Genomic DNA, 279,354 nt, shown 5'->3' on the forward strand with positions numbered 1-279,354 from the left:
TTGCTTTTTAAAAGAGAAAAAAAGAGGAAAAATTAGGTGTCAGACTTAAAATAATTGATTATGCACAATTTGCTGATTTGAGTGCATATGACCAACAACTACTGTTTAAAAACCATCTTGCTCTTCAGACTCTGTAGTCAAACCATTTGATATCATAAATATAAAAATACTACTGGAACTTCTCCCTGTCACACACAGGTCTTATTTAAAATTAATATTGTTTGTTTTTAAGAAAAAACTGGAAAGAATTTAACATGTCAAGAACATGTTTGCGGTATTAAAAATTTATTTCTTAAGAAAAGTAGAAATTTTTATTAATTTAACATATTTTCCATTCAAGAGAATGTATAATTCAATGTGTGCGAGATTATTTCTTCTTGGCACCTCAACTGCATTTTTTTCTAAATAAGAAGTGAAGAATTTGGAGAAACACAGAGAAAATTATATCCACAAATGATGTCCATTATACCCAAAGTGTGAAGCATATGGAGTGTTTCTCAGAAATGTTTTGCCCAAAAAAAAAATTCAGCATATTTTAGAGTAAGGTGTGTTTCCATCCCTTTTATCTTTCATCCATTGGAGAACCATGCTTGGCTGTCTGTCAATGAGGCTGTTTCCACAAGCTGACTGATGCTTATTGGCAGCATAATGAACAAAGCCACACCACACTCCCTACAGTGGTAAGAAACCTCTATTGTAAAACGTAATTTATTGCCAGTTATATTAGAATATTACATTTTGATGCAACAACAACAGACAATTTTTAAATTTTAACCTGGAGCTTCCTTGGAGCAAACCAGAAGTCCCTGACCCTGTCTGAACACCGCTGAGTTGCAGGACAAGTACCAAGAGAAGTCAGCTCTCCCTGTACTGGTGAGGCCATACCTCAAGTCCTGTGCCCAGTTCTGCGCCCCTCAATTCAGGGAGGGCACTGAGGGGCTGGAGTGTGTCCAGAGAAGGGCAATGGAGCTGGGGAAGAGTGTGGAGCATTCCCTCTATTTGCTTCCTAGACTTTAAAAGAAAGATGAGACACCACATTCTCTGATGTTAAAGAACCATCACTGAAAAATCTGAAGATTCATGCTTTCCATTACATGGAAAAAATGTTCTGCGACCACCTGCATCTGTACCATGGCTGTCAAATTTTCAAGCAGTCTTTGTAATAAATAGAAAAGCAAGGGCAGTGGTGATGCACTTTCCCTTGTGTTAGCTATGTAATGTGATATGCTTAGAAAAATATTAGGCCATGGGAAATCACTTAAGAATGATGTTCCCTGTGCATTTGTTTCCACCCTCACAAAGTGGGGGGACAACTAGTACCAGCTCTGAGGCTTTTTCACAAAAGGTATAATACTGAAATCAATTGCATTAAACTCAGTTGGACTTGTCCATAAATCTCTAACAAAATAAAATGGTTGGGAGGCACAGAAACAAGCCAAGGTTATTTTTTTAAAAAGGTGGCCACGAAGAAATGCACAATCACATTTTACGCCTAAATTGCAAGATTTTAACCTTCTAGGCATTTATTAAGGTAAGTTTAATGCACTAGGATTTTTTTATGTCCCTTTAGATAGTTAGAAGGACATATTATTCTGTACCCATGAGAGAAGAAGTCCTCAAGCAAATTGTTTCCAATACTTTTGAGACTGCCCCAGATGACACAGGAATGGATTACTCAGGAAAATTTCTGTGTGTAACAGAGAGATAATTCTTGACTATTTAATTACAGTGTATTTTTAACAGTTTACACCCTATGTGAAATCTAACAAAAGAGTATTTTCTGGAAGAAATTATTACAATTTCCCCAAAATTACCGTAAGTAAGCATTTTTGGCTGACAATTCCATATCGCTCCCAAAAGCTACTATAAAGTATCATGTACAATATTAACATCAATGCCCACCTTACAACCTTTGACAAAGTATATAATTGCTAAGATGTACAATTTAAATACCTTCTATTATGACATTTAAGTAAGAATAGCAATTTAATATTCCGTCCACTTCAAAAGGTATGCATGAGGTCATAGACAATATATTACCACTGGATTGCACAATTCAAAATAACTACTTTTGCAACTTTTAAGTACATGAATAGTTTTGCATTAATTTTCAGTACTTTAAGAACTTTGTATTGTTATGATGGATTTTCACTTGCACCCAATACTGAAACTAAAAACACCACCAAAACTCCAACCCATCACAAACACAAAAATTATATTTTTAATCCACAGAGCTTTTTGTCATGACTAATGACATCTTGAGGATGTTTCATGTAGGTCTAATTCACCAAAACCTCTTAAGAGAACTACAACAACAAAATCCCAACCTAAACCAACCTCATAGCTAGAACTATTTCAGTCACTGTATTCCCAGAGTGAACTTCAATTGGCTGCTTTTCACAAATGTGACTCAAACCCATACACAAACAAATTGCACAGGACAAAGTGAGACGGCAATGAGCCTGAAAATATAAACTATCCATTACATAAAACTGATTTAGTCCTTTTCAACAGGGCCAATAGGCATAAACGAAAAATGCAGGGTTATGCTGAACACAGCAATCTAAGCTATTTTGAAAAAGCAGTTTGTATTTTTCAGCTAAAAATATCTCCCAATACTCACCAAGTGTTGCAACACCTTTCCTCATATTTGTATTTTCGCTTATTTGACATCCAGAATGTATCAATTTGCTTCAATAATTTCAGCCACACATCATAAAAACAATGTCTATACATTCCACAATGTGAATGAAAACCTAGAAGAGCACAGACATATAATACAATTACCTGAAGCGAGCATTATTTAGTCTAAATTTTCCCACTTAAAATACGGGCTATGAAGAAGGCCCCACAAAATGTCCCGTATGCCATTTCATTATTATTTTTAATTTTTAAGGAGAATATATGGAAGGGTCTACCAAGCCTCTCGGGGGAGGAAAGGTAACGATGAAGCAGATGATGACGACACTACAAGCTTTCAAACTAGAGACATATCACCTACGCGCGGTTAATGCTTTGTAAACACAGTAATTTCTAATGACGAGTAAATACGTAAGTTAAAGTTCAGAATTATAATCGCCTCTTCACACTCAGCCTTGAAAAGAAGCGCTCCCATATTTCTTGGAAAAAAGCTATACACAGTATGCTTATCTTTTAAAGCTACCAGTGGCCTATCCTTTAAAGGTGGCCTATGGCGACGCCTGACACAACAAACGGAGCGATAAAATCGCGTGTGAATTACCGGGCGCCGCTCCCGCCCGGCGCCGCCCCGCGCCCGCCCGCCCGCCCGCGCTGCCCCGGAAGCGCTCCCGCCGCCGCCGCCGCCGCCTGCGGGAACATGGCCGAGTCGCCGGAGGAGGTGGCGGTGCTGGTGCAGCGGGTCGTGAAGGACATCCGCAACGCCTTCCAGCGGAACCCACACATGTGAGTGCGGCCGCGGCCCGGCGGCGCGGAGGGAGCGCTGCCCGCCCTCAGGCCCGAGCGCGCTCCGCGGCCGCCGGCGGGCGGGGCGCGGGTCCCGCGGGGCCGCGCCGGGGCCGGGGCCGGGGCCGAGCCCAAGGTCACGCCGTGAGCTGCCGCGGGGACCAGCCGGGTCTCCTCCGAGCGGGGGGGCCGGCTCCGGGCGGCTGCGGTGGCACCCCGCTGGGGCAGGGCGCTGTGTCTCTGTCCTCGGTGCTCTCCTGCCTCCGCGGCTTCTGGACTCGCTCCGGGAACCTGAGCCCAGGCTGGAGATCCGTGCGGCTGCGGCCGCAGCCCCGCGGCCACAACCGCCCCGCCGGTAACACGTACCGAGTCGTGGAAACCAGCGGGGGCTCCGCAGTCTGTAAGCGAAGGATATGTTTTCAAAGAAAAGTTGCTGAGTGACCTCTCTCTGAACTCGATGTTTGGCAGCGTTAAACTCGTCGCACAGGCGGGATGGGGCTGAGCCTTCCCGGCGGGTGGGCCAGCCCTGCCGAGCCCCGCAGGAGCCACCGGGTTCTGTGTTTGCCTGGAGCAGAGCTCTGGCATTGGTAGGAACAAACTTTAGGATAGAAACCTCCCGAATTGCGCTTTTGGACAAACAGGTCGGTGTGGTGAATGCCACCTTCAAATCCCTATCTGTTGGTGGAAGTGGTAGTGCTTTTCGTTGTGTGTTGTTTTGCAGAAGACAGAATGGCTATGAAAATGCAAACAACAGTAATTGCTATCTTGTGACAATAACATTTAACCAGCAATCTGCGGGGCAGATGGCCTGTTTTATTTTTCAGAGTTTTTGAACAGCCTTGAGACCCTGTTTTAAGTGCCTCCCATAATTCTGTTTCCCAGATTATATTTCTCCAGCCTTTAAGACACAAACTAGGGAACTATATGCAACTCCTTGTTGGTTATGGCAAATAAGGTAGCACATAATTAATAACTTCCTAATTTAGGTGAGGTGTATTTGTGTCTGCTGGAAACTCTGCAGTCTCTGAGGTGGCGGCCTATTAATCTGTTCCAGAAAGTGATAAGCTAAACAGTTGCATAGGAAAATTTTATGGCGCTTAATTTATCCCTTTGCTTGACAAGACAAGATTAGAGTAAATACCCTCATGTTTCTCTAAATGTAGTAAGCAATTTGGGTGGGCGGCCAGGTTTTAAAATGCAGCATATGGATGCTGCTTAAAAAAAGGCTGCGTTTTTCCTTGATGCTTCATTTTTAGGATGTGAAGCATAATGTGCTGTAAATGGCCAGTATTTATGAATGAATGTTCTGGTTTTTTCATAGCTCTTACTCCTCTGCCAGAATTCCATATTGGCAGCAAACTTTGAGATGGTGTTTCTGAAGAATTAGCTGCTATTGCAGTTTTCTTTCTTAGATGCAATTTCAGCGATGAAAGTAGGCTACAAGGGCTGTGCATGCTGAGACTGATGCACTGTGATGTGCTTCAAGTGAAAAAGTACAAGCTGCTTCTAGTTTATCCCTTAAAGCAGGAAAATTGACAATTCTGTCTGCTAGATTTCTGAAGTGGTTGAAACTGCTTGGAATGGGACTCTGCAGGCCGGTGTAGGCTGTGGGTCCTTTGCTGAGCTGCCTCTGTGCCTTGGGAGCACCCAGCTGTAGCCATGCTGGCTGGGTCTTTTTGTGTATCTGCATCGTGTCTTCTACTGGTCAGCTGCAGTTCTTGAATTCCTGAATTGGTTGGTGTCCTGAATTCAACATCTTACAGATCCAGGTTTGAATTATTTTATGTGGGAACTGCCTATCTTCACTGAAAATAAGGAATCTCTTACATGCATAGTGTTTCTATTCACTTTCCATACTTCTATCCCCTTCTCACCTCTTTTCCAGCATTTATTGACCCTTGTCAATGGCTGCTTGTACACCTTAGTGTCTGTCAGAATGGATGTTTTGTTTTGGTTTAAAATAGAATCAGCACTAAAGAGCGTGTAAAAATAAAATTTTAGACTAAATGTAACGTAGGATTGTTGTTTCTCTTTTTTTTACTTTAACTGAAATTTGCTGCAAGACTATTTTTTTAAGATGATCTTCTAGCTAAATATACAACTCAAAATTCTTTTTGCCTTTTCTCTCTAATAGCTCCATTTATTTCCTGTTGGATAACTGTGTCAGCATACTAGTTTCCAATTTTGTAAGGCTTCTTTTAAATTTTTAAATTAAGGGAAGTATTTTTACCCAGTCTACCAAGGAAATCAGAGAAGGTCCCTCTACATGGAGAACCTGAAGACTCATAATGGTAGTGTCACACTAAGTGCTTCCTCTCCTTGCTATACTGTGGTATTATGGTTTTGTGACAGAGGGAAGTTTTTTCCTATCACAGCTTTGAAAAGTTTATGGCAGGTTGCCTGTTGGTTTATTGAATGGATGAGTCAACAGATTGGGACTCTTGAAACAGGTCCAGCAATGTCTTGTCAATACTGTTCTGTTCTGGCTAAGGTTTGCCCTGTGGACCAGGTCCAGGGTCTCCCAGATGTCATTTTGCACATCTTCTCTGGTCTCAGCTCAGGATGAAGAAGCTCTGTAATGGCAGAAGATTTCATGATAACTCACCTAAAACCTAAAATTTTGTGGAAAGTAAATGTAAAAGTGCTAAATAACTTCTAAATTTCAGGAGACAGTATCAGAAAACTGGGAAATCTTGGGAGAGAAATTGAACCTTTCTTTAGACTAATGATACAAAGACCAATTAGAAGCAGCCCTCACTTGGTATCTTCTTCAGTATTGTGAGCATTTTGCACCAGTCACTGGACCTAAGTACAGGCATTGACCATTCTGCAGTGAGTTCAGGCAGTCTTGTCATATGAGCAGGCACTGTTTCCATCATATGTTTTGCATGGTCAGTCACTTCATTTCACAGGCACTAATTCAGCAGTGTCTGCAGGCAAGTCCTGCTGCAGAGGCTTGCTTTGGGTGCATGATGGAGAAGACACTTCAGGCATTCTTGACTAGTGTCTCCTGGTAGACTTGCTCTGTTGCTTTGTCCTTCTGCAGATTTGAGGAACCTTCAGAAGGACAAATAGATGGTGGCCTCAATAAATTGTTTTGTGAGATAGGCACCAACCTCAGATAAATCTACATCCCTGGTATTTGGCATTGTGAATTCTGTTGGTTCTCAGGAACTGAATGCAACATGATTTCAGAACCACATGAATCATCAGAAATGATTTTATAAAATAATAAAATACCAAAGTGTTGGAGGAAAGATTGTTACCAGATGACAAATCCTGGTTTGCATCTTCGCAAAAATTGAGTAGTTACCAGATAAAGCATTTTTTGTGTTGCACTTTATCTTAGTACATTTCAGTGTGCAGTGGGTTTAGTCCTATGGTGATTTTGACTATCAGAGTGCATTCTGAAGTGTTTCAAGCTGACTTGCCAGCTTTGTGCAAACCATACCTGTCTGTCATTTTGGTCTGTTCAAAGGAGCATTGTGAAACTTAGCTCACCCAAGTCAGATTTTTGCATTTGGTAATAAATAAAGGTGTGGGTGTTTGTTTTGTGGGTTTTTTCCTCTCCTTGCTGTTTACCTTTGGTATACTGTTTGTAAGTTGCAGCTGGTAGGTTCTTATGGTAATTCACAGAGTTAATTGGCCTACCAGTGCCTGACTGCATCTTCGTTGCTTCTGGAGACTTTCCTGTTCCTGTATTCAAGGCCAGGCAAAGTTTGGCCCAGGACGGGTTTAGTGTTCATAAAAGAAAGACCCAGCAGTACATAAAAATTTCAGGCTATTAAGATACTGTATTGAAAGAAGCAGACAGGAGTGTCATTTTGGGTTTAATCTTGCTTCTTGAAGAGCTTAGCTTGTGTTAAATGGAGCAGCACAGATAAGGATCTTGGTTTGATACCCATTTCTTGCTTTTAGTGGGGAAAGAGAATGCTTTTTTCTTCTCTCTGTTCTTGGCTGACCAGGGAAGCTAAAGGGACCTGAATGTGTTTTTGGAAACAGAGCCACATGATTTGCAAATGTTTTACCTTGAGTTCACCTTGCCTGTGTTTTTTGTGGCTTGTGATACATGTTTTGATGTATGGAAGATCAAATCTGTTTTCTGAATAAGCAAATATGTTCTTAAACAAGCACACTGTGCCACTTTTGATTGCCTCAGTAATAGTCCGGTGAGGACACAGAACTAAATCAACATGCTCAGAGTACCCACTAATAAATTTTATTTAAGATAATTTCATTGAGGTTGAGGAGCTGACAATTGAAGTTTATCTGTAAATCTTGTATTACAAAGAGTTTTAAGATGGAGAGTTTGTTTTCTGAGATCACAAGAAATCTTTTTTATCCTTCTTGAGTTCTGAGGATTTCCCTCTTTAGCAACAGCTTTTTCCATTCAGTGGGAGTTGGTGGAGAAATGATGCATAATGGAAAGTACAAAATAATGTTGCTTTCTGTCCAAGTGTGAATCCTGGATGAGCTGTGTTTATTTTTAAGGAGCTGCTATTCAGTTTGCTTGAAAAACCTGATGAAAAAATTAAATATGGTATGGCCCATTGAAACTAAACAGCTGAGTCTCTTCTGCTTTGTTTGCTGGTACAAATGTTCATGTTTGTCACTGTTGTTTTAAAGGCTTAAGTTTCTTGTACGGAGTTATCATCTAATCAGACTGGCCTCTGTGTCTCAATTCTTCCGTCTGTTGATGATGTTGCCTTGCATAGGATAATGAAAAATGGGACATGTGGAAGTGAGCATATTCTTCTGCGTGATCTTTAGTTTCAGAGCATCTGGTCATGCTGCTACAGGGCACAGCTGGGTAGCTTTTGGTTAGTCAGGTGCCTGTACTAGATGGCATGTTCTGTTTATCTTGCTGAAGCAGTTGTTAGAGCTCTGTCTCATATTTATTACAAAACCAGGGTTGCTTGTATTGATTCAGCTGAGTTAAACTGTTTGGGTGATGGTCTAAAAACAGAAAAAAGGGGGCCTTCATCATCTAGGATCTTTGTGAAAATCAAATAAAACTTTTCAGATACCAGATTTCAGTAAAGATGAGGTAAAAAGATGATGGAGTATTTGGTTGGTAAGCATTGCCAGTGTGCTCTATTGAGAAAAATAATTGTCACCTACTGGAAATATGCTTAATTATCTTTCTTTCTGTTTTTTAAGAGATGAAATTGGATTAATACCCTGCCCTGAAGCCAGATATAACCGGAGCCCGATTGTCCTGGTAGAAAACAAGCTTGGTGTGGAGAGCTGGTGTGTGAAGTTTCTTTTGCCATATGTCCACAATAAACTTCTCCTCTACAGACAGAGAAAACAGTGGCTGAACAAGGATGGTGAGTTCTGAGTTGGAGAAGAGTATATTACATGATTTTTAGTGCGCATTTTTTATTTATCATAAAATCATGGAGTTAGGAAAAGAGCTTTAAGATCAGAGTCCAGCCATAAACCTGACACTGCCAAGTCCAACACTAAATCATGTTCCTAAGTGCTGTGTTTGTATGTCTTCCAAAATATGTCTGGGGATGGTGACTCTAGCACTTCCTAAACAGCCTGTTTCAATTTTGACAGCACTTTCAGTGAGGAAATTTTTCCTCATATCCTACCTAAACATCTGCTGCAGCCTGAGACCATTTTCTCTCATCGTGTAGTTTGTTAGGTGTGAAAAGAGACTGGCACTCACCTGGCTACAATCTCCTTTTATGTAGTTTTGGAGAGCAGTAAGGTTCCCCCAAGCCTCGTTTTCTCCAGACTAAAGACTTCCAGCACTTCTTTGTAAGACTTGTGCTCCAGTTGCCCTTCTCTGGGCTTACTCCAGCACTTTGATGTCTTAGTGAGTACATGGAGATGGTCACTGATGTGATCCTGCTGGCCACACTGTTGTGATCCAAGCCAGGATGCCCTTGGCCTTCTTGCCCACCTGGGGACATTTCTGGCTCATTTTCAGCTTGTTGTGGCTAACACCCCTGGGTCCTTTACCACCAAGCATCTTTCCCCCAGCCTGTGGTGTTGCTTGGCATTGTGACCCAGGGGCAGGACCCATCAGAACCTCATACAGGTAGTCTAGACTCATCAATCCAGCTTGTCCATATCCCCCTGCAGAGCCTTCCTACCCTCCAGCAGATCACTCCCACCCACAGTGGTATAATCTCCAAACTGACTGAGGGTGCCCTTGTCTGGTTCATTTTCCCTTCCTAATGTCAGTTGAACCTGTTATGGAAGAAATGGTGCTTACTAAGGAGAGCAGGCTTGGATTGTGTATCTTAACTTAAACAAGTTTAGGGTCATTTGAAAATAAAATTTCTTTCGCTCTTGCCCTAACTGGAAAGGTTAGAGACAGACAAGTCATTTCAGTGAGTTATTTGAGGAAGTGATGTTGATGCAAAAGGAATTTTCTCCTGTTTTCCTGAGTCAAAAGAAAAATGTGGTGGTATATCTGTATACTGTAAGAAGTGAGTGCAATGTGTTTCAGATGTAGAGGTACCAGAATTCATTAGTCCCCACAGCTTGATAATTGTAAAGTTTTATTTCCATTCTCATGTCTTTGTTTTGGTTTGGTTTTTGGTTTAACTTGCATGAAAAACTCTTTTGTATATGTTCTTTAAAAAAATTCGAAATATGAATTATGAACAGGTGTGACATAGGAGTTATTTCTTATAAGGTGTCCTGTTCAGAGTAAGAATGAAAAAGAATAACCAGTTTATGAAACAAGTTGTTTGTTTATTGTTGCAGTATCTTCTAAATAACCATTGGAAGAAAGAAAAATTATTATTATGCTGGGCTTCTCAGTATCTTATTTCTGTTGGTGTTTTCTCTTGTAGAGACTTCTTTCTAGTATCTTTTACCTGCTATGGTATTGTTCACATCCCTCAGAAAGAGAGATATCTGTTCTGTTGAAGGGCACCCTGTGACCACTCAGAGTTCAGATCTTTAATGACTCACATGCAGCTGGGTTTCAGTTTTGGACTGTTACCGTATTTTAATTTTTTCTGTTTACGTGTAACTAACCTGTCCATAAAGCACTGACTGTGTCCATTTTGATTCAAAATGTGTGGGATTGTCTTCCCCTCCTGAGGCATACCAAACAGCCACCATTTATTCAGTTGGGTTGATTGCTACAGCAGAGCCAGTCTCCCTGACTGTTTTATGAAATAGTGAGTTAAAGAATTATGTTTTAAATAGTTCACACATGATGAACCAGATGATAGCACACATCTGGTGCAGACTCTAGCACCTAGTTGTAACTAACATGGTGTTATTACTAGGTAAGTTTTGAGAGTTTTGAGTGTAGATCTGTGTAGATCAGGAGATGATATCTGGTCAGTAGCATTTCTCCTTTGATACCTACCATCCACTTCTTTAGTATTTTACTGCTGTAGCCTGTTTGACTGTGAGTGGATGATGCCAGCTGTGCCCTGATGCTCATTGAAGTGTAGTGTACAGCACAGTCAGGTGGTGTTTGTCAGGTCTGTAAACGTGCACTTGAACTTCTGCCTTTGGAGGTGATCTGGAGAAAGAAGATTGAGGTCTTTAGTGGATCTTGGAGTGGGAGCATTCTTAAGGTGGAGAGCCTGCTTTTGTCTACTTAATGGTGGGGTCTAGATTAGCTGAACATGCTTTGATTTGTTAAACACACTTTGATTCCTTATTGCAAACATATGCATGTATAATTGCAAGCATTTTGGAAAGCTGGTAGCATGAAATGGCAGACAGGGCAGATCATGACAAGGAGTGTCCTGTCATGCCCATTCTCCTGGCAACACAAGAGTATTCCACTGCTAGCTGTACACCTTGGATGGCACTGGAGTAACAGTGCACCGGCTTGATCCTTTGAATTAATGACCCTTCAAAAGAGTAGCTTAAAGAACTTGAAGAATTTTTGCCCAGTGTTGCTGGGTATGACCATTGATTGTGTTTTATTTTTGTCTAACAGATTTTTTGTGTGTGTCTGTGTCGTTGTGTTTCCCACACTGCTCCTACAGAGTTGATGTCATGTCGCTATATAATTATCTATGAAAAGTATTTTGTGGACTTTATAAATTTCACACTGCCTTTTATTTTTACATCATTTATTTTCTTGAATTTTTTTTTCTCATTACAGACCTCTTTAAAAGACTCTCTTCCTAGGGGATGTGTATTGCTAACTTAAGTATCTTCCATTTTTTCTTGGTCTTAGTGGTTTATGGTTGGACCTATTAAGACTAGGATCTTTCTGAGAACAGCCACCAACCTGCTGCTGCTGACTTTCTCAGTTTTGATAGAAACTGGTGGTTGTGACATCATTCCAAATTTGAAATTTGTAGTGCAGACAACTACAAAATTCAGTATACAGAGCTTTAATACAGGGAATATGATTAATGTTGACTGACACATAGCTAAATACAAACTTTAGCATTTAAAGGGTTGAACCTACTAGCGCAGGCAATCTTAGCAACACCAGTGGTTCTCATTGCAGTGCTTTTGGAGGTCTGAGGTAGGAGTTTGTGATGTGTATTGTTATTAAGCTGCAGATCTTAAGCAGGGAGACTTCATTTTTGGTCTCAAGTGTTACTGTAAAGTCTAACCGTTGACATTTCCACACAGAGAAAAATTTCTTGTTTCAAGCCAAACTACAAACATTGATATCTGTGTCAATTTTTGTGTGTCTGAAGACAGCTGGTAGCCCTTACCTGTGTGTTAGCACCCTGCTCCTTTAACACCAGTGCAGGTGCTTTGTTGTGATGCCTTCACACCTGCCAGTGCCACAGGGATGGTGTCTGTGGTCCTCTGCTTCTCTCACAGGTGAAACCTTGCAGAATCCTTCCTTGCAAAATGCAGCTCAGAAAACTTTCAGTGAATACTGCAGTAGCGTGGATTTTAGACTAGAGCCTGCAACTTGTTTGGCTTTCTTTTGAAAATGAAACTCCCTTCTGCTTTTTCTCTTCATTTACAAAAGTCAGTTTCAGATGTATGAGAAGAACTGGTCTACAGCATTTTCATGTCTGCTGAGGTTTTCTGTAACCACTGTTAGACACAATCAGGTCCTTCATGTTAGAACACTGTTTGTAAGGGAGTTTAGTGTATTTTACTGTAATTGAGTTTCACATTTGATTAAAGGCTTGAGCAGAAACTGAACTGCAGTGGTGGAGAGAATGAAGGTGGAAATCTTTCTCAGGTGGGCTTAGAGACTCTGCCAAGAGATGTTATGGTTTTCTCTTAAGTATTTTCAAGGATTTGGCTCCAGATTGCTTTTGTGATGTGCAAAAGTGCATACTTGGAATGTGGCAGGGTATTTGTGTTCTTTTGCATCTAGTGAAGAGATTGTTTTGTCTATTACTGCTTCAGAACTCAATTGTATGTTCTGTTGAAGCTTGTTATAATCAGTGATTGCAGACGTAGTCTCTACTCACCTCTTCTGTTTTGTTTGAGTCACTGTAAGCCCTTTAAAATAGAACAGAGGAGAACTGCAGCCTGATTTAAGCATCTGCTTTCATACATGGTATCTGATATTTTTTTTCTGACACCATCCTGGAAGAAGAAGGTGCTTTATAGTCATTCATTGATAGGTTATAGTTACAGTTTCTTTTGGATACTTGGAATCCAGAATCATGACTGCTACTCCTGCTATTATTGGAGTTCAGGAATCTAAATCTTACAGTATGGTTTTATCCTTTCTCCAATATTTGTTAAGTTTATGCGTGCATAGTATTTATGTTACATCAAGGTGGTTTTCTGAAATTGTTACAAACTGCTCCCAGAATATCTAAAAAAGGACACAGCCATATTTAAAGGTAAGCTAAAACCATATTGTTTTATTTGTCCTTTTGTTGTTTAGGAGACTTTAATGTGCAAAAGGACATGTTCAGTGTGAGCACCTATAATGCAACAGTTTGCCTGAAACATATTTAGTAGAAAGCAATTTTAAATTGTAAATAAAATATGTTGGGTTTTGTTACTAACACGGGGGAATAATTGGCAATTACTATCATTGTGTGCCTAGTCTGTCATAAGACTTCCTATTAAAAAGTGGCTCAGAGGTTCCTCAGTTGTGCTATTTTTCTATTAAAAAGTGGCTTAGAGATTACAGAATTCTGTCGTTTCACATTTCTGGCACAGAATCCACAGTTCATGTATCTTCATCTGTGTCTTACATGAAAGAACATTGACATGAAAGAACTGGGCATGACTTGGAGATTTTACTTTTATCTGCATCTTTCTTTTGATAATGTTCAGGATGCAATGAACCTCTGTAATGGGAAAATGGACAAAATGCAAACAAATTCTGTTTAATTCTGGACTTGACTGGGTGCTGTTACAGACCCTTGAGATTACCAGAGTGGTCATGTTAACTGGAAATCATGACTAAGGAAGCTGTATTGTCTAAGTAGACTTTGAAAATTTTTTTCTGAGAAGTATTTGAAAGACTGAAATAGGCTATAATAAATTTTGCTTGATGTGCATATAACATGTACAGTGGTAGTACCTAATAATTGCTAAAATCATTATTGTAGGTAAAATGGAAAATGTACATGGGAAAAAAATCACAATTTTAACTGTACCTCCTTATAAAAATGGTGTTTTCGTAAATGTTCCAAACTAATTTTTTAATGTAAAATTGAAACAGTAGCCACAAAACACTTAGCAGATGTTTAATTTTATCTATGTTTGATTTTGTTTATGTGTTTTTATTAATCCTGGTTACTTGAATTTGGATAGTCAGCTGCATAAAATTAAATGTGTGTTGAAATACTTTGCTGGTTCAGGAATTGGTAAACCAAGGAATAGTGTTTGTTCATTCAGGCAGCAAATAAGGAAGAAGCTTTGCATGTATGAGAAATATTTATTCCTTGGCAGCAAAGAGGGGTTTAACTGAAACTTGTGAAAATTGAAAGTTAAATTCCTTCCTTGAGACACTTTTGAAAACATTACAGCTTAGTGCAAAGTCAACAGTACACTAAAGAATTCCACACCCCACCACCCATCACCCCTTGCATTATATGGTGGCTTAGCATGTTCCTCATAAGGAAGAACATAATGGAAAATACAGAATTTTTTTTGTTGGACATAACTGATCAATCAGACACACAGTAACATAGGAAGGTATTTCACTTTTAAACCTAAGTATTGACTCCTGTTTCAAAGATACATGAGGCTGTGTCCCTTTGCATTTTGAATTAATTTATGTCCCGTTACGGTTGAATTTCTTAACAGTTCATTTTGCGGTCATTAAGTGCGATAACCAAAGATCTGTTTCCATGAGATACCATCCTTTTTCCTTCAAGTAATGAAGGAAAACCTCTTATGCTGGGAATCACCTAAGTGCTATCTAATTAGTATGTCAAATGCAGGGTGATTAGGAGAGAATGTAGCCAAATTTAATTGACAATAAAAGATTGGGTAGTTGCATTCATTTTTTATGATGTAGTTAAAAATAAGTGGAATACATAAATCCATAGTGTGCAGTGCTTAAATGCAGGGATGGCAGCAAATATTTTGGGTTTTACGTTGGGTTTTTTATTTAATTAGTATTAAAATTTCAGTCTGAAGCGTGTCACAATTTATTTGAAGTGTTTTCTGTACAGTTCAATAGGGAGTGCTTTTGCAGTCCTCGTTCATAGATGGGTGTTTCATATTTCAGCTATAGGTTTTTTATAGTGTGTGTAATTTTTGTTACAGTATGGTATATGGCAGCCATCTGCAGCTCAGACTTGTTCTAAAACAGTAGGGTATATTTTTACTTCTCTATAGTATTTAAGAGTCTTTGAATTTTTTCTTTGAAGAAGTCTCTGCTTATCATATATAGTGTGTGAGGTTAAAATCACTGAATACTTGAGGATTTTATATAATGATTTTTCCTTGCTGAAGGCATACACATTATTGGTTCATTATTTTATATAATGAAAAGGGAGGATATGGCAGATCTTGTTCCCCCATCAATTAAGCTATAATTTATTCTGGAATAAGAGCAACATTTTACAGAGGTAAAGCAGGCAAAGCAGAGAGACTTTGAGGAATGAGAGGGAGTAAGGGACTGCAGTGAGATCAGTGCTGTGTGAAAATCATTACTGATCTTAATGTCTCTTTTTCTATTGTTTTAGAGCTGATAGATATCACATGTACCCTGCTACTGCTGAACCCCGACTTCACCACTGCTTGGAACGTGAGGTATGTTGCACTTAAAAAATGCAATCAAAAGACCTGGGCCTTACATGAGTCAGCTGAAAGCTTTGTTTCAAGTGGTTATTAGTGATGCAGCAAGAACTTGTCTAAGCAGCTAAGAAGTGCTGAAGGAATGTTAAAAATCTCTTCTTTCCTATATATAGCAGGTAGTTTGAGACTGCCCTTGTTTGGCTTTTGTTGGGTGGGTTTGTTTGTTTGTTGGGGGGGGGGGGGTTGGTTTTTTTCGGTTTTTTTTGTTGTTGTTGTTGTTTTTGGTTGGATTTTGTTTTTTTTTTAATTGCAGGCTGAAGATTACAGTGCTGCATATGAAGGCATGTTTGCACCACATTTTTAGGGTGTATAAGTCCCATTGAACTACCATTCCTCTTTCCTCCTGCAGTTAACGAGGGTAGTGCTCAACTGCTGTATGCTGTGTGTATTCATTGTTCTCATTTTTACCTCTCTTTGAGCTCTTTTGAGATTCCAGCACAGTTTGCTGCCACTACCAGTACAGGCTACCAAAGCTCTATAGATACACTGCAAGAGAGGAGGAAAAGTTCTCTACCCTTTATTTTGATCACATTTCCCCCCTCCCCTCTCCTTTTTGTACCTATTGGATTTAGTATAGATTGATCATTAAGAGCTTCAGAACCTGTCTGGGACTCTTAATGGAAGAGGAGCAGTCTTGCTCTTCAAGAGGTGCAGAAACAACAATTCCTTACAACTTTGTAATCCTATGACTGTTCTGTAAATTTCAGAGTTGGAGGAATATTCTTTCTGCTGCCTAGGTAAGACTGGAGACAGTCTTAAAGTAGTTTCAGAAGGGGTGGAGGGCTGACAAAACTATGATAATCCCTTTATGTTCATTAATGGAAAACAGGGCTTCTGTAGTTACAGTGCACTATTGCAGGTGGTGCATTAACAAAATGACCTAGAAAGATGATGTCTGTGTCTAGTTGTCAGCCCTAGTTATGACGAATTCAGCTTTTCTTTTTTCTTTTTTCACTGCTGATTTAGTTCTGAAGGATTCTCCTGTGTTTATATCTTTCTCAGGTCTAAAAAAACGGGGATGAATGTGATAGCAAAGGGTTTACTGTCATGAAAATGTATAGCTTGAGTAGCTTTGAAGTGATAAAATGGAATTAGGAGCTTGTATAAGTACTGGAGCTGTTACAGTAATCTAATCTTACAGTGCTTATAATTGATTTTTGGTTTATGTTCTGTGGAATTTTTTTTTTCTATTGTACATGCATTCATCCTTGTCAGTCTGGCTTTTTTTTTTTTGTGCCTGACAGCAGAAAGAGGTAGCTTTTATGTGCGTGAGAAGAGTAGTTCAAAGTTGTAAGTGGAATTAAAAATGCTAAGGAATGTGGATGAGGATTGTTTTCTCTTTTATGATATTTATGATTTACCAAAACAAATTACAAATTTTACAAATTACTACAGAAGTTGGCCTTTCTCCCCAAATTGTTTGCTAATGATCTACCAATCAAGTCTGTCTTTGAAGCTCTGTTTAGTGTCCAGAGAGATGTTGTTACACAAGCCAGTCAGTATCTGTGGAGGTTACCAGCCAACCCACGCTATCAAAGGAGCTGCTTTGCTGAATCTGACCCTACATTGTTCTAGGCTTCCACTGGGAGGTTGCTCTTTTGAAGTTTGGAGCACTAGTTATGTTGACATAGATTTCAGCTTCTCTGTGGAATTACAGGTCAAGCAAGCCAGATGTGTGGCATAATCAGTTACAGAGCAGAGGATTGACTGTGTTCTGTACAGATGCTGGTGATAATTCCTTATGCTGAGGTAGTTTGAGCTGAGAACTAATTGTATAAGACTTGAGCTCTGCTTGCAGAACATGATGGATCTGTTGTGGGATGATCGGTTTCTTGTTGCTCAGACGATGTTTGTCATGCCAGGTTCATCTTGCATTCTCCATACACAAATTCACTGCTTTATTTTGAGGGGGAAAAAAAAGCCTCATAGACTATTTTTTAGGCTATTAAGTAGCCTAAAAAATAAAGTGTGTTCTAGTTGTTTACTGAATAGTAGTCCTCCACACAGTGTGTTCCTTGTAATTTATTGACTCTTTCATTGCAGGCTGGGATAATCCCTTTCTCATATGTTGAATTATGCTGAAAGCTTCAGAGATAGCGGTTGACTCAGTAGCACTGAACTTGAAGAGAGAGAAAATGAAATCTCTTCTTAGAAAAGGACACAGGACTTGGCAGAGCCAAGTCAGAACACTAAAATGATGCTGTGGAAGACAAATGAGCATTTCAGCTCAGCTGACAATCATAGGAAGTTATATCTGATTAATGAAGCACAGGAGAACACAGAACTTCAAACATGTTATCTAGGCAAGCTAGGAGTAGATGGTCTGCCTTGACTATGTAGCTTTCTGAAGATTTGTAATGTGCCTACTACATACGTTGGTTGTTTATTTATTTTTGTAAATTAGAAGTGACTGGAAAGTTACAGAAGGGCAGTGACTATAACCTAAACCCTGAGACCTGAGCAAGAAGTAATTATATGGTGGAGGAAGATGTGCTAAAGAGTAGGTGTGTCACTTCCTAAAAACTGAGAAAGAAACCCCTGCTATATTGAATGGGATAAGAGAGATCTCTAGTTGTTAATCCTAAATTCAGTTATGTTGTGTTGTGTTGTGTTTAAAAACACAGTCCTGTGTTTTTAAAAATAGAAAAATCTTGCAAGTTAAAATGACCAAAATTTCATGTAAGTGATTGTAAAGGAATTTTCATAAATGCCTTTGTTCTTCTGTTATACTTTCTGGGCATGTACAATAGATGAAAAGACATTAGTTAACAAGATGCTCTGAAAAGTCACATTTTGCTTTCAGATGAATGACTTCAAAGGTGTTATCATAAGGTAAGTCAAAATGACTCCAGATTATCTTTTATGGGAGCTAAAATTCTTGAGGCTGAAGCATTATCTATGATCCACATGTCAAGGAAGTGAGCTAGGAAGTTGGCTGTTAGGTGAAAGAGCTTAGAAGAGATTTATGTGGGAGTTTTTGGTACTTCAGCCCTGCTAGTGCTTGTGGTCCTTTGTGAATGGGAGAATCTCTTATTTGAAAATCATTACAGCTAAAACCAGCATTTCTACTACAGCAGATGGTCGATCTTGTCTGTTCTGTTCCTCATTTTAGCAAAAGAGGAAGTTTACTGTAAGAGTGTGTAAGTGCGAGGCTGTTTACTTCCAGTGAATGTTTGACTTTAGAAAGAGCAATTTCTTCACTCAAAGTTTATGTTTTGGGAGATAGGTGGCCTGGTAATCTAAATCTTTGATAAATATATAGATGTATTTGTTTTAAGTATCAGACTGATCTAGGCTGTATTTTCATTCTGTGTGTGTGGTAAGTAATTTTTACCAAAACATTACCTTTTGCACTGCAGTAAGGAGGCAGTTGTTCCACCTGCTCCAGTGCTGACTCTAAATCTTTCTTTTGTATGCTTTCCAAATTTGAGTGCACTGGCACAAATTGGTCTGGTCAGTCTGCCACTTCTGGTTGGTATATCTGAACTGCTTGTTAAAAAACAGCCAAAAGCATCCAATCTGAAGCATGCTGGAACTTGCTTGAGATAAAAACAGATACCCCAGTAGCTATCAAAAGCAACACTTCCATAAGGATTTATATATTTCCCCACTTTGCTTCAATTTGAAATAATACTTGCTCACTGTTAATGTTGCAGCTATTAGCTTCTGACTGTGGTTATAAGTTTCAATTACAGCAACACAAAGTCAAAGTACCAGATGGGAGTCAGTTTCCTACTGAAAATTACCAAGACAGACAGAAAATACGTACTCACAGAAAGGAAACACGTAAATTTGTTTGTGAGACTCTGGCCTTATCTTTGGGGCGACATTATATTTTCTGCATCAGACTGCAGAGGAGTTTTGCCTTCTTATTTGATAGTAGATCTTTCCAGAATTTATTACCTCTCATCCCACTGAAATCTTTTGGTCAGAGGGTTGATCATCTACTCCTCACTTACTAGTGCCATGCCTATTACTATGATGAATCAGAATTTATTATGAGAAACCAAAACCCAAACCCATGCCAAAATTGCTTCTGCTTTTTGCACTCTCAGTTTCCAGTTGCGACTTATGCAGGTTCTGGGAAATGCGTGCTTTCTTCCTGCATATAGTAACTTTGGAACTACTGTATCTATACTTCAAAGCTGCTACTTACTAGATTGAAGAATAGGATATGAAGACTAATGTCCTTGGAGTAACCAGAGATGTGGTGATGTCTACAAACATGCTCAGGATAGGGGCAGTAAGATTTATAAAGCTAGAAAGAGGAGGGTGAGGGGCAGGGAGGTCTGTGCAAAGAAGGTGAGAAGGCCAAGTGCAGATTTTAACTTCACTCTGTCTGTGGGAGGTACTCTAGGAAGGGTTGTGTTGGAAGAACATTAATTTTTGTCAGGGCAAATTTTTATTTTTTAACCAAAAATTGTTTTGCATTTAAGCAAACTGAGCAATTTGCAACTTTTCGTTAAGTTTGTAAAACATTCTACATACAGAGAATATTTTCCTTTTCTTTATAAATTTAGGGAACCTTGACACTTTATCTTGAACAGTATTTAAAAACTACAGGTATGTGTGGAGGAGTGCTATGTATAAGAGTATTTTCAGATGTGCACAGTGATCTAAGGGCTTCATTTCAAGAAGGGTAGTTTATTCGTGTATGTAACCTTACTGGTAGTTGATGCAGTAATTTCTGGATAGGTTTGTGAACAAATGGGTTATGTACTGAGATTAAGTTCTTCATATGTACTACATATATACACTTCATAAGTTCTACATATATACATATGTATAGTACATATATATGTATAGTGGAATGGATTAATGCACTAATGGCCTTTTAAACTCCTGTCATTTGACAGTGAAGTTCTGTTATGATACAAAGGAAATGCCATGCAGTTTGTTACTGGGATTTGTGTTCTGTTTTCAGGTTACTGCTTTTATTCACGCAGATTTGTTTTATCTTTTGTAGGAAAGAATTAATACTGTCTGGCACTTTAAATCCACTTAAAGATTTGCATCTTGGAAAACTGGCGTTAACAAAATTCCCGAAGAGTCCAGAAACATGGATTCATAGGTTGGTTTCCTTTGCCTTCTATTGACTCCTCAAAGATTTTTCCTAGGTTTTTTTTATTTCCTGTTCTTGGGTTAAGGAGAGTCATAGGTGCAGGAGGACATCTAGAAATACACGAGGTTCTTTGAACCTGTCATTGCACGATACAGTACTTAGGCTTTTGAAGCTACCTGTCTATATTCTACACTTAGAACTGAAACCGTATCCACCTTCTTTGCAGCATACTTTTTAAATAAACTTTAGAGGGGGGATAAATTTTCTTAGAGGTTTATCATGTCTTGCAGCACCTAAAATTCTCAACCAGAAAATTTTGATTCCATCAGTTTTAAATATTTGAGCGCTGTAGGTTTCTCCTTTCCCTCCAGCTTGCTACTGTATTGCTTGTCTACAGGCATTTCAGAAGCTGAAGATTCTGTTAAAGCCAACCTTTATAAATGAAGCTGGGTTCTTTTCCATTTCAATACTGGTCTTTTGTGGTTTGGTGGATTTATTTTTATAATTTCTAACTTAAACTAAATTATTCAGTCACCACTACTGGATATTACAATAACAGATCATATGTTTAGAAAATTGAACTCCAGTTACTCAAATCCACAAGGTTAACCATTTCATCATGACTGTCCATAAAACACCTGTAGCAGAGCCAAGCGAAGTGTAGAGCCATTGTTCAACTTTAAAACAAAACAGAACAAAAATAACAACCAAAAAACCTCAAAAAAAGCACCCAAAAAAGACCCAAAAATTTTGTACATGTGTGATCTTTTTTCATTATAGAAATAAAAATATAGGTCAGCTTTTTATAGACAGTGCTGAAGAGATTTAAATATAACACATTAGGAAACAGTTTGCAATGTTTGTGTTTAACAGGTCCAGCATTAGGGCAGCTTGTATGGCTGGTACTGCATTAGGCGCTTCATGCTCTATAAAGAACATAATAAAACTTTCTGACTACATGAGAATTTTCGGAAGTGGAAGTTTTTGGTAAACTCTTGTTTGTCAGTGAATGCATGAGTTTAAAATTCTTGAAGGAAACCTACCAAGCAATGCATGGAATATTTCAAGGTGTTTTTTGCAGCATTGGTTTTTAATTTTGATGTTCAACTTATTTTCATCATCCTCCTGACTTGTACTGCTTATTGTCTTTGGAGCAAAAGTATGTAGTTAAAATGGGAAAAATTCTTGCAGTTTGTCATGGTTTGCTGTTTCTACCTAGTAGCTAACACTGGAAAAACAAGACTTTTTTTGTGTGTTAATGCTTCTGAACCTGGTACCATCTATATCATTATGATGATAAATATGTTTTTATCAAATAAGTCAGAATGTTAGGTTCTTTATATTTATTTTTGCATTTTAGGAATAATAAAAATTCTGCCTATAATTTCCATGCAAACTTAAATTAGGAGTATTTTGATGGTGTCATAATTTGTTTTTCTTTCTTTTGCTTACCTCCATCAGAAAAGCATATTTGAGGGTGATTGCACAAATGTTTGACTTGTATGTGGATATGCTGACTGTGATTGATACATATTAGAAAATAAGATTCACAAAAATACTTCTCTGCATCAGCATAATTAATTATGGGTTTCCTATGTTTACTCTATGATTAATTTTGGGGTTCCTATTCCCCCATGGTATTAAATCTCAGACAGAAAATGCAAAAACCTATAATGGGATTACAAATAAAATTTAATAAAACATAAACAAATTGGTTTTTTCTTATAAGTGGCAGATACACTCACTGAAGATGTCAAAATACCTGTCATTCATTTTGTCAGATGACCTCCTGCTGTATATTTTGGGGGTTCAGATACATCTGGTGCATATACAGTTGGTATATATATTGGTTGTGCAGTTGTCACTTACGAATCCTTCATTTGTTCATAGTAATTCCAGGAATTGTGAGAGCAATAGGAACATGCAATATTGAAAGTGACTCCAAATTAATTGGAGGAAAATTTTCAGAAAAACAAGATAATTCCATGATATTCATCAAGTTCCAGAAATATATTTTAAATCTTCTGAGGTTGTGATTGCACTGTCTAGATAAAGTAGCTCTAATTTAATTTTGTGGGTTTTTGGATGCTGTAGCTACAGAGCCCGCAAAGTCTGTATTTTTCACTCTCTTCTGCACATATAATTTATCAGATTTCCTTGTTTCATAAAATATGTTTTTTAAGAAACTGAAATAATTTAAGAGTCAAAATAATTTGTCCTTATGGTTTTACTCAGAAGATGACGTTAATAAAATAATGCGTATCTTTTGTTTAGGAGTGTCTATGCCCATTTGCATTTTTTTGCCTAGACTATTTTTGAATTTTCCATTTCTTGCATAGCTGTGGACTGAAGTAAAAAAAATACTAAAAGGTGATGTTTGGATCAAAGACATTTTTAAAAATTAAAAGTTAAATCTTCAAATTACTACATTTCATAAAATACTATTATACAACAGAGCATGATTTGCTTAGCTGTACACCTTTATTTGAAACAAATGGTGTATAGGAAGAAAGTATTCATACACTGCTTGTAATTTTCTGCTTAGAAACATAGTTTAAAATTGTATTCTTATCTTTAATATTGTCTTCCAATCTTTGTCCTTTTTTGATAACTGACTGAAAAAGATACAATGTACATAAAGCCCACAAGTAAATAAGCATATTATGAATGTCTTCAAATGAGAGAGAAAGCAGATGAGTAATTTTTTTTAATACATGGTTAACTTAGCTACTTTATATATGTATATCTAGATACATAATTTTAAATATGGCTTGCAAAATAGAATTCTCTCTTTCAAGAAAGTGAATTTATTACTTTCATTTTATTGATTGCTTTTAACCTGGAGATAAAAGAAATGTTGGCACCTTTGAAAGTAGGAATTCAATGGTTTTGGAATCGATGTGAGTGCGTACGAAACAGGATAACCTCTGTGTTGCACACCAGAGGATGTCCATTTCTGCAGAGCATTCTACATTGGACCATTACAATTCCATTGATCTGGGCTGTTCTGTGGAAATATACACATCTTTGTGTTGGGGCTGCAGATGGAGTATTGAGGTTGCCTCTAAAAATACTACTAAAACTTTGTCCAAAGTAGAATTAAAAAACCAAAACATCCAGGAATCTGTGCTTATCTCAGACACATGAAATCAAATATATGTAATTCATAAGTAAAAAATTTGTTTTACTTATACCTATAGCCTTTGAAACTATATGTCTTTTGGACTTTGCTGCTGCTGGTGATATACAGAAACCAACTTGAATTGTGGTGTGCAGCACTGTCAGATGTAAAAGATACTAAACAGAGTTAATTTTTTATTAAATCATTCTGTCTCACTTTGGCTACTTCATTTTGGTGCTATGCAAGACTTTGAAAGAGAATCCCATTAAAAATTTCATGCACACATAGTTTGCACCCTTTCGTAAATTTGCTGTTTCCTTGTTTTGTTATACTGTAAGTAGCCATGATCACTTAGAGTGAGCAAACTGATAGCAGTGTTGGGGTGTGATCGTTGTGTCATAGCTTTTATCGTGGCAGGCATTCAGATGGTTGTTAATTACTCATTACCTAGCTACAGTGTAGTTCAGAGAATGGAAATACTGGAAAGATTTGATTTATGCAAATGAAGAACCATTTTTTTCTCTTAAAATTGCTCTCTCACCATTAACACTTTACATCATTTAACCAGGCGATGGGTGCTGCAACAACTAATTCAGGAAAACTCCTTGCCCAGCCTCGCAACTAAAGGAAACTTGGGAGCAGCACCTGTGGAGAGAATTCACCGACTAGTGCAGGAGGAAATGGATGTCTGCTCTGAGGCTGCTGGGAGATATCCAAGCAACTACAATGCTTGGTCCCATCGCATCTGGGTTCTACAGCATTTGGCAAAGCTCACTGTCAAGGTATAATACAATAGTGAATAAATTCCTACGTTTTCTTGTCCTCTTTGCACCTTTTGCTAAGTCCTGTTCCAGCTTTGCTTTGGCTTTTCTCACCCCATCTGTACCATTCTTGAGAGGCTGTTTACTTGCTTGATGTCTCACGTTCCACCTTCAGCAATTTCTGTGTTTGAATACCTGAAAAGTACAATAAATTTCAACAAGATGCAGGACTGGAACCTTGCCAAAAAATTGGCAGATAAAATAGTCAGTGTTTCTACAGCCATTTAATTTTTGCAAGGTTGCCTGAAACTAAGGAGTACCTGGATTATTTAGGGCTTATTTCTGCTGTAATACAAACTTTGTCTGTAGTTTGAAGTGTACAAGGAAACAGAGGCCCAAAGACATAAATTTTATGTTGTATTATCATTTAAATATGCCTTCTTGAAACAGGTTTATCATTAACAAAGCTGTTGACCTGCTTTGGAGGATTTCAAGAGGTAGGCTGTGTAATAGGATTTTGGTTATCCCTTTTCCTTTGGTTTGATAATCCTAATGCTACTGCAGACTGAATCTCAGCTCAAGGTCTTGGAAAAAGATTTAAAATGCTAAAGTTTTGGCCCAGTAGGAAGATTTTCTCACAGGATATAGACGTTTCTTCTTTCTTACACTAGACAGTCAAAAACATTTTTGTCTTTCAATATAGAAAATCCAGTTTATTCAGTTTTGTTTGCAGAATTTGAATGGCATTAGCAAGTTTATGTAGAAGAAATTCCTTCTTTCCTAACAAGTTAAGAGTATACCATAAAATTATCAAGATTACTTTCAAGAGTCTTTAGAAGTGAACGGAAAAAGAAAAGTTTTGATCTCTTTGGATAGTTTAAGCTCCAGAGGAGAAGCAGTGTGAGGACAGAGGTTAAGGCCTGTGAATAAAAACAAACCACTGGCTCTAACAAGAAAGCAAAGCAAAGTAAAAGCTTTGTCTGGGAGCCAAACTTGCCATTTCTCTCCAGAAATGAATTTTGAAGCTTTAAAAGCACTCAGAATTAAGAGACAATTCCCAGGAGACAGCAGTTTTAAAAACACAGCTACAATTGGCAATTTAAGTATTTACTAAAGTTGTTCTGAAAGCCTTTCTAGGGGTTCTTTAGTAGTAAAATCAAGCAACCTTATTATGGACAAGTACTTTTGTATTTCACAGCTCTAGGACTTTAAACATAATGTTATGGTTGACATACTCTCATGGAAAATGAAGGTATAAATTAGATATTTTTCCTTTCAAGCAACTCACCTACCTTCTGACCCCCACAGTCCACTGGGTAAAGAAGTAAAATACTTAAAGCTAATAGCAGTGTAGTTTTTGCCACCTCTAAATAGTATTTATTACTAACTATTCTGAGATTCTTAAAGCACTGCTTATTTCTTAACAGAAGTGGTTTGGGGATTTTTCCCACTCAGCTTGTGGGCAGGTTTCTGAAAAACCTGCCTTTTTGGAGTTTGGAGGAAGTATTAAATATTGTGTTCTGCAGGGTTTCCAAGATGTTTTTCAGCACACAGTAGAAAAGGCTCAGTGACAGTTCATTTTTCTGTGTATTCTTAAATCATTACCACAGTGGCTGAAATCCCCAAAGAAGAGGTTACCTTAATACAGAGGCCGTAGTGGTAAGTTTGTCCCTTATACTGGTTGATAACTGTCCCTGGTTTTTTTGTTTCAGGTTCTCCTCGATGAACTTTCATCCACTAAATATTGGGTATCCATGCATGTCTCGGACCATAGTGGATTTCATTACCGCCAGTTCTTACTCAATTCCTTGATACGCAGAACAGTGACTGACAATAACATACTGGTACAAAATCAAATGGTAAATGAGCAAAACACTAGCCTTCAGAAGGAGGAAGAGAGTGCAGGAACAGAAGCTGCCTGTGCAGAGGAGCAAAGCTTGGATCTCTCCCGCCGTTTGGATGAAGAGATGGAACTCTGCAGTGAACTGATCGATAATTACCCAGGGCATGAAACCTTGTGGTGTCATAGGTAAGAGTACTTGGTCAAAAGAGATTTTTTCTGATTTGTGGATGATGCTTCACATGATACTTCCGAACAAATTTTTCTGGTTTTAGGAAGCACCACTCAATAAAAGATTTTTAATCTGCTGTGTATTAAGCCTTTAGAAGATGTTCAAGAGCATAATCAGAACAATTGTGTGGGAAATTTGAATAGGCTTAAATGTCTTGTGGTGTAAGCTCCACTTGTCCATATAATTTGTGCAGGAGACACAAGATGATCTTAATGAGCCTCCTCACACTTCCAATGTTTAAACAACAAAAAATGAACACTATGTAGACAGAAGATTGGCTGCAGAAAATGTTTTGTTTACTAGCTGGATTCAGTTTCCTGTCTAGGTAACAGTAGATTTGCAAAAGTGATGTGGAGTCCTTTCTAGTACAGCATGCTCAGAGGCAGCAGATTTTGTGTCTGTGAGGGAAATCTGGTGGGATGTCAAGTGAATTGAAACAGTTCAGCAGCAACAGCTGTTTATTCTCAGTCCATGACTTTGTTTTTTGTTTTTTTTTTCTTTTCCTTTGAAGAAGGTGTGTATTCTACCTTCAACAGCACTTAAGCAACAAACTTCCTCTCGTGAGTGCAGTGTTATCATCTGTGGACAGCAGTGATGAAAGTCTGAGTAATTCCCATCACAGTCCTGCAACGGGTCACATGGCACAAGCTATGGATGTTGATGGTTTGAATGAATCCAGCAGCAAACAAGGCTATACCCAAGAAACAAAACGCCTGAAACGTGCTCCTGTGCAGGACTCTCTTGGTCCAGAAATGGAATACCGGTTTGTTGATAAAGTGTTATCAACTTGTAGGGATGTGGATCAAGCCAGGTTTGCTACTGCTTATAGAAAATGGTTAGTTACTTTTCTAGGTCAGTGAAGGAAGTGTTTCAGGGTTCTTCTCTTAGTGCAATATTCTCTTTTCAGACACAAATGCATGTCTTGGTTGCAAGTGCTAGCTAGCTCTGTGTTTCTTTCTCTTATGATGGTCAGTCCTAAAGCTAAATTTCAGAGTAGAAGTCTGTCACTTTATTAAAGGACTGGCATATGTTTTTATTAAGCAAATGCAGTTTGTTATTTAATCTCTTAAAGAAATCACTCTTACCAGCTTCATACCATGACATTTTCTTTTTTTTAACTTCTACATTAAGGTGGACTCTGAATCATTTGACTTAAAAAAAAAAAAAATTAGGTAAAAAAGAAAAAGTTTGAAATGCTTGTGAAACAGAGTGTCTGAAAAAAGAATGTGAGAAACTGTCAATGTCGGCTAAATCTGTTCCCTGTTTGTTCCTGTATAGCATCATGCTTATTGGATGCTTATTGGATCCAGAGTATCTTTTGCTGAGTGCGATTATTTTTGTATAGCAGTCTTTGGTAGGACACCAGAATACAGTATTTCTTTCTGAAGTCTCCAGTTACAGTTTTAGACCTATCGTGCCTTTTACTGTTTTAACTGGGTTTCTGCTTGCTTACTGATTGCCATGTTAGCTTGATAGGAAGGTATAAGGTTGAAATCTTGATAAGCAGATATAGGAAAATGTGGCAGAAAATTGTTCAAACAGATGTTCACCCACAGTCAGAGCTGTATTTGGCTGTATTTGGAAATAGTTTTCTTAAAACAGACTACTTTACCTTAATTTCTTACTTGGTGTTTATTTATTTATTTAATTTCAACAGTCCAGGAATAATCACACTTGATACACATTTCTTATGTCCTATTTACATCACAGATTCTCACCCTGCTAAATCACACATTGGTAACTTGTACTTAACCAAGACCCTACAGGTCCAATATTGGATGGAGTACAAAGTACCTCTTCCAACTCCATTTCTGAGGCTGTACAGTTGAAAATAAAAGTGACAGCAAGGAAGGAGCTAACTGTTCCCTTTTGTTCTTTTGAAGAGCTTCATTCTTTGGTTGTTTTTTCACTTGTTCCTTTTTTACTCTTAAGGAAGAGCTCTACTCCAACCATACATCTCTGTTTACATAACTGTAAATTTCAAGGGAATTTGAAATCAAATATGAATGGTGTATTTTGTCCTTTCCTTAGAACTTGTCTGTAAAAGGGATTTTTTTACACTAGTAGAGTTGTGCTGGTCCACAGACCCAGGGGAAACATTCTACAACTGTGGAAGTCTATACAATGGCAACATTGCCTCTGTGAAAAGCAGACGATTCTCTGGGGGGATTAGATTTTCAAGTTAGTGTCCTTGCTGTAATTGCTTTATTTATCTCCTGCCGCAAATGCCTCTTGACCATAAGTTTCAAGATGCTGTTTCCGTTGGGCAGAGAGAGAAACTATGAGGGAGGAAAAAATACATGTAGCCTTCTCAAACGGTGTCACTTTGAATCAAAAAAGCACTCAAAATGTGAAGTTCCTGCACTTCTAAGTAGTTTGATGAATGAAGTTTACTCTCGCATTTCAAGATGAAAACAGACCACCTTCAGTCTTTGGTAGTATGTTCATGATTCATTTCAGGCACCAGGTAGCTAACAATGACATTTCTAAATGTACACTCCTCTGTTTACAGTACATAGATAAGACTGATCTAAGCTTGAGCATCTCCATGTCAAAGCTTTGTGTCAGAGGGCAGCCACCCCTGCCTCTCCATAGGTGTGGATATTATAATGACATGGTCATTAGCTTTGAGGTGCTGTGCGATGCTGTGGTGGTTTGGTTGATAGTTATAATAGCAGAAGACTATAATTGTTGTCTGAAGGAAGTGTGGAATTGGTTTGAGGAGGTTGAAGTACAAATGGGAGTCTTAAGAACTTAAGAACTTAACTTGAGCAAGAACTTTTACACATCCTATGGGACCTGATGTTTATTGAATGTGGATGCTTCATTAAAGTATGTATAGTAGCCTGGGTCAGCTTGATTAACAGTATCCCATTAATGACTATATGAACCTGGCAAGTGTGAAGTCCAGGAGGCAAGGTATCTTGGTCCTAGACTACTTAGTAATGTATTTGTGTGTTCTGTTTACCTTGACAAAAATGACCTGTTCATGAGAAAAACATTAGTGATAGGAGCAATCTCAGAAATAGGAGCACGATAAGAAACATTTCTTGAACCGTTCTTGAAACATTTCTTCCGTGGAATGGAAGAGATTCTCTCTTCTTGCACTAGAATGACTGAGGCTTTCAGAAGAAAATACTAATATTAAAATCTGATGTGAAACTCATTATATAGTTCTTCCAGACTATAATCTGGAGTCTTAGTTAACATTCTTAGAGGTGTACGGTGGAAGTTCTCTGCTTTTGAACTTAGTATCATTAACATTTAAGCAGGTGCCCTCAAATACATGTATGTTGTTCCTATTCATGTCAGCACAAATAATGCATTCTTGTAGGACAACAGAATTTGGTCCTATGTAACTGAATAGAGTTGCATTGAATTTCAGTACTTGGAAAAGGTTCTGAGAACTCTGATCAGAGAAAGTGATGATATTCTTGCTACTTTTGCAAAACACTGATTGCTGTAGTATAACTCATAAGTGTGGGTTTTTAAAGTCTGCACCTGATGGAAATATTCCCCTTCATTTTTAAATCTAGTTAGAATAGTTAGAAATGTTTGCAGACCTGAAAACTAAATAGCGAAATTGAAACAAGTCATATCTTTCTGTTTGAAGGAAATGCAAACAGTAAGTTGTTAAATTCAAGATTTAATTTATTAATAGTAACAATATAAATTATATGAAAAAGGAAAATAGTATCTAAATTGCTTCCAACTGTCCATGTTCTGAAGCCTCATGCATGAAATGATTGAAGAAATACTTATACTGCATTAGGCTCAAAACTGATGTGAAGTTCTGGAACTATGATCATTGCAGCATACCTATCTAACCACTTGGTGTTACTGCAGAATCCCACTTGGGCACTGTTCAAAAACAAATAAAGTGGCTTTAGGTCATTGGTAGTTAACATACCAAGCATGGCTACTTTACATAAGGTATTTCAGCTGTTTCATGCTTCAGAGATCAGAGACTAAAAATTTAGTCAGTGAACATTCCTGCAGAGAAAATGTCCAGCAGAAGCTGCAGAATACAAGGCTCTAACTCTCTGAAGTTCCTTCAAATGTAAAATCAAACTTTGTACAACTGTAAACATCTTCATGTATAGTTCAGCATCTTCCTGATTTTGTGTCCTGCTGTAGTATGTGTCATTTGAATTGATTATTTTTGTTCACTGGATTAGTCTTTGTAGAAATTTGTTAGTACTAGAAACAAAGGGTTTCGAGGAACAAATGTAATTTGAAACTACAGAATTTGGAATAGAAGGAATCATGTTTTTAAGTGGTAAATTCTCAGCTGCTAAATACAGTAACTGTTATTTCACTGGCATTTTGTTTGTCTTGTGTGTTACAGTCACTGGAGAAACATGCAGCATTAAAAATAGCTACAGTAACAAACTTGTATGAAGTTATTGGAATGCATTGTTACAGCTGCTCTGATTAATATTCTTAATGTACTCATGTCTACATATTTGTATTTTATTGACTGCTTACATATTCTTTATACAACAAAATTCATGTGTCATTTAAATAGGGGATAAAGTAACTTGTCAGTTTATACTATTTGATTAATTATCTTGTATGTAATTTGTTTTAAGACAAATAAGCAAAGTGATAATACAGTGAGAAAGCTTAGATTTTTGTCTTCTAATCAAAACTTCTGGCATTTCCAGTTTTGTTCTAGTGCTGCTTAATTAGAATGTGTAGCTAGACTTTATGGATGGGAGTGATTTATTTTTTTTTCCTAAGTAGATAGTTAATGACTTTTTAAAACAGTACTGTATAATACTTATTAACAAAAACAAAGGGTTTTGGGAAGGTTTGTCTGCATAACCAGACTCAAAAAGCATTCTTTTTCAAAAACATATAATACACTGAGCAAAATGTGAGTACCAGAGAATAATTTAAGTTGTGAGCCTTTAGAGATTTGATGATTAAATTTTTGGACAAGTTGTTGTTTGCTTAGTTTTGTTTTGCCTTCTGTAAGGGGAGAGTGGTTTTTTTTGTTGTTGTGTTTTTTGGTTTTTTTTTTTTTAAATCTAGGTGAACCATTGCACTTAAAATGTGGGAAGAAAAACCCACAACTGCTGAATTGTATATTATAGAGCAATTTTGGAAAAAGCAGTGAACTGACACTGAAATGTAGATGTCACTTTTAAATGCATCTTTGCACTCAGTGGGTGATGAGAGATATGTATAATTAGATCTTACTGTTTTCTCAGTGTCAGATACAAAGAAAAGGGTGTAACTCACCAATTGTCAAATGTATTTAACATTCAAGTTAGTTTCAAAGGAAGTTCAGTGTCCCTGTCTGTAATTTTCCCTGTGCACTCAGAGGTATGTTTCTTCTCAGCCTCTTCTCTGTTCTTTCAACCAGCAAAGAAGAATGTAGCAAAGCGTTGGTGAGGTGGCCTAATTTTGTGTTTGAGTAACTCTGACTACCTCCCAAAAAGTACTTTGACTGATGTCCTTAAGTGGAGTTCATCAGACTCAGTTATTTCAGAACCTCATGCTAGGCCTGTATCCTCTTTCAGATGTGAAAAGCAAGAGCTTTATCAATATTTACCAAGTTTTCCAGGGAGAATTTGAAGGAGAAAGGTAAAAAAAAAAGATCTTGTAGTTAAAGTTGGAAAAACTAGAATTAGCATAAATTTTCATTAGTCTCTTCTCTGAAGAAGCAACTCTATTGCTGAAAAATTGAGAGAATTCCATATATTACACTTTTGAACTGCAGACCTGACACTTCCTAACGGCTTTTGCTTAGTGTGTAATGTTACTTCTCAGGGCATAGTCTATTGTAGTGAATTAGGGTGCATTTTTACAGTTTATAATTATTGATTAAAAAGAAAAAAAAAAGCTGAACATGTAATAACTGGCTTTTTTTTTTTTTTTTGTCTACCATAGTATTTTATAATCTACCCGACACTGCAATATGTTGATTCTGTACCCAGTAATGTACAGTAGACACTCACCATTTTATCTGCTTCATACTGTTACTCTGCATCTTGAATTGCTGTTGCAATCTTACAGGAAGGTCTTGACAGTTGTTGGATTTATTCTCTGAGTTTCCTAGTAGTATTCGGTAGAGTAGTTAGTATCTCAGAGTATATTGTAATAGTCATCTGTGTTGATGCACCATAGGTCTTAGATTGAATATTTTAAAACCTTTTGTTAGGATTCTGATCGCTAAAAATTTTTTGATAGCTGTCAAATTCTTACATGCAACAGAGTTATTCTGGAAAACAGAGCTTTTAACTGAAAAGTCTGGTTTGTTGAACATCTTTATCTGCACCATCTGGAACCTGCTGTACATCCTATTGTATAGACAGAGGTGGGGAGAACCCACAGTGAGGTGCATATTTTCTTCATGAGCAGGTTTCTGGATGGAATATAATTACAGTTAAACAAAGAGCTTTTCTTGGATGAGGTACACCTGTCTCTTCATTGTGAATAAAGTGATGAAATTGGTACATCATTAATATGTTAAGATTTCCTGAATGGCTGCATGTAATGAGTAGATAAAAAGAATGTTGTTTTTTTAACCTGTTGTTAAAAAAATTACATAAATGATACGAGGTACCAGAATTTGTTTTTAGAAAGCAAGATATACCTACTGTGTTCATTCCCTTCTGTACCAGTTTTTCTTTTTTGAAATGGCTACATTTAAAACTGGGTAGTCATCCTGAAAAGTGTGCTTGGGACCACACTTCATATAATCTCATTACTTTCATACAATCAAAATAATAGATGTCTTAAATGTTTTTAAGTAGCATTAAGATCCAAGGTAGTGACAGCACTACAGTGCTCAAGTGAGCCAATAAACTCTAATTTTGTAACACTGTCATGTTCATCAAAGTACTATTCTATGTAGGGAAATGTTTATTTTATCAAGATATGTGCAAAAATATTTAATTCTCATAGCTTTCTTATTAGGGGATATACAACTAGTTTTCAACATAATATTTTGCAGTATTTTTTCTATGAAAAATCTCAGATGCACAGTTGTGACCATTGTAAATTTTATGTAGATTTCCAAGATAAATTAGATAAATCATAAATTTTGTAGCAGAAAGACTGAAATTAGGACAGTAAAACACTGGAAAGTGTTCTACAGGATAGTGAATGTAAAGCGTTAAGTTTGTTTTTCACTGGTCTTACTTTGTCATATTCCTGTCAGATGGGGATTTTTTTTTTTTAATTTTTTTTTTTTTTTTGGTGATCAGTAGAGAATTTATCTGTGAATAAATTATCTATATTTATTCTCCCATAATAAGTGTGCATGTATGTGTGACTGGATGGCTGGTGGAACTGTGTTTATGTTTCTGCAGTGAACACTGCAGAAATCACCCACATTTGGCTATCTGCTGACAGACTCCTCCATGGATAACCTGTCCTGAGTCTGAGTCCAGCAGGGTGAGTGCCTGCTGAAAGCAGTGGGATCTATTGCTTCCCCTCTCTGTCTTAATCTGCCTGATTATCATGATACTTGGGAAAATGCCTGCACACACCAACCAAATTAATAGTGGTGTGTTTATTCCAAGTGCTTGTAGAGAGTATTTGAGACTGTGAAAGAGTTTGTAAGGTCTTTCAAGCTGAGAAAATTTGGGGGTGCTCAGACAATACCTAGGGGATACTTTTCATGAGTCCTCCAGAAAGGAAATGGACAGGCAGGTTTTGGATGAGTACTTCAGCATCACAGGAGACTGAGAAAAGTGTAACTAGTGACTTAAATTGGTATTTAAATGCAAACAACAAATAGTCTTTTTGGTACCTTGTTTTCAGTATTTTTCTCACACTCTTTTTGTAAAAATAAATCACGTAAAATATTTTCAGAATCATTCTTCACTTTGAGTGTCTTCTGATTTTGAATTACTGGATTTGAGAGCTTTCCTTAAAGGAAGCAGTTTTAGTGGAAAATTCTAGCACCTTTCCTGTTTCCTCTTAAACAATGTGATTTATTCCAAGTGTTCTAAAATGAGCACCTGAAATCAAAGGGCGTTACTGAAAGTATTGCTCATCATCCTAAATGCAAAGCTTAAAAAAGCTTCTCTCATATACTTCTTCTATTATTTTTTTTTTGTTTTCTTATTTTCTCTTACAGCTGCCAGGTAGAAAGAATATGTAAGGAAGCCTATAGTCGATATGAGCAATCTTGGCTTACTTAATTTGGGTCTTCACTTCTTCAGAAAGGAGCAAGTCATAAACCCTTATTTAGAATGGTCATTCTATAGAAGTAATTTGCAGGATCCTGGTTATTTGTTTGTGATCTGAATGCTTTATTTTGACATTTATTGAAATGAGTTTCAAAATTCCCACCAACTTCATTAGCTTCAGATCTCAGGCCATGCTGTGGAGAGAGTGTCAGCCCCTACCGTATAGCCATGACATATTTCATGTAATGAATTGCAAGGGATTTGTTTGTCTTTCACAAATGGTTGTATTTATGGCTTCAATAAAAAAATAACCAGTTAGTATATATAGTTGTTAGCACTGTGGAAAAAGAGCCAATGAAGTTATAGAATGGTATAGGTTTAAAAGGGCAGCTAGAGAAAAACTAAGGGTACTACAGGGTATCAGTAGCTGAGAAAGCTTCCTTTTCCCCTCTGTTTTTATTCCCCCTCTATTCTCTCCTCTCCTTCTCTCTTTCTCCTTCCCCCACCTCCTGTCCCAGCTCAAAACTCCCCATTCTCTCCCCTGCCTCCATGATTTTTCACATTTTCTAGTGGTAAAAACTTTCATACAATATACCTGTGTGCAATCCAGGATAACACTTTAGTTTTGGAAGTATTGCTAATATCAGTAGCAAATAGATACAGTACTCAAGTTTTGTGCAAGATATTTAGGGATGACTGGTGAGGTTTTAAGTGCTGTGTGATAACTGATGCAATATTGAATGGGAATGTCTTAATAAACAGTGGATGGCTTGAGTGTTGCTCTTCTCCAGGCATGCTACAATATTTATGGTCAACAACTGCGCATTTTTCATCCTTGCATCTCACAAATGCTTATCACTAGCTAACAGCTAATCTATTTTGTAAAATGCATCTACATAATATTCTTCAATTATCTGTTGTTATCTAGTACTGGATAACTGTTGCCACACCTTTAGTCCTTCTTCAGTGAAGCCTGGCCAGATTTTCATGGTTATAAATCTGGTTTTGCTGTGAAGGGAATTAGAAATTCCACCATATAAAGAAGTATTTTCCTGATGTCTAGCTAGAAACATAGAAGGGCATCTTAGCACTGTTTTCCAGTTGTGCGCACTTGAGTTTTACCTTGTTTATCTCAAATATTTTGTATTGCATGTTAATTAAATTTTTGCATATCCTAGTAGTACAAAATTACTTACAAAATAAAAAAGAGCACCCTTACAGTTTTAACTATTCTATGCAGATATCTTCCAAAATTTACAGGTACAGTTTTAGTGGTGGTGGTTGGTAAAAATTTTTTTTTCACTTATTTATTAGCAGACTTGTTTTTTTTATGTATTAGTAACAAATTGGACTAAGCATCACTTGTAAGTTATTGTATTTCTGTAGAAAATGGAAAATAGTGTAATGTTGTTTTTGTTAAATGTTGGCAGTTTATAAATAAACTTTTCATCTCCTAAAAAACCTTGTTTTCTGACAACACTGAACTCCTTTTCATTCATTGTTCAAGACACCCCTCATAATTACTGCTAATCCCTTTGGTGATACTCTTCCTTTGACAGGAGCTTCATTTTTGTCTTGTGAATTAGGTGATGATAGCAGACTTACTTTTGGTTCTTTTAAACACTGACACTTAGGCCTTTTTCAAAAGCTTTCCTAGGTTTTTGTTCAAGCTTAGTTTCTAAAAGGACAGAGATGAACAGAAGTTAGTTCTTCATTAGATACTTCTTTCTGGCAATAGACAGCTGGCTATACGGTGTAGAGTTGCAGAATTTGGACATCCGATTGCTGCTTATGTTTCTCTAACTTTTTAAAATTTCAGCATGAAGTTCTGTGGTGTGCTTGGCTTTTTTAAAATCTGGAATCAACCAGAATAGCTTTTCCCAGTCCTTCCAGGTTCCATACCATTTCTATGCTGTTACAATTGAAGGGAAAGCAGGTAATTGACCTCTTGTGTTAGGAAAATTTACCTTTCTTGATTCATACTAAAGATAGATGTAATACAGAAGTACCACTATACATGGTACTTTGATTTCCTGTTGACTGCCTTTAGAATATAAAGTCTGCTGTATAAATTTTATGCGATTACCTGAAGAAGAACCCTCTGTAATCTGATGCCTGATGTGAACTGGATGAAGAGATACTTGAGGTATGTTCATTATTTTTGTAAACTTTTTAATTGTGCACATACAAATACATTAACAGCTGGATCAATAGTGTCGATCTGCAGTTAGGCTTTTCAAATAGTCTTCTACTTCATGTACAGCTCTAGGATTTCATTTATGAAAAGTTGTTAATTTCTTGGCAAAACTGACTTAGATGTTTAGATCTCTTTGATAGACTTGAGTTAATGTTGAAGTAAATTTTCTTCCAGTCCTTGTATATCAGAGCAATCAGTAGCTCTATAAAGAGCTCTCATTCCAGACTGTAATCCAAATAATTTTGAGGTTCATTTAAATAATGTATTAAATGAATAAATATTAATATAAAAGAACATTGAACTATCAGAGCGTGTGATTGGGATTTCATTTTTATTTCTTTAAGCAGTGGCGCCTGGTATATTTCAGTGTAATGGCATATGAAAAAACTCTTTGAAGTCAGAAAGTTTTGTATTTCATTTATATTATATGGTGTGACTGGAGCTGTAGGTCCAATATTTCTCAAATTTACTTAAGGGTTTCTAGGATTGTCTTGTCATTTTGTTACCCTGTTCAGATATACAGGGAAAGAAGTTAAAAATATATCTGCATGGTCATTCTCTTCTGCTTGCACTTTGTAATAATTATTTGTTCTCTGTGAGAAACAATGCTCACTTTTAAAATTTCAAAGCTTTATTAAACCTTAACTAAATACAACAAAAGACTGAATAAGAAAAAATTGCAGCTCTGGGAGCATGGAACTAAACCGCCACATGCTCATCTCCAACATGGATGCTCTGCCTTTTATACCCTTGGCCCCTGCCAAAGTCTGTCAGTCAGCTCCTTCTCTGCCATGATCGGAGGGGATCACTTTCTTACCCCTTGGCTGGAGGTCAGGTATTGCCGTGCCGCACCTCCTGGTAACAAGCCTGCCCTCCTCCCAAATGCTCCAACCAGTGACAGTGATACAAGGGGGAAGGGAAAGAGGAGTATGGGGAGAACATTCCAAAATAACATAACTATACATCTATAAAACTTCTCTTAACATACACATAATATTCATCTCTTAATTGTGAGAGCTAACCATTGCATTACCCATGCATAACAAACCCCCCCTTTTCAGCAGAATTCAACAGAATGACTACTTGGCTCAAACAATTTTTATCTTCTCTTGAGTCAAAATTTAATCTTAGTCATAATTAGTACCTGTTGATGTGGATGAGAACAGTGGGAACAAAAACCTCAGGTTTGCCTTAATGATTGGTGGAATTGGTGGCATGAATTGGTTGGATGAATGAAAAGGGAGTCACAGAGGTCTGGTATGGCTTTTAATCCAATCTACCATGCCCATGGGGTTGCTACCCATAGCAGGTGTATCTTGCTGGTGAGTACAGAGGCCAACTTGGTCTTACCCTCTAGTCCCTGTATTGGATTCTGGAGGGAAAAGACAATCTTGGAATGATAGAGGTCTGGTCTTCCTTGTCCCCACCTTACCATGCTCACAGGGTTGCTACCCGCAGCAGGGCTATATAGTCTGTTACATGTGTCGTTCTGGTGGTGAACACAGGGCCCAGCCCAGTCTTGCCCTTTAGTTTCTGTCTTACTCCACTTGTCCTAAGTGAACCACCCCAGCATCTCTCACTGTCCCCCATGTGCTTCCCCTCAACACACACTTGCAATCCCCATCCATTTAAAACAGGACAATTAGATCAATAAGTGATACATAATCCCCTTGTATTTGCTATGCCCTTTGATATTGGAAAAGTCCTTGATCAGATACCTCTAAGGGAGCAGAGACTCTCCCTTTACATACCCTTCCACAAACAGGTTTGCCTATTTTCAGGAAAGCTGAAAACCTTGCTTCAGTGTAGGATTTCTTTATTCCATGACAGCTTTATTCTTTACTTTCTGACGCCATTTCACTTTGAATGGAAAAGTAAAAGCTTTCAAAACATCCTTAAATGAATAGCTTTATTGGTTCCTACAGTCCCCACGAAACACCGGCTATTCAGTTGGGTAGTGCTTGAATTGAACTAATACAGAAGTTAAAATTCGCTTTCCAGCTGCTCATGAGATTTGAGCAGTAGTTGCAGTTTTCCCTGTAAGATAGTGCAACCACAGAAACAAAGGGAAAACTGCAACTACTGCTTGAACTGAGCAATTGGAGGTGAGGGTGGCAGAGCTGAGAAGCAGTTTGTAAGTGACTGTAATGAGGCTGGAAAGGGAACAACATGAAATAGAGATAAATTCCCTTCTGTCTAGAAGGACTTTGGGTTGTCTTGGTCAGCAGTTGGTCTTCAGATGATAAAGAACATAAATTAAGTGGGTCCACTGGTTTAGAAATAGGGATGCAGACTTAAATGCTTCTTGATACACAGCAGGTCAAAGCTGGCTTCACTGAGTCATAATTAGGAACATGAAAATGAACTGGGAAAGTGTCTGTTGTTTGCTATCCCTGCTAGCAGAACTAACCACTGCAAATTTACCAGTGTATGGGTTAAACTGTCAGATCACACTGGAAAAGAAAGTAGCACTGGAACAACCTGTTGATGACTCTGGACACTGAGGGGAGAGAAGGGAAGATACGTATCTCCATTCCTCTCTGATTAGGGGTTTCCATAAGGGAAGCAGAAATGTAAAGTATATCTTTCTTTAAACTTGGAGGGCAAAGGAGGGCATGAGAAACCTACTGAACGTACACAGTAATATGGGCTCACCACCCCAAAGGAGAGTAACCGCAGAACATGAGAGACCTGATGTATCACTGCATGGAAAGGGCAGATGGACCTGCTTGTCTGGAAACCTCAAGGCTGATATCTTTTGTGAAAGATAAAAGTATGGCTTCTGTGAGTCTGGCTATGTCAGTGAAGTTGAGCCTTCTTACACCTGTCTGTATGGTAACTAGTTTTCAAGATACTAGCATACTTATTTTTATCTCCATTTTTTATTTTCTGAATCAGTGAATGTATTTGGGATTCTTATTTTGTGGTGCTAAAGGTTTGATAGGAAGAATAAGAAATTTGTTCCCACTCAGGCCATGAAGACAGCTGTGTTCGAATATGATACATTAATTAACATACTGTTAAATATGATAAGCAGCTTGGCATGGCACAAACCAGGAGTGATTTGTTATATTTTGATGTTTTATTTTGAGGAGCAGGACTTTCAGCTGTGCTTTTGTGTTTAGCATCTGACTGCTGTGACTTTTGTTCTGGAGGGTTTAAGTCATGTCATGTGTTGTGGAAGAGCTCGTTAGTTCTAGTAAAACAGATGATTTCCCTTTCTGCATTGCTCAGTGCACCACAGATCCTACTAGGCACCCAAAAACCAAGAAACAGTTGGTTTAGCAACATGCAAATTGGTTGATGCATTGTCATATGTGAATCCTATTGAGGAGGCATCAGGGATGTCTGGGATCTCTGGTCTGGCTCTTGGCCTCCATAGGGTATTGGTCATGGACTCAAGGGAGAGAAATTCAGTCAGTGTGGAAATTTTTTATTGCACTTTGAGTGATCTCTGTACTCATATGTTTTTCAACAATACAAGTATATATATGCATGTATATATGTGTGTATTTTGTGATTGCAGTTTCTAAATTCCACAAAACCACTAACTGGAAAGTATTTGCTTAATGAGTAGCAGACCGAATATTTACTAACTCTGCAATGTTTTAACTGCAGCGAAGAATCCATGGCATTTATGTGATATACCATGTATGAGCCACAGTATTCAGTCTTACTGTTGATAACTATGTGTGAACATATTTCATGCAGAAAAATATTTCACAGGTTAACTGTTTATACTCATGCCTCCCACAATTCATTTATAAAGCTGCTAATAATTTCTGCACATATTGTTTTCACTTCAGCCATTGCTCAGGAAGATTTCTAACATTACAGTTTCTGACCTTTTAATGCCATTAGTTACATAGTAACAATTAAAATGCAAATGGTTTGCAATTAGTAGTGTCTTGAGGTACGTTAAGTATCTATGAAACATGATCTTCAGTACAGATCCATATAAGGAAATAAAAATATAAATAAATCTAGGCTCCATTTTAATAAAAGTTAACACCAAAAAAAAGCCAAAAAACAGTTCGTTCACTCTGTTAATATACTTCAATTTATTCTAATAGTGATATGTAATAAAACCATGGCAACAACAAAAAAATAAATCCTGAGATAAATCATAAAATATCAGACTACCTTCATCTGAAATTAAGCTGGAGAAAGATTAAGAGATTGCATGTAATCATAGGATTTTGCTACATCTTAACCATACAAGTGGCAGACTATTTAAAGGAACTGTGCTGTCAACAATTTAAATTTGCCGATACTCCCACCACTCTCCTAAGACTGACAAATATGTAGACCTAGGATTTGCTCTTTCTTCTGTTTTCCTTCTTTGAAGACAGAATGGTTATATGTACTTTGAGCAAGGCTGAAATTTCCTCAGCAAGATAATCAAAGTTACATTTCTCTGGCAAAAGCTGCCTTTTGACTTACTTTGGTTCATGCTCTGATGCTGGAACATTTCTCACCTAACCATCCACTGACACCTTTCAATCATGTGTGCTGCCCACTCTTTTCACCTCTCCAAATGACAGTCATTCTTCAATCTGACCCAGCAATCTTTCTTTGTAAGAGCAAAAGATGTTAGTGCATGAAATACATCTTCCTTAAAATTCACTCTCATTTGTTGCTGCCATCTATCATATAGTGACTAATGTTAGTTCCCCACTAAGTAAAGCTTTGTGAAATGGAGTGTATAAAAGGGTCTTTCTGTAATGAACATAACAGGTATATCTGAACTTGGTCTAAACAAGCCAGCCTCCTGTGCTAATTGGATAAGGAAGAGGCTCCATTTTCACTCTTCAGTCACACTTAACATATAGAAGTCCATTTATTGCTGTGCTGCACCATCACATTAAAAACCAGACTGCAGATCTATTAATGGCTCTTATTATTTGAATGCAAGTAAATACAAGTGTACACATGGGACTGTACAGACCATTGTTTTCATTTAGTCTGTTCCTGTTGTTTTCTCAGAGAACATGAAGGTTATTTTAATTTTCCACAAGGCTTTATTATCCAGTTTTACTTGTCATTCAAACCACACAGATACCTCTGACTGCTATGACAGCACCTCTTGTGTTGACCCTGTTAAACCTTGTTTATTTCACTTGCTTTGTATTTGAGTAAAAACACTTGAATTTTTTTATTCTTACATTTGCTCCCTTGGTCTTAATACAAGCTGCTAGCTGAATGATTTTCTCATTGACTTGGAGTAAGCTAAGGTGGATTGGGTTTTTAGATCTGTTTTTTTGTATTCACTGAACTTTGACCAAGACACCGACTACCTCAGACTTGTTTTGCATTCCTACTGCATTCACATCAGCAAGGTATCACAGTATTATGAGACTGACACATGAAAAGGGATCACATACAATTACTGTCCATTTGAAAAAAAAAAAAAAAAAATTAAAAAAGTTCAGTTTTACTGGAATTTCTCTTTCAAATGATTTTGAAGGGAGCACTTCCATACTGCCAGGCAGTGTGGTGAGGCTTAAGGTAAAAGTTGCAAAGTGTTCAGACAGCAGGTCTGATTTAATGGATATATTTTTTGCATAATATGGTTAACATTGTGATATTTAGGTGCTTCAAAGGGCAAATGGTAAAACATTGCACCTGATACCGGTCACAAACATCACCTCGAAATAGCAAGACTTGCAGAAGTTTCTGAAAGTCCCCATATGCAAGCGATGCTGGATTCCCTTTGTTAGCAGAAAGGAGCTTATGCTTCTGAGGATCCTTGGCTGCATGTCTCCTTTGCTCTCTCTTGGATGTCTTGGGGTTAACAGTGGAAGTGCCTCAACTGAGGCTGAACAGTTGCTAAAATCCAAGAAGGACAGTAGTGCCAAATCATTAATTTGAAATGTGAAATTACAGGCAGAGGGCCCTGTGTCCTGATTCCAGCCAGGACAGGGTTAGTTTTTGCAGTAGCCAGGAGGTGCATGACCAGGACCTATGGGTTATTCTATACTACCTCAGGCCATGCACAGGGGCAGCAGTGGGAAGCAAGTGGTAAAGGGTAATGTGTTTGTGTGGAGAGCCCATGTGAATCCTTTGCCTCTCTTGTTGCTGTTACTGTTCGTTTATTATCTCATTGCTGCTTCCAGTAAATCGTTCTTATCTCAGCCCGTGATCCTTGCCTTTTGTACGTCTAGTTCTCCTCTCTAACCTGTTGCAGGGATGAGGGGAAGAGAAGGGGCAGGGGAGTGAATGGGCGGTGCATGGTTTGTAATGTTTCAGTGCCAACACTAAATTGGGGAATGCCATTCCTAAACCATGACACTATGGGTCAAAAAACTAGACCTGACCCTACTTCTGGCTTGGTTTTACCAAGCAGTTGGGCTGATCACATAACTGATTTCTATGGCACTACATTCAAAAGTACCTGACTCCATGAATCAGCCTACGAGTGAGGACACCATTTGGCTTGTTGCTGAAGTGATCAACACTTCTTATCAGAAAAAAAGTCTAATGACTTCATTATAGAATTAACTAATTTTTTGGGAACAGTGACTAATGTTTCAAACAGTGCTAGAAGACTTAAAGTGGTATTGAGTCCAAATTAATTAGATGCTATATTATTCATGTGCCATATAATATAATCAACAATAACACAGAAGTAGTATTTACAGAATAAAGTGTTTGATTTCTTCCAATACTATCTTAAAGACTACGTCTATCTAAGTGATAAAGAAGAACATCCTTCTTGTGCACATGGAGATTGCAGAAGTGCTTGGAGGTATATTAAGGTATCATTCTCTAACATAGAAAATTACTTTATGAAGGAAACTGCCTGTGAAACCTAAGTGTTTCTTATGCTGCTAAGGAGTTACAGACAGACTGGATGAAGGCACAATGAAATTTTGTATGGGAAGTCAGAACAGTTGACAAAATTGGATTTTTATGCTTGAAAACCATACTTTGATTTCATGCTATTGGCTTAGCTATTTCAGACCAAGAAGCTAGTAAAGAAGATAAGATGGTTGAGTTTGGAAGATACTATTCATAAAACTGCCTTCCTTTAGTTAATTGGTCCAATACCACAATTTGGAAACATTTTGATTTCTGAAACCCACCTATTTCAGTACCAGCAAGCACCTCTGAAACAGCCTACTCTCTTCTAGTAACAGACCGCTGGAGTCAGTGATTAATGCTTTTTGGGAAATGAAAGCTGTAATCCTAAGCTTTCAGACATTATGAATGTAGAAATTGAATGCTTCCAATGTAGAAAACATTCATTTCTGTCGCTTCTGAGTCTTGAGCTATCTGATCTTAAAAATGTCAAGCTTGTACTGGTCTTTTTAGACTGTGAGAGCTGTTTTGCTTTTGGCCAAAGCCTGAAAATAACAAGTAATACACACCTAAGATCATTGCAATGTCCAGTTCCTGAAAACACATAGAAACTGACTAGATCAGTAGAGTAATGTAGGAAAAATGTATCTGAACTGCCACGGCCAAAGCTTTTATCTAGGCTAATGGGCATATAAATAGCAACACCCCCTCCCTCTCCTCCCTCCCCCATCCCCCCAACAATGAAAAAATTGGTTCAGTGTAAATTGCATTTTTTACCTAGCAAGACTGTGTGAATATGCTAGAAGCTGGCTGATATGTATTTGTCACTGATTACCACAGCTACTTAAAAAACTGTCACCCTCAGAAGGTTTTAATTTAATATCCAGCAGACAGTATTGATTCATCTGCAGCGCTACTTGATTTTATAAATGTTACAGATTAGTCTTGGTGCTTTTCCTATTGGTTTTTAAGTCGGCTTTAATTTTCTATATTGAAATTTGACTAAATAATGATGATGGTGAGAACAAGTAAGAGCCTGAAGGTCAATGCTAATGCAGCATTAGCAATACTAATACTGTTGCATATTAGCAGTGTCTGTCTCTTCAAGTTCGCAGACAACTTGTGTGTTAGAAGACCTGTCATTGTGAGCTGTGAAACACATGCGGTAAGTGGAGCCCTGGGAGAAAAATTCGTTTAGGACATGAAACTTTTCTAGGATGTAATTTAGCAGTCATTGAGACTGCCATTGTTAATCCTTTTAAACGACAGAAATGTAACAGAAAAACGCGGGTCGGGGAGGACCCCTAGAGGTCACCTGGGCAAACCTCCCTCTTAGAGAAGGACAAATTCAGATTACATTCAGGACCAACTGCTTCATTATTTTGAGAGGAAGAACAAGGGGAAGGAACTTGATTTCAAGCGAAGTGTTTTATCTAATGTAACTCTCCAAGAATCGATAGTTTTGGAAATCTGTCATGCATATTCTATACACCTTAAGTCGTGGTAACCCGGGGCTATTCCAGGGCCATGTAAGCAGGACATAGCAAAGAAGGGAACAGACATGGTCCCCATGGCTCATTTATTTTTGTTACAAATGTTAGGTTCCTAAAGAAAATGATAGAAAAACAGTAATGAATAGAAACAATTAACATAGGAGGGAAAGAAAAGATTGTTGCAATGTATTAAAAGCAGAGGAAGGGACTTCGGTAGCAGTTGTCTAAAGAATAAATTAGTTGTGTTTCCTTAACTTCTCAATTCTTTTCAACATTTTTTTTTTTCATAATCTCATTTTCAAAGTCTTCCTTTGGAGAATACTGTGGCATTTTGGCATTGGGCATTTAAAAATGCAGCTGTGCAATACAGAGTGACTGAACTATATCATAACAGGAGAACAGGTGTTGTTACCAAGAACCAAAAAGTCTACCCACCAGAAGGGGAAAACCAAATTTTAAATCCAAACTAATACCAAGTTATCATAGTAATTAGTTAGAAGCCTTAATACATAGATTATTTATGATAGTTTGCAGTGGGGTTTGCCTAAACATTTCACAGATGTTTTACTTATTCCCTGAAGAGATAAATTAATATATAATACTGTCAAAATGTACCAATTTAGGTATCCAATACTGCATTTTTTCATGAGTTTTTAGGCTTTTTAAAGTCCCCTGGCCTCTTTTAAAATGAAAAACGGATTAGGCATCAATCTGGCTCTGACGAAGAAAAGGTGTATTTATTCTGATAGTTCATTTTCTTTAAATACCATAAAATGCAAGACACTGTCTTAAGGAATTTAGGATTTTGTTTGTATGTGTGGAATCACTGAGGCAGTTAAGTGCAGGGAGCAGGAGCTTGGAGATGTGACAAAGTTTACAGCCGGGCTATAGACGCAAGCTAAGGGCCAACGGTGTGTGTGTATGTGAACACGGGAGCAAGTATTTTGGGAAAGAGGCACTGCCAAGCCCTTTCTAGCGTGGCAGTAATCCTCCCTGCAGGCTGCGATCGCAATTTGGTTAAGTGTGCTGCACCTCGGTCTTCGCAGCTTCCCCCAGGTGTGGAGGACGCCCAGGGCCCGCTGGCAGCTGCCATGCGGCCGCGGCGCCTCGGCACACCCACCCTCACACCTCCTCGGCGGTGGGAGCCTCCTCCCTCCTGGGCCACCGAGGCTGCGGGCTTCGTGCCCAGGAAAGGTGAGACGGACAGCTCGGTGTCCTGCAGGGCCTCCCTCGCTCCGAGCTGCCCAGGCACTGGCCGCCGGTCCGGAGAGCTCCGGGTGTGTGAGGGGCCAGGCCCGCGCCGCCCGCAGCCGGGAGCCCCCGGCCGCTGAGGAGCCGCGCCCACGCCCGTCGGGCCCCGCTCCCGCCCGGAGGCAGCGGGAGGGAGGGAGCGGGCGCGCTGACGCGTGAGGGCGGTGCGGCGGGAGGGGCCGGCGCTGGCGGTGCTGGCGGCGGCAGGAGGAGGAGGAGGAGGTGGAAGATGGTGGCCGCGGGAGGAGCGGCCGGCTGCTGGGCTTTCCGCCCTGCGTTGTACCGCCGCCCCCGCCGGAGCCGCCCTGCCTGCTGAGGAGGCGGCGCGGACCCGCACCAGGTGCGGAGTGGTCGCGGCCGGGAGCGGGAGGGGGGTCCGGCCGCGCCCCCGCCGCGGCGCGGGTGTCGGGGAGGCAGCGGGCCCGCGGGTGGGTTCCCGGCGCGGGATGCCGGCCCTGTCCCGCCCGGCGGCTCCTGCCCGCAGTGGGGTGCGGGCGCTGCGGCGGCCTCTGTCCGGCTGCGTGGGCGTGCGCGCATCTCCGAGCCAGCGGGGCAGCTCTGCACCTGCCCCGGGCTGCGGGGAGCGGCGCCAACGCGGCCATGACCGCCTCCATCCCAGCCTCCGGCGGGGCATTGCGTGCTCGCCCTCCGTTTGTTTATTCCATTATTTTATTTGGTGGGGGAGGGATGGGTGTAGAATAGTGCTGTGTGGAGCCGTGCATACCCCAGTGCGCTGGTTTGATGTTTTTTTTATTTTTTAGGTATTTTTTTTCCATGCGCACCTTTTCTATGGTGGAAAGGAAAAATGGGGGGGGGGAGGGTGGACGTGTGGGGATTTCGCATCCGGCGATCGAGTGGTCGCTGTCGCAGCAGGACGGTCTCAGCAGCCCGTTCCATTGGGAGATTCTGCCGGGATCTGCGGCCGCGTCCCGGTTTGCTGCAGGGAGCCCAACGGGGCCTGGATCTCCCCGTCCTCCCCGTGGAGCGTGCTCTCCACCCCTGGGCTGGGGGGAAGATGACATCTGCTACCAGCACGTTCTGGTTTCGTGAAAAGAAAGGCGTCCTGATTTTCTATTTTTTAATTTTTTTAAAATTTTATTTTATTTATTTATTTACTTTTCTCAGAGAAGCAATTTGGTAACAGTGATTGCCTGAATCACAGTCGTGGTCAGTGCAGCACTAAATCTGCTCTCTGTAAGGATCAGAGTCAGTGGGAGTAGTCTATCAAGACTTGTTTTACTGCCATCATAAATCTCCTCTTTAAGAGAGATGGGGCTGTGGGTCTAGGATGGAACACTCCATCTTTTTATTTCTCCTGTTGTAGATTTTTTTGGGCTGTGGAACTGCAGTTTAGTGTAGAGAGTGCATTGCAGATCTGGCTGTTTTCATAGCTGCTGAGGAACTAGAAGGCAGCGATGTTTGCCTGACTCTGCACACATTAAGAGTGAGGTAACGTGGGTGTAGGGCAGATCAGCCGTGTAGCGTTTTTCTTGTCTTTGACTTGTGTCACGTTACACCAGCTGACAAGAGTACACCCAGGTGGCTGCAGTTTTGTGTCTGCTCTGCAGCTGTGGCCCATGGGGTCCCAAACAACTTGCTTGCAAAATATTCCAGTCATAGTACTCCAGGTTCTGCTGCATTGCTGTTAAATCTGGACCAGCTGCACCTGCCTTTGCAGCCCATGTTGGGAGCAAGCACATGATGTCTATTCTTCCCAGAAAGTGATGGTGACATAGAATGTGTTTATTCTCTATGTGCAGCCAAACCAAAAGTGAGGTGCGTATTTACCTTTTGTCTCTAATGCTGTGGGGGGAAGGGGCAGGATAGACTGCCCAGAAGTGCTGTTCAGGAGGGAAGGACAACAGTTACTACTGAATTCTGTGCATTTGTGTGTGTTTGTACAGAAAAATTAAGTGTCCAGTGAATAATAATGGATGATCACAAAAAACTCTGCAGAAGCAGAACATTTGGTATTGTAATGCACCTTAGATGAATGTTGTGGATGTTTAATGAGAGAAATGTAAACCCTAGTGAAAGACAGTCTGCCTTCCTTGGAAAATATCCAAGGAAAGTTTTCCTTGGAAAATTTTTCCAAATTTTTTTTGGAAAAAATCAAAAGATTGATATATCAATGAGCTTTTAGGTCAAACTGATTTCGACGAAGTAATGGTGGTTCAAGGTTGGCTGGGTAGTGTAATTAATTTATTTGAATTTTGGACATTTCTAGTTATAGCTTAAAATAATACTTCTGTTTTACATTAGTGCATTATCTTCACTTTAAGTAGTAAACTTTCTGGCTTCTATGCTGTCTTTTAACAGATGCAAGGCCAATCTATTGGAAGGCTGTCAAAAGTATTTACAGATTAGCTCTTCAGTTAAAAAAATATAGGAATGCTGGGAAGGCTATTTGGTACATCTAGGTAGATAGAAAAGATCATTTTGGTGTGTTAAGAGGGCGATATACCAAAGCTTTTTAGTATAACCCTGTTTGGTTACTTAATATAAAGTCCTTTTCACAATTTTCCTGAGTTGTTAATGTAATTCTCAAGTCTCTTGTTTATGACAAGTTTGTAATTTTGTATCTGTTGGCAAGGGAGTGCATTCTGGTGGGCTTTGTGTGTGTTTGTTTTTTGGTGTTTTTTTGTTTGCTTGTTTTATTTTATTTATTTTTAACTTCCATAGAATTGCCCTAATGTATTTAAAAACATGGAAGCTAATGCATTAAAAGAGATTTTACGATACTGGATGAGGTGGCATCATGGATGCCAAAGGTGAAAATCTTGCAATCCACCATGCCCTTATTATTTGGGGCAGGGAAATTTGGTGTGGATTTTTGAAGGTATAAAACATTTTATGAATCTGAAAATTTTGGTTGCTCTGTGGTAATGTAAGTACTACATAACACTTTAAATAAAGGGAGTACTAGTAATTTTGAGGCTGAAGTTTGTGTCATCTATCTAAATAGCAAGACAAATGAGAAACCTGAACTCTTTTTGTATGAGATTTGAATGAATTTTAATTCATCCAGGAGCTGGCTTCTGACTTTTTTGATACCAATTTAAGCTACAGTCATATGCAGTGTTTATGTTCTAAACTTAAAAAGCCTTCAACATGAGGACTTTGCATGTGCATCTTTGAAATGCAGACAACACTTCTTTTTATAAGCAGTGCTTATTAGCACTAGAGGCAGCAGAAAAATCATGAGGATAAAAAGAAATGGAATCTTCTGTTCAGCTGCTTGTTTTTTATTTTTAACAGGCCTGTGTGGCTAGTCATTTGCAGTGGTTTTCTTGCTTGGCTTTAGATTGTGTTAGTGTGTGGTAATGTGTATGGCATGCAAAATCATGAAAAATGTAAGTCTAGAAAATTTACATTGCCTGGGAAAATAAACACCATGTTGCTACATGTATGTGAGTTCAAGGTTAGTAACCAAAACTAATGAACATGCTAAAAAACAAAAAAAGGAATACAATATGAAGTTCAGAGGCTTCACATAGACAAAATACAGGAAAAATCAAGCTGAGAGCTAAACCTTTTCACTTGTATCTCATGCTCTAGATACTTCAAATTTAGCGTTTTTTCCCTTGGCACATGAATTGTCTGTTATTGATCATAGCTGTTCTGGATTTACATAATATTATGAATTAGAAGAATCACACCTTTTCTCTTAAGATCTTAAAAAAAAAAATTAAAAAATATTAGAGGTGCTTCAGATAGTTTAATACATGTTGTCCATAGGCAGTGCAGCTTGATTAATTAAATCTTTACTTTGAACAAGATCCTATTACCTTAGACTTAAGTGAAGCTTTGATGAATGCATTCTTAAATGTATTTTTCTGCTTTCCTAGAAGGTGAAGATTCTTGCTTAATGAGACTTCTAGCTAGCAACCCTCTGCTCGTTTATCTCTAATAGATTGCCAGTAATACATATTGCATAGGGGTTACAGGTTTCTGAGAAAACAGTTTCTGAGATTGATTAGTTTTGATTCATAGTAATGATTGATATGCTAAATCAGCTACTAAGAACAATGTGATACTGTTTTTCTGTTTCCCCTGCATGCATCAATGTTCTTCCAAAAATCTGTATGTTTGTTGCTTTACTGAAGGGGCCTAGGGAAGCATCTTTATTTGCTGCTTTCACATATGTAGGCACGTGATGATCGTGACTGTCCTAATTCTGAAGAAATAAATACTGAAACAGTACAATGGGTACTTGACAGCTGTGGATGGCAGAGGACTTAGCTGAAGATACTCCAGAACCATAAGGACATGTGTATCCACACTAAACCCTTTCTGCTAGAAACTATCCATATTGACATGGCAGGAGGAATGAAAGTGCAATTCTTTTTCTAGGGAGTTCTGTTTCTGCAGAGATGCTGGTAGGCAGGTGGCATCTCACCTGGTCCATCATGTCTCCTGTGGTGATTTTTGTGTAATTAAAAATACATAGGGAGAAGTTTCCATCACCCATCAGGCTGTGTAAGTAACTGTGTGGATAAGCAGTGAACATCATCAAGGAAACTGAAATAAATATATTAGAAGTATTTAAAACTATATCTAGTCTGCATGAGGTAAACCACATGGAAGCCTCTATTTTTCCTATTGCTTAGCAAAAGGAGGAAATGTTCTTCAAAGTTTAGCCAGTTAATACCAAAAATTCAGAATGTTTAAGTTTTTTGGTTTTTTTTTTAGCCATACACCTTCCCCTTGTGTTGTCCAGCCTGTTCTTGGGCTGTTTGGTCCATCAGATCTTGTTTATAAGCCAGCAGTTAAGAGTTACTTGCATCTTTCTTTCTGATTAGCACTTCCATGAATGCTGCTTTCCTTAGGAAGATGGCCACCTTGTCACCTGTCTGAGAAAAATGTGAGCATAGGGAGCAAGAGACTTCATTAAAAGTCTGTGAGTTAGTCACAACAGAGCAACACATCTCTGGAATTTAGGCTGAGTGTTTTTAGTGGTAGTTTCTTTATTCAACTAAATAAACTCTTCTAAACCTTTTCTGCATATCAGGAACATGCCTACTGAATTTAATTTTCAAACTTTGAACTCCAAAAGATGAACACAGGTCAGAAAACCACCAGAATAGCAGAGCCACGGAGGCTACAAAACTTGCCCATTTTGGCAAAGATCATTTGAGTGGCTTCTCTACACTGAATCACTTTTGCCTTATTTTTTCCAATTTGGGGATGCGTGTCAGGGTGATAAATGCCTTTCTGCATTCTATATTATTTCTGTGGTTTACGTGTTGGTTCAGTATCTAGTATTTATACGTTTGGTGCCCTATATTGATTTTGCTAAATATTTTCATTTCTCTGCAAGAATTTTCACTTCAGTACATAAGAAAGTAGCTTTCTAATCATTCCTCCTGTGGTGGTCATTCGGATTTGTTTGTTTTTTGTTTGTTTTTTTTTAATAAGCATGTTTTCTCAAAACTTGGGTGAACAAGAACTTATGGTCTGGGTAAAAGGAAGGGTTTTTTTTTAAAACAGAAGGAGGAGGAAAAAAGAAAGAACATAATAGAAGATTTTAAACATACATGACTGTGACTTAGTTTTCCTAATATATGCTTAAATTTTATTTGTGGATTTTAAAAATTTTATTTATTTTTTCTGGTATGTAAGTTGCAGTTCATACCAATAATCTTAGTGTTACCATGTATTTATGTAGTGTCTATTCTGATGGCACTTTAATCATGTTTGAAATCTTGGTCCTTTTGGAAGTCTCAAATGTAACCCTTTAGAGTAAATAAAATTAAATTGGGAAAAACATTTTTAAAAGAAGAACTGAGACTAAAAAAGCTCTCACCAAAGTCAGGTGAAGAAGCACAGGGTAAAAGCTCTTGCTCTCGGTTTTTCCCAGGCTAACATCAGCAGAATGCTTAAACTAACACTCCTCAAATCCAAAGAACAGGCAGAACCAGTGGGGTTTTTTTATATATTGCTGTCCCAGGTAAATGGTAGGAGGGTGGGTGCTACCTCCACTGTTGGAAGAGAAGATTGGTATGTTTTTGTATGGTGTCTATGGGGAGCTGAGGTTTTTTCCTTCTCTCTTCTTAGCAGCTTTCTCACACCAGCTTTTTTCTGATCACAGAGTAATTTGAATTGGACAGGATCCCTGGATGCCATGTGATCTAAGCTCTGCTCAAATCAAGTGAGTGAGACAAGGGCTGCACATACCATGTTTGTAGCTCTTGGCTTAACCAAGGCAGAAAGCTCTGAAGATGGAGTGCTGTGCCTCCCATAGGTGTGAAATACCAGCTTGTGCAGCAGGTTTTGCTAGAGTCCTGGTGGGATGGGATATGACTGCTGGACAGGGGCTTTTCCAGCCTGCCCTCCTCATCCTGTGCTGAACAAGGCACCCTTCAGAAAGCTGCTTGCTTTGCTGCTGGCATTTGGGGCAGTGGGAGTGTTGGGGTGAAGGGCACTTAACCATATGAGGGTAATGTTGATCTCCTTCTGATGGATGCTGGTTTTTAAGTCCTTCTTACCACTGCCATTCCCTTAAGAAAGCACTGAAAGACAGGTATATTTGCTGTGTTAGCCAATTCAGTGACATGAAATTAATATTTTTTAAATTGGATTTTTAAGATGGTCAAGATAGAGGAAAATATTGCCCAGAAATTAAGAAAACTATTTTCTTGTTATGAAATGATTTTGCAGCGGTTTCAAAATTAGAGCACTGTCTTTAAGAAATGGAAGATTTATTAAACAGCATTCCTAGTATCTATGTGCAATGCAATCCCATTTAACTTAATGAGAAAATCTTTCCCAGTAATTCTGTGGTGAGGTGACAGAAATTTGTATTAAATAAGTCAGTGCAAAACCAGCCTTTAGCTTTGTAATTCCATTGCATTTTTAGTGGACATTTTACATAACATTTCCCCAAACTTGGTGCGTATTTCTGATATTCACAGCTATTATACCTTTGATCACAGAGGGATAAATAAGGATGAACTCGGGCTTCTGCTCTTGCGTAACAGTCATCATTCCTTGCTGATAAATGATGAATGTTATCCACTTATGAGGTTGCCACAGCACCATTCAGATTTTGGCATCTTGATTTTATTTTGTAACAATGAGAATGTCCCAAAGTCCTCAAAATCTTCCTCTTGTAGGACCATGCTGCAAGGTGCATGGGAAGGAGATGTTTGAGCTTGATGCCTTCTTGGCAAGGAGATGGGCATTAGCCAGAGGACACAGTTCTGTACTTCATAAAATTGACTCTGCATTAGCTTCAAAGCTTTCCAGGCTTTAGACTTTTAACTGCAACCTCACGATGATTAGTCTGACTGTTTAGCTCTAGTTTAAAGTCACGTCCAAGTAGCAGTTCTAATGTGTTCTGTTTTCAGTGTGGTAGGTATCCTTTGGCCCACACTGATTCTGGAATCAGCAGTTTTAGTTGCAGTTAAAGTCAAGTGTGGACTTGACATCCTCACATATATTTCTATTTCTTTGCCTCAGTAAACTGTAAAGACTGAATGTCTTTTTTTCAGCTTAGGTCAACCTGCTTTTGAATGCAAATTTAAAAGCTACATAAGACATTTATATTTTAAGGGTAACACAGGCTTAATGCTTTGATCAACATTACATCAAATATATTTTGTATTAAAATCAAACTACATTATTGAAAAAAAAACAACTAGTATTTCTTGTTAGCTACAGACTTGGTAATTTCTGGGTTTGAAGTCAAGATAACCCAGCCTCTTGAACAAAATTTTTGTCTCAAAGGACGCTAAATAAGTAAGCTGGAAGGAGAAGAGAAGAATATATTCGTTAGGACATGTGTAAGCTGCCTGTGTAGTTCTTTTTTTAGATATGAAGTAGTCTCAGTAATGTATTGGATGACACTTTGGGTTATATTGATTATCCAGGTGACATGGAGCATCAGCTAATGTCTTCCATTGCTCTGGGTATGACAGTGCCTGTCTCACTCACTCATTAACTATCACTGACCAAGGACAACCAACCATTTCCTGAAGGAGATCTGGTTTTCTGTCAGACCCTCCTCAGGATTAATAGCCTCCTGATACCAAATAGAAGCAGTTGCATGGTTGCATGAAAAGTACATACTAAAAGAACAATTGCAGCTTGTATACAGGATGTATAACATTCATATGGTCAATTTTCAAAAAAGTAAAAAGGTCCCTACTTCAAAACTGATTGACCTTTGGTGATTCTCTAGGAATTAGAAGTGGACTGAACAACCCTTTTATGCATGGAGCAAAGACAATTTTTATATGTCACATTGCTGGTGTTCAAATTAATATTTTATTAAAGATACTTTTTCTTCAGCCACTTTATCCAGGAAGATAATGACTAGAGGTTCTAATTTTTATTTTTTTTTTAAATGTACTTTTTCCTTGCAGTATGTAGCTGTTGAAACCTGAACAGTTCACAACTCACTTTTGATCTTCAATATTAAAGTCTTTGTTAGGATCTTGTAAGCAGTTGCATCCACAGGCAGTGTAGTGCAAGTTCATATATGGACACCAGGCATGATCTGGATAGCAGAATAGCATGAACAGCAGTAAAATAAGAGTTCCTTTTTTACATTAAGAAACAGAACTTATTCCTTTTTATGTAAAAGAAAGGTTTTTAGCTGCCTGCCCAAGAACCTCATGTTTTCAAACAGCAGTGTGTAAACCAGTCATTTTAGAGCCATTGGTCATTTGAAACACAAAGGGTTGTGTATTCTTTCGTAGATGTCTTACATCTGAAAACCAGAGGGTGAAATTACTAGGAAGGGATTCACAGGTTGGGATAGTCACAGGATCTAACTAATTCAGAGTTTCTTATGATGAAAGGAAGAGGATCATATTTTTTTCAGTAAGTTAAAATAATTCCAAAATCAATCTGACAGTTTAGTAATCATGAACTGTAAAGACTGAGGGACAGTACACAGGAAATCACTCTCTTCTTCTGTTTTTGCAACATTCTGTGTCTCCATTAGTATACTTAGTGTATCAAAAAGTCAGGCATACACCTCCCCCCTCCAAAACTAACCTCCTCCAATCCACAGTCGCTTTATTTACTCTGCCTGTTGAAGACTCCTTCTCTCCAGTGTATGACAGGAATCCCATGGCTTCATGGCTTTTTGCAATACCTCAGATAGTTATACAGTGTATAGTATACAAACCTTGGTGTCCTCTGTCTGTGTTGACTTTTCAGATGTAGTGAGGTACTGAAGAGTGGGTGCAGTTCACATAAAACTCACCACTTCAGGTAGGTTTCTTTGGTCTTCGCCTGTGCGCATTCATGCTCAGATGGGAAGACACTGTTGCCAATTCAAAGTCATCACATCTTCAGAATATGAGGTATTGTACTGTGAAGTTACCTATAATTCTTTGCATTTAGTTTGAGCAACCTGTAATGCAGGTGGGTTTTAGGGAGGAGGACTGTGGTTGCAGGGAAGAGTTGCTCAGTGTGAAGTAGCAGTCTGTTCTGGAAACATGGAAAACCCTCATGGAAAACCCATCTGTTTTCCACTGGTGCCACCCAGTGAGGAGGAGGCCTTGCCCTTTACTTATGTCTGGTCTGCTCAGACATCAGTCAGTAGGAAGTCTGAGTTCATAGTGGGGGAAAATGCAGGAAATGGAGGAGTCTAGTTGATTGATTTTTTTTTAAATTTATTTTTAAATTTTTTTTTTTTAAGATTTTTTTTCTCAAGGAGGACAAATTGGGATGTTGAAAGTGCACTTTCTCTGGCAGTGTCCAGGGAGCTTGAGGCTGGTGACAGAAGCAGATTATTTAGGGAAAAAGCCTTCAGACTTGACTGAGACTTTCTGTCGTGTATAGTTGATGTTTACCTGGTCAAACTTCCTGACGCCTTGCAAGAACTGTGACTTTCGAGATCAAATCCAAATTTTAGCATTATTTTTGTGGTCACACTTTGGTAGGGAAGTGATTATCAACATAGATTTTTCATCCCATCACTGCTCTTAAAAGCTACATCCTATTTGGAGGACTGGGGAAGAGATTGTGTAACTGGAGCATCCATAGGGTGCATTTTGATGACAGAGCCTGTTGGTGTGTTGTTACTTGCTGTAACCAAGGCAATGCCAAATATGTAACAAGGGCTTAGCATACAATATAAAAAGCACCTGCTGATGTGCCTGAATTACATATTGAGACTGCTGTAATTTCTGAAGTCTGTTCATTCTTGCACACTTGTTTGTTAAATAAATTTTTTGAAGACACCTGAAGATCCAGTGACCACAGCTGTTTTAAATCAACATTCATGAAATAAGATTTTTTTTTTTAACCAATAGGAAGGAATCTCCCAAAAGGTCTCGCAAAAGGACATGCATTCATTATCCAAAGAGCAGATCTTCTGGCTGCAGTCCTGCCGAAAGAGAAGATGTATGGACCAACATATTAAGCTTCAAGGGTATAAATCTGGAAGCTGTTTTCTGCTGTGGAGAGACTAAAGCATTAGAAGTCTGCTCTTTTCTTCTGTTGCTCATCAGCTGTGATAGGCTTTCCCCACAGGCAATAGTTTCTGAGTTCTGTTGTAGTGGCTCCCAGGTCTGCTCTTACTGATGGTTATAGCCTACCAAGTAAGCACTGATACTGGGAACTGATGAGATTTTTGACACGTTAAGTTGTGAGGAGGCACTTAAGTGTCAGAAGCAAACATGGAGTGAAAATACACCAATTTTGATATGCATTTTATGCTATTGCAGCAGTATCATTGCAAATTTTAACCTGGGGACACAGGGTGCGTGGTAGCAGTGCCTTCTTTTTTGTTTCCAGAATTATCTTTATGATCACAGATTGTTCAGCCTCAGACCCAGGTACCTCAGAGGAAATCTTTTTCTATGCTAGTTATAATTTTATTTTTCCTGTCCCTAAGTGCAGCATGTAAAAATTGAATTCCTCCTCCTAAGTCATAGTATTGTCACCATTCAGCTCCATCTGCATGGCACTTGTGACGAGAGGAATGTAATCTCATGTATATACTGTATTTTGCATCTGGTGTGTTTTGTTTATGTGTATAGCTTTGCTGTAGGTACTTTGTATTTTACACACCTTTGAATTGTATGTGGTGGAGATTTAATAATCCTCCTTTTACTCTTCTCTCCCATCTGTATCTGATTTCTAAGTAACGTCATAATGTTTTCTATTTGTTCTTTGTTTGGGGATTACTTCTTCTGGCTCTAAATGTAGCTCTGTTTATGACTTCACAGTACGTATGGTATATTTCCCAAGACGAAACAATAATGTAATATATGGACAGATTTATATATGCAAGGCATCAAGGATAGAAAAAAGCCTTTGCAAAGGATCTGGTGAACCTATGTTGGAGGTTTGGGGAGAGAATTGCATTTAATCTAAAAACATATTTTTCAGTGAAAAACAACACATTTAGCTCTTGAAAATTATTGGACAGTCATAGACAGTAGATCTTAGAGCTTAAAAATTGACAGATGCTTGACCATTCTGAACATGGAAACAGCTTGGCAATCCACAGTTCGGAGCCACTGGCCCAGAGCATCTAAATAAATCTTTGTCATGGAATGCTGAAGACTTTGCAGTGGGTGGTGACCATTATGCATAGCTCTGATGTATCAGACTGAGGGAAAGTCTTTATTTTTTCTGTGACCTTGTGAATTTATGGTCAAAGAAAGACATTTTTCTCAGTTTTACATTTGCCTCTTTTATTAATACTAAATATATTGTTGGGATGCTATCTCTGTGTACATGAATAAGATGGCATTTGGTTTTCTTCTGCCTTGCTAATAAAGGTGCTTAGTGAGTTACAGGAACAGAAGATCTCATTGTGCCTGGCATGGACAGTTTCACTTGCTCTTGTCTGCATATTAAGTGCATGGCACTTCTGTAGTCTGATCAGCAAATGCAGTTATGCTGTTTTTGCTGCTGTGATTCTACACTGCTTTAGGTGAGGGTTTCCATGGTTTATTCAATTTATTAAGAACAAATGCATTCCTGGATTCTTTCTCCATTTTACCTGGTAAACCTTACATTGTCAGAGAAAGAACTACTGTAATTTTGGGCAGAAATTAGGTAATTAGACTACCCTGTAAAATTGGTATTTTGTTTCTAAATTAAAGAAGCTTTTTCTTTCATTTTTTTTTTTTTTTTAGTTCTTTACATTTGAGGCATGAAGGAAGTCCAAGGTTTTTGATGTCTCTTGTGCGGAAAAGGTTTCACTGCAAATTTTTTTACCTGTTGAAGAGAGAGAGCAAGGAGTATAGGAGCTGATTTAAAAGTAATGTTAGAATCTTGATAGAATCTTGAAGTGTGGCTTGCTATTGAAGCACTTTGCTTTAAATGCACTTACAAACTTGAATTCTGCCTAAGTTTTATGCATTTTATGTCTGAGATTGCTTGTCTTACACAAATGACGCAAAGATCTTCACGGGGCAGGAATGATGCTTAATAATTTGAGAGGAACAAAATGTTACCTCCCTTTTGTTAATAAAGAGGAATGATCTTACCTTGTAACAAAAAAAAAAAACCCTGGTAGAAACAGTATGAAACAAAGCTTTGTATAGTAAGGAGGATTTAACCATTAACCATGAAAGATATGGTGAGATAAGGAAAGAGCTAAGCGCTGGGAAGAAACATATCAACACTGATGTCTACCAGATTGTGGAATAATCTCCCAGGGAGCAAGAGAAGATACATTTTGGGAGGAGTGAATGCTCAGTGGTGCAGGGACTTCAGCAAAACTGTAGAGAGCAATCCTCAGTTTGAACAATCTCTTTCAGAGGGATTTTTCACATAGTTTTGCATTTTACAGTCTGGGATAAATTTATCCTTGAAACTGATTTAGGCAGATTTTCTTTTATTCTTTTGTCACTAGATATAGTTTTCTGGTGTTTTCTTTCATGAGAACAACAATATGATGATGTGGTAAGTTATTTTGAACTTCAGTTTTGTCCTTGAAGCAACATTCCATGACTCTTTCACTTGTCAACTTCTTTAGGGAAATATTTAAAGTCTAAGTAATACACAGTAAATTTTGGGAGTGTACCTTATCTGTTTGGTCTTGCAAAGGAAGATCAAGTGATTGTGGTGTAATTGTATATGGTTATGCTTTGTAGCAATTTTTTATATTCCTCTGCAGCTGATTGGAATGTTTTTAGGAAGGACCTCCTGTACCAGTGTGTCTATCTTTGATGCAATTTCAAACATTACTACCACCATTTTTGCCACTTGCCTTTCCTCCTTCAAAAACACAGGGGAAATAAAACCTGTATAAAAATCAGTTTTCATATGTAAGGACCAGATAGCTTCACAGTGAGTGGCAGAGGGAGTGCAATCAAGTGCTGGGTAAAAAGAGATTAGAGAAAAATAGTAAAAATAGGGCAAACACCCTCAATGAAATAATGGCCAAAATGGGAAGATGTTTAGTTATTTTTTTTTTTAAAGTGGTAAAACAGAGATGGTTTCAGAGTTAAATGTGTTGGAAAAAATAATTGTGAATGTTGTGAGTAACTGTAATAGTAGTGGTGAATTAGCAGAAGCACTGCTAGAGAATAGGTTTGGAAAATTCTTCATGGGATTTGGGAGTTAATATAGTTGAACAAAAACTCTTTTAGCTCCCAATTATTAGATTTTCTTTTCAGAAAGAATGTCATTTCTAGCTGAAGTATCTTTGCCACAGCTGCCTATTGAAAGAAGGTGCTGTGTGTTGGTGAAGGTGAAAGGTGAAGGTGAAAGGTTAGAAAAGGCGAAGTAGATATTTTGCTTGCTAGATGCTTTGAACTGTTTCAGATCATTCCTCGTGCTTCCCCATTGGAGGTTCAAACAGTGCCACTGTAGCCCTGAGGATTCTTATTGTTGCTTCCCTACAAATCTTATTTCCCATGCTCTTAAAATCTGACATTGTAGGAAATGTTTATTAGTAGTGGAAGAATTACTAACATTATTTCTGTAGACTCATGCTGTTTCTGCAATCATTCTGACTTCAATTTTACACATTACCCATCATTGTAATACCTTCAGCATTCAAAGCAGGCAGTGCTGCCTGTTGCGCAACCACAACTTGCAACAATCCAAAAGGCAACAATTGGGCATCAAGGCTGTCTCCACCAAGTGTGTGCCGAAGTTTTGATTGCACATGGTGTGACTGCACTTGTTTGAAACTAGTGTTGTGGGTTCAGTGTGACTCAGAATTGAGGAAATCACTGTATGGCATGTCAGTGAATTAGCCGATTCCTTGGAAGTATTTTGCTTGCAAGTATTGTGTAGTCTAAGAGGTCGAACATTTTGTTTCTTCTTCCCTTATCCCTCAGCTTTTCCAACAAAGAGGGTTTTGAGTCAGAGTTGAAAAACTACAGTTTTCAATAAAGCACCTTTTATAACATGTATGCAGCAGTTACTGAATAATTTTATATTTTTAAGATCTTTTCCCTGCTTTTGAAATCTGTATGAAATCCATTTATTTGACAGACCTGTCTAAGTCTTGAAAATTGAAACAATGGTGAAGTAGTGTGCAGAAAGTTGTGTGGTCCCCATAGCTGTGTGCCTATGTGCGTTTCTGACTCTGGTGGGATGCCCCAAGAGACCTGCTGCAGCCCTGATTTCTGATGGGAAGCCTGGTCAGTGAAAAAGAGAAGTTACCTGCTGTCCTGGTGACCTGCCTGCCAGCTGTGGTTTATGGCTGCTCTACTTCTGCCCTAATGTGTGAGGCATTTGAAGGCACACCAGAAAATCTGCCAGGAGCTGTCAACTTCTGGGTTTGGTTCTAAGTTTGACAGTAAGGTGCTGATGTCCTTGCTGCATATGTAACCCAGATCAGAAGTCATTGAGAGAGTGGTGAAATGGTTGGGCAGCTCAAGTGCAGAGTTTGTGACTTCAACCAGCATACCAATAACGTTAGCTTTATTTTTCAGTAAATACAGAACATGAAATTAAACAACTTCTGCCTGATGCCTGGAGCTTGTTATTAAGGGATTTTCCAGTCGTCCATGACTTCTGGATTCAGTAAAGCTTGTGCAGAGGTTTAGCTTGAATGTGTATTATTTGACCTGAAAATTACCTTTTTGTTTCCTTTCTGTGTAAAGCAACAATAAAAAGCAATGGAGGTGACATTGCTGCTTCAGTGTTGAGGGAGTAAGGATAGAAGTAATGAAGTGATAATCCTTTCTGTGTGGGAGATGACCTTTTTAATTTAAAGTAGCACTCAGTTTATTTTGATAGTAGTTAAAACATTGCATGCTTCTGTTTTACATTTTCACTAACTGCTTGCTCTTGAATAGCTGCTAGTAAAGCTCTGTAAAGCCTTTCTCTGAACAATGAATAGGCTAGCTGAGCATGGCATTGTGGAAGCCCTGGATAACAGCTGAGGCTATGCTTTTGAGCCTCAACATACAAAATCTCTGAGGTGGAAATTAGTGAGAGTGAAAGGTATTATCAACAGCATATTTTCAGAGCTTAGCTATATCTTAACTAAATAAGATTTTTCTTTTCCTGGGGATCTCAGGATTGCAAATCCTTAGGTATTTGAAAAAGTAGGCAATAGAAATGTCTGAGTCTTAAAGATTTTTTGGCTTAGCAGGTCTCACTGATCTGCTTCTGATGCTGTTTTAGCCTTCATGTTTTTCAGGTTTTGCACTGCCTAGGTGTGTAGTTCTGAGCTTCATAATAAATGTTAGTGAACTCTCTTCACAGTGTAGGTAGACAAAACAATTCCTTTCCTAGCATGATACCGTGGACAATTGTTACAGGCCCAAAAGCATAAATAACAGTGGACTGAAGAGAGAAAACAAGAAGGATGGGACTTCATAACCTGAAGCTGTGGTTAGACAATTAACCCTGATATGCGGGTTTTAGACCAAAACTTCTAAAAATGTGCGACCTTGTGACCAGTCATCCGCTTTGTGACCATTTTGGGTCTGTCTTGGGTGTAGCCCTGGCCAGGCTCTTGTGCTGCCCATGGCCTTTAAGGCCTTTGAATAAATACCTATTTTATTCTAGCATCTGTTCAAAGTCGGCCTTCTCAAGGCATGATTTCTACCGAAACAAGCCAAGTCCCAAGTAGTGATTTTTCCCTGCTTCAGGAATCTAGAAGCAGCAACATTTTTAATGAGGAGAAAACAGTTCAGAGGCATCTGATTTAAATCTCTGTAGCTTTGCTCTAATCCTTCCATTAGCACAAAACTGTATTCAGTTTTGTGAATTTACTTTTATTTAGAATAAACTGGAGGTCCCTCCCTCCTTACTGTGTAATCCATGTGTTTGCTACTTACACTGTCAAAGGCTTACTTGGAAACTGAGCTGAGATGGCACAGAGGTGTTACGGACACCTTGGGAGAATATGCCCTTATTCTGTTTGAAAGCAATTTTGCCATACAAGTTCCACAATTCTGCTCTTTGGGTTGGTGGGGTTTTTTGTTTTGTGGGTTTATTCTTTGGGGGTTTTTTTCTGCTTGTTTCGTTGCTGTTGTTTTTTATATTTCTCTCAAGAAAGAAATCTGTGTAAATAACTGTTTTCTCCCCCTCTTCTCCTACGTGAGCTGCACATAGACCAGACTCTTCTTATGCTTGCACTGTCCTAACATCAGAATGACTTGGTTGATTTATGATTTTTCCAAATGTTTGTTGAGCTCAAAAATGAAGAAACATTGAAAAATTTTGTACACTTGTTTGTAGGTAGGGAAAAAATACACCCAAAGAAATCTGTGAGAGAACAGACATGGTGAATATGTAGACTGTTTCCTAAATAGTGCTCTTAACGAATTTTTTTTCTAGGCAAAATGGCAAAATGACACTACTACTCTTCTATCTCTTCTCTTCTTGTTGGTAATTTTGATTCTATTCTTGTTGTAGGAATTTACTTAGTTAGTTTCTTTACATTTATCTTTTTAATTAAAAAAATTAGAGCAGTATATTAAAACCAACCAACCAGATAAAACCCACCACAAACAAAACCCCCCCAAAACTGCAGAAGCTAGTAAATTTGGACTCTGAACAGCTGTTTCAAGGCAATTTTCCTGTTAATAAGGTAATTTTTTACTGTGAGCAGTTAAAAGTTGTTCTCCTCTAATGTGGAAGACATTAGGCTTCCCTCAGGCTTAAGAAGCTTGAGGGAATTTTAAAAAAAGTTCTTTCTTATCCAAATTGTATTTGTGGGAATGTAGGTAGATTGAAAAAAATTCCTAAAACAAAAGCCCTATAATAGTTTCCATGTAAAAGTCTGAGGTGTTTAAAATTGTATGTCTTTAACACTATGGATGTATTTTTAGATGATGCAGAAACTTTCAAAAGCTTTTAATTACATTTTTACTGTTTACTTTTAAGTTTCAACACAATTTAGTCAGTGTTTGGGGCATTAATAAGAATCATGACACTACACTACCTTGTGCAGAATTCATCAGGTGTTTGTCCACTGGGACAGAATGCATAGGGTAGTACAAAAGCCAGCAATGAAATCCTGCGTGTGCTTTTGGGATTAAAGAGGCACTTTCATTCAGCCTTATTTTCTGGCTATCTTTTTAACTTCTCCTGGGAGGTAATAGGTGTATGGGAAAATGATCTTTCAGTGAAGTGACACTGCTGCATTTCTGTACTCGAGTTGTGCTCTTGTACAGTTCCTCTTATGCTTTGTCTTTTTCTTTCTGTCATAGCTTGCCCCTAATTTATGGCCTTTTCAGAACTCAGAAAATTTCAATAGGCAGGTTGCAAAATTTAGAAGAAATCACCCCTGGAGTAAAGCCAAACAGGAACATAATTTATTAAAGAAGTGATTACTAAGTAGATGGATTCTGTACACAGGGAAGGTGAACTTTTGGGTAGTATGATGTTTGGAACATAGAATGTCATAAAAGGGACCTGCAGTTGAAAATGTTTCAACAGGCAAACCAAAGTCTTACTATGTATGAAGACCACATTGCCTGCCTCCTCCTTTACTCTGGCATCAGCACCTGGCAAGAGAAGGTGGGATCCCTGACACACTGGTGTAGAACTGTGTCAGCCCAGGTGCTTCAAAATCTAAAGCTTTTTCAGTATCTTAAATAATTCAAAGCAGCAGGCTGTCTGTCTGGACTTCTCACTTTCACAATACAGTTAGTTTGTGTTTGGAGATGAGCGAAAGTGAAGTTATGAAACCTGACACAAGAGTGACTAGCACAGTATAGACAGGAAAGTGCTGCTATGGGGCAGAACTTCCATGAGAGGATCTGTGAGTTTGTCTGGTCCAAAGCCAGGACTGGTGAAATGAAGGAAGGCTTGCACTAGGGATCACTGTGATGCACTAAATACGGCCATGGGACTGTGATTCCTCCCATGCTTTGGAGGAGAACACTCATAATAAAATTATAGAAAGAAACAAGGAGCCTGATTTTTGTAAGATTCATAAGGATTTATTATGTCTACTGTTCCTATACTGGTCTGTTGCTTTCTTGTCCATTTCCCATATCCTTACTAGACCTCTCCTTAGAAAGCCAGGAAGTTGGTCATGAAGGAGAAGAGGGTGTGGGTGGGGTGACGCCAAAGACCTGCTGAGCTGTGGGCCTGGTCATGCTACATGTGGATCGGCCTGCCAGCTGCTGCTGGAGCTCACTCTTTACCTGCTGGGACAAGGGTCTGGGATTGCTTCTGAAGCCTTAAGAAAGTCCATTATATTTGAGATTCTTGTATTATTTATTTATAAAATAAATTAAAAATTGGCCAGTGGCTAGAAAAGTTAAGTATGAGAGGTAAACTAATGTTTAATCACTTAAAACTACTGTTTGTGGATTAGCAAAAGAGCATACCTTCCAGCCTCTTTAATCACAGGGTGTTTTTTTCCACTGTAATATTATTTGTAGGTTGTAATCTTACGAGCTTGAGTGGCTCTTTGTTTTCTTTTTGGTAAACAGTGAGAGAAAATCAGGGACAAAATATCTTAAATCTTTAATGAAGACTTTATTATGCCTGCATCTTTGTTTGAGTGATATCAACTTGAATTAAAACATTATGCATACTTCACATATATAATTGGCTCTCCATAAAGCTGCTTATGAACAGATAATTGTTTTATTGTTTATGCTTTATAAGTACATTCTTGCTTATGGTTTTGGTGATTTGGTATTTGCATTCTCCATAAATCTTTAAAGAGTTGATGCTCTACGAAGTACAGAATTTCAATTACGTTTCTAAAAATGGAATTTAAATGTTTTGATGTTAAAAAGTATATATTTTTATAGTTCTCCAAAAGCTAAATGTCAGACCATGATTACTTCATTTTGCTTTTTTTACTTTTTTCTTTCTGCCTGAGATTTAAGTTGTGATTAATTGAATAAAATATAACTGAAGGGGATTATTAAAATTCTTAGAGGACTGTTTTTAGTTTCAGCACTTGTCATTTTGCAGTTGCAGTCATCTTTCTTAGAAAGGTCATGCAGCTAGTAGTATTATTTTTATTTGCATGAACAATGTTTTTAAAAGTGAATGAGCTCCTCAAGAGAATAGTTTCAGTTACTTTAGAAGAAAGAAGAACTTTTTGATAACCAGACCTCTTCTTTTTTCAATTGTTTTCTTGACTTTTTTAATAAATATTTGAAATAATTTTGAATCCTTGCTATCATTATCATTATTGTGGACTACTGCTGTAGTGGCAAATAATGGAAAATAATGCACTATAGAAAGGAAAACTCATCAGGTAGAAATAAATTTTCAAGAGAGTAGGCTGATTTACTGTATAACCTTTTCACTGTGAGAAAGTAGAATTTAGGCCATCAAAATTGATATATTAGCATGTCTTAATGGAAAGGGTTGGCTTTTCATTTCTGTTTTGTATTTTGTTTTCTGTCCTGGATATTACTCTCTGAATTGACAGATGATTGACAGACAAAGTATTCCTTGTCATGACTGAATCAAGAGATTTCTGTTAAAAGTTGGTTAAAGATGTTAGAATGAATCTAATTGTAGTGAGTTGTTTATCTTCCCCTTCTAAAGAATTTTAAAGATAGGGTTTTATTTTATCAATATATGATTTTATTATTCTGTTGACATCTACTTTTTTAATTTTACTTCCAGAGGGAGAATTATTTAAAGATTGTGATTGATTTTGATGATTGATTTTTATTTTATTTTTTTTACATATTTTCAGGTATTTTTTCCTCTGGCAAAGGTGAGCTACAAAGGTATCTTCTTACTATGAGTTGAGTAAATTTTCGTTTTGGTGATAATTACGGTTAATATTTTGCTTCATGGTACGCCCCTGGTCTAAATTTATTTATTAGTTTGAGTGGCAGCGGTCTGGGTGGATTCCATGTTGCAATTCCTTTGAGATTCATTGTAATCTCAGCTGTAAGATTTAGTGTACAAGCCACAGAGAGGAATCTTGTTATTGAGGCGGAAACCTGCATCAAGGTGGAATTTTCAGGAGTTTGACAGTAGTACTTAACATTTTCATCAGAGATTTGAAAACTAGAGTGGAGAGGCAGTAGTCTTGAAGGGGATCCACCAGGGTGTAGGAGGACAAGAAAACAACTACAGTGAGTGTTCAGAGAGGATGGGAGATGCCCTTCAGGAGATGCCAAAGCACGGTGCATGGAATTGTAGGGAGGGAGCAGCTGGCTAAGTAGCAGGACTGCCAGAACCTCTGTGGGGGTTGCAGCTAATGCAAAATGGACTGGCTATGAGGTATTGTTACTGAAGGGAGGTGCTGTGTTGAGAAGAGGAATGTAACCTTAGGACAGGTGCAAAGGATGCTCAGTATGGGCTCAGGTGGTGTATCCTGTTTGACGTGCTGTGCTGGAGAGAGCTGGTGAAAGTCTCTAGAGGGCAGACTGAGTGCAGAAGGAATTCCCACTATTAAGTCGGGATTGTTTAGGCCAAAGAAGGGATGATGTATACGAAACACTGAAAATATCTGCAGGGAAGAAAGAGGCAGCAGGCAATGTGTTCTTGGTTTTGCAGGACTGGATATAGCTAACTAGCTTGAACTGAGATGGTGAAGAGTCAGATGGGAGCCTGGGAAAACTGCCAGCAGTAAGAATATCAAAACACTCAAATCTGACTAAGTAGCCATGGGTAAATAAACCTATCACAAATATCATTATCACTGATGTTGACTTCAGGGACAAGCACACTGATATGGTTCTGTCAGATGACATCCCAAGATACGGCTCAGTGATTGCTTAGTTTTTGGTATGCTGTTGCAGAACTGCAGCTTGATTGGTTTTGTAGGCAGGAGGGTAAAATCAATCCATTTGGAAACACCTCCTATTTTTTTTTTTCTTTTTTTTTTTCCCCCATCCCAGACTTGGTATTGTCTACTTTTCTATTTTGTTCTACAAGCAGTATTCTTACCAGACCAGTTTGGAAGAAGAGACCTCAAAAATAAATAAAGCATTAATTTTTAATGAAACTGCTGATGAGATAATGGGAAAATACATTGACTTTTTCTTCTGAAAAGAGCACAAACTGAATTTGGCAGTTGCCAAGTTGACCAGGCAGTTTTATGTGTTGGGCTGACATTGCTCATGTAGCTCTGGACTCATTGTAGATTTTGAGGGCCACCTAGGCCCTGGGGATCACCAGCCAAGAAGGCAATGGAGGGGATTGTCCTGCTCTGCTCTGCCCCAGTGGAACAGGCTCCCTAGGGGAGTGGACATATCACCAAGCCTGACAGAGTTCCAGAAGCATTTGGATAATGGTCTCAGGCACATGGTGTGACTCTTGGGATGTCCTGTGTGGGTCCAGGAGTTGGACCCTATGATTCTGAAGGGTCCATTCTAATTCAGCATATTCTGTGATTATATGGTTTTATTTCTTGCCTGATCAGGATTTCTTCAGGTGTTAGAATTAATTTTGGTTTAATAGTAATAGAAGATGGTTTAGTAGACAAAGAATAGCCAGACATAGGGATTTGAGATTCTTTTGAAACTTCCGAGCAATAGAATTGTTTTTATACATGAAGTGGTACTCCCAAGTGTTCACAGAAAAAGTGCCTCCTTCATAATACTCATACAGTTTTATGACCAGCTTTATAGTTTTTTTACTCCATCCATTATTTTTCCATTTTTACTGATTAGATTTCATGTGTAATCTGTAGGAGATAAAATAAGAATCATGTGGAAAACACCAGCGGCTTTGTCATATACTAATATTTGAGAAAATACCAATGGCTTAGTCAAAATTGTAACCAGTGACTTCCAGTATGTAATTTAGACATTGAGATGAAACGTTATGACATACACATCAGGTATGTAAAGAGAGTCTGGTTTTAAGAGAGAGCTGTGAACACAATGTAATGGCTGTTTGTTAACTGGTGGTTTAAACATGTTAATTTGTATTAATTCTCTATTGAATACCACCTGTCTCCCACATTAGTTAATAATTGTAACACGTCCGAGCGCACTCTACAGAGATAATGTAGGGGAAGTCGAAGGAATATGGCCTTCTTGCTTTTCAAGTAGATGTGAAGTCCCAGAAAGCTCAGGTTGACTGATCCTTTCTGTCAGAATCTGAAGTCTCTGCACTTGACTATATATGTTAAATATTTCCACTAACATGCCTCCTGTGTGGTTGATAGTCTGAGAAGCTTTGACTTAGGATGGAGCATGAATTGAATTAGAACAAATATACACTGTGGGTTCTGATTATGGATTCTTTCCTGCAACTTTCCTTTTTTTTTCCTTTGAATGCAAGTTCTGTGATGCAATTTAAAAGGAAAGTGGATATTTTCAAATTAATAAAGTCAAAGCCACAACTCAAGCCTACAGTAATGAGTTCTGCAGGCTGATGTTGCTGTTGCTCAGTTTTCCTGAGTGTTTGTCTCTAAAATGATCTCTGCTCTCTCTTTCTGCTTACTGAGGCGTTCTACATTAGGGATAATGTCCAACATAATTCCCAGAGGAAGTGAAGAAATTTGAAGGGGGTTGGTTTAGTGCAAAATACTGTCCTATATCTAAGTAATTGAGAATAGCAATATAATTTGATTCATGTCACAAATAGCATGCTGGGCCTGAGAGAGCAGAAATGGAAATTGCTTTTGCAGGGACAGTGAACTGCAACATGTTGGATACTAATATAATACACAAATCCATTCTGCTCTGATTCTTACACTATGCCTCTCTGTAGTATTACATGGGGTCTCAGTGTAAACGAATGGCTAATGTAATCAGTCTGTCTCAGCATTTCTGTTTGTTGAATTTCCATCCAGATTGTACCTTGGCACAGCTGGCTGCCTGGTGTGGTATAATGTTTGTAGGGTTTTCAGAGGGAACAGTATAATTAAATTTATGAAAGGCTTCAAACTGGAATGAAGTTTCTTTTAGAGTACAAAATAGCAAAACAATAACATGTTAAATAGCACAAAGAAAATGAGTGCTAAAAATAAGCAATCAGGCATTATTCTTGTTCAAGACTTGGGTTACACAGACTGACACAGCCTTCAGTGCTGAATATATATAGCTATTTCCCCTTGACTAACATGTAGTAGAGTGTATTCTCTGTCCTTGTCCATGAAGATGTGTTTACAGCATTTAAAACTGATGCCTAGTTCTTAAGCAGTAAATTCCATGATGCACTAGTCTAGAGGGCATTAGAGGTGTTTTAAAATATGCAGACAACAAGCCAAAACAATGAAATCTGTGCAGGTAGGTTTTTTTATTCCTTGGAGTTATATCTTTACCATGATCTGCCCTTATGGGTCTTTATAGGCTTTTATTAATTCTTTTGCAATTTCTATGCTTCTCTTGCCTAGTAACCTTTAGCTGAAATTTTAATTTTGATCCTTTGGGGTTTTGTGTTCAATGCTGAATTTGTGCATAAAATACAGAACAGAGTGGTAAGACATTGCATTCAGAAAAATAGTCCTCAGTGTATTTCTTATGTGAGAGCCAAGGAGGAGAAAACAAGGAACTTTCCCAGCATTTTTCACAGTGTTGAGTTAAAGCTGCTTCACACTGAAAGTCTTGGAGACTAAACCTCAGGTATTAAAGTACCTTTTGAGTCTCCACCTTATGTCTCCAGGACACTGAAAAGTGTGTTGTGAAAGTGTACTTAAAATTAGCTGAAAAACCCCAACTCATTTTTGCTAGTGTGGTTTTATTTTCCTTGTGTAGAGATAGATGCCGTACGCTGTAAGGTTCACAGCTTGTTGGACTCTTGGATCAAAGGAAGGACTACAGGAACACATCCATCCGTATATATGTGGAGATTTGCTTGTTTGTAGCAGGGGCTACAGGGTTTACTTGCATGTCTGATGTCGCTGGGGAGTTTGTAGATCGAGGTTATTTTGTCACTCAGCTTCATTTGAGAAATGTGAAACGAATGGACTTTCCCATACAGTATGGTTGTCTGTACACTGTGGTTATGCTACCTGCCAGTGTGGCAGCAGCTTTTTGAACCTTAATAGTTAAAATGTAAGCTGCATTTCATTGCTGCATGTGCATGCAGATTTGGCGCTGTCTACTGAGAAAGCAGATGTGTGCATGACAGCCTGTTGTTTGTACCTTGGACCATGTGCCATTTTTGGGGACAGTACACAAGTTTGCCTTATGAAATAGCAGTCTGTATTTCAGGAAGCCACCTGGTATGCTGCCTGTTACAGTTCCACCAAAGGGGATTGATGTAAATCCTTGGGATTACATGGCTAGTTGAAAAGCTGGGACTGATTTCTGTGATTAATGTTTGGAGGGAAAGATCTGATCCTTTTTTCCAGGAGCAAACTCTCCAGGAATAAGACTCTAACCGTCTATGTAAGAAGAAAATAAGTTACTTAGAGCAGGTAATTGTAATCCCTGATAAAATTCAACGAAGTTGAATTTAGCCATTATTTTGAGGCCAGTGACCGTGACAAGGTAGGGTTTATTTTGATCCTATATCTCAAAAACTGTGTAGTCTTTTTTTAACAAGTTGCAAGATGGCATTGTTAATACAAAAGTTAGGTTTGGAAGTTTTTCAGCCTTTCCTATTGGTATCCCACTCTGCTGAGTTGAATGGATTTAATAAAATGCCAGTTTTGAATTCTAACAGAAGAAGGATTTGGCACTTTCAAGTGAATTTTTTGAGCTTTTTTTTTTTTAAGGAAAAAGAACTGGTATATTATATATTTTATAGCAGATGAGAAAGCCTGTGGCTACTCCTGGAGTTGCTGTTGAAGCCCCTGACAGTTTTCCTTGCTAAGTAGTTCCAAGATAAGCAGAACACATGGATTAAAGGTATCAGTCTGTGTTTTGGTCTGTGATTCTTCTCAAAAGAATCTGGATCGGCCCCGCAGTGAGTACTGCAGAATAGCTATACTGTGAAACTGCTGGATTGATCTCTGCTATTCTATATGCTTCCTATAATATGTAGAAATTTTTACAAGGAATGTGACCTCTTACTGATGCTCATTTGCTTCAGCAAGACTGCAGCAAATCGAACTGCCCAAGTAGTCCTAAATGTGCAAACTGAAAATTTCTGTACTTATGCTGAAAAATACAGCATCAATTTCAAACATAGAAGTGCACTGTTTATCTTGGCCACCAGCTGATTAATACTTGGAGGACATTATGATCTTGCATCACAAAGACTAACTCAACTCACTCCTTCCATTTGTGACATCTTATACCTTATTTCAAGTGCTACCTAGTTTGATTTAAAGACAATAAATTAATTCTATTCCTAGCTTCTGCATATCCCTTAGGGTGTGGGGGGAATTTGATAATACATTTTATAGTTATATATATAATCTGTATTTATATATAATTAAATCTCAGTCTGCTGCAGTATGCCTGATTTAACTTGAAATGAAAAATTCATATCACATATAATTAATGTGCTCGAGACGTGTTTCATTTAATTACTGTTGTTGTGTGCATTTATGTACTAAGTACACATTTCTTATAAATTCTCCCAGCTAATTATCTTCAGGAGGTTTGTTTCAGGATGACATGGTTTCTGTATTTATAAACTCAGTGTTTTAAGAAGACTGACCTTGTTTTAAGTTTGGGGTTTTTTTTCCCTGCTACAGAAATAAAATAGATGAAGAAAATGGAAAGTAACTGTTCCTTATGCTTAGAGAAACTGTATTTCAAAAAAATTGTCTCTTCGTCCCACTGTATTCATGTTGCAAGTCCTGTGTTGTTTTAGAATTCTTTGCTGATTCAAATTGTCCTTTTCATTTTCAGAATTTCCTATAAATAAGCACTGATTAATATTCTCTTCAGTCTAATAGCCTGGTAAGTTTTTGAGTCATGCTATTTGCACTAGAGTAGAGATTTTTCTGTGACTTGCCCACTGTCAGGAAGGAAACAATTAGATAGAAATCAAGAATTTCTGACTGCTGTCTATGTTCTTGAATCATCTCTTTCTGCCTCATTATGAAAACAATCAAAACTCTACAAACTTGAAGCAGCGGCACAAACTATAACAGAAATTGCAAAAGCATTGCAGCTACCTATTTGTTAATCTTAATGGAGAAATATGGATTCTTACATTGATGCCTACTTGTCATTATGTTTTTTACTTAATGAATTTTTAATACATAGTAATAGCAGTCAACCTGAATTTGATTTATCTTGGTGGGAGAGCAGTGCACTGCTTGCTTATTAGGTTTGTTTGGTTTAATGCTGCACTGAAGAAAATAGATCCTGCTGGATTGGGCAGTCTGAGGAAGGTAAGGCTGCTGCTGCTTTATGACCCTCAGATTTTATCATACAGCCTCACTCATACGTAGTGGTAGAACATCAGAAAAAAATTCTGTGTGAGTAGTTTTCTGTTGCTGCCAAGATTTGATACTCCTGTCTTTAGAATGGAGACTTCAGACTTAGGTGGTGCAAGCTATTAAGATATTTATTTATTAATGAACATTTAAAGAGTAAACAGATAGAGCAGCAAAACAGTCTATGCAAAATAATCTATAATCTAAGCAATCAAGTATACATGTTTACAATTCCATAATGATAGAGAGTGCAGATTCTGAGGAATCACATATGTGATTACTACCAAATTCGTTTCTTAGGTACTGAGGTGTAAATCTATTTCCTGCCTCCACAGTTACCGTCGTCCTACCATCCCCAAAACCCAGAAAATTGGAACACATGATGTTAAGAACAAAAGCCTGATTAAGAGTTCAGCATGTAATCCAAAGGGGTTTCTTCCATCCTCCCTGTGGACTTGAATCCACATGTCTGCATGACTACCATCTAGATGCAGCCACACACTTACACGTGGAAGACCCACCTTCCTTTTTCTTGCTTTGATTTGGTATTTTATTCTTGATTTGCTACATTAGTCTTTTTTTTTTCTCGGTTTGGTCTGAGCCTTTCATTCACCTTGTATGTCCCTGTCTCTGCCAAAACTTTTCAGAAGAAAACAGCCCCCAGGTTTTTTTCAGAAGAAAAAAAACCCCTCATAATTGTATTTTTGTCATTGGTCTCAGTTTTGCTACATCCATACTCAGATTTCATAATTTATTTTTGTTCTGTGGTCAAGATAAACCTTATGCAGTGCTATCAACAGGATTGCTCAGTGTGGGTGGCTTGGCAGTCCAAAATTCATGCATTATTAGTATCTTAGAGTGCTTGGGTTTAGTTTACATTTTTCAATCACTGCACAGAAATTTTCTGTTTTAGATTTCTACCTAGATCAAATTTTTCATGATGGAGTTTGTACCGTCTGTGCTGGAGCATGTGCCAGATCAGCAGGGTGCCCTGTTTTTCACACTTTCAATGCGGGCTTTCACACTTTCATCTTAGGGCCTAAGTTATTGTAAGATGGTGTACTCTACATTCACTTCTTAAAATTTTCTTTACATATCATCCATTTCTTACTGAAGTCTTTCTGTTCAATTTGCTAGGAAATTATGTGGTATCCCAGTGAAAGATGTAGAGCTGAAACTCTTGGTTCTCTTACTGTACAGATGCCTTATAAATTTTTTAATAAGCAAGAAAAGCTTGTTTCTGTGAAATCTGCAAATCACCAGCATGCAAGTATAGAGCCAAAAGGTTTTTACAGATGTCGATCTAATTGGGTGGTTGCTGTGATTTTTGGGGTTTTTTTTGTCCATCTGCTTGGATTGCAGAGCATTGAGCCACATTCCTAATATGATACATCTGCAGACAGAATCCTACACCTGGATCTGTCAGTCTATTTGGAGCAAGAGTTATTGACATGCTACTCTGAGGTGTACTAGAAACTATTTTTTACCAACTGAACCTTTTATGAAGTGCTTTAGTTGGTTTGTTTTGTTGTTTGATTTTCCTTTTTCTGAATTAATGCATAGTCACAAAATAATTCTGTCTTGTTATTTAAAGAAATGCAGAATCATTGAACTGTTAAGGAATAGATTTGAAAAGGAAGCTGATTTCTCATTGCAAACTGGGTATTATTTCTGAAAATTTAGTATACTGACTTAAACTCAATGCACTAGATACCACATATTGGAATAAGAAAAAATCTGTGAGTTTTAGTCAAGGAAATTGTTAGTTTGCTCCAGTTGCATGAATATATCAATGATTTGCAAGATGCACCAGTGATTCTTTATCCTGTTAATGAAAAGACACTCCAAGTATAACTTAACAACTTACATGAAAATAATTCTTAAACTAGTTGGCCTTTTCAAACTGTAAAAAAGTTTGTAAAAAAAAAAATTTTTACAAGTGAAGTCAGATATAATATGTTATTTAGGTTAACTGAGAAATTGTTGAATTCATCAGATATGGACATCAGCTTAGCATTTTTTATAGTGTAATATTCCTGACAAGAAAAGCAGAACTCAAGTCAGGATTTTAGATTTACATGGAATTCCCTGCCTAGCTCCAGATGATGTCAAGAAACTCAGTAGTCAGTACATTAATGTCAGACTAAGTTGTTAGTTTTATCCATGTATCATCTTGGGACAGAAATAATATCTGTAATATTATCAGTGATGTAGCCAGGTATTCTCAGTAATACAATTTATTTTTAAAAAATCCAATCAGTAAAAAGTAGTAAGTGTTATATGATTATATTTTTAAACTATATAAATTTATATTAAATAAAATTAATAATATATAAGGATTAATATTATAATATCAACTGCTATATTTTAATATTATATTATGTTATATTATATTATGTTATATTATGTTATATTGTATTATATTATTTATAATGTCTGTTTTTATGACAGTGTAATGCCTGCAGTTCAGCAGTTTCCTTAACTAATATGGAACATTGCAAATCTCATAGGAGGATAAAAGGAAAGGATAAAATAAATGTGGGTTCAAAAGTATTTGATTTTGAATTCTGAAAATTAATTCTAACTTCAAATTTCTTTGTAATTCTATTAAGGTAGAATTAGACTTCCTTTTGTAATTCTGTTAAGGTAATACCTTGTCCTCTAAGGCAGCTGAAGATAACAAGTACTGCATAGCAGCTCTGAAAGATTTTGGAAATATTAAAGATCATGGTATTTGTGTTCTGCTGCATCAAAAAAATCTGAAGACACTTTATTTTAAAAAATGCGAAGCGTCCTCCATACCTGTGATCACAAAACTTGCAAGAACCACAAGAGTCTATGGTGGCTTGTCTATGCTTTTTTTTGAACATATTATTTATTGAAGGCATAATGGTTTTGCCTGTTTCTTAGTCATACGTTGGGTAGAAAGGTGTCACTCTTAATTGAATGTCTTGTGACCGTCATTATAACTGAAAGTCTACAAAAGTATGAGTAAAAGGGCTCTCCATTTGCATTTTACTTAAAACAGCACTTAGTAAGAGTAGGTAAGAATAGTATAGGTAAGAATTTTGATTTAAATCACTGATGTTATTGTGGTATAGCCAGCCAAGCAAGGTGATTTCAGAGGGGTTTTTGGTTTATTGCTGCAGAGCAGTCTGTAAAATGAGCTTTTCAATGTCGTAACAATTGGAGGATTGAGAAGACCAACAACTTTTCTGTCTGTATTAAGACAATTTAAAGAGGTGGATACTTTAAAGTGAGTTACCTCCCCTTAATTTCAACCAATCCCTTTCCACCAGTGAGGAGAAATATGAGTAGATTGATGAGAGTGAAAAAATAGCAGTTTACTAACAAGCAAAACAGCAACAAGCAAAAAAATACAGTAAATAATCATGAGATACCAAATTGCTAAATCTCACAAACTCCCCCAGAACAAAGAGAAACTCGAAGTGGTGGAAATACGCCTTCCAAGATGGTGCCTGCCACAAAGAGACAAAGGGCGCCAGCTCTCTCCTCCAGGATGCTGCCCAGGAGGCAAAGGGAAAAAAGATGGCCACAAACCTTCCCGGAGTAAACCTTTTTATACACTCATGTGAAGTCTGTTTTCCCCATATTTGTACTAAAGAGAGTTGGATATATGTCAGTACTGTTTTTGTAATAATTTTCTTTCATTGAGGTTGTGGTGGATTGACTTTGCCTGGCTGCCGTCTCCATGCCTCTCTCTCACTCCTCCTCCTCAGTAGGATACTGGGGAGAAAATAGGATGGAAAGGCTTGTGAAGTGAGATTAAGAGGGTGATTTCCAGTGCTTGTCATGGGGAAAGTAAATTTGATTTGGGCAAAATTAATTCATTAACAATTAAAATAGAGTTGCATGGTGAGAAACAAGGACAAAATGTAAAGCTGCTCTCCTTGCTCTCTGCCCTCACCTTTTCCCATGCTCAACTTTACTTCGTCATTTCTGACTCTTCCACCTCCTCTTTCCTGGAGTAGGGCATTGCATCGCACCTCAACACTACACCCTGCAGCTCAGGAGGGAAAAATGAGGTAGTTTCTCCTTAAATTGTGACTCAAATTTGGCAAGTGTTTGTACTGTGAAGCTTAGAGCTTAGAATCAGCTAGAGCAGTGTGCATCAGAAGAGCTCTGGGTAGCCTTGGGTTTGCTTAGGTGTGACAGCTGCAGCTGAAGCTGTGCAGGTAAAACTGGCCAGAACTGAACCTAGCTCAACTAACCTAGCACCTTAGAGAATGGAAGTAAACAAGTCCCCGGGTCAGCAGTGATAGGTGGGATTCAAAGGAAAAGAGGGGACCCCAGCCAATCCCAGTCAGTCACAAATGCAGATGTCTGGCCAGTGAGCTGGGCAGTGCTAAGACCCCAACCAGTCAGGTGTGTAAGGACAGGAAATTTGAACCCCCTATTAAAGGGGGCTTCCAACAATAAACTTCAGCTGTTGTCACGTGAACTCGGTGTCTTCAGCCGTGTGCCTGTCTTCTAAACTGTGACCCAATGTAATACTTAGGGCATGCAGAGTTGGGGATTTTGGGGTTTGGCAGAAGAGACCAGTCAGCTGCCTGTGACTCTGGCCAGGGTCTTTTGCTGAGGTGACAGGAAATATGCAGGCCGTGGGACCAAAACAGTAAAAAGTGTGATTTATTGGAAAAAAGCATAACAAGCCCTCAGCTTGGTAGGAGATCTAGGAAGCTAATGTGCTTGCAGATGGTCCTTCAATACTGTCATCCGAGTGCTTAGGTCTGTGGTTGGCAAAGACCCAGCACCAGCTGGTGCTGCAAGTCTTGGTCCGGACATGGACTTCTTCTATCCCCGCTGCCAGCTGAGCTCTCACAGAAGGGACCCATCTTCCCACATACATGTATAGGAGGAGTTGCCCGGTGTACAACCAAAAGAGTTACTTGTGGGGGGCGGTGGGGTGGGGTGGGAACAGAAATAGGTTGTTTCCATGTTTCTTTAAGTCTATTATTTTGCAGAGTTCAGGTTCCTCTGGGCAAAACAGTGCAAAGAGAGCCACAGCTGCATTTTCTATTATGCAGAAATGAGTCTGAGGCCAGGAAAACCTGAACCATGATGGTACAGAGGCCAGCCTCCTTGGGACATTGGTAATGTGCCGGGATGGGACTTGGCTGCACTTGCTGTGGTTGGGAGCCAAGAGAGATGTCATCGCTGCTTGGTAGCCTCTGTTTTGTAGTCATGCAGGTGCAGTTGTGCTGCTGTTGTGGGATACCAACAAACTCTCTTGCTTATTTTCCTTGAATGTTTTTTGGTGGCTTAGTTCTTTGCAGCAGGTGTGGGTTATTGATTTTGAGCTTGTTGGCTTTTCTTCGTTGCACTTTCAGCATCTCAGTTTGTTGATATTGTTTCATTTTCTTTTCAGTTTAATATTCAGGTTCCCTGGATGAGCCTTCTAAATAATTGTCTGCATGCTGTTAGTCATATAAGCTGTAAAATAAATCTGTATTTGGCTTCTCAGCTTGCTAGGTTAGCTGAAATATGATTCTTACTTCAATTCTCAAACCATGCAGATTTAAATAACATAGTACAATGAGTTATTTACGTGGTTTTAGGGGTTTTTCTTGGTTTTGGGTTTTTGGGGATTTTTTCTGTTTGGATTGGGTTGGCTTGTTTTGGGTTTTATTTGAACCTTTGGGAAGGAAAGGGGTATTCTATATTTGGGGTTCTTTTAACAATGTGCTGGTTTTCCTGTTGCTACAATTACTTGTTTTTCTGTTAGGATTTTGCTGTTGTGTTAGGTTCATGTGTTTTGCAGCTATTCACATGCATTTCTTAGCTCAAAACCTCTCTTCTGCCAATTCTGATGGTTGTTTGGAAGAATGTGATCTCCAAGTCTGCTCCACAGTGTGTACTGAAGTACAGTCTCTGGGCACCATCACAAATTGCCTTTACAAGTGTACTTCAGATCCAAGCTAAAATACATAGGTAAATGCACTCGGAGAAATTGTCTCTGACAAGTGTATAAGGCAATCTATTCACTCTTGCAAACTGCAGATTTTTTTCCCACACTCCTCACCTTCCTCTCTGTTCCCATTTTTTCAGACATTTTTTCCACTAGAACTAATGAGAGTTAGATGTTCAGAAACTTTCAGAAAAGCCAAACCCCTGGTCAAAAGCCAACCCATGAAAGATCCATTGTTCTTTTCCCAGGACTAATTTTAATTTGTTTAATTGTGGCTTTGATCAAATTTTTGAAATATTCAGCTTTTACAGACTCATTTTTACTTCTAGAGTTTGGATGATGTTTATTTGAGCACAGGATCTGCACAAGTAACTGTCAGCAGTTTGAAAATTGGTCTGAACTTTTGAAAGTCTTCACACTTGGTTGTGTAAAATTCCTGCTGTTTTACAGTATTTGTTTGTAAAAATTTTTCTATTCAGGTGACTGATTTAATGTGTTTAGAAGTGTGTGGCAGAAGAGCATTTTGGACTCTTAATTTTTAGTAACCCTTATGGTAGATTTCAGAAGATGATAAGGAGGAGTATGTTGTGTCAATATTTTAAAAAGTGAAGTGGATGTCTAACACTTGCAGCATGGCAGTTTAGTGTAAATCCCCTGTAGGATAAGGGAATGGATGTTGTGGGTTCACAAACTTGGAAAATTGCAGGCCTTTCTAAATGGTGTATGCTGCAGTTCAAGCACGCAAGAACTTAATCATAATGGTTTCTGCTTTTTAGAAGGTTGGATTTACTGATCATCATGGATTTTACAGTTTCTGTAGAGCTAGAAGGTTACTTGTCCAGAGAAGTTCATGTAACTTAATAGTTGTGACTTAATGACTGACTGATTTGAAGCATGGTGTTGAATTCTTTAGTAAAGCAGTAATCTTAAAATAATTTTGTAGCAACCTACAAAGCTATGAGAAATACATAGTTATTTTTTATTTTAATTGCTTTTAAGATATAGTTCCATGTTTAAAGTTAATTCAGTGACTTCCCACCTTCATTTTAAAGTTTAACACATAAGAGAGATCACATCCTCAGTACTTTTTGTCTTGACTATAAGAAACTAAAAATGAAAGGATGCTGTAGTATAGAAAAGAAGAGGGAAATTAGTGTGTGCATTCTTATAATGTCACATCTGCAAAGCTCAGGTATTTGAAGAGAGGTCGGACCAATGCTTTGCCTGATGGATATCAGTGATGAGGGCATGGATTTTAATCTGAGGTAAATATCACCAAAGAATAGAGCCTAGAATACCAGTTAAGTTTGGATCTCATACGAGAAAGACATTATTTTAGAGGAGGAATGGTTCTTCCTTGAAAGAAATTAAAAAAAAAAAAAGAAAAAAAAAAAAGAATTATTTCAAATATATCATTCCCTGGGATTATAGAATCCCCCTTATCTAGCCTTAATAGAACATTTAAGAGATACCTGATCTTCTCTCTATAAAATATAACAAAGCAAAATAATGAGGGCTCTTATTTCCTGTAGTGAAAGGGTTATGGGTGCCTTTGAAATACATTGCCTTAATAAGAACTTCTGAGGGTAAGTGAAAGGAGCCGTTGATAGTCAGACTGTCTGCAATCAAAAGGAGAAAAATGCTAACCAATGAATAACTAAATACTCTCAAGTACTTCAAGTGTTGAAACATTTCAGGACTGTTCTGTTCTTCCTTTAATTTTATTCATGTTAAATATGTTTTACCTTAGAATCACCCTTTTTAGCTACCACTTTTCTCTACTCTGATTCCACTGTTTGGATGTGTTAATAATATAAAAGGATTTTATAATGTTAAAAATACATAATGAAGTGCTTTAAATTGAATACACATGTCTACTCAAATCTAAGTATTGCTGTGTAAGAGAATTAAAAATTATATACTTTTACAGAAATGCGAGCCATCTGAGTTCCTTCAGGTGTCATTTCTCTTTCAAAGGTAGACAAAAACACTGTGGGACAGGGTATAAATAACTTTTAAAACTAGGCAACTGCCACATTATGTGTGTTTAGGAAATTTTTAATTTATGTTCTGTTTTGCCTATTACTCCATTTTTAAATGCTATTACACTATATTCTTTTACCTGTTGTGTGTATGTCCTGACTGGGACTGTGTGTGTGTGTGTAGATTCTACCTGTAAATGCTGTATAGAGATGTGAAAAGTGTGCTTGGGTGACTGTCCTCAATTTTCTTCATTTTCTTCCAGACTCTCCTGTGTAGCTGTGCTCTGTTCAATTTGTTTCCTTAGCAGGTAGAGACTGGCAAATGTATGGGAAGCATTGTGCCTTTTACAGAATGCATCTACTTTTGATTTGCATGATCTGGCAGTAGTGTGTGTGATATAGTTAACTTCATTAGCATCAATAGATAGGTTTTTTTTCCTTAACCTGATGGGACCCCAGTGGCTGCAACCAGGCATCACTCCCATTTCCCTGCTCAGGCTGTAATTTCTGAGCAAGCTGCACATCTGAGTACCCTGAGCTGTGTATGATGCAATTGCTAATACTCCTCAAATTCCATTGTGAGCTGCAGATGTGGAGGAATTCTGGCCTTCATTAGGGTTTAATTATGTCTGGGGAACAGATTTCATGTGTAGTCGCCTTGGAGCAGCTGTTTCCAGTAATAGGAATGTGCTTGTCCTGAAAAAGTAGGTCTCAGTCAAGATCTTCCTCGGTTTAGAGAAATGAGTGATGTTGATGTCCTCTCTGTCTGGATGAGTAACCCATGTCTTGTCAGCTTTGGGGGGTAGCACAGGCTGTATCTTGCTTTTAAACTCATGGAAGCCACAGAAATTGCTAGTATTCCAAGCTAGGAAAAAAATTTCTTTGGGGACACTGGAGCAGGCAAACACGTCTGGTGAGACCAGTCAAATGCAGGTAGGTGCTGGTCTAGCCACACAGACCACTCCTGCTCATCTGGTGTGTAGTGCCTTGTGGTGCATCTGTTTTAGTGCTGACAAATGGCCACAGCATTTCAAAAAGGTTCTAACAGTAGTAGATGTGCTTGGGAGTTTTTTACCTCTTCCCTCAGGACTATGCTTGAAAGTAAATGTGTGACATCTTCCAGTATGGTTTTGGAGATGACTGTGGGGCTGTCTGTATGGTAGGGCTCTGTAACATAGCTGCCAGTCTGTTAGAAAATACAAGTGGCAGATTAGGTTTCCTTCAAGCCTTTGGAAACTTGTGAACTGGACTGTGTAGCTTTGATTTTCTTTTTTTGATGTGGACTGAATCAGCAGCTTCTCCTTGAAATAGAAGTAGTAAAATGATCTGCAAGTGTTAGTAGAAGTTGGTGGTTAGAGATGAGATTGTGCTTATTATGTGGGCTAAAATAGTAACAGAAAGTAGAGTAGAAGACAAGGCTGTCCATGTAGGGAAGAGAAAAAAATTAATTTTAATCTCCAGTAACCTACATCTGTGCATTCCGACTTCCTCCTCCTTTACCATATTATTTTGTGCCATAGTTCGTGTTTCTTGTGAGGTTGTTTTCCCCTACTGTACACTTACAAGTGTATCTAGAAGACTGGATCTATTGAAGTAGCATTTAATTCCAGGAATATTGTGGTTTGGAACCACTAAGGTTTGTCTTTTATTTTTATTTTTTTTTTATTTTTTCTGTAGCTTCAGTTGTGACTATAATCTTTAAATAAAATACCTTTGTTGGTTGGATTTCACTCTTCCCTCATGAGTTTCTGCTAGCCTGCAGCCCTTAAGTGTTCTTGCTTACTTAATTTCTCTGAAAACAGATACCTGATGTCTTGCTGTCACTCAGAAATAAGTAATAAGAAAATATTACTAAGAAAATTACTAATTTACATAAGAAAATAAGAAATAAGTAATAAACTTAAAACCTTTCAGTAACTCAGTCTAGGTATATATCAGGTCCTTTAAAAGCTTATTGTAGCATAGAAAGTATTAACTTAGTTGTTCTGATTGGCAAGAACTTGCATGCTTATGACCAAATACTTGGGAATTTTAGCTATTCCATCTCTCTTTCTGGCCCATACTGCCCCACTTTGAGTAACACCTCCACATCCTACATATTGTCTTTCACAATGACATTCTAAGAGAAAGACTTGGAAAAGTCATTGTTAAAAAGACATGTAGTAAAGTGCAAGTCTAATAAAAATAAAAATGGAAATAAAATAATAATTAATTTAAATAGCTGTCTATTTTGAGGTGTTTCCTTCTCCTAGTATGAAAATAGGATGGAGGGTTGGGGTTGGGGGATTGTGTAATCCAGTATGTTTGGTAACTGTGTTTGGTTACAGTTGCCAGGCAGTGATACATTTTTAAGTACATGAGAGGCAAGCAAATTCTGTAGTTTATCTATCCCAATTTTTGAGTTTAATTCAGATATAGCTCTTTGGGAACTGCTGAAATAAAATTAATTGAAGGAGGATCAGATATTTCTGTCTGTGCTGCCTGAACCATGATTGCTTTTCATGAGGAAATATCCTTAGCTTGAAATTTTCAGGTGATAATGAGTCTCTCAAAACAAATGCATTTGCTGCTTGCAGGACAGAAGTTCTTAGGGTTTCGGTACTATTTCCATGAGTTGAAAGAGTGTTCTGTGACTCAGCCGAAGAAGGTGATGAGGCGGACAGACTAGCTGGACATCACTGCCTTTTGCTTGGCTTTGTATTCCTTACAGCTGTGTATTTGGTGAAAAGCCTTCTATCACATTCTAGCAAACCCTTCATCTTTTCTTGAAGTTCTCAACACCTTCCAAATGTTTCTGTGTACCTGACACAACCTATGGATTGATTGCATAAAATAATTCAAAAAGTTAAAGTCACGTGAAAACTTGGCTTCCTTTAACAAAATTGGTGTTTTGAGGAGGGGAAGTTGAGGGGGAATTCAGTGAATCCTCTGTCTGGCTTGTATCCAAGATAGCTGTATCAAGACTATGCAATACTAGCCTAGAATGCAGCTGAGTATGACTGTTAGAGCCAGAAAGGTTTGATCAAATCTTTATGTGTAGCCGGAGGAGGAAAATCCAAGGGTTTTTTGGTCATATGTGTTCTTACTTTGTAAATAAGGCTTGAGGCTTTCCTATTCACTGTGAAAGTAGCCATGGCCTGCAATTCACTGGATCATATAATTTAATTCTGTTTACATTTATTTATATTGCACTGTTAATGACTCTTAAGGGTGTGGAAAGGGTATTGGGCTTGCTGGGCTGATTTTTGTCTTTTTTGCCTTTTGGTAGGTTAGGTCTAATCCCTCTTTGTTCAAGTAGAGAGAAAAAGATAATCTTCATTGCTATAAAAATACTGCTAGTGTAAAGATAATTTGAATTCAGAATTCATCACTGGGGAGCCAGCATTTGATATTGTATTCTCTGGGACAGTTCTGCCCTTTTACACAGAGGAGAAAGAATGGTAAATTACAAACAGCCATGAACTTAGATTTGGTATAGATTCACTTTTCATAGTTGTACTTCTAACAGAGATGGATGTTAGTTTCATATTGTAATACTGATTTTAAATGCTGTGATACTCTAACACTGCTTATGTGCTATTTAAATTTTTCATTCTCCTTTGAAAATTGATTTAATTTGTAACCATGATTTGAATACCAAAGTAACAATTCCAGTATTCAAAGTTTTAGATTAACTGTCTGCTAATTAAAGATGCAAGACCTAATACCCAGGAATAAACCCATCAGTAATGTGTCAGAAAATGATGTCAGAGTGAAAGAGAACCCCAAATTTCCTTAGTTTAGCTGTTAATAGGAATATTACTTAGGAAACTTTGTCATTTTGGTGGTGACCATAGTCATAGTGACAATAGTTTTACTCCCTCAACCGCTTATAGTCTGGGATTTGTGATGTATTTTTTAAAGTGTTTTTGTCTTGTGTGTCTAATCATTGCACTTCAATGAAGAGGTTGCCTGTGGTTCCTTGTCAAGATTTTTCTCTAGTGCTTTTGGTTAATCTCATCTGTTTGAGCCATAATATTTGTTAGCCTTTGTCTGACAGCAAATGGATGGCTTCCAGCCATGTATTGCCTCCATTTCTTGTGCAGGCAGGACTTCAGTGTTAGGTGGTGAGAAGGATCTGTTCCTTTTCTAATCAGAGTACTCCCCATCTCCAGTGCCCTAAAGTATTTATGAAATCTGGGCTGTTTGCACTGAAGATTACTGAATGGTGTTTTTTGCTCAGGAGTATATTGTAGCCTTGAATAAGATGTGAATTGGAAGGGGAGAAAAGTGTAATGTGTTTTGAGTGCTCTTAATGCTGGTAATTCTAGATCTGCCTACTATTAACAAAAGTTGTGGGTTCTTGTCGGTAGAGCAATGTTGTGAATGCAGCTTTTCTGCTTTACAGTTACTGTAAATGTTCACAGTTTTTCAGCCTCATTACTATAATATGTGTATGTGTGCATGTGGTGGGATGTTAATGTCACTTTCTAGGTGCTGCTTTTGCTGACTGGCAAAAAAATATAAGATTCACAGCTTTTTAAATTTTAAGCTGTTTTGGATGAGGTTACTTAGCACATGGCAGCAGAAGCAATGTGATTTCCCAAGCAGGTTGCAGTTCAGAAAAGAGAATTACCTAAACAGGAGAGCTTCTTCAAAGTGGGTATTGCATATGTTGTAAAAATTTCCTACCGTAGGGACTCTTTAAAGAAAAATAAAAGTAATGTGGTTCTCAAAGTCATCTGTTTGCTAAAAGACTATGTTGGTTTTTTGAGAGGTAGCTTACATTTATATGTCTTGTTGAAGTCTGTACAAGTGAAACATCAGTGTATTGCTGAAGTCAGGAGAAACAGGTGTTCTATGAAATTCCTCAGGGAGTGTGCCAAGAAGAATTCCACTTGTGGTGAGATGCCTTTAAAATTCAGTCAGAGGTCTCTGTATTCCTACTGTCATTTGGAGTCATATGTAAGTATGTTAAAAGAGTAGCTATTTTTCATGGAAGACACGGGTAAAGGTGGCTGAAGTATTTTAAGGGAGACAAAACTATTTTGCTCACACACTCAGCTGCAAGATAAAAGGAAACAATTATGCTTCTTATAAATGAAATATTTAATTACAAAAAAATAATGTGTATGTATGTATGTAAATACCCTTCATGATAATACAGGCTGGGTCTGGTGGGGACAAGTAGCAGATCTGGGACAAGGCCCAGACAGAAGAATAAGAGTCAGCAGCACCTGGGGCAGTGTGATGTGATCCTGAGAGCCCAGGATAGGATAAGAACCATCCCCTCTGCTCAGAGCCTGCCAGAACTGACCTGGGTACTGCCTCCCTCTTGAGTCCCTGATACAGGGATGATACTGGTGGGAAATGATGGGAAGTCACAAGAGACACAGGAGAGACTGGGGGACCAGGGCTGTTTCAGCTGGGAGGAGGGATGGCTTCCATGTCAACAGCCCACGGGATGGGGGAGATGCAGCTAGGCTCGGCACAGTAGCATGTGGTGGGAGGGAAGGTTAGAGGCAGCTGAGACATGCTGAAACAGGGGAAATTGAAACTGGCTATAAGGAGGAAACATTTTTTCCTGCAAGGGCAGTCCAGTGCTGGTGCTGGGGCCCAGACAAGCTGTTGCTATCACCAGTCTTGGAGGTTATCAAACCCCAAGTGGATAAGACCCTGATAAACCTGGTCTTAGCTCAAAGCTGACTGTGCTTTGGGCAGGGCCGGGCTGGAGATTTCCTGTGATCCCTTCTTGAGTTATCTGTTATCCTTGATGTGACTGAAAAATGTGTGTGTAGTCTTGGTTCCATGTGGCACACAGCTGTGAGACAGTAACTATAGTACACAGACATATCAAGAGTGTGAGCTTTTATTCAAGTTTATTAAACTGTGGAAATATGATGCATAATGCTCTTACAAAACAAACTCTTAAAGTAATAATTAAAAGTGAAAGTAAATTAAAACTAAAAGTAAATACTAAAATAATAATATTATTATTAATAATAATAATTAATATTTTTTCCTTTCTGCCTGTGTATACAAGAAATCAAAGAATTATTCATCTAGTCTTGGGTAAGAAATAACAAACCAAATTGGAATCCGAATACTCACACTTTCACCTTTTCTTACTGTGTATCTTTTCCTAAGTAGAACTTGGCATATGTGTTGTGGTCTTGCTCCAAGATGATAATCTGACCTTTGATGGTGTTTTAAAGTAGTAGAGAAAAATTCTTAAACTTTCAACTTTATGTTGCTTAAGAAATATATAGATATATAAATTTTTTCTTCTTTACAGACCAGAATGTAGTTTATCCTTCAGCAAAGAGTTAGTTGCAGTAGTAATCAACTTCTGATTTCTCTGTTGTGGAGACAGATTCATCATCAAGTTCTGTGTGCAAAGCTAAGAGCGCTTACAGAGCACTTTCCCAAATATTTTTGATAACCAGAGCACAGCTGCTGTTCTGGGTAATTAACATGAGACTATAATGCCATTCAGATGGGTGCTGTGTCTATGCTACCAAGGTCAGATAACCTCTCTTGCTTATATTCTCTTCCGTCTATGGCATTTTATGTAGGTTATTGATTTTTGTTTGCTTGTAGGAAATAAAGTACTTTTTGCAGGTCTGGTGGGAATCATCAGGCAGACCTTGTATTTTCTTGAGAAAAGTGCTGCTAAGAATAAATTATAAGCAGGGTTTAGTAGTCTTCCAGCTAATAACTTCTAACCCCCAATCTTAATGAGTGCTCTTTAATTCACTATTCTAAAGACTGACTGTTAAACAGTAAAATAAATGTTCTTGACTCAGAAGCTTACATTTTGTTGAAGGTTACTGGGACTGAGGTGACCTAAGGACATTCATTCAGATCAGATTTCTAAGTCAACTTTTTTTGAAACAATAAAGAACTTTTTTAGATTTCAAATAAACAATAAGTTTTTGTTTTCAAAATTAAAAAATTGAATTTAATTTACAGGAGGAAAGGCAAACAGAAGAACGTTTTTCAGTAAAAGGCTTTTAGTAAACTTAATGTTTCCTCCTCATCCCATCAAAATATGCAACCTTGAATGTTTTGGGATATCAGTAGTTGAAATCAAGCTGAGATAATTCTTTAAATGAGAAAAATTTTACACATGGAACTTTGGAAGCTATAATTTTTCAGAGGAAAATAATGTAACTCCCAGGTGGTTTTTACCCATATTTTGTATGGTTTGTAATCTCTCTAAGACATGTCAGTGATGCTGTCTGTCCATAAAACTCATTATGTTGCAAACATGTATTAAGACCTCTAAAACAGGATAACAGATTTTCAGCAATTACCAGTACTTTTATTAAAAATTATGGCATTTGATACCTTATTTGACTTGAGTAATCTTCACGTAGCTGATTTTTTTGCCTTCTTTTCTAAAAATATAATTAAGTTAAATATGTATCAGGATACATTTGATAAAATTTCAGAAAGTTGTTCATTATCCTGTGTGTATCTGTAACTTCATTTCTGTTGACTAGCACTGTCCTTTTTGTGAGGGTGACCAAAGACACTGAGCCACAAGTCAGGGGCTAATTAAAACAAATTCAATGTAGATTTTTTTAACCAGCCCTCTATCTTAGCCTTCTGTCTATGTGGAAAAGAGTGGAAATTTTGTAATTGACTTCAATGAAAGTATGCCACGTTAAAGAACCTTCCCAGCCTGACCATTCACAAGACTCTTTACAGTCACACTCCTACCTTGGGAACTGTCACTGCTGGGACCAAAGCTCCTTCATGGTGGCCACTCCAGTGACCTGATGGGTCCCCACCTGACTCCTACACATTCTCCCAGGCCCAGGTTTCCCACAGCAGAAGCTTGGGATTTTTTTGATCCCAGGTTTCCCACAGCAGAAGCTTGGATGACTCTTTCCATAGAGCCATTTATTCATGGTGTGGAAACAGCTCAAGCTCTGAGCCTCCAAGGAGGGAGCCTGAACAAAGGAACGTTAAGGCTCTTATCCCCTTACAGTCCATGTGTGCCAAAATCTCAATTTTCCTCCCGAGTCTTTAGCTCCAACCATGACTCAGTGTCCATCCTGTCCATCCACCTGGCTGGTGCCAGCATCTTCATGTCCTGTGTTACACAGAGAGTTGACACTTCCTGGCCTCTTGCCTGGGGCTTCTGCCACCCAGAGCTCAATCTGCAGCTCAAACTGCGGGCTGCAAACCGAGCTACCTGCACTGAATGTGTTCCTCTGCTGTAATCCTCCTTTAGAAGGATTTTTCAAAGAGGTGTTATGCCTTGGCATCCTCACCCTTTTTGTGGGCTAAAAGTGGAAAACTGTCCAATATTGTTCTTACTTTCTTCTATGCTGTGGGGATAGTGTTTGGTTTATTAGTTCTGGTGCATGCTGCACCTGTGTTCTGACCATTCTTTCCTAATATTTTGGAAGTCTTAACTGGAAAAGACCTTATCTTGTCACTGAAGCCTTACTGACACACTTTCTTTAGCTGGAAAAAAACAAACTGAGTTTTTTCATAGTTATTATCCTTGTAGGTCCTCTTAATACTACTTATTAGCTATTACTTTACAACTGTAATTTTTATTTTTAAGGACTCCTGTGTTTAAAGGGCTAAAACATTAGATAAAACAGAAACAAGGCGTGTTCACTGAGCTGGAAGCTCTACCCTCTGTATTTCCTGTGGAAATACAGTGCAAGTGACTCACACCTTGGCTTGCCTGCCTGATAGAGAGCAACTGAAATTGCTGTTGCTTTCTCCTCACAGGCAGTTATTCCCACTGCTTTTCTGCACAGAGCTCATTTAGTCAGCAAAGTGCAACCTGAGTCTCCTTGCCTTGGTTTACTAGATTTGATCTGAGTTCTATTTCATATGCACATTAATTTTTTTAACTGGCAATTGACACATGCTTTTATAAATCCTTAAAGTTAGTAGTCTTCCAATAGGTACCTTTCAAATAGCTGAAGCCATTTTATAAATATAGAACCTAATGTGGTGGGTTTTAGTGCTAGCTAAAATCACTAAAGTACTTACTCATTTCTTGCTGTGAGATATAGATTGGGAGAAGGCCAAAACAGGCTTAAAACTTAAAAGGAATAAAGAAACCTAATGAGCTAGATAGGCCTGTTTCTGTTCCCTGCATACTTTTTATTATTGTCAGACCTGTCTTGTAATCATGTAACCTTTTGAGATTTTTTACTCAAAGTTAGCAAGGCTGAGATGCTCTGCTAATCTCAATGTGGTCATGGTTATGAATATTAGTAATGTCTTCTCCCTGTTTTAAGGAAGATGCTGTCTTAACTGATTATAGGTAGATTCCAGAAAGATAACTGTGTTGTATCTAGCTGTTGTGTGCTTCTCTAGGGAGAAGAAACAGGTGCTTCAGATATACTGCACCTTGAGGGTGCACTTTAATTTCTACTGATTTTTTAAAAGTGCATAAGGCGACTAGCTCACCTGAAGATGTCATTCTGAAGAAGTATAGAATGCATAGCTGTCATGTACCTGAGCAACTACAGACTTCTGTGACAGAACTAAACCTGCTGTTTTACATTGCAGCATCCCTCCTTTGCTCCAAGTTAGTGGTTTGTGGGGAGAGTGCTGGAGCAATGGTGAAATATTTCTGTCACCACTGCCATGGTTCAGCTCCTGGCAAAAATTAGCTTTTCTAATATGCTAGCATCATTGCAATGCCACTGCAGTGCATACATGCGTCTTCAAAGGGGTTGTTTAGAATGATACTTCCACAAAGAATTTGTCCATGGAAGGGAGAAGTGCAGTTCCCAAGGGTGGTGTTGTTGGTTGCTGCTGTTGGAGATTATTTGCATGGGAGATCATACTGTTCTGTCAATTACCTGACTGCAGAGCTGAGTCAGATATTTCTCTGCTGGGAAGGAAGGGTGCATTTTGTTGCTTCTGTTCATTAACTTCACCTTTTTTACTGGGAGTAATATCAGAGGTCTTTTTTTGTTTTATTTCTTTCCAGCTGTGATAGACAAAATGTCAGCAGAATAAGTGACCTACTCTCCAAAACTTGCCATGAACCATTTGGTTGGACCACCTGAGGGGGAGATCAGTGAAGAGCCAGCAAACGGAGCAGTGAATGAGTCAGTGGAGGCTGACCTGGAGCACTCAGAGGTGGAAGAGGAGCAGAGGTATGCGGCTCGCTACCCAAGGCACACCAGCAGCAGCCACGTGGGCCTGTCTGGGCAGGAGGAGGAAAACATGTTAGCTCGGTCAGCCAGTACTGAGAGTGGTTTCCACAATCACACAGATACTGCAGAAGGGGATGTGATAGCCACAGTGGAGGACAGTTATGACATTGAGAGAGTGCAGGAAAATGAGGACGAGAATGCATATGCAGTGCAGTATAGGCCTGAGTCCGAGGAGTACACAGAGAATGCCGAGGCAGAGCATGGTGAGGCCATTCATAACCGAACACTGCCCAATCACCTACATTTCCATTCCATCGAGCACGAAGAAGCCATGAATGCAGCCTACTCAGGTTATGTCTACACACATCGCCTCTTCCACCGAGGAGAGGATGAACAGTATGCTGAGGCTTACGCTGATTATGGGCTGCAGGAGCATGTGTATGAGGAAATAGGAGACGCGCCAGATCTCGATGTTAGGGAGGGCATCCAGCAGTATGAACGAGAGAGGGAGGAAGCCGACAATTACCGCAAGGAGGCGCTTGGTGCCCGTCTTCACCATTATGATGAACGGTCTGATGGAGAGTCTGACAGCCCTGAAAAGGAAGCAGAGTTTGCACCCTACCCAAGAATGGATAGTTATGAACAAGAGGAGGATATTGATCAGATTGTAGCAGAGGTGAAGCAGAGCATGAGCTCCCAGAGCTTAGACAAGGCAGCTGAAAACATGCCAGAGTCAGAGCAGAGTTTAGAGCATGGTCAGACTCTTGTCAGTGGTGGACATGAAAGTAATGGCCAGCTCACATCTGGTTCTCGAGTTTTATCTGGCTCAGGAGAATCTGTACAGAGGTACAGTAAGGAAAAAAGAGATGCAATTTCACTGGCCATCAAGGATATTAAAGAGGCTATTGAGGAAGTGAAGACGAGGACCATCCGTTCTCCTTACACCCCTGATGAACCTAAGGAGCCGATCTGGGTGATGCGGCAGGACATCAGTCCATCCAGGGATTCTGACGACCAGAGGCCGCTAGATGGAGATGTGAGTACATTAAGCTTTCACCTCTCAGGTTATCTGTATCTAATTCTTTTAACGGTGACATGAATGACAGTGAAGGAGAGCGCATTGTGTTCTTGTTCTGTGTCTCATTCTTGAAAAAGTGCTTTGTCTTAAATTTGTACTCTGAGGCATGAGAGAAGTAAACATACATTAACACAAAGCCAGATTTTTCCTTATTTAACACTTACCTAACTATTTAACATAACCCAGGTAAACTGTACAAGAATTTGTCACATGAAGCTCTTTGCATGTATATAGTTTTCAGATTTTATTTTTCCTGCAAAACCACTGGAAACACAGTGATGAGTGTGCTGTGGGGTTTTTTCCTCGATTCTTAATAGAAAACCTAATTGAACCTTAAAAAAAGCCCAAACAAACAACTATATAGCAAAAGTTAGTTCTACAAATATTTTTAAAATTACGTCTCTTACAGAGGTGGTTTGCAGTCATGTGAGGGAAGAAATCTTCCCAGATTATTTTGTGTGAGAAACTGTTATTTTTAACTTAACTTTAAAAGTTTACAAAACTAAAATGATTTCTGTCCCCATTTTCAAATAGATCACACTACTCTTTTTCTACACATTTACCATATTGTCTGTAAATACTGTTGTTGTTTGGAGGATCAAAGGACTTCCTGTTGCTTCCTAACTGATTGTAACAAAAAGTACCATAATGGTCTTGGTGACATTAGGCTGAGGATCCTGAAAGCCCCAAGTTCTTCCCGAAGGTGCTTCACCTGCTCTCCAAAATCCCGGTGCATCTTGCAGAATTGAACTTTTCTGAGATGTGCTGATATGACTCATTCTGGTATGCTCATATAGTGAACAAACCAGGTGTTTTTACTGGTCTCTGCATACATGAGATATTGAGGTGTATAGGGGTCCCCATTTTGCACCCAAAGTTTAATTTCTCATTCAGTATTTTTTGTACCATGATAAGAACCTGACTGAAATTTCCATGGCTGGCTGAAATCAAAACAGTGATTTATAATGACAGTTAGTATAGCTCAGTGAAGAGAGAAACAATGGTTGAAGATGCACAGAGTCTGTGTTCTCAGAAGGAAGAAGTAAATTGCACAAATAATTTAGAAGATCTTAGCATATTGAGGAGAAGACTTGTTGTAGAAGGGACTTGAGACTGAGTAGGAATTTTGTTTTTCCCTGAAACAGAGGTATGTATTTGCTTTATTGGATTCTTTAATTTAGATGGCAACTCAAAAACTGTACATTTGCTTAAAAGAAGCATTCCTAGAACTGCTTAGCTGTAAATTGGGCAAAAATAGCTTGTGTTGACTAAGTGACCATAAGTGGTCAATGTTATAAAAATATAGTTGAAGTCCATTAATCTAATTGCAAATTTTTCTTCTGTCTCCCTCAAGGAAAAAAGTGAGATCTCAGATGGGGGCTTTTCAGTGTAACCAGTACATACCAGAGATGTTTATCAGGCTGATTTATAGCATTGAAATACTCATGGAAATACGAGTGTTTTTACCTTCAGGCAGAGACAATTTTCTTGCCCCACAAGTATCAAATTGCTGCAGATTAATAATGCAAATTTGGTGATTTTTTGCCTTCCGTTATTTTGCAAATCTACTTTCAAAATTATCATCAATTTGTTTTTTAGCAAATTTTCTTTTAGAGATAGAACTTACCTGAATAATTATATTGTCATCGTAATCATGTGATACTGAAACTTATAAGTCTTCTTTAGATACAAATAATCACTTTTTATTTAGCTAGAAGCTCTCCACTGGAGACGAGCGAAGCCAGAGGAATGATTTGTGGTTGAGATTCATTAAATACAACAGCCTCCTTTGCCTTTTTTCCCCAAGAAGGTGAATCCCCAGTGCTGAGCATTTGTGTAATACATTCACAGCAGAATGCTTGGTAGGATGTCCTTTGGAAGTGTCCAGATACTGTTTTAAGAAGCTAACAATTCAGAAGCATTCAGCTAGCTTGCAGTTAGGTATAGTTTGGGTCTGTTAGGAAAGACATACAATGACTGTGACAGTGAAAAAGATACAGATCATTGTATCTGTGTGTATTTAAGATGTCCTGATTTCAGCTTTATTCACAGGTTTAATCTACCAGGATTATTAGTCATTCCTGGGTATTTCTTCTCAAAAGAAATGTTTGGTAAGGTGTATGCGAAAAATAGATTGCTCGCTGCCCATGAACGATCCTTAATAAACTCCAGTAGTCCTGTGGTGTAGGAGGCAGGTAGCAGACTTCTGTGAATAAATAAGTAGTTTAAAGAGGTACCTGTTTAATATTTAACAGTGGTGAATATTAGCTGCCATGTGCCTCGTGCACCCTGGTTTCATGATGCACGCTTTCACTTGAATCAGAGGTGGTCTGGACAGTGAGTTTGTGGGGAAGGTGTTGCACTTGTGTTTTTGATAAAAGCTGAAAAATCCTCAATATCTTTTGAATAAAGGCAGTAAGAGTATTTTTTAACATTTGCTAAACAAATGAGATCTTTACAATTGACATATATTTCCAAAGTGTGTTTATCAGAAATGTTTTAAACCAAAGCACACCATCATTTGGATATGGCCTCATGAGAATCTCTTTTTCAAATACAATACCAGCTAGGGCTGCACAGCTGTGAGAAGTGTGGCATCAGGAAACTGACCCTTGATGGAAAAGGCTATGGAACTGCATTGTTTATTCTTGTGGAACAAGACTGTTTTTTCTGAGTGTGAAATGAAGACATTTTGTTCACCCATGAAATCATGGAATCCTGGAATGGCTTGGGTTGGAAGGGACGTTAAAAATCATCTAGTTCCAACCCCCCCTGCCATGGGCAGGGACATCTCCCACTAGACCAGGTTGCTCACAGTCCCATCCAGCCTGGCCTTGGACACTACCAGGAATGAGGCAGCCACATCTTCTGTGGGCAACCTCTTCCAGTGCCTCAGCACTCTAACAGTAAAGAATTTCTTCCTAATATCTGCTCTCTACCTACCCTCTTTCAGATTGAAGCCTTTCCCCCTTGTCCTGTCACTACACGTTCTTGCATGCAGTCTCTCTCCAGCTTTCTGTTAGGCACCCTTCAGGCACTGTAAGGCTGCGGTTAGGTCACCCAAGGCCTACTCTTTTCCAGGCTGAACAATCCCAATTTTCTCAGCCTTTTCATCATACTGAATAAAGTTTGTAGCTGAAGCTATGAAAAATCTTAGGCATGGACCTTCTAGGAGTAGTACATCTGTGCCTGAAAGTGGTGGACTGGGAGACCCTTTAGGAAAATACATTCAAGATGCACAGTTACCACACTGGAAGGGTAGGCCCATATCCCATTTAGGTAGCCCTTGTTCACCATTTTTCTCAGATTCTCCACTAGAAACCTGCAGTGAATGTGCCTAGCCAAGCACAGAAATTGTGATGTTTAAAGGTCTACATAGAAGACCAGTGCATGGATCTGGATTTGAGGATAAATTTTCATTCATATGTTCAAGTGCAAAGGATTACAGTTATGTGTAGTAGATAATTCAAAATGCAATAAAATATTCTGGCATTTAAAATGTATGGAAAAAATAGTATCTTTGTTACAGAGCTTTGAGAATAGTGTCTTGCTTAGTTGTGGAATTACAAAAACCTACTGAGAAAAGCACAGAAAGGCTCAAAAAGTCAAGTAGAATTTTTTGGGCTGTGATTTAAACAGAGTAGAAGCAGGCTACCTGCTTCAACTCTGCCATAATCAGGAGAAAACAATGGTTTGGAGATAGAAATCATTCATTTAAGAACCAATTACGAAGACTTCTTTCTGAGGTCTGTTCAGTTATCCTTAGGTTTATAGATCTGAAAGCCAAGTTTTGTTGATCTGCAGGACATGATTTGTTTTGCATGCCAATACTTTGGTTGTGCAAAGTCCTGTCACTGGTGTTCCTGTCATCCTGTTCCTCTGCAGACATTTGAGGTGTAGGGATGTTGGAATACACCCTGATACAAAGTAAAATCCCATATATGGGTGGTTTAAATCTGTGAAGTAAAAATTCAGAGCTGAAGACAAAGCTGGAGTGGAACAGAACTGAGCTGCATTGTTTTACTTCTCTGTTGTTTTTGATTAGGTATATTTTATTTCAGCTCTTGTATTCTCAGCTGCAGGATTTTCTCAATTTTGATACCTTAGTGTTTTCATGGAGATGAATTTGCCTCACTTTTTCCACAGCAGGAGTAATGTATTATTAAAAGGCAATAGAGAAGTGCTTTAAATAATTAAGCAGGCTTCAGTAATAAATGAACTAAGAGGGAAAAAGAGAGAAAGGAAACAGCTGAAATAAAGATGGGTTTTTATTGACAGTATATTGCTGGGGGTTTTTCTGAGCAGATCTTTTTAAACTGTTGGTTGAGCACACAAGCTATAAGTAAGTTTTCTATAATTTGTGAGATACCCAGACTTAAGTTTATGCAGAAAAAAAAGCCCCAAATGCCCCAAACCAAAAGTCACTAAAGAACCAAAGCAAACCAAAACAAAAAGTATTTTATTCATTAATTACGCAGAAGAAAGCTTAAATTTAGCAATTATTCTGCTTTTAGGCAAACACTCCCAGATGAGTTACTGGCTTTTAAATTATAGTGAGCACTGTATATATAACCCCTTGAATGTTGTTTTGTTTGATTACATTTTTAAATTGTTGAGAGATGAAAGTAACTTGATTTTTCTGTGCTGTTGAATACTAGAACAGTACTTGCTATACTTAAAATTTTTTGATCACAAAGGAGGAATCCACAGTGATTTTTTCAGACTGACACGTAAAACTGCATTTGAAGTAGAAAGTATGGCTAAGGAAGTCCATATTCAGAGAGGCAGACAGCACTGAGTCAGATCTCTCACATGGGATTGTTTTTCATTGTCCAGATGCTGGCAAGTGATAGGAGGCTCTGTCTTGGCAGGACATCATCACGTGTATCAGGAAAATTTCCACAAACCAAAATTTCCAGAACTGCATTTGTTCTTAGATGCAGTTGTGATTCTATGTGATCACTCCAGTGTGTGTGATCCATTGCTATTGTTTACCTTAAACTAATTGCAAAAAACTTCCTTTGTTGAATGTGTACATAAGACTGTTGTACATAATGTTATCTGCATAGGCAGGAATAATTTCTGTTGACTACCAGCTAGTGTTTTACCCATAAGCAGATCAGTCATTTCTGTGGCAGCAACTGCATGAGTCAGCTGTTAGATCTGTCAGAGTCCTGACCCAACTGTTGACAGAGCTCCTCACTTTAGATGCTAACTACCGAGGGTGGTAGTTAAAATGGTAACTGATGCTTATGAGTTGTCTTGGGCATGGGAGGAGCCTTTTGGTGTATTCTGTTTAGGCTGAAGTTCCTATATGGAGAGGTCCTATAGAAGTTAATCAAATATGTTGTTCTGAATGAGCCATTCAGCCAGTAACCTTGTATCAGGTCACCTTGTCCTGTCATGTATGTACAAACTGACAGGGGGCAGGTCCTGAACCACCCAGAAAACAGATGAGTAAGTGCACAGGCTATGTGCAGAGGCAGTTATACCAGAATTACAGTACAAAGTTAAGTTTCATCCATATATCAGAATTATAAATGGAATTGCATAGGTTTGCCACAGGATGCAAATATGTGTAAAGTGCTAAGTTGGTATCATTTTTTTCAAGCCCACCATTTTTAGTACTGTACTTAAAAAAAAAATTCAACAAAGACAACCAATGATCATTAGCTTTTAGCTTCATTCTTTATGAGTATTTATGCCAACTGAAACCTATGGTCTCAGTCTTTATTTTAATGAACAGAATTTGAGCTATACAAATGATAGAGGGTACTGCCAACACATAGTTGTCCTAAAACCGAGGAAATTTACTGCCATCTTTGTCCTGATAAAGGCAGTTCCTGTGATAGAATGCATCTGACTATACTTGGATGTTGGACCTGAAGATTTCATAGTGCTTTGACCTTTTCCTAGTGTGTACAGATTGTTTTAAGAACACTATCTCTAAAATAAAAAAAAAAAAATGAAAGCCTTACTTTATCCAGTTGTCTCCTGAGCTAATGTACAAGGAGACTTTGCTATACCTGTGCCATAATGCCTGTAGTATTAGTATTATTAATATTATAGGTGTTAGAGTCAAATAATGCCCTGTTGTTTAAGTGAATCATGAATTTCTGAAGCATTTGTTGATTTGACCATACACATGATATTATAAAAAATCTCTGAATTAATTACTATTTTCAATACAAAAAATTGACCAGTGCTGTTTAGCATCTTTGTGAGCAATGTGTGCAGTGGGATTGAATGCACCCTTGGCAAGTTTGCCGACACCAAGCTAAGTGGCTAAGAAAGTTTAGATTAGATACAAGGAAAAATTCTTTGCTGTGGAGGTGGTAAGGCACTGGCACAGTTTGCCCAGGTGCCACATCCCTGGAAGTGTTCAAGTCTCAGCTGGATGAGGCTTTGGGCAGCCCAGTCTAATGGCAAGTGTCCTTGTCCATGGCAGGGGCAATAAAATTTAGATGCTCTTTGAGGTCCCTTCCAATATAAAAGATTCTATGACTCCATGATTCTATGATTTTATCCCCTGTGTCCTAGCCTTGTGTGTGGCTATGTGACCCACAAGCTGTACTCTCTTTGAATGATCTGCTGCTAAAAGCATATAAAACAACACTGTTTTTATAAAGAAAGAGCAAGTGGTTGTATTTGAAGGTGTTTCAGTGTCAATTACATGTCTCTTCATGAACTGTATAGGAGGCAGCTGGATTGACCTGGATACGTTAGATGCAACACAATCCTCTCCTTTTACAAGTTCTGTTACTAAATACCTCTGCACAAGAGCGAGGAAGGTGGAGTGGGTTTCATGTTAGTTAGAGTCAAACAACACCAAAACTGAGATGGAGAATTTTTGGATGTACCAGGTTGAATATCGAAAGAAAAATGTAAGTAGATATTCAAGAGAAAAAGGGATAGCTATCACTTTTTTATTGGTGCACCTAAAAAAAAATAAAAAAATCCATTGATAGATGTCTATGCCTAATAACAGCGTGCATCATGTAACCTTACTGTGTTTGTTCTGACAACAACTTTGTTAGGCTTCTAAAACTAGTTTTGTTAATGATAAATGACAGTGAAACTGTTACTAAGCATTTATTTTAGAGTTTGTTTAGAACAGCTGTGCAAATTACCTATCTGCTATGATCCATCAAAATATTTCTTGTTATTGCTGTGACTGCATTCTTTCCTTGTGCATTCTATACAGTACCTCTAAAAATGCATTTTGATGTCAAAGGGAACTGACTGTTAATTCTTCAAAGCCTGGACTTTCCTGTACAAATGTTTTCAAGGACAGCTCTCATGTCATGTCATGCATCAGATTTTGTAAGATGTTTGGTATTTGGCTTTGGTAGTTCTGGTTCTTGGCTTGGTGTATTTGAGGGTGTTTGTTTGGTTGTTGTTTTTCTTTAGGGGTTTTCTCCCCCAAAATAAATATTTAAGCAGACATTCAAACAGAGCACATAGAAAGCCATGTTATAACTTAGTTTTGTTATTCTGTAGATGAAAAATAGCTGAGTAAAGGCACTTAGAGTGCTACTGGAGTAGCTGTCAGTATATTTCGAATGATGCACAATTTCTTAATGCTAATTGCCTAGTTTAAATTAGATCATTTGTCTTTCAGTGTGTGAATATGAGAGTTTTCAGCCATTGTAAAGAATGGGGTTTTTTTGTGCACATCCACATTTAATGCTTAAATTGATTTCTTTATTTCATGTTTAAAGCTCAGTCCTACAGTGTCTTTATTATTTATTAATTATCTTTATTATTAATGTCATTATTGCATTGATAGTATTATACACCTTTTAAATTTGTTCCTAATACAGAAATATTGCATAATTATAAGAATGTGAGCACTATGAAAACTCTTCCTTATGTAAATAGGAGCTGCCATTTGTGCAGTTGCATCACTGTGGCACTGTTGACTGGTAATTACACAGCAAGTCAAGGGAGCCTGTATCTCTCCCACACCCCCTGCTCACATGCTCTCTGCTGCAAGTAATTCTTCAGTCTGATGGTGCAACCACATGCCAGCTTCCTAGAGATTGTTTCACAGCTGCATCTTCTTTTGGCTTGCAGTTGTGATTCAAAATACAGGGAGATGCAGGGACGGCTCCTTAACACAGGATATATCTGTAAACATTGCTTCCTAACTCTTTGGAAGCCTTTATTAATTGACTATAATTTTAATACTTAGTTATTATCTAAAATAGTGGAATGTTTGTAAAGAGAAAGAAGCAGAGGGTTATGTTTTGTTTTGTTTCACTTCTAAGGGAGGCTAAGAGAAACTTAGATATTTGGGTTTTTAGTTGTTCTTAGTTTGGTTTTGGTTTCATGGGTTTTTTGTAAATTATTTCATAGAACTCAAATTTTCAGCTGCAGTTGATGCGGAGCATGAGGGTGGAACTGCTGCCAGCTCAGACTCCTGGAAATGTATCCCTTTTGTGGTATGACTCATTGGCTCAGAGGAAAGCTATGTCATACTGTTTATGAAAAGATAAGAATAGCATTTGACTTGTTTTGCCATCAGTAATGAACTGCTGAGCTGGCAAAGGTAGAGCTTCACTCTTCTTACGTTAAAGGAGAGTGTAGAATGCCAGGTCTATTGGGCTATATACCCAGCTGTAGCTAAATGCTAAACTTCCCTTTTGAGGATTTCCATTTTGGCTTGGACAGACATGTTTTGTAGGTATCTCCTTGAAATCTGCCGCTAAAAATGCCTGCTGGGCTAAAGCTTTGTGATCTCTTTCCTTTCAGTCATCTTCATTAATTCCACATTCTGTGTTCCTGTGTCACACCATCATACTAGGGCACCCTGCTCTGTACTTGAGATACCTTGCTACAGCTTTTTCACATTACCAGCCTTCATTAGGAATTGTCTATGATTAGAATATCCTTTCCCAGAACATTCTTCCTCTTTATCAAGATACTTGCTGATCAATCACATAGACATTTGCTCCACTGAATTGGTTATGGAAAAAGAAGAAGAATGAGGAAATCTGTATGTATTGGCCTCATAGCATGAACTGTTGAATATTTTCCAGGTTTGTACTCTATCTGGAATGAGGAATCCCACTCCTTGATTACACTGGTATTAGATTTTTATTGAGTATATTCATAAATTCTTGAATACATCAATATTACTCTGCACACCTTATATATGTTGTTTTCTGATATAGTGGAATAACATTTATGGACAAATGCTGTGGCCTTCTTCTCCTCACATTAGATTAGTTTAGCACCTCAGGTAAGTAACACCTGGGAGCATGTGCGCTTATGGGGAAATTTCAATTTTTTCTTCACTTTTCCCTGATTGACAAATAAACTAACTTTAGCTTAATCCCTGTGTGCTGCTTAAGGTTAATTCACTTGTCTCCCATCACAGCTTACTCTTAAGTGACCTTAACTTTTTTTCTTAGAATGTCAGAGCATAGTATGTAGAATATGAAAGAATAATTTCTACATTGGGCACTCAAAATAACTTTTGATTTTCTTGTCATGTCTAGTCTCCATCTCCAGATTCCTCTTCACCTCGAGGTGCTGAATCATCAAGTAGGCAACATCACCAGGATGTCTGCAGTACAGCGGAGGCTTCCACTAATAAAGAGGTAAAGTAAAACCTTTTTAAAAGCCAGTCTTGTTCATGCTGCTTATGCCTTTTAATTTTCCTAGCTCCCTTGTACCTGTGCAATCCCTTTTCTTCTTTATCCTTTCCTTATGCTTCTTCACCTTATGCTTGCCCACCTTATCTGACTGAATTTCTAACCTGCTGAAGACTCTTCGTCATGGCATTTCTGACTCTGTGTTCAGCTGTCACTAAATTTGTTTAACAGGCAGCAGGGTACTGACAGCCAGCATCCTCTCTGTAGCAGACAGAAAACGAAGAAGCCCTTTTGGTTTTTCCCCCCACTAAGAAAGGGTATTTCTCAGCCAGATGAAAAAGTGCTTAAATTAAACTAATTACATAATAAATTATGCTGCTTAATATTTTGTCATTGTAGAAACTGGCCTGCAAGTGATTTGTAGTCAGAATTCAGTTCCTGATTCCAGACTTCTCAGAATAAAGCTACATAGTTAGGGTTTTTTTTCCCTTCACCTGGTAGTGCTTTAGATTACAGTAGTTCCACCAAAATGAAGTAAGTATGACTAGAACTGCTTATAGTATGGAAAGAAAATAATTTGATTTAAGAAGGATTTGGATTAGTGTAGAGTGGCAGGTTCTGTAAACAGAAAAATCTGCAAATATTTGGTTTATTTGCCTTTTTTTGATAAACTTGAAAACAATGTGGAAACTACTGTAGCAAAATACCATATTGTTACTGATAGTAATGCATGAGTTATCTTCCAAAATTGAAAACCTGATCTACTACTAGTGGATTAAAAATTAAACAGTAATTAAATAATCTATTTGTTCCTTTTTACTTTTGCAATTATCAAAGGATAGGAAAACTTGTAACATGTATGTAATTGTGTCAGTCTGCATTTGCATTTAGAAAATAATGAAAAATTTCAAAAGACTGAAGAAACCCATAGTTTTTCATATTCTGAAGTTTTCAACTATAGATCATGTCTTTAAGTTTTCATCTGCTTTCCTGTTAACTTATTAAAGCCTTAAGCATTCTTCCCTACAGACTTTGTCACTATGTATTCTATATTTTAGCTATTTTTATGTGTCAATAAACTTACCCAAAGGGAAAAAAACAAACCAACAAGCAAACCACTGTTGATATCAATTGTTAGGATGTATTTACATATAGTTACAGAGGTGGTAAACCAGGTTCCACTGTAAGGATGTATTGGGCTATTAGTTTCCCCCAGATGGGGAATAATTCCCACTTTAATATTTCTAATGCAAGAATAAAGGTGATAAAACAGCCTTATAATTTCTGTATTTTTTAGGTCTTAGAGAAACCTTTTTATTAAACATAAATTTATAATACCAGATGGTAACAAGGTTATTGAAAGTAATAAAATATTAATGACCTTGATATTTCATTATTCATGGCTATTTAAAATTAAGAAGTGTAGGTTTTCACCTATTGGTAACATTACCTGATACTTTACTCTTCTAGTGGTTTTAGTATAATGCCTTTCTACCTGCATAATGAGCAAGAAAGATGAAGCTTTTGAGTGAGAATAAGGACATATATGGTGGTGGTTTGCACTACTCTACCCTGGAAATAAGTTGCTACTTAGAGTGTTGAACAGTTGGTAAATCTGTATTATCGATTTTGTTCACTGCTTGAAAAGAAAGAAATACTTTGTAAAATATTTATATACATGAGCTGCCGCTCCTCTGTAGGAGATTTGTCCTCTATGCCTGTCAGAGCCCAATGTTTGAATCTCCCCTTTAGCACTACATCAGCAAGTATTACAAACAGTTGTTGGAGGAGTTGTTGTATGGATAGGTAGTAGGAACATTCATCTGAAGAGGTGAAGGAGCCACAGATATGAAAAGACATGCCACTGTCCTCACAGCAGCTTAAACGTGTTGGCAGCAGCAGATCATTGATTATTGACATCTTTATTGATGCTAGTACAGAATATGATGGACAGGATTCTTGGATTCTCAGCATAGTTTAGTAATTTTCATAGGGAGTGAAAAGAACTTACAGCTCGCACAGGCTCAGCTGTCTGTGTCACATGCCTTTTCTTTTTAATTCACAAATTTTATTTTATAGTAAGACATGCATCATTGGTTAATAATATTACTTGTTATATCAGTTTTCCATATCTTAAAAAGGAGAAGACTCCTTGGGATTAAGTCAGTCTAACAGTCACCTTTCTAGTTCTACCTGGTTTTTCCAGTAGTACACAGACCCTGGTAAGTTGCCTGTTATAAAGAAAAACAATTTGGCGTATATTTCCATGTATATCATCAGGAAATATACTGAAAATTACTGAAGATTGTATGCATTATTCTGATAATGTGTATAGATTTTCTTTTAACTGAATTATATTAAGCAGTCATTGGAGGAATTAATGCTAGTACAATCAGTTATGGATTCATTAACTACCCACTTACCTGCCTATGATAGCAGCAGGAATTTCAGTATAGCCATTACCAATTATATAGTCCCACACACAATTTTATTTGATAAATTTTTTGTGGTTTACGTTATTGATTAAACAAAGTGGTGAATTTCATTCATTGAAAGTTGTAGCCTTCAGATGTCTGAAGGGTTAGTCTCATAGTCTTTCACAGAAAATAACAGTAGGATGTATGGTATTACTTCAGTGTGTGTATTTACATGCACAAGTCAAGATTCTGTTGATTCCTTCACTCTTTATGTGATTGTTGCTACCAAATGTGTTTTTGTGCTCAGCATGGTGTAAGCACAGTTGGTGGTGATGTCATGGTGAATCTGGTTATCCCACAGAATAGATGCTGCTCCCTAACCTGTTAAAAGCTAGGGAGCTTTCTGTAGGTTCTGTTAATGTGAGGGATAAATCTACAACCATTCCTAATGAATAACTGTATTTTGTTAATGATGGTTTCAGTCATGGATTTTAACAGGAAAGTGCAATTTTTATATTCCTGTATGCATTTATTTGAAGTTGGAAGATCCAGTATCTTTGAGGTATTATGTACTTTCCTGCATATTTTTTGACTATTAAAAGTAGAGCACCTATTGATAGATAATTAATGCACTAGTGAAGACCAACAAGTAAGTCAAGTCTGGTCTTACTGTATTGTCTACTAGGTAAACACAAATGGAGTGCATTGAATTTACTTTAGTAGGTGCTTAGATTTTGAAAATACTAAATATAAATAATAATAAGTGGTGTTATACCTTTACTAATAACTATGGCTGATTTAAGTTTGGGGTTTTTTTGGCATGGAGGAATTTTTAATGCATATTTGTGCATGCTATGTTCTGTTTGAAATCCTTTTTGTCTTAATTACAGTCCAGAAAAAGCTTGGCTTCATTTCCAACGTATGTTGAAGGTAAGATAGTTCTACAGTTTCTGAATGTTTTTTCACATCAAAAAAACCACCTGTATTTATGATGTCTAAAATTTTACTTTTATTTCCTGAAGAGAAGAACTACTAAGGTTGGGTATACCAATTTAGATTAAACTGTGTGCAATTTAGAACCTGAGCTAAATCCTACTGTGCTCTTTCAGAAATTTGGAAGCCTGGAGCTTTTCATTTTCTAGTGTTTCATTCATAGTTTCTGTATCAGTTGTGCTGGTTTTTTCCTCAGTATCACTTAAAACATTCTATGGTATTTACATAACATATAAGAATGTGTGCAGAGAAGGAAAACAGACTAAGCAAGAAGACTGTAGTTCTCTGTCCAGCATAGATTTCTGTTGGCAGACTCAACCTAAATTGGATTTATTGGCAGACCTGCCAATGAAAATCTGCTTTGCTTAACAGCTACTTGCCTCTTAATTAAATACTGCTTCTCACCTCAGAGTTAAGGTTTCAGTAGTGCTGTTTTTTTTCAGAACAATGTGAAAAAACAAGTTACCTGCCTCATGAACTGCTGTTACCTTTTGTCTGAGTTTACATCCTGTGTATACTGCAGGAAAAACACAAGTTTTGTGCAGTTATGACTGAAGCAGAAAATAGAAGTTTCCTCTGACAGTATGAAATTTAGAAATACAATTGATATAATTCTTTATTTGGACTTCCTTGTCACTCCTTGGATTGCTTTACAGTGTGCTGTATTTAATTGATTATGTGATCATTTTCTTTGGACTGCAAATTGATTGTTGTTTTAGTCTTAAGAGTATAAGCTGCCTGTTTTGGAGTCTCTGGCCAGAATATCAATTAGTCCATAGCTAAGCATTGGAATTCTGCAACAGTTAAGGATGTCTCTTAGAATTTAAATTAATCTCCTTTTGATAGTCCTGTGTATCAAGGGGGCTTTTAAAAATAATTACCTCCACCTTAGGGAAAAAAAAATAAACTCGTAAACTAAAATTTTCTTGGTTCTTTGTCCAGCAGAAAATTCCTTAAAATTTCAAATGTTCCATTATATGCACCAGCAGTCCAAGGAAAAATTTGCCACCACCTATACTAGCTATAGGAGGCTTTCATTGAGGTAATAGTTTTGTTATCAGAGATAATAAAGGAGGTATTCTAAAAAGCAATTCTAAAAAACAATTGGAGCATGTACCTTTTTGGGGTTTAATATGCCACTTTCTTGGAGTCCTACACCTTTGCCCATTTTTTTTTTCTCATTTTGATCAGAAATGGTAAAGGGTTTCACATCCTTTAAAGTAAAGTGGTGGAAGTAGTGAAGAGGCCTTGATGTGCAGAGTAATAAATAGCAGCACTTAAAATGCTGTGTGATTTCTGTGTAAATATGTAATACTTCCAGATGCATGAATTTCCCTAAGGAAATAACACAATTTCTTTAGGTCATGTGCATGCAAGTGACTTCTTAATTTTGAGAATTTTCCAGATACATACTGCCTGAGCAAACTGCACACTGGAGATGAGCATCTTAAAATTGCTAGTCATGAATTTTTGTATTTAAAGAAATCAAAAAGAAGACAAGTCTGCTCACAAGATTTATGCATGTGCTTCTGTCTGAGTGTATGGTTTCAGTGTGATATTTAGCTCCAGCTCTTTCTTTTTTATTTTAATCATAGTAATGACTTGTTTTTCCTTGAGGCAAAAGCTACTCATGCTCATTCTGAGGGGTTCTTAGCCTTATATGTTATCATTAGAAAAAAAAATTGCATTCTGAGTAATTTGAAATGTAAAGCCCCATCACCTTGTAGTTCAAGATACCCCCTGATTTTTTTTTTAGAGGAAAAAAGAAAGACAAATGTAAACACAGGTGTTTTCTGATAAAATATGGATGTATTTACTGTGAGCATTCTTTAATATGATTTATATTCTCACTTGTCTTGAGCAACAAGTTTTCCTTACTTCTAAGAACAGGAAGTTTCTGCAGTTAATCAGCCTCCCTTTTGGATCATGGCAGTTCTAACATGGTATCAAAATGGAACATTTTCATGTATAAAATTTTTAGGTAAGGCTGCCAAACACAAAAAATCTTACAAATCATAAGTGCTGCTTTGTAAGGATTTGCCTTGATTGGTAATGAACACTTTGCACCCCATCATTTTCCACAAAATTTGATGGGTGTTGGATCTCTAAGAATCTGTGGACTAAGAGAGTTGCTTTGCCAAGAAGAGAGCCCGTGCTCTGTGTATTTAATAACATTTTTATTTAACTCAGTTCTTTACCTTGTTAAGTATCCTTGTTAACAAGTATCCTTGTTAAGACTACTTTATTTAAAGGTCTGTGGCATAAAAATACTGAGTAGAGTATGAGTAAAAATACTTTGTATATGTAGAACCTTCCCAGGGACGTTGATCTGCCTGTTTCACCAACTGTGGTTAGTGCACAAGAAAGAAAGAGGCTGGTTGCTGCTATGAAACTGCGCCTTTTCTCTTTCTGCTTGTCACTGTTGGTCTCAGAATTGCAGGGCTGATTTTGGTGGGTGAGGAGTAAGCTGAGTAACTGTGTCTGTCCCTTTATCAATTGAAAAATCACAGTTTATTTTGCTCCAAGCTGATCCCTACTCAGAAAAGAATGAGCTATTGTGAGAAACAGGCTGGATTAACAATTGTATCTTTTGTTGGAGAGATGTTGTACTGGGTTTGCATAGCAAGGTTGTGGGGTGGCTAGAAGAAGTGAGAAGCTGCTGGAAGCTTCCTACCTGTCCAATAGAATCAGCGCCAACTGGCTCCAAGACAGACCCACCACTGGCCAAGGCTGAGCCCATCAGTGACAGTGGTAGCACATCTGGCATATCGTATTTAAGAAGGGGAAAAAAAGACTCTGCACCACAGCAGCTGTAACCAGAGAGTAAAGGGCTGGGATTGTGTGGGAAAAAAAAAAAAAGATCTCTGAAGACAAGGTTAATGGAGTAGGAAGGACTGGAGGTGCTCCAGGTGCCAGAGCAGAGATTCCCGTGCAGCCCATGGTGATGACCATGGTCAGTCAGTTGTGCCTCTCCAGCCAGTTGAGGTCCACGGTGGAACACACAAGCAGCCCCTGGAGGACCCCGTATCAATCATGTGGATGCCCAAAGAAAGAATGCTGTGACCCCATGGAAATCCCAGGCTGAGCAGGCTCTTGGCAGGATATGTGGCCTAGTGGAGAGTGGAGCCCGCCTGGAGCAGGTTTGTTGGCAGGACTTGTGACCCCATATGGAGCCCTCATCCTGTTCTGAAGGATTGTCTCCTGTGGGAGGTATCCCATTCTGGAGCAGAGGAAGAGTGTGAGGTGTCTTCCCCATGATGAAGAAGGAGCATCAGAGACAGCATGTGATGAATTGATCACAGGCCCCATTTCCCTATGCCTCTGGATGCAGGAGATACAGAAAATTGAGAATAGAAGTGAGTCCCAGAAGAAGGAAGGGACAGAGGAAGGTGTTGGAGCATCTGTTTTTATTTTTCACTATTCTACTCTGACTTCATTAATAATAAATTGAACAAGTTTCCACAAGTGGAGTCTGTTTTGCCCATGGCTGTAACTGACAAGTGATCGCTCCCTGTTCTTGTCTTGCCCCATGAGATTTTGTTATATTTTCTCTCCCCTGTCCTTCTGCAGAGGACAGTGATAGAAGAGCTTTGGTGGGCAGGTTCAACCTACCACAAATTTTGAAATAATTTGTTTGATGTTTTGTGCCTTTGAAAGTACTGGTTGCCTTTTTGTTATGCTAAACTGAAGTATTTCAGAGAAGGTTTTGCAGCCATCAGGTACAGGTTCAAGTTGTCAGAGTTCTGCTGTTTCACTGTGTTTCATGATTGCCGTCAGTGATGGCTTTCCTGTATTACAGTTCCTGGACCTTGTGATCCTGAAGACTTAATTGATGGAATCATTTTTGCTGCCAATTACCTTGGTTCAACTCAACTCCTTTCTGATAAAACTCCATCCAAGAATGTCAGAATGATGCAGGCTCAGGAAGCTGTCAGCAGGATTAAGGTGAGGAGTAATTCCTGCTGCTCCTTGTATGGCTGCTTTATGATTGTGGGTATGAACTTCTTTCTTATGCAGTGATTTTTCCAGGTGGGGTTATCTGTAGTTTCAGAATGAGAAGTGTCTCGCCTTTCCTTCTGCAAAATAAATCATATATCTAATGCTGCTTTTGGAACAAGACTGATAAGGGGATGTTATCAAGTAATTTTAATTCGCTATGGTAATATTTGAGCTGTGTACACTAAACCAGAATTTGAAGTGAATAGTGGTTGAAGTTATTTATTATCTGGGTGTGGAGGGAAAACAGGTTAAGGAAGTAACTAGTAAGTATTGCAGCTGCTTCTGGCTTGGCACTCAATGGAGTTGCTACTGTGTTAATGACTGCAGTTATTTTCTGCCCTGTTGTGGATACTTGTTTCTCCACACATAAGAGCTGTGAACTAATTTTTTAAAAAAACACAAAAAAAAAAAGGTGTAGAAAAAAGAATTTATCCTGGAATCTGAAAAATTTTGTTTTGAAAGAGAAATTCCAGCTGATTTCTGTAGTGGCCATTCTCAGCAATGGGAATGCTGCTGTAGTGTAAGTTACAATTATGACATTGTCAGCTGAAATTAAGGTGTGTGGATGAAGTATTGCACAGTTGTACAGGATGCTGCAACATTCCCACTACCCATACATGACTGGCTAGCAGGCACACAGTTTCATCTTCTGCTGATTCAGCTAATCAGCACAACCAACTCTGGGAATTTTCTGTGTGTTTTTCTTTTGTATATTTTATTTTGGATTCCAACTCAGATTTGGTGTGCAATTGTGTAAAAGAGAGAGGAAGAGGAGAGAAGGTTATGAGCAAGACCAATATTATTGTCTGTTAAGGTCAGCTGATGCTTCCTGCTCTTGTTAATCCTTCCAGTGCTTTCCATTGCAGGTGTTCAGTTTAGTCTCTGTATGTAACGTTGAAACAGAAGCTCCAAATGGAGCCATTGAGCCAGCTTCCAAAAACTGTTATGTTGCTGGTGTTCAAATGCATAGATCTTGTAACCTTGTCTTTGATAATCATTAACACACTCAGGTTTTAGAAAAGGCAGGAATGTAGCCTTCCTGTTAGAGATTATCCTCCACCTTCTCTGTAGAAGTATTCACTAGCTTGAACTACTGAGCCTTTTGCAAAAGAGCGATTTATTTTTGTTCACTGGAGACTCTGGATTGAGTGACATTCTTTAAAAATGTGTTTCATGCAGCTTTTTTACCTATGGCAGGTCCTGGTGAGCTCTCCCCAAACCTGCAGTGAAGATTTTTCCGTATAGAGTCTGTTTTTTTCCTGTTCTGGGCAAATAAGACTGTGCCCTTCTGTTTAGTAGTCTCTTTGTGTGCCTTCCTGATGCTTGGCTGTGTGCTAGAAAACTTGTCTGATTTGAATGAAAGGGAACTAAAGGTAAGGAAGAAAAGGGAGAGAAACAAAGACTTTGGTGAGGCTGGATCTCAGAGGGATGTGTCACTGGAGGGTGAAATGAAAGATTAGCATGAACTATCATAGCAAATAGGTATCAGGAGTGGGATTTGAACCTGGGGCCTATGAGGTGTAAGAGTATAGCATCTTTCTCTGATACAAAACATACTTTGTAGAAATTTGTTAACAAAATACCATTCTGAGGATTCTGTTATGCCTCAGCATTTCTGTGTTTCAGAACAGAAGAAATCTATTTAATGCATTTCACTCATAAACCCTGTAACTTGTACATCTTTCTAAATCAGCAGGCATGAATATCCTTGCTTACAGTATATTTTTTTCAGGCTTGAGGCCCAAGTGATTGCATTTTTGACCTGGTAAAACCCTAGCTGGTATATTTAATTTTCTGAAACTTGGTGTATTTCAGAAAATTATTGATATGTATTACGTTGTACACAATACCTTTGAACACTTCTTGAACAGTTATTGCTTTCTGCTTCTAAGTAAAGCTCAGGCAACTCCCCTGCACCTTAGGCTCTTTGGCTTATTAGGGTTGGCTTTGGCAAGTTTTGTTGCTGGTTGCCATTAAAGCTAAATGTTTTCAGAGAGAAATTCATTATGATAGATGGACTTCCTGCTGCCAGATTCATCACTGCATCAGATATTCTATATCCCACATGTGTAAATTATGACTTGCACAGTGACTATGAGGGTTGTGCCCTACTCATGTTGGTTTACAGAGTGCCATACTTACTGCATGTCAACTGTTTCTCCATTCAAAGCTTATGATTAAGAATGAGCTTATAAAATACACAAACTTGAAGCTGAGTATTAAAAAGGGCTTTGTTTAATCCCTGCTATTTATTTATACCTTCACATAACTGTACCTTTTGATTTATTTTTTTAACTATACCTTTTGATTTTCTTAATCCCTTCCTTTGAGCAGAACCTTCAGGCCACATATTCATTCATTTGGAATGTGAACAGACTTTGAAAACAATTCTCCATTCTTCTTTAAATAAGTATCTTTTCAGTTAGAAGTACAAGAGCTGGGTGTTTTCTTGCTTGGCCTTCATCTCTATGAAGTCCAGCTAAATTAAAACAGATATACTGCTTTGAAGGTGTTCATCAAATGTAGTTAGGAGTATTTCATTAGGAGGCATTTCTAGCTCGCTATGGGTTTGAACGTTTCTAGGTAACACCTGGTTTGATATCTGAGTGTAATTTGAGTTAGAATCCATATGTGGATATTTAGTTTAGTATTTCACACATTTTCACATACTCTGTGTCCTCTCAGTACTCAGTTGCAGAGCATTTTTTGTAGAGACTAAATAGATTGAATAAACTTAGGACCTCTCTGTAGCAAAAGCAGAAGCTTATTGGGTTTTAATGTTCTGTAATTTTGGAAATTGCATCTATATAAAGAAATTCACTTACCTTAAGTTCACTTACCTTAAAGGAAAATCATGAATTCTGTATATTTAAAAAAAAAAAAAAAGTGTAAGTACTTTCCATTTGTTCTTTTCTTCTAGGAATACAGAATCGTTCATTTGAGTTAGCAAAATAATGTGGTGATAAAGAGGATTTGTCTAATGAAGTATCTTGCATAGAATTACCCTATTTTTTGTTGTTCATGGACCATAACTTACTTTGTGACACTTCTATGCAGTGTTAAATCACTTATTAAAAGTGCTTGTTCCATATCATTGTCTTACTTTTATGAAATATTTGAAAGTAGTTCTTCAATATGCTTTCATTTGAAGAACAGAATTTTCAGTAAATTGAATCATAGTGCATATTGATAAAATGTTGATTCTTCATTGTAAAGCTGTAGCTCAAAGATTTTTTCCCCCCCCTTTTTCTTCATTTTGGCCTGTGCTTTTCTTCTTTTGGCAGGTCCATCATTCTAAAGTTTGGGAAGGGTGAGAAAGAAAAGCTTGATTTAGAGCAATCTAAATGCTCTCTCTCAGGAGTGTCTCCTCCTTGCCTTGTCCTTGTGTGTAGGACAGGCAGCCGTTACTCAAGACAAGTATATTACTTCTGACTATTAATTTAAATTGAGAGTTATGTAATGAAGAGTCTGCCACATAAGGCAGTTTTAATTGCTTTTGCAATAGTTTGCAAAATAACCTATCAGGCTACAAAATACTTCTAAGTTTGAAAAAGGTGACTAAAAGCTAGTTTGAGAAAGTTTCTATTTGTAAATAAGCAGGTTGGCCTAAACATTAAGTGGCTGGTTTCATATTTGTTTAGACAAGATCTGACAGATTTAGGTTGTGAGCATCGGTATAAAATCTATGATGTGTCTTGTGATTCAGGCCTCCTGTTTACTCTTGGTAAAAGAAGTTAGTGCTGAATCTGTGTGAAGCTTGTAAGTGTAAGCTTCCTTCCCACCACAAGCACACCTGTAAATTTAAATTCCAAAGAGGCTGCTACTGTTTGAAGTTAAGGGCTAACTGCCAGCCTGGTGAGTATTGCATTCTTTCAGTGAGCAGCTATGTAAAGCTCAGTTCACCATTGGTTTGAATTCATGATTGCAACACTGTAAAAATTACATTGTTTTGGTTAGTAGAAACTTATTTTAAGGTGTTTCTGGAGCTGAAAAAATTTGGTAGTGTGAACATACCTTTGTGTAGGTGTCACAGGAAAATACGTTGACCAGAGACACTGAATGAACATGGGTACAGATTTATTTGCTCAGAAGGAAGAGAAAATGAAGGTGATAGTAACCTTTTGTCATTTTATTTTTCCAGGAAAAAGTAGCATAGTGTTAGGGAGGTTATTTTTTTGAAGTCTGTTGAACTCTGAGATCTGAAAAAACTGCAATAATAAGGCATAAATTTTTCTCTCACCTTTTACATTGGTGTGCCTTCAAAAGAAATAATATTATGGTTTACACTGCTGTGAGGGGAAGCTCTGTTATGTTTCTTAAACCATCCTCCCCCTCACCAAACCTCAAGAACAATTGCTCACAAAATAACCTTGTTTATTGCAAGCAACATTTTAAGTGAAAAAAAATCCTTTTGTGTTCTTCCTGACTCTCTTGGTGCTGTTTCTTTTAATTTCTGAAATTAATTGTGCTTAACATGAAATTTTATAGTTTTTAAGCTAAAAACAAAAGGAGCAAATTAATCTAAGCAGGGACTAATTTAGACCAGCTAGTAGTCTGTGAGCCCTTACATTAGTTTGTAGATTCCTGCTTGACTTGGAGTCTCTGTAAGTTCTTCTCTAACTGTTCTCCTGTCTCTGTTTGTTCCATGCTAAGCAGATGGCCCAGAAATTAGCCAAAAGCAGGAAGAAGGTGCAGTACAAACTCCATCAGCTTGATGTTATGCTTGTTCTTTTGTTTTCTGGGAGGGTTTTTTCCTTTCTTTTTATTTTGTGGTTTTATTTTCTGCATCCAGCAAGGTTTTTTCAGATTTATTTCTGAGCCACCATACAACTTGACATATCTCAGAAATCAGTTGCCTGATTGGCCATTTTTTGTTGCTTATCATTAGCCATTTCATGTTAGAAATAGAAGAAAGATTGGATTTATTAAATGGTTACAGGCAGTGCCCAAAATGCATATTAAAGAATCAAGACTGACACGGCAAAGGTTTAAACTTTGTAAAATGATGGATTAAAATGAAGTGTGGGGTTTGTTTTGTGGTTGTTTTTTTTTACTTTTTATTTTATATTTATTAAGAATGCTTTGTTTGACACACAGAGATGTCAGATTGCTGGATGCAAAAAACAAGTTTATGTCTATACATACAGTAATATACTGAGATTGACTCATCTTTGTAATAAATTTTGTTTGTGGAGCTTTCAATTACCTTTTAACAAATATAATTTAAAAAATATTGCAAATGTTTGCTTTCTATTAACAAAATATGACTTCTAAAGTGGGTTACTGCTTGAAAAGTATGTTGTCTGACTGTGAAGGTCTTCTTGCCAGAACTGCATTATGAAAAGCTCAAACAGTACCTCCTGTGGTACGGGTTTTTCCATTGGTCTTGGCAGCCACTGCTAGCCCAAATAGAAATTCCTCAGGCAGGAGATGCTGTTAGGCCTTTCTATGCCATGTATGAAAACCTTATTTGAAGTGGGTTTCATAGTGTGCAGAAAATGGTAAAATCATAATGTTTTTTAAGAAATCTTTATAGTTCATGTTGCAGTCAGGTATAATTTTACTGAATCAGGAAAAATAGCAGGCAAGCCTTTATGAGGTTAACTTTTTTTTCAAACAATACCCAATTCACTTTCACGTATATGATATAGTTTCCACATCTTTGTGTTTCTCTTTTGCTTCTGCAGTCTAATACTCTATCCTGCATTTCTGTTCTGGTGACTGTGTCTTAGTGCACCCCTGTACGTGAATTAACATCATTATTAGTAAGTATGTTACCTGATGTGTTTGTTTGACTCTAATCCATTTATTTGCAGGCTCCAGAAGGTGAATCTCAACCCATGACTGAAGTGGACCTCTTCATTTCTACACAGAGAATAAAAGTACTGAATGCAGACACACAGGTAAAAACATAAACAAAATACTTTGTTGGTATTGTTGGAGTAGACTACTGGACATGTTCACCTACATGTTAAAATTTGTCTTTAAAATGTTTTGGCTCTTCTGTACCCCTCTAATCAGAAATCCATGGTCAAGAGCCATGTCATACAGGTAATTACTCTGGTGTGTCTGACTGTAGAAATTACTAGAATTTGTGGGTAAGATAATTGCAGTCAGCTTATGTCTTCTGAACCATGCTGCATCAAGTATTGATTGTGCACAGAGTAGCTCAAAATGTTTAGCTGCAATAATTTGTTCATAGTCCTCTACACATACATGCCCAGCATATGCAGGTTCTGCAATTGAGGTCTTGATGTGCATTTCCACAGAAAAAAATCCCCTGTAAAACTTTCTCTTTGTTTTGGTTTTGGAAAGTGAAACTCTTGGGTTCTATTTGTATCTCCCTTCATGCATGACAGGTATTACAGACTTCACTTAACAGAGTGAATAGTCTTACAGCTATTTGTGTGTTTTGATAATACTAGATGTGCAATAAGAACTTAGTTGAAGCAGCTGCTTATGTTGGTTTTCTTATTCCCCAGGAAACCATGATGGATCATCCCCTGCGGACCATTTCTTACATTGCTGATATAGGAAATATAGTTGTTTTGATGGCTCGCAGGCGAATGCCACGCTCTAACTCCCAGGATAATGTGGAAGCATCTCACCCCTCTCAAGACGGAAAGAGGCAGTACAAAATGATTTGTCATGTCTTTGAGTCTGAGGATGTAAGCAATTACATTGTCTTGTAATTTTCTAGGAGTGGAAAAGTAAGCACATTTTAAAAGGCCCAAAGTCCATTGTGAGTTGTTCTGTTTGTTTTTTAACTGCAACCAATATTTCATCTAAGCAGAGGAACTTGCCTGCCATTTATATGTTTGCACCTGACAAGTCACAGGAAATTGGTGTTTATAGAAATGCTTACCATTTTAAAGCTTCTGGAGTGCCTTCCAGTAACAGTGATAGGAGGGCCCAGTTACTTCAGGTTACAAATACAAGCTCAAATTTTGCATAAGAGAGGGAAAGTCTATCAGAGGTGCTTATTTTCATAGGGAAGTTCTGTTCCCAAGTTTTTCATTGAGGATCAGTCTCTGATCCATACCAGAAAGGTAGTTTTTGTTTTTCAGGAGGTTTGTGTTGGGACTGTAGTTGCTGTCATCATATCAAAAGGCCAGCAGAAAAAGATTGTTATTTCAGCAATCTCCAAATATGCTGAATAGAGACACAAATGACTAAATTTTAATCTATGGCACTTAAGTTACTTTACACAGGACGAAGTTACCTTACACAGGATTTGCAACCTGTCTTCAAAATCAGTGTGTATAACTTGCTGTGCACTATGCTGATCTTTAACTTTTACGCACTTGTGAAAAGTAACTTTCAGTAACTGAAAAGCGAAATCAAGCTTATCAGATTGAAGTGGTTAGATATGTGGTTTTTAGGATCATAGTCAAGTTAGGCTTACTAATTTGGGAAGTTGTAACAAACTCAAGAGAAGCAAGTGAAAGTATCAGTTTCTTATAAAGTATTCACATCTTCCAATCTGCAGTGAGCATCAAGGACTTTGAGATGGGAAGGTTGCCTTGAATAAGGAGCTGATTTTATGTGCTGATTTTATTTTATATAATGTTCTAAACAGATTATATTCAGGTGTCTGAATATATTATCTGATTGCACATGAATGTATATACATAACCCACTGCTGAAGTTAAAAAGGATGAGCACTGATTAAAGTAGTCCTGGACCAAAATTGACAGAGTATAAAAATTATGAATTATTTCCACAAAATAACATGTAAGCCTGTTTTGCAAAGCCTTTTAAGAATCTGGTGTGAAAGAGAGTAGCTGATGCATTTTTTGCTTAATATCATTTGACAAGCCACCCACTTTGAAGCTGCTGTTCCTGTGTTTCTAGTCACAAGTTTGCTTGCTCTTTTCCTGGCCAGTTGAAAAAGCTGAAATCAAACTGTCAGGTGCCAGAGTCTGGGGCTTATTTTCCTTTACCATCAGGTGGTCTGACCCCTTGCAGGATCCATACTTCCCAGATTTGTTTCTTAGGCTGCTTTAATACTTTGGCTAGCTGAAATTTGAGCTTCCCAATCTGTGGTTTGTTTGAATCAGCCTGTATTTGTGTCATGTGGGATCCTCTCTATGCCTGTAGATCCAATTAGCTTGTGAAATGCCTGTAGATCAAATAAAAACATTGCTTGTTGATGGGGAAAATATGCTGAGAAGCTGCAGCTTATATCAACTCTCCTTAGTCATGGTTTACAGCTCACAGGTAACTTGCAAAATTTATCTCAAATACAAAATCTCTTAACAGAATGAAAGCATTGTAGCAGCAAGCAAATGGCAGCTTCAAAGATTTTTTTACCTGCAGTGAAGTAATACAGCCTGTTTCTATTATAAAACTTGTCTTTTCTTCTTCTGGGACAACTGGGTACTTGACAGAGTCAACACAGTAAGTGAAACAGAAGCTGTAAGCCTGTGGGTGGGTGTTGGTCTCTGCTTGGATGAGTCTTTGTCTAAGGAGGACAGCACCAGATTTTCATATGTATTTAGAGGTGTATCTTTAAATGAGTAGAACCTTAGTGATATGTTCAAGTGCTGGGTTTCTAAGTAGAAGCTGATCTCTTCCTGGAGTGAAGATACATGTGTATGAATGTCAAGTCTGCACTCTTCCCTTTGGTTACTGAATTATGGAGTTGTAGTTTTCTCCTTTACTTGCTGTCTTGTTCTTGCTGTCAAAATTAGCTTGGTCTTAGCTTTGGTAATATACATATATTGGTGTTTTCAGCACCAGTAATCATGCTGTTCTCATCAGCAGGTTTAGTGCTAGTTTAAGCTGTTTAAGATGCTATATGATTTTTATTTCAGTATTGGGAATCTTTCCTTTATTAGGGACCAAACTGAACTTTAAATATGGTATTAAATAAAAGTACACCTGGAGCAGCATTCATTCATTATCAGCACTCTGCCAAGCCTCCACAGTAAGCTGTGGAGCTCGCCATTTGTCTTCCCTGCCTTTGCCACAGCCAGCACTGTTTTGGTGCACATCACAGCCACCTCCCGTAAGCACTACACAGTGCTCACTGCATGATTGCTCCACCTATCCAGAGCAGTACTCTGCAACATGCTGTCCTTTCCTCTCCCGCCCATTACTTGCCTGACCATGATTACTGTGTCAAAGGCAGGCTTCCCTCTGGCCCTGCTTGGCACAGAGCTTTCCCCACATCTGTCTGCTGCCCAGTTTCTCTCCCACAGCTGCAGAAGCAAAACCGCTCACGGTGGAACAATGCAGTGTAGTGAGTGGTGCATTTGGTGGCTCTGGGTGCAGACAAGACTGTGGGAAGCCGCAGGTGCAAGAGGGTGCCTACAAAAAGTGGGTAGGAAAGAGGCAGAGAACTGGCAGGATTGTGCAAGTTGGAAGGAGGGAAATAAGTGTAGGGGATAATGGCTGAAGGTAGTAGCAGGGTGAAGAAGGAGGTGCATATGACCATTTGCAGTTACTTCAAGGGCTTTATCTGATCACTAGTTGCTGCCTTTTTCTTTGTCTGAGGCTGAGGTAGGAGTAGTCACTATGAATGTTTTAAAGGATGGTAAGAAAAGTTGGAAATACCCATTTAAATGTGGTTGTGTGTTTCCTAGTAGTTATTTTCATTTTCACTGCTGGCTTGTCAGAGAATGACATTGCCTCTGCTGGAAGGGAGAGCTATCTGGGAGCAGCATGCGTGGGAAGAATTGTGGGGACAAGCTGCAGTCACTGCAGTGGCTCTACCTTTACACTTAGCAGTTCTTACCTGTGTAAGGATGTCTTTCTTTCAGATATTTATAATTTAGAGTTGCTTACTGAACTAGATTCATGGGAGAGCTAAATGTGTTGATATTTTATGTGTCTTTAAAATTAGTTTGTAGGGCACAAATACTTTTTTAGACTGGATTGTGGTAACTTGTAGGTTCATCAACTTGATGATGCATTTTACAGTGTGATTGTAACAGAAAGTGTCAGTGGCCATGATCATCAGAGTGTTTCACTTTTTTCTTTTCTTTTCACTTCTCTGGGAACTGCTACAGGCGCAGCTGATTGCACAGTCCATAGGTCAAGCATTTAGTGTGGCCTACCAAGAGTTTCTGAGGGCAAATGGAATCAACCCAGAAGACCTTAGCCAGAAGGAATACAGCGACTTGCTTAATACCCAGGACATGTACAATGATGATCTGATTCACTTCTCCAAATCTGAAAATTGCAAAGATGTATGTCTCTTTTTCCACAATATTCAGCTACTCTTTATCAGTTGCAGGATTGTGTTGGAAAAAATTAAAAAACCATTAATACTTCCTAAAAATTATCTCAGTTAGTCTAGAATATCCTCCCTAATAGGACACCCTGTCATCAGTTCTGTTTCAAAGGCAAACAGTGTATCCCAAATTTATCAGCAGTCAACTGATTTACCATCTGTTTCTGTTCTTTTTACCAAACAATTTTCAGACATGTTTTAAAGTGAACTTCAAGCAGATTAACAGATTAATTCAATTTTTAAAATTACAGTAAACAACATAAAATTTAAAGGAGGTGTTTATGAACATAACTGATTCCAGGGTTTAACTAACTGTATGTACCAGAAGTCTTTGCAGCTTGCTTAATAAAAATGAACCAGTGTGCAACTGGAACACACAGGTAATGTTTTTCCAATGCAAAGTTGTAAACTCTTGAAATATCTTCTTACTTAGCTTTGTCCACCAAAGCCCATGGCACCAGGGTTTCCATCACTGCAGTTTCTTCTGCTCATATACAGAATTGGCTTCTGAGGGGTGTTTTGCACTAAATCCGTATTGTGTGTCATTTAATGTTTGAATACAATGTACCCTATCTTGTTTTGCCGTTGAATTAGGAAGGCAGGTTGCAAATGAAGAGGGGTATGTTTGTTGTGATTGTGAGTGTTTGGAAGGGAATGATATTAGCTCTATAGGTGTGAAATAAACTATTTTTTTTAACACTTTTTCTTATTATACAGGTTTACATTGAAAAGCAAAAGGGGGAAATCCTAGGTGTGGTGATTGTGGAGTCTGGCTGGGGATCTATTTTGCCTACAGTTATCATAGCCAACATGATGCATGGAGGACCAGCAGAGAAATCTGGGAAGCTGAACATAGGGGACCAGATTATGTCAATCAATGGGACCAGCTTGGTTGGTTTACCACTCTCAACGTGTCAAAGCATTATAAAGGTAGGGAAAATGTTTCTGGAAGCTACACATTTTTAAATGGTGACATAACTGAAGAGCAGAAAGTATGAAACTCTGAAGTAAATTCTTAACAAATATTTAAGCATAAAAAGCTAAAGCATAGCACTTTCCATTTCATGATCTTAAAAAACAGTGTGAGTTATGCTACACCCGTTTTCTGACTCCACACAGCACCACACAGGAAAATGGGTAAGGTTGGGACCACTGGAAGTAGTCTAATCCAACCTCCTTGCTCCAGCAGAGTTGCCTAGAGCATCTTACTCAAGATTGTGTATTGATGGCTTTTGAGTATCTCCAGAGAAGGGAACTCTGAAGTTTCTCTGAAAATCTGTTCCTATGCTCAATCTCCTCACAGGAGAGAAATTCTTCCTTATATTGAGGTGAAACTTCCTGCATTCCAGTGTTGGCCCTTTGCCATTCATCCTATTGCTCAGCACCACTAAAAAGAGCCTGACTATATCCTCTTGACATCTTCCCCTCAGATACTTACATGCATTAATGAGGTCCCCTCTCAGTTGTCTCTTCTTGATGCTGAACAGGGCCAGCTCCCTCAGCTTTTGACAGAATTGTGGCATTTTTTAGGTTGGAAAAGGCCTCTGATGTCACTCAGTCCAACTGTTAACCTTTTCCTCCTAAGTGAAGTGCTCCAGTCCCCTAATGAAAGCCCTCAACAGGAGCTGCCTGCTCCAGGAGCTCCATGTCCCTGTTGTGCTGAGGAGCCCAGAGCTGGACACAGCACTGCAGATAAGCCTCACCAGGGCTGAGCAGAGGGGCAGGATCACCTCCCTTGAGCTGCTGGCAGTGCTCTTCCCAATGTATCCCAGGGTAACATCCGCCTTATTAGCTGCAAGAGCATTGCTGGCTCATGGACAGCTTGTGCTGGGGCCTGGGGTGATTCCTGCATTTGCCCTTGTTGAATTTCAGAAGGTTCCCTTCTGCCCACACCTCCTGCTTGTCAAGGTCCTTCTGAAGGGTTGCACAGCACTTGGCCACTCCTCCCAGCTTTTGTCATCAGTGAACTTCCTCAGGAGGCACTCCATATTGATAAGTTAAATAAGATTGGGCCCAGTATTGGGCCCTGCTAGGTACAGACATCCAAATAGACCTGTGCCACCAGTCCCAACCCTCTGAGCTCTGCTGTTCAGTCGCTTCTCAATCCACCTCACCACCTGTTTCCTGAGCTTGAGGGTTATGAGGTTATCTTGAGAGAACAGCATCAAAAGTCTTGATGAAGTCCAGATTGACATCATCCAGTGGAATTCCAGAGTGCTTTGCTATTTACTTGTGTACCAGAGTTCTGTGCATAACCTCACAAGGGAATATTTTGTGCAGAAGGAAGATATTACCAGGTACACGCTTGAAATTTTATATGGAGGCATAGGTGTTTAGTATTGTCATAAGCATTACTATATGTTAAGTACCTCTTAATATTTGGATAAAATAGAGTAAATGCTTTTTTGTTTGTTTGTTTATACCTGTTATTAAAGCTGTAAAATTTGGGCTTAAAGACATACCCTCTGTGGCATCTTTCCCCAAGTTGTTTGAAAGTGCTTCTCTTATTCGGTGCTTCTCTTCACTTGCATAAATGGGATATTTTAATTGGAAGAGCTTTCTTCTAGTTGTCAGCAAAGTATGTGACACTGAAAAGCTTGCAGTCATCTGAACTGAGCAGTGCTCGGGGCAGCTGTAGCATATAAAGGAATAAGTATTTGAACATCAGATTTTAAAGAACAGGAAAGATACATCACTAGAGAGTGTTTGAGACGAAACTCATTAGTTATTTATTAGTTATTTATTGAAATGATCCTGCCTAGCTCTGCAGATCATCACATGCAGACCCATAATGCTGGTCATTATACAGACATTCCCTGTTAGAGTTATTAATTTATTCATTACAACTTTTTTGTAACAAGTTGTATTATGTACCTTTCTTCTTTCACTTTGTAATATTTTTTAATTACATTATAAATTTTCCATTTACAAGGTAAATTTGCCAAGTAAAAAAAAAGTACAAAGTATTTTTTTTTCTTCATGGATTATCTCTTAATACTTGAACTGAAATGTTATAAAGACTTTCCATTCAGGCTTCCCATTATGTTTATATTGAGTTCTGATAAGTAATAGATGCATGAGTCACTGAACCAGTCATTTTAGATTCAGTGAGTAGAAATGATAGCCTGTGTGACATACTGAAAATATGGTAAAAGCAGTCTTACGTGTGTCAAGAAATGAAAAAAAAAAAATCACCATATTAAATTTCTTTGTGCTAGCATCATTGAAACAAAACTCCCTGTAAATTTAGGCTCTTTATGATTGTTTCCTATCCCACATCATTTTTATTTCTAAAACTCTGATAAGTTATGCTTTCCTTATTCAGATGGAGTTTTTGTTCTGCTTATCAGTACTCTTTCAATACAGATGCAACGAGCTTTGCCGTTTCCAACTTCTGCAGGCCTTTCTCTTTTTCATTGATACTTACCACATTTTTCACAGGAACTGCCAGCCCATTTTTTTGTCATTCTAAAGAAAAGATAATCTGTATGTTTGCAGATCTTCACAACCACATATCTGGAGTTATTAATATAGCATTTTCGGAAACAAGTATGTATATGAATGATCTAAGCACAGATCATTAAATGTGGTAGAAATATCCCAGGTTTCTGATTTCCTTAGCATACTAGAAGGAAAAGATGGTAATACGCGGATACACATATGTCGTAAGCGCTTCAAACAAGATAATTCAGCATTATAGATGTAATCTTTGCTTCTGATTTACCATAAACCAGTTCCAAACTGATGGAGCTTTGAAGAAGCTTTCCATGTGTTGTGGCTGTTCCCTGATAGGATTATGCTACTTCTGTCTTTCTCAGAAGCATCTAGTGCTGGTTACTATCGGAAGTATACTCAGTAACTAGATAAAGAAAGAAAGGTGGTCAAAAATATGCAATTTTTTTGTTTGTTTCTGATCAGTTTATACTACCAGTCTGTATACAAGTGAAGATTAACCACTTCTGAAATATATGTACTTTCTGTAAAATTAAAAGAATTTTTTTAGGGACCACATGACTTTTTTTTCCCCCAGGGAATACATGTAAGTCACTTGCACATTCATCAGGGAAGTAAGAGCATGATGATACCAAGTCTGTTCTGGGCACATACCCTGAGTGAATTCAGATGACTGAAGTTAGACACTTAAATTCATTATAGAAATGGGCATCCCCAGTACTCTGTATGACTGCTATCTTCCAGGATTAGAATGCTGAGGCAAAAGCCCCCTTGATTTTTCCATGAACACCATGCCCACAGCATAGTTCAGGTTGAGAAGTCCCTGTCCTCTACAGTGTGTGTTGTCAAGATCTGCCTATAGAAAGTGAATGGTCCTTAAGCATGTGAGCTGCACTGCGCACCAGAGTAGAAGAAGTCTAGTCATAGTCATGGAAGAAGTTCAGACCTTCTTTCTCCTGTGTGTGGAGAACAGGCAGTTCCCACAGCCATGAGCTTTGTCATTTTGTGTTCAGATTTTGTATTCCGATTTGTGTTGCATTGTCTTGCAGCCATTTCCAAGAATGAGCCAAGTTGATCTTAGCGCTGTGTGGAAGTGAGGGCAGCTGTTTGCACCCAGTGTTGATTACATGCAGTGTAAGGCACTGACAAGAAAACAGACTTCAGGGCAGTTCATAATGCCAGGATACCAGTTCAGTTACTCAAGTCACTGCTGAATCAGGAGCTCAGTTCAACAGAATCAGCAGCAGTAAATTGTATGTAGAGACTTCAGTATATTACCTTAGCTACGGAATTAATTAAGTAAGTTGAAAATAGCTGTAATTTTTATAAAGCATTTCATTCTTTATGAGTTTTTTATTTATGTATAGATTTATGGCTAATATTTTGTATGAATTAAGCATTTCAAAAATCTCTCATAACAATCTCCAAGAGCTCTAAGTACTTGAAGTTGTATAAAGGGTCAGATTGCATTTATTTGTGGCTCATTACATTTTTGTTTTCATGGAGCCATATGAACTCAGTCTCTGAGTCTGGCAGTCACTCCTGTAGCTAGTCTAGACTAACATTTTAATTCAAAGTAGAACAGGCTTCTTAACACTTTGCCCACTGGGATTTAAATACCTCCAAGACTGGATGCTCCACGGCTTTTCTGGGTAATAAGTGTTTTACCATCTTGACAGTAAAAATATTTTTTTCTCATTCAATTTTCTTCTAGTAGGAAGGAGTTTATTATGAATGTGATATAGCTCAGTTGGAAGGGAGGAAGAATACTTGGAATGTATCAAGCTCTGTCTTGGGGTCGATGATGAATGAGTTGACAGTTCATAGGTTAGAATAAAAGGGCAGACTGCTAAGGGTGGCACTTGTGGATACGTGCTACAGAATGCCTGATCAAGAGGTGGATGAGACCTTATACAGACAGCTCAAAGCAGCCTTGAAGTCACAGGCTCTGGTTCTTGTGGGAGACTTGAACTATCATGACATCTTCTGGAGAAGCTGCGCAGCAAAGCACAAACAATCCAGAAGGTTCCTGGAAAGCACTAGTGACAACGTCCTCAGATGATGGAGGAGCCCACAAGAAATGGGTATGCTGCTTGACCTCATCCAGCAAACAGGAAAGGATTTATTGGATGTGTGAAGATTGGTGCCAGCCTATTGGCAAGTAAGATTTTAATCATGGGCTTCAGGAGAGCTTATTTTAGACTCTTTAGAGATATTGATAGAATCCCATGGGAAGAGGTCCTGCAGGGAAGGTTGATATTCAAGGATCACTTCCTCCAAACTCAAGAACGATGCATCCCAGTGAGCAAGAAGTCAGACAAGGGGTCAAGAGACCTGCATGGATGAATGAAGAACTGTCATTACTCAAGCATAAGCAGGAAATACACAGGAGATGGAAGCAAGGTAAGCAGGGTAAGCAGGGTCAGTCCTCTTGGAATTAATATAGAGAGGTTGTCAGACTAAGGAGAGATGAGGATGAGACAAGGAAGGCCACAGACAATTTGGAATTAAATCTGACCAAGGATGTTGTCATGGGTTTAAAGCACTAGCTAAAAAAATCACTAGAAAACTTACTCATTTATTGCTGTGAGATATGGATTAGAAGAAGGGCAAAACAGGCTTAAAAGTTAAAAGGAATAAAGGAAGTTTATTAACATAACTACAAGAATAAGAAACCAGAATAAAATCTCCAGAAACCGTTTTTCCCCACCACCCAACCATTCTCTTGTTTAATTGACAACATAGAGACAAAACCTGGTGGTTAAAGCAGTCCCAACTATATAGTAGCTTTTTCATCAGTCTTTATAGAGAAAAAGAAGTTTTCTTTTATCATTCTATGGAGAGTTTTTCATAAGAAAACAGTTTTCTCATGGATTTCTATTCCTCTGATGTCAGCCATCCAGAAACTCTGCCATAAGGCCTCCCCTCCCATTTCACACCACTCTGAGGTGTTTTTATGGGCCATAAAGTCAAGGGGTGGCATTTTAAGGAAGAGCTATTCAAAGGCAAAAGTTCTCTTCATCTGTCTCTGTGACCATCTCTGGGAACAGAAGTTGTTTCTTTTCTTCTTGGCGGCCAAGTACTTCTATCAACTCTCACTTCTCTTTCTCTGTTTCAGCATTTTATGAGATCACAACTACTTCACTATCTGCTCAGCTTCATCAATGGATTACTTTTGCTCAGAGCAACACTTTGAAATGCTTCATTCCTCCCAAAATACTTTTTCATGAATTATAGGAGTTTTTTCAGAACATTATTGTCCATCTCCATAGCTTTAACAGAAGAGTATTTCAGCTTATTAAAGCATCTCCTCTCCCTGTCTGAGGCTTAATTTTTTCCCTCACTGGCTTTGATGGTTTATGTTGTCTCTTTACATGTTGATCACTCTCGCTTTCTTCTCTCTGTAAAAAGGATTAAATCTGCAGGTCTCTGGGCAGTGAAAGGGTTAAAATCTGGCTCAAGCTGTAACAGGTATTCTTGGTCCTGGACTTCAGCTCAGCAGTGCCCAGGCTGGGCCCCCCCTGGAAAAAGTTTCAGCCACGCTGGAGGCTTCCCGGGAGGCTGCAGCAGAGCCCGGCAGGGCTGGGGGAATTCCCACAGGCTCCATCCCCCAGCTGGAACCGCAGCAGGCCCAGCCCAGCCCCTGCCCAGGCCTCATGGCCTGGAGAGGAGGCAGGAGCCGGCTGGAGTTCTGTTACCTTTCACAGCCGGGAACAAAAAGAAGCCAGAAATTCCTGGGCTTAGGTTTTTAAAGGGTGGTGTTCATAGGTTGATCTCACTATTCAATGGTCAAAACCACTGTCAGTTTTCAGAAATGGCCAGTTATTGGCCAGGAGAAAGAACTCCCATAAGCCTTTAGCATACTAAACTTCCTTAGATGTCTCTTTTTTTTTCTCAAATGCCAATCCATCACAGATGTCAAGGAAAACAAGATTAGCTTCTTCAAATAAATCAACAACAAAAGGAAAACAAGGGATAATGTGGACCTGTTACTAAATGGAGGGGGTGTCTCGGTGACAGAGGACACAGACAAGGCAGAGTTACTGAACACTGCCTTTGGATTGGTGTTCACTGTCAAGACCAGCCCTCAGGAATCTCTGACACAGGAAGTCAGGGTAAAGGAATGTTGGAAGGGATATTTTCCCTTGGTCAAACAGGATTGGGTTAGAGAACACCTAGGCAAACTCAAAATTCACACATCCATGATCTCTGCATCCATGAGAGTTGAGAGAGCTGGCAGACACCACAGTAAGGGTCCTGGCAATCACTGAAAGTTCATGCTAGAGGACTGAGAAAAGCAAATGTCACCCTGGTCTTCAAAAAGGGCAAGAAAGAGAGCCAGATAACTACTGTCCAGTAAGCCTCACCTTAATCCCTGGGACTCCTCATTCTGGAGGCCATCTCTATCCACACGGTTGACAATGAGGTGATCAGCAGTAGTCAGCGTGGATTCACTGAAGGTAAATCATGTCTGATTAAACTGATTGCCTTCTGTGGAAGAACAGCTACCTGGATGGATGAAGGGAGAGCAGTGTATGTTTTACTTCTGCAAGGTTTTCCACACCATCTCTCACAACATCCTCATAGGCAAACTCAGGAGTATGGACCAGTTAGTGAGCAGTGAGGTGGATAGAGAGTTGGCTGAATGGCAGATCCCAGAGGGTCATCACCAGTGGCACAGAGTCAGGTTGGAGGCCTCTAGGTAGCAGTGTCCCTCAGGATTCAATACTCCTGCAGTATTTTTTAAGGTTTTCATAAATGTCTTCGATGAAGGGGCAGATGCCTCCCCAGCAAGTCCACTGATGACACCAAGCTGGGAGAAGTGGCTGACACCCAAGTGCTTCAGAGGATCCTCAACAGGCAGGAGAGATGGGCAGAGAGGAACCTTCTCATATTCAGTGAGGGCAAATGCAGGATCCCGCATCTGGGTGGGAACTGCTTCGTGCACCAGCACAGGCTGGAGTGACTTGCTGGAGAGCAGCTCTGTGCAGAAGGACCTGGGGATCCTGGTGGACAACGAGCTGTCCATGAGCCAGCAGTGTGCCCTTGTGGCCAAGAGGGCCAGTGGTGTCCTGGGATGCATCAGGAAGAGCACTGCCAGCAGCCTGAGGGAGGTGATCCTGCCCCTCTCTTCAGCCCTGGTGAGGCTCCTCTGCAGTGCTGTGTCCAACTCTGGGCTCCTCAGCACAACAGGGACATGGAGCTCCTGGAATGGGTCCAGGGGAGCTGTACAAAGAGGATGAAGGGACCGGAGCATCTCTCTTATGAGGAAAAGCTGAGGGAGATGGGGCTGCTCAGCCTCCAGAAGAGACACTGAGAGGGGCCTTATCAATGTCTGTAAGTAGCTGAAGGGAGGGTGCCAAGAGGATGGAGCCAGGCTCTTGTCGGGGGTGCTGAGCAATAGGACAAGGGGTAACGGGCAGAAACTGATGCACAGGAAGTCCCATTGGAACATAAAGGAATAGCTTGTGTAGGTGACCATCCAATGGAACAGATTTCCCAGGAGGCTGTGGAGTCTCCCTCACTGGAGATATTCAGGAGCCATCTGGACACAGTCCAGTGCCGTGTGCTCTGGGATGACCCAGCCTGAGCAGGGAGGTTGGACCAGATGATCCACAGTGGTCCCTTCCAACTTTACCCATCTTGTGATTCTGTGAATAATGGAAATTACGGGTGCTGCTTATACAAAGATGATACAAGGAGGACCAGCTGTTTGCTTGACAGAATTTATTCTTTTTCATTAGGGAAGCAACTGTTTTGCAACTAACTCAGTTACTTATTTAAAAGTCATTGACCGTTCTGGTGAGATGCATAGACCTGTTTAATATTCCTTTTATGTATAATTTATATTATCAAATGAAGAAATTGCCAACAGGAATCTAAAACAGCTGTGCCAGATTTTTGGCAAGAAAAATTTGATGTTTTATCACTCATCCCACAGAATATTCTGATGCTTGTGTCTGGCATTCATTGATCATGTTCTGGTACAATGCATACAAAGATCTATTTATTCAAGGCTGCTCCCATGTCAGCATTTGAACACCTTTTTTATTTCTGGTCATGATACATGTTTAACTCTCAATTTGGTATTTTTTTTCAGGGTTTGAAAAACCAGGCCCGGGTTAAACTGAACATAGTTAGATGTCCTCCAGTAACCACAGTCTTGATCAGAAGACCAGACCTCAGATATCAGCTGGGCTTCAGTGTGCAGAATGGGATTGTAAGTAGCTTCCACCATTTCTGATCAAGCTTTAACATGAAACTTCCTCTCCATTTGTGGGTAAGTTTCAGTCTGAGAAGAGGGAAGCCTCTATTTTGTCCTTTTCAGCAAGCAGGATTTTGCACTTGTGAAGTCTGAGATATAAAAGTTGTGTTAATAGGAGTTATTTTTTGTCTGTGACTCTACTTAATTCACAACTTTACAGTCAGCCAGAGGAATAAAATAGTTGTTTCAGCTTAAAAAAAAAAAAACTGTGTGGAAGAGTCTGCTTTCAGCATGCATCATACATGTCTTTAACTAAGCCATTGCGTAATGCAATGATAGCATGAAAGAAAAAGCCTGTTGTTGATCCTTTTTGTTGCAAGGCATCTGTCTAATGAACATCATTAAATTGAGGTCCTTCATACACTCATAAATTTCCAAACCACATGTCCAAAGACATGTAATGTACAACACAAACAGCCTTTTTTGACAGTTTTTTCTGCTCTTAACTACTTGTCACGAACAAATTTTGCTTTTGAGTCAGCAATGATTGCATCTTAGAATTTGTTGTTGCAAGTCTATGTTTAAATGTTGATTCATAGCTTGCAGGCAAAAAATAGATAATCAAGTCTCTCTTCCTTATCCAGCCCATGATAAATTTGTTCTCTTCCTTCCAGATCTGTAGCCTTATGAGAGGAGGGATAGCAGAGCGAGGAGGTGTGCGTGTTGGCCATCGGATCATTGAGATCAATGGGCAGAGCGTTGTAGCAACACCCCATGAGAAAATTGTTCACATCCTCTCAAATGCTGTTGGTGAGGTAAGAGCCAGCACTGTGTCTAGGCAGTATAGCACAGGTCCTTGCTGTTACCAGTAACAACCACTGGAAACCAGTGACAAGCAGTGTCCTTCAAGGGGATCAGCACTCTGTTTGTCATGTCTTCATCAGTGACATAGTGGAATTGGGCTGTAGTCTCAGCAAGTTTGAGGGTCACATCAAGATCAGTGGTACTTAAGGAGTGGGATGCCATTAGAGGGACCTGAACTAGGCTAGAGATGTGGCCAGTGTAACCCTTGTGAAGTTCAACAAGGCCAAGTGCAAGGTCCTGCATCTGGGTCTGGCCAATCTCCAACATCAATAGAGACTGAGGCTGAAAAAACTGAGAACAGCCCTGAAGAGAGGAACTTGGTAGAAGGAAAGTTGAACAGGGGCCAGGAATGGGCATTTGCAGCCCAAAAAGCCATCTGTATCCTGGGCTGCATCAAAAACAGTGAGGCCAGCAGAGAGGTGATTTTCCCTCTGTATTCTGCACTTGTGAGACCCTGTCTGGAGTACTGTGCGCAATTCTGGGGCCCTCAGCATAAACAAGGCATGTACCTGTTTGAGCAGATAAAGATGAAGGCCATGAAAAGAGTCAGAAGGCTAGAGCACCTCTTCTGTGAGAAGAGGCTGAGAGAAGTTCGGTTGTTTAGCCTGAAGAAGAGAAGGCCCCAGGGAGACCTGACTGCAGCTTTTCTATGTATAAAGGGGCTTTCTAAGAAAAACGGAGAGAGAGTTTTACCAGCGTCTCCAGTGCCAGGCAGTGGTTTTAAACTGAAAGAGGGTAGATTTAGATTTGGCATAGGAAGAAATCCTTCACTGTAAGGTTGATGAGCCACTGGAACAGGTTGCCCAGAGAAGCTGTGGATTCCTCATCCCTGGAAGTGTTCAAGGCCAAGATGGATGGGGCTCTAAGCAATCTGTTCCAGTGAAAAACGTTGATACCAGCAGTTTGGATTAGATGATCTTGAAAGGTCCCTTCAAATTCAGACTGTTCCATAATTCAGTGGTTCTACCTGTGTTGGCCTGTTGCTAATCAAATCCAAAAAGCTGAAGTGAGAGCAGGACTGTGCACCATTTCTTTCATTATTTGCCCCGTAGTTCTATGCTTTAGAAGAACCGTACCTTCAAAATATGAAGTGTCCACAATTTTAGATGGTTCATCAAAACATATTGTTTCATAAAATCATCACCTGCAATACTTTAATAAGGTTATGAAAACTCTCAAATGTTACCTTTTTTTCTGCCTTGTATGACTTTATCTGGGTCCTTCATGTGAGGTGTGCATGTTTAGGAGCATTGATTAACTTGGCTTATTTCCTCTAGATCCATATGAAGACTATGCCAGCTGCCATGTACAGACTGTTGACTGCACAAGAGCAACCAGTTTACATCTGAAGCTGACACCTCACCACCACAGTGTGCATGGAAGATGTTTTTCCTCGTTAGTGCTTGTCTCTCTAGTGCTGCATTTCTGTGTCTGCAAAGACATTTCTTCCTCTCTCCCCACTTCACAGACACAAATACACTGTTGCTCTCTCCATCCCTCTTTCCTCTTCTTCCCACCATTTTCCTGCATTTTGGTGAGGGCCAAAATGTATCTATGGAACTATTTTGGTTGCGTATTTTTACAAGTGAAACTTCATACAGCTCCACATAAAAAACAGGAAAATAGCAGCATAATTTACAGCAGTATTCACAGATGGCTGTATTTCATGCTACATAATCAGTTTTATTTCTGTGGCTATAATTTTACAAACCAAGTAAATTAAATGTTGCTGAATGAAAGATGACTTTACCAAACAGATAGAAGTATAGCGTACAAAGTGTTCTCTTGGATATCCTGCCTGTGACTTTGCTTTTTTTTCCCCATTTTCCCACAGGCACCAAGCTCAGTAATGAAGGTTTGTGTCTGTGGGGAAAGTAGAATACCAAAAGGATTGTTTTGCCCTCAGGAAAAATTGCCTGCTTATGAACACTCAGTAAATGCTGCTGTTGTAAAATGAATTGTCCAAATACATACCTTTTAATTCCCCCTGTCATCACTTCTTCATGATAGTAGGACTCCAAAAGATACTCCATAAGTTCCTGAAACATTTTATTCTTGCATTACTTACACTAAGAAATTTGGGAGGCATTTTTTACAGCTGCCTCCCCCTCTCTGCCCCCAGGTTTCTATCTCCTAGTTTTCTTCTGCTTTGTCTTTTATAGTCCCTTCCTGATTTTAGAGTTTAAAGAAGTGGGGGGGGAGGATCTTTAAATATCCACAAGAAAAATAGTGAGGGGATCTGCTGAATAGCTACACTTTTTCTAGGCTCTTAATTCCAATTTTGGTGCACATAGCCATGTGTGCCAGTGTATATAGACATTTTTAAAATTGTGCTTCCTATTTATGAAGTTTGAATATAAGAGATCTGCAGACTATTCTAAGTAATTTTGTTCTCTGAGCCAGTTTTAACATATATTTTTGTCCAAAGACCTGTCTAATTTTATTGACTTCCTGTTTAGTTCATGATATAGGTAACAGTGGAAAGGATGAGGCAGGAATAAACTTATTTATTTTGTTATATAATTTAGCTTGTGATTTTTTTCCCATATGTATGGCACTTAAAAGAGATATGTGTGTACTATATGCACTTGTATGGAGATGATTAACTGTAGAGATGTATGAAATCTTGTATTTGATTAGCCTCTAAGTTGCATGCTAGAGACAAAAGGGGAGGAGGGGGCTGGGTTGGGTTATTTGGGTTTTTTAAGAGGGTTCAAAATAAAAAAGAAGCAGTGTCTTTTCTTCCTAGTGAGAGAATTCTACATTCTCTGTAGTTACTTTTTTTCAGGACTGTATACTGGTGTTTATACTGAAGTTGAACCATGCGTTTAGTCCAGGCTAGTATGTTGATTTCTTTTAAAGAAACAGTTTGTGCTGTGTTTTGCTGTGATGGAAAGGTGCAGTGAGATGAAAACAAGAGCAGACAAGCCACACGCCACTTCTGCTTTGCAAATGCGGTGTTGTTCATAGTCACTTGTTTCTCACTTGTTGTGACGTGAGCTGTGCAATGTAAGCGTTGCTTGCAGTCCAGTGATGATCCTAGACATTGCTATGGGGATTCATAGAAGTGGGTGTGTGCATGTGCACTTGTTGCAAACACTGCCGAGAACCACTGAGCACTCTTGTCAGGAGTCCATTTTTTGGCTTTCTAAAATCATGGATAATCATGGCCTGATCAGAGTTAGAGGATAAACTGTATTTCTGTGGGAAGCAGATATTTAAGAGACATAATGAAGTGGTGCATAAACTGTTGTAGTAAGGGGATACGTTTTAGTGTTGAGATAAATGTACGATGACTTGATTTTACTGCATTTCTTGTTGTTATATAATTTAATCCAAGGCTTCAGAATAGCAGATTGCACAAGAGAATGGTATTAGTATTCCAGGTTAGTACTTAACTCTGCTGCCTCACTGATGCAACACGATAATTAATAGCTTGTGAGTATATTGTTTAACTGTAGACATCTGGTTTATGGTAATTTGAACCTTTTTTCTAGAACTTTCCATATATATAGTAATAAATGTAAATACGGTATATAACCATGTACAATTTAGAAGATTATATACAGTGCAGCCTTTCCATACATTGCCTAAGAAAACTTACTGAACTCCTGAAGACACAGTTATCATGCTTCTGGTTCCTGCTATGTGTATGCCCTCCACTTCGTTTGTTTCTGTGGTTCTGTCTAGCCCATGTGGTGGAGGTCACTTCACTGGGAAATGGTGAAGATCTGAACAAGCAAATGTATTTAGAGAAGAAACAACTGTTTCTTCGGAAATCTTGCAGCCCAGAGTTTGTGAAGTTACCGTTCATCCTAAATAGGTGCTTAACATTAAGCAAATGAATGCTTGCAGGACCAGAACCTAGCAAAAAAAATCTCATTTTTTTCAATTACAGCATGTGCATAAGATTTCTAAACTGAGAGGTCCATAGTGTGTGCACACTTCTGAGAACAGTCTTGTAAACAATCCCATTTTACTCTGTAAACAGAGTTTCAAGAAAATGGAACTCTAAAGGGAAAGCTGGCTGTTCTCTAGACTGTTGCAGCAGTTTGATAGATCAGATATGGGGATTTTTAACAGATGCAAAGGAACATTCCTTCAAAGGTTTACATTCCTTCTTCAGTGACAGACCTGAATTCTTTTTCTTTCATCCTTGCTGCTTCATACAGTCTAATTAACTCTTCAGTGTTTACATTAAGGATGAAACATCCCTTGTATTTTTTATTTTTGAGAAGTTTCATGTTTGTTTTGAATCTTGTTTGTCTCAGTTTGGATTTCCAAGTTTGCTAGCTTTCCTTCTTTTCTAAAAGAAATGTATTTCTCAAGACAGTAACATGGTTGAGATCTCTTGTATATATTTAGTGCAGTATCTAGACTATGTACTATTGTTCTGTAAAGAGGATGAATAGAAATTATTATAAAGCGTTGGGAAAAGCATAGTAATGTATTTGTAACAATATTGTTCTTTGTAAACATTTAATGATCTCTATATATAAATATAAATATATATATAAATATATGTGAGACTGGAATGTTGATATTGCACATCTACTGAATGTAATTACTCTGATGTGTTCTGCCACAGGTCTCTGACCTCTCTAATGAAGCTGTGCTGATTTGATTTGGGGAGAGACAGAGGGGAGAAGAGTGGGCTTTTTGCTTTGGATGGAACAGGGTAGGGGGTTTCTGGCCAGTTACTTTGTTGTGATGTATTTACTGTGCTACATTCCTTTATTTAACAGAGCGCTAATGTCTGTAAGATTTGCAACAATAAACTACAAAACAAAAATACCTCAGACAAGGCTGAGAATTTGCTCATACTGACCTAGAGGCTGACTTGCCAATACTGAATGCATACATAATTGGAAGGTGTCTGAACTTTTATGCCACTTAGTCTGGAGTGGTTCTGTCTGTGGTTCTGCAGGCGTGAAGCAATGGTGTTACCTTTATTTTTAAAACGGCATTCTTTTCAGGCAATATGACACAAGTGCTCCTAAACAAAGCTGATTCCTAATTTAAGGTGGCATCCCAGTTTTTACTGTGTGAAATGCCACTGTGATTGTGACAGAAATACTATTTCATTGACTGAGTAACTTTAAATAGGAATTTTTCATAAATGGGGCTTTGATAAAAATTCTTCACGCTTAATTTCTGAAGTCACTGTTTTCCTTCAAATGTCATCAGCATGGTTTATTTTTAAAGACCTAACACCACTTGAATAAAGTAGAATTGTAATATGTCTGTCCTTAGAATTCATCCTGGAACTGCCTGTGCTAAACTTAAAAATTCTTGTATAATGAGGGATCATGAAAAAATACAAGTATATTTGAAAGTCAACCAATGAAAAAAGGAGTGTTTCTTCTGGTGAGGCTTCATAGGATTTTCTCTGCCTCATAGGTTGTCACAAGTACTTTGAAACCACAGAAATTAAATATATGCCACAGCATATTCAGAAGAAACTTAAACATGGGCATTCAGCCATTTAGTGGCTGTTCATAACATGAAATATAAATACCATCAACATGACAGAAATGAAGTATTTCACCTTATTTTCATAAATGACGGACAGAAGAAATTGTGAAGTCCCTGGCAAAGGGTGCAGGAGGCATGCTGAGCTTGCTTTCTCCATTTCCCTGTGTACTACCCTCCATCCTTCATTTATTCTTATCATTAGCTGTGTATACTAATTTCTGTTTTACAAACTTTTCTGCATTTCAGTGGATAAACATAAGCTCTTACTTCAGCAGTACAGACAAAAATTTTGCAGATTTGCTATATTGACAGGAGACTTGTTTCTTGCCCTCTCCTTTAGTGTTTTAATGGTTTGGATCCACACAGAAGACAAGCAGACCCCACCCCAGTTCCAGTACCCTGTAGTGCCTTGCCGGCTGAAGAGGTGATGCTGGTGACCTGTGTGAACTGTCAGTGTCAGGGCTGGGACTGTAATTTAAATAAATGTTCTGTGCTGAAGCATATGGAGAAATCCTGACCTAAAATCATGGTACATGAAGAGTTTGTGATCCATGTGCTTCTTTACCCTAGTAGGGCCAGGCCTGTGCTGTGCTCTGTGCTGCTCTTACAGATGGACCTCCAGGGATGTCCCTTGGCCACAGAATAAATTTAGATGGTTGATTTTAAGAAGGGAGCCTGCAGGCAGTCCCAGTGGTACTCAAAAGCCCCAGCAGTACATGTGTGTCCCTGCCTTTGTCTAGAAGTGCAGCAGTAAGGTCCCACGTGAACAGCCCTTTTGTTTGACAGTAGGAGTGATGAATAGAGTTGCTCCCTATGAAAATTTTTAATTACTTCAAATGACCTAAATGGGGTAAAATGGATGGGATCTGCATAACTTGTGCCCTGTTTGATCCTGCACAGTCTGGGCTTCCCAGCACCTGGAAGAATATAAAATTAGCTATAGTAGATTCTTCATTCGTAGTACCCACTGTAATAAACAGCATTTCAAATGAGACTATACAGAGAGTGCCTTTCTTCCCGGGACAGTAACAAGCCAGTACCACTTACTGCAGAACAGCTGTGCTTTTGGGTGTTGTTCCAACATTAACTGAGAAGTTCACTGAGCCAAAAAACTTCTTCAGGACATTTTTTATTTTTAGTAAAGTTTGCACTTCAACAACTTTCTTTTGTAAAGAATAACTTCAGAATTCTGTACACCATCTTTTTTACTAACATAGTTTGTATCTGAAGGGCTCCATTTGATGACTGGAGATTTTAATTTAAACCAAAGTACCAAAAATTTGCTAATTTCTTCAATACTGCTTTTGACAGCTCCTTCCACAAGGATAATGTATCATCATACCACACAACTACACGTTACCAAACTTCACAGAGATGCACAGCACTAATGTATCACAAACAGATGAGCTGTAGCTGAGGGCCCAATAAAGGTCAGTTTTCAATCTGCTTAATGCTCTTTGTAGAATGATCTTCCTCTTTGTAGTCTGAGCATAAGAATATTAAAAAAGAAGAAAATTATTGACAAACCCATTCACCCACTTGACAGAGATATTTTCCTCTGCAGTATGTGTATGTCTGCCAGAAGGACTTCTGCTGAGGAATAACCAAAAACCCAGCTCAAAGTACAGTTTCCCTGACAACACCAATAAGACTATGGGGCCGTTCATGTTCTGCTCTTTTGATTCTCCTCTCTGCTGGGTGTTCTCCCTCTGTGGTGAAAGTACTCAGGTCACCACAGCTCTCCAGGTACAGCAATCCAGGATGTAATCTGAGAGGTAACGCACTGACTCGCAATGGTGTGGCTTGCTGAGCATGTGTCATCACCTTTATAAAGAAAATAGAAGTTTTAATCAGTTTTGTTTTCAGGCTCTTGTCCCATTAAAATAGTTTTTTACCCAACTAGGAAGAAGCTAATTGTAGTGTTGTTTGTTATATTTAAAGAATAATTAAAAAAGCTCTAAAACCCCTAGCCTTTGCCAAGGAGGCATGGGAAAAGCAGTCCTAGTTGGGAAAGGAGTGGGTTAATTTTTTATTTTATTGTTTGTTGAGTTTTTGTTAGGTTGGTTTGGTTTCCCCCTCAAAGGTGCACAGGAACTTTTTCACTCCAACCTATGGCATGTCTGCTATTGTTTACAAAGAACCTAAATGTTGCTTCCTTGCAGAGGCCACTGAACTGTAATAACCTTCAAGCTTATGTGATAAATTAAATTATTATAAGGAGCCTTTTTCCTTCCTGTTTCTGTCAAAATTGTCAAGGCTTTTGTTGCCTGAAGGCTGCAGTGGGAAATCCCACTTTATTTGCAGAACCTAAATGACACTGATGCATTTTGCATGAGAACCCAAACCAAAACCAGTTGTCATAGCAAATCACTTGTGCCATGCATGAATCAATTAATCTACCCAAAAGGTCTGTAAGTTACCAAAACATTTATTTGATGAAGCCTGCAGTGTCTGAAACTTCTGGCTAGTCATTCCATCGTATTTTCTATTTTCTGCTTTTAATTTCCTTAGTACTAGGTCTTATTTTTATCCTGGGAGCCAATCACAAAAAACTTGCTTCTAATGGGTTTACATAAAAATTTCCTTGTCAGCCTCCATTCCTTCTGGTTTGCAATAGCAAATGGTTATTTATAACATCTTCTCCCTCTCCCCTGCCACACTCAGTGTAAAATGCTGTCATGTTATTTACATTTCATGACTCCTCAGCAGAAGACTGACTCAGTTTTTAAATACACACATAATCTGGCTTGTGGCTGACAGAGCAATAAATGTCACAGCCTCTCACACATTACCTACATGAAAGTAAAGTCCTGAAGGAAGCCAGTTTGGTTCAAAAACTGACACACAGACTGGCAGATGTAAACCTATACTTCCAAACCAGGGGCAGTGGTTTTCCACATCATGTGATAAATACAAGTAATAAAACTACCTGCTCAAGGAAAGTGGCACTGGTGACAGCTTCTGCCATATGTTTCTCATCTGATTTTAAAACAGATTTGATATTTTCCACCATGTCATGTACGTCTGGGCTCATGCTGCTGGAGGACTGCTCAAGGATCCTTGCCACACGTTGTTTAGTCTCCATAAAAGATTTATAGTCTATCAGAGATTGGGGTCTTCCCCTCAAAGCTCTTGCTCTTGAACTCTTCTGCAAGGTGACAGCGTTAAGTGGATTTACATCATTGAGTGCTGCAGTTTCACAGTTGAGAACTGTCCCTGAAGACAAAGATGACACAAAGCAAACAATCCACATAGTTCATGGCATTCCTAGAGATTCCCCTCCTGATTCAAAGAGGATGCAGTGCATTGTTTAACCTTGTAAAACCTAACAGTCTGGCACGGTCAGGCTGGTATGGAAGGCTCACTCTATTGGATTTACACAAAATGCCTGTAAAATAGGCATACATAACTATGATTCAGTGCATATTACATGTCAAAGGCTCTGGAGGGACTCTTCCCCTTCAGAAAGCTCTGTCATTTTCTGTACATTGGTTCCTTTTTCTTTTTTCTGATCTGAAGAGATCTGAAATGCATGTTGAATGCCAATGTAAACAAAAAGGTAGAAGGCTTTTATGACCTCTTCTAAACTCTTGATAACTTTTAGTTATTAGCAGTCAAGAGGACAAGAGTCAAGAGGACTGAAAATACCTGTCAAGCTGTAATCTAGTAATACTACAAGGTAGAAATTCAATGGAAAAAAAACCCAAAAACAAACCAAACCCACACCAAAACACTCAAAATTACCTTTTGAGGACTAAACAAAGGGCAATACAGAATCAATTTCACTGCCTTTTGTCAAAATAAAAATACACTGCCTTTGGTGTACACAGGTTATCAAATTTTGACCCCATTAAAAGGAAGGAAAAAACAAAAAAAAATCCCAAACCACACCTACAGTTTGTTCAAGAAGTACTTTAAGAAGTTAAGAAGCACTTGTTTCAAGAAGTACTTTTTGGCTTCAGACCAAAAAACTTCAGGAAGAGATCCAAAACTTCCCAGAAAGAAGAGCACTAACTTGAAGTAAATTCCATTGCTGCAGTGAGTTCTTTTTCTATAGCACTCATGATTAACTCAGACCTAACTGCTGAACTGACCTGACCTCAGTAACACTGAGCCTAAAGCTTCCAAATGCTTCTGACATGGGGTCTCTGTACATCAGAAACACTCTGCTTTCACAGCTATGAATATATGAATAGGCTGTGTGTCATGTAACTATTACTTCAGCAGCAGATTCTCTGGGCTGCTCTGGTGGAACTTGTTAGGAGGACAAAGCACATGATACAGCAGGGCCGTGAAAACATTCCACAAAAACAGCAAGTGTAATCCAGATAGGCATGCTCCCAATATCCAGAATAAATGGCTGTTACTAACATGCCCATTGGCACTTACATTTTGAGTGCTGGTATGTGTCAGCAGCTACTGTGGGGATTCCAATATCTTATAGTAAAAACTGCAAGACCCCTGACTGGTGCATTTTTCAAGATTGGCAGCAGTATGATGGACTGTGTAGTCACATTAGCAGTTTTCCCACAGCAACAGAATTGTATCACTGACACCAAAGCAGTTTCAACAACTCTCCACCATGAGTTGTGTTGAGGTTTTTTTGGGGTTTTGTTTTGTTTTTGTTTTTTTATGATGTGAGGATTGAGAAAAGGGGAGCCAACTTATAGGCTAATACCAAATCCCCAAGCCAATTTTGCTGTAAATTGCTCACACTGACAACTGCACTTGTAAGATTTTAGGTGTCAGTGCACTGAGGAATCCTGTGTGCTCTCCCTCCTTATTTTCCACGACCCCTCCTTCATACATACATTGCTACGGACCCTGTTCCTGGATATGAAAACCTAAAGAGCTGCAAAACTAAGGAGTTAGGTGGAGAAGGTTTGGCAAACCACTGTTACGTATGTGCTCTGTTGGGAAACAGTAGCTGATTTCTGCAGGTACTAGCTTCAATGTACAAAACTCTTGAAAAGTTTTCTTTTAAAGAAAACACAATTACGCAATCACTGACAGAGAAACTCGAGTCACCTTGAGGCAGCTGGCAGTGGAGCACAGGGTCACTTTTAGAGTATTTCCACAAGGAATTGAAGGCTCTCCTGTTCACTCCTGCAGACACACAGCTTGCATTTGAAGGGGAAAGGCTCACTCTGCTGGAAGGCTCCTGAATTTCTTCAGCTGAATTATTAGAAACAGAAAAGTAGAAGTAGTCAAAATAAAGCTAATCTGTAGAAGCCACTGTTAGAGACTGATTTTTTTCCCCATCCCACCTGCAAGTCTGGACACAGAGGTCTAGAGGTGCATGTATGTGGACACAGACCCACACTTACTGAACAGTAACATTGGTCTAAACCCTGTTTAAATGTTTGCAAAAGCCTGTTCCACCTTATGCAACTGGAGTAGCAGAAGACTACAGTCCAGTACACCCTAGTACAAAAATCACCTTAAACTGACTGATCAGAGAGAAGGAAGCTACAGCTTTATTGGTGAAAAATTAAATCTCACACAGCCCCAAATCCTCGTGCTTATAATGAGTTGTACCGAGTATGACAGCGTATGGTCAGAGAGGTTGGTCAGCTTTTGCAATTAGGTATCTTGTAATCAGTCACTACTCCCTAAAAAGGAATCAAAATATTTCCTTAAGTATTTTTCTGGATTCTTGTGATATGCTATATCCTTCCCACTCCTCCTTTTCCCAAGAGTGAACCTATATGCTGCAATGTAATGAACAGGACAGGATGAAACTGTGTATGTTTCTCACTAAGCTTGGTTCTGTGCCTCCATCTAGTGGCACCTGGTATGTCACAGAAAACAATTTTCTTGATCATTCAGGAGTTAAAAAACTTGTAGTGGGATACCAGGTACCCAACCAGAGCCATTCCCCTTTGCAACTGGACAGGTGAGAAAAAAATATAATGAAAGGCTCATGATTTGAAATAAGGACAGGGGGACATCACTCATCAATTGCTATCACAGGTAAAACAGATTCAGCTTGGGAATATTAGCTGACTTTATCCAAAAATTAGCAGGATAATGAGGAGTAAAACAGATCTTAAAAAACACCTTCCCCCTAACCCTCCCCCAGACTTTATCTTCTGCCCTGCAGCAGCTCAGGGATCATGGGTTGTGGTCAGTTCACGACATGTTTCTGCTGCTGCGCAGGGAGAGGAGTCCTTCCTCTGCTGCAATATGGGGTCCCTTCCACAGGAGACAGTTCTCCAGGAATTTCTCCAGCTTGAGTCCATTCCACAGAGAACAATTCTACATAAAATGCTGCAGTATGGGTCAGTCTTCCATGGGGTCAGTCCTGTTCCAGCATGGGTCCCCCAAAGGGTCACAAGTCCTAGCAGGAAACCTGCTCCAGCATGGGCTCCTGACAGCAGCCTGTTCCAGAACAGGCTTCCCATGGGGTCACAGCCTTTTTGCACACACCCACCTGCTCCAGCAGGGGCTTTCCATGGGCTGTGGGTGGATCTCTGTATCCCTGTTACCTCCATGGCTGCAGTGGCACAGCTGCCTCTCCACGGGCTGCACCACGGGCCGCAGGGGACTTGGCTCCAGCACTCGGAGCACCTCCTACCCCTTTTTCTCCACTGACCTTGGCGTTGGCAGGGCTGTTCCTCTCACATATTCTTCTCACTTCACTCTTCTCTGGGCACCAATACATCAGCAAAGTAACTTTTTTTTCCTTCTTAAATATGTTGTCACAGAGTTGTTACCATAATTTCTAAGTGGTGCAGCCTTCTCCAGCAGCAGGTCCATCATTGGAACTCTGCCAGACACAGAGGGAGCTTCAAACCTTCCAGCAGCTTCGCCACCACTACCAAAACTTGGCCAGGCAAACCCAATACAAAACCAAATTAATGTAAACAGTCTTTTAGTCAGAACACGGCAAAAATCTAACAGGTATGTGCCAGTAGCAGAAGCATTCAAGAAAATTTAGGTTTGGATGGCATGTGCTTGTTGAGCACAGCACTTTATCACCTATACAAATGCAACTTAGAATCTCTAAAGAGAAGAAAGAGTGAGACAACCTATATAAAACAGGTGCCAGCCTAGCAAATCAGAAGGTAATGCCCAGCAACAAAATATGGCAGACCAAAAATCATGCAGGATTAAAGAATCCATCACCAATATAAAATTTTCAACACCAGTGGAGCTGTTTTAGCAGTAAGTCCTGGAGGTACAGTGGTGCTGTTACTTTGGAGAAATTGCTTGGTATTTTTTTTTTAATTCTGAACAGATTAATGAGCGGATTTTGTGATCTTGATCCTTAACAATGTTTCCAAGAGGTAACTGTCTTACAGTGGAGTGTACTGGAAATTCATACACCTGGTTTGTGATGATATAGAGAAGCTACCAAGCACTTCCTGCCACCAGCAAAAGGCTGCATGTCTGCCTAATAGAGTCAGCGGACTGTAGTCCCATTCTGTGTGACAGGAGTGATTATGAAGTCAGTAAAACAATTTTAGCTGGCATAGAGATGCTTAGAGCTCCTCCTGCAGCTGGCAATCAGGATTCCCCTTACTCTGCTGGCAGAGCAGTGCACAGCTTTAACTTCTATCAGGAGCTATACTCAGTTGATCAGCCCTGATGGTGCCAAGGGAATCACAGCATCATACACAAATGCCCTGGCATGACAGCCTGCCAGCATAAACTGAAAGTTCAAGTTTTATTTATAGATTGCTACCCTGCACCAGCTGAGACAGCCCACAGACTTCCTCTGCCACAATTCCAACATAAGCCCCCATTTTATATTTCCCTCCTGCAGTGGTTTAACCCCAGCAGGCAGCTCAGTCCCTCACACTCGCTCTCACACTTCCCCAGTGATAAGGGAAGAATTGAAAGACAAAAGTGGCAGAACTCATGGGTTGAGATAAGGAGTGAGGTGGGAGAAAAAAAGCCAAGAAACTCAAAGGAAAACAAGTGATACAAAAGCAGTCATTCACCACTGGCTGACTGATGCCCAGCCAGTCCCTGAACAAAGACAATACTGGAACACTCCCCCCAAATCACAAATCCAAACCAGCACCATAGACTGCTATGAAGGAAATTTCACACCTCTTTACAGACCTCTTTATTTTAAAAAAATACTGGACAAACCAGTTAAGATGATGGAAAAGAGGGTCCACTTTGCCATATGTGCTCAGGTAGGTCTGATTCTTACAAAGGAAATTTTTAAATACAAATGCCTCAAACAGTGTCTTATCAGAGCCTTTTTTAAAAACAACAAAACAAAACAAAGCAAAGGCTTCCCTGACTGACCTTCACCGCAGGTGCGTTGTCTAAGCTATTTTTTCCTGTTTCCAGTCCTCATAACTTTAAACAAGTCATCATGACTCCTTGTATTTGATAACCTCTTTTTGTTTGAGTTCGGGAAGCTCAGAGAAAGCAAAACAGGAGTTTTACCAGTAAGAAAGCTTTGAGGAAGAAATCTAGAGAAGCTATAGCAAAAGGTTTTCATTTATCACAGCTGGCAAGACACCAGAATCATCCAAGTGCTTATTTTCAGCTGTTTCAGTCAGACTGTGAGAACTTAAGGGGACTTTGACAGAGCTGACATTTGGCTGAAGTATGATCTTACACAAACTCTTTTTTCCCCCCTGACTCCACATAATAGGAGGAATTTCAACTGATGAAGGTCAAACCCAAGTGTTTTTTAATAGTTTGATAAGTACATTGGCAGAAGAAAGGATACAACCAAATAACAGATTTGGGGCTTCCCCCCTGCCCCAGTTTTTACTCTCTTGTATGAATATTGCAGACAAGACAATCTTGCCATAATGGTCAAGTTCAAGTGAAAATTGGAACACATTTTCATGGGCTGTACTGGAAAAGCTGGAAGTCAATAATGTTTAGACACAAGCATACATTGCAACAAACATTAGGCTAAAAACAACTTGGAGCCATAAGGCATGGTTTTCTAAAACAATGCAGAGCAAAGCTTGATGTGGTCTCTAAGAGTGGTTTAGCTATCTCCTGTACCAAGAGGCAGAAACTATTTAGTAAGTCTTCCAGTTCAGGCTGGAAAATGGAATAATTCCCAGTTTAGCTCCACACAGTACAGCATTATTCTACCCTTTTCCTATTTTTACAAGCAACAAAATGTTAACAGGCACCATCACATACACTAAGCAAATGGAAGCTCTGGAGCTGGACGTCATTTCTTGCAACATATGGATATAGTGTCAAAAACTAACTTTTAGGTTACTAAAAAGCAAACGTATCCTTCTTTTTGTATCTTGCATGAAAACATGTTGTTATGCTTTTAAATATTTTAAATAGTAATCCTGGTTCCCACTGGCCAAAACAATCATGATTCTGTATCTCTGGTTTGCAGTGTGGTGGCTGTCTTTCAAATGCAATAATGCTGCTGCTGCATTAAGTTGTATGTGTTGGAAAGAACATTCTAGAACAAACTTTAAAATTACTTGTTACCTTGAGAGGTCTGCCTGTCACTTACTTCCCCTGAATCAACATCTTCCATGTCATTTAGTTGAGGTGCACTTCCCTGGAATAAAATGCAAAAATTGAAAAATCACAAGTCCCTGTCTTTCTCTGGCATTTCCTAAGAACTGCAACATTCACCTTAGCAATGGAACACTTGTAAGAACAAGTGTGCACAGAGACTGTATCGTATGAGTTTAATTCTATGGCAAAATCAAGGCCAGTGAATGTCTAGTGTTCATGTTCATCACCCAGGTCAGTCATTTTCTGGGAAAAAGCACCTGTCTTTTGAAAACACCAGTGAAAAGGGATGATCAATGATGATGAAATTTTGACCTAGTCCCTCACAGGAGGAGTGCAGGTACCTAAGTGAAGTAAAGCAAGGAGGTCTTTTAGAATAAGCAGTAACAGGTGTGCTCCACATTACTTTTTGTTCCATCTCCCATGCCTGGGCAGTTTTCCAACTGGAGAAAACTTTTCAGTTCTAGAGATAAGTAATTAATTAAAAGCTTTGGTGAAATTTACATTTGTAATCAAATGTATCCTTCTGACGTACATTTACCATGCCTGAGTGCAACCTCTCCCTTAGAGTGGAAAAAACGAATCAGACATTAAACCCTCGTGGCCCATACCTGCTCAGAGCTTCTAAAGCTGCCCACAGCTTCATAAGGTGGAGGTGGGTCCAGACGGCAGAATACTTCAGCACCTCTGATTCGCATTCCATAAATATGGGGCAGAGAAATCACACGAGAGACAGCTGTGCTGCAATAAATAACACAGAGCAAACCTGTCAGTGTGGCTTTCCAGCTGTAGAAAAACATCATCTGCTACCAAACTCCACCTGTTTTCCTGTGCCAGCTCAGATTTTGGAATCTAAGTCACAGGTACTGGACTCGCCAAGATCTGCAAGACATTGTCTCAGAAGATAGCAGGAGTAATTCCCAGTTTAGCTCTTTAGGATGTGCCTCTCCAGTGTGCTCACCAGAGTTTAAACATCTTTGGGCAGTACTGGGCCTAGGAACCCATTACAGTTTTACTTTAGAGATTCAATTTTGTTACAAAAAATGAAAAGTACAGGCTGTCACTCAAAATGTGACAGCCTAGCTCTGAGTTTTGTGAACCACTGGGTTCTTAATTATAAACTAAATTCAATATAATTCTGACCTGGAGCTTTGTGCTCAGATACAGCTGCACAGAAAAAGCCAAATAAAAACAAAAAGCTGTTTTTGTGATGATGAAAGAATATTATGGTTGATTAATGCACAAAGGCTTGTACAGGGCAAATGCACCTCATGGCTAACCTTACTCCTCAGTTTCCAAAGAGCTCTCTGAAACCTTTAACACAGCAGAAATCCCAATGACCTTTTGCTGCAACATCTTTCTCTTAGGAGGTAGCTCTGAGGAGGAAGAAAACAGAAGAGTGCCCGGAGAAACATTCCTTTTCATAAATATACATTTACATTGCCTCAGGAACACCGTAACAAATTGTGGTGGTCAACAGCAGAGCTGGCAAGAAGACCTTCCCCACATAACCCTCAGATAAGTCTGTGACTCATAGCATCTCAGTTCTTCTCTGTTTTTGTTCTTGGGCTGTTTTTTTAACATTTTAGTTGCTGTTTTGGCATTGAGCAGGAGCCTCAAGCAAAACAGAAACACATATTTTGCTCTCTGGACTTCGGTCGGGTTTCATCCACTATCATTAGTGGATAATAATAAAAGCAAGTCCTTCCTCCCAGAATTTCGCCTTTCTCTGGACACTGTCAGGAGAGAACAAAGATGACTGACATTTTTTTTCTTGCAAGCTCAGAGGAAAGGGCAGAATGACAGAAATGCCTATGGAAAATTGCTTGCACAGAGAGGAAAAGTTTCAAAATGAGAACCTGGAAGCCCTCTTGTGAGTGACTCCTGTGAAGATAGTGGAGGTAATGCATGGAGAAATATGAGGAAAGGAAAGCAGATATTTTGACATCTGGCCATTATCTCTTTTAGTCTTAAAAATGGGGAAAATAAAATATGTTAAAATAGCTTTTAATTACAATCTACTTCAAATGTTCCAAAAGGCTTCAGAATAATTTCGGAGTACAATGGAGAGAGATCCTCCATCAACATTACTTCTTCACATTTTCCTAGTATGTTCATGCTGAATTTACATTCAATATAAGCCACAAAGTTATGCATTTTCAACCTTAAGTCTTCCTTTTAAACATGCCTGATCTGGCCCATCCAGCTCATTCACACCTTGAAAATTAATGCTATGTCCAACAACTATATTAAAACTTATTATAGAGCAGGCAACTAGAAAAGCACTGCCTTCAGTCCCTTAGTTATGTAAGTAATTTCCAGGATGTACCCAAACAATACTTCAAACTGAACTTAGGTACATTTTTAGTCCTTGCTGCCCAACATGCATCACCTCTTCCCTTAAGTTTACATGTCTTGTGACACTTTCATAGAATCACAGAATATCCTGAGTTGGAAGGGTCCTACGAGGATCAAAGTCCAACTCCTGGCAAACTCCACATTTTGTTTTCCACCTGGAAACTGAGTTCTCACTGTTTATGTTGTGCCAACCCTGAATATGAATAATGTAATTGCTATTTTTTAATATATTTTTATTTTGTATTTGTTTTTTAAGGTATGAAATAACAAGAGTAGAGATAGAAATTGACCAGACACTTGTACAGCTAGTTTGGTTTTTGCCATTAAATAAGACAAATGTAAGAGCTTCCCATGAACAAGTGAGAAAAACAATTGACTTTGATAGCTGGGCCTCTGACTTTTTAATTTAAAGGGTGGTAGAAGAAGGCCTACATATTCCAAACACGTCTTTGGCATAAATTTTGATGACTGCTGTTTCCCTTTTCAGGGGATGTATCTGTCTTGGAGCTTGCAGATGGGGCTCACCTCCCTGGATGTGGCTCCTGTGACACCCTACTTGCACACAAAGGTTTGGGATGCCAGGATCAGGGAGCTCAGCACAGAAAGCCAGGGCACACGGAGGTGCCTACAGAGTGCTACAGGGCACACAGGTGCTACACGGAGTTCAGGGCACAGACTGAGAGGAAGAAGCGTGAGGAGGCTGACTGAGAAATGGTCACATCCCATCTCGGCCACTCTTGCAGGATCCAGCCCTGACTGGATGGAGATAATTACTCATCTTCCAAAAACAGAAACAGTGTTACTTTAACTTCTGCCCTGTTGCATAACTTACCCTAAAACAAATAGCCTTACTTCAGAAAGATGCCATCATCACTTAAATGTTACCATCAACAACAAGTTTTAACATAGTCACAGGCAAGGTGGCTACTCAATTTCAGACCACAGAAGCCTTAAATACTGTTCAGCAGCACCCCTGAGCCAAAGGAAAAAAAAAAAAAAAAAGAAATCCTGCTACTGGGAAAGAGATAACCGTCTAGAATGACATGCTAGACAAAGAACAACTGGTCCATTTTAAAGCAGGGGAACTCTGAAAAGTATATTTAGATAAATAATTATTCTTCCAAAGAGATCATTCTGTTTCATTCATTCCACGTTTCATTCTGTTCTCATAAGCAGCTTGAACCAAAACTTACATAGACGTTTTAAGTAATATTTTTAATTCAACTCCAGTCTCTAGTCTTTCAGAGGACCTGTTCATTCTAAATCCTATTGTTGTGCCATTTTACCATTTTCTAGACCATCCCACAATCTGTAATTACCTCTGCCAGGCACACAGTCTTGAAAGTCATGTGTGCTATTCCTGATGAAACAGTGAAATAAACTAAACATTCCTGCACACTGCAAAAAGGAGGAATTTTAAACAAGAGTCATACAGTCTGCTTGAGCATCACAATACTTTATGTATAAATACTGTATATTCAGAACAGAATAACGCAGCCCCACCTGAGTTACAAACTAGTAAAGCCAACCTGCAAGTTACTTTCAAGAGCAACTACCTGCAGGGTAAGGGATTACTTTTCCAGGCAGTGCAGTCAAAACACACCCTTCAGTCATCTCTAACAGCCCAAGAAGGAGAATAAGAATGATTCTGGGAGGAAGATCCGTGGGGGAACACCACTCAGGGTCTCTGGCTTACCAAGTGGTTGTGTCTGGCTTCCCATTGCTGCCCTCACCTGCTCTTGACAGCATCGTGTAAATTTTCAGTTGTTTTGAGCACTAATATTTCTCTCACCCAGAAATAGTTCCTAGAGAATCTAAACTCAAACTCACAAAATTTTAGTCCCTTGCCCACATTGTATTTATGCTGTCTCCAAACTAATAGGTTCTTTTTTTTTTTTTAACCCTCCTAAAATCACAAACCTTTTCACCAGAGAAAACAGTCTTAAAAAAAAAGATTAGGCCATGTCTTGAAGTACAGTAAAAGAAAGGAAGAGAGTGTGCAGTTTTACCTGTGACTTGTTTGTGGGGTACAAGAATTAAAAGTTGCAAAATAGGAGGGAGGTGGGACAGGTGGGACAAAATCATCAGGATCCAAATCATAATCTTCGTCTTCAACCTCAGATTCACCCTGATCAAACAAACTTCTGTTAAAATCCTTCTGAGCTATAAATATTGCTGAACAGTATAATCTATTAATACTGCTTGTACCAGTCTCTGTGGCAGACAATGCCTTGTGCTCACTTACTGTGCAGAATCTTCTTGATGCAAGTATCTGCAAGTAATGCAGGGCAGACGCTATGAAGCAAACTGTAGCGGCGAGAGCATTCAGGGCACTAAGAGCTAAGAGAACTTTCTGAAGAACATGAAGATCATTGAAATGAAACTATTAAATCATGATATTTGTAAATGTCAAAATAATAATAATAATAATAATAATAATAATAATAATAATAATAATAATAATAATAATAATAATAATAATAATAATAATAATAATGCTACAAAATAAAAACAAATACAGAGGAGATTACCATGGCAATTACTTCTAAGAAATGTATGGAATGAAGTCTTCAGCACAATCTCCAAGACTAGAGTAATTTGCAAAAACTTGTTTTACACTATTTATTGTCCTGACAGAGAGATCCAGAAGGGCTTAATACAGCTCAGATGTGATTTATCCATCTATTCATCCAAGACTTATAACCTTCCTCATAAGTTTGCAGTGGGAACTCCAGATTCAAGATGATCCCCATAAAAGAAATATCAAATCTTTTTGATATTTGAAGATGGTGTTGGTTGTGAGTTTGATTTGAGCAGCTTGTAAGCCACAAAAGGCTGAGAAGTGCAAAAGACTAAAAAAGGCATCAAATAATTAGCTAAAATTCAGATCTTATTCACCCTTGTAATCTTGTCAGGATTCAACTGCAGTTTTGGTTGCACTAAACACAAAAAAACAAGCAAGAAATGCTTATTGGCTCAGCAATGCACTGGTCAAGTCCCAGATATTAAAAAATCCCCCCACGTTACAGAACTATGAAGAGCTTCTGACCAGTGTGGAAGACCAGAAAAATAAAAGAGTTTTTCCCAGTAAACACAGCAATCACTTCAGCACTGCACTGCTGCACAAGCATGGGCATTATAAAAGCAGTGCTGCTGCTGCTGTGTGTGCAGGGTACCTTGAGAAGAAGGTGAGCAGCATCGCATGACTTCACATGGTATAGTTTCAGTACAGCCTCCTCTTCTGTGCATGCAGTGGGATGAGGTTCTTCACAGCACAAACAAATCTTGTTTTCATCCATCTTGAAGAAACAAAACTCTACTTTTTAAATTGTTTTATGCAATATTTTTACCTGCATAATATAGAACTAATGTCTTAAACTAAACCCATGGCCACAAAGCAGACTGGAAATACAGGGTCATATAATTGAACAGTTTGGTATCTCAATGATTCCTGCATTATAAAGCTGTACTATGGATTTCTTATTTGAGAGAAAGCATGGGTAATGCATTAACACATTTAAACACAACTTAGTTGTAAGCAAAGCTGCACTGATTACTAAGCAATTTTATTAGCTATGCTCTTTCCAATGCATAATAGCATTATTATGCTATTAATAGAGAAATTATTTCTCTGATTGTTGTGGAAACCACTCTATATGAACTGTACACATTTGCTATGGTTCAGGAATACACCTTGCATTTCTATGCGTGGAAGGAAGCCCACAACTATCATTTCAACCTGGTCAAATCATTAGTAGCCATATCTGTAGTTCACTGTTGTTAGTAACTTTCACGTTCAAATTAATCTTATCATCTTACTTTTCAAAGTAGAAATTCAAAGTCCCCATATTTAGAAATAATTGTGTATTTAGCTTTCAGATTCTAGAGTCACAATGGTGACATTCTTCCACCTACAGAAGCCACCCTACAAAATAATTAATGACTTCAGGAATGTGTTTTTGCTGTACCCATACTTCCAACTATAGACAGCTCAGAAATTCCTGCAACATTTGACCACCTCATCTGGAATATCATTAATTCTCATTGTGGCTTTGGTACAGTGATAGTGGGTGACTACAGATTGCCAAGTGTTTATAATCTTGGACTCTCACTACAATACACCTACTGGCATGTCAAGGAACCAACAATAGCTTTCTTGAAAGAGTAAATGAATGAAAATAGATATTCAAAGATCTTTCCATTAAACCACAAAGTCCTTCAAGCTTTTACACACAATCATCTTCATCACCAAGTGACCCTATATTGTATCCTTATATTTCAATTATCCCACAGTTTCCAGTTCATAAACAGTGATTCTTCTATTTCTCATGACAACCACTTGAGAAAAATCTTTTGCATTCTGCCCTGCCTTGTACAGGTTGCATCTTCCTCAAGTGGAAGTCTTCTGAAAAGCTAGTATGATTTGATCTACCTTGGTTTTTAGCTCACAGCTTCTGCTGCAAGGTATCACACAATGGTCCCCACCAGGTGAGGCAAAAGAGGAAGAACAATCCCACCAAGAGATTATAACAGACTGAACATTTCGCGGGTAGCTCACCATTACGCACATTCAGGCTTTTTTCAACAGTTAATTTTTTTTACATTACTACAAAAATTCTTTATGCCAGTTCTTAAATTACTTGCAACTCTACATCAGGACGTTTTGTGATCTTAGCACAGCAAGCTAATATGCCATAATGAGAAGAAATCAGTGTAAATCAGTATGTGTGCTCACCAAATCACACCTGGGTACCCCAGACACAAACTGAATGCCTTCACATCCTAGTATTAATCCAACCACGTTCAGCATGACACTGATCATAGACAGCAGAACAAACAGGTTAACCTGGAACATCAAAACAGAATTAAGTGCACAGGAACCCAACTCAAGGAACCTATCACAGAGCAAATCCCATGCACAAACTGAAGCTGGGAACGACTCTGTTTTTTCAAAACTGACCATTATTTCAGTGCCCCGAGGTGTCTTAACCTATTTCCAAAATTCTTTCTCTTCTCTCTCCTTATTCTGCACTAGTTATGCAGAAATAAAATATATGCAACTATTGAAAATATCAGTAGTAATAGCACAAGCAATTAAAAGCTTTGCTGGAGTGTCAAGTATGATCTGCAAGTCGCCCAACTTCTGCTGTATGTCATACTCTTCCACCAAGTTTAGCTCTCAATAAATTCAGAACAGTACAGAAACCTGAAGAGGGAGAAACATCTTAAGCCAACATTCACTCTGAACATTTCCAGAATTATTTTGCAGCACAAATAAATGAAAAATATTTGTCCCAGTGCAGTGAGGATTGAAACACTTAAGATACTTCAGTCACATGACTTTATTTCCTCCTGACTACTAAAACCAGAATATTCATAAATCAGACAATACTTTCAGATTTATAAACCACCTGAAATTGAGCAATGGCAAGAGTAATAAATACATTACAAAAGGACAAGCAGAAGCAGCGGATAAAACGATGTCTTACTTTCACATATTCCCTTACAATCTGTGTTTACATGACTTTGGATATGGATTTTGAATATATGAAAGAACCATCCTTGTCCCTATTCATACAGGCAAAACTAATCTGTACTTCAAGAGAAAGTAGTATGGGTAAGACTACTACTTTAGAGACAAATAAAAAAAAGATGCCTCCTTTAAGCATTTAATCCTACAAAACAAGTATCAGATTCTTAATGTTCTAAAGCATCCTTTTTAATAACAATTTGCTCATTCAGGTCTCTTTGTATCAAAATGGTCCAAATTAAAAAAGCAGGACATGAAAAGAAGCAGAGGAAGAGAAGGACATTATGAGGGATGTGAGTTCAGTTCTGCTCCAGAGATCCAGCTACAAGGACTTCCTAAACATGCAAAGAGCACCATGGCCTTCTGAATACATTCAGCTGAAGTACCATGGTTAGCTACCTGGAATCTGAAGCAGAAAAAGGTAACAGCTGTTGCACAAATTATGTTCCCATTTTCTGAAGTTCAGGGAAATAATCCCCCATGAATGGACAAGAGCCAAAGAGCATTACTGTGCAAGCTGAATTCTTCAATTACGACATTAGTAGTCATTACTCGTTTGACCATGACATTATCCCATAAGGTAGATTTTAAAAACCCCAAAACCCCAATAACTTGTTAATTAGTAGTTATTAATAAATCTCTGAAGAGGACTGAGACTACTTTGTGTTAGATATACTAAAAACAAAATAATTTATAAATTATTAAGAAAAAGAGTAATTTGTCCTAGCTTTGTACTAATCACAAAACCACAGAAAATAGGGTTTTAGTTCTAGAAAGCACTTGGAGTGCCATTTGTTTTTCCATACAAACAGAATTTAACAATTTTAAAAAAATTAACTCCCTGCTCAGCATGTAACTGAATCAAACCCATTCCTTATGCTTTTACCTAAATTACCTTAGTTACTTTTCCAGCAAAAAAACTACTTTGAGAAAACATATTGCTACACACAGGTATTTAATGTAAAGAAAACTTTTCAACTGGGTTCAACATAGGGCACCAACAATTAGCAATTAGCCAGTAAGTAAAATAGAAGCAGTTTGAACATAAAACATCTTTATAGCACAAATCTCATGGAATTTCTTGTCAAGAAAAACAAGAGGTGTATTTGTCCTTTTTCAACTGATGAATAAATGGGAAAAAGTTACCTGGCCAAAGTAAAGAAAGATTTTTTAAAAACCAAAAAAAACTAGTAAACTCACATTTAAGTCGTCTCCTTTGGTACAGAAGCTGCAATAGAAACAATTCCATCTACAGCTATACAAAAAAGTTACAGTTAAAATCCAGACTTCCAATCCAAAATTTTGAAAAACAAAAAAATCATTAATATTTTTCTAAAGAAGTGTCAGAAATCAAAGAACAAAGAGGAAGAGAAGGAGTATTATCATAAATATGTGAAAGGATGATAATTTCTGCATTTATGTTCTAATAAATTCTACGAGGAGCAAGTATAATCTTGATCTGTTTTTGGTATGTATAGTGTATTTTTGACTGAGTAAAATGATGATGATCAGAAGATAAAAATTATTCCTCTACATACAATCTAAAACACTACCATGATCTGAACCATAACCACAAATTCTCTGCCACACATCTGACAGTGGACAAGATGTTGTACTTAACTGTCAAGATAAAAAGATCTTTTTTCTCCATCACTGGTGAGAATTTTTACACAATCACTGAGATCGGAAGGGACCTCTTGAGACCATCTAAATCTCATCTCTTGCTCAAGCCGGTGTCACAACAAGGGAGCTGGAACCATAAGATGCCTTCTAACCCAGACCATTCTATGATTTTATGACCTACAGCAAACTGTTGAATATAATGTCCAGTTAGTTTTCACTATCTCTACAGGTAACCTACACCAGTTTTCGATCATCATAACATTAAAAAGTTGTCTTCTATGTTCAGATGGAAGTTCCTATTTTCTCAGTTCTGCTCACACCCTCTTGTCCTGGCAGTGAGCACTACTGAAAAAGGTCCAGCTCCCTAATCTTCATTCCTTCCCATCAGCTATTTAGAGAAGCAAGAGATTCCCACTGAGCCTCCTCCTCTCCAGGCTGAACTGCCACAGCTTTCACACCTCTCCAGGTGTGGGAAGGATCACATCTCTTGACCTATTGGCCAGTCTCTGCCTAATCCAGCCCAGGACACCACTAGTCCTCTTTGCCACAAGAGCACTTTGCTGTCTCATGGGCAGCCTGTTGTCCACCAGGATGCCCAGGTTTTTCTCTGCAGAGCTGCTTTCCACCAGGTTGCTCCCTTCTGTGTAACAGGATAATTTCCCTGTGCAAGTATGACTTTGCATTCCCCATTGTTGGACTTCAAGAGATTCCTCTCAGTGTACTCCTCAGCCTGTCCAGGTCCTTCTGAATGGCAATATTTAGCATATCAGCCATTCCTCTTAGTTTGGCATCGCCTGTGCTGAGAGTCACTCAGATCCACTGTGCAGAGCACTTGCTTCAGTAGTATTGGCCCCTCAGTTTCCACCCCTCAGGCTCACCTCTGGCCCTTGGCAAGCTTGGCTTTCACCACTGATCCCAAACCTCAGTTATTCAGTCATTCACTGTCTAACAGGTATTCTGTCAGCTTATTTTCTTACTTATATCTTCCTGCAGATGCAAATTTAAACATCTTCTCCTTCTCTACTCTTCTACAAGTAAAAACAGGGGTTATACTTAATCTCAGTGACAGAAGATCCTACCCAGAGGAGAGAAGTACTTCTCATTTTAGATAAAAACAGAGAAAGGCAAACATGGTATTTCAAAAATTAAACAGATGTAACTGGTTTTGACTGCAGTTATAAAAGTGGAAACAACTCAAATTATGGCCTTAGTTTGGCTCAGAGCTTCATCTTCAGAGCATTAGATACACATGGACTGTGAACAGCTGCAGAAAGCCGTGAGGAACCTTCATATGAATTAAACTATACAAAATTTATCTACTCATATTTGCTACTGTCCTGAATGTATGAACTCTTTCAAGTAGAAAAGTATCATTATGCCTTTCAAGGAAAGAAGAATAAATATGCATAGTAAAGCACTGACACTGTCTTTCATTCTGCACAGGAAAGCTCCTTGTTGTCCTGCTGCTGCTGCCATTGAAGCAAGTATCTAATTTAAGAGAGGAACTGCTTTCACTTGAATATGCACATGCAGGACTGATGCCCAAGCAGACACTTAAATGAAAGAAAAAACAGTTGTTTCACAATCAGCAACTCTTATATCCATTTACAACCTACATATATTCTTTATAAACATCCTATAGAAAAGAGTATGTCCATTTATTAATTGTCCATAGGCACAGCAGCAATAGCTATAATTAAAACTCACAGGACCTTACAAGATTTCTGTCAGTTCTGAGAGCTACTTATTCTACCGTACGAAGACCCACAACACAACTGCCAACAAAGGAAAGCCCTGCAAGAAGAGACAAATGAATTAATTTAATTAAGAAGTCACATATTTCAAATGCAGCACTAAAACACCCCATGTATGAGAGAAAAGCTCTTCCAGCATAAAAACAGCTATAAGCTTCTAATGGCTTTTCATACTCTCACTTTTAAAAGCCTATTTCTATTTGCTTATACTGACTTTAAAACCTTTGCATAATTACTGTTTATTGGCTTAATGCTGCAGTCTGGAGTGTAAGCAAAGAGGTTAACACTGAGCTATTTTACTTCTAAAATCAAGGGAAAAAAGATAGTACTACAGTAATTCTCACATTATGTGAGACTTGCTTGTCATAAAGCACATGCCTAAGGAGAGTGCTTTTCAGAGCTAGGGACAGGATACAGAGCTTCTGTTCACAGTTCACTGCTACTAGCAGGGCTAAAGTTTAAGAACGTTACTGGAAAGAATTATCTTGATCTATACTTTAAATTTTAGTTAAATTCATGAAAATCTGTCAAGGTGCAGATATCATAGCAGAAGTCAGCCCTAAGAAATCTTTATTTAAGTTTTCTCAAACATATTTTTCTTTGGATAAAAATTTTCAATTAAATACATGGTTTACCACAAATATATTCTTCAAAAATTTCTAGGTCATAAATAAAGGCCAACTTCTACAAACTTTTCTGTTTTCAAAGAAAGATCTGTAAATATTTGTCATAAACCAAAAATATTAACATGTTTAAATTAAAAGTGTTTCAAGTAAAAATTTCAAATCATTTTGTGAGCACACTGTAAAACATGAGAAGAATCCAGACTGAATGACCCATGCTGCACATGCAACTCTGCTTTGTCTGTCAAGCCCCTCAGAGCTTTACATGAAAACAATGACATGTATGAACACAAAAGCTGCCACACAAGAAAATAACAGAAGCATGCAGTGCTTGATGTAGCCAAAAGCTGAAGTCACGTTCAAGACAGAGTCAGCCTGCATGTGTTCTATTGACTTCTTGATCCCATGCATTTTGCAGGTACCAAACTGCTCCCCAGTACTTGCAGCTGCAGCAGTTCAACTCTGCACAGCAAAATAGGCTGATGTCTTGTTGGATGCTAGCACTCCTTTCCTTTTCATCTGATCACAGCTAAGTCTCCTCTTTAGCAGCAGAACACAAGCACCAAGCAGACACAAAAGAGATGCTTAACTTGAAGTCTTAGACTCAGTTAGTGAAAAAAAAACCAAAACCAGAAACAAACATAATCAGAGGATCATCTAAAAAGCACTCTATAGGATTGCAACTAATTTATGTGCGATGAAAGGAAAGGATACTTCACTAGCTAAGGGCTTCTGCATCTAGCAAAGCGTGTACAGCTCCTGGCAACTCCTGGGAATGCAACATAAACTCAAGTTAGTCCAATCAGGCATACAAGTAAGGATAGAGGCTACAACAGCCAAGCATCACCTGTGAAAGACATGAGCTGCCCTTAAAACATTCACAATCAAACTAACAATGATGTACTTTCTGAAATAATTTAGGTTCCTTCCGGTAAAACTAAGATTTAAAGCTGTGTGAAAAGAAGAAGCTTAGGAGCAGAAAGGAAGGAACCAGATTCTTCTATGCATGAAAGGTAACACTGAGCCCAGAATGGTTCAGAGCCAATATCCAAGTAACTTCGAGGGGTAGGTGGTGGCAGTGGTGAGTTCCCCTTTCCCCATTAATACATTTGGACAGTCCTAAAGAAGAAACACAGGATCATTAATATCATCAAGATCATTGAGTCCAGTGTTAACTCAGCATTTCCTCAAAGAAAAATCAGCTTCAAAGCACAAGCATTACAAGCTGACTTCCAAAACTGATTGACAAGATATCCAGGACAGAAATTTCTCAAACATGTAAAACCAAGGAAGGATTTCAGAACCCAGACTTTCTCAGCAGCTTTACTGCTCAAGACTAGGCCTCCCTTGCAAAAATGTCCTTCAAAAGATATGACCGTAGCTTGATTTTGCCTTGTAGTACCCTGTCTCTCAGATATAATACTTATCTAGCATCATCCCACACTGTTAATACAGCTGTAAAACAGTGCAGGTGGCAAAACCCAAATAACAACTCTCCGTTTTATTTACTAAAAGGTCTTATCACAGCCATCCCTCTTCATGGCTGTTTTTTCACAGATGGTGTTACTAAAGGTCCACTGTATCTGTAACCAATGTGTTTCCATTCCTTTCTCCCCTCCAAGTAAAAACATGAGTGGCTGAAACACCACAGCCCATCCCCAGCTCCTTTCTCACAGCATTGCAGCCTTGTGCTTACTGCAAGCATCAGCAGCACCAGAATCTTTCTGTCACAGAAAAAACCCTGAGTCTGGGTGTTTTCCTCCATGACCAAGGCCTTGGACAGAAGTGGCAGTCATAACAGCCTGACACTTCACAAAAACCCAAACACAGATAGTGAGAAACCGTCATGGGGAGTGCTAAGGCCATACATGAGGAATTAAAAGGGAAGGACTGTCACAACTGACAAAAGGATATGAATTTAAGTTCTGAAGAAGTTTTTTAATTTTGCTTATGAATGCCATAATTCCAAGTCACTACTGTGTGATGATTCTCATTGATGAGACATTTAGGAAGCTTGCTTTTATAATTCATGTAATTGTGCTCTCTTCATAACTCCCCAGACAAAAAGGTTCAAGTTACTAGGGGGTAGACATAATAGACATTTAGCCCAAATATGCCCACAGAAACCAACAATCCGTCCTTGAAAGACTGTAGATAGTTTAAGGTATTATTTCCTTACCCTTAAGAAGAGTTTAATGTTTATTTGTGTTTTTATTTTTCCACGTAGAATAGAATATTTCAGTTGGAAGGGACCTAAAACAATCATTTAGTTCAACTGCCTGACCACTTCAGGGCTCACCAAAAATCAAAGCCCAGTATCAAGTGCATTGTTCAAATGCCTCTTAAACACTGACAGCTTAAGGCATCAATCACATCTCTAGGAGCCTGTTCCAGGTTTTCACTGCTCTTTTAGCAGAAATGATTCCCAATGACAAGGCTGATCTAATCTGGCTATCAAAAATCAGACCTCTGTAGAACACGCATATAAATAAGAAAAAAAACCAAACGATTTTATAGAATCACATAATCACAGAACAGAATAATTGTGGCTATTAGAGAGCTGAGGAAGATTCCTCTGTAATCTCCTGCTCAAAGGCAGGGTCAGCTATGAAATCATGGCAGGCTGCTCAGAGCTTTTATCAATTTCACATCAGAAACTTTCCCATCTGCTGTGCAATATCCCAGGGCAATCTCCTTCAGCATGTGACCATCCTAAAGATCATTTGAAATAAAAGAAGGGATCAAGAAGAGTTTGTGCTTTCAATTTAAGTAAAATAAGGAAAGGAAGATCAGTTTTGTACAAAGGAGAACATTAAAGAGTGAAAGAGCAACAACATTCTATAGAAACAGTCCAGAACACAGACAAAGAATATTGACACAGGAGTGCTGTGCAAGTCTTAGGCAGTTTGAGACTGATAACATGTACATTTATCTTGATGAAAACATGGCTCTTCCAGATTGGGAGTCTCTAACACCAGACTTCTCTCTGAGAAGAAACAAAATCCACAAAACTCCTGAAAAATTTGCCTGTGTTAACCAATGCACACTTAGAAGTAACAATGGATGTTGGGTGGTTGACAGCTGGCTGAACATGAACCAGCAGTGTGCCCAGGTGGCCAAGAAGGCCAGTGGCATCCTGGCCTGTGCCAAGAGCAGCGTGGCCAGCAGGATGAGGGCAGTGACCGTGCCCCTGTGCTGGGCACTGGGGAGGCCTCACCCCAAGTCTGCGCTCCTTTCTGGCCCCTCACTTTAAAAGGGACATTGAGGGGCTGCAGCCTGTCCAGGGAAGGCCAACAAGGCTCCTGAAAGGACTAAAGAACATCTCTCATGAGGGGCAGCTGAGGGAGCTGTTTAGTCTCAAAAAAAGGAGGCTCAGGGGGATCTCATTGCTTTTTACAACTCCCCTGAAGGAGGTTGTGGTGAGGCGGGGTCCCATGGCTGCTGTGGTGCCTGCAGCGAGAGGACAAGAGGAAATGGCCTGAAGCTGAGACAAAGGAGATTCAGATCAGTTACTAGAAAAAGTTTTTTTGCTGTTAGGGTAGTCATGCATTGGAATGGGATGTGCCAGGGAGGTGGTGGAGTCACCATCCCTGGAGGTGTTCAAGAGGCATTGGGTGATGTGGTTTAGGGGTTTGGGGCAGTGCTGTGGACAGATGAACTTGATGATTTCAAATCTCTCTTCCAGCCTTGGTGAATCTACAATTCTATGATTCTATCCACAGCTCACACATCTAATCCTTGGTACTCCTCACTGATACCCATCTGGATCCCAAAGGAGGATCCACAAAAAAAGGAGTGCTGCAGATAAATGAAACAACTACCTTGGCTCAAAAAAGTCTTCAGAAGTGACAGTAATGCAAAAAATTACAAACAAATAAACAAAAAAAAACCCAAAACAACCAACCAACCAAAAAACTCCCTAAAACCACACACAAAACAAAAGCAACTATAAAATTCTTTTTCAAATCCCAACTCTGAGATATTAAGAGACACACAGCTTCAGATTTCACTTACAAGTGGAAACAGCTTACACACCCTGCACATCAATCTTCTCTCACAGCAATGCCATGTCAACTGTATATGAAATTAGTACCAGATCCTGCTGTAAGGTGTTAAGTTAGCTCTCAAACCTATTGTCAAAAACTAAAACACTACAACTAAGCTAAGATTTAAAACCATCTCCTTTATTTCAGTTTAAGCTGCACTGTCTCGGAGAGCTGTATTACTTATTCTAAGCCAGCACTTTCTTATACATACAAAAATATAAAATGTGTGCTTTAAATAATATTAACAAATCATCCAGACATGGTCCTTTCTCGCTCTTACTGAGGACTTCAACCATGCAGGAAAGAATATGGCCTTTCATGGTCGTTGACTTCTCTTTAAATAATTTTGATTCTACAATTTGAAAAGAAAGACTCAACATTTTTTTTTAAAAAAGGAGAAAGAAGTGATTATTTTTTTACCAGTGACTATTAAATTAGGATATTTTTTAAATTATTTCCTTACAGACTCTAATCCATACTTACCAAAAGCATCATCGGTCTCTTCCATGTTGTTAACCCTAAGATTCCGCATAAGATTGTCTACAACATCAAAAAACACAGTGTCACCAAGAAGCAAAGAACTGTCCACAAAATGACATTTACACTGTTTTTATTACTGTACTTTGGAACACTACAGCAATGCTGTATCTTTGCAAGATACAAAGATGCACTTAAAGCAGAGAATACCTGTGCTGCTGAGGTTCTTCGCTCCTAAGAGCATCCTGTGAAACAGTAACCAAATTAAATCTGCTAATTTCTTATTTTTTCCTCCCAGAAAACATGTATGGGGACAAGCAGTATGTCAGCAATTCCAACCTCCACATTTGCCTTAAATAATTGCTTTCAACCAAGGGAGTATTTGTTCTCTGAAACGTGGCTAGGCAAGTCTAAAAACTGTCCTTTTTATCCCCTCTGTCCATCACAATCTCAGCACTTCATTAATTGCCTGTTTCTTTCTTCCCTTTTGCTGATTTCTGACCATTTCAGTGAGGTAAAACCTGAAGAATGAACCCTACCGAAATCAATAAAGAGCACCAGCACTACCTTCCTGAAACATTTTGCTATTTAATCAGATGAATGCCAGTATCAGTGAGAGAAAAGAAGTTAAAATAAAAGCACATCCTTCTGCAACAGCAGTTGTTAGACCAAACTTGCTGAATCACAGAACTGAACTCTATGATTCTTTCTTTACCTTACAGGGCAAGACAATTAAGAAATTATAAATAATTGCTGTAGCACTGAAATAAACAGCATACCTGAATATTCTCTCACAAAAGAATAGGAACACTATAAAGAAAGGTAAATAAATTTCTCAGCATCTCCCATAAATCAGCAGATATACTTTTAACTCATTGGACTTTGTGACTAAGCCAGTGGACATCAAGCTCCTACCCGAAAAAAAGCGAGGAAGACTGGAACAAGCAGGAAGTCATCCACTAGTATTTTTAATAAATCCCTTCTGTAACTTCATTCACTTGACATGATCAATCTAATCTAGCGTAACATGCATATATGACTTGGCCAAACACCTACTGATATCATCACTGGTGTTGCAAAACCACATACATAACTCTGCAGTTTCATAACAAAGTATTTTTTGAATTCTCTGAGTGCAAAATGGACATATGATTTTGTAACAAAGCACATCAATACTGATGTTTTTTGGTTTTTTTTTTCCTTAAGGACAACAAATTTATTTCATTGCATCTGTTAAAGATAAGAAAAGGAAGTTGTTCTTAAAATTTTCCTGACATGCCCCTTACAAGTCAGCATGTTGCATCCATAATGAAGAGAAAACCAAACCAAAAAGCACCCAACCAGACACATAAGTCAGCTTTTGATGGCATCTGCTTTTCCAGGTTGCTTCTGGGCTACGATTTTGACTTATGTTTTTACACCCAAATGGTATTTTGGTAGCTTTTCTGAGTGTACTATTTCTTCAGAAATATAATTTAAAACCCCCCCAAAAAACAACACCTTTCTTGATTATTAAAAATACTGAATTTCTCTATTATATGTGCAACTTTAAAATATTTTAAAAGCATAAACGTGATACTGTGTACAGAATTCAAAGGAAGTCCATTGGTTACATATATTTAAACTTCTTTTAACCTAGAGTAAGATCACAAAAGAGATACCAAACACAGATATTTGGATGGTCTGGATTTCCCCTCAACTCCCAAGGACTGTGTACTTTCAGGGATGAACACTGCATTATACAGATAAACAGGAACTACTTGATCCCCAAACTACTGCATTGAGAGCATTTCCACAGGTGGTGAACAACACTGGCAATTTAAGTGAAATGTTTAAAGAGAGGGATAAGCTGATACTGCTCACACAGGCAGCAGGAGCTGAGTGCTCCATCCCAGTACACAACTTGCTGATTGCTGGAAGGTCCACAAACCGGAGCCAAACAATGGGACTCTCCTACACTTATTAACTTCTGCTTACTACTGCCTAGCTTCTGCAATACAAACTTCTGTATATATTCTGCATTTATAAAGCTGTGGTTTAAAGCAAAGACCAACAGGAGATGGAATAATTTCTCTCAGTACTCTTTACAAAACTGTCCCTAAGTCCATACTTTTTTTCCCCCAGGAATATTGATTTATCTCTACATTATGCCTATGAGTAAAGGCACAAAGCACAGACATGCAACATCTACTTACACAATGACTTTTGAAAAATACTGTGTCTGATAGGGCAAAAAAAGTCAAGTACCTTTTTTTCCCCACTTTTTTGAGTTTTTTTTCAAAAAAGACCGCCAGGAAATAAATCCCCTATTTGTTAGTCTCGACGTTTGTTACCCAGCTGGGGTCCTACAAAACTATCAGCGAAAAGCCGCTACCCCGTTAGCCGGAGGCTGTTTCCAAGCGATGGCGGAGGAGCGGGATCACGCATCCCCCGGGACAGCCGACCCCGCAGGTGCCGCTCACGCACGGCCGGGCCCCAGCACGGCGTGTCCCGCCCGTCACTTACCGACGAGCCGGCCCAGAGGGCATTCTTCACCTGCGGGGCGCTGCTCAGCGACAGCACCCCGAAGCTCAGCGCCACCAGGGCGCAGCCCAGGCCGGTCTGCAGCAGCCCCAGCCCGAGCAGCGAGTGGAAGGGCAGCGGGGGGCACGGGCGGCGGCGGGGCGCCGCTCCCGGCCGGAGGGGCGGCGGCGAGAGGCCGGCGTCCGTGGTGGACAGCGAGCCCGCCGCCGCCCGGGGCGGCAGGACGAGTCCCTGGAGAGGGCAGCAGGACCCCGGCATCACCATCGACGGCGACACGGGGCTGCCGACTAGGCTGTCGACGGCGGCTCTCGGCGAGCGACGGCTGCTGTCGGCGCGCCGGGCCGGGCCGGGCCGGGCCGGGCGGGGCCGCCCCCGCGCCAGCCCCCTCGGGCGCCCACTTCCTGCGGCCTCGCCTCCCGTGCCGGCTCCGCTCCGCTCCCCGGAGGGGAACACCGGCCCCGGCCTCGCCCTCAGCGCCAGGCGGGGCCGGGGCAGCCCCGCAGCCGGCGCCGAGCCCGGCGCAAGGTGCTTCGCCGGAGCTCGGACGCCGTCCCCGACTCTCCCGGACCCCGAGCCATTCTTCCTGTCCCGGATCTCCCCGCTGATGCTGCAGCTGTTTTGCAACAGCTTTGGTGGGGTTTACCCCTCCTCTTGCTCCTGTGCTCCCTCCGTTGCCCGTCTTCTTTGCCCTTTTATCCCTGGTCACTGTTGCTACCGAGCACTAAGCCTAAAGTTTTAAAATAACTCTTTACTGGGAGGAGGGTACGGGATGCCATTGGATTGCATTTCGCGTTGTTGGCGTCCAGCCCAATGAGAGGAGGAGGTCTGGCAGATGGCAGGACGTGTGTCCTGTATGTTCACGAGCGTGCCTGGGTACTTGCCGATGACATGTTGTCTGACACAAGAGCAGAACAATCTTTACCTGGCAGTTTTCATATCTTTCTTCTCTCCCCTCTCTCTACCCACTCTCCCCCAGAATTCTTCTTCCTTGTTTTACCTGGAAAATCTTGCCATGACCATGGTCTGACCTTCTCCACTTGATGCACTCCAAGGAAGGAGGCTCTGGAATTTATTTCAACCATGCGTTCTGCTGTCCAGGTTAGGCAAAGCAATTTTACACCTGTTTGGCTTCTCTGGACATGGTTTTGACATGTATAAAAAAATAGCTTTCAGTACTTTGGGAAAATAAGGCATGTTAAAAAGGGCCTTTGGCATAGATAACAGCTGTTGCTGTTTTTCAGAGAAAGGCAAAGAAGTCACTTTTGGAGTTGCACCCTTATTACATCTCTTGGTTTGTTTGCTTATTTATTTTTTAACCAAAATATTCAGGATTACTCCTTACCAATAAAATAAATTTACAGAATCACAGCATATTCTGCTTTGGAAGGAAGCCACAAGGATCACTGAGTCCAACTCCTGGCCTTGCACAGGGCATCCATAAGAGTCATGCCATGTGCTCAAACATATTGTCCAAATGCTCCCTGAACTCCTTTAGGCTTGGTACTGTGACCACTTCCCTGAGAATCCTGTTCCAGTGCCCACACCCTTTGTGTGAAGAATCTTTTTCTAATATATAACCTGAATGTCCCTTAACACAATTTCAGGCCATTCCCTTGGGCCTTTTCACTTGTCTTCACAGAGAAGAGATCAGTGCCTGGCCTTCCTCTTCCCCTCACAAATGAAATTGTAGATTGGGTTCAGATCTTCCCTCAGACTCCTTTTCTCCGGGCTAAACAAGCCAAGTGACTTCAGCCATTCATCATAAGGCTCCTCCTTAAGGCCCACCACCAATCTCATGTCCCTACTTGGACATTCTGTAGCAGCTGAACATTTGTTTAACATTAATACATTTGCGGTGCAGAGTAGAGCGTGACAATCACCTCCCTTGCCCAGCTGGCGATGCTGTGCCTCATGCACCCCATGGTGGCCCTCCTGGCTGCCAGGGCACTGCTGGCTCATGTTCAACTCAACATCAACCTGGACCCCTAGGTGCCTTTCCAAGGTGCTGCTTTCCAGCCTCTTGTTCAGCAGGTGGAAAAAGTACATACTTATGCCTGAATATATATACACATAAGAAAAAGCAGAACTGTAAGAAATAAACTGATTTGTCTTGAGGGGGAGAAGTATATTGCTGCTCATACAGTTGCTCCAAGTGAATCATTGGAATTTCCAGTCAGTGAAGGCAGCATGTTTTCCATTCCTACTTTTCTACTACAGTGAAGTTATTTAGGATTTATGCTGACTTGCTCTCCTTTATCATTCTCTACAGGTTGATGACATAACTCTTTAATATTATTCTTTACTCTGGTTTAACCTGGTTTATTTTAAAAATAATTTCTCTAACAGAGGGAAGCAATACTTTTAATACTACCAATCACTGTTACTAATTCTGTGTACTCTGACTAGACTTACGTGTCTTCTGGTCTATTTGTGTCATCATCACTAAGACATTGATCTTTCTCCAGTGTCTGGATGGACTGCCTGAGGAAACAGCTGGGTTTAGGAGTAGCTCTTTCATGATCTAGCCCAATTGACTTGAAAAGTTACTCTATTTGTTGCTGTCATCCTATCATGAATTGGATACACTTCTTGACAAATATACTTACTTGATGTCAAGCTTACTGCCTCATCTGTGTTTCTTTTTATGCCATCTGCATCAATAGAGAAAAATGAATGCTTTCCTTTTCCTGCTTTCCTAAATGATTTTCACTGAAGCACATGAGGTTTCTATGAAATCTAACCCGTTCTGTAGAGCTGCCAGTATTTCAATACCTGAGATTCCAATAACTGAGTATTCTAGTTCCTCAATTGTGTGCATAAAATAGATTAGAGGCATCATTTTTGCCTAGGAGACAATAGTAAATTGACATGCTAGACATGTCTGCCTTAGTTGTATATGCTTCTGTTAGAGCTTCTATACCCTTCCTAAAAAGATTTTTTACCGAAAGGGTGATAAAGTACTGAAATCGTCTGCCCAGGGAGGTGGTGGAGTCACCATCCCTGGACCTGTTTAAAAACAGATTGGATGTGGCACTCAGAGCCACAATTTACCTGAGGTGTTAGTGCATGGGGTGGACTCAATGATCTTAAAGGTCTCTTCCAACCTAATGATTCTGTGATTCTGATCATAGTTTTCTTCTTCTGTGGCTGTAATTTGCCTAGCAAAAAAATTCCTTTTTCTCTTTTTCTGTTTTAAAAGTTTATCTCTTTCCTACATGAAAAAAAAATCTACCAAGAAAGTCATTGGACAGTTCTTGAGGATCAGTCAGGGGCTCAACTGAGGAGAGTGTTCAGTGAACAACATTCCTCCATGAAAAGTGCAGCTCTTCAAGGAGCCTCAAAACCACCATTCTCTTTTCGCCAGAGCAAATCTTCTCTGAGAGCATTCTATGACCAGCTACAGAGCTCTGGTAATCCCTACAGAGCAGTCTTTGAATGCAGAGAAGTTTTGCTCTGAAGCTCCATGGTCTGTTTTCCCAGTAACCTTTCTGACTAGGTAGCTGCAGGGCCCCCTTCTGTCCCCTCAGTTGCACATGGAAATGCAATGCAGGGAGCAGCACGGTCATGCCACCTGGGCATAGGCACAAGCAGCCTTGATTTTGAACATTCTTCTTTGCAAATGCAATACTCCTTTTCCTGACTTTTTTTGGAAACATTTCAATTGCTGTGGCTGCAGTAGGAATTCCTGTGAGAGGAGGTACTCCCAATATCCGAGATCTCCAGGGCCCTTGGCTGATGTGGGTGTGCAGAATCAGGGAAAGATAGAAGGGAGAGAAAGCAGCACCTAGAGACTTTACCAGGGATATAGAAATTTATTTCTTTTTTCTTTAATAAAGGCTTACTGCTGCCCTGCTACTGCTGCTGATCAGGCGGCCTCTTGCAAGGTTGGGGAGAGTCCAGATGGCTGGCAGCCCTCCTCCTTGTGGAACGCTGAGGCCTCCTGGGCAAGGGGTCCCTACCCTGGCTGGGAGTGAAGAGGCTTTGCCTGTCATCTTGGGCAGAGGGATCTGACACTGCTGCTGGCTCCAGCTCCTCCTGCTCTGCAGGGACAGGAGCCGATGGGTGGAGGGTGTGGAGGACAGCCTCTGATATGCTGGGTTGCTCCATGCTGGACCCTGCAGAGTTTCTGGTAGGGGTTGCCTGTGGGGCAATATTATCCTCCTGAGGGCCGGTGGAGATGGCCACAGTGCTGTTGTCCTCCTCCCTGGCAGGTTCCTCTACTACTGCCTCCTCCCCCAGCTCCTCCTGCTCTGCAGGGATGGGGGTAGATGGATGGAGGGTGTGGAGGACAGTTTCTGATGTGCTCTGAGGTTGGAGCTCCTCACTGGAGGCTGCAGAGGTGCTGGCAGGGGTTGGGTGGGGAGCAGTATTTTCCATCTGAAGTCTGCTAGAGAGGGACACAGGATTGTTCTCTGAGACAGCACGGGAGTGTAGCAACCTTTGGGCCTCTTGTGTGCACTCATTCACAATGATGCTGATGACGCCATCGATTAGAGGTTCTGTATGTTCCTCAAGGAAGTCCTCCAGCACGTGGGCCAAGACATTCCTAGCTGGACCACAGATGGACACGGCATGCAGGATGATGCTCTCTGCAATCCTTGCCATCCACCACCTAGTCCCATACTTTGCCTCCAGCTCCTGGCGCAGCCAGGGCACCACAGGATCAAGTAGATGCTCATCTCTTTGGAAAAGTTCTGCCCACGCTCTAGGTGGGAGGCCACCCACGGGCTGTGTTCCTGTGCCCCCATGCTCTGCTATGGATAGTATCCCCCGTGGAGTACGTGAAGGGGACTGCACAAAGGGGCTGTTTTTAACCAGCTGTCCTAGAGTTATTGCTGTCCTGGTGCTGCCATTTGCTGACTCTTCAGAACTTGTGAAGACACAGTCTATATAGCTGTCTGTCTGCACAGAAAATCTGACAGCCTCTATCACTTCTCTGCAGAGTGGGCACACCCTCTGCATCTCTGCCCAACGCATAATGCAGGCCAGGCAGAACTGATGGAGACAAGGCACCACATAAGCAAGGTCATCTCGAGCATCACGGCAGATGGGACAGTTCCACTCTGTTTCTGTGGCCCTGTCTATGCCTTTTGGTGGTCTGGATTGTGTTAAGAATGAGAAGATGCTCCCCATTGCTGGCGCTGGCACTCCAAAAAGATGTCACACACTGCAAAATGGAGATGCCATGGTCATTAGTCGTCCTGGGGAGGGAGAGGAAGAAATGCTTAGGTCCCTCAAGAAGGACCCTCCCAGTCCTCCAGGACTGAGCACTCATTCTGTGGCCACCCCAGGGGAACATTCCCTCCACAACTCACCTCTGCAGTGCTCAGCTGCCTGAGCCTGGCAAGGGTGGAGAAACACTATTGAGGGTACCTGGATGGGTACTGAAAGCTGCCAATGGCAGCACTGGAAAAGCCTGGCTTGACCCTGCAGACCTCATGGACGTGTTCAACAGAAGTCCAGGCATAATCCAGACTAAGCCAGGCTCTAGTAGCTTCCAAATATACACAATATGGGACGCAATGAGACAATCCAACATGGTGGTGTCACAGAACACTACCAGTGATCTGCTTCCATTACCCTGTAACATCACAATAGGTCCACCTCCATGATACTAATACCAACATGACAGCATGTCATAAGTTGCACTCCATGGGTGTCCCAGTAATCCCCCAAAGAGGAGGCCCTCTGCCCTTGGACTCTCCCCAGCCCTGCAAGTCCCGTCAGAATAGTAGTAGTAGTGCTTTCTCACACAGACAGAACAAGTTCTGAAAAAACACCAGTCATGCTTATAGAGGAGTCATGAGTGAAAAATTGGCTAGGCATTCCTCATGCAAGATGAGGAAAACTCCAATAGTGCTGAGTAGAATACCTTCTTACCAGCAAAGGGTCCTTGATTCCAGAAATTAAGGTCTCTGGTGGTGGGAGTCTGACTGCCAAAGGTAGCCCCTAAAAGATCAGACAGTAAAATTTCCTTAATGCAGTTAGAATTCAGTTTAAGCAAGGGGGAAAAAAGCAGCCCCTATGCATTAATGTAAAAATGAGTATTTTAAGAGGAGAGGAGGAAGAAAGGGAAAGATATAACAGATTATGAATAGGAAAAGTAGGTAATACCGAAAGCACTGTTCATACTGCTGGTATATTTCAAATAAATGAAAAAAACCCCAAAATTAAACCAAAGCAAAACCAAACCTAAAACCAACCAAAATTATAAAAACCCAAAACATGGAAAAAAGGTTTAAACACAATATTCTCTGAAACTCTGGAAAGTGTTTTCAGACACATTCAGCTTATATAGTGGTTGATACACTTTAGAGAGCAGGAAAAAATATAAAAGGCAGTTAAAGAAGGAAAGGAAAAGCCACATTAAGCATGTCATGTTTTTTTCTGATATTTCTTCAAAATACCTGCCACAGGTAGCTCTGAACACAGAGAATGCTAGTGTATGGGAAACACTGGAAAAGTTGTAGCTTTGCAACTATTTTTTAGCAAGCAGCAAACACCATAACTAAACAGGCCCGACTGCTGTGCTGTATCCTCATGGCCATTGACCCTTGTCGGCTTTACTGATCAGGTGGGGTGCTGTTAGCCCACAGGGTTATTCTGATAGAGACACCTGTAGATAGGACTCAGCCCAAAGTATTTCCCTGGATGGCAAGAACATGTTCCCAGAGGAGGCGAGTTCACCTGGCCAGTAGCCTTACACAGGGAAGAATGGGAGCAAATGGACAGTGCAGAGGGTAGCTGTCACTATCACCCCAGGAAAAAGCAAAGTGCCAGAAACTAGAGGAGAGAGTGACCCACTCCAGTGCCCAGTTCTGCTGTGATACCAACTGACCCCGTGCTCTCTGCTGGCCCTAGCAAGAAAAGCTCAAATGCTCTCATTCTTAGCCTGAACTCCATAACAATGCTCTACTTGAGAAGATCAAAGTTGTGCTGTAACAGCTGAAGTATTTCTCAGTGGTGTTTTTTCTGATTAAAAATGCAGCTTTCTGATAAATCACACAGAATTATACAGAATCATCAAGGTTAAATGATACTTTCAAGGTCATCTAGTCTAATCATCAACAGAGCACCACTATAACCGCTCCTACACTGTATCCCCAAGTGGCACATCCAGATACCTCTGATTCCCTGTGGGATGGGTCCAGTTGGCATATTGGACCCTTTCTTTCCCTCAGAAGGGAGTCACAACCATTCTTCTGCACTTCCTCTGAAGTAAAAAGGAATTTTGTTTAAACCTTGAAATATTTGGGGCAATCCAAATAAATGTTTAATTTTGGATGGAAAAAAAATTAGTCTTGGCCTCCCAAGGTGTTCCATATTATGGGGTGTTCATTAGGGAGAGATCCCATTTCCAAATGGGTATGACAGATATAGTCACTCACACCATTCCAAAGTCATGTGTTTCAGTACTTTTCAAACAAATTCAATTACAAATTTTCCTTTTGAGATGAACATGCAGTCTTGATGCTAATCAGATATTGAAATTCTACTTAACTGCTGTATAAACCATTCTAAATTCCTTTTGATCAGAATGAAAGTTCGGTATAAGCTATCTTTTTCACATTTGGTTTTAACCTCAAGTTCAGTTGTTCTGTGATGTAAAGTAGCTTTACTCTTTCTCAGAAATGTTTTTTAAAAACCCCCAAATAAAAAAAAAATAAATTTAATTTAACACAATTTTTCTATATCTACGATCTGTATACGTTAACTTCTGCTTTGGCTGATTTTGACATAGATCCTTAAAATTTGCTTTGTAGAACAACTTTGTGCCTAAAAAGACATCTGCCTGTTTATACAAATGGTAGAACTTTTATTCCCAGGCTAAATAAACACTAGTTTATGCCCTTCTGCTGGGAGCCATGTAACAGCAGAACAATGAATTATGGGGTTTTTGTGGTTTAATTTTTCTGTACTAGGCAGGTAGGAAGCAACTGACATTAGCAACTAGAGAGTAATTAGAGAGATTAGCAATAATTTAGGAGCTTATGGAAAACAGATTTTCAACCTTCTGCTGTAAAAGTTTAGATGTTGTAAGTGGAGGCCCTTTACCAGGTCAGGGCAGTTACCTCTACAGAATTTGTGAGGGACTGGATTTTACATTTTCAAAGGCTAGTATTACAACTCTCTTTTACGCTAGTAGAGTGCAAATCCTAAATCTCAAGAAATTTTGTGATTTGGAAAGCTGAGGACAAGAGCAAATTCTAAATCAATACTTCATGCTTTAAGAGAGTGGTTCTTTCTAACATTTTCAAGTGAGTCCTGGATGTTCCTTATTTTCCTATTTCTTGTTCACAGGAATATAGATCACGCTACTGATTTCCACTTGAACATTGAGACATTGACTGTAACTCTTTCAATGTGGCCATCCAGCCAATTACTTTTACATTGACTACTTCATTAATTAAACTCATGTGTCTCCAATTTAGCTGCAAGAATACTGCAGAGGACTGTGTCAATGTCCTAACAAAAGTCCAGGTAGATGACTTCTGTGACTTCTCTTTTTTCCACTGATGCAGTCATCGTGTTGTAGAAGGCTGCTGTGTTAGCCTGACATGATAAAGTGTTAAGAGACTTTATCACTCTCTACAACTAACTGAAAGGAGACTGTAGCAAAGTGGGGCTGAGTTCTTCCCCAGGGTACCAGTGACAGACCAGAAGACATAGCATCAAGCTGTTTCAGGGTAAGTTCAAGAAGAATTTCTCAATGGAAATGGTTGTTAAACATTGGGACAGACTGCCCAGGATGATGGTGGAGTCACTGTCCCTGAGGGTGTTCAAGAAACAGCTGGATGTGGCACTTGGTGTCATCATCTAGTTGATAAGGTGACCATCAGTCAACAGTTGGTCCTTAATTTTTCTCCTGGCACCATGCATCTATAGGGAGGAGCATCCCATGATGTCATCACTGAGCAGTAGAAGGTGACATCCCAAGTGTCAGATTGTAACATCATTAGGGGACGGATTGTGACATCACATCTCTCATTAAATGTATTTGTGCACTGACAGAACTGAATTCAGTTTGGCTCCAGGCTCGACTCCTGCTGAGCAAGGTCTGGAAGGTCTAGCCAGGCTTCTCGCAGTGCTGGGTGGTGTACTGGGGGCTGCCTTTGGCAGCTTTTGGTGCTCATCCTGCAGCCATCAGTACTGGCCTTGCCTGGCTTAGTCACTGGGGTACCACAGATATTTGCAGCAGTGAAGGCTGGCTGTGCAGGAAAACACCCCTCTAGAGTGGGATGGATGATTGGGTTCAGGCACCCCAGATGGTTTCCTTCTTGACAGGGCTGGGTGTTTCTTCTTCCCTTGCCTGGGACAATCAGGAGGGCTCTCATACAGTCACACACTGGCCTGTGTGACACCAACAAGGGGGAGCAGCTTTTGGTCCTCAGCTCCCCTCAGCATGCTGCATGGCACAGAAATGGCCATGAAAACAAACTGGAGTATTTCCCACTTTTTTTCCTAAATGCCAAACTATCACATTCTATCTGCCAGGGCACTCAGAATGACACAGCTTCTGCTCTGCCCTATCACCACCAGTTCTGCCTGGGCTATATCCTGTGATGGACACTAAGAAATCCATTGCGCCCACTCTGCAGAACACTGATAAGATCTATTGGGTTCTCTGAACAGAGTGAATGGGACTATCTACAGTGTGTCATCACTCTCTCCAGAGAGTCTCCAGAAGCTGGCAGCCAGGCAGGAGGAACTCCTGGACAGTTGACAGTGGCCCCAGTGAGGGGGGAAAAATGGCTGCAATTACCCCGTGTTGTCCCCTCCATCTTCTCCACAGGGAGACACTATCCATATCTCAGTGGGCATGGGTGACATCCTGCCTGAGGTATGGGCAGAACTTTCCCAATGACAACAGTGTCTCCTGCACCCCGTGCTGCCCTGGCTCTGCCAAAGGCTGCAGAGAATATTCCAGAGCAGGTGGTGGCTGGTACAGGCTGCAGAGAGCAGCACCCTGAATGATCTCTGTGTCTGTGTCTGGATGTGTCAGACTTTGGTCCTGAGGCTGCAGAACAGCCTCAGGGAAGGCACTGCACAACTGTTCACGGCTCCATCAATGTCATCAATTCCAGTGCAGCGAGGAAGCTGAGAGGCTGCTGCACTCCCATGCTGATGAGGAGGAAACCCACATGCCTTCAGCCAGCACCAGGTCTGCCAGCTCCAGCTCCAGCAGCTCCTACAAGGGAATTTCTGCCAGCAACTCTACAAGCTCCAACATGGAGGTGGAATCTGATACATCAGAGGCTGACCTGATGGGGAAGCTGCAGTTCCCCACCATCAGTGCCTGTCCTCACAGAGTGAGACTAGCCCCAGTAGGAGCCGAGGAGGGCAGTGGCGGCAGACCCCTCTGCCTAGGGTTGTAGCCAAAGCCCCTCCACTCCCAGACAGGCCAGGGCCTGCCACACTCAAACGAGACGGGCCCCTAGTCCTCAGGATTCTCTTCAGTCCAACAAGAGCCCAGGGCAGGACCTGCCTGAGCTCTGCAGCCCTCAGGGACACTCTTCATCACTTCAGATGAAGTGATGAAACCTGGGGCCCTGAAGTCCACAGCATCCTCAGGAATTGACTTTACCTAAAGAAATTTAAAGGAGAACAGTCTAAAATGAGCTCTCCCCCTTTGTTTTAAACAGTCCCTTTCCACCAATAAGAAGACACTAAATACAAGTGGATATAAGTGAAAAAATAGCAGTTTACTGACAAGCAAAACTGAAACAGGCAAAAATCCCCAGTAAATAATCACTAGATATCAAATTGCTAAATCTCACAAGCCCCCCCCAGAAAAAGAAGAAGCCCAAAATGGTGGAAATACCCCTTCCAAGATGGCGCCTGACACAGGGAGACAAAGGGAAAATGGCGTCTGACCTTCCTCTCAATACAGTGGCATTTATAGGTGGCCATACACTCTGAGAGATAAAGGGAAAGAGTGGCAGCAAACCCCCCCAGGAGTGCTGGAACTTACAGAGCAGTTCTAGTGGCAGATGAGAAGAGCCATCATGTGTGGGGTCAGCACTGCCACTAGCTGCTTCCTCCTGCCACCTAACGGACTCCACCAGCTGGTGCTGCTGTCCCCTGTGCTGTGCCTGTGGCTGGGGGGAAGAAGCTGTCTGTTAACACTGACATGGGGTGGCTGGGCCCCTGGCTGGTTCAAGATTCACTATAGGGTTTGAAAAGGTCACTGTGAAACAGTTTCTGGTTGGGAGATGCAGCTTTGCCAAGTTGCTATTGTTGTGAGCCCAGAAAAGCCTGCCCTAAACACCCCTCTGCCTTTGGCAATATGACATCAGGCTAAAGAAGGCCAAAAAGGGAAGCCTCTGCCCAGATCCCTCAGTTCTAAGGCAAAAGCCAAGAAACAAGTGAGGCAAAAGGCAAGAGAGCAAGCCAAAAGGCAAAATATGCACTCTGCCCGGGTACTCCAACCTTTTTAAAGGGAGCAGCATCACCTCCACCTGCCCTGCAGTTCTGGCTCTGCCTGTGCCACCAGGCCTTAAACACACAGAAACAGTATTTGGACACAGATATGGAATAGAGTAAGCTTTTTGGTCACTCAGACATCTTCCCAGGTCTTATAGAAGGTGCCTCAGGGTAGTCCTCCAGCACTGGGGTCTGAGTAAATGTATAAATGTCTAACCCTCAGCAGCTGAGAGAGTTGGACATATTGAAACATGAGTGTATTTGAGAAATTAATCCCAGGTACAATCTGGCTTGTCAAAGGAATGTTTGGATCAAGAATCAAAAACTATGGAAAAAATAGAACTTCTGACAAAGTTCTCGGTTCTTGCAACTTTAATTACTAATTAGAATACCCCACAGTGTATTCTTGGGCAGAATCCACTTGAAGTAATATATTCCTCTATTGCATTAGAAACAAGTGACAATGTTCCCCATACCCAGAGCAGTGGTATGGGAAGGAAGGAACATTAAGCTGTTAAGTTAACCTTTTAAATTTGGCTGATAATTTTGTAATATAACCCTTATTATTTAAAAGCAAGGAGTTCACTCAGGTAGAATAATGGACAAGGATAAGTAGTATTATTTTTTTTCCTCCTCTCAGAATCTTCCTGCACATTTCCTCCCTTCCTTCTCATCTTTGAATTATACATACATGGAAGACTTTTATTTTATTTTGTAACTGATGGGAGCTATATTTCAAGCTGTGACTGTTGACTATGATATCTCTGGAGTTGAACTCCAGAGTCCCCAAGATACTCTATTTTAATTTTGAGGAATCCATCTAAAGCAGGGATCTACCATTGGTCCTGGAAGTATGTAGTACCTTGGAGTAGTGTTTCAGAGGCCTTTTGTAATTTAATCAATCAGATTAATTTTTTTTCAAGAAAAACTAAGTTTCTTGTGGGCTTAGTAAATGAGATGGAGCCATTTCAGACCTTTTCAAAAATAAGCCAGATGTAAGATTATTGCACATGTACTGGAAAACTCATTTTCCTAAGTGATTGCTTTCCTTGTCCAGTCTTACATGAAAACTAAACTGCTGAAAAGAAATTGCTGAATTGAGCTGAAGTCCTACTAGGTAACATTCTAAAGTAAAAATATAATAAAGTTATATATAAAGCATAAATATAGCCAGAGCATCTTTATAATGCTATTCTACATACTTTCTACTGCTGGGAGAAGTTCCTGTGGTCTCTTTTCAGTCCAACAATAACAAGTATGCTATAACGAGCATAACTGAGTATTTCTACCTCATGCAAGAAAAATTATACAAAGGAGCAGGAACAGTTGCATTTGAATTGCATTTCAAAACCAGGTGGTATACTTTAATGTTTAAGGCCAAAGTAGGGGAAATGAGAGGATGTGTGTGTTGATCAAAAAGCTTTACGGAAACTCTGCTTGCAAAGCAGAGGTAAATATGTAGAAGTTTGAGATAATCCATTTGGGTTGGTAATTCCTCATTTTGAAAGAGTTGGGTTGAAAAGTCGCTCTGCACTGCTGTGACTCAGAATGGGTAATCTAACCCTGGGATGTCTTCAAGTCACCATTACTTGTGAAAACTCTGCTCACAACTAAAAATACCTGGCATGTCTTGGGATGCTAAGGCAAACCTATTTCCTATTCACATGCTCTCTTCAGGTGTTCATCCTGGTAGAAATGCAATCCAATGCTGTGAATCCAAAGTGTGAAGAACCCAGTGGAATGCTCCTCAAAGACACTGTGATGTCCACCAGCAGAGGATGTGTCTGTCCTGAGTCACCAGGAAAGCAAGCTAAGCCTGGAATCATTATTCCATGGGTGAACAGAGTTGATTTTTGGAGGAGCTGCATGCACTTTTTCCCCTCTTCTACCCATTACCTTTGCTTTCAAGATATCTCCTGGGCTAAACTTGGGAGTTTGCAAGAGAAGAGAACAAAGGTGTCTCCTTTTCATTGGGCTGTGGCAATCCAAATGTCTGCAAGGAATCTTCCAGGGAACATGGAACTGGGCATATGTCTGTGAGACTGCAGATTTTGACTGTTCAAATGTGGTTTTCTGTCACAGTAGAGACAGAGACACCTGTTTCTTCTTCCATCATAGCTGAATCGTTACTGCACACAGCTTATATTTATACTGTTATCAGAGTTTATGTTTAATTCTAATTAGTTAGTAACTCAGTTCATTGGTTGGTAATGGCAAGTCTACATGTCAATCAAAACTTTTCTCTCTATCAATGCTTACATATTTATCTCCTGGATAAGGAACAAGTTCTCACAGGTAAAAATCTTTCTCTTCACAGGTGCAATCAGTTCCCACAGGAATAGACTGATAAACAAACTAATTCTCATTGTAAAAATTATTTTCTCACAGGAACTTAACAGGCTAGCTGTTAGCTATACTTAGCCAAAGCAACAAGGCTAGTTGAAGTAACAAAGCCTGAATCACAATTTTACAAGGCCTTTCTTTTGTGAGGTTTTACCTATATGTGACAGTTCCCCCTGCCTTTTTTTTTTTTATGCAAAGGGTTTGTGTATCCTGATGTTAAAACAGTTTCCACCTGTAAGGTCATGATCTTATTAAGACAATTACTGGTCGTCTGTTAGATACAGGATAAGACACATGGAATACAGATCACAGTCAATAAAAACCTCATCAAATACAATCATGTCACTGACAAAGAGTCTTGCAGTATAGGAGAACAAAAAGGTAATGTCCAAGGTCTCCTAGGAAGTGGAAATAAATAACTACTGCTCCAACTACTGGCTGGAGTTCAGGGGCTATGCTGTTTAGGCAGGAGGAAGTCCCCTAGCTGGAAGTGTTGACTTTGACATTACTAAATGTCTTTCTGAAAGCTTGAAACAGGGAAAAACTGAAGAAGGTTGGTAGGAACACATTACTATGATGGTGAGTGCAGTAGGTCATAAGGCTTCTCTTGGCAGGCTGAATCTGTAAGTCTCTAGACACAGACATGTCCTGGCAGTCTTACTTCTGTTGCTGTCTTGGCCATGATGGCTGGATGGTGATTAGGTCATTTTTCTTCTCATTGGGTCTCATTTTCATGGAGGCAATTGATATTTGTCCAGATGTGCAGGTAACCCCAGATAACCCCTTTAGACTTGTTTGGAATATAACACATGCATAGCTTCTCCCTAGGTTAGTAAAGCAGCTAGGGCATGCCAGTGCAGACTCAGTTTGGGATCCTTATGTAAAAGGCTTCAGAAATTGGTTCTGCATAAACAAATCCTCAGAGCAGCATCACTGTGCTGGGGATAAAATATGATGATCTGCTTTTAAAATTTCTAGTGTAAATATTGCATTATTTAAACATTTTTTAAAGAGCCATATTCCTACTTCTTTGTAGTTTTTTTTCAAATAACATGTATTATTGGACATGCAGGTAACATTAAAGTAAAACAACACATGTGGTAAAGCAATAAACTCACACTGAGCAGAAATGACCAAGATAATTAATATAATCAGCAGCACATGAGAGATAGGATGGTAATTAAGAATGCCACACTATCATTTCCCTAAAATACTGTACCATCACCAAAAGACTGCAGCAGCTGCAAGCCTTGACTAAGATAGAGGGCATAGAGAACCATTCCCAGACAAGGCCTCCAAGTTCACATCAAAAGGGAGGTCCAGGTGTAATAAGCTAAACTTGGCAAACCAAAGTGACATGAATAAAGTTTTGGTGAAGAAAATATATGAACCATGGTTATTCAAGGCCTTTCTTTCGTAACTTCTTGTAGCATTTTTGTTTTGTTGGACAGCCATCTTTGGGATTGATATCTATAGTGCATTGCAGAGCACTGGACAAAAGGATGCTGCCCGAGCTCCAACACAACAAAATGGAGGCAGCCCGACAATCAGTGGACAGCTCCTCTGGGTGTTCTCTGGCCTTGATCTCCCAGAGAAACGGCACGCGGGAAGAGAGGAGCTTGGCGTCAGGAGATAAGCCAACACCTCCCTGACCCAAAGGGAGCTTGGGCTCCCAGCGGAGTCACAGCCAACGTCTGCAGGCACCCACGTGCTCAAGAAGGAGCTGCGTACTGCAATACTGCCGGAAATGCATTTGCTTTGCTTCTTTTGTCCCTCAGGTGTCATGGAAGAAGTTAGGTGTCGCTGTTGGACACAAAATGATTCACACAAACAGCTCAATGTGTGATAGAAAAAGAGAGAGATTTATTCTGTTGTTTCAGTATTTATAGATCCTTGACAATGACCAGGGATTGGATAGTTAGGTTACTAGCTTCCCAACCACACTGGTTGTGAGAAATATCTATTAAAAGACATATCTGCAATGGAATGTATAAACATCTATGTGTATAGTTACTGTCCTAAGGAAGTGGCTAAAAACTATGAAAACAAGATCAGAAGGTTTAATTCTCAGAGCAAACATTAGGCTTTTGAGAAGCAACCAAGAGGCCAGCCGGAAGAAGCACACTTGCTCTTAGTCATAGCCTTGGGGCCCAGAAGTGGTGTTTGCTTTGCTTTCTTGACATCCTTCTTCCTTCCCAGGCTTTTCCTTGGCGTTGCAGATGAGTGCATTTGCTGAGCTCCCCTGGCAAGCCTGGAGCACTGCAGCACGCACTGTAAGGATTTCTTTGCCTGCTTTATGACTGAGGGCAATTTCCCAGGCTCCTCTTTTGCGTCGGCTGGACACAAGATTGGGTTGCCGGGCACAACGTCAGCAGCAAAGGCAGAGCGGCTGCTATGGTGAGGTCAAGGGAGCGCTGCCACGTCACAGTGCTGTCAGCACGGCATTGTCCCGGTGCGCGCAAGGCCCGCTTGTTCCAGAGCAGCTCTTGCGCTCTTGCCAGGAGCTGTTCCCGGGCTGCTCCAGCAGAGAGCTGCCACAGCCAAGAGGCCCTTTGGGACTGCTTGGCTGGGCTAGTGTCTTCAGCCAATGCGTGGGAATCCCTGCATGCAATTGATGTGAAAAGCTGCTTGTGCTTCTGGGCAGAACAGAAGCTCTGGCTGTTAAAGAACAGCTGGCATTTCCATGCCTCTGTTTCTATTTCTCTCCTGGCAAAAGAGGCCCAAATGTAGACAGAGCCTAGCACGGTGTCCTTGTTGTTCGCTTGCTTGCTTGCTGTGGGACGGACAGAGCTCTTGCTCCCGATGGGAGGGATGTTGGGAAAGGGAAATACTCTCTGTTGAGACTGACTTGTCTTGTGGGAGTTGCCAGCACAGGCGCTTCTCTGAGGGCCTCTGCTTCCTTTCCCCTTGCTGGCTGCAGGTCACTTCACCCGCGCATGGAGACAAGCCTGTCCTTTGGTGAGTGAGTGGCAAAGGAGCCTCTGACCTTGCTGGCGTGTAAGAATTGTGCAGTGAGCTGTGAGCTTGGCCTGTTACAGTAGAGTGGGGAGTGGCAGGCAGGGAGGCTGAAGGAAAGCCCAGCTGCCTGTTGGTGTCAGCAGGAGCAAAGGCAGCACTGGCTCTTTCCTAATTTTCTGGTGAAGAGCCTTTCAAGAGAGGAAAGTCAAGGGTGGCAGCCCAAAAGGTGCCTCACTGATTCTAGCCAGGATGGAAGATGAAATGCACGGCAAGATGGAGGAACACCCAATTCAACCATCTCAGTAGGGTTTTGATGGCTCAGAATGCCACTTGTATCAAAGTCTAGCATTTCCCCTTAGTCCAGGTGCTTTAGGCAGCTCAAGAGCAAGCAGCTCCTGAAGGATTGGCTGCTGCCAGTGTGTCTCACTGCTGTCTGTCTGCAGGGCTCAACGGCAGGGTCGGCACCTCCTCTGGCTCCCTCTCTTGGTGAGGAAGAGGCTGAAGAGGAGCAAGACCACATCAAGCCCCCAGCTGCTGTCCCTCCACAGCCCAAACAGGCAGAGCCAGTGTCCTGGGGTGACTTTACGATACTGGTATCCCCAATCGTCTGGTTTATGTTATATATTAAGTTCTGCACCTTTAAGACTGGCTTTGAGAGCAAGAGAGGGGGAAGAAGAAGTGCGCAGTGTGTTAAGGAAAACATCACTCACACACATCCCGCTCCTGGACTGTGGTGTCTGCAGCACGGACAGACAGCAAAGCAGAGCTTTCTCTGGCTTTTAGTTAATTTTAGCTAGCTGAGGCAGAAGAGTTCCCTGGACCTTTGTTTTTTTCAATTTTCTTGGATCTGTACAAGCCTGCTCTGGACTGAACACCCAGCCAAACCCCGGGAGCTCACGCCTGTGGCCCACCGGGGCCTGGGCCTCGGCACTTTTCCAGCGCCGGAGGGACTGATAAGAACCTGAGCGAGCCGAGCTGCACCACATGAAGAAGACTTTTCTTCCTAGACTTACCATCCCATCAAACAGCAAGAGGTTTTATTATTTAATATTACTCAATTTCTGTTAAATAAACAGCTTTTTCCACTTCTCTCCCCGGAATTTTTTTTCCTTTTCCCGGACCCGTTAGTGAGAAGAGGCATTTCCCTGTGGAGATCCCCATTTGGAGTTTTCCTTCCTGATTTGCCCTAAACTAGAACAAATACAGTTTTTGGCGCCCAACGTGGGGCGAGAGAAAGTGGAAAAACCTGTACTGATTGTTGGTTGTATTTATTCTGTATTGAGATAAAGCAGTCAGTAGTCATGTTGTTTGGATACATAATGTCTCTTGGGGTGAAGGCCTTCATGTGGACCTGGTCCCTAAAAGTTTTTGAAGTTTTAATACCTGTCTTTGCCCTCTTTCACAGTAGAGGGGCACGGATTAGAATGGTTATTGTGCTGGGCTCGGTGATAATGATTTATAGGAAGTTTATAGAACTACTGAAGTTTCTGTCAGGTATGTTTGGCTTATGGTTTCTTCGCCCGACCCTGCCTCCCAGTCCTAGTAGCACATTTTGGGAGTTTATTGGTAATTGCACCCAGTTTGTTAGAGGAAGACCAGGGGATGAGGCTCTTCAGCCTTTTCTTTCCTTCTTCTCCTTTGAATCTGTTATGTCCCTCTTTGAGAATATCCAGTTTCCCCTGAGTGTTAAAGATACCACTTTCCTGGTAGTACAGCTGGTTCAGCTGTTAAGCTTCCTCTATATAGTCTGCAGCTTCTCTAGGATGAGGGCTGAGATATCCAGAAGAGCCAACGAGACCCCTGCCCCAGAAGTAGACTCAGGTGTGGGAAATCCTGAGTGGTGTAGAGAATAAGAGAGAATTGGCCAAACTCTGAAGGAATTTTCTGATTCCCCAGCCTGGGAATTTTCACGTAAACAAATTCAGAACCCAGATGAAGTAGGGAAATATCTGGAAGAGAATTGCTGTGATGATTCTAAAAAGAAAAATCTCATTGCAATAAGCTGGGCCCTAGCGTATGCTTATCGCACGGTGCTAGATACTGTAGGGCAGGCAGATAAATCAGCAGCTACCCCAGTGACTCAGGCTAAACCAGACAGTGAGCCTAAGCCAGCAGCCAAACCAGACAGTGAGCCTAAGCCAGTGTCTGTTGCTCCTGCCACGAGAGGCATGAAATTCAAAACCAAAACCGATCGGCCAGTAGATGATGATAATGGTGATGCGGGGGAAGGACCCTCAAGACCAGCAACTGACACAAAATCAGAAGGCACTGGTGAACCTTTCTCCCTGAAAGACCTTCGTGGCCTGAGAAAAGATTACACTCGATGACCTGATGAATCTATAATTAGTTGGTTAGTCCGTCTGTGGGATGCTGCATGTGAGGCTACAGTTCTGGATGGCACTGAAGCGAGGCATCTGGGATCCCTGTCACACAATCCGGTTATTAACCAGGAGATGATGAGGGGGGCTGACCCTTATAGTCTCTAGGAACGAGTCCTAAGAAGTGTGGCACAAAGATATCTGTGTGCAGACGATCTCTATATACAGCAAACTCGTTGGAAAACCATAGAACAAGGGATTCAGCGCTTGAGAGAAATGGCAATAGTAGAGATTGTCTTTGTGGATGACTTGGGTACTAGAAATCCAGACTTGGTGCCATGCACATCTGTGATGTGGCGAAAACTTGTTCGACTTGGGCCACAAGAATACGCTTCTGCTTTAGCAACAATGAAGCAGGATGACCGGGAAGAGACTGTGCTGGATATGGCGAAGAAGCTTCGAGCATATGCAGATACCGTGCATGGCCCCATACAGACAAAAATTGCAGCTATAGAAACACGTATGCAAAACTTCCACGACAAAATGGAGGAGAATTTCAAGAAACTCAGAGAAGACCTTCTTCCAGTCTCAGCAGTACAGACCAGGAGCCCTGGTACTCAACGCAGAAGTTACCCAGATAGAGAGAAAAAGCTATGAGCTGAGCTGTGGTTTTTCCTACGTGACTGTAGAGAAAACATGAAAAGATGGGATGGAAAATCTACTGCTGCTCTGGCAAAACGGATGCTTGAACTGAAAAACAGCAAGACTCAGGGGGAATACTCCACCAAAAAGAAAGCCACTCCAGTAGCCTGTAGTCAAACTGACAAGTATGATGATAACCAAGCTTAGAGGGGCCCTGCCTCTAGCCAAGTAGAGGCTAGGGAAAACCGTGTCTTTTGGACTGTGTAGATTCGTTGGCCTGGCACATCAGAACCACGAAAATATGAGGCCGTAGTTGACACTGGTGCACAGTGTACCCTAATCCCATCAAAATATGTAGGGGCAGAATCTGTTTCTATTGCTAGTGTGACAGGGGGATCACAAGACTTTACTTTAGTGGAAGCTGATGTGAGCCTGACTGGAAATGAGTGGAAGAAGCACCCCATTGTGACTGGCCCAGAGGCCCCATGCATTTTAGGCATAGACTACCTCCGAAGCGGGTATTTTAAGGACCCAAAGGGGCTTAGGTGGGCGTTTGGGATAGCAGCTATAGAGACAGAGAGCATCAAGAAATTGAACACTTTGCCTGGACTATCAGAGAACCCATCTGTAGTAGGACTCCTGAAGGTGGAAGAACAGTGAGTACCAATTGCCACCTCGACGGTGCACCGCCGGCAGTATAGGACAAATCGAGAATCGAGATGCTGTGATCCCCATCCACAAGATGATCCGAGAACTGGAGAGCCAAGGGGTGGTCAGCAAAACTCACTCACCCTTCAACAGCCCCATCTGGCCTGTGCGTAAATCTGAAAGAGAATGGAGATTGACTGTGGACTATCGTGCATTGAATGAAGTGACTCCACCTCTGAGCGCTGCTGTGCCGAATATGTTGGAGCTCCAGTACGAGCTGGAGTCCAAGGCAGCGAAGTGGTATGCCACTATTGACATTGCCAATGCATTTTTCTCCATTCCCCTGGCAGCAGAATGCAAGCCTCAGTTTGCCTTCACGTGGAGGGGAGTGCAGTACACCTGGAACCGACTGCCCCAGGGGTGGAAGCACAGCCCCACCATCTGCCATGGACTGATCCAGGCTGCCCTGGAAAAGGGTGAGGCTCCAGAACATCTGCAGTACATTGATGACATCATTGTTTGGGGAAAGACGGCTGAAGAGGTCTTTGAGAAAGGAGAGAAAATCATCCAGGTTCTCCTGAAAGCTGGTTTTGCCATCAAGAAGAGCAAAGTTAAGAGACCAGCTCGTGAAATTCAGTTCCTGGGGGTAAAGTAGCAAGATAGACGGCTTCAGATTCCCACTGAGGTCGTCAATAAGATCACTGCAATGTCTCCACCCACCAGCAAGAAGGAAACGCAAGCTTTCCTAAGTGCCATAGGTTTTTGGAAGATGCACATTCCTGAGTACAGCCAGATTGTGAGCCTTCTTTACCTGGTCACCCGCAAAAAGAACACTTTCCAGTGGGGCCCTGAACAACAACAAGCCTTTACTCAGATCAAACAGGAGATCGCCCATGCAGTAGCCCTTGGCCCAGTCAGGACAGGACCAGATGTGAAGAACGTGCTCTGCTCTGCAGCCAGGAGCCATGGTCTGTCCTGGAGCTTTTGGCAGAAAGTGCCTGGAGAGACTCGAGGCCGACCACTGAGATTCTGGAACCAAAGCTACAGAGGGTCCGAAGCCAACTACACTCCCACGGAGAAGGAAATCTTAGCTGCCTATGAAGGAGTTCAAGCCACCTCAGAAGTGATTGGCACAGAAGCACAACTCCTCCTGGCACCCCGACTGCCAGTGCTGGGGTGGATGTTTAAAGGAAAGGTTCCTGCTACCCACCACGCCACCGACGCTACATGGAGCAAGTGGATCGCCCTCATCACGCAGCGCGCCCGTATTAGAAACCCAAATCGCCCTGGGATTTTGGAGATAATTACAAACTGGCCAGAAGGTGAAAACTTTGGTCTCACTGATGAAGAGGAGCAGGAACAAGTGACACGGGCTGAAGAAGCTCCACCGTACAACCAACTGCCAGCAGAAGAAACACGCTATGCTCTGTTTACTGATGGTTCCTGTCGCATCGTAGGGATGAACCAGAAGTGGAAAGCAGCCGTATGGAGCCCCACACGACAGGTCGCAGAGGCCACTGAAGGAGAAGGTGGATAAAGCCAACTTGCTGAACTCAAAGCTGTTCAACTGTCCCTGGACATTGCTGAAAGAGAGAAGTGGCCAAAGCTCTACCACTACACAGATTCATGGATGGTAGACAATGCTCTGTGAGGATGGCTGGAAAGGTGGAAAAGGGCCGACTGGCAACGCAGAAGAAAGCCAATCTGGGCTGCTGATGAGTGGAAAGACATCGCCACCAGGGTAGAGAAACTATCTGTGAGGGTCCGTCATGTAGATGCCCATGTCCCCAAGAGTAGGGCTAATAAAGAACACCGAAACAATGAGCAGGTGGATCAGGCTGCAAAGATAGAGGTGTCAAAGATAGACTTAGATTGGCAACACAAGGGAGAGTTGTTCCTAGCTCGATGGGCCCATGACGCCTCAGGCCATCAGGGTAGAAATGCCACCTGTAAGTGGGCACGAAACCGAGGGGTGGACCTAAACATGGACAGTATTTCCCAAGTTATCCGTGACTGTGAGACGTGTGCCACGATCAAGCAGGCCAAGCAGTTGAAGCCGCTATGGTACTGTGGGCGTTGGTCCAAATATAGATATGGGGAAGCCTGGCAGATTGACTACATCACACTGCCCCAAACCCGCCAAGGCAAGCGCTACGTGCTCACGATGGTAGAAGCCACCACTGGATGGTTGGAAACCTACCCTGTGCCTCATGCCACTGCCCGGAACACCATCCTGGGACTTGAAAAGCAGGTCCTTTGGAGGCATGGTACCCCTGAGAGGATTGAGTCAGACAATGAGACTCATTTCAAGAATAACCTTATAAATAGCTGGGCTAGAAAACATGGCATTGAGTGGGTGTACCATATCCCTTACCATGCACCTGCTGCGGGAAAAGTGGAGAGGTACAATGGACTGTTAAAGACTACCTTGAAAGCGTTGGGTGGAGGATCTTTCAAAAATTGAGAGCAGCATCTAGCAAAGGCCACCTGGATAGTTAACACCCGAGGTTCCACCAATCGAGCAAGCCCAGCCCAATCCAAGCCCCTGCATAAAGTAGACGGAGACAAGGTCCCAGCAGTACATCTCAGAGGTTTGTTAAGAAAGACAGTTTGGATCAATTCTACTTCGAGTACAGACAAACCCATTAGTGGAGTTGTTTTTGCTCAAGGACCAGGTTGTACATGGTGGATAATGCGGAAAGATGGAACAACACAATGTGTACCTCAGGGAGATCTGATAGTTGGGTGAAGATTATGAATAAATGCCCTTGTCTGTATATAATGTATGTGTTGTAGGGTTAATATATATATATATATATTAATTTTGATAATAAGTTGACGATATGGGGATAAGGGGTGGAATGTCCTGGGGTGACTTTATGATACTGGTATCCCCAATCCCCAATGTTATATATTAAGTTCTGCACCTTTAAGACTGGCTTTGAGAGCAAGAGAGGGGGAAGAAGAAGTGCGCAGTGTGTTAAGGAAAACATCACTCACACACATCCCGCTCCTGGACTGTGTTGTCCGCAGCACAGACAGACAGCAAAACAGAGCTTTCTCTGGCTTTTAGTTAGTTTTAGCTAGCTGAGGCAGAGGAGTTCCCTGGATCTTTGTTTTTTTCAATTTTCTTGGATCTGTGCAAGCCTGCTCTGGACTGAACACCCAGCCAAACCCCGGGAGCTCACGCCTGTGGCCCACCGGGGCCTGGGCCTCGGCACTTTTCCAGCGCCGGAGGGACTGATAAGAACCTGAGTGAGACGAGCTGCACCCCATGAAAAAGACTTTTCTTCCTAGACTTACCATCCCATCAAACAGCAAGAGGTTTTATTATTTAATATTACTCAATTTCTGTTAAATAAACAGCTTTTTCCACTTCTCTCCACGGAATTTTTTTTTCCTTTTCCCGGACCCGTTAGTGAGAAGAGGCATTTCCCTGTGGAGATCCCCATTTGGAGTTTTCCTTCCTGATTTGCCCTAAACTAGAACAGCCAGTAAGTGGCACCAGCGGTTGGCACAGCCTTTGGTGCAGGGCCAAGCTTCAAGTGGCACATCACCCAGGCCTTGGTGCTCATGGCTGAAGATGCTGGGGGCTGTGGACTTGCCACGACGTTCGTGTTGCTCCAGCCAAGCCGGGGACCCCTGCCTAATGGATTCTGAGCTTTGACTTTTAAGCAGCACTTGGCTGGGATGCTGAGAGGCCCCGAGCATGTCTCTCAGGATCAGAGCAGGGGCAGCGTGAAACGATGGCCGGTGTAGAAGTGAGCCCCTTGGTGCCCGGTGTCAGTGCAGGCTGCCGCTGGTCAGCGGACAGAGCGGTCCAAAGACACACTTGACAGCCTTGAGGGATACTTGGGAGGCCCTGGCCCCTTGCAGGGAGCCGGCCCTCTGCACGGTGTAAGGAGCTTCAGGCACAGCATAGGCTGTGCTTCAATTGCATGTGGTCAGAGCAGAGTGTGGTGAGGAGAATCCGCACCAACGCAGCTCCGCACTGTAAAGGCCGGCTGGGTGTCAGGAGGGCAGGAAGGCAGCTGCCAAGGGCTGCTCCCTAAAGCCTGAAATGCAGAGGGGAAATGAGTGAAACAGATGACAAGAGGTCAGACATCTGCACGCTAGTTCCTGGTTGATTTCATTGCCCAGGAGAAGGCAGGAGGAGCAAAGCACCAAGGCTCTGGGACCCTGCTCCCACCTCCTTCTGGCTCTTTGCAACTGTGTCAATACCATGTGGCAGCGGTCTAGCAGAAGAGCTGATAAAATGTAGCGTGGACCTCACCAAGACCTGCTGTACCAGAGCAGCCCTTGGCCTTTTCTCATTGCCTTGGAGTAGGGGACATCCAAAGCCCCCCAGCTGAAGAGGCCTGGCGCTGGCTGACAGCGCCTGCCTGAGGCCTTGCTTTTGCCGTGCGCTCTGCAGGGCATCTGGGCCTGCCAGCCAGCCTTCTGACGGGCCACCTTTTCTTGTCGCAGCTGGACACACGCTCTGAAATCCAAGGTGCCGCTGGAGCAGCAGGGCCTGAGGCAGCCGGTGCTCCCACAGCTGCTGGAACTGGGTCCAGCAGCCTCGCCCAGCCGGCCAAGATGAGAGAGGAGTAGAGGCTGATGAGGCTGAGTACGTCTGCTGTATTTCTGGGGGACTAGAGCAGAGTGCAAGCCATCCGTCTTGGTGCAGGCTGGGCCACGAGTTCCTCCCGGGTCTCGTGTCTCAGAGGCCCTTAGGCCTCTCTGCACAACCTGCTGCTGTTCATCCAGGCAGCGAGAGAGTGCTCGGTGCGTTCCTGCTGCCTCTGAGGGCAGCTGGGATTGGCTTGCCTCTGCCTGGGCTGCCTTCTGCGGCAAAGACAGAAGCAGAGATTGCTTCTGCTTGAGCAGAAGGCTGGCACTTAGCGAGTGGCTAGGCTCCAGGGAGCTCTCAAGCTGCCGACTGGCAGAGGGGTGGTGGCATTTTGGATGGTCTGGGAAGCGGCGTCTCTGCTTGCGAGTGAGTGCCTTGCACTGCTTCTGTCTTTCAGGGAGCGTTGTGAGCCCGGGTGAGCCAGGGAGGAAATACACAGCCCTTGAAGAACTTGGACGAGGGTAAGCAGGACGTCTGCTCCTTGTACAGCAGCGTGGGCCACGTCTTTCACTGGTGCCATATCCAGCGCCAAGTCAGGCAAACTCCAAACATGGTCCCCCTCTGGCTTTTCCTCTTGACACCTCTCAGGACTGCTGAGTCAAGAGCAAGCAGATGGCATCATCAAAGACAAATTGGTGCTGGCAGTGTCTTGCTTGTGGCAAGGAGCAAGAGCTGGAGGATCTCCTGGCCCTGCAAGCTTTATGGGCCACCAGAGCACCTTGCTGAACAAGAGCTGCCAGATAACAGCTCTCAAAGACATTGTTTCCAAAGTTAGTCTTGTCCACTTTATACACCCAGCCACGCACCCACCCAGACACACAGGCTTAAGAGCCCCACTTTTTTGTGTGTTTGGTTCAGAAGCAAGTGCACGTGTGCCTTGGAGATTTGCAGCAGCCCCTGGTCTTCATGTTGGACCCGAGTGTTCTCTTGGACAGCCTGCATGGCAAAGGGTGGCTGGGCTGATGTGCTCTTGGCTGAAGAGACGCTGCAGCCAGGCTCTTTGGAAAGAGTGCAGCAGACAGCCTGGGGAGATCTCCTGCCTAGGCTTGCTTTCAGTGCCAGGGATTAAAGAGCTTTTTCTGCTGCCCTTTTCTTTCTAGGGGCTTTGGAGCTGTTTATAGAGCCCTGGATGCCAGCACAGGGAAACAGGTAAAGATTCAGCAGCCCCCGCGGGTTTTGCAGCTCCGGAGCGCTTCCCCTGCTGCTGGAGACCGTGGCTGGAGCTTTGGCCGGCCGCTCCATCTCTGCAGCAGAGGCTGCTCGTCTGCAGCACAGACTGGGCTCAGCGTGCAGAATGCATTTGGGACAGGCTTTGGTGCTTCTCTGAAGCTTTGCTGTCTAGTAACAAGGCAGTTTGGCAGAGCTCAGCTGCGTGGTCGCACAAGCACTGGCTCCGTGTTCCTTGTGATCTGCTGCAAGGAGCGACTTGTCAAGTGAACAGTCTTCTATGTCCTTTTAGGTGGCCATCAAGAAAATGACGCTGCAAGAGGAGGATTCCGAGGAGCTGGCTGTCAATGAAATCCTGGCCATGAGGGACAACAGGAATCCCAATATTGTTACCTACTTAGACAGGTTGGGGCGTTGGCATGTCAGCGTTCCTTCAGATAGTGCAAGGCAGAAATGACCAACCCCTTTGGTCAGCGGCAGAAAGCGGAGCTGCTTGTGCTTTCTCTACTTGTGTCCAGCACAGGGGAGGAGGTTTCACTTGGTGTGCAAGAATCTCTTCCGGCATATGTAGCTTGGAGAGCAGTGGCAAAAGCCTGGCTCAGGCCCTCGGGTGACTGAGCTGTACCCGTTGCTGTCTCTCCATGCCGTACTTTTTCTTCTTGCAGCTACCTGGTCGACGAGGATCTCTGGCTGGTGATGGAATTCATGGACAGAGGCACGCTGTTCGATGTACTCAGGGCAGCGTACCTGGAGGAAGAACAGATAGGCGCTGTCTGTCGGGAGGTGAGGGATGGCGCCTGTGCCGGCCCTGGCCTGCACAGGATGGTCCTTGCCAGCGGGTGGGGAAGAAGAGCAGAGGTTTCTTGCTCACTCCTTTGTTTTGGTGCTGCTGTCACGGCACCAGGAGAAGAGTGAGCATCTGAAGGGAACTGCCTGCCGTTGTCCCCGCACTTGCCCAGGCTCTCGTACTCCTACATGGCGTCTGTCCTCTGACGCTCGCGCTTGCTCCCTCGCTTGCTTTCACTTGTTTCCTCTTGGAACCTCTGCCTCTCCGTGTTTGCCTGGAGCGTGTCTGTCTGTCCTGCACCCCTTGCTGCTCCAAGGCAGCGTGCTGCTGGCAGAATTTCTAGCTGAAGGGATGTGCTGAGCTTCAAAGAACAGCACTGCAGTGCAGATGGCACTGGATTCTGCAACAGCTCTATCGTACTGCTTCCTCCTCTGCTGCCGCAGCTCTGCCAATAAAATCTTTGCCATGCCGCTGGCCAGCCAAAGGTCCCGCACTTTCTAACGAAGGCGGGAGGGGCTCTCTGAAGCTCAGATGCCTTTGCTTCAAAAGATGGAAAACACTTCTAAAGGTGCTGAAGCAGCAAGCTCTTCCTCTTGCCGACAGCATGATGCTGCGCTCACAAATTCCCCGAGAAAGGTGTCAATCTCCTCGAGCCCTTTCCTTTCTTGTGGCATGAAATCGGGTGGCCTGAACATTTCCCCTTGCCTTCCTCCTTTCTCTCTCAGTGCCTGCAAGGACTGCATTTCCTTCATTCCCGCTGAGTCATTCACAGAGACATCAAAAGTGGCAACATTCTTATGGGCACGGACGGATCGGTCAAATTGGGTGGGTATGGCTGGTCAGGCGCAGCGTAGCCAGCATGTGCTGTGGGGCTGCTTTTGGGGTGACTGCCAGTCGCCCAGAAGCGCTGCTTGGCCAGGGCAGGCATGCTGAGGGAGGTTCTGAAGTGAAGTTTCTTATTTCCCCGGCTGCAGCCGTGTGGACGCAGAGCACCGCAGCTTTGCCAGCCAGGACAAAGATTGAGCATGGCCTTGTCAGGCTTGGAGTGGGCAATGCTCGTGGCTGGTTTGCCAGCGGTCGCTGTCCTTGACAGGCTTTGTCTTTCTCCTCAGCTGACTTTGGTCTCTGTGCTCGGCTAAGCCCTGAGTGCAGCAGGTGCGACTCCAGCGTCGGCACTCCCAGCTGGATGGCGCCAGAAGTCGTGAGAGGAGAAGCCTACGGCCCCAAAGTGGACATCTGATCCCTGGGGATCACGGGGCTGGAGATGGTGGAAGGGGAAGCTCCTTACCAGAGGGAGCCCAAGTTCAGGGTAAGGTGCAGCTTCCCAAGGGGGCTCTGTGTGGAGAGAGTTTTTGTGGCTAGGAAAGGAGCAGCTTGAGCGTCCCCTTGCCTTTCTCATAGGTTTTGGACTGATCGAAAGGAACGGGCCCCCAAAACTGCAAAACCCCAGGCACCACTCGGCTCTCCTGCGCGACTTTCTGCGCTGCTGCCTGCAGGCAGACGAAGACAGGCGCTGGTCTGCCCAGGAGCTCCTGCAGGTAAGCAAAAGGGAAGTGGCAAGAAGCCCTGTGAGCTGAGGACAGCCGCATGAAGGGATGAAGGGGACTGTAGGCCACGTGGGCCTGGGTGAGCCAGGTGAGCGGCACAGGAAGGTGCAGGGGCAGAGGGTGCTCTGGGTCCTCCTGGTGCATCTTTCTGGTAGCCCAGCAATCCTGCTGGAGTGCCAGAGGCTGAAGAGGAATCTGTGATCTTGGAAAGTAAGGCTCCCTTTCTTTTTTGTTTTTTCTCTGGGCAGCATCCGTTTGTGACCTCAGGCCAGCCCGCCTCCAGCCTGGCTGCTCTCATCGTCTCAGCCAAGCAAGTGCAGGAAGACTGGAGAGGAGAGGCTTGCGCCTGAGGAAGCCTTTGTGCCACGCCAGCTCCGAGGAGTGCAAAGGGGATGGATGGTGTTTAGGCAGAGAGTCAGCCATCCCCTGGACTTTCTGAGGAGCTGAGCCACGCAGAGGAAAATTTCATCTTTTGTTGTTTTCTTAGCTTTGCCGTTTTTAGTTAGGATGCTACAGCATAGCAATCTTCATTAATGTATAGCTAAGGGTAGAGTATTGTTGTCGTAGGGAAGCTTAGAAGTAGCCTTTTAGGAGAATAGAGAGAATTGTCATAGTAAGAATGAAGCTATCAAAGCAAAAGCAAAAACTCAGCAGAACCGAAGCATGCACGTGCTACGAGCTGTCAGCCTGAACAGGCTACCTGGAGGAGAGAATGATGAAGATGATGAAGTAGCCAGAAGAGGCTCTGTTTCAGCCCTGGGTTTCAGCAAGACTGGCAATAAAAACCCAAAAGCCTCCAGAGCCCTTGCAGGTTCCTTTCCTTGCCACGCCGCACCTAAGACCGACGGCACCTTTGGAGCTGTGCGCTCCAGCCGGGCTGTGGCCTTCGTGGCTTTGCGCTGCTGGCCAGCAGCCCAAGGCTCTCCCCCTCACCATGGGGCCCTGTCCCAGCCCAGCCCACCTGCCCTGTAGAGATGTTGCCCCCGTGCCCTGGCGTCCCCCAGGGCCAGCAGCTGCTGCTGACGGCGGGGCAGGAGGAGGGAGCAGACCCTGCTTGTCCCCTGCTCCTGGCCATCACTTGGCAGGAGAGAGGAAACGAGGGCTGAAATGGCACGTCTTCCAAAGGCTTCCCTCCTGTAAACCTGTGGGGCACCAAAGCGCTCTACTCAAGGGGGTCTGGGGCCCTGCACGCACCTCTCCATGCTGAGGTGTCCTTCTTCCTTCCCTGAGCCCTACAGCCCTGCAGCTGGTTGATGTGAGCTACCTTGGTATGGGAAAAAAAATGGAGTCGCAACAGAGAGCACACTTGAGCTTCTGCTCTGGCCTTGCAGAGGAACTTGTGGGTACTCAGTGGTTGTCCAAAGAACTCTGCTGAGAGTTCTGCTGCTGCCCAGGGCTTTCATTGGTCTCTTAACTGTGGGGCCTTGTCCTGGGGAGCCCACTCGGGCTGCAGCCAGAGCTGGCTGCCACTGAGGCCACCTGGCCAAGAGCAGCCCTAGGAGCAGCAGGCAGAGGCAAAGCGAGGTAGGGAGGAAGAAGAGAGGGGAAGAGATTGGCCTTGAAAGGCAGACACACTCTGGGGTCCGCTCCTGGCCAGGGACCCTGCCCAGAGCCATCCCCTGCCTGTCGGGGCCTTGAGGGGCAGCTGTCCAGCTGGGCCGAGGTGTGCCAGCAGCTCCAGCCATGCTGGGGAGCCTTGGCAGCTCTGGGCCCTGCTGGGCAGGAGGGTCCCTGTGTGCCAGTGGCAGCTGGGGGCCTCAGCCGCCTCCTCTCTCCACAGGAGCACTTCTGGAAAGCAGCTGAAGGACAGTGGCTGCACTACACACCCGGGCAGCTTGAACAGCTCCTCTTCAGTAATGAGGGCCTGGGCAGCTCTCTCAAGAGAAGAGAGAGGGTCCTGAGAAGAGGACCCTGGAGCAGCCATTGCAGAGATGAAGGCATCTTCCTATAACCCTGTAGATCTTGTCCCCATGGGTATCCCCAAGGTGCCTTCAGTCCCACTTTTGATCTTCCTCTATCCCGGCCTAGCCCATTCCTTAGTTTTTGTAGAGACCCCAGGACCAGCCCAGCACCCTCTAGCCCCAGCTGAGACCTACATGGCCCTTCCTCTGCCCCTGAGCCTCTGGCCCTTCCCTCTAACCAGCACTGAAGGTGAGCCCATCTGCCAGTGTAGGTGATGGCCCCTTCATCTGTTCCAATAAAGAGATGGAGCTGTTACCCCAGTGTCTGCGTGGTACTGCCAGCAAAGCCCACACAACACCAGCCATACCTGAGCTCCATGTCCAGGAGCAGCCGGGGCTGACCCCAGTGTGGGCAGGCAGGAGCCAGGCTGGGGCTGCCATGACCAGCGGCAGGGCCCCAAGGGCTGGTGGAGCCCATGCTGAGCATCCATGAGCTGAGGGCACATTTCCTTCAGTGGCATCACCTGGGCCTGGACCTCCTCCACTGGCATGCCCAGGAAAAGAGGGAACCATCAAGAGCATCTCCAGTGATGCAGTCTTACCAGCAATGTCAGCAGGAAAAACAAAGTTTCTCCCTAATTAACACACCCTTGATAGGTCCTAACTGGTGGGCCATCACCAATCCTACACGGTGCTGCACAGGCTCTGCTCCTCTGGGCAAGGGCCAGAAGGGAAAGGCCATGTAGCTGTGGGCCCCAATGGGGCTGATGAACAGCACTGGAGGCACAAGAACCCAGCTGCAACTACACTGGATTTCCAGGTGAAAACACTCAGTGTAGCTGGACTGGGCTTCCCTCTAAGGCATGTGAGGGCTTTGGAGTGCCCTATAAAGTTCACAGGAGGCTGTGGTCCTTTGTGGGACAAACAGTGATATTTTAGGTTCCCTCCAAGTTATGGAGGGCACTGGGGTTCCCTGTAAGTCATGCAAGGGATCTGGAATCCTGTGTGAGGCGTGCAGGGGGGTTGGGATGTTTCTCAAGGTGTGCAGGCTGATGGGGGTCTCTCCTGAGGTACATGAAGGGGGGATTTGCGTTCTTAGTGCAGTTGTGGAGAGGGCTGTGGGCTCCCATCAGCCTGCTGGTGCTTTGTGTCCCTCCTGCTGCACGCAGTGGGGCTGGAGTCTCTTCTGAGGCATGCAGGGGATGCCTCCCGGGGTCCCTCCCGGGGTCCCTCCTGGGGCAGTCCGGCTCGGGGCTGCAGCGGCCCAGGGGTACAACCCCAAAATAAAGGCTTTTTGCTTCCTGAAAAACCTCTGCTTGCTCTGTGTGATTGGAACCCTCGCTCTATAATTTGTGTCCTCTAGCGACACCTGACCAGCAGTGTCAGCAGGCAAAACTAAGGTTTTGTTTAGCAAAGGCTCATAGATGAAGTAAAAGATTTACAATCAGGGCAGTCCGATGGGAGTGCGCTCAGGGGGTACAGCCAAGGCCATGAGGTCACGGCAGGCTCTGAGGTCACACAGGTTGAGGTCACGGCAGGCTCTGAGGTCACAGAAGTCCCACAGCCCTGTGGTTGCACAGCACCACAAGGACGGAGCAGTCAGTCCTTGACTGCAACTGTTGCGGCGGCAGCGGCTACGGCGGCAGCGGCTACGGCGGCAGCGGCTACGGCGGCAGCAGCGGCGGTGGCAGCGGTGCTGACACTTGGACAGCGGTTTGAGGACGTTGGTGGCAGCAAGAGTTGGAGGACTGGCAGAGGGCAAGGCACCATGGCCTTTCCTCTGCGCCTCTTCCTCCTGCTCCTCCTGGCAGTGGCCCTGCCTGACAGGGCTGCCCAGGCTGCTCCCTGGCAAGCACAGAGAGCAGGTGAGCCCAAGGCCTGGCTTCTCTTTCCTAGGACAGTGCTGCCTTCTCCCTGAGAAGCGTTGGGGATAGTTTTCCCCAGAGCTTAAGGGAGGGTTTTTGCTGTGGGAGGGAGAGAGTCCCCAGGGGCCCTGGGCTGTTCGAGCCACCCCTCCAGGGATGTTGCACCTGGCCTGCAAAGAGGGTGGAGAGTGACCAGAGCCAGCCCAGAGCTGCCCAGGCTCCCCTGCAGCTTTGGCCATGTCCATTGACATCTGGCTGCCACAGCCTTCCCCAAACCCCTTGTAGTACCCAATTTCCTGAAGCACAAGAGGATCCCAGTGCACCATGGACATGGCTCTGATCTGCGCTCCCTTCTAGATGGGAATCATGACATGGATTATCCGGAAGTCTTGATGAATGACGGCTTGAAATTCTTGGAGGATGTTGGAGGCAAGTTCTCAATACATCTTTCCTGCCAGAATAATCAATGTCAAGGTGGCAAGAGCTCAGCCATGTGCCATTTCCTTAACATAATCTCAGGGGTGATGGGTTCTGGAAACCTTGCCCCACTGGAGCCCTGAGTGATCCCACAGGATCACTGTCAGTGAGAGGAAGGAGCATTTAGCTGTCAATCTTCCCATGTGCAATGGCAGAGTCTCCTTCCGTGTGCTCTGTGCAGCCACGGAGAAGAGCAGAGAGGGAAGGGGCCAGGCCCAGGGTTGTATCCCAGGGCCGTGCTTTGCACAGCTCCTTTGGCAGTCCCAGGGAACCTGAGGATCTCCTACAGAGCCACGAGAGCTGTTCTTTCCTTCCAGTCATTGCAGGAGAGACCCTTGGTGAAGGTGATGCAGCCTCTCGACTCACACCCAGGACTGAGGCTCTGGGAGGTGGTGAGGGTAGGACAAGGCATATCCCCCAGGGAGAGCTGCCAGCTCAGAGCCCAAAGCTTGGCCAGGGCGGCATCGCTGCAGGCACCAGGACAGAGCTGTGCACGTGTGTGCCCTCGGCCTGCGCGATCCCCTCACCACTCCTGCAGCTCAGTGCTGCCCGTGCAGATCAGCAGAGATGAGAGAAGCTTCTGTGGCTATTCAGTTACAGGTGTGTCTGCAGGGAGGTCTTTCCCAGCTCCTGGGTTGGTTGCTGAACCCAAGCCTGACTCCCACCTCGGAGGTAAGTGGTGTGTCCCTGCTGACCCCACAGGCTGAGGACTGGTATTGTGGGATCCATTCCTGGAAAATTGAAATACTTTCTTTTCTAAGGTCCTTCGAGAGAGAAGATCCAAAATACAGCAGACAAGAAATCCCTGAAACGATCTGAACTCCTACGGCAAATGCTGAAGGAAATTCAGCAGGGAGCACAAGGTGAGTCCATGTCCCTCAGCCTCCTCCTGACACTCAGCAGCCGGGGGCTTTCTCTGCACATCTGGACACGCCATGCCCAGCACAGCGGGAAGGGATCCATGGCAGCCTCGCAGCCCCGCTGCTGCTTTCACGGCCTGCAGGGCTGTTTCCCAGCCTGGCCAGGCTGCAGCTTCTCCCCAGCCTCTGCAGGAAGGCATTTGGCATCAGCTGACAGGGAGCCAGCCCCAAGTGCACCACAGGCCATGCACACCCTGAGATCCCCTGCAATTTCCCTGTCTCCAGGTAGATCAGGTCCAGGGGCTGTTTGGAGAAGCGACCAACCTGCGACAGTCCTGAAATCCTGCCTGTTGGCTGTTCCTTAGACTTTCACAAATATTGCCTCCTGAAGATGGCACACCTGCAAGGAGGAAGAGCTCCATCTGATCCAGCTGTCTCTCTTCCATTCTCCAGAAATGAAACGAGAGCCTGTGCAGCAGGAAACATTTTCTGAAGGAATCAGTGATTCTGTGCCAGACTCTGCTGCAGGAAGAGAGGCCATGCCAGGCACAGTCACACAAGGTAATTGCTGTGCCTCTGGGCCTGAGCTCTCCTAAGGTTTCAGCTGCCATCGCTGCTGCTTGGGCAGTGTCTGCCCTTCAGGGATGTTGCACAGAGCATGGAAAGGGTGTTGAGAGTGACCACGAGCCAGCTCACAGCTCCCCTGGCCCCTCTGCAGCTTTGGCCTTGTCCACTGACACCTGGCTCCCACAGCCTTACCTGACCCCCTTGCAGTGCCCAGTTCCCTAAGGCAGAAGGGGATGCCAGCACACCCTGGAAAAGGTTCTCATCTGTGCTCCCTTCCAGATAATGTTCCTGGGAAGGCTTCTCCATTAGCTTGGCTGCATAAAGTTTTGAAGCCCTCTGCGCCTCCTACAGGTATGTTCTCAGTGTCCCATGGAGGAAAAATCATTGGCAACCTGGCAGGAACCAGGTGACAGAGGCTTCTGTGGCTGTTGAATTACAGGGGTGTCTGCAGAGAGGACTTTCCCAGCTCCTTTGCTGATTGGTGTGCAGAAGCCCCACTTCCATCGCAGGGGTGAGTAGCGTCTCCCTGCTGAGCCCACAGGCAGAGCACTGGTTTTGTGGGATCCACTGGGAAATGGAAATATTTTCTCTTGAGGTCTTCCGAGAGAGAAGGACAAACGTACAGGAGAGAAGGAATCCCTGCAGTCAAAGGACATCTGGAAACAAAGAGTGGAAGAATTGCAGAAAGGGCCTGGTGGGTTCATGTCCCTCAGCCTCCTCCTGAGACTCAGCAGCTGGGAGCTTTGTCTGCACATGTGGACACGCCATGCTCGGCACGGTCCACTGCTGCTTTCATGCCGTGCAAGGCTGTTTGCCAGCCTGGCGTGGCTGCAGCTTCTCCCCAGCCTCTGCAGGAAGGCATTTGGCATCAGCTGACAGGGAGCCAGCCCCAAGTGCACCACAGGCCATGCACACCCTGAGATCCCCTGAAATTTCCCAGTCTCTGAGCAGATTGGAAGGGGCAGCTGTTTGGAAGAGGGAGGGGCCTGACCCAGCCCAAATAACCTGGGCATTTCCCTGGTCCCTGTCATTGACAAATACTGCCTCCTGAAGATGCCACCACTCAAATGGGGAACAGCTCCTTACGAGCTAGCTGTCTCTCTTCTTTCCCAAGACATGGACCTAGAGGTTCTGTGGAAGGCAGCATTTCCTGGAGGAAGTGGTCGCTCATCAGCAGCCTCTGATGCCAGAAGGAATGTGATGCCACACACGAGTACAGGCCTAGACACAGGAGGTAACTGCTGTGCTGGGCTCAGCCCTCGGTGGGGCTGTGTGGCAGCAGCTCTCCCCCCAGGGCTGGTCCTTGCACGGCCTGGAAACAGCCAAAGCTGGAGGCACCTCATCTCTGAGGCCTCTGGCGCTCGTTCCCAGCCCCTGAGAGATGGCACTTGAGCACCATCGTGCTTCCATCTGCAGCTGCTCCCAGAGCTGGCCCTGAGCACCCAGAGGCCCAAGGCACAGGAGCAGCCCCGAGTGGGCACCCTGCCATGAGCCCAGGGCTACAGCCAGCCCTGGCACTCAATGGGAATGATTCTCATCTTGGTTTATTTCTAGATGAGCTTGCTCGGAAGGCTCCTCCATTAGCCTGGCAGTATGAAGTTTTGAAGCCTTCTGGGACGCCTGCAGGTACATTCTCAGTGTTCCATGGAGGAATAATCATTGACAACCTGGCAGGAACCAGGTGACAGAAGCTTCTGTGGCTCTTTAGTTGCAGGTGTGTCTGCAGAGAAGACTTCTCCAGCTCCTGGGCTGGATGCTGCACACAAGCCAGGCTCCCAAGGCAGAGGTGAGTAGGGTGTCCCTGCTGACCCCACAGCCTGAGCACTGTTTTTCTCAGATCCATTCCTGGGAAGTTGAAATATTTTCTGTTAAGTTTCTCCAACAGGAAAGACCAAACACACATCAGACAAGAAATCCCTGGAGCCATTTGAAGTCATGTGGCACATGCTGAAGGAAATGCAGCAGGGAGCACAAGGTGAGTCCATGTCCCTCAGCCTCCACCTCTCACTCAGCAGCCGGGGGCTTTCTCTGCACATCTGGACACGCCATGCCCAGCACAGCGGGAAGGGATCCATGGCAGCCTCGCAGCCCCGCTGCTGCTTTCACGGCCTGCAGGGCTGTTTCCCAGCCTGGCCTGGCTGCAGCTTCTCCCTGGTCTCTGCAGGAAGGCATTTGGCATCAGCTGACAGGCAGCCCCAAGTGCACCACAGGCTATGCACACCCTGAGATCCCCTGCAATTTCCTAATCTCTGGGGAGATCAGGAGCTGCTGCTGTTTTGAGGAGGAAGTGCTTTGGCCCAGTCCCAAGAGCCTGGACATTTTCCTGATCCTTAACCATGCCTTTGACAAGCATTGCCTCTGTAAGATGCCACCAGCCCAATGGGAAATGTTTCCATCTGATTCAGCTCTGCCTCTTCCTTTCTGCAGAAGTGGATGAAGAGGCTGTGCTGAAGGCGGCGTTTCCCGGAGGAAGCAGTGGCTCATTAGCAGCCTCTGCTGCAGGAAGGGAGGCCATGCCTGGCACAGTCATAGGAGGTAATTGCTGTGCCTCTGGGCCTGAGCCCTGCTGAGGCTTCAGCTGCCATCACTGATGCCTGGCAGTGCAGGCACAGCCCAGACAAGACCGGCACAGCCCAGAGGAATTATCCCCAGCAGGCTCAGGACACCCGGCTACTGGGCAGTCCTGCTGGGGTCCCTCCGTGGGAGACACATCCCATAAGCTGGCAGTGGCTGCAAAGGGGTGCCCATGGTGGGGAATGGGCAGAGGGGGAGGGCAAGGCTCCACTGCATCCTGAGAGTTCCTGGCTCTTGCCCTTTGGGCTGCAGGAGCTGTCCCAGCAGAGGGAGGGCAGCAGGGATGGAACAAGGAAGGAATATTTGTGGCACTGCCTACTGCTGTTTTCCCCAGGGTTTTAGGGAGGGTTTCCTCTGTGGGAGCGGAGAGAGCTCCCAGGAGCCCTGGGCTGCCCCACTTTCCCCTCCAGGCATGTTGCACAGGGCATGGAAAGAGGGTGGAGAGTGACCAGGAGCCAGCCCACAGCTCCCCAGGCCCCTCTGCAGCTTTGGCCGTGTCCACTGACATCTGGCTCCCACGGCCTTACCCGACCCCCTTGCAGTACCCAGCTCCCTAAGGCAGAAGGGGATGCCAGAGTGCACTGAAAATGGTTCTCATATGCGCTTCGTTGTAGATTGGGATAGTGACATGGATTATCTGGAAGCCCTGGTGGAAGATGGCTTGAAATTCTTGGAGGATGTTGGAGGCAAGTTCTCAATTCCCCTTTTTACCTAGAGAATAATCGGTGGCAAGGTGGCAAGAGCTCAGCCATGTGTCATTCCCCTTAACATAATCTCAGGGGTGATGGATCCTGGAAAGCTTACCCCACTCCCTTCTTGAGCCCTGAGTGATGCCACAGGATCCCTGTCAGTGAGAGGAAGGAGCATTTAACTGTCAATCTTCCCATGTGCAATGGCAGAGTCTCCTTCCATGTGCTCTGTGCAGCCACGGAGAAGAGCAGAGAGGGAAGGGGCCAGGCCCAGGGCTGTGTCCCAGGGCTGTGCCTTGCACAACTCCTTTGGCAATCCCAGGGATCCTGAGGATCTCCTACAGAGCCACGAGAGCTGTTCTGTCCGTCCTGTCGTTGCAGGAAAGCCTCTTGGTGAAGGTGATGCAGCTTCTCGACCCACACCCAGGACTGAGGCTCTGGGAGGTGGTGAGGGTAGGACAAGGCATATCCCCCAGGGAGAGCTGCCAGCTCAGAGCCCAAAGCTTGGCCAGGGCGGCATCGCTGCAGGCACCAGGGCAGAGCTGTGCACGTGTGTGCCCTCAGCCTGCACAATCCCCTCCCCACTCCTGCAGCTCAGTGCTGCCCGTGCAGCTCAGCAGAGATGAGAGAAGCTTCTGTGGCTGTTCAGTTACAGGTGTGTCTGCAGGGAGGTCTTTCCCAGCTCCTGGGTTGGTTGCTGCACCCAAGCCTGACTCCCATCGCAGGGGTAAGTGGTGTGTCCCTGCTGACCCCACAGGCTGAGGACTGGTATTGTGGGATCCATTCCTGGAAAATTGAAATACTTTCTGTTAAGGTGCCCCAAAAAGAAAGACCCAAGATACTGGAACTAAAAAGTCTCTAGCATCAAATCATCTCCTGATACATATATAGAAAGAAGTGCAGGGAGGACAAGTTGGGTCCATGTCCCTCAACCCCCTCCTGACACTCAGCAGCCGGAGGCTTTCTCTGCACATCTGGACACGCCATGCCCAGCACAGCAGGAAGGGATCCATGGCAGCCTCACAGCCCCACTGCTGCTTTCATGCATTAGCATCAGCTGACAGGGAGCCCAAGGTGCATCTCAGGCCACGCACACCCTGAAACCCCTGCAATTTCCTGGTCTCTGGGCAGATCAGGAGGGGCAGCTGTTTGGACGAGGGTGTACTCTGGTCCAGCCCCAACACCATGGGCATTTTCCTGATCTTCAAATGTGAATTTGACAAGCATTACCTGTTGAAGATGCTACCTCTCCAACGGAGAATGTTTCCACCTGATCTTGATATCCCTCTTCTTTCTCAAGTGGTGGACCAAAAGGCTAAGTACAAGAAGGCACTTCCCAGAGGAAGCAGTGGCTCGTTGGCAGCCTCTACTGCAGGAAAGAAGGCGATGCCAGGCACAGGCCCAGACACAGGAGGTAACTGCTGTGTTGGGCTCAGCCCTCGGCGGGGCTGTGTGGCAGCAGCTCTCCCCCCAGGGCCGGCACTTACACAGCCCAGCAACAACCAAAGCTTGAGGCACCTCAGCTCTGAGGCCTCTGGAGCTCTTTCCCAGCCCCTGGGAAATGGGACTCGTTCACCAACATCCCTCCTGCTACCACTGCTCCCAGAGCTGGCCCTGAGTGCCCAGAGGCCCAAGGCACAGGAGCAGCCCTGAGTGGGAGCCCTGCTGCCAACTGGGCAGGGCCTGCCCTGGCTCCTGGCAGGGCCTGGCTCTGTCCCCTTGCGCTCAGGGAGCTGTCACGGAGCAGGGAGAGCCGGGGTGGCAGTGGCTGCTCAGGGATGGCTTTGGCCTGAGTCCCTGGAAGGAGCCACTGGCCAAGCAGCTGCGCTGCCCCCTGGGCTCTGCTCCCGGCCTTCTGGGCTTTGTCAGGTGGCACAGCCTGTGCCAAGGGGCAGCAAGGTGCCTGCAGGCCTCAGCTCTGGGAGAAACAGAGAACGGCCGGGCCATACCCACCATGCTCAGCAGCGGAGCACGGCACAGGCTCACACTGCCCATTGCTTCCACAGATGCAAGCGGCACAACACGCGTTCCTGATTCCCAAAAGGGCATTGAAAGGGGTTTCTGTCAAGGAACACGCTGTTGGCTAGGGATAACAGTAGGCCTGCTTGCTATGGAGCTTATCTTCTTGTGCTGCTTTGGAATCTGCTATGTCTGCAAGAGAAAACGGTGAGTGTTTTGTTCATCTTTCGCTTAAACAGCTCCTTTGCAAGTCAATTGTAGACAGGAAACATTCTCAGTGAGGCTGCTGTGGACTTGTGGGTACTCAGTGGCTGTCCAAAGAACTCTGCTGAGAGTTCTGCTGCTGCCCAGGGCTTTCATTGGTCTCTTAACTGTGGGGCCTTGTTCTGGGGAGCCCACTCGGGCTGCAGCCAGAGCTGGCTGCCACTGAGGCCACCTGGCCAAGAGCAGCCCTAGGAGCAGCAGGCAGAGGCAAAGCGAGGTAGGGAGGAAGAAGAGAGGGGAAGAGATTGGCCTTGAAAGGCAGACACACTCTGGGGTCCGCTCCTGGCCAGGGACCCTGCCCAGAGCCATCCCCTGCCTGTCGGGGCCTTGAGGGGCAGCTGTCCAGCTGGGCCGAGGTGTGCCAGCAGCTGCAGCCATGCTGGGGAGCCTTGGCAGCTCTGGGCCCTGCTGGGCAGGAGGGTCCCTGTGTGCCAGTGGCAGCTGGGGGCCTCAGCCGCCTCCTCTATCCACAGGAGCACTTCTGGAAAGCAGCTGAAGGACAGTGGCTGCACTACACACCCGGGCAGCTTGAGCAGCTCCTCTTCAGTAATGAGGGCCTGGGCAGCTCTCTCAAGAGCTCTGAGAAGAGGACCCTGGAGCAGCCATTGCAGAGATGAAGGCATCTTCCTATAACCCTGTAGATCTTGTCCCCATGGGTATCCCCAAGATGCCTTCAGTCCCACTTTTGATCTTCCTCTATCCCGGCCTAGCCCATTCCTTAGTTTTTGTAGAGAGCCCAGGACCAGCCCAGCACCCTCCAGCCCCAGCTGAGACCTACATGGCCCTTCCTCTGCCCCTGAGCCCCCTGGCCCTTCCCTCTAACCAGCACTGAAGGTGAGGCCATCTGCCAGTGTAGGTGATGGCCCCTTCATTTGTTCCAATAAAGAGATGGAGCTGTTACCCCAGTGTCCGCGTGGTACCGCCAGCAAAGCCCACACAACACCAGCCCTACCCGAGCTCCATGTCCAGGAGCAGCCGGGGCTGACCCCAGTGTGGGCAGGCAGGAGCCAGCGGCAGGGCCCCGAGGACTGGAGGAGCCCATGCTGAGCATCCCTGGCCTGAGGGCACATTTCCTTCAGTGGCATCACCTGGGCCTGGACCTCCTCCACTGGCATGCCCAGGAAAAGAGGGAACCATCAAGAGCATCTCCAGGGATGCAGTCTTACCAGCAATGTCAGCAGGAAAAACAAAGTTTCTCCCTAATTAACACACCCTTGATAGGTCCTAACTGGTGGGCCATCACCAATCCTACACGGTGCTGCACAGGCTCTGCTCCTCTGGGCAAGGGCCAGAAGGGAAAGGCCATGTAGCTGTGGGCCCCAATGGGGCTGATGAACAGCACTGGAGGCACAAGAACCCAGCTGCAACTACACTTGGATTTCCAGGTGAAAACACTCAGTGTAGCTGGACTGGGCTTCCCTCTAAGGTATGTGGGAGTTTTGGAGTGCTCCATGATGTGCACGGGAGGCTGTGGTCCTTTGTGGGACACACAGGGATATTTTAGGTTCCCTCCAAGTTATGGAGGGCACTGGAGTTCCCTGTAAGTCATGCAAGGGATCTGGAATCCTGTGTGAGGCGTGCAGGGGGGTTGGGATGTTTCCCAAGGTGTGCAGGCTGATGGGGGTCTCTCCTGAGGTACGTGAGGGGGGATTTGCGTTCTTAGTGCAGTTGTGGAGAGGGCTGTGGGCTCCCATCAGCCTGCTGGTGCTTTGTGTCCCTCCTGCTGCACGCAGTGGGGCTGGAGTCTCTTCTGAGGCACGCAGGGGATGGGGTCCCTCCCGGGGTCCCTCCTGGGGCAGTCCGGCTCGGGGCTGCAGCGGCCCAGGGGCACCCAGGGCCAGCCGCTGTGCCGGGCTGGTGGTGCCGAGGGGTTGAGGTGCCGCTGCACGGGCACGGCTCAGGCGCTGCTGAGCAGCCCGAGACCAGGGGCCACGGCCCACACTGCCTCCATCGGAGCTGGGAACACAGACAGCCCCGCCGGCAGAGCGGTGGCACCGGGCCCCAGCCAGCGCCGGGGCGAACGGAGCCGATGCCAGAGGAGCTGTGGGGCCCGCCCGGCTCTCCGGGCCTGTGGGCAGCCCGGGCGGGAGCGGCTCGCTCTGTGCCGCGCTCTCCCTACAGAACAGGGCTCCGAGTGAGCGCCCGGCTCCTGCCGCTGCCTCGGCAATGCTGAGGGGGACTCGGGGCCGCAACGGAACTCGCCAGGGAGAGAAACAGTTCATAGGAGACTTCTTTAGGCCTGTCTAAAGATGAACTGAGAAGCAACTTCAAATCCCAGGCTAAACAGTGTGTTTTAATGTGTGCTGATTCCTGGAAGACGCTTTGTTTGTAACTGCACATCAGGCCCGTGGTGCCGTTCCAGCGAGCACCAACAGCCAGGAAAGAGCTCTGCTGTTTGCAGCGCGGCTGGGACGAGGGAAATGAGTCCACATCCCTACACATGCCCGCTCTGCCTTCAGGGCTGCTATAAATGAGTAGCCGATATGATGAATACAGAAGAATTTATTCTAGAATCAAAATACAATGGTAAACACCAGAATCAAAAGTCAGATCGGCGCTGAACCGGGCGAACAGCGTCGGGTGGGGCAGGGAGAGGCTTGCGAGCACCGCTTCACCGTGCTGCACAAACCGCCACTGTCCCAGGGTGCTTTTGTAATTCTTGAAGCCTTTTAAGGCTCGCTAAGGATTAGCTCCAGGGCTTTTGTGCCAACATCATTTGGTCATTCCATTCACTATTTGTCTTTTTCATTTGACTCCAATATCCAGTGGGGGGTTCTGGTTGTCAGACTCTGGGATTACTATTTGAATTTATTGCTAAAGTGAATATACAAGGAGTATATCCCACTACTTTAGTAGGTCTTTTTCCTTCTCTGCTGATACAAACTCTTCCAATTATTTGGTGATGGAAAACCCACCCTTCGGGGTGCTTTAATGTTTTGGAAACTTCGGTATGATTGGAGAGTGATAGTCACAAAACCCAAAGTTGCATCATGTTGGCATCCACCAATCTGTTATAAATGAGTAGCCAATTGGATTAAAAAAAAAAGAATTCATTCTATAATAAAAATAAAGTTGTAAAAAGCCACAAGTAAAAGTCAGAAAAGGAACCAGGCATGGGCTTCTGTGACCAGCAGCGGGTCCCCGAGGGGCAGAAGGAGTCCAAGCTGAGTGTGCCGGGACTGAGGGCACATTTCCTTCAGTGGCATCACCTGGGCCTGGACCTCCTCCAGTGGCGTGCCCAGGAAAAGAGAGAACCATCAAGAGCAACGCCAGAGATGCACCCTGACTTTGGACATGGCTTACTGAAACAGAGAGATGTTCAAGCCCTCAAGGGGCTGATTGTTCCCAAGGGAACGTCTTTTGAGAACTCTTTCTCTCTCAAGGACTGATTGTGCAAATAAGGTTTGGTTTCCCAAAACGGATGTTTTGAGAGTGTTTTTCTCTTGTCCCACCAATGGGATGAGGGAGGTATTGTTCCTTCTACCAATCAAGATAACCTGTATCGGAACACCTTATGAAAGGGTTGAACAACCCCAAAATAAAGGCTTTTTGCTTCCTGAAAAACCTCTGCTTGCTCTGTGTGATTGGAACCCTCGCTCTATAATTTGTGTCCTCTAGCGACACCTGACCAGCAGTGTCAGCAGGCAAAACTAAGGTTTTGTTTAGCAAAGGCTCATAGATGAAGTAAAAGATTTACAATCAGGGCAGTCCGATGGGAATGCGCTCAGGGGGTACAGCCAAGGCCATGAGGTCACGGCAGGCTCTGAGGTCACACAGGTTGAGGTCACGGCAGGCTCTGAGGTCACACAGGTTGAGGTCACGGCAGGCTCTGAGGTCACACAGGTTGAGGTCACGGCAGGCTCTGAGGTCACAGAGGTGCCACAGCCCTGTGGTTGCACAGCACCACAAGGACGAAGCAGTCAGTCCTTGACTGCAACTGTTGCGGCGGCAGCGGCTACGGCGGCAGCGGCTACGGCGGCAGCGGCTACGGTGGCAGCAGCGGCGGTGGCAGCGGTGCTGACACTTGGACAGCGGTTTGAGGACGTTGGTGGCAGCAAGAGTTGGAGGACTGGCAGAGGGCAAGGCACCATGGCCTTTCCTCTGCGCCTCTTCCTCCTGCTCCTCCTGGCAGTGGCCCTGCCTGACAGGGCTGCCCAGGCTGCATTCTGGCAAGCACAGAGAGCAGGTGAGCCCAAGGCCTGGCTTCTCTTTCCTAGGACAGTGCTGCCTTCTCCCTGGGAAGCGTTGGGGATAGTTTTCCCCAGAGCTTAAGGGAGGGTTTCTGCTGTGGGAGGGAGAGAGTCCCCAGGGGCCCTGGGCTGCTCGAGCCACCCCTCCAGGGATGTTGCACCTGGCCTGCAAAGAGGGTGGAGAGTGACCAGAGCCAGCCCAGAGCTGCCCAGGCTCCCCTGCAGCTTTGGCCATGTCCATTGACATCTGGCTGCCACAGCCTTCCCCAAACCCCTTGTAGTACCCAATTTCCTGAAGCACAAGAGGATCCCAGTGCACCATGGACATGGCTCTGATCTGCGCTCCCTTCTAGATGGGAATCATGACATGGATTATCCGGAAGTCTTGATGAATGACGGCTTGAAATTCTTGGAGGATGTTGGAGGCAAGTTCTCAATACATCTTTCCTGCCAGAATAATCAATGTCAAGGTGGCAAGAGCTCAGCCATGTGCCATTTCCTTAACATAATCTCAGGGGTGATGGGTTCTGGAAACCTTGCCCCACTGGAGCCCTGAGTGATCCCACAGGATCACTGTCAGTGGGAGGAAGGAGCATTTAGCTGTCAATCTTCCCATGTGCAATGCCAGTGTCTCCTTCCATGTGCTCTGTGCAGCCACGGAGAAGAGCAGAGAGGGAAGGGGCCAGGCCCAGGGCTGTGTCCCAGGGCTGTGCCTTGCACAGCTCCTTTGGCAGTCCCAGGGAACCTGAGGATCTCCTACAGAGCCACGAGAGCTGTTCTTTCCTTCCAGTCATTGCAGGAAAGACCCTTGGTGAAGGTGATGCAGCCTCTCGACTCACACCCAGGACTGAGGCTCTGGGAGGTGGTGAGGGTAGGACAAGGCATATCCCCCAGGGAGAGCTGCCAGCTCAGAGCCCAAAACTTGGCCAGGGCGGCATCGCTGCAGGCGCCAGGACAGAGCTGTGCACATGTGTGCCCTCGGCCTGCGCGATCCCCTCACCACTCCTGCAGCTCAGTGCTGCCCGTGCAGATCAGCAGAGATGAGAGAAGCTTCTGTGGCTGTTCAGTTACAGGTGTGTCTGCAGGGAGGTCTTTCCCAGCTCCTGGGTTGGTTGCTGAACCCAAGCCTGACTCCCACCTCGGAGGTAAGTGGTGTGTCCCTGCTGACCCCACAGGCTGAGGACTGGTATTGTGGGATCCATTCCTGGAAAATTGAAATAATTTCTTTTCTAAGGTCCTTCGAGACAGAAGATCCAAAATACAGCAGACAAGAAATCCCTGAAACGATCTGAACTCCTACGGCAAATGCTGAAGGAAATGCAGCAGGGAGCACAAGGTGGGTGCATGTCCCTCAGCCTCCTCCTGACACTCAGCAGCCGGGGGCTTTCTCTGCACATCTGGACACGCCATGCCCAGCACAGCGGGAAGGGATCCATGGCAGCCTCCCAGCCCCGATGCTGCTTTCACGGCCTGCAGGGCTGTTTCCCAGCCTGGCCTGGCTGCAGCTTCTCCCCGGCCTCTGCAGGAAGGCATTTGGCATCAGCTGACAGGGAGCCCCAAGTGCACCACAGGCCATGCACACCCTGAGATCCCCTGCAATTTCCCTGTCTCCAGGTAGATCAGGTCCAGGGGCTGTTTGGAGAAGCGACCAACCTGCGACAGTCCTGAAATCCTGCCTGTTGGCTGTTCCTTAGACTTTCACAAATATTGCCTCCTGAAGATGGCACACCTGCAAGGAGGAAGAGCTCCATCTGATCCAGCTGTCTCTCTTCCATTCTCCAGAAATGAAACGAGAGCCTGTGCAGCAGGAAACATTTTCTGAAGAAATCAGTGATTCTGTGCCAGACTCTGCTGCAGGAAGAGAGGCCATGCCAGGCACAGTCACACAAGGTAATTGCTGTGCCTCTGGGCCTGAGCTCTCCTAAGGTTTCAGCTGCCATCGCTGCTGCTTGGGCAGTGTCTGCCCTTCAGGGATGTTGCACAGAGCATGGAAAGGGTGTTGAGAGTGACCACGAGCCAGCTCACAGCTCCCCTGGCCCCTCTGCAGCTTTGGCCTTGGCCACTGACACCTGGCTCCCACAGCCTTACCTGACCCCCTTGCAGTGCCCAGTTCCCTAAGGCAGAAGGGGATGCCAGCACACCCTGGAAAAGGTTCTCATCTGTGCTCCCTTCCAGATAATGTTCCTGGGAAGGCTTCTCCATTAGCTTGGCTGCATAAAGTTTTGAAGCCCTCTGCGCCTCCTACAGGTATGTTCTCAGTGTCCCATGGAGGAAAAATCATTGGCAACCTGGCAGGAACCAGGTGACAGAGGCTTCTGTGGCTGTTGAATTACAGGGGTGTCTGCAGAGAGGACTTTCCCAGCTCCTTTGCTGATTGGTGTGCAGAAGCCCCACTTCCATCGCAGGGGTGAGTAGCGTCTCCCTGCTGAGCCCACAGGCAGAGCACTGGTTTTGTGGGATCCACTGGGAAATGGAAATATTTTCTCTTGAGGTCTTCCGAGAGAGAAGGACAAACGTACAGGAGAGAAGGAATCCCTGCAGTCAAAGGACATCTGGAAACAAAGAGTGGAAGAATTGCAGAAAGGGCCTGGTGGGTTCATGTCCCTCAGCCTCCTCCTGAGACTCAGCAGCTGGGAGCTTTGTCTGCACATGTGGACACGCCATGCTCGGCACGGTCCACTGCTGCTTTCATGCCGTGCAAGGCTGTTTGCCAGCCTGGCGTGGCTGCAGCTTCTCCCCAGCCTCTGCAGGAAGGCATTTGGCATCAGCTGACAGGGAGCCAGCCCCAAGTGCACCACAGGCCATGCACACCCTGAGATCCCCTGAAATTTCCCAGTCTCTGAGCAGATTGGAAGGGGCAGCTGTTTGGAAGAGGGAGGGGCCTGACCCAGCCCAAATAACCTGGGCATTTCCCTGGTCCCTGTCATTGACAAATACTGCCTCCTGAAGATGCCACCACTCAAATGGGGAACAGCTCCTTACGAGCTAGCTGTCTCTCTTCTTTCCCAAGACATGGACCTAGAGGTTCTGTGGAAGGCAGCATTTCCTGGAGGAAGTGGTCGCTCATCAGCAGCCTCTGATGCCAGAAGGAATGTGATGCCACACACGAGTACAGGCCTAGACACAGGAGGTAACTGCTGTGCTGGGCTCAGCCCTCGGTGGGGCTGTGTGGCAGCAGCTCTCCCCCCAGGGCTGGTCCTTGCACGGCCTGGAAACAGCCAAAGCTGGAGGCACCTCATCTCTGAGGCCTCTGGCGCTCGTTCCCAGCCCCTGAGAGATGGCACTTGAGCACCATCGTGCTTCCATCTGCAGCTGCTCCCAGAGCTGGCCCTGAGCACCCAGAGGCCCAAGGCACAGGAGCAGCCCCGAGTGGGCACCCTGCCATGAGCCCAGGGCTACAGCCAGCCCTGGCACTCAATGGGAATGATTCTCATCTTGGTTTATTTCTAGATGAGCTTGCTAGGAAGGCTCCTCCATTAGCCTGGCAGTATGAAGTTTTGAAGCCTTCTGGGACGCCTGCAGGTACGTTCTCAGTGTTCCATGGAGGAATAATCATTGACAACCTGGCAGGAACCAGGTGACAGAAGCTTCTGTGGCTCTTTAGTTGCAGGTGTGTCTGCAGAGAAGACTTCTCCAGCTCCTGGGCTGGATGCTGCACACAAGCCAGGCTCCCAAGGCAGAGGTGAGTAGGGTGTCCCTGCTGACCCCACAGCCTAAGCACTGCTTTTCTCAGATCCATTCCTGCGAAGTTGAAATATTTTCTGTTAAGTTTCTCCAACAGGAAAGACCAAACACACATCAGACAAGAAATCCCTGGAGCCATTTGAAGTCATGTGGCACATGCTGAAGGAAATGCAGCAGGGAGCACAAGGTGAGTCCATGTCCCTCAGCCTCCACCTGACACTCAGCAGCCGGGGGCTTTCTCTGCACATCTGGACACGCCATGCCCAGCACAGCGGGAAGGGATCCATGGCAGCCTCGCAGCCCCGCTGCTGCTTTCACGGCCTGCAGGGCTGTTTCCCAGCCTGGCGTGGCTGCAGCTTCTCCCCGGCCTCTGCAGGAAGGCATTTGGCATCAGCTGACAGGCAGCCCCAAGTGCACCACAGGCTATGCACACCCTGAGATCCCCTGCAATTTCCTAATCTCTGGGGAGATCAGGAGCTGCTGCTGTTTTGAGGAGGAAGTGCTTTGGCCCAGTCCCAAGAGCCTGGACATTTTCCTGATCCTTAACCATGCCTTTGACAAGCATTGCCTCTGTAAGATGCCACCAGCCCAATGGGAAATGTTTCCATCTGATTCAGCTCTGCCTCTTCCTTTCTGCAGAAGTGGATGAAGAGGCTGTGCTGAAGGCGGCGTTACCCGGAGGAAGCAGTGGCTCATTAGCAGCTTCTGCTGCAGGAAGGGAGGCCATGCCAGGCACAGTCATAGGAGGTAATTGCTGTGCCTCTGGGCCTGAGCCCTGCTGAGGCTTCAGCTGCCATCACTGCTGCTTGGCAGTGCAGGCACAGCCCAGACAAGACCGGCACAGCCCAGAGGAATTATCCCCAGCAGGCTCAGGACACCCGGCTACTGGGCAGTCCTGCTGGGGTCCCTCCGTGGGAGACACATCCCATAAGCTGGCAGTGGCTGCAAAGGGGTGCCCATGGTGGGGAATGGGCAGAGGGGGAGGGCAAGGCTCCACTGCATCCTGAGAGTTCCTGGCTCTTGCCCTTTGGGCTGCAGGAGCTGTCCCAGCAGAGGGAGGGCAGCAGGGATGGAACAAGGAAGGGATATTTGTGGCACTGCCTACTGCTGTTTTCCCCAGGGTTTTAGGGAGGGTTTCCTCTGTGGGAGGGGAGAGAGCTCCCAGGAGCCCTGGGCTGCCCCACTTTGCCCTCCAGGCATGTTGCACAGGGCATGGAAAGAGGGTGGAGAGTGACCAGGAGCCAGCCCACAGCTCCCCAGGCCCCTCTGCAGCTTTGGCCGTGTCCACTGACATCTGGCTCCCACGGCCTTACCCGACCCCCTTGCAGTACCCAGCTCCCTAAGGCAGAAGGGGATGCCAGAGTGCACTGAAAATGGTTCTCATATGCGCTCCGTTGTAGATTGGGATAGTGACATGGATTATCTGGAATCCCTGGTGGAAGATGGCTTGAAATTCTTGGAGGATGTTGGAGGCAAGTTCTCAATTCACCTTTTTACCTAGAGAATAATCGGTGGCAAGGTGGCAAGAGCTCAGCCATGTGTCATTCCCCTTAACATAATCTCAGGGGTGATGGATCCTGGAAAGCTTACCCCACTCCCTTCTTGAGCCCTGAGTGATGCCACAGGATCCCTGTCAGTGAGAGGAAGGAGCATTTAGCTGTCAATCTTCCCATGTGCAATGGCAGAGTCACCTTCCATGTGCTCTGTGCAGCCACGGAGAAGAGCAGAGAGGGAAGGGGCCAGGCCCAGGGCTGTGTCCCAGGGCTGTGCCTTGCACAACTCCTTTGGCAATCCCAGGGAGCCTGAGGATCTCCTACAGAGCCACGAGAGCTGTTCTGTCCGTCCTGTCGTTGCAGGAAAGCCTCTTGGTGAAGGTGATGCAGCTTCTCGACCCACACCCAGGACTGAGGCTCTGGGAGGTGGTGAGGGTAGGTCAAGGCATATCCCCCAGGGAGAGCTGCCAGCTCAGAGCCCAAAACTTGGCTAGGGCGGCATCGCTGCAGGCACCAGGACAGAGCTGTGCACGTGTGTGCCCTCAGCCTGCACAATCCCCTCCCCACTCCTGCAGCTCAGTGCTGCCCGTGCAGCTCAGCAGAGATGAGAGAAGCTTCTGTGGCTGTTCAGTTACAGGTGTGTCTGCAGGGAGGTCTTTCCCAGCTCCTGGGTTGGTTGCTGCACCCAAGCCTGACTCCCATCGCAGGGGTAAGTGGTGTGTCCCTGCTGACCCCACAGGCTGAGGACTGGTATTGTGGGATCCATTCCTGGAAAATTGAAATACTTTCTGTTAAGGTCCCCCAAAAAGAAAGACCCAAGATACTGGAACTAAAAAGTCTCTAGCATCAAATCATCTCCTGATACATATATAGAAAGAAGTGCAGGGAGGACAAGTTGGGTCCATGTCCCTCAACCCCCTCCTGACACTCAGCAGCCGGGGGCTTTCTCTGCACATCTGGACACGCCATGCCCAGCACAGCAGGAAGGGATCCATGGCAGCCTCACAGCCCCACTGCTGCTTTCATGCATTAGCATCAGCTGACAGGGAGCCCAAGGTGCATCTCAGGCCACGCACACCCTGAAACCCCTGCAATTTTCTGGTCCCAGGGCAGATCAGGAGGGGCAGCTGTTTGGACGAGGGTGTACTCTGGTCCAGCCCCAACACCATGGGCATTTTCCTGATCTTCAAATGTGAATTTGACAAGCATTACCTGTTGAAGATGCTACCTCTCCAACGGAGAATGTTTCCACCTGATCTTGATATCCCTCTTCTTTCTCAAGTGGTGGACCAAAAGGCTAAGTACAAGAAGGCACTTCCCAGAGGAAGCAGTGGCTCGTTGGCAGCCTCTGCTGCAGGAAAGAAGGCGATGCCAGGCACAGGCCCAGACACAGGAGGTAACTGCTGTGTTGGGCTCAGCCCTCGGCGGGGCTGTGTGGCAGCAGCTCTCCCCCCAGGGCCGGCACTTACACAGCCCAGCAACAACCAAAGCTTGAGGCACCTCAGCTCTGAGGCCTCTGGAGCTCTTTCCCAGCCCCTGGGAAATGGGACTCGTTCACCAACATCCCTCCTGCTACCACTGCTCCCAGAGCTGGCCCTGAGTGCCCAGTGGCCCAAGGCACAGGAGCAGTCCTGAGTGGGAGCCCTGCTGCAAGCCCAGGGCCACAGCCAGCCCCACCTGCCAACTGGGCAGGGCCTGCCCTGGCTCCTGGCAGGGCCTGGCTCTGTCCCCTTGCGCTCAGGGAGCTGTCACGGAGCAGGGAGAGCCGGGGTGGCAGTGGCTGCTCAGGGATGGCTTTGGCCTGAGTCCCTGGAAGGAGCCACTGGCCAAGCAGCTGCGCTGCCCCCCCGGGCTCTGCTCCCGGCCTTCTGGGCTTTGTCAGGTGGCACAGCCTGTGCCAAGGGGCAGCAAGGTGCCTGCAGGCCCCAGCTCTGGGGGAAACAGAGAACGGCCGGGCCATACCCACCATGCTCAGCAGCGGAGCACGGCACAGGCTCACACTGCCCATTGCTTCCACAGATGCAAGCGGCACAACACGCGTTCCTGATTCCCAAAAGGGCATTGAAAGGGGTTTCTGTCAAGGAACACGCTGTTGGCTAGGGATAACAGTAGGCCTGCTTGCTATGGAGCTTATCTTCTTGTGCTGCTTTGGAATCTGCTATGTCTGCAAGAGAAAACGGTGAGTGTTTTGTTCATCTTTCGCTTAAACAGCTCCTTTGCAAGTCAATTGTAGACAGGAAACATTCTCAGTGAGGCTGCTGTGGACTTGTGGGTACTCAGTGGCTGTCCAAAGAACTCTGCTGAGAGTTCTGCTGCTGCCCAGGGCTTTCATTGGTCTCTTAACTGTGGGGCCTTGTTCTGGGGAGCCCACTCGGGCTGCAGCCAGAGCTGGCTGCCACTGAGGCCACCTGGCCAAGAGCAGCCCTAGGAGCAGCAGGCAGAGGCAAAGCGAGGTAGGGAGGAAGAAGAGAGGGGAAGAGATTGGCCTTGAAAGGCAGACACACTCTGGGGTCTGCTCCTGGCCAGGGACCCTGCCCAGAGCCATCCCCTGCCTGTCGGGGCCTTGAGGGGCAGCTGTCCAGCTGGGCCGAGGTGTGCCAGCAGCTGCAGCTGTGCCGGGGAGCCTTGGCAGCTCTGGGCCCTGCTGGGCAGGAGGGTCCCTGTGTGCCAGTGGCAGCTGGGGGCCTCAGCCGCCTCCTCTCTCCACAGGAGCACTTCTGGAAAGCAGCTGAAGGACAGTGGCTGCACTACACACCCGGGCAGCTTGAACAGCTCCTCTTCAGTAATGAGGGCCTGGGCAGCTCTCTCAAGAGCTCTGAGAAGAGGACCCTGGAGCAGCCATTGCAGAGATGAAGGCATCTTCCTATAACCCTGTAGATCTTGTGCCCATGGGTATCCCCAAGATGCCTTCAGTCCCACTTTTGATCTTCCTCTGCCCCGGCCTAGCCCATTCCTTAGTTTTTGTAGAGAGCCCAGGACCAGCCCAGCACCCTCCAGCCCCAGCTGAGACCTACATGGCCCTTCCTCTGCCCCTGAGCCCCCTGGCCCTTCCCTCTAACCAGCACTGAAGGTGAGGCCATCTGCCAGTGTAGGTGATGGCCCCTTCATCTGTTCCAATAAAGAGATGGAGCTGTTACCCCAGTGTCTGCGTGGTACCGCCAGCAAAGCCCACACAACACCAGCCCTACCTGAGCTCCATGTCCAGGAGCAGCCGGGGCTGACCCCAGTGTGGGCAGGCAGGAGCCAGCGGCAGGGCCCCGAGGACTGGAGGAGCCCATGCTGAGCATCCCTGGCCTGAGGGCACATTTCCTTCAGTGGCATCACCTGGGCCTGGACCTCCTCCACTGGCATGCCCAGGAAAAGAGGGAACCATCAAGAGCATCTCCAGTGATGCAGTCTTACCAGCAATTTCAGCAGGAAAAACAAAGTTTCTCCCTAATTAACGCACCCTTGATAGGTCCTAACTGGTGGGCCATCACCAATCCTACACGGTGCTGCACAGGCTCTGCTCCTCTGGGCAAGGGCCAGAAGGGAAAGGCCATGTAGCTGTGGGCCCCAATGGGGCTGATGAACAGCACTGGAGGCACAAGAACCCAGCTGCAACTACACTTGGATTTCCAGGTGAAAACACTCAGTGTAGCTGGACTGGGCTTCCCTCTAAGGCATGTGGGAGTTTTGGAGTGCTCCATAACGTGCACGGGAGGCTGTGGTCCTTTGTGGGACACACAGTGATATTTTAGGTTCCCTCCAAGTTATGGAGGGCACTGGGGTTCCCTGTAAGTCATGCAAGGGATCTGGAATCCTGTGTGAGGCGTGCAGGGGGGTTGGGATGTTTCCCAAGGTGTGCAGGCTGATGGGGGTCTCTCCTGAGGTACGTGAGGGGGGATTTGCGTTCTTAGTGCAGTTGTGGAGAGGGCTGTGGGCTCCCATCAGCCTGCTGGTGCTTTGTGTCCCTCCTGCTGCACGCAGTGGGGCTGGAGTCTCTTCTGAGGCACGCAGGGGATGGGGTCCCTCCCGGGGTCCCTCCTGGGGCAGTCCGGCTCGGGGCTGCAGCGGCCCAGGGGCACCCAGGGCCAGCCGCTGTGCCGGGCTGGTGGTGCCGAGGGGTTGAGGTGCCGCTGCACGGGCACGGCTCAGGCGCTGCTGAGCAGCCCGAGACCAGGGGCCACGGCCCACACTGCCTCCATCGGAGCTGGGAACACAGACAGCCCCGCCGGCAGAGCGGTGGCACCGGGCCCCAGCCAGCGCCGGGGCGAACGGAGCCGATGCCAGAGGAGCTGTGGGGCCCGCCCGGCTCTCCGGGCCTGTGGGCAGCCCGGGCGGGAGCGGCTCGCTCTGTGCCGCGCTCTCCCTACAGAACAGGGCTCCGAGTGAGCGCCCGGCTCCTGCCGCTGCCTCGGCAATGCTGAGGGGGACTCGGGGCCGCAACGGAACTCGCCAGGGAGAGAAACAGTTCATAGGAGACTTCTTTAGGCCTGTCTAAAGATGAACTGAGAAGCAACTTCAAATCCCAGGCTAAACAGTGTGTTTTAATGTGTGCTGATTCCTGGAAGACGCTTTGTTTGTAACTGCACATCAGGCCCGTGGTGCCGTTCCAGCGAGCACCAACAGCCAGGAAAGAGCTCTGCTGTTTGCAGCGCGGCTGGGACGAGGGAAATGAGTCCACATCCCTACACATGCCCGCTCTGCCTTCAGGGCTGCTATAAATGAGTAGCCGATTTGATGAATAAAGAAGAATTTATTCTAGAATCAAAATAAAATCGTAAAATCCAGAATCAAAAGTCAGATCGGCGCTGAACCGGGCGAACAGCGTCGGGTGGGGCAGGGAGAGGCTTGCGAGCACCGCTTCACCGTGCTGCACAAACCGCCACTGTCCCAGGGGGATTTTATATGTTTTCAGGCCTTTCGGGGGTCCCCTGGAATACACCTCTTGCGGACAAATATTCCTGAGTGTCTGTCATTATAATCTTATCGGACAGAGGTTTCCTGGAAATATGCGTCTTGCAGATGAACAGTCATGTTGGCCTTGGTGTATATCACTATAATCTCGTCAGAGGCGGTATCCTGGAAATATTCTGGGATTCTTATCAGACAAGGTTATAACTTCAGCACAAATTTATTCATGCTATGGATCACAGTATCCTCCCCCCCACACCTTTCTTTATTATTTTATGAATTTATGTGTTTTTAGAATATATTTTGATAAAGTTCTTCAATTTCATCATCCGTATTTACAAGACTTAACAACTACTTTTCTCTACTACTAATCAGCATATCAAATTAATTTTTCATAAGATTGGTTATTCTGCTATTTGATTCTTTTTATTTGGATGCTCCATTCTACATCAATGCAAGTGCCTATTGTATCCTGAGTTATGTTTTGACTGCATAGTAGCTTTATGCTACTTGTAAAATATTTTTTTCATGCTTTTTCATGTTATCTGTTAAAATTCATTTTAATCGTGTTTGAGCTTCAAATCTGGCCAGAGCTTCAGCACCTCTGCTCTTTCTATTTTCTTTCAATTCCATTTTTTTAGTTCTGTTGGCTGTTCCCTTGGATTGACCAGATTTCATTGTAGCTAAGTCAGGACCAATGGGCATTGCTGCTATTTGCATGCTTTGGACAACAGAACCGATTAGTGGGATAAAACATGGTATGAGACAAGGCAGAAGTAATGGCCCCATTCTTGAACATAATATTAAAAATCCTATTTTTTTCCACCAAGCTCCCCCTCCAAACAATTGATCCCACCAAGAAGCTTGAAGGATAGATTTCCATTTTTGAACTGCTACATGTGCCACTTTCTTAATTTCTGCTGCAAGGCTTCTTAAGCTTTCTCCATAGTCATCCATTTCTACCTAGCATTTGGATGGATTGAACTTTCTGCCGACTCCCCTTTCTTCTGCTAACAAGTATTCTAAAGCCATTCGGTTTTGATACACGAATGCTTGCATTTGTGAGTGTTGTTTAGCTAACAACTCAAGAGCATCAGAAGTATGATTTGGTATCATTTCTCCTGCGGCTTGAAGTCCTATTAGTTGGTTTAATAGGTAAATTGGGGTCCAATATCCCCAGCTTCCATCTTGAGCCCACGTTGCTGGACCGTAGTAAGCTATTGTTCTTTCTGCAGGCCACTCATCTTCTCCCACTTCTGATTCCCTCCTGCTTTTTGAAACTCAAGATTCAGATCTCTCTTTTCTCTGTCTAGGGTCTCATATAGGGGTGCTCCTAACAGCTTACTTGCAGACTTTGGCAGAACGAAAAAGGAGGGTCCAATCATTTTCAGAGCACAGGATCCTTTCCACCGGCGCAGTATTTCACTGTACGCCTTTTCCCACACATCCAGTATATTCTGTTAGGTGCTTTCCCTTGGGCATTTACAGTTTCTGGTTTCTCCCAGTAATTCTTGAAGCCTTTTAAGGCTCACTAAGGATTAGCTCCAGGGCTTTTGTGCCAACATCATTTGGTCATTCCATTCACTATTTGTCTTTTTCATTTGACTCCAATATCCAGTGGGGGGTTCTGGTTGTCAGACTCTGGGATTACTATTTGAATTTATTGCTAAAGTGAATATACAAGGAGTATATCCCACTACTTTAGTAGGTCTTTTTCCTTCTCTGCTGATACAAACTCTTCCAATTATTTGGTGATGTAAAACCCACCCTTCGGGGTGCTTTAATGTTTTGGAAACTTCGGTATGATTGGAGAGTGATAGTCACAAAACCCAAAGTTGCATCATGTTGGCATCCACCAATCTGTTATAAATGAGTAGCCAATTGGATTAAAAAAAAAAGAATTTATTCTATAATAAAAATAAAGTTGTAAAAAGCCACAAGTAAAAGTCAGAACAGGAACCAGGCATGGGCTTCTGTGACCAGCAGCGGGTCCCCGAGGGGCAGAAGGAGTCCAAGCTGTGTGTGCCGGGACTGAGGGCACATTTCCTTCAGTGGCATCACCTGGGCCTGGACCTCCTCCAGTGGCGTGCCCAGGAAAAGAGAGAACCATCAAGAGCAACGCCAGAGATGCACCCTGACTTTGGACATGGCTTACTGAAACAGAGAGATGTTCAAGCCCTCAGGGGCTGATTGTTCCCAAGGGAACGTCTTTTGAGAACTCTTTCTCTCTCAAGGACTGATTGTGCAAATAAGGTTTGGTTTCCCAAAACGGATGTTTTGAGAGTGTTTTTCTCTTGTCCCACCAATGGGATGAGGGAGGTATTGTTCCTTCTACCAATCAAGATAACCTGTATCGGAACACCTTATGAAAGGGTTGAACAACCCCAAAATAAAGGCTTTTTGCTTCCTGAAAAACCTCTGCTTGCTCTGTGTGATTGGAACCCTCGCTCTATAATTTGTGTCCTCTAGCGACACCTGACCAGCAGTGTCAGCAGGCAAAACTAAGGTTTTGTTTAGCAAAGGCTCATAGATGAAGTAAAAGATTTACAATCAGGGCAGTCCGATGGGAGTGCGCTCAGGGGGTACAGCCAAGGCCATGAGGTCACGGCAGGCTCTGAGGTCACACAGGTTGAGGTCACGGCAGGCTCTGAGGTCACAGAAGTCCCACAGCCCTGTGGTTGCACAGCACCACAAGGACGAAGCAGTCAGTCCTTGACTGCAACTGTTGCGGCGGCAGCGGCTACAGCGGCAGCGGCTACGGCGGCAGCGGCTACGGCGGCAGCAGCGGCGGTGGCAGCGGTGCTGACACTTGGACAGCGGTTTGAGGACGTTGGTGGCAGCAAGAGTTGGAGGACTGGCAGAGGGCAAGGCACCATGGCCTTCCCTCTGCGCCTCTTCCTCCTGCTCCTCCTGGCAGTGGCCCTGCCTGACAGGGCTGCCCAGGCTGCTCCCTGGCAAGCACAGAGAGCAGGTGAGCCCAAGGCCTGGCTTCTCTTTCCTAGGACAGTGCTGCCTTCTCCCTGGGAAGCGTTGGGGATAGTTTTCCCCGGAGCTTAAGGGAGGGTTTCTGCTGTGGGAGGGAGAGAGTCCCCAGGGGCCCTGGGCTGCTCGAGCCACCCCTCCAGGGATGTTGCACCTGGCCTGCAAAGAGGGTGGAGAGTGACCAGAGCCAGCCCAGAGCTGCCCAGGCTCCCCTGCAGCTTTGGCCATGTCCATTGACATCTGGCTGCCACAGCCTTCCCCAAACCCCTTGTAGTACCCAATTTCCTGAAGCACAAGAGGATCCCAGTGCACCATGGACATGGCTCTGATCTGCGCTCCCTTCTAGATGGGAATCATGACATGGATTATCCGAAAGTCTTGATGAATGACGGCTTGAAATTCTTGGAGGATGTTGGAGGCAAGTTCTCAATACATCTTTCCTGCCAGAATAATCAATGTCAAGGTGGCAAGAGCTCAGCCATGTGCCATTTCCTTAACATAATCTCAGGGGTGATGGGTTCTGGAAACCTTGCCCCACTGGAGCCCTGAGTGATCCCACAGGATCACTGTCAGTGGGAGGAAGGAGCATTTAGCTGTCAATCTTCCCATGTGCAATGCCAGTGTCTCCTTCCATGTGCTCTGTGCAGCCACGGAGAAGAGCAGAGAGGGAAGGGGCCAGGCCCAGGGCTGTGTCCCAGGGCTGTGCCTTGCACAGCTCCTTTGGCAGTCCCAGGGAACCTGAGGATCTCCTACAGAGCCACGAGAGCTGTTCTTTCCTTCCAGTCATTGCAGGAAAGACCCTTGGTGAAGGTGATGCAGCCTCTCGACTCACACCCAGGACTGAGGCTCTGGGAGGTGGTGAGGGTAGGTCAAGGCATATCCCCCAGGGAGAGCTGCCAGCTCAGAGCCCAAAGCTTGGCCAGGGCGGCATCGCTGCAGGCGCCAGGACAGAGCTGTGCACGTGTGTGCCCTCGGCCTGCGCGATCCCCTCACCACTCCTGCAGCTCAGTGCTGCCCGTGCAGATCAGCAGAGATGAGAGAAGCTTCTGTGGCTGTTCAGTTACAGGTGTGTCTGCAGGGAGGACTTTCCCAGCTCCTGGGTTGGTTGCTGAACCCAAGCCTGACTCCCACCTCGGAGGTAAGTGGTGTGTCCCTGCTGACCCCACCGGCTGAGGACTGGTATTGTGGGATCCATTCCTGGAAAATTGAAATACTTTCTTTTCTAAGGTCCTTCGAGACAGAAGATCCAAAATACAGCAGACAAGAAATCCCTGAAACGATCTGAACTCCTACGGCAAATGCTGAAGGAAATGCAGCAGGGAGCACAAGGTGAGTCCATGTCCCTCAGCCTCCTCCTGACACTCAGCAGCCGGGGGCTTTCTCTGCACATCTGGACACGCCATGCCCAGCACAGCGGGAAGGGATCCATGGCAGCCTCGCAGCCCCGCTGCTGCTTTCACGGCCTGCAGGGCTGTTTCCCAGCCTGGCCAGGCTGCAGCTTCTCCCCAGCCTCTGCAGGAAGGCATTTGGCATCAGCTGACAGGGAGCCAGCCCCAAGTGCACCACAGGCCATGCACACCCTGAGATCCCCTGCAATTTCCCTGTCTCCAGGTAGATCAGGTCCAGGGGCTGTTTGGAGAAGCGACCAACCTGCGACAGTCCTGAAATCCTGCCTGTTGGCTGTTCCTTAGACTTTCACAAATATTGCCTCCTGAAGATGGCACACCTGCAAGGAGGAAGAGCTCCATCTGATCCAGCTGTCTCTCTTCCATTCTCCAGAAATGAAACGAGAGCCTGTGCAGCAGGAAACATTTTCTGAAGAAATCAGTGATTCTGTGCCAGACTCTGCTGCAGGAAGAGAGGCCATGCCAGGCACAGTCACACAAGGTAATTGCTGTGCCTCTGGGCCTGAGCTCTCCTAAGGTTTCAGCTGCCATCGCTGCTGCTTGGGCAGTGTCTCCCCTTCAGGGATGTTGCACAGAGCGTGGAAAGGGTGTTGAGAGTGACCACGAGCCAGCTCACAGCTCCCCTGGCCCCTCTGCAGCTTTGGCCTTGTCCACTGACACCTGGCTCCCACAGCCTTACCTGACCCCCTTGCAGTGCCCAGTTCCCTAAGGCAGAAGGGGATGCCAGCACACCCTGGAAAAGGTTCTCATCTGTGCTCCCTTCCAGATAATGTTCCTGGGAAGGCTTCTCCATTAGCTTGGCTGCATAAAGTTTTGAAGCCCTCTGCGCCTCCTACAGGTATGTTCTCAGTGTCCCATGGAGGAAAAATCATTGGCAACCTGGCAGGAACCAGGTGACAGAGGCTTCTGTGGCTGTTGAGTTACAGGGGTGTCTCCAGAGAGGACTTTCCCAGCTCCTTTGCGGATTGGTGTGCAGAAGCCCCACTTCCATCGCAGGGGTGAGTAGCGTCTCCCTGCTGAGCCCACAGGCAGAGCACTGGTTTTGTGGGATCCACTGGGAAATGGAAATATTTTCTCTTGAGGTCTTCCGAGAGAGAAGGACAAACGTACAGGAGAGAAGGAATCCCTGCAGTCAAAGGACATCTGGAAACAAAGAGTGGAAGAATTGCAGAAAGGGCCTGGTGGGTTCATGTCCCTCAGCCTCCTCCTGAGACTCAGCAGCTGGGAGCTTTGTCTGCACATGTGGACACGCCATGCTCGGCACGGTCCACTGCTGCTTTCATGCTTTTTGCCAGCCTGGCGTGGCTGCAGCTTCTCCCCGGCCTCTGCAGGAAGGCATTTGGCATCAGCTGACAGGAAGCCAGCCCCAAGTGCACCACAGGCCATGCACACCCTGAGATCCCCTGAAATTTCCCAGTCTCTGAGCAGATTGGAAGGGGCAGCTGTTTGGAAGAGGGAGGGGCCTGACCCAGCCCAAATAACCTGGGCATTTCCTTGGTCCCTGTCATTGACAAATACTGCCTCCTGAAGATGCCACCACTCAAATGGGGAAGAGCTCCTTACGAGCTAGCTGTCTCTCTTCTTTCTCAAGACATGGACCTAGAGGTTCTGTGGAAGGCAGCATTTCCTGGAGGAAGTGGTCGCTCATCAGCAGCCTCTGATGCCAGAAGGAATGTGATGCCACACACGAGTACAGGCCTAGACACAGGAGGTAACTGCTGTGCTGGGCTCAGCCCTCGGTGGGGCTGTGTGGCAGCAGCTCTCCCCCCAGGGCTGGTCCTTGCACGGCCTGGAAACAGCCAAAGCTGGAGGCACCTCATCTCTGAGGCCTCTGGAGCTCGTTCCCAGCCCTGAGAGATGGCACTTGAGCACCATCGTGCTTCCATCTGCAGCTGCTCCCAGAGCTGGCCCTGAGCACCCAGAGGCCCAAGGCACAGGAGCAGCCCGAGTGGGCACCCTGCCATGAGCCCAGGGCCACAGCCAGCCCTGGCACTCAATGGGAATGATTCTCATCTTGGTTTATTTCTAGATGAGCTTGCTCGGAATGCTCCTCCATTAGCCTGGCAGTATGAAGTTTGGAAGCCTTCTGGGATGCCTGAAGGTACGTTCTCAGTGTTCCATGGCGGAATAATCATTGACAACCTGGCAGGAACCAGGTGACAGAAGCTTCTGTGGCTCTTTAGTTGCAGGTGTGTCTGCAGAGAAGACTTCTCCAGCTCCTGGACTGGATGCTGCACACAAGCCAGGCTCCCATGGCAGAGGTGAGTAGAGTGTCCCTGCTGACCCCACAGCCTGAGCACTGCTTTTCTCAGATCCATTCCTGGGAAGTTGAAATATTTTCTGTTAAGTTCCTCCAACAGGAAAGACCAAACACACATCAGACAAGAAATCCCTGGAGCCATTTGAAGTCATGTGGCACATGCTGAAGGAAATGCAGCAGGGAGCACAAGGTGAGTCCATGTCCCTCAGCCTCCACCTCACACTCAGCAGCCGGGGGCTTTTTCTGCACATCTGGACACGCCATGCCCAGCACAGCGGGAAGGGATCCATGGCAGCCTCGCAGCCCCGCTGCTGCTTTCACGGCCTGCAGGGCTGTTTCCCAGCCTGGCGTGGCTGCAGCTTCTCCCCAGCCTCTGCAGGAAGGCATTTGGCATCAGCTGACAGGGAGCCCCAAGTGCACCACAGGCTATGCACACCCTGAGATCCCCTGCAATTTCCTAATCTCTGGGGAGATCAGGAGCTGCTGCTGTTTTGAGGAGGAAGTGCTTTGGCCCAGTCCCAAGAGCCTGGACATTTTCCTGATCCTTAACCATGCCTTTGACAAGCATTGCCTCTGTAAGATGCCACCAGCCCAATGGGAAATGTTTCCATCTGATTCAGCTCTGCCTCTTCCTTTCTGCAGAAGTGGATGAAGAGGCTGTGCTGAAGGCGGCGTTACCCGGAGGAAGCAGTGGCTCATTAGCAGCCTCTGCTGCAGGAAGGGAGGCCATGCCAGGCACAGTCATAGGAGGTAATTGCTGTGCCTCTGGGCCTGAGCCCTGCTGAGGCTTCAGCTGCCATCACTGCTGCTTGGCAGTGCAGGCACAGCCCAGACAAGACCGGCACAGCCCAGAGGAATTATCCCCAGCAGGCTCAGGACACCCGGCTACTGGGCAGTCCTGCTGGGGTCCCTCCGTGGGAGACACATCCCATAAGCTGGCAGTGGCTGCAAAGGGGTGCCCTTGGTGGGGAATGGGCAGAGGGGGAGGGCAAGGCTCCACTGCATCCTGAGAGTTCCTGGCTCTTGCCCTTTGGGCTGCAGGAGCTGTCCCAGCAGAGGGAGGGCAGCAGGGATGGAACAAGGAAGGGATATTTGTGGCACTGCCTACTGCTGTTTTCCCCAGGGTTTTAGGGAGGGTTTCCTCTGTGGGAGGGGAGAGAGCTCCCAGGAGCCCTGGGCTGCCCCACTTTGCCCTCCAGGCATGTTGCACAGGGCATGGAAAGAGGGTGGAGAGTGACCAGGAGCCAGCCCACAGCTCCCCAGGCCCCTCTGCAGCTTTGGCCGTGTCCACTGACATCTGGCTCCCACGGCCTTACCCGACCCCCTTGCAGTACCCAGCTCCCTAAGGCAGAAGGGGATGCCAGAGCGCACTGAAAATGGTTCTCATATGCGCTCCGTTGTAGATTGGGATAGTGACATGGATTATCTGGAAGCCCTGGTGGAAGATGGCTTGAAATTCTTGGAGGATGTTGGAGGCAAGTTCTCAATTCACCTTTTTACTTAGAGAATAATCGGTGGCAAGGTGGCAGGGCTCAGCCATGTGTCATTCCCCTTAACATAATCTCAGGGGTGATGGATCCTGGAAAGCTTACCCCACTCCCTTCTTGAGCCCTGAGTGATGCCACAGGATCCCTGTCAGTGAGAGGAAGGAGCATTTAGCTGTCAATCTTCCCATTTGCAATGGCAGAGTCACCTTCCATGTGCTCTGTGCAGCCACTGAGAAGAGCAGAGAGGGAAGGGGCCAGGACCAGGGCTGTATCCCAGGGCCGTGCTTTGCACAACTCCTTTGCCGGCCCCAGGGAGCCTGAGGATCTCCTACAGAGCCACGAGAGCTGTTCTGTCCTTCCTCTCGTTGCAGGAAAGCCTCTTGGTGAAGGTGATGCAGCTTCTCAACCCACACCCAGGACTGAGGCTCTGGGAGGTGGTGAGGGTAGGACAAGGCATATCCCCCAGGGAGAGCTGCCAGCTCAGAGCCCAAAACTTGGCCAGGGCGGCATCGCTGCAGGCACCAGGACAGAGCTGTGCACGTGTGTGCCCTCAGCCTGCGCGATCCCCTCACCACTCTTGCAGCTCAGTGCTGCCCGTGCAGATCAGCAGAGATGAGAGAAGCTTCTGTGGCTGTTCAGTTACAGGTGTGTCTGCAGGGAGGTCTTTCCCAGCTCCTGGGTTGGTTGCTGAACCCAAGCCTGACTCCCACCTCGGAGGTAAGTGGTGTGTCCCTGCTGACCCCACAGGCTGAGGACTGGTATTGTGGGATCCATTCCTGGAAAATTGAAATACTTTCTGTTAAGGTCCCCCAAAAAGAAAGACCCAAGATACTGGAACTAAAAAGTCTTTAGCATCAAATCATCTCCTGATACATATATAGAAGTGCAGGGAGGACAAGTTGGGTCCATGTCCCTCAACCCCCTCCTGACACTCAGCAGCCGGAGGCTTTCTCTGCACATCTGGACACGCCATGCCCAGCACAGCAGGAAGGGATCCATGGCAGCCTCACAGCCCCACTGCTGCTTTCATGCATTAGCATCAGCTGACAGGGAGCCCAAGGTGCATCTCAGGCCATGCACACCCTGAGATTCCCTGCAATTTCCTGGTCCCAGGGCAGATCAGGAGGGGCAGCTGTTTGGAGGAGGGTGTGCTCTGGTCCAGCCCCAACACCGTGGGCATTTTCCTGATCTTCGAATGTGAATTTGACAAGCATTACCTGTTGAAGATGCTACCTCTCCAACAGAGAATGTTTCCACCTGATCTTGATATCCCTCTTCTTTCTCAAGTGGTGGACCAAAAGGCTAAGTACAAGAAGGCACTTCCCAGAGGAAGCAGTGGCTCGTTGGCAGCCTCTGCTGCAGGAAAGAAGGCGATGCCAGGCACAGGCCCAGACACAGGAGGTAACTGCTGTGTTGGGCTCAGCCCTCGGCGGGGCTGTGTGGCAGCAGCTCTCCCCCCAGGGCCGGCACTTACACAGCCCAGCAACAACCAAAGCTTGAGGCACCTCAGCTCTGAGGCCTCTGGAGCTCTTTCCCAGCCCCTGGGAAATGGGACTCGTTCACCAACATCCCTCCTGCTACCACTGCTCCCAGAGCTGGCCCTGAGTGCCCAGTGGCCCAAGGCACAGGAGCAGCCCTGAGTGGGAGCCCTGCTGCAAGTCCAGGGCCACAGCCAGCCCCACCAGCCAACTGGGCAGGGCCTGCCCTGGCTCCTGGCAGGGCCTGGCTCTGTCCCCTTGCGCTCAGGGAGCTGTCACGGAGCAGGGAGAGCCGGGGTGGCAGTGGCTGCTCAGGGATGGCTTTGGCCTGAGTCCCTGGAAGGAGCCACTGGCCAAGCAGCTGCGCTGCCCCCCCGGGCTCTGCTCCCGGCCTTCTGGGCTTTGTCAGGTGGCACAGCCTGTGCCAAGGGGCAGCAAGGTGCCTGCAGGCCTCAGCTCTGGGGGAAACAGAGAACGGCCGGGCCATACCCACCATGCTCAGCAGCGGAGCACGGCACAGGCTCACACTGCCCATTGCTTCCACAGATGCAAGCGGCACAACACGCGTTCCTGATTCCCAAAAGGGCATTGAAAGGGGTTTCTGTCAAGGAACACGCTGTTGGCTAGGGATAACAGTAGGCCTGCTTGCTATGGAGCTTATCTTCATGGGCTGCTTTGGAATCTGCTATGTCTGCAAGAGAAAACGGTGAGTGTTTTGTTCATCTTTCGCTTAAACAGCTCCTTTGCAAGTCAATTGTAGACAGGAAACATTCTCAGTGAGGCTGCTGTGGACTTGTGGGTACTCAGTGGCTGTCCAAAGAACTCTGCTGAGAGTTCTGCTGCTGCCCAGGGCTTTCATTGGTCTCTTAACTGTGGGGCCTTGTTCTGGGGAGCCCACTCGGGCTGCAGCCAGAGCTGGCTGCCACTGAGGCCACCTGGCCAAGAGCAGCCCTAGGAGCAGCAGGCAGAGGCAAAGCGAGGTAGGGAGGAAGAAGAGAGGGGAAGAGATTGGCCTTGAAAGGCAGACACACTCTGGGGTCCGCTCCTGGCCAGGGACCCTGCCCAGAGCCATCCCCTGCCTGTCGGGGCCTTGAGGGGCAGCTGTCCAGCTGGGCCGAGGTGTGCCAGCAGCTCCAGCCATGCTGGGGAGCCGTGGCAGCTCTGGGCCCTGCTGGGCAGGAGGGTCCCTGTGTGCTAGTGGCAGCTGGGGGCCTCAGCCGCCTCCTCTCTCCACAGGAGCACTTCTGGAAAGCAGCTGAAGGACAGTGGCTGCACTACACACCCGGGCAGCTTGAGCAGCTCCTCTTCAGTAATGAGGGCCTGGGCAGCTCTCTCAAGAGCTCTGAGAAGAGGACCCTGGAGCAGCCATTCCAGAGATGAAGGAATTTTCTTATAACCCTGTAGATCTTATCCCCATGGGTATCCCCAAGGTGCCTTCAGTCCCACTTTTGATCTTCCTCTGCCCCGGCCTAGCCCATTCTTTAGTTTTTGTAGAGACCCCAGGACCAGCCCAGCACCCTCCAGCCCCAGCTGAGACCTACATGGCCCTTCCTCTGCCCCTGAGCCCCCTGGCCCTTCCCTCTAACCAGCACTGAAGGTGAGGCCATCTGCCAGTGTAGGTGATGGCCCCTTCATTTGTTCCAATAAAGAGATGGAGCTGTTACCCCAGTGTCCGCGTGGTACCGCCAGCAAAGCCCACACAACACCAGCCCTACCCGAGCTCCATGTCCAGGAGCAGCCGGGGCTGACCCCAGTGTGGGCAGGCAGGAGCCAGCGGCAGGGCCCCGAGGACTGGAGGAGCCCATGCTGAGCATCCCTGGCCTGAGGGCACATTTCCTTCAGTGGCATCACCTGGGCCTGGACCTCCTCCACTGGCATGCCCAGGAAAAGAGGGAACCATCAAGAGCATCTCCAGGGATGCAGTCTTACCAGCAATGTCAGCAGGAAAAACAAAGTTTCTCCCTAATTAACGCACCCTTGATAGGTCCTAACTGGTGGGCCATCACCAATCCTACACGGTGCTGCACAGGCTCTGCTCCTCTGGGCAAGGGCCAGAAGGGAAAGGCCATGTAGCTGTGGGCCCCAATGGGGCTGATGAACAGCACTGGAGGCACAAGAACCCAGCTGCAACTACACTGGATTTCCAGGTGAAAACACTCAGTGTAGCTGGACTGGGCTTCCCTCTAAGGCATGTGGGGGCTTTGGAGTGCCCCATAAGGTTCAGAGGAGGCTGTGGTCCTTTGTGGGACACACAGGGATATTTTAGGTTCCCTCCAAGTTATGGAGGGCACTGGGGTTCCCTGTAAGTCATGCAAGGGATCTGGAATCCTGTGTGAGGTGTGCAGGGGGGTTGGGATGTTTCCCAAGGTGTGCAGGCTGATGGGCGTCTCTCCTGAGGTACGTGAGGGGGGATTTGCGTTCTTAGTGCAGTTGTGGAGAGGGCTGTGGGCTCCCATCAGCCTGCTGGTGCTTTGTGTCCCTCCTGCTGCACGCAGTGGGGCTGGAGTCTCTTCTGAGGCACGCAGGGGATGGGGTCCCTCCCGGGGTCCCTCCTGGGGCAGTCCGGCTCGGGGCTGCAGCGGCCCAGGGGCACCCAGGGCCAGCCGCTGTGCCGGGCTGGTGGTGCCGAGGGGTTGAGGTGCCGCTGCACGGGCACGGCTCAGGCGCTGCTGAGCAGCCCGAGACCAGGGGCCACGGCCCACACTGCCTCCATCGGAGCTGGGAACACAGACAGCCCCGCCGGCAGAGCGGTGGCACCGGGCCCCAGCCAGCGCCGGGGCGAACGGAGCCGATGCCAGAGGAGCTGTGGGGCCCGCCCGGCTCTCCGGGCCTGTGGGCAGCCCGGGCGGGAGCGGCTCGCTCTGTGCCGCGCTCTCCCTACAGAACAGGGCTCCGAGTGAGCGCCCGGCTCCTGCCGCTGCCTCGGCAATGCTGAGGGGGACTCGGGGCCGCAACGGAACTCGCCAGGGAGAGAAACAGTTCATAGGAGACTTCTTTAGGCCTGTCTAAAGATGAACTGAGAAGCAACTTCAAATCCCAGGCTAAACAGTGTGTTTTAATGTGTGCTGATTCCTGGAAGACGCTTTGTTTGTAACTGCACATCAGGCCCGTGGTGCCGTTCCAGCGAGCACCAACAGCCAGGAAAGAGCTCTGCTGTTTGCAGCGCGGCTGGGACGAGGGAAATGAGTCCACATCCCTACACATGCCCGCTCTGCCTTCAGGGCTGCTATAAATGAGTAGCCGATTTGATGAATACAGAAGAATTTATTCTAGAATCAAAATAAAATCGTAAAATCCAGAATCAAAAGTCAGATCGGCGCTGAACCGGGCGAACAGCGTCGGATGGGGCAGGGAGAGTCTTGCGAGCACCGCTTCACCGTGCTGCACAAACCGCCACTGTCCCAGGGGGATTTTATATGGTTTCAGGCCTTTCGGGGGTCCCCTGGAATACACCTCTTGCGGACAAATATTCCTGAGTGTCTGTCATTATAATCTTATTGGGCGGAAGTTTCCTGGAAATACGCTGGGATTCTTATCAGACAAGATTATAACTTCAGCACAAATTTATTCATGCTATGGATCACAGTCCAACCCCCCCAATTCCCTTTCTTTATTAATTTATGAACTCATGCTTTTAGGATTAATTTTGATAAAGTTCTTTAATTTCATCATCAGTATTTACAAGAATTAACAACTACTTTTTCTCTACTGCTAATCAGCATATCAAATTAAATTTTATTAAATTAAATTTTTCATAAGATTGGTTATTCTGCTATCTGATTCTTTTTATTTGGATGCTCCATTCTATATCAATGCAAGTGCCTATTGTATCCTGAGTTATGTTTTGACTGCATAGTAGCTTTATGCTACTTGTAAAATACTTTTTTCATGCTTTTTCATGTTATCTGTTAAAATTCATTTTAATCGTGTTTGAGCTTCAAATCTGGCCAGAGCTTCAGCACCTCTGCTCTTTCTATTTTCTTTCAATTCCATTTTTTTAGTTCTGTTGGCTGTTTTCTTGGATTGACCAGATTTCATTGTAGCTAAGTCAGGACCAATGGGCATTGCTGCTATTTGCATGCTTTGGACAACAGAACCGATTAGTGGGATAAAACATGGTATGAGACAAGGCAGAAGTAATAGCCCCATTCTTGAACATAATATTAAAAATCCTATTTTTTTCCACCAAGCTCCCCCTCCAAACAATTGATCCCACCAAGAAGCTTGAAGGATAGATTTCCATTTTTGAACTGCTACATGTGCCACTTTCTTAATTTCTGCTGCAAGGCTTCTTAAGCTTTCTCCATAGTCATCCATTTCTACCTAGCATTTGGATGGATTGAACTTTCTGACGACTCCCCCTTCTTCTGCTAACAAGTAGTCTAAAGCCATTTGGTTTTGATACACGAATGCTCCCATTTGTGAGTGTTGTTTAGCTAACAACTCAAGAGCATCAGAAGTATGATTTGATATCATTTCTCCTGCGGCTTGAAGTCCTATTAGTTGGTTTAATAGGTAAATTGGGGTCCAATATCCCCAGCTTCCATCTTGAGCCCACGTTGCTGGACCGTAGTAAGCTATTATTCTTTCTGCAGGCCACTCATCTTCTCCCACTTCTGATTCCCTCCTGCTTTTGGAAACTCAAGATTCAGCTCTCTCTTTTCTCTGTCTAGGGTCTCATATAGGGGTGCTCCTAACAGCTTACTTGCAGACTTTGGCAGCACGAAAAAGGAGGGTCCAATCATTTTCAGAGCACAGGATCCTTTCCACCTGTACGGTAATTCACTGTACGCCTTTTCCCACACATCCAGTATATTCTGTTAGGTGCTTTCCCTTGGGCATTTACAGTTTCTGGTTTCTCCCAGTAATTCTTGAAGCCTTTTAAGGCTCGCTAAGGATTAGCTCCAGGGCTTTTGTGCCAACATCATTTGGTCATTCCATTCACTATTTGTCTTTTTCATTTGACTCCAATATCCAGCGGGAGTTTCTGGTTGTCAGACTCTGGTATTACTATTTGAATTCATTGCTAAAGTGAATATACAAGGAGTAAATCCCACTACTTTAGTAGGTCTTTTTCCTTCTCTGCTCTTCCAATTATTTGGTGATGTAAAACCCACCCTTCGGGGTGCTTTAATGTTTGGGAAATTTGGGTGTGATTGGAGAGTGATAGTCACAAAACCCAAAGTTGCATCATGTTGGCATCCACCAATCTGTTATAAATGAGTAGCCAATTGGATTAAAAAAAAATTTATTCTATAATAAAAATAAAGTTGTAAAAAGCCACAAGTAAAAGTCAGAACAGGAACCAGGCATGGGCTTCTGTGACCAGCAGCGGGTCCCCGAGGGGCAGAAGGAGTTCAAGCTGAGTGTGCCGGGACTGAGGGCACATTTCCTTCAGTGGCATCACCTGGGCCTGGACCTCCTCCAGTGGCATGCCCAGGAAAAGAGAGAACCATCAAGAGCAACGCCAGAGATGCACCCTGACTTTGGACATGGCTTACTGAAACAGAGAGATGTTCAAGCCCTCAGGGGCTGATTGTTCCCAAGGGAACGTCTTTTGAGAACTCTTTCTCTCTCAAGGACTGATTGTGCAAATAAGGTTTGGTTTCCCAAAATGGATGTTCTGAGAGTGTTTTTCTTTTGTCCCACCAATGGGATGAGGGAGGTATTGTTCCTTCTACCAATCAAGATAACCTGTATCGGAACACCTTATGAAAGGGTTGAACAACCCCAAAATAAAGGCTTTTTGCTTCCTGAAAAACCTCTGCTTGCTCTGTGTGATTGGAACCCTCGCTCTATAATTTGTGTCCTCTAGTGACACCTGACCAGCAGTGTCAGCAGGCAAAACTAAGGTTTTGTTTAGCAAAGGCTCATAGATGAAGTAAAAGATTTACAATCAGGGCAGTCCGATGGGAGTGCGCCCAGGGGGTACAGCCAAGGCCATGAGGTCACGGCAGGCTCTGAGGTCACACAGGTTGAGGTCACAGCAGGCTCTGAGGTCACACAGGTTGAGGTCACGGCAGGCTCTGAGGTCACAGAAGTCCCACAGCCCTGTGGTTGCACAGCACCACAAGGACGAAGCAGTCAGTCCTTGACTGCAACTGTTGCGGCGGCAGCAGCTACAGCGGCAGCGGCTACGGCGGCAGCGGCTACGGCGGCAGCAGCGGCGGTGGCAGCGGTGCTGACACTTGGACAGCGGTTTGAGGACGTTGGTGGCAGCAAGAGTTGGAGTACTGGCAGAGGGCAAGGCACCATGGCCTTTCCTCTGCGCCTCTTCCTCCTGCTCCTCCTGGCAGTGGCCCTGCCTGACAGGGCTGCCCAGGCTGCTCCCTGGCAAGCACAGAGAGCAGGTGAGCCCAAGGCCTGGCTTCTCTTTCCTAGGACAGTGCTGCCTTCTCCCTGGGAAGCGTTGGGGATAGTTTTCCCCAGAGCTTAAGGGAGGGTTTCTGCTGTGGGAGGGAGAGAGTCCTCAGGGGCCCTGGGCTGCTCGAGCCACCCCTCCAGGGGATGTTGCACCTGGCCTGCAAAGAGGGTGGAGAGTGACCAGAGCCAGCCCAGAGCTGCCCAGGCTCCCCTGCAGCTTTGGCCATGTCCATTGACATCTGGCTGCCACAGCCTTCCCCAAACCCCTTGTAGTACCCAATTTCCTGAAGCACAAGAGGATCCCAGTGCACCATGGACATGGCTCTGATCTGCGCTCCCTTCTAGATGGGAATCATGACATGGATTATCCGGAAGTCTTGATGAATGACGGCTTGAAATTCTTGGAGGATGTTGGAGGCAAGTTCTCAATACATCTTTCCTGCCAGAATAATCAATGTCAAGGTGGCAAGAGCTCAGCCATGTGCCATTTCCTTAACATAATCTCAGGGGTGATGGGTTCTGGAAACCTTGCCCCACTGGAGCCCTGAGTGATCCCACAGGATCACTGTCAGTGGGAGGAAGGAGCATTTAGCTGTCAATCTTCCCATGTGCAATGCCAGTGTCTCCTTCCATGTGCTCTGTGCAGCCACGGAGAAGAGCAGAGAGGGAAGGGGCCAGGCCCAGGGTTGTGTCCCAGGGCTGTGCCTTGCACAGCTCCTTTGGCAGTCCCAGGGAACCTGAGGATCTCCTACAGAGCCACGAGAGCTGTTCTTTCCTTCCAGTCATTGCAGGAAAGACCCTTGGTGAAGGTGATGCAGCTTCTCTACTCACACCCAGGACTGAGGCTCTGGGAGGTGGTGAGGGTAGGTCAAGGCATATCCCCCAGGGAGAGCTGCCAGCTCAGAGCCCAAAACTTGGCCAGGGCGGCATCGCTGCTGGCGCCAGGACAGAGTTGTGCACGTGTGTGCCCTCGGCCTGCGCGATCCCCTCACCACTCCTGCAGCTCAGTGCTGCCCGTGCAGATCAGCAGAGATGAGAGAAGCTTCTGTGGCTGTTCAGTTACAGGTGTGTCTGCAGGGAGGACTTCCCCAGCTCCTGGGTTGGTTGCTGAACCCAAGCCTGACTCCCACCTCGGAGGTAAGTGGTGTGTCCCTGCTGACCCCACAGGCTGAGGACTGGTATTGTGGGATCCATTCCTGGAAAATTGAAATACTTTCTTTTCTAAGGTCCTTCGAGACAGAAGATCCAAAATACAGCAGACAAGAAATCCCTGAAACGATCTGAACTCCTACGGCAAATGCTGAAGGAAATGCAGCAGGGAGCACAAGGTGGGTGCATGTCCCTCAGCCTCCTCCTGACACTCAGCAGCCGGGGGCTTTCTCTGCACATCTGGACACACCATGCCCAGCACAGCGGGAAGGGATCCATGGCAGCCTTGCAGCCCCGCTGCTGCTTTCACAGCCTGCAGGGCTGTTTCTCAGCCTGGCCTGGCTGCAGCTTCTCCCCAGCCTCTGCAGGAAGGCATTTGGCATCAGCTGACAGGGAGCCCCAAGTGCACCACAGGCCATGCACACCCTGAGATCCCCTGCAATTTCCCTGTCTCCAGGTAGATCAGGTCCAGGGACTGTTTGGAGAAGCGTCCAACCTGCGACAGTCCTGAAATCCTGCCTGTTGGCTGTTCCTTATCCGTGCCTTTCACAAATATTGCCTCCTGAAGATGGCACACCTGCAAGGAGGAAGAGCTCCATCTGATCCAGCTGTCTCTCTTCCATTCTCCAGAAATGAAACGAGAGCCTGTGCAGCAGGAAACATTTTCTGAAGAAATCAGTGATTCTGTGCCAGACTCTGCTGCAGGAAGAGAGGCCATGCCAGGCACAGTCACACAAGGTAATTGCTGTGCCTCTGGGCCTGAGCTCTCCTAAGGTTTCAGCTGCCATCGCTGCTGCTTGGGCAGTGTCTGCCCTTCAGGGATGTTGCACAGAGCATGGAAAGGGTGTTGAGAGTGACCACGAGCCAGCTCACAGCTCCCCTGGCCCCTCTGCAGCTTTGGCCTTGTCCACTGACACCTGGCTCCCACAGCCTTACCTGACCCCCTTGCAGTGCCCAGTTCCCTAAGGCAGAAGGGGATGCCAGCACACCCTGGAAAAGGTTCTCATCTGTGCTCCCTTCCAGATAATGTTCCTGGGAAGGCTTCTCCATTAGCTTGGCTGCATAAAGTTTTGAAGCCCTCTGCGCCTCCTACAGGTATGTTCTCAGTGTCCCATGGAGGAAAAATCATTGGCAACCTGACAGGAACCAGGTGACAGAGGCTTCTGTGGCTGTTGAATTACAGGGGTGTCTGCAGAGAGGACTTTCCCAGCTCCTTTGCTGATTGGCGTGCAGAAGCCCCACTTCCATCGCAGGGGTGAGTAGCGTCTCCCTGCTGAGCCCACAGGCAGAGTACTGGTTTTGTGGGATCCACTGGGAAATGGAAATATTTTCTCTTGAGGTCTTCCGAGAGAGAAGGACAAACGTACAGGAGAGAAGGAATCCCTGCAGTCAAAGGACATCTGGAAACAAAGAGTGGAAGAATTGCAGAAAGGGCCTGGTGGGTTCATGTCCCTCAGCCTCCTCCTGAGACTCAGCAGCTGGGAGCTTTGTCTGCACATGTGGACACGCCATGCTCGGCACGGTCCACTGCTGCTTTCATGCTTTTTGCCAGCCTGGCGTGGCTGCAGCTTCTCCCCAGCCTCTGCAGGAAGGCATTTGGCATCAGCTGACAGGGAGCCAGCCCCAAGTGCACCACAGGCCATGCACACCCTGAGATCCCCTGAAATTTCCCAGTCTCTGAGCAGATTGGAAGGGGCAGCTGTTTGGAAGAGGGAGGGGTCTGACCCAGCCCAAATAACCTGGGCATTTCCCTGGTCCCTGTCATTGCCAAATACTGCCTCCTGAAGATGCCACCACTCAAATGGGGAACAGCTCCTTACGAGCTAGCTGTCTCTCTTCTTTCTCAAGACATGGACCTAGAGGTTCTGTGGAAGGCAGCATTTCCTGGAGGAAGTGGTCGCTCATCAGCAGCCTCTGATGCCAGAAGGAATGTGATGCCACACACGAGTACAGGCCCAGACACAGGAGGTAACTGCTGTGCTGGGCTCAGCCCTCGGTGGGGCTGTGTGGCAGCAGCTCTCCCCCCAGGGCTGGTCCTTGCACGGCCTGGAAACAGCCAAAGCTGGAGGCACCTCATCTCTGAGGCCTCTGGAGCTCGTTCCCAGCCCCTGAGAGATGGCACTTGAGCACCATCGTGCTTCCATCTGCAGCTGCTCCCAGAGCTGGCCCTGAGCACCCAGAGGCCCAAGGCACAGGAGCAGCCCCGAGTGGGCACCCTGCCATGAGCCCAGGGCCACAGCCAGCCCTGGCACTCAATGGGAATGATTCTCATCTTGGTTTATTTCTAGATGAGCTTGCTCGGAAGGCTCCTCCATTAGCCTGGCAGTATGAAGTTTTGAAGCCTTCTGGGACGCCTGCAGGTACGTTCTCAGTGTTCCATGGAGGAATAATCATTGACAACCTGGCAGGAACCAGGTGACAGAAGCATCTGTGGCTCTTTAGTTGCAGGTGTGTCTGCAGAGAAGACTTCTCCAGCTCCTGGGCTGGATGCTGCACACAAGCCAGGCTCCCATGGCAGAGGTGAGTAGGGTGTCCCTGCTGACCCCACAGCCTGAGCACTGCTTTTCTCAGATCCATTCCTGGGAAGTTGAAATATTTTCTGTTAAGTTCCTCCAACAGGAAAGACCAAACACACATCAGACAAGAAATCCCTGGAGCCATTTGAAGTCATGTGGCAAATGCTGAAGGAAATGCAGCAGGGAGCACAAGGTGAGTCCATGTCCCTCAGCCTCCACCTCTCACTCAGCAGCCGGGGGCTTTTTCTGCACATCTGGACACGCCATGCCCAGCACAGCGGGAAGGGATCCATGGCAGCCTCGCAGCCCCGCTGCTGCTTTCACGGCCTGCAGGGCTGTTTCCCAGCCTGGCGTGGCTGCAGCTTCTCCCCAGCCTCTGCAGGAAGGCATTTGGCATCAGCTGACAGGGAGCCCCAAGTGCACCACAGGCTATGCACACCCTTAGATCCCCTGCAATTTCCTAATCTCTGGATAGATCAGGAGCTGCTGCTGTTTTGAGGAGGAAGTGCTTTGGCCCAGTCCCAAGAGCCTGGACATTTTCCTGATCCTTAACCATGCCTTTGACAAGCATTGCCTCTGTAAGATGCCACCACCCCAATGGGAAATGTTTCCATCTGATTCAGCTCTGCCTCTTCCTTTCTGCAGAAGTGGATGAAGAGGCTGTGCTGAAGGCGGCGTTTCCCGGAGGAAGCAGTGGCTCATTAGCAGCCTCTGCTGCAGGAAGGGAGGCCATGCCAGGCACAGTCATAGGAGGTAATTGCTGTGCCTCTGGGCCTGAGCCCTGCTGAGGCTTCAGCTGCCATCACTGCTGCTTGGCAGTGCAGGCACAGCCCAGACAAGACCGGCACAGCCCAGAGGAATTATCCCCAGCAGGCTCAGGACACCCGGCTACTGGGCAGTCCTGCTGGGGTCCCTCCGTGGGAGACACATCCCATAAGCTGGCAGTGGCTGCAAAAAGGTGCCCTTGGTGGGGAATGGGCAGAGGGGGAGGGCAAGGCTCCACTGCATCCTGAGAGTTCCTGGCTCTTGCCCTTTGGGCTGCAGGAGCTGTCCCAGCAGAGGGAGGGCAGCAGGGATGGAACAAGGAAGGGATATTTGTGGCACTGCCTACTGCTGTTTTCCCCAGGGTTTTAGGGAGGGTTTCCTCTGTGGGAGGGGAGAGAGCTCCTAGGAGCCCTGGGCTGCCCCACTTTCCCCTCCAGGCATGTTGCACAGGGCATGGAAAGAGGGTGGAGAGTGACCAGGAGCCAGCCCACAGCTCCCCAGGCCCCTCTGCAGCTTTGGCCATGTCCACTGACATCTGGCTCCCACAGCCTTACCCGACCCCCTTGCAGTACCCAGCTCCCTAAGGCAGAAGGGGATGCCAGAGTGCACTGAAAATGGTTCTCATATGCGCTCCGTTGTAGATTGGGATAGTGACATGGATTATCTGGAAGCCCTGGTGGAAGATGGCTTGAAATTCTTGGAGGATGTTGGAGGCAAGTTCTCAATTCCCCTTTTTACCTAGAGAATAATCGGTGGCAAGGTGGCAAGAGCTCAGCCATGTGTCATTCGTCTTAACATAATCTCAGGGGTGATGGATCCTGGAAAGCTTACCCCACTCCCTTCTTGGGCCCTGAGTGATGCCACAGGATCCTTGTCAGTGAGAGGAAGGAGCATTTAGCTGTCAATCTTCCCATGTGCAATGGCAGAGTCACCTTCCATGTGCTCTGTGCAGCCACGGAGAAGAGCAGAGAGGGAAGGGGCCAGGCCCAGGGCTGTGTCCCAGGGCTGTGCCTTGCACAACTCCTTTGGCAATCCCAGGGATCCTGAGGATCTCCTACAGAGCCACGAGAGCTGTTCTGTCCTTCCTGTCGTTGCAGGAAAGCCTCTTGGTGAAGGTGATGCAGCTTCTCAACCCACACCCAGGACTGAGGCTCTGGGAGGTGGTGAGGGTAGGTCAAGGCATATCCCCCAGGGAGAGCTGACAGCTCAGAGCCCAAAGCTTGGCCAGGGCGGCATCGCTGCAGGCACCAGGACAGAGCTGTGCACGTGTGTGCCCTCGGCCTGCGCGATCCCCTCACCACTCCTGCAGCTCAGTGCTGCCCGTGCAGATCAGCAGAGATGAGAGAAGCTTCTGTGGCTGTTTAGTTACAGGTGTGTCTGCAGGAAGGTCTTTCCCAGCTCCTGGGTTGGTTGCTGCACCCAAGCCTGACTCCAATCGCAGGGGTAAGTGGTGTGTCCCTGCTGACCCCACCAGCTGAGGACTGGTATTGTGGGATCCATTCCTGGAAAATTGAAATACTTTCTGTTAAGGTGCCCCAAAAAGAAAGACCCAAGATACTGGAACTAAAAAGTCTCTAGCATCAAATCATCTCCTGATACATATATAGAAAGAAGTGCAGGGAGGACAAGTTTGGTCCATGTCCCTCAACTCCCTCCTGACACTCAGCAGCCGGGGGCTTTCTCTGCACATCTGGACACGCCATGCCCAGCACAGCAGGAAGGGATCCATGGCAGCCTCACAGCCCCACTGCTGCTTTCATGCATTAGCATCAGCTGACAGGTAGCCCAAGGTGCATCTCAGGCCATGCACACCCTGAAACCCCTGCAATTTCCTGGTCCCAGGGCAGATCAGGAGGGGCAGCTGTTTGGACGAGGGTGTGCTCTGGTCCAGCCCCAACACCGTGGGCATTTTCCTGATCTTCAAATGTGAATTTGACAAGCATTACCTGTTGAAGATGCTACCTCTCCAATGGAGAATGTTTCCAGCTGATCTTGATATCCCTCTTCTTTCTCAAGTGGTGGACCAAAAGGCTAAGTACAAGAAGGCACTTCCCAGAGGAAGCAGTGGCTCGTTGGCAGCCTCTACTGCAGGAAAGAAGGCGATGCCAGGCACAGGCCCAGACACAGGAGGTAATTGCTGTGCTGGGCTCAGCCCTCGGCGGGGCTGTGTGGCAGCAGCTCTCCCCCCAGGGCCGGCACTTACACAGCCCAGCAACAACCAAAGCTTGAGGCACCTCAGCTCTGAGGCCTCTGGAGTTCTTTCCCAGCCCCTGGGAAATGGGACTCGTTCACCAACATCCCTCCTGCTACCACTGCTCCCAGAGCTGGCCCTGAGTGCCCAGAGGCCCAAGGCACAGGAGCAGCCCTGAGTGGGAGCCCTGCTGCAAGCCCAGGGCCACAGCCAGCCCCACCAGCCAACTGGGCAGGGCCTGCCCTGGCTCCTGGCAGGGCCTGGCTCTGTCCCCTTGCGCTCAGGGAGCTGTCACGGAGCAGGGAGAGCCGGGGTGGCAGTGGCTGCTCAGGGATGGCTTTGGCCTGAGTCCCTGGAAGGAGCCACTGGCCAAGCAGCTGCGCTGCCCCCCGGGCTCTGCTCCCGGCCTTCTGGGCTTTGTCAGGTGGCACAGCCTGTGCCAAGGGGCAGCAAGGTGCCTGCAGGCCTCAGCTCTGGGGGAAACAGAGAACGGCCGGGCCATACCCACCATGCTCAGCAGCGGAGCACGGCACAGGCTCACACTGCCCATTGCTTCCACAGATGCAAGCGGCACAACACGCGTTCCTGATTCCCAAAAGGGCATTGAAAGGGGTTTCTGTCAAGGAACACGCTGTTGGCTAGGGATAACAGTAGGCCTGCTTGCTATGGAGCTTATCTTCTTGTGCTGCTTTGGAATCTGCTATGTCTGCAAGAGAAAACGGTGAGTGTTTTGTTCATTTTTCGCTTAAACAGCTCCTTTGCAAGTCAATTGTAGACAGGAAACATTCTCAGTGAGGCTGCTGTGGACTTGTGGGTACTCAGTGGCTGTCCAAAGAACTCTGCTGAGAGTTCTGCTGCTGCCCAGGGCTTTCATTGGTCTCTTAACTGTGGGGCCTTGTCCTGGGGAGCCCACTCGGGCTGCAGCCAGAGCTGGCTGCCACTGAGGCCACCTGGCCAAGAGCAGCCCTAGGAGCAGCAGGCAGAGGCAAAGCGAGGTAGGGAGGAAGAAGAGAGGGGAAGAGATTGGCCTTGAAAGGCAGACACACTCTGGGGTCCGCTCCTGGCCAGGGACCCTGCCCAGAGCCATCCCCTGCCTGTCGGGGCCTTGAGGGGCAGCTGTCCAGCTGGGCCGAGGTGTGCCAGCAGCTCCAGCCATGCTGGGGAGCCTTGGCAGCTCTGGGCCCTGCTGGGCAGGAGGGTCCCTGTGTGCCAGTGGCAGCTGGGGGCCTCAGCCGCCTCCTCTCTCCACAGGAGCACTTCTGGAAAGCAGCTGAAGGACAGTGGCTGCACTACACACCCGGGCAGCTTGAACAGCTCCTCTTCAGTAATGAGGGCCTGGGCAGCTCTCTCAAGAGCTCTGAGAAGAGGACCCTGGAGCAGCCATTGCAGAGATGAAGGCATCTTCCTATAACCCTGTAGATCTTGTCCCCATGGGTACCCCCAAGATGCCTTCAGTCCCACTTTTGATCTTCCTCTATCCCGGCCTAGCCCATTCCTTAGTTTTTGTAGAGACCCCAGGACCAGCCCAGCACCCTCCAGCCCCAGCTGAGACCTACATGGCCCTTCCTCTGCCCCTGAGCCCCCTGGCCCTTCCCTCTAACCAGCACTGAAGGTGAGGCCATCTGCCAGTGTAGGTGATGGCCCCTTCATCTGTTCCAATAAAGAGATGGAGCTGTTACCCCAGTGTCCGTGTGGTACCGCCAGCAAAGCCCACACAACACCAGCCCTACCCAAGCTCCATGTCCAGGAGCAGCCGGGGCTGACCCCAGTGTGGGCAGGCAGGAGCCAGCGGCAGGGCCCCGAGGACTGGAGGAGCCCATGCTGAGCATCCCTGGCCTGAGGGCACATTTCCTTCAGTGGCATCACCTGGGCCTGGACCTCCTCCACTGGCATGCCCAGGAAAAGAGGGAACCATCAAGAGCATCTCCAGTGATGCAGTCTTACCAGCAATGTCAGCAGGAAAAACAAAGTTTCTCCCTAATTAACACACCCTTGATAGGTCCTAACTGGTGGGCCATCACCAATCCTACACGGTGCTGCACAGGCTCTGCTCCTCTGGGCAAGGGCCAGAAGGGAAAGGCCATGTAGCTGTGGGCCCCAATGGGGCTGATGAACAGCACTGGAGGCACAAGAACCCAGCTGCAACTACACTTGGATTTCCAGGTGAAAACACTCAGTGTAGCTGGACTGGGCTTCCCTCTACGGTATGTAGGAGTTTTGGAGTGCCCCATAACGTGCACGGGAGGCTGTGGTTCTTTGTGGGACACACAGTGATATTTTAGGTTCCCTCCAAGTTATGGAGGGCACTGGGGTTCCCTGTAAGTCATGCAAGGGATCTGGAATCCTGTGTGAGGCGTGCAGGGGGGTTGGGATGTTTCCCAAGGTGTGCAGGCTGATGGGGGTCTCTCCTGAGGTACGTGAGGGGGGATTTGCGTTCTTAGTGCAGTTGTGGAGAGGGCTGTGGGCTCCCATCAGCCTGCTGGTGCTTTGTGTCCCTCCTGCTGCACGCAGTGGGGCTGGAGTCTCTTCTGAGGCACGCAGGGGATGGGGTCCCTCCCGGGGTCCCTCCTGGGGCAGTCCGGCTCGGGGCTGCAGCGGCCCAGGGGCACCCAGGGCCAGCCGCTGTGCCGGGCTGGTGGTGCCGAGGGGTTGAGGTGCCGCTGCACGGGCACGGCCCAGGCGCTGCTGAGCAGCCCGAGACCAGGGGCCACGGCCCACACTGCCTCCATCGGAGCTGGGAACACAGACAGCCCCGCCGGCAGAGCGGTGGCACCGGGCCCCAGCCAGCGCCGGGGCGAACGGAGCCGATGCCAGAGGAGCTGTGGGGCCCGCCCGGCTCTCCGGGCCTGTGGGCAGCCCGGGCGGGAGCGGCTCGCTCTGTGCCGCGCTCTCCCTACAGAACAGGGCTCCGAGTGAGCGCCCGGCTCCTGCCGCTGCCTCGGCAATGCTGAGGGGGACTCGGGGCCGCAACGGAACTCGCCAGGGAGAGAAACAGTTCATAGGAGACTTCTTTAGGCCTGTCTAAAGATGAACTGAGAAGCAACTTCAAATCCCAGGCTAAACAGTGTGTTTTAATGTGTGCTGATTCCTGGAAGACGCTTTGTTTGTAACTGCACATCAGGCCCGTGGTGCCGTTCCAGCGAGCACCAACAGCCAGGAAAGAGCTCTGCTGTTTGCAGCGCGGCTGGGACGAGGGAAATGAGTCCACATCCCTACACATGCCCGCTCTGCCTTCAGGGCTGCTATAAATGAGTAGCCGATTTGATGAATACAGAAGAATTTATTCTAGAATGAAAATACAATGGTAAACACCAGAATCAAAAGTCAGATCGGCGCTGAACCGGGCGAACAGCGTCGGGTGGGGCAGGGAGGGGCTTGCGAGCACCGCTTCACCGTGCTTCACAAACCGCCACTGTCCCAGGGGGATTTTATATGTTTTCAGGCCTTTCGGGGGTCCCCTGTAATACACCTCTTGCGGACAAATATTCCTGAGTGCGTATCATTATAATCTTATCGGACAGAGGTTTCCTGGAAATATGCGTCTTGCAGATGAACAGTCATGTTGGCCTTGGTGTATATCACTATAATCTCGTCAGAGGCGGTATCCTGGAAATATTCTGGGATTCTTATCAGACAAGGTTATAACTTCAGCACAAATTTATTCATGCTATGGATCACAGTATCCTCCCCCCTCACCCTTCTTAATTATTTTATGAATTTATGTGTTTTTAGAATATATTTTGATAAAGTTCTTCAATTTCATCATCCGTATTTACAAGACTTAACAACTACTTTTCTCTACTACTAATCAGCATATCAAATTAATTTTTCATAAGATTGGTTATTCTGCTATTTGATTCTTTTTATTTGGATGCTCCATTCTATATCAATGCAAGTGCCTGTTGTATCCTGAGTTATGTTTTGACTGCATAGTAGCTTTATGCTACTTGTAAAATATTTTTTTCATGCTTTTTCATGTTATCTGTTAAAATTCATTTTAATCGTGTTTGAGCTTCAAATCTGGCCAGAGCTTCAGCACCTCTGCTCTTTCTATTTTCTTTCAATTCCATTTTTTTAGTTCTGTTGGCTGTTCCCTTGGATTGACCAGATTTCATTGTAGCTAAGTCAGGACCAATGGGCATTGCTGCTATTTGCATGCTTTGGACAACAGAACCGATTAGTGGGATAAAACATGGTATGAGACAAGGCAGAAGTAATAGCCCCATTCTTGAACATAATATTAAAAATCCTATTTTTTTCCACCAAGCTCCCCCTCCAAACAATTGATCCCACCAAGAAGCTTGAAGGATAGATTTCCATTTTTGAACTGCTACATGTGCCACTTTCTTAATTTCTGCTGCAAGGCTTCTTAAGCTTTCTCCATAGTCATCCATTTCTACCTAGCATTTGGATGGATTGAACTTTCTGCCGACTCCCCCTTCTTCTGCTAACAAGTATTCTAAAGCCATTTGGTTTTGATACACGAATGCTTGCATTTGTGAGTGTTGTTTAGCTAACAACTCAAGAGCATCAGAAGTATGATTTGATATCATTTCTCCTGCGGCTTGAAGTCCTATTAGTTGGTTTAATAGGTAAATTGGGGTCCAATATCCCCAGCTTCCATCTTGAGCCCACGTTGCTGGACCGTAGTAAGCTATTGTTCTTTCTGCAGGCCACTCATCTTCTCCCACTTCTGATTCCCTCCTGCTTTTGGAAACTCAAGATTCAGCTCTCTCTTTTCTCTGTCTAGGGTCTCATATAGGGGTGCTCCTAACAGCTTACTTGCAGACTTTGGCAGCACGAAAAAGGAGGGTCCAATCATTTTCAGAGCACAGGATCCTTTCCACCTGTACGGTAATTCACTGTACGTCTTTTCCCACACATCCAGTATATTCTGTTAGGTGCTTTCCCTTGGGCATTTACAGTTTCTGGTTTCTCCCAGTAATTCTTGAAGCCTTTTAAGGCTCGCTAAGGATTAGCTCCAGGGCTTTTGTGCCAACATCATTTGGTCATTCCATTCACTATTTGTCTTTTTCATTTGACTCCAATATCCAGTGGGGGGTTCTGGTTGTCAGACTCTGGTATTACTATTTGAATTTATTGTTAAAGTGAATATACAAGGAGTAAATCCCACTACTTTAGTAGGTCTTTTTCCTTCTCTGCTGATACAAACTCTTCCAATTATTTGGTGATGTAAAACCCACCCTTTGGGTCGTTTTAATGTTTTGGAAATTTGGTGTGATTCCATTTTAGAAGTTGCTCTGGAGCTAAGCTCTCCCCTTTCCCTGGCCATTTCTCAGCTGATTTAAGCCCTCCACAAATCCAAATATTAGGTAATCCTAATTCTGTAGCAATCTCTTGGTTTAGATCCACAAAAAAATTCATGTTTGAGGTGTGTACGTTCCAATTACTATGCTGCTGTTCTAGCTGGACATATTGCTCATTTAATGCTTTTAGCTGTACTTGTCCTACTTTTTTTCTTTTCTGCCTCTGACTTCTATTTTTCTAATTCTTGAGCTATTTGTTCAATTTGTGTTTTGGATCTACTCCTTCTCCATCCCTTTTATCCTCCGAACAGAAAATTTTGCTATATCCTAAGCAAATTCTGTCATCATTACTGTCAAGAAGATTAGTTATTATGGGTTTGTTGCTGAGAGAAATTATTTTGCCATATTTCCAATTTTCTCCAATCCAATACATCTTCCCTCACTTAGTGCACATTTTTAGTTGACTGTGATTATGGCATGTCCCACTAACTTGGGAATGTGCCATAAACATTGATTCCATGCTCCCTCAGATCCAGACCGAACGGTTACATTTGTTGTAGGTGAGAACAATAGGCTCTAACCCAGCAGCTTGTTTGTGTAATGCCTGGGTCAGTATTCTCTTACCCTCTGGCACAGATTGCACCTCTGACCACCAATTTTTAGGTGTCACTTTGGGTTACAGTCTTTTTTTGATCTGGCACATTTTATACCGAGTGTGGTTATGCTCACCTTCTCCTAGTTTGTTGCCGGTTTAGCAGTCAGAGTGGGTGCGATATGCCAGGGTTTCTATGACCCTTTGTCTTGTCAGGATGTTTTTAAAACACTGCCCACAGTCTTGGGTTGAGCTTTGCTTCTCAACACTAGGGTAACTCTGGGAGAGCAGACTGATAGTTCCGTGCCTTATCAGACTCAGAACCACCAGGGTTCCCCACACATGTACTCCTCTGCCTCTGCCTATGCCCACAGGGTTGCAGCCTGCAGCCAAGGAGCCCATCTTCTCAGCAGCAGGGGTATCCTTCAGGGCATCCATGGGTGGAACGAGCTGCATATTTTCTCTTAAAGGCATCCCACTCTGATATTTTGACTGCATCAGCATTACAGGGTACTTTGTTTGTTTGCTGACACTCAGTTATAAGCACAAGTGTGCTTTTGACGTCAGTTCACTTCTCACCCCTTCTTGATACAATCTATATCACTCTGGGGAATCTAATTCAAATATGCCCAAGTCAGTAGTGACCACTAATGAATTGCTGGTTATGGAGGGTTCTTCTAGCCAGCACGCTGGACAAAGCCCTTTTGGTTTAAACCCGTGCCTACAGTGTTAAACCCAACTTTCTTGACAATAATAGCACTTCAAATGAACAAAAGGATAACATTCACGCTCTGGTAGCAGAGACGTTGTCTTGTCTTCATCAGTCATTAGTATATCGATTCAGCTTTCTCCTCAAACTTCCTGGAGGAGAAGTCACTTTCCATTCAGGTGTTCTCTCTTGGTGTTCAATCTTCTTTACTCGGGAATGACGTGTCCAACCTTTTTCAGCCGTTTGTACTGCTGTGAATGTGGTTAAAAGCATAAGGAAAGGACCCTCCCAGCGAGGTGTGAGGGAGACTTCTTTCTGACTTTTGATTAACACTTCATCTCCTGCTTGTATTTTATGTATGGCAAACCCCAAAGGAGTGCTTTGCATTATTAACCCTTTTTTTCTCAGTTCCTGTAAATTCTTATTGAGGGCTTTTAAATAAGGCTGCATCTGGTTATCTTCCAGCCTTAGATGTCCTACTGGCATCACCTGCTCATATGGCATTCCATAAAGCATCTCAAAGGGTGACAGTCCCCTCTCGGAGTGTGGCATTGTTCGTATGTTTAACAGAGCTAAGGGGAGACACTTAACCCATGACATTCTTGTCTCTAGCATCAATTTGGATAGCTGGGCTTTTCGTGTTTGCTTCTTCCTTTCCACTCATCCAGAGCTCTGAGAGTGCCACGGGGTGTGGTATTCCCAGCGGATGCCTAAAGCATCTGCCAGTTGTTTAATGATTTTCCAGGTAAAGTGCCTCCCCTGGTCTCAATCAATATGATCTATTATGCCGTACTGTGGTATTATCTCTTCTAACAGTACTTTCCACACTGTTTGAGCGGTGGCTCTGGTACTAGGAAAGGCTTCTACCCAATGTGTTAATTGATCTGCTGTTACTAACAGATATTTATACCTCCCCACTTTGGGTAGTTCAGTAAAATCCATTTGGATTCTTTCAAACGGTCGATATGCTAAAGGGGGTGGCTTCCTAATGGAGTCTGCCACATCCTTGTCTTATTTATCTTCTGACATGTCATACACTCTAACACTTCTTGTTTTGCTAGCTCATAGATTCCTTTACACCCAGAAAACTTCAGAAACTGCTCGGCAAGTGCTTGTGCCCCTCAATGAGTCTGTTGATGGAACCTGCTCAAAACTTTCTTTGTAGAATCTCTAGAGAGCAACTCCCTTCCATCGAGAAGTTTCCATTTGCTTTCTTCCCACTCCCCCCCATCTTTTTCTATTCTTTGGTTTCTTTTGAAGTGGGACAGGAGGCATATTCCTGAAATTCATCTTTTTTAATTTCTGGAATATCTACTGCTAATAATGCTGCCTTCTTAGTTTCTATACCTGCTGCATTATTGCCTCTAGTCCAAAATTGCATCCCCATCTGGTGGCTCTTAACATGGACGACAGAAGTTGCTTCCAGTCCCCTAGTAGCTCCTAGGATTTGTTTTATCCATTAATCCCTGCCCTCAGGTAGTGGTTAAACCACTTTCTTCCCAAAATTTTCCAAAGGTCAGGACTATGCCAAAGGCATATTTGGAGCCCGTAAAAATTGTCCCTTTCTTTTCTCTTAACCTCTTCAGTGCTTGTAAAACTGCATACAGTTTGCAAGCTTGTGCTGACCAACTAGCACTTAAGGGTCCTGATTCTAACACTTCTCCTGACATTCCATCTATTATTGCATATCCTGACTTTCTTTCCCCTTCTATGACTCTCCAGGACCAATCTACAAACCACTTTTCTCCTTCTAGTTCTTCCTCTTCTAAATCTGGTCACTGCTTCTTCACAGTTATGATTATATACCTCCAATGGTTCACCAAATAGGAACTGTGCTGGATTTAGGGTGGTAGTTATTCACAATTCCAGGTTAGATGCATGGATTAGTATAGCCTCATATTTTAAAAGCCTAGCATCTGTGAGCCATTTGTCTGCTTTCTGTTATAAAATGCTTCTTACATTGGGGGGTGTATATACTCTTAGTGAGGCTCCAAAGGTGATCTTTTTGGCCTCTTCTACTAATAGTGCCACTGCTACTATTGCTTGTAGGCAAGTGGGCCAGCCTCGGCTTACGGGGTCTAAAAGCTTTGACACATAGCCCAGAGGATTTTTAGTTCTGGCCCAATCTTGCATTAATACTCCATGAGCAGTATGGTTGTGAACATCTACAGACAGCTGAAACTGCCTCTTTACATCAGGAAGGCTTAATACTGGAGCCGTTATAAGAGCTTCCTTTAATTCTCTAAATCCTCTTCCATCTTGCTCTGTCCATTTTACTCTCTCAGTAGTCAATTTCTCACATAAGAATTTTTCTTTCTCACTATACTTTTCAATCCACTGCCCGCAATACCCAAAAAGTCCCAAGAGTTGTCTAAGTTCTCTTTTTGTCCACGGGGGTGGTAGTGCAACAATTCCAGCTACTCTTTTTCAGGGTCTAATTTCTTTTTCCCCTTTTGTAATCCAGTGCCCTATGTGCTTTACTTCTGGTTCAGTAAACTCTAACTTCCATTTTGATACCTTTAATCCTTTCTTCCCTAAGAAATTGAACAATGCTATTGTGTTTTCCCTTAGTACTTCTTCCTTCTGACCAGCTATTAATAAGTCATCAACATATTTCAAAAGCTTGATTCCTTCTGTTGCCACAAACTGACTTAGTAGCTGCTCCAGTGCTTGTCCAGATAAACTGGGAGAATCGACAAACCCCCGGGGAAGCACTGTCCATCTAAGCTGTTGTTTTCTTTTTGTGTTGGGATCCTCCCATTGAAAAGCAAACTCATTGCGACAATTTTTTCTAATGGACAAGTCTGGAAGGCATCTTTTAGATCTATTACACTATGCCAGGTGTCTTCCAGAGAAATTTGGTTCACAAGGGTGTATGGGTTTGTAACCACTGGAAAGCATGTTTTTGTCCTTTGGTTGACTGCTCTCAGGTCTTGAACTAACCTATAGGTTCCGTCAGTTTTCCGTACTGTAAGATGGGAGTGTTGTGCCTCAATAAGAGTCCCCCTTTTTATTAATTCATCAATTACAGGTTTGAACCCTTTTCTTCCTTCTGTCAAAATGGGATATTGTTTGACCCTAATTGGGTCTTCTGGCCCTGGAATTTCAATGGAAATAGGTTCTATTTCTAACTTTTCAACTTCTCCCTGCACGTGCCTGACCTGAGGATGAATTTTACTCTCATCCTCTTGAGTTAGTTTGTACAGGCGTACTACGAGATTTTTTTCTTGTACTGTCAAGTTTATTCCCAGAGCTACAATCAGAACTCTTCCTTATAACCTGCCTCCTCAACTAGCAACATATTTCCTAATCAAATCTTTGCTTCTGACTCTATTTCTACATCTCTAATAACAGGGACCTTAAAGGGTTCTCCTTTTGCCCCTACTACTATCATGGTATCTTTACTCTTTATGCATTCTTTTGGCAATTTCTGGACAGTACTTTGTTCAGCCCACGTATCAATCAGAAAAGATACCTCCTCCTTATGGAGTCCTATTTTTCATTTTATCAAGGGCTCGCGTGGTGGTTTGGTGCCCAAACTAAAGAGCCCCTTTGTAGCGTCTGGTGTGGATGGTAAGGTGACGCTACCTTCCCAAAAGCACCTGCAGAGAGGTCAGAGTCTGGGCAGGCTGCAATCACACACTCACACACACTCACACACACACTCTGACACACCACGGATAGCTTCAGGTTGACAGAGAGGCAGGAAGGGTCTTTGTGTGGAGTTCCAGTGGGGTTCATTTCAAACACACACCAAAGGGGTCCAGGAACAAAGACAGGGAGTAATGGAGAGTCCAGGAATATATGTGGGATTGAGGGGGTGGATCTGAGGGTCAGGGTCCAATAGGAAGAGTGAAAAGTGGTGCATAGCAATGGGATTAAAGGGGCGGAGGATTGCACCAAACTGGGGCCAGCAGGGAAACAGGGAAGGGAGAACTTTCTAGGGAAGAGACATACAAGGTAAAAAGGGGAGGGACAACCATATATATATATATATATATATATATATATATATATATATATATGGCACTATGGGAAAAGCCTTTGTTATAACTTTAAAACAGGGGAAAACCTTACACTGTGGAGGCGTCCTTCCACACCATAATCGCCTTTAGCTCCAGAGCCTCCACACCCCTCACCACCCCTAGTCTTCTTGAAAGATCTTCTCATCTTGCCTTCTTTTTCTACAATTCTTTTTTAGATGTCCTTTCTTCTTGCAGTAATAGCATTTGGGACGTGTGTCCTGAGGACTCTCTGATGTCCCTTTTTGTGGGACAGACTGCTTCTTATGGCTTCCCTGGTTCTCTACTGATCTTACAGGGCTTTGGGGCTGCTCTTGCTTTTGAACCTGTCTAACAGCTGCAACTAACACTTTTGCTTGAACCTTCTGTTTTTCTTCCTCCCTCCTTACATACACTTTCTGTGCTTCTCTCAATAATTCCTGTAATCCCCTCTCTTGCCAGTTTTCCAACTTTTCAAGTTTCTTTCCTACATCTTCCCATGTTTTTGCAACAAATTGTGCTTTTAACAGTGCTTCTCCTATTGCAGAATTAGGGTCTACCCCCAAACATATTTGCAAGCTTTTCCATAACCATTCCAACCAATCTGTAGGAGATTTGTCTTTTTTCTGGCATTCTCTGAATACTTTGCTAATGTTCTGTCCTGTGGGAACAGCTTCTCAGACCCCTTGTATTGTCATATCTCTTAAATCTGTCATGTTTCAATGACCCCCTTTCTGTCTGAGCATCCCACCCCGGTCTTTGCTTTGGCCACTTTTGATTTGCAGATATCCCTTGTGGATTTCTGCCCTCCCATTCTCGCTTTCCTGCCTGTCTTATCATTTCTCTCTCCTCAGCAGTAAACAATGTTCTTACATTCTGCATATCATTCCACGTGTATATCCTGGGTCCCAGAAACTGGACTGTAACTTTTCTTTAAAAACTCTTTTTTCTGTTTCTCTGTTTCTGCTGCATCTCTTCTGTATTTTTCTGTCTCTTCCTGGATTTCTCAGCCTCCTTTGGACTGAATTCTTTCGGGATTCTCCCTCATGGGGAGCCCTGCTTATCTCACTTCCTATGATTCGAAGAAAACTCCAGAGCTCGTTAGAGTCTTGTTTCTCGTGATTATTAAAAGGTCATCACAAAACTTAACAGATCTCTCCAGGCTGGGTGTACAAGGTTATATGTTTGTAATCTGGTACATTTCTTTCTTCTGATGGCACAACAAGGCCTTGTGGCACACTTCTTGTCTGATGCACAAAATGGACCCGAAATACGCAGGTCTTTTATCTTTATTTCTATTTTTACCCAATTAACAATAGACACGTATTTTATTTTTCTTAATGACCCAATGACCCATCACCTCTGTGCTGCACTGTGGCATTTTCTGTCCAATCCCTTACTACTACCCAAAAACCTCTAGGAAAAGAACATGAAGTGTTGTAGTATGTTTATTCACTTCTGTAAAAATTGTTATTATTTCATCTGTTTGGTATGTTCCTGGTTCTCCCCCATTTACTGCTTTGGTTGGTTCCATTTGTCTGTTATGTAAACCCCTCCCAGTTTTCCTGAATGTTCCCCGTCAATCACCTTTACCCTGCCCCATCTCCCCATCCATCATCATAAACCCCACCTCTCCTTCCAGCTCCTTCCATGTATATCATCCTTTCCTTGACATGTTATTGGTTGTTACGTTATGTTCCCGCCTTCTTTGTATCCCCATTGGTCCCTGATATTGTAACCTCCTCCCCTTACCCCTCCTTCCATGAGCTGCCATTGGACCCTGCACTGTGCCCGCCCCTGAGGTAAAACGCAGTGCAACAGAGGTGCTCAGGGCTCTCTTCGGTCTTGATTTCTGCCAGCTCGGAGCCTTGTGCCTATCCCCTCCCCGAATAAACCTGTTCCTGGGAAGTACAGCCGAGTGAGTCTCCTCCTTCCTTTTGCCACCACCCACGACGCCTGGTTTGGCAGAGCCCAGCAGGATTCGGTGCTCCAAAGGTTCTGCAGTGGGATCGCCTTCCCCCTGCAGTTCCTCACTCCTGGTGACTGCCCGTGCCGGAGTGGCACCGTAGAGCTAGCCCGGAGCTCTGGTGCAGCCAAGAGCAGCGTCAATGAAGAAGAAAGAAGAAAGAACAAGAGAGAACAGCCTAAATCCTCCATCTTGTCTCCTGTTCTCCAAACTAACTTTTTCACCCAGTGATTTAAGAAAACTTTCTAATCTACACACTTACACTTCTATCTTTTTGTATCTAACTTTAATATTTGCATGTATCACCATGAAAACACGCTCACCAATTTCATGTTATATGAAATTCAGTGTTTTTCTGGATCTTATAACCAAGTATCAGAAACAAGGGTACACACTCCGGATCTCAGACTCCAACACGGGACTAGCCTGTCTGAAACCCCATGGGTTCATCCATCAGCTTACCCATCTCCTTTTTGAAGGCTTGCACATTCCCAGTGTTAAGGGGGACATTAACATACCTGATAACCCCCGGCTATGTCAGTACCTTTCTTAATGGGAGAAGGCTACGTCCTTTTTCTTTATGCTTGTCACTCTTGTTATTCTCGCTATTAATTTTTTCTCTTACTTTTCTCCTTGTGCTCCTTGGAGAGGGAGAACAAATAAGCCCAGGGGTGGTCGTTGGTCTCGTGTTTTGTCCAGGCTGAGGTGGGGGTTGGGTCGGCTGAATGATTTGAAGCTGAGGTGCCAGATGTGGGGGAGGAAGGTTATTAAGTGAATCCCAGGCCTCATCCTCGGTCTCAGCTGACTTTTTGATCTTAATGGTAAATAATCTAACTGCTGATCTTATCCATATCTTTGCAAAGTCTCTCTCCTCCTGATCTGAGGGATCTTTACTATTCCCATGTGTATCTAGAGCTAGACAGACCCAGCCTTCGAAGGACCCAAACATGGGCCAGATCAAATGGTTTCTAATTTCTCCCCCCACACCCCCCCAGCTTCCATACAATAATGAATCATCTTCTCTTTAGATTTCCCTGCTTTTGAGGGCCAGTCTTGCCAGTTTTTTAACAAAAACCCCAGTGGGCTATCTGGTGGAATTTCTGGGATTCCTCTCTTCCTTTCTCCTGAGGATGTTTCTTGGAATCCTCTTTGTGTTTTGCTTTTTATCTGTCCCATTTTTTCAAATGTCTCAGTCTAATTCTCAATCCTTTCCCCCTCTCAATGCCCAGGTCCTGAGCAGGATTCTGAGAAAACAACAACAAAAAAAACGCAACCAAAACCACGCTATTAGGTGGGGTTTGCAATCACTCTGCAATCACTTTAGGTACGCCTTATTCTGTCACACCTACTGATTTTCATTTTGACATGCTCAGTCAGTTCCGTTTCTGTTTTTGCCAATCTCCTCCAGCCACTGGGGATGTCTCGGTTTTAGAAGACAAGGGAGAGCAGGAGCCTCCCTTGGAATGAAAGAATGTAGACCCCCTCTCTCCGAATTATTATAATTCTGAAATCAAGGGACTTTCAGGCAGAGATCTGGGGATAGAAATAACAGTTCTTTACTAGTATAACCAGGCAAACAAACAACAGTAACTACAGTAATAGCAAGAAAACAGAACCAGGGGCCCCGTGACAGCTTTTCTCGGCTGAGACAGGAAGGGATGGAGGAGAGGCTTTGTTTCACAAACCCCCTCGGGCAGGCAGTCCCGGTGCTCCTGCAGGGCTCCGAGGAACAGTCGGCTGGAACAGCAGGGATGAGCTGAGATCCTGGGCCGGTGGCTGACGTGTATCAGCAGCTCTGCGGTGGTGCCTGGCACTGCCACATGTCCCGGCAGGACAGGGGGTGTGAGGCCACCAACAAAGAGGGGAGAAGGAGAAGCAGCGACAGCTCCGTCTGGGTGATGGCGAAATTCCCTTCTCCATGCCGCAACAGTTCCGTTCCCAAAGTGTCCTTCTCCGAAGCTGAAGAAAGCCCGCCAAAACTGTCCCCACCATCCTTTTTTCCTGCTCCCTTCCCCCCTCCCCCTCCCACCTGTCCCAGGCTCAGCCAAACTCTTTGTCTTTTGTCAAGCACCCGCTAATTACCCGCAGTGAGATCGTCCCCGTAACTAATGGGTAAAAATTCCACGGGCAAGCCAGAACTAATAAAAAAAAAGGACACCTAAGCGTGATACCCCACAATTGGAGAGGGAGAGTCACAAAACCCGAAGTTGCATCGCGTTGGCATCACCAATCTGTTCTGAATGAGTAGCCAATTTGATTAATAAAAAAGAGCTTATTCTATGATCAAAATACAATTGTAAAAAGCCACAAGCAAAAGTCGGACCAGGAACCAGGCAGGACCAGCAATGGGGACCCCAGGGTCTGGGGGAGTCCAAGCTGAATTTGTCTGGCCTGAGGGCACATTTCCTTCAGTGGCATCTCCTGGGCCTGGACCTCCTCCAGTGGCGTGCCCAGGAAAAGAGGATCAAGAGCATCTCCAAGGACACAGCCTAACTGTGGACATGATTTTCTGAACGTGAGAGACATTCAAGCTCTCAGGGGCTGATTGTTCCCAAGGGAAAGTCTTTTGAGAAATTTTTCTCTTTTAAGGACTGTTTGTGAAAATAAGGTTTGGTTTCCCAAAACAAGACACAGATGTTCTGAAAGTGTTTTTCTCTTGTCCCACTATTAGCATTCAGGAACACATAATCACAGAGTGATTATATGAAGGTGCTTTAGTGAAGAGCTCTGTGTGTTAGGGGTACACATACCCAAATCTGACGTGACTTGGTTTTGAGCTGAACATGTTTTTGCACTCTATGATTATATAACTTACATATTAATTATTAAACTTACCTTGTTCTATTGTATGCATTGATTTACGCAAGCATGTTACTGATTCCCAAAAGGGCATTGAAAGGGGTTTCTGTCAGGGAATACTCTGTTGGCTAGGGATAACAGCAGGCCTGCTTTCTTTGGAGCTTATCTTCATGTTGTGCTGTTTTGGAATCTGGTAAAGGCATAGACAACCGTGGATGTGAAGGGAAGAGCTTGGAAAAGTACAGCATGTGCTGTACATCAAGGTACAAGCTTTCTGTGTATCAGGGTGTTTCAAACCATGTGGTTTTGGAACACAAATGATTCTGTAAGTGGTAGGAAATCTTTTGCTTGGGGCTTTCACTACTTAGGGCTGTCACTGCTTGGGGCTGCAACGGTACATCATCTGAACCATGAAATCAAGAGGTGACTTCAGGGACTTCAAGGACTTCAAGAAACCACTTCAACCCCTTTTCTGCTTGCACTTCCAGTCAACTTCGGACTTCTTCTTGCTCGGCCTTGCATTTCTTTTTGTCAAAGCTTCCTGCTTAGGCTACTTGTTGCTGCCCTCCTTTAGAGTCCCATCTCTCGGTCAGCGTGGCACCTAGAAACTGGGGCCAAAGAAATGCTTTCAAGTGGAGGCAACTCTCCTGGCTAACGACTGCAGATTTGCAGCAATAGAATTGCAGGGTAGAGAAGAGCCATTCAGCAATTGCTGGAAGTTTCAAATGCCACCCTCAGCTCACCGAGTGTGAAGAGCCCAGCGGAAAGCTCCTCCAAGACACTGTGCTGTCCAGCAGCAGGGCATGTGTCTGGGCTGAGTCAGCAGGAGGGCGAGCTAAGCCTAGGATCATCATTCCACCAGGAACAGAGTTGATTTCCAGAGGACTTGCATTGCATTCCCTTTTTCCCCCCTCTCCCAGCCACTGCATCAAGCTGCCTCCTGGGTTTAACTCGGGCCTTTGCCAGAGAAGGGAATGACAGTGTCTCCTTTTCTTTGGGCTGTGGCAATCCAAATGTGTGCAAGGAATCTTGCAGGGAGCATGGAGTCTGGGCAAACGTCTGTGAGAGTGAGGATTTCCACCATTCAAAAGGGGCCTTCTTTGGGCTCCACATCTGCGTGGCATTGCAGAGCAGTGGCTGCTGCCTGAGCTCCAACACAGCAAAACAGAGGCAGCCCAACAATCAGCGGACAGCTCCTCTGGGTGTTCTCTGGCCTTGATCTCCCAGAGAAACGGCACGCGGGAAGAGAGGAGCTTGGCGTCAGGAGATAAGCCAACACCTCCCTGACCCAAAGGGAGCTTGGGCTCCCAGCGGAGTCACAGCCAACGTCTGCAGGCACCCACGTGCTCAAGAAGGAGGTGCACACTGCAATACTGCCGGAAATGCATTTGCTTTGCTTCTTTTGTCCCTCAGGTGTCATGGAAGAAGTTAGGTGTCACTGTTGGACACAAAATGATTCACACAAACAGCTCAATGTGTGATAGAAAAAGAGAGAGATTTATTCTGTTGTTTCAGTATTTATAGATCCTTGACAATGACCAGGGATTGGATAGTTAGGTTACTACCTTCCCAACCACACTGGTTGTGAGAAATACCTATTAAAAGATATATCTGCAATGGAATGTATAAACATCTATGTTTATAGTTACTGTCCTAAGGAAGTGGCTAAAAACTATGAAAACTATGAAAACAAGATCAGAAGGTTTAACTCTCAGAGCAAACATTAGGCTTTTGAGAAGCAACCAAGAGGCCAGCCGGAAGAAGCACACTTGATCTTAGTCATAGCCTTGGGGCCCAGAAGTGGTGTTTGCTTTGCTTTCTTGACATCCTTCTTCCTTCCCAGGCTTTTCCTTGGCCTAGGGAGCTGCAGATGGGTGCCTTTGCTGAGCTCCCCTGGCAAGCCTGGAGCACTGCAGCACGCACTGTAAGGATTTCTTTGCCTGCTTTATGACTGAGGGCAATTTCCCAGGCTCCTCTTTTGCGTCGGCTGGACACAAGATTGGGTTCCCAGGCACAACGTCAGCAGCAAAGGCAGAGCGGCTGCTATGGTGAGGTCAAGGGAGCGCTGCCACGTCACAGTGCTGTCAGCACGGCATTGTCCCGGTGCGCGCAAGGCCCGCTTGTTCCAGAGCAGCTCTTGCGCTTGTGAGCAAGGAGTTCTCAGCAGACGGCCTGCACCCCAAGAGGAGTCTCGCTTTTTTCCCTTGGGTGGCATTTGGCATTGTGCAAACCCGCACAGCACTGCTAAAATGATCGGGCGAGTCTGTGCCGTGGTTTGCACTGTTTTTTCTGTGGCATATTCTGGCTATTACCTGATTCACCTGACGCGTAAGGAAAGCTCACTCCTGGGGGGAACATCTCCTTGCCTTGTGCTTCACTCTGCTCCTTATGCCCATGGAGGGAGCCGCTATATCTGGCAGCAAAATTGCCATTAAGATGCCAGCTTTACTTTGGTGAAGTTCCTGCCAGGGGCATCAGCTGCAAAGGGAGTGTCTGTCCCCGCTGCAGGGTGGAGAGTATTTGCAATGGAAGCTGCTGCGGCCACGCTCTCCCGTGGAGAGAGTGCGTGATAGTGCAGTCTGTCATTTCCTCAGCTTGCTGCTTCAAGGCTGCAAATTGCAGACTCAAAGGAGAGATGCTCAGTAGTACCTGTAAAAACTCCGGGCTTCTCTCCAGGGCAGAGGGAAAGCGTCTTTTGCTCCAGCTCCTGCTGTGAGAAGCCTGGGCTGTGTGGCTTGAGCCTTTCTGGTGTGCCAAGAGAGCGATTCCCTTGGCCACCAAGCGCAAACTCCAAAGCAGTTAGGCTTTGCTGCTGAAGCCGGGAGCTGTTCCTGGGCTGCTCCAGCAGAGAGCTGCCACAGCCAAGGGGCCCTTTGGGACTGCTTGGCTGGGCTAGTGTCTTCAGCCAATGCATGGGAATCCCTGCATGCAATTGATGTGAAAAGCTGCTTGTGCTTCTGGGCAGAACAGAAGCTCTGGCTGTTAAAGAACAGCTGGCATTTCCATGCCTCTGTTTCTATTTCTCTCCTGGCAAAAGAGGCCCAAATGTAGACAGAGCCTAGCACGGTGTCCTTGTTGTTCGCTTGCTTGCTTGCTGTGGGACGGACAGAGCTCTTGCTCCAGATGGGTGGGATGTTGGGGAAGCAAAATGCTCTCTGTTGGGACTGACTTGTCTTGTGGGAGTTGCCAGCACAGGCGCTTCTCTGAGGGCCTCTGCTTCCTTTCCCCTTGCTGGCTGCAGGTCACTTCACCCGCGCATGGAGACAAGCCTGTCCTTTGGTGAGTGAGTGGCAAAGGAGCCTCTGACCTTGCTGGCGTGTAAGAATTGTGCAGTGAGCTGTGAGCTTGGCCTGTTGCAGTAGAGTGGGGAGTGGCAGGCAGGGAGGCTGAAGGAAAGCCCAGCTGCCTGTTGGTGTCAGCGGGAGCAAAGGCAGCACTGGCTCTTTCCTAATTTTCCGGTGAAGAGCCTTTCAAGAGAGGAAAGTCAAGGGTGGCAGCCCAAAAGGTGCCTCACTGATTCTAGCCAGGATGGAAGATGAAATGCGCGGCAAGATGGAGGAGCACCCAATTCAGCCATCTCAGTAGGGTTTTGATGGCTCAGAATGCCACTTGTATCAAAGTCTAGCATTTCCCCTTAGTCCAGGTGCTTAGGCAGCTCAAGAGCAAGCAGCTCCTGAAGGATTGGCTGCTGCCAGTGTGTCTCACTGCTGTCTGTCTGCAGGGCTCAACGGCAGGGTCGGCACCTCCTCTGGCTCCCTCTCTTGGTGAGGAAGAGGCTGAAGAGGAGCAAGACCACATCAAGCCCCCAGCTGCTGTCCCTCCACAGCCCAAACAGGCAGAGCCAGTAAGTGGCACCAGCGGTTGGCACAGCCTTTGGTGCAGGGCCAAGCTTCAAGTGGCACATCACCCAGGCCTTGGTGCTCATGGCTGAAGATGCTGGGGGCTGTGGACTTGCCACGACGTTCGTGTTGCTCCAGCCAAGCCGGGGACCCCTGCCTAATGGCTTCTGAGCTTTGACTTTTAAGCAGCACTTGGCTGGGATGCTGAGAGGCCCTGAGCATGTCTCTCAGGATCAGAGCAGGGGCAGTGTGAAACAATTGCCAGTGTAGAAGTGAGCCCCTTGGTGCCCGGTGTCAGTGCAGGCTGCCGCTGGTCAGCGGACAGAGCGGTCCAAAGACACACTTGACAGCCTTGAGGGATACTTGGGAGGCCCTGGCCCCTTGCAGGGAGCCGGCCCTCTGCACGGTGTAAGGAGCTTCAGGCACAGCATAGGCTGTGCTTCAATTGCACGTGGTCAGAGCAGAGTGTGGTGAGGAGAATCCGCACCAACGCAGCCCCGCACTGTAAAGGCCGGCTGGGTGTCAGGAGGGCAGGAAGGCAGCTGCCAAGGGCTGCTCCCTAAAGCCTGAAATGCAGAGGGGAAATGAGTGAAACAGATGACAAGAGGGACATGCGGTGGGCATCTGGTCAGACATCTGCACGCTAGCTCCTGGTTGATTTCATTGCCCAGGAGAAGGCAGGAGGAGGAGCAAAGCACCAAGGCTCTGGGGCCGTGCTGCCACCTCCTTCTGGCTCTTTGCAACTGTGTCAATACCATGTGGCAGCGGTCTAGCAGAAGAGCTGATAAAATGTAGCGTGGACCTCACCAAGACTTGCTGTACCAGAGCAGCCCTTGGCCTTTTCCCATTGCCTTGGAGTAGGGGACATCCAAAGCCCCCCAGCTGAAGAGGCCTGGCACTGGCTGACAGCTCCTGCCTGAGGCCTTGCTTTTGCCGTGCGCTCTGCAGGGCATCTGGGCCTGCCAGCCAGCCTTCTGACGGGCCACCTTTTCTTGTCGCAGCTGGACACACGCTCTGAAATCCAAGGTGCCGCTGGAGCAGCAGGGCCTGAGGCAGCCGGTGCTCCCACAGCTGCTGGCACTGGGTCCAGCAGCCTCGCCCAGCCGGCCAAGATGAGAGAGGAGCAGAGGCTGATGAGGCTGAGTACGTCTGCTGTATTTCTGGGGGACTAGAGCAGAGTGCAAGCCATCCGTCTTGGTGCAGGCTGGGCCACGAGTTCCTCCCGGGTCTCGTGTCTCAGAGGCCTTTAGGCCTCTCTGCACAACCTGCTGCTGTTCATCCAGGCAACGAGAGAGTGCTCAGTGCGTTCCTGCTGCCTCTGAGGGCAGCTGGGATTGGCTTGCCTCTGCCTGGGCTGCCTTCTGCAGCAAAGACAGAAGCAGGGATTGCTTCTGCTTGAGCAGAAGGCTGGCACTTAGCAAGTGGCTAGGCCCCAGGGAGCTCTCAAGCTGCCGACTGGCAGAGGGGTGGTGGCATTTTGGATGGTGTGGGAAGCAGCGTCTCTGCTTGCGAGTGAGCGCCTTGCACTGCTTCTGTCTTTCAGGAAGCGTTGTGAGCCTGGGTGAGCCAGGGAGGAAATACACAGCCCTTGAAGAACTTGGACGAGGGTAAGCAGGATGTCTGCTCCTTGTACAGCAGCATGGGCCAGGTCTTTCACTGGTGCCATATCCAGCGCCAAGTCAGGCAAACTCCAAACACGGTCCACCTCTGGCTTTTCCTCTTGACACCTCTCAGGACTGCTGAGTCAAGAGCAAGCAGATGGCATCATCAGAGACAACTTGGTGCTGGCAGTGTCTTGCTTGTGGCAAGGAGCAAGAGCTGGAGGATCTCCTGGCCCTGCAAGTTTTATGGGCCACCAGAGCACCTTGCTGAACAAGAGCTGCCAGATAACAGCTCTCAAAGACATTGTTTCCAAAGTTAGTCTTGTCCACTTTATACACCCAGCCACGCACCCACACAGACACACAGGCTTAAGAGCCCCACTTTTTTGTGCGTTTGGTTCAGAAGCAAATGCACGTGTGCCTTGGAGATTTGCAGCAGCCCCTGGTCTTCATGTTGGACCTGAGTGTTCTCTTGGACAGCCTGCATTGGCAAAGGGCGGCTGGGCTGATGTACGCTTGGCTGAAGAGACGCTGCAGCCAGGCTCTTTGGAAAGAGTGCAGCAGGCAGCCTGGGGAGATCTCCTGCCTAGGCTCACTTTAGTATCAGGGACTAAAGGGCTTTTTCTGCTGCCCTTTTCTTTCTAGGGGCTTTGGAGCTGTTTATAGAGCCCTGGATGCCAGCACAGGGAAACAGGTAAAGATTCAGCAGCCCCGCAGGTTTTGCAGCTCAAGAGCGCTTCCCCCACTGCTGGAGACCGTGGCTGGAGCTTTGGCCGGCCGCTCCATCTCTGCAGCAGAGGCTGCTCGTCTGCAGCACAGACTGGGCTCAGCGTGCAGAATGCATTTGGGACAGGCTTTGGTGCTTCTCTGAAGCTCTGCTGTCTAGTAACAAGGCAGTTTGGCAGAGCTCAGCTGCGTGGTCGCACAAGCACTGGCTCCGTGTTCCTTGTGATCTGCTGCAAGGAGCGACTTGTCAAGTGAACGGTCTTCTATGTCCTTTTAGGTGGCCATCAAGAAAATGACGCTGCAAGAGGAGGATTCCGAGGAGCTGGCTGTCAATGAAATCCTGGCCATGAGGGACAACAGGAATCCCAATATTGTTACCTACTTAGACAGGTTGGGGCGTTGGCATGTCAGCGTTCCTTCAGATAGTGCAAGGCAGAAATGACCAACCCCTTTGGTCAGCGGCAGAAAGCGGAGCTGCTTGTGCTTTCTCTACTTGTGTCCAGCACAGGGGAGGAGGTTTCACTTGGTGTGCAAGAATCTCTTCCGGCATATGTAGCTTGGAGAGCAGTGGCAAAAGCCTGGCTCAGGCCTTCGGGTGACTGAGCTGTACCCGTTGCTGTCTCTCCATGCCGTACTTTTTCTTCTTGCAGCTACCTGGTCGACGAGGATCTCTGGCTGGTGATGGAATTCATGGACAGAGGCACGCTGTTCGATGTACTCAGGGCAGCGTACCTGGAGGAAGAACAGATAGGCACTGTCTGTCGGGAGGTGAGAGATGGCGCCTGTGCCGGCCCTGGCCTGCACAGGATGGTCCTTGCCAGCGGGTGGGGAAGAAGAGCAGAGGTTTCTTGCTCACTCCTTTGTTTTGGTGCTGCTGTCACGGCACCAGGAGAAGAGTGAGCATCTGAAGGGAACTGCCTGCCGTTGTCCCCGCACTTGCCCAGGATCTCGCCCTCCTACATGGCGTCTGTCCTCTGACGCTCGTGCTCGCTCCCTCGCTTGCTTTCACTTGTTTCCTCTTGGAACCTCTGCCTCTCCCCGTTTGCCTGGAGCGTGTCTGTCTGTCCTGCGCCCCTTGCTGCTCCAAGGCAGCGTGCTGCTGGCAGAATTTCTAGCTGAAGGGATGTGCTGAGCTTCAAAGAGTAGCATTGCAGCCCAGATGGCACTGGATTCTGCAACAGCTCTATCGTGCCGCTTCCTCCTCTGCTGCCACAGCTCTGCCAATAAAATCTTTGCCATGCCGCTGGCCAGCCAAAGGTCCCGCACTTTCTAACGAAGGCGGGAGGGGCTCTCTGAAGCTCAGATGCCTTTGCTTCAGAAGACGGAAAACACTTCTAAAGGTGCTGAAGCAGCAAGCTCTTCCTCTTGCCGACAGCATGATGCTGCGTTCACAAAATCCCTGAGAAAGCTGTCAATCTCCTCGAGCCCTTTCCTTTCTTGTGGCATGAAATTGGGTGGCCTGAACTTTTCCCCTTGCCTTCCTCCTTTCTCTCTCAGTGCCTGCAAGGACTGCATTTCCTTCATTCCCGCTGAGTCATTCACAGAGACATCAAAACTGGCAACGTTCTTAAGGGCACGGACGGATCGGTCAAATTGGGTGGGTATGGCTGGTCAGGCGCAGCGTAGCCAGCATGTGCTGTGGGACTGCTTTTGGGGTGACTGCCAGTCGCCCAGAAGCGCTGCTTGGCCAGCACGGGCATGCTGAGGGCGGTTCTGAAGTGAAGTTTCTTATTTCCCCGGCTGCAGCCGCGTGGAAGCAGAGCACCGCAGCTTTGCCAGCCAGGACAAAGATTGAGCATGGCCTCGTCAGGCTTGGAGTGGGCAATGCTCGTCGCTGGTTTGCCAGCGGTCGCTGTCCTTGACAGGCTTTGTCTTTCTCCTCAGCTGACTTTGGTCTCTGTGCTCGGCTCAGCCCTGAGTGCAGCAGGTGCGACTCCAGCGTCGGCACTCCCAGCTGGATGGCGCCAGAAGTTGTGAGAGGAGAAGCCTACGGCCCCAAAGTGGACATCTGGTGTCTGGGGATCACGGGGCTGGAGATGGTGGAAGGGGAAGCTCCTTACCAGAGGGAGCCCAAGTTCAGGGTAAGGTGCAGCTTCCCAAGGGGGCTCTGTGTGGAGAGAGTTTTTGTGGCTAGGAAAGGAGCAGCTTGAGCGTCCCCTTGCCTTTCTCGTAGGTTTTGGACTGATCGAAAGGAACGGGCCCCCAAAACTGCAAAACCCCAGGCACCACTCGGCTCTCCTGCGCGACTTTCTGCGCTGCTGCCTGCAGGCAGACGAAGACAGGCGCTGGTCTGCCCAGGAGCTCCTGCAGGTAAGCAAAAGGGAAGTGGCAAGAAGCCCTGTGAGCTGAGGACAGCCGCATGAAAGGATGAAGGGGACTGTGGGCCACGTGGGCCTGGGGGAGCCAGGTGAGCGGCACAGGAAGGTGCAGGGGCAGAGGGTGCTTTGGGTCCTCCTGGTGCATCTTTCTGGTAGCCCAGCAATCCTGCTGGAGTGCCAGAGGCTGAAGAGGAATCTGTGATCTTGGAAAGTAAGGCTCCCTTTCTTTTTTGTTTTTTCTCTGGGCAGCATCCGTTTGTGACCTCAGGCCAGCCTGCCTCCAGCCTGGCTGCTCTCATTGTCTCAGCCAAGCAAGTGCAGGAAGACTGGAGAGGAGAGGCTTGCGCCTGAGGAAGCCTTTGTGCCACGCCAGCTCCGAGGAGTGCAAAGGGGATGGATGGTGTTTAGGCAGAGAGTCAGCCATCCCCTGGACTTTCTGAGGAGCTGAGCCACGCAGAGGAAAATTTCATCTTTTGTTGTTTTCTTAGCTTTGCCGTTTTTAGTTAGGACGCTACAGCATAGCAATCTTCATTAATGTATAGCTAAGGGTAGAGTATTGTTGTTGTAGGGAAGCTTAAAAGTAGCCTTTTAGGAGAATAGAGAGAATTGTCATAGTAAGAATGAAGCTATCAAAGCAAAAGCTGGGACTCAGCAGAACCGAAGCATGCACGTGCTACGAGCTGTCAGCCTGAACGGGCTACCTGGAGGAGAGAATGATGAAGATGATGAAGTAGCCAGAAGAGGCTCTGTTTCAGCCCTGGGTTTCAGCAAGACTGGCAATAAAAACCCAAAAGCCTCCAGAGCCCTTGCAGGTTACTTTCCTTGCCACGCCGCACCTAAGACCGACGGCACCTTTGGAGCTGTGCGCTCCGGCCGGGCTGTGGCCTTCGTGGCTTTGCGCTGCTGGCCAGCAGCCCAAGGCTCTCCCGCTCACCATGGGGCCCTGTCCCAGCCCAGCCCACCTGCCCTGTAGAGATGTTGCCCCCGTGCCCTGGCGTCCCCCAGGGCCAGCAGCTGCTGCTGACGGCGGGGCAGGAGGAGGGAGCAGACCCTGCTTGTCCCCTGCTCCTGGCCATCACTTGGCAGGGGAGAGGAAAGGAGGGCTGAAATGGCACGTCTTCCAAAGGCTTCCCTCCTGTAAACCTGTGGGGCACCAAAGCGCTCTACTCAAGGGGGTCTGGGGCCCTGCACCCACCTCTCCATGCTGAGGTGTCCTTCTTCCTTCCCTGAGCCCTACAGCCCTACAGCTGGTTGATGTGAGCAGTCTTGGTATGGGAAAACAAATGCGGTCGCAACAGAGAGCACACTTGAGCTTCTGCTCTGGCCTTGCAGAGGAACTTGTGGGTACTCAGTGGCTGTCCAAAGAACTCTGCTGAGAGTTCTGCTGCTGCCCAGGGCTTTCATTGGTCTCTTAACTGTGGGGCCTTGTTCTGGGGAGCCCACTCGGGCTGCAGCCAGAGCTGGCTGCCACTGAGGCCACCTGGCCAAGAGCAGCCCTAGGAGCAGCAGGCAGAGGGAAAGCAAGGTAGGGAGGAAGAAGAGAGGGGAAGAGATTGGCCTTGAAAGGCAGACACACTCTGGGGTCCGCTCCTGGCCAGGGACCCTGCCCAGAGCCATCCCCTGCCTGTTGGGGCCTTGAGGGGCAGCTGTCCAGCTGGGCCGAGGTGTGCCAGCAGCTGCAGCTGTGCTGGGGAGCCTTGGCAGCTCTGGGCCCTGCTGGGCAGGAGGGTCCCTGTGTGCCAGTGGCAGCTGGGGGCCTCAGCCGCCTCCTCTCTCCACAGGAGCACTTCTGGAAAGCAGCTGAAGGACAGTGGCTGCACTACACACCCGGGCAGCTTGAACAGCTCCTCTTCAGTAATGAGGGCCTTGGCAGTTCTCTCAAGAGCTCTGAGAAGAGGACCCTGGAGCAGCCATTGCAGAGATGAAGGCATCTTCCTATAACCCTGTAGATCTTGTCCCCATGGGTATCCCCAAGGTGCCTTCAGTCCCACTTTTGATCTTCCTCTGCCCCGGCCTCGCCCATTCCTTAGTTTTTGTAGAGACCCCAGGACCAGCCCAGCACCCTCCAGCCCCAGCTGAGACCTACATGGCCCTTCCTCTGCCCCTGAGCCCCCTGGCCCTTCCCTCTAACCAGCACTGAAGGTGAGGCCATCTGCCAGTGTAGGTGATGGCCCCTTCATCTGTTCCAATAAAGAGATGGAGCTGTTACCCCAGTGTCCGTGTGGTACCGCCAGCAAAGCCCACACAACACCAGCCCTACCCAAGCTCCATGTCCAGGAGCAGCCGGGGCTGACCCCAGTGTGGGCAGGCAGGAGCCAGCGGCAGGGCCCCGAGGACTGGAGGAGCCCATGCTGAGCATCCCTGGCCTGAGGGCACATTTCCTTCAGTGGCATCACCTGGGCCTGGACCTCCTCCACTGGCATGCCCAGGAAAAGAGGGAACCATCAAGAGCATCTCCAGTGATGCAGTCTTACCAGCAATGTCAGCAGGAAAAACAAAGTTTCTCCCTAATTAACACACCCTTGATAGGTCCTAACTGGTGGGCCATCACCAATCCTACACGGTGCTGCACAGGCTCTGCTCCTCTGGGCAAGGGCCAGAAGGGAAAGGCCATGTAGCTGTGGGCCCCAATGGGGCTGATGAACAGCACTGGAGGCACAAGAACCCAGCTGCAACTACACTTGGATTTCCAGGTGAAAACACTCAGTGTAGCTGGACTGGGCTTCCCTCTACGGTATGTAGGAGTTTTGGAGTGCCCCATAACGTGCACGGGAGGCTGTGGTTCTTTGTGGGACACACAGTGATATTTTAGGTTCCCTCCAAGTTATGGAGGGCACTGGGGTTCCCTGTAAGTCATGCAAGGGATCTGGAATCCTGTGTGAGGCGTGCAGGGGGGTTGGGATGTTTCCCAAGGTGTGCAGGCTGATGGGGGTCTCTCCTGAGGTACGTGAGGGGGGATTTGCGTTCTTAGTGCAGTTGTGGAGAGGGCTGTGGGCTCCCATCAGCCTGCTGGTGCTTTGTGTCCCTCCTGCTGCACGCAGTGGGGCTGGAGTCTCTTCTGAGGCACGCAGGGGATGGGGTCCCTCCCGGGGTCCCTCCTGGGGCAGTCCGGCTCGGGGCTGCAGCGGCCCAGGGGCACCCAGGGCCAGCCGCTGTGCCGGGCTGGTGGTGCCGAGGGGTTGAGGTGCCGCTGCACGGGCACGGCCCAGGCGCTGCTGAGCAGCCCGAGACCAGGGGCCACGGCCCACACTGCCTCCATCGGAGCTGGGAACACAGACAGCCCCGCCGGCAGAGCGGTGGCACCGGGCCCCAGCCAGCGCCGGGGCGAACGGAGCCGATGCCAGAGGAGCTGTGGGGCCCGCCCGGCTCTCCGGGCCTGTGGGCAGCCCGGGCGGGAGCGGCTCGCTCTGTGCCGCGCTCTCCCTACAGAACAGGGCTCCGAGTGAGCGCCCGGCTCCTGCCGCTGCCTCGGCAATGCTGAGGGGGACTCGGGGCCGCAACGGAACTCGCCAGGGAGAGAAACAGTTCATAGGAGACTTCTTTAGGCCTGTCTAAAGATGAACTGAGAAGCAACTTCAAATCCCAGGCTAAACAGTGTGTTTTAATGTGTGCTGATTCCTGGAAGACGCTTTGTTTGTAACTGCACATCAGGCCCGTGGTGCCGTTCCAGCGAGCACCAACAGCCAGGAAAGAGCTCTGCTGTTTGCAGCGCGGCTGGGACGAGGGAAATGAGTCCACATCCCTACACATGCCCGCTCTGCCTTCAGGGCTGCTATAAATGAGTAGCCGATTTGATGAATACAGAAGAATTTATTCTAGAATCAAAATAAAATCGTAAAATCCAGAATCAAAAGTCAGATCGGCGCTGAACCGGGCGAACAGCGTCGGGTGGGGCAGGGAGAGGCTTGCGAGCACCGCTTCACCGTGCTGCACAAACCGCCACTGTCCCAGGGTGCTTTTGTAATTCTTGAAGCCTTTTAAGGCTCGCTAAGGATTAGCTCCAGGGCTTTTGTGCCACCATCATTTGGTCATTCCATTCACTATTTGTCTTTTTCATTTGACTCCAATATCCAGTGGGGGGTTCTGGTTGTCAGACTCTGGGATTACTATTTGAATTTATTGCTAAAGTGAATATACAAGGAGTATATCCCACTACTTTAGTAGGTCTTTTTCCTTCTCTGCTGATACAAACTCTTCCAATTATTTGGTGATGTAAAACCCACCCTTCGGGGTGCTTTAATGTTTTGGAAACTTCGGTATGATTGGAGAGTGATAGTCACAAAACCCAAAGTTGCATCATGTTGGCATCCACCAATCTGTTATAAATGAGTAGCCAATTGGATTAAAAAAAAAAGAATTTATTCTATAATAAAAATAAAGTTGTAAAAAGCCACAAGTAAAAGTCAGAACAGGAACCAGGCATGGGCTTCTGTGACCAGCAGCGGGTCCCCGAGGGGCAGAAGGAGTCCAAGCTGTGTGTGCCGGGACTGAGGGCACATTTCCTTCAGTGGCATCACCTGGGCCTGGACCTCCTCCAGTGGCGTGCCCAGGAAAAGAGAGAACCATCAAGAGCAACGCCAGAGATGCACCCTGACTTTGGACATGGCTTACTGAAACAGAGAGATGTTCAAGCCCTCAAGGGGCTGATTGTTCCCAAGGGAACGTCTTTTGAGAACTTTTTCTCTCTCAAGGACTGATTGTGCAAATAAGGTTTGGTTTCCCAAAACGGATGTTTTGAGAGTGTTTTTCTCTTGTCCCACCAATGGGATGAGGGAGGTATTGTTCCTTCTACCAATCAAGATAACCTGTATCGGAACACCTTATGAAAGGGTTGAACAACCCCAAAATAAAGGCTTTTTGCTTCCTGAAAAACCTCTGCTTGCTCTGTGTGATTGGAACCCTCGCTCTATAATTTGTGTCCTCTAGCGACACCTGACCAGCAGTGTCAGCAGGCAAAACTAAGGTTTTGTTTAGCAAAGGCTCATAGATGAAGTAAAAGATTTACAATCAGGGCAGTCCGATGGGAGTGCGCTCAGGGGGTACAGCCAAGGCCATGAGGTCACGGCAGGCTCTGAGGTCACACAGGTTGAGGTCACGGCAGGCTCTGAGGTCACACAGGTTGAGGTCACGGCAGGCTCTGAGGTCACACAGGTTGAGGTCACGGCAGGCTCTGAGGTCACAGAGGTGCCACAGCCCTGTGGTTGCACAGCACCACAAGGACGAAGCAGTCAGTCCTTGACTGCAACTGTTGCGGCGGCAGCGGCTACGGCGGCAGCGGCTACGGCGGCAGCGGCTACGGCGGCAGCGGCTACGGTGGCAGCAGCGGCGGTGGCAGCGGTGCTGACACTTGGACAGCGGTTTGAGGACGTTGGTGGCAGCAAGAGTTGGAGGACTGGCAGAGGGCAAGGCACCATGGCCTTTCCTCTGCGCCTCTTCCTCCTGCTCCTCCTGGCAGTGGCCCTGCCTGACAGGGCTGCCCAGGCTGCTCCCTGGCAAGCACAGAGAGCAGGTGAGCCCAAGGCCTGGCTTCTCTTTCCTAGGACAGTGCTGCCTTCTCCCTGAGAAGCGTTGGGGATAGTTTTCCCCAGAGCTTAAGGGAGGGTTTCTGCTGTGGGAGGGAGAGAGTCCCCAGGGGCCCTGGGCTGCTCGAGCCACCCCTCCAGGGATGTTGCACCTGGCCTGCAAAGAGGGTGGAGAGTGACCAGAGCCAGCCCAGAGCTGCCCAGGCTCCCCTGCAGCTTTGGCCATGTCCATTGACATCTGGCTGCCACAGCCTTCCCCAAACCCCTTGTAGTACCCAATTTCCTGAAGCACAAGAGGATCCCAGCGCACCATGGACATGGCTCTGATCTGCGCTCCCTTCTAGATGGGAATCATGACATGGATTATCCGGAAGTCTTGATGAATGACGGCTTGAAATTCTTGGAGGATGTTGGAGGCAAGTTCTCAATACATCTTTCCTGCCAGAATAATCAATGTCACGGTGGCAAGAGCTCAGCCATGTGCCATTTCCTTAACATAATCTCAGGGGTGATGGGTTCTGGAAACCTTGCCCCACTGGAGCCCTGAGTGATCCCACAGGATCACTGTCAGTGGGAGGAAGGAGCATTTAGCTGTCAATCTTCCCACGTGCAATGCCAGTGTCTCCTTCCATGTGCTCTGTGCAGCCACGGAGAAGAGCAGAGAGGGAAGGGGCCAGGCCCAGGGCTGTGTCCCAGGGCTGTGCCTTGCACAGCTCCTTTGGCAGTCCCAGGGAACCTGAGGATCTCCTACAGAGCCACGAAAGCTGTTTTGTCCTTCCAGTCATTGCAGGAAAGACCCTTGGTGAAGGTGATGCAGCCTCTCGACTCACACCCAGGACTGAGGCTCTGGGAGGTGGTGAGGGTAGGTCAAGGCATATCCCCCAGGGAGAGCTGCCAGCTCAGAGCCCAAAACTTGGCCAGGGCGGCATCGCTGCAGGCGCCAGGACAGAGCTGTGCACGTGTGTGCCCTCGGCCTGCGCGATCCCCTCCCCACTCCTGCAGCTCAGTGCTGCCCGTGCAGATCAGCAGAGATGAGAGAAGCTTCTGTGGCTGTTCAGTTACAGGTGTGTCTGCAGGGAGGTCTTTCCCAGCTCCTGGGTTGGTTGCTGAACCCAAGCCTGACTCCCACCTCAGAGGTAAGTGGTGTGTCCCTGCTGACCCCACAGGCTGAGGACTGGTATTGTGGGATCCATTCCTGGAAAATTGAAATACTTTCTTTTCTAAGGTCCTTCGAGACAGAAGATCCAAAATACAGCAGACAAGAAATCCCTGAAACGATCTGAACTCCTACGGCAAATGCTGAAGGAAATGCAGCAGGGAGCACAAGGTGGGTGCATGTCCCTCAGCCTCCTCCTGACACTCAGCAGCCGGGGGCTTTTTCTGCACATCTGGACACGCCATGCCCAGCACAGCGGGAAGGGATCCATGGCAGCCTCGCAGCCCCGCTGCTGCTTTCACGGCCTGCAGGGCTGTTTCCCAGCCTGGCCTGGCTGCAGCTTCTCCCCGGCCTCTGCAGGAAGGCATTTGGCATCAGCTGACAGGCAGCCCCAAGTGCACCACAGGCCATGCACACCCTGAGATCCCCTGCAATTTCCCTGTCTCCAGGTAGATCAGGTTCAGGGGCTGTTTGGAGAAGCGACCAACCTGCGACAGTCCTGAAATCCTGCCTGTTGGCTGTTCCTTACACTTTCACAAATATTGCCTCCTGAAGATGGCACACCTGCAAGGAGGAAGAGCTCCATCTGATCCAGCTGTCTCTCTTCCATTCTCCAGAAATGAAACGAGAGCCTGTGCAGCAGGAAACATTTTCTGAAGAAATCAGTGATTCTGTGCCAGACTCTGCTGCAGGAAGAGAGGCCATGCCAGGCACAGTCACACAAGGTAATTGCTGTGCCTCTGGGCCTGAGCTCTCCTAAGGTTTCAGCTGCCATCGCTGCTGCTTGGGCAGTGTCTGCCCTTCAGGGATGTTGCACAGAGCATGGAAAGGGTGTTGAGAGTGACCACGAGCCAGCTCACAGCTCCCCTGGCTCCTCTGCAGCTTTGGCCTTGTCCACTGACACCTGGCTCCCACAGCCTTACCTGACCCCCTTGCAGTGCCCAGTTCCCTAAGGCAGAAGGGGATGCCAGCACACCCTGGAAAAGGTTCTCATCTGTGCTCCCTTCCAGATAATGTTCCTGGGAAGGCTTCTCCATTAGCTTGGCTGCATAAAGTTTTGAAGTCCTCTGCGCCTCCTACAGGTATGTTCTCAGTGTCCCATGGAGGAAAAATCATTGGCAACCTGACAGGAACCAGGTGACAGAGGCTTCTGTGGCTGTTGAATTACAGGGGTGTCTGCAGAGAGGACTTTCCCAGCTCCTTTGCTGATTGGTGTGCAGAAGCCCCACTTCCATCGCAGGGGTGAGTAGCGTCTCCCTGCTGAGCCCACAGGCAGAGCACTGGTTATGTGGGATCCACTGGGAAATGGAAATATTTTCTCTTGAGGTCTTCCGAGAGAGAAGGACAAACATACAGGAGAGAAGGAATCCCTGCAGTCAAAGGACATCTGGAAACAAAGAGTGGAAGAATTGCAGAAAGGGCCTGGTGGGTTCATGTCCCTCAGCCTCCTCCTGAGACTCAGCAGCTGGGAGCTTTGTCTGCACATGTGGACACGCCATGCTCGGCACGGTCCACTGCTGCTTTCATGCTTTTTGCCAGCCTGGCGTGGCTGCAGCTTCTCCCCAGCCTCTGCAGGAAGGCATTTGGCATCAGCTGACAGGGATTGCCAGCCCCAATTGCACCACAAGCCATGCACACCCTGAGATCCCCTGAAATTTCCCAGTCTCTGAGCAGATTGGAAGGGGCAGCTGTTTGGAAGAGGGAGGGGCCTGACCCAGCCCAAATAACCTGGGCATTTCCCTGGTCCCTGTCATTGCCAAATACTGCCTCCTGAAGATGCCACCACTCAAATGGGGAACAGCTCCTTACGAGCTAGCTGTCTCTCTTCTTTCTCAAGACATGGACCTAGAGGTTCTGTGGAAGGCAGCATTTCCTGGAGGAAGTGGTCGCTCATCAGCAGCCTCTGATGCCAGAAGGAATGTGATGCCACACATGAGTACAGGCCTAGACACAGGAGGTAACTGCTGTGCTGGGCTCAGCCCTCGGTGGGGCTGTGTGGCAGCAGCTCTCCCCCCAGGGCTGGTCCTTGCACGGCCTGGAAACAGCCAAAGCTGGAGGCACCTCATCTCTGAGGCCTCTGGAGCTCGTTCCCAGCCCCTGAGAGATGGCACTTGAGCACCATCGTGCTTCCATCTGCAGCTGCTCCCAGAGCTGGCCCTGAGCACCCAGAGGCCCAAGGCACAGGAGCAGCCCCGAGTGGGCACCCTGCCATGAGCCCAGGGCCACAGCCAGCCCTGGCACTCAATGGGAATGATTCTCATCTTGGTTTATTTCTAGATGAGCTTGCTCGGAAGGCTCCTCCATTAGCATGGCAGTATGAAGTTTGGAAGCCTTCTGGGACGCCTGCAGGTACGTTCTCAGTGTTCCATGGAGGAATAATCATTGACAACCTGGCAGGAACCAGGTGACAGAAGCTTCTGTGGCTCTTTAGTTGCAGGTGTGTCTGCAGAGAAGACTTCTCCAGCTCCTGGGCTGGATGCTGCACACAAGCCAGGCTCCCATGGCAGAGGTGAGTAGGGTGTCCCTGCTGACCCCACAGCCTGAGCACTGCTTTTCTCAGATCCATTCCTGGGAAGTTGAAATATTTTCTGTTAAGTTCCTCCAACAGGAAAGACCAAACACACATCAGACAAGAAATCCCTGGAGCCATTTGAAGTCATGTGGCAAATGCTGAAGGAAATGCAGCAGGGAGCACAAGGTGAGTCCATGTCCCTCAGCCTCCACCTCACACTCAGCAGCCGGGGGCTTTCTCTGCACATCTGGACACGCCATGCCCAGCACAGCGGGAAGGGATCCATGGCAGCCTCGCAGCCCCGCTGCTGCTTTCACGGCCTGCAGGGCTGTTTCCCAGCCTGGCGTGGCTGCAGCTTCTCCCCAGCCTCTGCAGGAAGGCATTTGGCATCAGCTGAGAGGGAGCCCCAAGTGCACCACAGGCTATGCACACCCTGAGATCCCCTGCAATTTCCTAATCTCTGGGGAGATCAGGAGCTGCTGCTGTTTTGAGGAGGAAGTGCTTTGGCCCATTCCCAAGAGCCTGGACATTTTCCTGATCCTTAACCATGCCTTTGACAAGCATTGCCTCTGTAAGATGCCACCAGCCCAATGGGAAATGTTTCCATCTGATTCAGCTCTGCCTCTTCCTTTCTGCAGAAGTGGATGAAGAGGCTGTGCTGAAGGCGGCGTTACCCGGAGGAAGCAGTGGCTCATTAGCAGCTTCTGCTGCAGGAAGGGAGGCCATGCCAGGCACAGTCATAGGAGGTAATTGCTGTGCCTCTGGGCCTGAGCCCTGCTGAGGCTTCAGCTGCCATCACTGCTGCTTGGCAGTGCAGGCACAGCCCAGACAAGACCGGCACAGCCCAGAGGAATTATCCCCAGCAGGCTCAGGACACCCGGCTACTGGGCAGTCCTGCTGGGGTCCCTCCGTGGGAGACACATCCCATAAGCTGGCAGTGGCTGCAAAGGGGTGCCCATGGTGGGGAATGGGCAGAGGGGGAGGGCAAGGCTCCACTGCATCCTGAGAGTTCCTGGCTCTTGCCCTTTGGGCTGCAGGAGCTGTCCCAGCAGAGGGAGGGCAGCAGGGATGGAACAAGGAAGGGATATTTGTGGCACTGCCTACTGCTGTTTTCCCCAGGGTTTTAGGGAGGGTTTCCTCTGTGGGAGGGGAGAGAGCTCCCAGGAGCCCTGGGCTGCCCCACTTTCCCCTCCAGGCATGTTGCACAGGGCATGGAAAGAGGGTGGAGAGTGACCAGGAGCCAGCCCACAGCTCCCCAGGCCCCTCTGCAGCTTTGGCCGTGTCCACTGACATCTGGCTCCCACGGCCTTACCCGACCCCCTTGCAGTACCCAGCTCCCTAAGGCAGAAGGGGATGCCAGAGTGCACTGAAAATGGTTCTCATATGCGCTCCGTTGTAGATTGGGATAGTGACATGGATTATCTGGAAGCCCTGGTGGAAGATGGCTTGAAATTCTTGGAGGATGTTGGAGGCAAGTTCTCAATTCCCCTTTTTACCTAGAGAATAATCGGTGGCAAGGTGGCAAGAGCTCAGCCATGTGTCATTCCCCTTAACATAATCTCAGGGGTGATGGATCCTGGAAAGCTTACCCCACTCTCTTCTTGAGCCCTGAGTGATGCCACAGGATCCCTGTCAGTGAGAAGAAGGAGCATTTAGCTGTCAATCTTCCCATGTGCAATGGCAGAGTCTCCTTCCATGTGCTCTGTGCAGCCACGGAGAAGAGCAGAGAGGGAAGGGGCCAGGCCCAGGGCTGTGTCCCAGGGCTGTGCCTTGCACAACTCCTTTGGCAATCCCAGGGATACTGAGGATCTCCTACAGAGCCACGAGAGCTGTTCTGTCCTTCCTGTCGTTGCAGGAAAGCCTCTTGGTGAAGGTGATGCAGCTTCTCGACCCACACCCAGGACTGAGGCTCTGGGAGGTGGTGAGGGTAGGTCAAGGCATATCCCCCAGGGAGAGCTGCCAGCTCAGAGCGCAAAGCTTGGCCAGGGCGGCATCGCTGCAGGCACCAGGACAGAGCTGTGCACGTGTGTGCCCTCAGCCTGCACAATCCCCTCCCCACTCCTGCAGCTCAGTGCTGCCCGTGCAGATCAGCAGAGATGAGAGAAGCTTCTGTGGCTGTTCAGTTACAGGTGTGTCTGCAGGGAGGTCTTTCCCAGCTCCTGGGTTGGTTGCTGCACCCAAGCCTGACTCCAATCGCAGGGGTAAGTGGTGTGTTACTGCTGACCCCACCAGCTGAGGACTGGTATTGTGGGATCCATTCCTGGAAAATTGAAATACTTTCTGTTAAGGTCCCCCAAAAAGAAAGACCCAAGATACTGGAACTAAAAAGTCTCTAGCATCAAATCATCTCCTGATACATATATAGAAAGAAGTGCAGGGAGGACAAGTTTGGTCCATGTCCCTCAACCCCCTCCTGACACTCAGCAGCCGGGGGCTTTCTCTGCACATCTGGACACGCCATGCCCAGCACAGCAGGAAGGGATCCATGGCAGCCTCACAGCCCCACTGCTGCTTTCATGCATTAGCATCAGCTGACAGGGAGCCCAAGGTGCATCTCAGGCCATGCACACCCTGAAACCCCTGCAATTTCCTGGTCCCAGGGCAGATCAGGAGGGGCAGCTGTTTGGAGGAGGGTGTGCTCTGGTCCAGCCCCAACACCGTGGGCATTTTCCTGATCTTCAAATGTGAATTTGACAAGCATTACCTGTTGAAGATGCTACCTCTCCAATGGAGAATGTTTCCAGCTGATCTTGATATCCCTCTTCTTTCTCAAGTGGTGGACCAAAAGGCTAAGTACAAGAAGGCACTTCCCAGAGGAAGCAGTGGCTCGTTGGCAGCCTCTACTGCAGGAAAGAAGGCGATGCCAGGCACAGGCCCAGACACAGGAGGTAACTGCTGTGTTGGGCTCAGCCCTCGGCGGGGCTGTGTGGCAGCAGCTCTCCCCCCAGGGCCGGCACTTACACAGCCCAGCAACAACCAAAGCTTGAGGCACCTCAGCTCTGAGGCCTCTGGAGCTTGTTCCCAGCCCCTGGGAAATGGGACTCGTTCACCAACATCCCTCCTGCTACCACTGCTCCCAGAGCTGGCCCTGAGTGCCCAGAGGCCCAAGGCACAGGAGCAGCCCTGAGTGGGAGCCCTGCTGCAAACCCAGGACCACAGCCAGCCCCACCTGCCAACTGGGCAGGGCCTGCCCTGGCTCCTGGCAGGGCCTGGCTCTGTCCCCTTGCGCTCAGGGAGCTGTCACGGAGCAGGGAGAGCCAGGGTGGCAGTGGCTGCTCAGGGATGGCTTTGGCCTGAGTCCCTGGAAGGAGCCACTGGCCAAGCAGCTGCGCTGCCCCCTGGGCTCTGCTCCCGGCCTTCTGGGCTTTGTCAGGTGGCACAGCCTGTGCCAAGGGGCAGCAAGGTGCCTGCAGGCCTCAGCTCTGGGGGAAACAGAGAACGGCCGGGCCATACCCACCATGCTCAGCAGCGGAGCACGGCACAGGCTCACACTGCCCATTGCTTCCACAGATGCAAGCGGCACAACACGCGTTCCTGATTCCCAAAAGGGCATTGAAAGGGGTTTCTGTCAAGGAACACGCTGTTGGCTAGGGATAACAGTAGGCCTGCTTGCTATGGAGCTTATCTTCTTGTGCTGCTTTGGAATCTGCTATGTCTGCAAGAGAAAACGGTGAGTGTTTTGTTCATTTTTCGCTTAAACAGCTCCTTTGCAAGTCAATTGTAGACAGGAAACATTCTCAGTGAGGCTGCTGTGGACTTGTGGGTACTCAGTGGCTGTCCAAAGAACTCTGCTGAGAGTTCTGCTGCTGCCCAGGGCTTTCATTGGTCTCTTAACTGTGGGGCCTTGTCCTGGGGAGCCCACTCGGGCTGCAGCCAGAGCTGGCTGCCACTGAGGCCACCTGGCCAAGAGCAGCCCTAGGAGCAGCAGGCAGAGGCAAAGCGAGGTAGGGAGGAAGAAGAGAGGGGAAGAGATTGGCCTTGAAAGGCAGACACACTCTGGGGTCCGCTCCTGGCCAGGGACCCTGCCCAGAGCCATCCCCTGCCTGTTGGGGCCTTGAGGGGCAGCTGTCCAGCTGGGCCGAGGTGTGCCAGCAGCTGCAGCTGTGCTGGGGAGCCTTGGCAGCTCTGGGCCCTGCTGGGCAGGAGGGTCCCTGTGTGCCAGTGGCAGCTGGGGGCCTCAGCCGCCTCCTCTCTCCACAGGAGCACTTCTGGAAAGCAGCTGAAGGACAGTGGCTGCACTACACACCCGGGCAGCTTGAACAGCTCCTCTTCAGTAATGAGGGCCTTGGCAGTTCTCTCAAGAGCTCTGAGAAGAGGACCCTGGAGCAGCCATTGCAGAGATGAAGGCATCTTCCTATAACCCTGTAGATCTTGTCCCCATGGGTATCCCCAAGGTGCCTTCAGTCCCACTTTTGATCTTCCTCTGCCCCGGCCTAGCCCATTCCTTAGTTTTTGTAGAGACCCCAGGACCAGCCCAGCACCCTCCAGCCCCAGCTGAGACCTACATGGCCCTTCCTCTGCCCCTGAGCCCCCTGGCCCTTCCCTCTAACCAGCACTGAAGGTGAGGCCATCTGCCAGTGTAGGTGATGGCCCCTTCATCTGTTCCAATAAAGAGATGGAGCTGTTACCCCAGTGTCCGTGTGGTACCGCCAGCAAAGCCCACACAACACCAGCCCTACCCAAGCTCCATGTCCAGGAGCAGCCGGGGCTGACCCCAGTGTGGGCAGGCAGGAGCCAGCGGCAGGGCCCCGAGGACTGGAGGAGCCCATGCTGAGCATCCCTGGCCTGAGGGCACATTTCCTTCAGTGGCATCACCTGGGCCTGGACCTCCTCCACTGGCATGCCCAGGAAAAGAGGGAACCATCAAGAGCATCTCCAGTGATGCAGTCTTACCAGCAATGTCAGCAGGAAAAACAAAGTTTCTCCCTAATTAACACACCCTTGATAGGTCCTAACTGGTGGGCCATCACCAATCCTACACGGTGCTGCACAGGCTCTGCTCCTCTGGGCAAGGGCCAGAAGGGAAAGGCCATGTAGCTGTGGGCCCCAATGGGGCTGATGAACAGCACTGGAGGCACAAGAACCCAGCTGCAACTACACTTGGATTTCCAGGTGAAAACACTCAGTGTAGCTGGACTGGGCTTCCCTCTACGGTATGTAGGAGTTTTGGAGTGCCCCATAACGTGCACGGGAGGCTGTGGTTCTTTGTGGGACACACAGTGATATTTTAGGTTCCCTCCAAGTTATGGAGGGCACTGGGGTTCCCTGTAAGTCATGCAAGGGATCTGGAATCCTGTGTGAGGCGTGCAGGGGGGTTGGGATGTTTCCCAAGGTGTGCAGGCTGATGGGGGTCTCTCCTGAGGTACGTGAGGGGGGATTTGCGTTCGTAGTGCAGTTGTGGAGAGGGCTGTGGGCTCCCATCAGCCTGCTGGTGCTTTGTGTCCCTCCTGCTGCACGCAGTGGGGCTGGAGTCTCTTCTGAGGCACGCAGGGGATGGGGTCCCTCCCGGGGTCCCTCCTGGGGCAGTCCGGCTCGGGGCTGCAGCGGCCCAGGGGCACCCAGGGCCAGCCGCTGTGCCGGGCTGGTGGTGCCGAGGGGTTGAGGTGCCGCTGCACGGGCACGGCTCAGGCGCTGCTGAGCAGCCCGAGACCAGGGGCCACGGCCCACACTGCCTCCATCGGAGCTGGGAACACAGACAGCCCCGCCGGCAGAGCGGTGGCACCGGGCCCCAGCCAGCGCCGGGGCGAACGGAGCCGATGCCAGAGGAGCTGTGGGGCCCGCCCGGCTCTCCGGGCCTGTGGGCAGCCCGGGCGGGAGCGGCTCGCTCTGTGCCGCGCTCTCCCTACAGAACAGGGCTCCGAGTGAGCGCCCGGCTCCTGCCGCTGCCTCGGCAATGCTGAGGGGGACTCGGGGCCGCAACGGAACTCGCCAGGGAGAGAAACAGTTCATAGGAGACTTCTTTAGGCCTGTCTAAAGATGAACTGAGAAGCAACTTCAAATCCCAGGCTAAACAGTGT

The 279,354-nt window shown here is 44.5% G+C and overlaps 12 protein-coding genes and 2 long non-coding RNA genes across 47 annotated transcripts in view; 10 read left to right on the forward strand and 4 right to left on the reverse strand.

Moving 5' to 3' along the window:
* Window positions 1-673: 673 nt before the first annotated feature.
* LOC111945503 (uncharacterized) lies at window positions 674-3,080 on the reverse strand. Its single transcript, XR_015280697.1, has 2 exons — window positions 3,002-3,080; window positions 674-2,756 (listed from the first exon to the last, which is right to left on the reverse strand). It is a non-coding gene; the product is annotated as an uncharacterized LOC111945503 (long non-coding RNA).
* Window positions 3,081-3,190: 110 nt separating this feature from the next.
* PTAR1 (protein prenyltransferase alpha subunit repeat containing 1) lies at window positions 3,191-36,230 on the forward strand. Of its 2 annotated transcripts, none has more exons than XM_086868440.1 (7): window positions 3,191-3,423; window positions 8,584-8,753; window positions 15,495-15,561; window positions 20,573-20,677; window positions 24,358-24,571; window positions 26,263-26,579; window positions 27,134-36,230. In XM_086868440.1, exons 1-7 carry the CDS (start codon window positions 3,191-3,193, stop codon window positions 27,480-27,482), a joined length of 1,455 nt encoding a protein of 484 aa, XP_086724566.1. In that variant the 3' UTR covers window positions 27,483-36,230. The 2 variants fall into 2 exon arrangements, with proteins under 2 accessions (XP_086724566.1, XP_086724567.1); XM_086868441.1 differs by having other exon boundaries at window positions 27,137-36,230.
* Window positions 36,231-46,126: 9,896 nt separating this feature from the next.
* Window positions 46,127-132,516, forward strand: APBA1 (amyloid beta precursor protein binding family A member 1). Of its 8 annotated transcripts, XM_086868443.1 has the most exons (14): window positions 46,708-46,851; window positions 55,680-55,733; window positions 90,980-92,184; window positions 101,730-101,831; window positions 105,133-105,172; window positions 109,035-109,180; window positions 113,891-113,923; window positions 115,051-115,137; window positions 115,717-115,902; window positions 119,248-119,427; window positions 120,189-120,401; window positions 129,025-129,144; window positions 129,804-129,944; window positions 131,271-132,516. In XM_086868443.1, exons 3-14 carry the CDS (start codon window positions 91,033-91,035, stop codon window positions 131,340-131,342), a joined length of 2,472 nt encoding a protein of 823 aa, XP_086724569.1. In that variant the 5' UTR covers window positions 46,708-46,851; window positions 55,680-55,733; window positions 90,980-91,032; the 3' UTR covers window positions 131,343-132,516. The 8 variants fall into 8 exon arrangements, with proteins under 8 accessions (XP_086724571.1, XP_086724574.1, XP_086724568.1 ...); XM_086868445.1 differs by lacking the exons at window positions 46,708-46,851; window positions 55,680-55,733 and adding an exon at window positions 46,127-46,454; XM_086868442.1 differs by lacking the exon at window positions 55,680-55,733 and having other exon boundaries at window positions 46,639-46,851.
* Window positions 132,517-136,581: 4,065 nt separating this feature from the next.
* On the reverse strand, window positions 136,582-164,249 carry ENTREP1 (endosomal transmembrane epsin interactor 1). Of its 2 annotated transcripts, none has more exons than XM_086868450.1 (11): window positions 163,850-164,249; window positions 161,351-161,407; window positions 152,027-152,137; window positions 150,468-150,590; window positions 149,537-149,644; window positions 149,301-149,419; window positions 145,545-145,674; window positions 144,904-144,976; window positions 140,497-140,643; window positions 138,398-138,684; window positions 136,582-137,292 (listed from the first exon to the last, which is right to left on the reverse strand). In XM_086868450.1, the coding sequence occupies exons 1-11, from the start codon at window positions 164,129-164,131 to the stop codon at window positions 137,086-137,088; spliced, it is 1,644 nt and encodes a 547-aa protein (XP_086724576.1). In that variant the 5' UTR covers window positions 164,132-164,249; the 3' UTR covers window positions 136,582-137,085. The 2 variants fall into 2 exon arrangements, with proteins under 2 accessions (XP_086724576.1, XP_086724577.1); XM_086868451.1 differs by lacking the exon at window positions 163,850-164,249 and adding an exon at window positions 163,592-163,847.
* Window positions 164,250-167,659: 3,410 nt separating this feature from the next.
* LOC147648203 (uncharacterized) lies at window positions 167,660-175,075 on the reverse strand. 6 transcript variants are annotated; one of them, XM_023944856.2, is made up of 3 exons: window positions 174,840-175,075; window positions 169,748-169,816; window positions 167,660-169,034 (listed from the first exon to the last, which is right to left on the reverse strand). In XM_023944856.2, exon 3 carries the CDS (start codon window positions 168,998-169,000, stop codon window positions 167,720-167,722), a length of 1,281 nt encoding a protein of 426 aa, XP_023800624.2. In that variant the 5' UTR covers window positions 169,001-169,034; window positions 169,748-169,816; window positions 174,840-175,075; the 3' UTR covers window positions 167,660-167,719. The 6 variants fall into 6 exon arrangements, with proteins under 6 accessions (XP_023800624.2, XP_023800623.2, XP_023800626.2 ...); XM_023944855.2 differs by having other exon boundaries at window positions 167,660-169,068; XM_023944858.2 differs by having other exon boundaries at window positions 169,740-169,816.
* LOC147648204 (uncharacterized) lies at window positions 173,799-179,024 on the forward strand. The gene is made up of 2 exons (XR_015280699.1): window positions 173,799-175,407; window positions 176,969-179,024. It is a non-coding gene; the product is annotated as an uncharacterized LOC147648204 (long non-coding RNA).
* Window positions 179,025-180,004: 980 nt separating this feature from the next.
* On the forward strand, window positions 180,005-193,109 carry LOC111941845 (serine/threonine-protein kinase PAK 3-like). Of its 6 annotated transcripts, XM_086868455.1 has the most exons (11): window positions 180,064-180,592; window positions 181,036-181,626; window positions 188,668-188,809; window positions 189,210-189,273; window positions 189,913-189,961; window positions 190,272-190,384; window positions 190,645-190,762; window positions 191,492-191,591; window positions 191,879-192,075; window positions 192,168-192,304; window positions 192,562-193,109. In XM_086868455.1, exons 3-8 carry the CDS (start codon window positions 188,800-188,802, stop codon window positions 191,525-191,527), a joined length of 390 nt encoding a protein of 129 aa, XP_086724581.1. In that variant the 5' UTR covers window positions 180,064-180,592; window positions 181,036-181,626; window positions 188,668-188,799; the 3' UTR covers window positions 191,528-191,591; window positions 191,879-192,075; window positions 192,168-192,304; window positions 192,562-193,109. The 6 variants fall into 6 exon arrangements, with proteins under 6 accessions (XP_086724584.1, XP_086724581.1, XP_086724580.1 ...); XM_086868454.1 differs by having other exon boundaries at window positions 180,078-181,279; window positions 187,177-188,809; XM_086868456.1 differs by lacking the exon at window positions 191,492-191,591 and adding an exon at window positions 187,177-187,694 and having other exon boundaries at window positions 180,111-181,279.
* Window positions 193,110-195,812: 2,703 nt separating this feature from the next.
* LOC147648205 (uncharacterized) lies at window positions 195,813-204,369 on the forward strand. 5 transcript variants are annotated; one of them, XM_086868467.1, is made up of 20 exons: window positions 195,813-196,079; window positions 196,437-196,508; window positions 196,874-196,954; window positions 197,151-197,228; window positions 197,318-197,419; window positions 197,870-197,977; window positions 198,263-198,334; window positions 198,423-198,494; window positions 198,579-198,677; window positions 199,098-199,217; window positions 199,538-199,609; window positions 199,692-199,769; window positions 199,857-199,958; window positions 200,411-200,518; window positions 201,172-201,243; window positions 201,628-201,699; window positions 201,896-201,973; window positions 202,547-202,660; window positions 203,253-203,412; window positions 203,943-204,369. In XM_086868467.1, the coding sequence occupies exons 1-20, from the start codon at window positions 195,983-195,985 to the stop codon at window positions 204,100-204,102; spliced, it is 1,917 nt and encodes a 638-aa protein (XP_086724593.1). In that variant the 5' UTR covers window positions 195,813-195,982; the 3' UTR covers window positions 204,103-204,369. The 5 variants fall into 5 exon arrangements, with proteins under 5 accessions (XP_086724593.1, XP_086724594.1, XP_086724595.1 ...); XM_086868468.1 differs by having other exon boundaries at window positions 199,869-199,958; XM_086868469.1 differs by having other exon boundaries at window positions 196,874-196,900.
* A 2,989-nt stretch (window positions 204,370-207,358) lies between these two features.
* Window positions 207,359-215,972, forward strand: LOC147648206 (uncharacterized). Of its 5 annotated transcripts, none has more exons than XM_086868460.1 (20): window positions 207,359-207,655; window positions 208,013-208,084; window positions 208,450-208,530; window positions 208,727-208,804; window positions 208,894-208,995; window positions 209,442-209,549; window positions 209,835-209,906; window positions 209,995-210,066; window positions 210,151-210,249; window positions 210,670-210,789; window positions 211,110-211,181; window positions 211,264-211,341; window positions 211,429-211,530; window positions 211,983-212,090; window positions 212,744-212,815; window positions 213,200-213,271; window positions 213,468-213,545; window positions 214,119-214,232; window positions 214,856-215,015; window positions 215,546-215,972. In XM_086868460.1, the coding sequence occupies exons 1-20, from the start codon at window positions 207,559-207,561 to the stop codon at window positions 215,703-215,705; spliced, it is 1,917 nt and encodes a 638-aa protein (XP_086724586.1). In that variant the 5' UTR covers window positions 207,359-207,558; the 3' UTR covers window positions 215,706-215,972. The 5 variants fall into 5 exon arrangements, with proteins under 5 accessions (XP_086724586.1, XP_086724588.1, XP_086724589.1 ...); XM_086868462.1 differs by having other exon boundaries at window positions 207,365-207,655; window positions 211,441-211,530; XM_086868461.1 differs by having other exon boundaries at window positions 207,391-207,655; window positions 208,733-208,804.
* A 4,415-nt stretch (window positions 215,973-220,387) lies between these two features.
* LOC147648207 (uncharacterized) lies at window positions 220,388-229,008 on the forward strand. Of its 2 annotated transcripts, none has more exons than XM_086868472.1 (20): window positions 220,388-220,703; window positions 221,061-221,132; window positions 221,498-221,578; window positions 221,775-221,852; window positions 221,942-222,043; window positions 222,494-222,601; window positions 222,887-222,958; window positions 223,047-223,118; window positions 223,203-223,301; window positions 223,712-223,831; window positions 224,150-224,221; window positions 224,304-224,381; window positions 224,469-224,570; window positions 225,023-225,130; window positions 225,784-225,855; window positions 226,239-226,310; window positions 226,507-226,584; window positions 227,155-227,268; window positions 227,892-228,051; window positions 228,582-229,008. In XM_086868472.1, the coding sequence occupies exons 1-20, from the start codon at window positions 220,607-220,609 to the stop codon at window positions 228,739-228,741; spliced, it is 1,917 nt and encodes a 638-aa protein (XP_086724598.1). In that variant the 5' UTR covers window positions 220,388-220,606; the 3' UTR covers window positions 228,742-229,008. The 2 variants fall into 2 exon arrangements, with proteins under 2 accessions (XP_086724598.1, XP_086724599.1); XM_086868473.1 differs by having other exon boundaries at window positions 224,481-224,570.
* A 4,383-nt stretch (window positions 229,009-233,391) lies between these two features.
* LOC147648208 (uncharacterized) lies at window positions 233,392-242,007 on the forward strand. 2 transcript variants are annotated; one of them, XM_086868465.1, is made up of 20 exons: window positions 233,392-233,695; window positions 234,054-234,125; window positions 234,491-234,571; window positions 234,768-234,845; window positions 234,935-235,036; window positions 235,488-235,595; window positions 235,881-235,952; window positions 236,041-236,112; window positions 236,197-236,295; window positions 236,706-236,825; window positions 237,146-237,217; window positions 237,300-237,377; window positions 237,465-237,566; window positions 238,019-238,126; window positions 238,780-238,851; window positions 239,236-239,307; window positions 239,504-239,581; window positions 240,155-240,268; window positions 240,891-241,050; window positions 241,581-242,007. In XM_086868465.1, exons 1-20 carry the CDS (start codon window positions 233,599-233,601, stop codon window positions 241,738-241,740), a joined length of 1,917 nt encoding a protein of 638 aa, XP_086724591.1. In that variant the 5' UTR covers window positions 233,392-233,598; the 3' UTR covers window positions 241,741-242,007. The 2 variants fall into 2 exon arrangements, with proteins under 2 accessions (XP_086724591.1, XP_086724592.1); XM_086868466.1 differs by having other exon boundaries at window positions 233,399-233,695; window positions 237,477-237,566.
* Window positions 242,008-251,041: 9,034 nt separating this feature from the next.
* On the reverse strand, window positions 251,042-254,040 carry LOC147648209 (uncharacterized). The gene is made up of 3 exons (XM_086869786.1): window positions 253,852-254,040; window positions 253,490-253,505; window positions 251,042-251,559 (listed from the first exon to the last, which is right to left on the reverse strand). The coding sequence occupies exons 1-3, from the start codon at window positions 254,038-254,040 to the stop codon at window positions 251,042-251,044; spliced, it is 723 nt and encodes a 240-aa protein (XP_086725912.1).
* A 3,745-nt stretch (window positions 254,041-257,785) lies between these two features.
* On the forward strand, window positions 257,786-266,355 carry LOC147648210 (serine/threonine-protein kinase PAK 3-like). 2 transcript variants are annotated; one of them, XM_086868475.1, is made up of 10 exons: window positions 257,786-258,942; window positions 259,385-259,507; window positions 260,504-260,645; window positions 261,046-261,109; window positions 261,749-261,797; window positions 262,107-262,219; window positions 262,480-262,597; window positions 263,714-263,910; window positions 264,003-264,139; window positions 265,929-266,355. In XM_086868475.1, the coding sequence occupies exons 3-8, from the start codon at window positions 260,615-260,617 to the stop codon at window positions 263,804-263,806; spliced, it is 468 nt and encodes a 155-aa protein (XP_086724601.1). In that variant the 5' UTR covers window positions 257,786-258,942; window positions 259,385-259,507; window positions 260,504-260,614; the 3' UTR covers window positions 263,807-263,910; window positions 264,003-264,139; window positions 265,929-266,355. The 2 variants fall into 2 exon arrangements, with proteins under 2 accessions (XP_086724601.1, XP_086724600.1); XM_086868474.1 differs by lacking the exon at window positions 265,929-266,355 and adding an exon at window positions 264,397-264,946.
* A 2,989-nt stretch (window positions 266,356-269,344) lies between these two features.
* Window positions 269,345-279,354, forward strand: part of LOC111941835 (uncharacterized) — a 20,229-nt gene continuing 10,219 nt past the window's right edge. The window contains exons 1-17 of one of the 4 annotated variants that reach the window (XM_086868477.1): window positions 269,345-269,656; window positions 270,014-270,085; window positions 270,451-270,531; window positions 270,728-270,805; window positions 270,895-270,996; window positions 271,443-271,550; window positions 271,836-271,907; window positions 271,996-272,067; window positions 272,152-272,250; window positions 272,663-272,782; window positions 273,103-273,174; window positions 273,257-273,334; window positions 273,422-273,523; window positions 273,976-274,083; window positions 274,737-274,808; window positions 275,193-275,264; window positions 275,461-275,538. In XM_086868477.1, the coding sequence (XP_086724603.1) occupies window positions 269,560-269,656; window positions 270,014-270,085; window positions 270,451-270,531; window positions 270,728-270,805; window positions 270,895-270,996; window positions 271,443-271,550; window positions 271,836-271,907; window positions 271,996-272,067; window positions 272,152-272,250; window positions 272,663-272,782; window positions 273,103-273,174; window positions 273,257-273,334; window positions 273,422-273,523; window positions 273,976-274,083; window positions 274,737-274,808; window positions 275,193-275,264; window positions 275,461-275,538 (1,483 nt within the window). In that variant the 5' untranslated portion in view covers window positions 269,345-269,559. The remainder of the gene's footprint in view (window positions 269,657-270,013; window positions 270,086-270,450; window positions 270,532-270,727; window positions 270,806-270,894; window positions 270,997-271,442; window positions 271,551-271,835; window positions 271,908-271,995; window positions 272,068-272,151; window positions 272,251-272,662; window positions 272,783-273,102; window positions 273,175-273,256; window positions 273,335-273,421; window positions 273,524-273,975; window positions 274,084-274,736; window positions 274,809-275,192; window positions 275,265-275,460; window positions 275,539-279,354) is intronic. The other 3 variants (XM_086868478.1, XM_086868476.1, XM_086868479.1) reach the window with 3 other exon arrangements.

Source organism: Cyanistes caeruleus, chromosome Z (genome assembly GCF_971803275.1).
Source record: "Cyanistes caeruleus chromosome Z, bCyaCae1.hap1.1, whole genome shotgun sequence".
In the NCBI taxonomy this organism is placed as follows: Eukaryota; Metazoa; Chordata; class Aves; order Passeriformes; family Paridae; genus Cyanistes; species Cyanistes caeruleus.

Excerpts from the sequence above, each read along its gene's own strand:
- PTAR1 (XM_086868440.1), top strand. The coding sequence starts at position 3,191 with ATGGCGACGCCTGACACAACAAACGGAGCGATAAAATCGCGTGTGAAT. Across the intron at positions 8,754-15,494 it reads ACAGTGGCTGAACAAGGATG|AGCTGATAGATATCACATGT; the intron begins GTGAGTTCTGAG and ends CTATTGTTTTAG. Across the intron at positions 26,580-27,133 it reads GAAACCTTGTGGTGTCATAG|AAGGTGTGTATTCTACCTTC; the intron begins GTAAGAGTACTT and ends TTTCCTTTGAAG.
- APBA1 (XM_086868445.1), top strand. The coding sequence starts at position 91,033 with ATGAACCATTTGGTTGGACCACCTGAGGGGGAGATCAGTGAAGAGCCA. Across the intron at positions 109,181-113,890 it reads AAGCTGTCAGCAGGATTAAG|ATGGCCCAGAAATTAGCCAA; the intron begins GTGAGGAGTAAT and ends CATGCTAAGCAG. Across the intron at positions 115,903-119,247 it reads ATGTCTTTGAGTCTGAGGAT|GCGCAGCTGATTGCACAGTC; the intron begins GTAAGCAATTAC and ends GAACTGCTACAG.
- ENTREP1 (XM_086868450.1), bottom strand. The coding sequence starts at position 164,131 with ATGGTGATGCCGGGGTCCTGCTGCCCTCTCCAGGGACTCGTCCTGCCG. Across the intron at positions 161,408-163,849 it reads CCCTCTGGGCCGGCTCGTCG|ACAATCTTATGCGGAATCTT; the intron begins GTAAGTGACGGG and ends TTGATGTTGTAG. Across the intron at positions 152,138-161,350 it reads AGAGACCGATGATGCTTTTG|GTTAACCTGTTTGTTCTGCT; the intron begins GTAAGTATGGAT and ends TTGATGTTCCAG.
- LOC147648203 (XM_023944856.2), bottom strand. The coding sequence starts at position 169,000 with ATGGGGAGCATCTTCTCATTCTTAACACAATCCAGACCACCAAAAGGC.
- LOC111941845 (XM_086868453.1), top strand. Across the intron at positions 189,274-189,912 it reads CTTGAAGAACTTGGACGAGG|GGGCTTTGGAGCTGTTTATA; the intron begins GTAAGCAGGACG and ends TTTTCTTTCTAG.
- LOC147648205 (XM_086868467.1), top strand. The coding sequence starts at position 195,983 with ATGGCCTTTCCTCTGCGCCTCTTCCTCCTGCTCCTCCTGGCAGTGGCC. Across the intron at positions 197,420-197,869 it reads AATTCAGCAGGGAGCACAAG|AAATGAAACGAGAGCCTGTG; the intron begins GTGAGTCCATGT and ends TCCATTCTCCAG. Across the intron at positions 199,959-200,410 it reads AATGCAGCAGGGAGCACAAG|AAGTGGATGAAGAGGCTGTG; the intron begins GTGAGTCCATGT and ends TCCTTTCTGCAG.
- LOC147648206 (XM_086868460.1), top strand. The coding sequence starts at position 207,559 with ATGGCCTTTCCTCTGCGCCTCTTCCTCCTGCTCCTCCTGGCAGTGGCC. Across the intron at positions 212,816-213,199 it reads ATTCTTGGAGGATGTTGGAG|GAAAGCCTCTTGGTGAAGGT; the intron begins GCAAGTTCTCAA and ends CTGTCGTTGCAG. Across the intron at positions 214,233-214,855 it reads CACAGGCCCAGACACAGGAG|ATGCAAGCGGCACAACACGC; the intron begins GTAACTGCTGTG and ends TTGCTTCCACAG.
- LOC147648207 (XM_086868472.1), top strand. The coding sequence starts at position 220,607 with ATGGCCTTCCCTCTGCGCCTCTTCCTCCTGCTCCTCCTGGCAGTGGCC. Across the intron at positions 222,044-222,493 it reads AATGCAGCAGGGAGCACAAG|AAATGAAACGAGAGCCTGTG; the intron begins GTGAGTCCATGT and ends TCCATTCTCCAG. Across the intron at positions 224,571-225,022 it reads AATGCAGCAGGGAGCACAAG|AAGTGGATGAAGAGGCTGTG; the intron begins GTGAGTCCATGT and ends TCCTTTCTGCAG.
- LOC147648208 (XM_086868465.1), top strand. The coding sequence starts at position 233,599 with ATGGCCTTTCCTCTGCGCCTCTTCCTCCTGCTCCTCCTGGCAGTGGCC. Across the intron at positions 237,378-237,464 it reads GCCAGGCTCCCATGGCAGAG|TTCCTCCAACAGGAAAGACC; the intron begins GTGAGTAGGGTG and ends TTTTCTGTTAAG. Across the intron at positions 238,127-238,779 it reads GCCAGGCACAGTCATAGGAG|ATTGGGATAGTGACATGGAT; the intron begins GTAATTGCTGTG and ends GCTCCGTTGTAG.
- LOC147648209 (XM_086869786.1), bottom strand. The coding sequence starts at position 254,040 with ATGGGACAGATAAAAAGCAAAACACAAAGAGGATTCCAAGAAACATCC.
- LOC147648210 (XM_086868475.1), top strand. The coding sequence starts at position 260,615 with ATGAGAGAGGAGCAGAGGCTGATGAGGCTGA. Across the intron at positions 261,798-262,106 it reads ATGCCAGCACAGGGAAACAG|GTGGCCATCAAGAAAATGAC; the intron begins GTAAAGATTCAG and ends ATGTCCTTTTAG. Across the intron at positions 262,598-263,713 it reads TAGGCACTGTCTGTCGGGAG|CTGACTTTGGTCTCTGTGCT; the intron begins GTGAGAGATGGC and ends CTTTCTCCTCAG.